The sequence below is a fragment of the Drosophila erecta genome, unplaced genomic scaffold (genome assembly GCF_003286155.1).
Source record: "Drosophila erecta strain 14021-0224.00,06,07 unplaced genomic scaffold, DereRS2 tig00000021-arrow-pilon, whole genome shotgun sequence".
Lineage (NCBI taxonomy): Eukaryota > Metazoa > Arthropoda > Insecta > Diptera > Drosophilidae > Drosophila > Drosophila erecta.
The window spans coordinates 17,998,623-18,267,325 of record NW_020825198.1 but is presented as its reverse complement, the minus strand read 5'-3'; the positions used below and the strand labels follow the sequence as shown (position 1 = coordinate 18,267,325).

Genomic DNA, 268,703 nt, shown 5'->3' with positions numbered 1-268,703 from the left:
TGGTGCAACATCGCCCAGTTCTGCGCCGAACAATGAATAGGAAATTAATGTAGGTCGAAATGGCAGGGAATGCTCTTGAAATAGATTAATTAGATAATTGGGCTGGAAAACTGAAAGCTAGGGCTGTGCACGGCAGAAAGTCCTTCAGGGATTTTCAAAAATGTTGCGCTGCCATAGACATGATGAATGGAAATCGCCAAAGAGGCAGATCATTCTTCTAAATTTGGTTAAAATTGCGATTTAGTTGAGACCCCAGCTTACTGTCCTTTAAACTAATATATACCTTTTGTGTGGACGCCCTCAAAGGCTTTTCATACGGAACCATAGATCAACACCTCTGGTGACTAATCGTAAGGCACATTCTCGCACATCCTTGAAGATGCATGCCTTCCAGTTGGATTCCTCTGGCCATAATCCTTTGCCAAAAAAATCACCAGTGTTCATTTATGTGGCGTCTTGGCCGGAGTTTGCATAAGCAACAGCAGCAATGCCCGGAGCATATTTCAACTGCAAATCCTTTTAAAACTGCTTCGTGAACAGAGCCTTTGTTTGGCTGCAGGATGCAGGACTTGCAGCAGGATAACGAGGGCAGTGTGGGGCAGCGTGGAGAAAAGGCCTCTATATTTGTTTTCTTTCCTGTTGTTGTTGAGCAGAAACGAAAATATGCAGCTCGGCACAAAAATGTGCACTTGCTTGTTTTATTTGTCAACAGAGTCCTGTTGGCAGTCCTTTTTGTGGTCCTGTGGCCCGATGTCTGCAATGCCTGCATATGTTGTCAGCGCTAATCAAGCGCACATATGATAAACAGACTCGCAGACAAACGCACGCAGACTGAATCGGAGATATGCAGAGAGAGAAATCGGTGCGATAAATTACTTCAAAAGGTGACCATTGGCATAAAGTCCCCAATAACATTTGCAGAAACTCCAAACAAAAAAGTCTAGCTAAATGGGATATATAAAACTATTAAATATTCATTTTTAATTTATAATATTTTTTTAAGAGAGCTCTTTGAGAATATTTCAAATTAATACACTGAAAACCAAATAAAATGAGCACGAAAATGCACACAAAGTTACCCCTTACACTTCCGCCAGTTATCACACCCATTTTTTTGAAGTGCACACAATGCGACACTACAAAAATAACAGCTAGCAGACAACAACAACAGCGGCATCAGGACTTATGCAATTGTATTTGTTTACCCGGACGGCTTAGCACTGAGTTCTCCTGCCTCTTCCTTGGCATTGTTTGCATTTCTTTCACTTCCTCGGCTTTGTACATATCCTTTGTGACGAGTCCTTTTGCAGAGCGCAAAAGTTTCTGCGCAATTTCACAGGCATTTAGCACCGCACATGCAACTGCAACTGCAACTGCAACTGCAGCGGCCCTAAGGTACAAAGGTGCCTCATGCCCTTTGATTGATTTATGTTAATCTCGGGCAATTATGCCGGACACGCACCCAATTGCTGTGGTATGCTACATGGAGCTGGGGCTGGGAGCTGGGGGAAAGGACCTCTCTCCTTTGAAAGGAGATGCTAATTGCATTTGGCCATTAAATGCATAATTTGCCATTGATGGCATGCGGACACGGCGAATGGAAAATCACTTTTGCATGTTATGTGCGGCCTGCTTTGGGATATGAATCGGTTTGAATAATGAAAGGGAAATGGGATCTAGTTGTTTATTCACCGGCTGTTGCATAAGCAGCATCTGAATGAATATGCCAAACAGTCAAATGGATTGCTTACTTGGGAAACATCAGGCTTTGCAGGGCAGTGTGTCATCTTAATTAAGTATTTATCGTGTACTTATGACGAAATTGAATAAGGCGTTTGATTATGAAGCATACATAAGCAATATGAGAATTTTAAGACTAATATATTAATATTCAAATATATATGGAGTAAATATGATAGACATTTCGACTTATACTGCTTGACCAGCTAATTAAATGGCAGGTTTAATTGTAACTTATTTATTCAGAACTTACTAACATATTAAGTTAAATGAATATGAGTGCAAGAAGTTAATAGGTTCCAGATTCGTTTAAGCCGTAAAAACCATTTGCTGCTCCAGAAACTGCACTTAAATCTGCACTTTCCAGACTCGCAGAAAAATGGCATGGAGGAAAGTTGCATAGTGCCGCACTTACCACTGTGAAAAAGCGTCTTTTTGCGGGCGGTTTCGACGTCTAAACTACTAACTAAAGTAACATTTTATTATGTCACTATGTCACACACACGCACACTCCCTCACGGGCACCAACACCAGTGCACAGGCACACACACACGTGCGGGGCTGACATGTTGACATGTTAAAGAGCATGTAAGTGAAGTGTGATGGAAGCTGGAAGATAAGATGAAAGCGGAGCGAGTCATGCACAAAGCATAGAAGCCCAAACCCAGAGATATAGTCCACATCCTTCCTTCCTTCAGTCTTATGGCCACGCCCCCTCCGCTCAGCGCCCCCTCCTGCTGGCGTCTTGTCTATTTTATGGTTTACTTTTAGTTAGTTAGTAAAAAGAATACAAGTTCTTCGTCCTTTTTTCGGGCGCTCACGTCAGCCGAGGTATTTTTATGATGGAATTTTTAATGAATTTACTTTTAGCTGGGTGTCACGGAGCATTTGCATGCGCTTGCATAGGAGTCCTTGCGACTCCTGTCTGAAAGACAGAATATTCACAATTTTCTAAGGATTCATATTAAAATCTCCCAGGGACAGGCTGTGAGGTTTCATACTTCGCTGCACACAAACGAAAGAGGTGTAAACTTGTTTATCAAGCCCCACTTTTGTTGGAAAATATCGTTCGGGGTTGGTTTTCCATCCGAGCAGATTGAATGCGACAAGTGAAGTGATGTGAATTTAATTTGCATTGCCATCAAAATTGGATTACAAACGAAGAAATGCGAACAAATGTTATTGAAAGCTCAAAGAGGCATTCCAACAAATCAAATTGTGTGATGACATTTTTTGTGGTATTCTATAAAGGTATGTTATACAAGTGAATTATTTTGTGAGTGGACGAGAATCAGATAATATTTGTAAGGCCAAACTTAACTCCTTTGTGTGCTCTAAAAAAAATCTCAGAGGTAATGTTTGAATATATGTACAATAATATAATTTAATTGTTCTTAGTTTGTTTGTAAAATAAATTATTTTCAGCAAATAATATACCTAATAGCTAAGTGACTTCGCTGGCTCTACAAATTTCGACCATAGAAAAGACCAACATATTTTTTAACAGCTGCATTTGGGCCATCAAAGTTTCCCCGAGCTACCCAACGAACTGAAGTATGCCCGCAAGCACGCATTGATTAAAATCGCTGCAGTTAAAACTTATGCTCGAGTTCAGAATTAGTCGAAAGCTAATTAACGATAAGCTCGGCTTGCCAGAGTGCAGTGCAGAAGTTTTCGGCGGCTCGGAAAAGTTTTTAATGCATTTATCGAGTGACTTGGTCTCCAGCTAAGTGCTTATTATCGGGCATCTATTTCAATTTCCCCCTGGCAATTACAAGGCAGCCGAAACTACACGGCGCAGTTGTCTGGGAAAACTACGTATTTTCCAGCCGCCCAGGCCCTCTGACATTTTGAAACACCCACCACACACCGTGTGACCTTTAACCCAGGGCAGTTCAAAGGCGACTGCCAGCGACTGCTCATTTTCGGTTTGGTTTTTCGCCAGGGAAATGGGAAATTTCACTCACCAGGGAGCGCGAGAGAAGAGCGAGAGCGAAGGCAAGAGAGAGTGCGCAGTCGAGTGGGAGAAAATTTCCCTTTCGAGTCCGAGTCTCTCCGAGCGAAACCGGTTTTCGAGTGGGTTTTCGAATAATTTTGGAGTGAGTGCGGGTGCAGTGCATTTGTTCCACTTTCTGAGCAGGATATTTTCGGCACGTTTTTGTGTCGTCGGCGCCTTGTGCATTGAGTTTTTGCCACACTGCCGGCTTATGGTCAACATGAGCAGAAATGAGGCGTGCTGTGGGCCGAGTCCCCTTCCTGGGTTTTGTTGTTGTGTACCCCGTTTTGGCCTTTTTGGAAGCAACAGAAACTACTGGCAGCAGGAAGCATTGCGGCATCCTGCCGCTCGAGGGACTCATAATGGTCGAGATTTTGAGTTCTGGCTACAGCTTGGGGGGCACTGGGCCACTTTAAAGCCGGCCAAAACTGGGTTAGTTTAAGATGGCTGAAAGCCAGACGTCACATAATTTGCATAAATTCCTCATGCCCCAAACAAAACTTTTCGCTGGCCATAATTCTTCGTTTGATTTGGCGCAAACTTCGCGCTCCGGCTTATCAAGTGCCACAGAACCCCTTTTTTCCTTTCATTAAAATCAGCACAGACCGAAACTTTGCCACAAAGCAATTTGCTGGAAAAACACAAGACCGAAAAGCGTTGGAAAACTTTAAACAACGAACGTGACCGAGGTGAAGTTTTCCCTTCTTATGTTAGCAGCGTTTTTTCTCCCGTCTTTCGTACGGAAAATACTCGTATAGTTTTTGGTCAATCTAGGTCATCTGGAGAGCAAAAAATACGGAAGGGCGAGGGCGAAAGGACGTCAAACATTTAAAAACATAAAAGACATGCCAGAAATTGCATGCTTCTTTAAGCAAGGACTTGACTTGATTTCCTGAGTGCCTCGCCCACAACTCACTCAAGAGCGAGTGAGTCGCGAAAATGAGTGAGTTGAATGGAAATTTCCCTGCGCCATGCGCTTCTCGCATTCTCAGCGACCCGATGTAGGCATTACACTCCGCCAGCGAGCAGTCAGTCAACTTATAGCCGCTCCAGCGAACGGACGCACCGAGAATCGAGCTGTAGAAACTCCACGGCAAATAAAACCCGAAATCGAACCCATGACTTATATATAGAGTCCAACGATTTGTTTACGTGTCGTGACGCGAGTGTGTGCGTGTGCCAGACGCAAACAGAAGATTAAGTTTAGAATTGAAATAATAAAATAATCAAAGGCAATCACCATGATTAGCAGCACGGATTATCCAACGGTGGAGACCACCACTTCTGCCGAAGAGCTATACGCGGAGTACATATCCGCGCCGGCCAGCAGCATGAGTCCCGCTGCGATTGCCGAGCACCTGCAGCAGAATCAGATCACCTTCGAGATACCCAGTGCCCACGATCTGCGACACATCGACGCCCTCAACTCCTTCAACGCGCTGCTCCAGAGGATTGGCAACGCGGCGGTGTCCTACGATCCGGCTCCACCCAGCGGCTGGTCCCCGGATGGCAGCATCAGCACCGAGCAGCTCTCCAAGTCGGTGGTGCTGGACCTGGCCGACTTGCGGGACAGGTCCGAGGAATCGGGCGAGTCCTCGTGGTGGAGCCAGATCTTCGGGGATGCCGACATGCATGTGATCATCAACTATCTGTGGATCGGAGTGGTCAGCTCGCTGGTCGTTCTCTCGCTGGTCTTCATCCTCTTCAGCTGCTACTTCTACAGGAAGTTCCGCACTTGGAAAAAATGCAGTAAGTTTCAGTCGGGCAGCCACCCAAATATAAGCCCCACTTTCGGCCCATTTTTCGCCCCCGAAATGCCATACATCTGGCTTTTATGTGCTCGACTTTAATCAAAATGTTTCGCCAAAGCCTTATCTCCGGCCATTTATTCAGCTGGCTAAACAATATAAAATGCAGAAACAGAAAGAGCAACCGAAACAGGTCCCACCACCCATCGGTTCCATCGGTTCCATCAGTTGGGAGCTTTGTGGAGCTCCATGGAGCTCCTATGGCCGCAAAGCCTCATAAATTTTTGGCGCGCTTCGAAATTGTCAGCCAGCCGTTCGCATCGTTCTGTTGTAATTTTAGATACACAAGTTTATTATGCCACAAAATATATGTGCCGCATATTTATAATATTAAATTGACTCGCCTCGGAGGCATTGTGCCCCTTTTATGATAGCGATAATGTACGAGCTGGAGAATATGGCCGACCTCGTCGAGCCCTCCCCCGCTTCCTCGCCCTCGAATGGGAAATTGTTGCCCCGAAATTTGTTGCTCTGCCGCTGAAAGGCGTGAAATTGTGCCTTGATATTTATATATTTTGTTTTGGGGGCCGAGGCGATAAAGAGTAATATAATAATATAATGATGGACCATATCATTCAGCTGCGTAGCTGAGGTCTGGTTTGTAAATGGGGGAGATTGTAAATTTCATATTTTCATATTTCTCTGAACTCGCACACTTTTAGTTTGGCTGTAGCAGGCCAGTGTTAAATCCAAAATCAATCAAGTTCGACACAACTGTTATCGAAATCCCACCTAAATCCCACCCAGATTACCGCCACTCAACCCAAATAGAGCCCATGTAAATATATATCTTATCTGCCCGAAACCTGTTGCTCCCAATCCCAAAAATAAATCATATGTTTAGGCACTTTACACATAATCACGGGCACCACAGCAAGGAACCCAACTCAGGCTCATACTAAGCCAAACAGAACAGAACTGAACAAAACTAAAATGGCATTGTATTGGAGGGGCTGGCCGAACAACCTACACAACTAACAAGACTCCGGCTCAAGTGTCAAACTTTTTGCAGACCAATTTAGCCAAATGATTTATTTAGGCCGGGCAGCAAGTGAAGGACTCGGCCAGGAGCAAACTTTGGTCCTGTTCCTGGGACTGTGAGCACAACTTCTTGGGCCAAAGGGCCGTGCCCTTAAAGCCTGGCCAACTCAACTGTCAAACTGTCAATTTTGTGCTAACGAGCCTTAAAAACTTTGCCCTGCGATTACGACACGCGACCAAGAAGGGTGGACCCGGAAAGCTCCATTTATATATACGTGAAATATCAATTTGAGCGATATGTGTTGCCTGCTTTCGGGCGTCCAATGCGTCTAATTAGTTTCGTTAGTGTCGTGTTCTGTGCTTTTTTCTGCTTTTCCCTGGTCCTATGGCCTAGATAGATACCACGTGGTCGGTGGGATAGGTTGCCCGGGATACTGGGACAGTGGGATACTGGGAAACGAGAAGTACGTGTGTCATTTATAATTAAGCAACTAGGCCGGAGTTCACTTCGGCTTTTGTGCATTTAATGCCAGCTACGTGGCGTCTCGCAGTGTTTACCTTATAAATGCTTAACGAGGCCCAAACACAAGAGTGTCTGGCCCAGTTGCCATTCAGGCAGCCAGCCAGGCAGCCAGCCAGGCTTACACCTTATTTATTAAACTGTCACACACACTGGCGATGGCAAACTTTCGGTCCTTTGGCTTTGGCTTGTTATCAATTAGTGCAGCGGAGGACTACGACTGAATTTATTAACAGACCAGATGAAGTTACTAAATTAAAGCCAGGCAGAGGAGCAGCAGCCACTGTTTATCGTGTTGTATAGGTCCTGCATAATTTAGTTGCGTAAAAATGTAATTAAGCGCAGCATATTTGGCCAAGACCAGAAAAAGTTGCTCTTAGCCGCACAGTACTTTTAAATTTTTAATGGTTTTTCCTGCGAGCAGCGCAGAAAAACTAGAAGCTGCTCCCTTTTTCGGCCATGGAAAATATTTTAGTTGCTCTTGTAGTTTTTTACCCCCATTTTGGCAAACTCAAATTGAGTGCTGTAATTAACCAAATTGTTTTGTAGCCGACCAGCACTTAGTGGTATGGGAAAGGCATACATAATAGAGCTGGCAAAAGTTTTAATGGCTGAGACTGCATCTTTTGTGTGGGAAAAATGGAAACACAAAAATCGAATGCCCATTTCAATGGTCGGCTTAATAACAATTGAAGGCAGCTTAAATCCAATGATCATAATTCTTAAATAAAAACTCCACTCAGATCGAATAAAGCCAGAAAAGTTGGGGCGTTTAAAAAATTAACAGACATTTATGGCAACACAAAATAAAGCAGCTCACTGCTTTCCATTTGCCAGTTTTCATTCGAGAGTGCCGGCTTATTGCGATGAATTTAAATTGTTGCATACATTTGGGCGCATCGACAACAGAAATGGGGAAAAAAGACAGGATACAAATGCAAAAATAAAGAGAAGGCAAAGTGCCAATGCAGCTGAAAACAAAACGCATCAACGAATGGTGTGCTATTTTTTCTTCCGACCGTACAGAGAGCGAAACACAAACTGAATTTTGCAGCTACATTTTTTTCTTTTATTATATTAATAACATCACTAACTGGTGGCCAAAATAACAGCAAGTGAATGTACAAATATTTGTATTGCCATATCACAATACCTCTAGGTAGTTAAAAGTTTTTCTGCGTGCAGCGGCCACCTTTTTCCCGATTTTCCGACTTTCTTTGCGTCCATCTGCAATGCTTGAAATGGCTGAGAGGCTGAGGGGCTGCCTTTTTCAGGGGCGGCTGTTTGTTCAACACTTGCATAAAATATGAAGCCCGCAGTCCGAGTATGAGTGGCCACGCCCCCTTAGTACAGCGCCCTGTTTGCAGGCTGTCTATCAAACAGAGAGCAAGGAAAAAAGCACGGAAACAAAAGTCGAAAAAGAGAAAACAAAGGACACAGTCCTCATGTGGGGTGTCCTGGCCGAAAAAAAGGATATATATGAGTGTGTCCTACAGTTATAACAATAAATCAACAACTGCTGGCAGCCACTGTAACTGCTGACTGGTTCTGCTGCCGCTGCGTTTTAATATTGTAATGCGCGAATTTTTCAACATGCTTTACCCCCTGCCACAAACACCGAAACACCGAAATACCGACCACCTTTCCTTCCTGCGAGATGCGCTTTAATTGAAAAAGCGTTTTCGGGAACGGAGAATTTATGAAAAATACAGTCTGAACAATTAAAAAATTGACGACTTTTTCCACAGCGAGGCAAGCAAATTAAATGACATAAAAAACGGACAGAGGCGATCCCCTATTTATTTATTGAATGCAGTTTAAATTGCATTTAATAACACTGAATACCTGCCGCTTTTTGCAATGCCACATATGCATGCGCGAAATTCTATTTGAGGCAAATTACTGCTTCATGCATTTTTAATCAAGGCTGTAACTCAAAATACAACCAAATTAAACTCTTTGATGGCCTCGGCTTAGAGCCGCGTGCATGGAAATTGCAATTTTCCAATCTTAATTTAACCCTGCTTAATTTGAAACATGCACACACACATGCACAGCAGCTGTGGCATTATAAAAATTAAATGCTTTCTGCTGCCTACTTTCCGGGGCTGTCGAGCTTTTATTTCATTGCAGTTGGCAGTTGCGCGGGTGTGTGTGTGTGTGTGTGTGTGCGTGTGTGCGAGAGAGTATTTTATTTCATTCCATTCTGCCACGCGCGCACTTCCGGCATATTATTGCCTAGTTGCTGTTGTTGTTTGGGTGGCCGTCAGTCTGCTGCGAAGGAACTTCGCCTGTCCTGGCATCCTCGCCGGCATTTCCGGTCAGCACAAAACTTTCCGCATCCCTCTTTTTGCCATTTTTTCGCCTTTTTTGCCCCTGCATTCGGGAAAGTTCAAGCGTTTGCGCCTTTACGCTAAATTGAATTTAATGCCCCGGGCCCGTCCTTCTACAAATGTCCTTTGACATGGCCAAACAAAGTAATGATAGAGTCAAAACTTTGATGCCTGATTGGGAAGCACCCACTCCGCGTGTCCTACACAGCAAGAAAAGCATATAAAGCAAGTCACAAAAACTCATTTTACAGGACTTTGCGTTAGTGTCTCAGTTGGCCAAAACATATTTATATCTTAATGTTATTGTTGTCCCGATTTTCTCCCTGTCCATCTAAACAATAGAAACTTTCTGCTGACAAACTCAACTAACAAACTCCGCCCTCTGTTCATTGCAGACAAGGACATACGTGCCCAGATCCATGCGGCCACGGACTCGTACTCCTCGCACCTGGTTGGATGCGACGCCAGCAGACTGCTGCTGCACCAGCAGATGCAGCATCCGCACCATCGGAGCAGCGAGGCTGGGTTCTACCAAATCGAATCGCCGCCCTGCTACACAATCGCCACTGGACTGCCCAGCTACGATGAGGCACTGCATCATCAGCCCCGGCACTTTGCCTACGGCATGAAGTTCGTTTATCCCTCGTTGGCGGCCGTGCATCATCATCACCATTGCATTTCCAATTGGGAGAAGCAGGAGCCGCTGAATAAGCTGCAAAAGTGCAAGCTGTCAGCGGCAGTGGCAGTGGCAGTGGAGGAGGATAAGGCCGACTCCTCATCGTCATCGTCCACGTCTGCATCCACATCCAGCAACTTGGCCGCAGCAACGCCTGCCATTTGCATTAACATGCCCAATGGGCGGCAGGATGCGGCGCAGGATGGGGAGGTGGATAATTCAGATTCCGATTCCGATTCCGCAGCTGCAGTGGCAGTTGCAGTGGCACAAAGTTTACAGCCGGCGGCGCCTGCCGACGATGATTGCGCCTCATTGGTCGTTGTTGTTGCCGCGTGATTGCCCACCCAAGGGTCAGGGGTCAGGGGTTAGGGGGTCAGTCGAGGGCTTAGGGCCGGGAGCAGCAGCCCAATTGCTTAGTCACTTGTAAATAGTTGCATCGTCTGCTAATGTTGTTTGCCCCATGTAATAACATATATCTCCGGGAAAGCACCCTCCTCCTCCCTCTAAGCAAATTTAGTTCTCGTTTTTAGTTATCTGTTATATATTATTGTATTACGCAAGACTGAGTATTATTTATTGTACTACATGTGTATAAAACCGAATTGTCTATCGATTAAGCCCTAATATCTAAGCGAGAGTTAAAGAAAAAATATACAACTCGAATGAACACATTGCAAACTAAATTGAAATTTTCGTTTTCATTTCCTTATCAGTTCCTTTCAGTTCCGCCCAATGCCAAAAAATCATATCTAAAGTTACGCGATTTCCACTCCCATTGTTGACCTTGCTGCCAGTGCACGAATCCTAATCCCTCAGATACCCGTACTTTGGGCTGAGCAAATATCAGATGCCGTTTGGGGTTTCGTATTTGGTTTTGTTTTGAAATTATGTACGTGACTTGGATGCGGCTGGTCGAGATTAGGTCAGCAGAAATGCAGTGCAGCTGGGGAATTCCAGCCGAACGTGCACTGCTGAAAGGATTTTTCAGCATCCGTTTTAAGTGTTACTTAAGGATTTGGCCAAAAAGGATTAAGTTAGAAGAGTTTGTAGAGGAAATTAAGCTGATTACACTGCCATGGCCGTAGCTTTGTCTTCAGAATGGGTCTGTTTATTAAATGATAAAGACCTTTTGGCATAAAGAATTTGAGTTTTGTTATCCGCTGGATATTCTAAAGCCCCGCTTCAATTTCCGACACTGTAAGGCATGGCGCTGATTATTTCCAACATAAAAATTGTTGTCCACCCTTTAGACATTATCAATAACTAACAAACACAGACAGTTTCTTAATGTTGCAGTTACTACGATTAAATAGAAACATTACTAGAGTAAAACCTAAAGCTAAAGCTCACAGAAAAAACACAACCGGAATAAATATTGTCGACTACGGGAAGAAGAAAGAAAGAAATAAAATATGCAAAATATATAAGAAAAAATATTATCAAACAAAAAAAGAGAACAAAGCAATGCCATTTTATTTGCCTGTCTGGGATTTCAGCTCCTCAGGCGATGAACCTAATTGGGAGCACTAAAAACTCGAGTTAAAGCTTCGTGCGAGCATAAATAATTTCATGTCAAATTTGACACTTTTGCCGAAGCTTCTGCGTCTTTAATGCTGCAATTTGTATTCAAATGTACGATTTGTTGATGAGTCCAAGCAGAAGGCGGCATGGACGTGGCGGAGGCACTGGGGGCACTGGAGGCACCGGCATGGCACATCAAACATTCCATAACGCAGCGGAGAAGTGAGCGAGGAGCTGCAAACACCAAACAGGGCCATAAATTATATTATCGTGCATCGTGTATCTGGTTCAGGTCGCCGTCATGAGTGACTGTGCCTCAAAACGGGGCAAGGCGGGCATGCCGGGGGATTCCGAGTGGGAATGCCAATGGGCTTGGGTTTGGGGGAGTGGGAATTGGGATTTGGGACTGTGGACTGCGGACTGGCACTAACATCAACACCAGCAGCTACAGCACATCCAGAGAACTGGTGGCTCCCGCTCCCTCTGTTTGTCGTGGTCGTGCCTTGGGTTCTCGCCATGATTTGCCAAAATGCACAAAAACCCGGAATATAAGTCTCGCAGGGAATGGCGAATACAAAATGCTCTTGAACGAGCGATTATTGCAGGATCGACAAAAACTATAAGCTAATACATTATTAAACATTTGTTGGGCTTGAGAAAATAAAAGTTGATAATCCTCACTAATTGCAAATCTATTTGTAATTGCTGAATAAATTTTGAATACTATTTAGCAGGCGGCAATTAATAAAACAGGCTAAGGCTGGTAAATAAGGTATACCTGTACAAAACAGCATTTAGCACTAGTAATACCCTGCATTGCCGATCGACCCCGGAGTTACCCTGACCCCAACAGGGTTTAGGACCAAATAGAAGCTCCATCAGCGAAAACTGAAGGTGGAGTGCCTGCCCCACAGATAAGCGATGTGGTCGGCACTCGTACATGCGAGCGAATGTGTCGTATGCGATGAGTTACTACTGTACGGTGCGAGTATCTCGGTGCGGTACGTTTTTATGGTGACTGCACGTGTGTTGGCCGTAATTTGTTAAACGGTTTTTCGGATTTTTTCCTTCGGCAGAGTTCATTGAACAGGTTGTTTTGGGCTGACTTTGCGGACGACTCTTGTTTACCCCATTTTGTGGGCGGCTCATAAATCCCAGAGACATTAATTTGTTTGTCACCTGTCGCACATGCGGTTGAATAAGATGTGTTGCCCTCTTTAATGAGTGCAATTAAATGCCTAATGGCTCTGATGACAATCGGCCAATCGGATTAAATTTATAGAGCAAAATAATTCATATTCTATTGCAATATGCTCGAACTGGCATTCATTACAAGTTTCTCATAGTCCGGAAGGTTTATTGCATAAGGCTCTCTGGTAATTAATGGCTCAACCCAACGGTCTGCACTTGGGCGATACTTATCTTCATGGATCCTATGGTCCAATATTTTTCGGATTTCATCTTCAGATAGCTCTTCCCATGGAGGTGGGCTTACTCCACGAAAGTCTTTTCGTCCTTCTGCAAATTGATCTCTGGCTAGTCCACTCATTTCATCCTTTTGCAAGTTGTATTCCCTTTCTGTAAACATCTTCGAGCTTTCCAGAAAATTATTCTGCCGAAGACTCGGTTCACTTTTCTCGTCAGCAATAGTAAAACCTTCAATCTTTTCATTTTTAGCATCATTTTGTTGATTATTGCTCGTAGAATAAGAATGCTCAGCACCCGGAATGTATTTTTGATTGCTGGAGGGTCTCGCCTTAGAAATAATATATATATGAGGAGATTCGGTTGACGAATGGATTTGCCAGGAGGGATCAGCATTTGGCTGGTGGTCTGCCGGAGGAAAATTGACGGTTGGATCACCAAAGCCAGCGGCCGATTTTCCTGCGGCATTACCAGCATCTATGGGTTTAGTATTGGGTATTTGATAAAACTTATCAATCGGCTGTCCCGAGTGAACATTAATGGGCTCATCGCTATCATCATCCTCCTTGTGAATCGGATGCACTTCGTCATCTCCTAGGACGTCTTTTGAATTTTCGCCATATCGGTCATCAAAGGGCACCACCTTATCCACACCTTGCGTAATGTACTCAGGGTCCCATTCCTCAGGCTTACGATGGCTGTGGTGTACTACTTTTGGTTCCGGACTTTTAGTTCGGGACCTTCCGCGACTTCCAAATCCATTTTTGGGCCTTTCATTGTAGACTGACCAATCTCTTGTGAAGCCCCTGTCATTGGGGTTCCGATTCCCTGGTTTTCCTCTGCCGCTTGGTATCTCGGGATAGCCTTTTGCATTTGCATCACTATCATAACTGTCATCGAATCCTCTGGTGAACCAATCTTCTCCCCACGGAGGTTGTGTTGCTCCACCTGCATAAATGAAAATATAACTTTTCCCACTCTAATGCCTGTTCGCGTAATTACCGTCAAGATGTCTATAATAATTATCGCTTCTTTCGGTTGTGGTATTGTAATACGGTGTAGATGTATCTAACCAGGAATCAGCTGTGATAGGTCTATAATGGATCTGCCAGTAGAATGTCAGCCAGAAAATGATAAGGAAGTCGTGGAACAGAATTAGCGACCCCAGGAAGAAATCGTTAAGTCGCATCTCAGCAAAGCGGTTTCCATTAATTGTTTGGCCATGGTACATTACGAACTAAGAACGTATATTTATATGAAATAATCATGCATTTGTGGAGTACTTACCAGTAGAATCGTAATGGTTACAGATACTTCCACCACTGCATAGGCATAGGGAACCGTTTTCCTCACAAGTAGCTCAAATAATAGTATCAGACTGGCCACAATCAGGAAGAGAAATGCTAATATAAATAAAACTGCTATATCTAGAGTGAGGTCCGCCTAGAAAAATGTTTGCGATATTAGCCATGATATGTTTGTTAAGGCTCAAAATACATATCTTACTCGTGATGGTAGAAACACTCCTATCACAAGAAAGATTACCACCAATATCAAGGACACTCCAAAAAATGTGAGGACATCCGCCCACCAACTGAGGGCAACCAGGGCAAATGTGGATATGATCTGGAGCTCCACCTGAATTTAGTTTGGGAATACCACAAACGTATGTATACTTATGTTCCAGCTACTCACTATTATCAGTGATATGATAAAGTTGAGCACTTTAATGAAGCGCAACTTCTCAATGAATATGAAGAGCGCGAATATTATGATGGCCAGTGCAAAGGTCGCCAGAGAGATGTAGTACAGCGACCTGAAGGTTTTCCTTCCACCCTCTCTGGTGGAAAGTGCAATCCATTTAACGCAGTATATTTATTAATATTGGGACTTACATAAAGACTATCACCAGCCATTGGGCCAGAGCCAAAATGAGCCACAGAACAAACAAGATATAGGTCTTGAAGGAAAACTTTCTGCGCGCCCTTCGGTAAAGGCGATGCTCATCGGATACATACATCGTAACTCATGGGTCTACTTTGTTTAAATTCGGTGTATTTGACTGCAAATTTGTCCAGGATAACGAAAAGTTATTGGGAAAGATCCAAGTGCTTCGTTTGGTGTATTATTGGGGGAACAATTTTAAAAGGAGCCTCAAAACTAATGTGATTTTTTTAAATTTATGAATATTTATTCTAGAAATAAAGTTGATTTATAATATTTAATTGTAACACCTCATGTAGGTTCACGCTTTTAATTTCAGCTCATTTGTGGGTTCCCAAATGTCTGTGTACCAATCAAAACTGGATTCATTTCTAGCCGACCAGTCATCGTCAGAAGCTTTACTGTCTGCAAGTCAAGTTATTTGCAAAAAGCTGGTCAACAAAAATATATCCCTTACCGTAGTCATCATAATTAATATTTTCTGGTGTTGTTCCCTGTATATTTGGGGTACTAGTCGACATCCAGAAATAGTCAGCTGATGTGAAGTAGCTATAATGAATCTGCCAGTAGAACGTGAGTGCGTAGATGAGCAGAAATTCGTGGAAGACCAGCAAAGCGGCCAGGATGAAATCCTTCACCCTCATCTGGACATACCGATCTCCATTGATTGTTTGAGCATGCAGCATGATAATCTTAAGATGAATGCTAATAAATATATTACAAATAATGCTGCTGAACCAACTATACCGATGTCATTATAAATGTTAGGCCAAGCTCAAAGATGAGATACGCATAGGGCTTCAGGCTTGGTAAAAATAAATGGGCCAACAGAAAATAAGACGACATCATTGCCAATATAAAGCTCAAGATAAACAGCGGAGCTATGTAGCGAGTTATATCCATCTGATGGTTCGGCATAAATTATAGTTTGTACAATGATTTGGTAATCCTACCGAAAATGAGAGATGACATCCAACGACCAGCGCTACGACCAACAGGAGCGTGCAGAAAAAGAAATAGGCGAGCATATCTGGAATCCAGGTTCGAGCTACTAGGACGTACATCGAAAATATCTCCAGCTCCACCTAATGTACAGGTGTGGTTTTCAGCAATATACGGAAATAATCTAATAAACTCACTATGATAAGGGCTACAAGCCATCTGTAAATCCTGTGGTTGCGAACACCTTCGTTAAAAACGAAAATGGTGAAAAATATGCCAGCTAGAGCAAAGGTAGCCGAGCAAATTATCTCAAAGTCGCGGAATATCTTACGACTACTTTCCCTGTGAGATTAAATACTGTGAAATATTTAGGTTGTTTTGTGCCTCAATTACCCACACCAAGCAGACCAGAATCCATTGGGCCACAGCTAGCCCCATAAATATCACAAGGAATGCGTAGGTTTTCCGGCCAAATTTTTTCCTCTTGCTGTCATTGATATCCATACCTCTCAAAACAGTGCTTAAAAGTGCCAGAGAAAGACCATTGACTGCGGATTTAATTACAATGCTACCAAACGAACAAGCAATTACAATCAAAAAATAAACTAAGTAAAATAATACAAATAATTCGTGATGTGTGCGTGAGAGGTTGCTATTATCCCTTAGATTGGGATCAAAATTATTATTATATTATTAAATTATTATTAAATCTTCAAATTATTATGAATTACTACTACTACTGCTCTCAGAATTATAGCACCTAATTATTTTATAAGTTGAAAATGCCTTGAATGTCTTATGGATTGTCATTTTAAACTATTTGCCCCGTTAATGTGCCAATTGGAACATGATGTATCCAAATTATTAGCAAGTTCCGTCGCCCCAGGCAGTTGAGTTGGCCAGATGCAGGGGAGTATCTCAATGCAGTTGGCCTTATCTTCACTGCTCCGTTCACACAGCTGCGACCTGGCCCGATACAAATACTGCAGCTACAGTAAACACACAGTGGGGCAGCCAAGCGGCTAACGCGTAAAATCAACAAAAATTAACGTGGGGCAAACAAGTCGAGCACGGAGCCAAGGTTGAGAAATTTGTGCCCGGCTCGATGCAGCAAACAAATTTGCACTTGCCAGCCCGACTTGGCTTTTTTCGGTTTTCCCTCAGCATATTTATGTGTTGTGTGCTGGCAGCGGAGAAATAGAAAATAGCGCAGAATATGCCAAAGCGACTGTCAGCGGCAAGTGTTAAAAATGCCAGATAAATAATGCTAGAGCAGCCAGACAAGAGCCACAATGGCAAACAGACTCACTAATGAGCTGACTGCACTGTAAACTCAACTTTTCTGGCTGACTGGCTGGATTCTGACAGATTCGAGGCCGCCTCGCATGCGTCACACACGCAAAAAGATACAAAGATGCAATTAGCATACTAAGCCCTACGCGCGTCACACGGTGCGTATGAGCAATGAGGAATAAGAATCATTAAGCGACACATTCGGCATATCAAAGCGGCCTAAATGGCGTGTGGCATTCCCAATCAGCAGCCGTGTGCGTTTGTTAACTCCCCGAAAAAGCGACTTGAGCAGCAGCTAAATATCTGGCTATCTGGCTATCTGACTGGCATGCAAAATTAATTACGGCCAGAAATTTATTTACGACTACTGGTGGCGGGTAGCTGGGCAGGTTCACCTCTCCACGCGCTGCGGCAGCCATAAAAGTTTTACGCTTTGGCCGAATTTAGGAGCCGGAAAACAGGGACCAGCGAAACCAGGAACAAGACTGCAGCTTAGATACATTCTCCTTTGCCGCCGCCATAAAATCCAGGCGCTGATGACATTTCGCCAGCTGCATTGCAGTGGATGTGGACGAGGACGTGGTCGCGGATGTGGATGTGGATGTGGATGTGGCAGCTACTGCAGCTGGCGGGGATTTTACGAGCTTTTGCAACACTGGCTGGCGGGGGCTAGGGAGGCGGGGGTTTTCCCAGAGAAGGGTGTGCCGAAAATCACACCACTTAAGTGCGCGTAATGAAATTTTAAGCAGCATTCGCTTCTGTTTATGATTTAAGCTGTAAAATGGATGCATTCGCCGGAGCCTCTAATTCAATTTGGTTTGCAAGTGCACATTTGAAACATTACTTGCACATTCTTCAACTACTTTTACAAAGTAGCCAGAAGCAAATATATCAAACTAATATCATGTGAGAAAATACGTAATAAAACCTGTTTAGTTTTCGCAAATTTATTTATTGCCCTGCGTTAAGTGCTTGGAATAATTTAATTTATTCGTGATCCAATGGATCCAAAGCTCTTATGTGAATACATGGAATTGGTTACCTCCACCTGAAGATTAGCCACAGCTCAGCGAACATATAGCCGGCAATCCGAAACCCTTCCGATTCCTAAGATTAGCCGCACTTTAGTTGCTATCTAACTGGGTCGCTGTCGGATTGTTGTAGCCATGAAGCGCACCTACAAACTGTGTGTACTATATGTATGCTGACTTAGGTCAGGGATAGGTTTGTACAGCGATAAGCCAGAGGTCTTATGCCCGCGATGACGGTTTCCAAACGCTAATATAAGACAAAGAACAGAGCAGCTAACTTGCTGTTTGTTCAAGCCAAGTGCAAACAGCTAGCATGCGCTCATTAGCAGCAGCACACGACGGAGATAAGGACCACACCGGGTTGGAGATAGCTGCCCGGAGAAGCGAATCCAGAGTACAGAATCCCAAATCCAGATAAATGCCGCAGGCCAAGTTCAAAGAGGCGGCGAATCGTGTGTCGTCACATCATCAAACAAAATGAGCAGCAAATTAGAGGAAAATCTATCGGCGGCGTTGGGGGGCAGCCACTTTCATTTCCATTTTCCACTTGCGTCATCGAAATTTGTAGCAGCTTATCAAGCGCGCTGGCTGATAAAAAGATGAGCTCCGGAAAACTCTCGGATCTCGGGAGTCGGTCGGTGTTTCGGTTTCTGTGTGTGACTCACTTTTCCGCAGCCCGAATTCCGAACGTGACCTGGCACTTTAGTGACACTCACTCCCATAATTGGAGTGGCGTGTTTTTCCTTGGTCCAGCGCCTTTATCAATTTTACGACTTCCTCCTCGCTCGAAGTCTGGCCAGATACCAATACGTACTTATATGTATAGGGAGCGAGGCGGAGGACCACCGGCTAGCTGCAATTAGTTTTATTTTCCGATTCGTGGTCTTGTGGCTCGCTTCGGTATCTTTATCTTAGCTAATTGATATTTATGGCCCGAACACGTTCTTCCACTTCGCCTCATTCGCTCAGGTGAAAATGTGAAAATTCTCGTGGTGCGTTTTCGATTTTCCTCAGCCATGGTATTGGCAACGTGGAATTATGGGCGGTAGGTTGAGTTCGTTATACTTTATTGGGGCAAGCGGGAACGGTTCTTGGGAAGCGGTGACTCAGACATTAGCCTAAGTTCCGTGGGGTCAACGATGGAGTCACGTTTTGGTTTTACACAGAAACAAGATTAGAGTCGTAAACAGGCGAGGAGAGTCCTCTTGGAATGGCTGGGAAATGGCTGTGGAAAGGTGAGTTCCCCAGCCTGAGTCATCAATCACACTGCTCCGAATAATCCAGATAAAACAGAACTGCACTCACAGGAAGCCCAAAGGATACTCCAATGGGCCAGCTGTCCCGCCAACGAAGTTATAGGCTATCATATTTCCCTGTGGCATATTTATCCTAAAAACAACCGTGAGGAAGCACATTTTTTCCAATAAACACTTCACAGGCTTCCTCAAAAAATGTATCGAAAATTAACAATACTTGTAGCCATTGATTTATGAATGAGTTCCTCTAGTTGTGTGTTGTCTTTTTATGGCAGGATATTCCTTTGGAGCATGATGTTTGAGTTTTTCGCCGTGTTTTTGGTGGTGAATGCATTTAGGCTGACTACTTGAAAGTAAATAAATAATGCAGGAAATTGCTGCTGTGTTTATTCAGGAAACCTCGTTGAATAGAGAATGAGTTGTCGAACTAGATGCGAAATTGGGGACTAAAAGGTTCGGCCAGCAAGCATAATAGTATCAGCTTCTTAATGCAATATTTCATTGCACGAATAATCTTTTAATGACTAGGGATTTTTGGAAAACATTAAACAATTCGTGTTGAATATTCCAATTTCACATCTCTACATGGCATAGATTGGGGTTGTTATTTTATATGTAACACATAGTTCAAATATGGTTGTTTAGCGTTTAAAATGATGTATTAGAAACGAAAAATTCCATATATAAAGGGTAAATACAAAAGGTTACTTCGGATCGCTCCACGATTTCCATAAGTTTTTCCCAGAGCAGCAGGAGCAGCAGCCGAAAACGACTTGACTTGAAGTTCATTCCTAATTTATGACACTTTCAATTAGGAACTCCTGCCAAAAGGCCAACATCAGGTGGGTTCTAGGGAAACCTATGCAACTCCTAAGCACGCTGCGTGTGCGATAGGATTCCAGGAATAAATTGAAAACCATAATTATGCTCACGCTTACAGCCCTCGTCCTCCAGCGACTGTCAATTGCAAAAACAAACAGGAGATGGCGAAAAGAGCAGGCGGCCAACAAAGGCCAAGGCTACGGCCATACAGATTGAGATTCGGGGAAGGAGGAGTGGGAGTGGGAGATACTTGCAGATACTGGAAGATAGATTGACAATAACGAGCCATAGGCCGGCCTACCTGCAGCGCCTCGCAAGTGCTTTGTCCTTGGCCAGGGCAAAAAGATAGAGATACTGAACAGACATTGTCAATGTCGCATGTCTGGTGCTGACAAATCGCCAGGAAAAGGGGATTTATGAATAGGCCGAGTGCCAGAGAAGCCGAGGAAGCCAAGGAAGCAGGATGAGGTTTTGGCCCCTGATCGCTTCATTATTGGGCAGAACATGTCAATTTGGGCCCGAACTTCATCCTAAGAATTGTACAAAAACTGAGCAGTTCCAGCTGCGACTTTGTCTCATTCATAAATTGCAGCACAAATCTATCAAAATCCCCCAAAGTTGATTAGGCTGTCGGATAAATCAATTTGTCGCCGGGCATAAAATATTTTTATTATTCCACAAAAGTCCGGCTTAGGCTGAAAATTTTATGCCGTAATTTAGATTGATGGCCTCGAGATAGGGGACAAAACAGAAAGTGTCTTTGGCATAATTGCAAAAGCAAAAGTAAATTGAGTTTCGCAGTCCTTGGAGAGGCCAGGAGGCACCTCCTCCTCGAGGCTCGAAGGCCTCTGCGCTAATTTTATGACTAGTTCGTGACTGGAAACTATGGGGAGCGGTAAAACAAGGAAGGCAAGGACTCACCTGTTACCTGCATCTAAAATTCAGAATTCACAACTCGCGACCGACACGCGTTCCACTTGAAAATGTGCTCGCAGCGTTGGCAAATAAAATAAAAAATTTTACGTGCCCACGCGTCCTCAGTCAACAGTTTTCGCCGGCAACAACAACAGCGGGAAAACGAAAAAGGAAAAACGAAAAGCGAAAATCCGTTTGCACGTTGTTTTTCCAGAAAATTAGTTTAAAAGCATCATAAAATAATTTTCGTGCGGCGTTGGGAAATTTCGCGTTTCGTCTCTCGTTTTATTATTGCCATTGACTCCCTTTCAACTTTGGCCATTTCGGGTTCGCTTTTCGACCATTTCGACCATTCTCACACCCATTTTCGTGCCCAGGTGGGTAAATGGATTTGGAGCGCTTAGATAGCCCATCATCATCATCATCAGCATCGCCATTCGCTGGCTCCCTTTGAAATGGTCCGGCGCCATAAAAGAAGCAAATGCACAGGTCCAAATTAGATTTATGTCTTTTTATTCCCAGATTTTTTGTGGGGCAGTTAAAATTGAAAATGGTTTGTGCCCGCTGCACTTAGGTCATCGCTGGATGAAACGTAATTACAGATACAATTTATGTGTAGCTGCAAGGGGCAAATTGAAAGCAAATTGTGGCAGCTGAAAGACAAATGGGAAGGGGGATCGAAAGTAAATGAAGTCAAGTAAAATTAATTAAATTAAGTAAGACAGAGAAACTTAACAAATATTCTACATATGAGTTGATATGATAGGCTGAGAAATTAGAAATTAGAAATACAATATTAAACATGATTTCATCACTTTTTGGCGTTTACTATTTGTTTAGATGGAATCACCACTCTTTCTGGTATCATCCTCTGAATCACGCAATTTAAATTTAACCTGAAATCCATCTTTAAGATAGCCGAATTTCGTCATTCGTGATAAGGCACAGTTTAGAGATTCTTCCTTTCGACAATCAGGCTGAATCATAGCCGAGATAACACACTATTTGGTCAGTTGAAGTATCTGTTGCCATGGTAAATCGTAAAAAAGCAGTTGGGCACAACAACTTCCTTATTAGTCGGACAAATTTGTATCTTGTCCCGCACTCAGAGCCAGATCCTTCTGGCTCACGTGTAATCCATACCGAAATGCACTTAAGTCCACACCCCCACTTGTATCCTTAAGACCAAGGAGAGTGCCCTGAAATTCGAGCAATTTGTTTTCATAAAGGATGCCCTCTGCCACTTCCTTCTTATACAATTTGATGCCAATGGCCACTAAATAGTATCTGGTATCTCAAAAAAACGAGCGTATCTTTTGTTGTTGCTTGTTTTCGTAGGAATTATGCCAGGGAATTTGTTGAAAATCTCTCAACTAAAGCATGTGTGGATTGTGGCATTACTCGCATGTTGTTCCCCCTTTTAGCAGTCGCTTCCTCTGAGAAAACAATCACCAGATCCCTGCCAAACCACTTGGCCAGCAGAGTGAAAATTAAAGAAAAACTAAAAACGAGGACTTGCGGTCGAGGCGTGAATGTGTTTCAAGTGCCTTTCGCCGAGCTGGCCAACAGATGGTTTGCTGAGCTTTTTTAATAACAATTTGCCACAAATGTGGCCAGGTTTTGTTCTCCTCTGTGCGCCTTATGCATTTTTATATGTAAACATAATTTCTTTAATTGGATTTCGTCGTTGGAGCTGAGCAAACATAAAAGGCGCCGTCCAGTTGGTGACAATGGCGGTGTGAAAATCGGCGAGGGGTGCTGCTTGGCTGCGACTGTCGAACAAAAACAAAACCAGGCTCAGAGCCAGACAGCGGCCTCCAACTACCAACTACCAACATCCAACCATCCAGACCAGCCAGTCGGCCAGCTGGTGGAACCCGTTAAAACTGCGACCAAATAAAAGAGTTTGTGGCTTAAGTGTTTGGCTTAGGTCTGCTGAACTTTCCTGGGCACTTCACTGGGCACTAAACTTTACGAAACTGTTGGCCCTGTTCTGGAATTAAGAAATTAATAAAATAAGCCTGGGAATCATTTGGGTGAAATTTTTACTTATTACAGAGATTTTATTTCAATTTTAAAACGTTTAAATGCAACTGAACTGAAATATTTAGTAGTATACCTGTATTAGGGGTAAATATGGAAAAGGAAACAGCTTTACTGAGATTAAGCATCCATTTAGTACTGCTTAGCCCGGAACAACTTGTTTCCCTGCGAAATGTAATGAAAGTACATCACAAAGCTAGTTTACTGCCTTCTTAAGGCCTTAGCTGTCATAAAACTACCTGTAAGAACCACCAACTGCCTTAAGCAATTCTTCTCTGCGCACATTCCTTGTTATTTTACCATTTTACTGTCCTAGCCCATGAAACTGTTGAGCTAATCCCGGCCCAGTGCGACTTTTATGGCGTACTACGGGCTCCCATCGCCCAGCCGTGCCTCTGACCGGTGACCATGTCCAAGTCACTCCTCATCCGTTTGGCGGAGTGTACATCGCCGCAGGGTATTCGCTCCAAGCAAATGCCACTGACAGGCGACAGCGCGACACGCTGTCTAACAATTTTAATTTTCAATTTTAAACTACGGCTGCGACGACGTCACGCGGCTGGCTCTTGGCCAGGTCCAAGCCTACACTGTGAGAAACAGCTGTGCGTACTTATTTCAAAGCCAGCCCTTGCTGCGCTTGAAAGTTCTAGGACATCGCAACTCAATAAACAACCTGACTACAATTAATATTGTAATATTGTATTACAGTACCAACAAATAATGTACAACCTTTTAATCAAACTAGGAACATAACAATATTTGCAAAAAATGTAAAAACCAATTAACTGATTGTTACTATGTTGTATGTTGTATCTCGCGAAATATACCTTTGAAGTTTGTTTGAGTTTTTTCTGCAGTGCAGTGGTTCTGCTCACAATTGGTCCACTTTTTCTCCAGCCGCTTTGGCAGTGCCACGTATCTGGGTCAGTGGTGTCAATAGCTCGCTGGTGTCGCTGCCACTGTTGCTTTTGCTTTTGCTTTTGCTTTGCTCGTGCTTTGCTGCTGCTTTTCTGGTGCTTTTGCTTTGCTGTTGCTGTTACTGTTGCTGCATCTGTTGTTGTCAACTTAATTATGTCGCAATGGCTTTGAAGTCGTGCTGTATTTTTTGCAAATGTAAAGCAGACAGCAGGTGGCAGCAACATGGCCACATTGCCCCGCTGCCGCTGTCCAGTTGGAATTGCGCTTTATTCAATTTTTATGCCAGCTCGCAGTTCCCACCGCCCCCAAGCAACCCGCCGCCCCTTGGACCACCCATTGTCCTCCGCCCACCGCCCACTTGCCCTTTTTAGTGGATGCAGTGTCGTTGTCACTAGTTTAATTGGATTTGGATCCGCTGCCTTGCCAGGGCTTTGTCTTTGGCCTTTTCCATTTCCTTTCGACCAAGTCGTGGATTTCCCTCATCAGCCGCAACACAGCGAGAAAAAATGGAATACTGAATATTTAAGGTACACAAAAATGATTCCCAGTACTAAAATAGTTACTTTGCATCCCAAAATAAAACAAATATTATTTTAAATTACCTCTAAAAAATTAATAAAGCTTTACTCCTAATTTTATTTTAAATATAAGCTGTTCACTGATGGACTTTGTTCATAATTTGTATACTATTTCTAGAGTTTCGATATTAATATTAATATTTAATGTTTGTCTCTGTTGTTTGCAAGTAGTGGTGGCAGATAATTTTTGTCTGTGTATCATCATCGCGATCGCAACTCTAGCTGTAGCTAAAAAGCTGAAGCGCATTACAAATTGGTTTAGTTATTGGCTTAATTGAATTGTTGCAGATTGGACTTTAAATAAGCGAGACCCAGTCTTGGCTTCAGTTTTGAGCGAAAAGCGCCGGCGGCAATCGGTGTATGAATTTCCATCAGGTGCGCGTGTAAAAGGTAGCATGCAATTAGTTTTAGCGTGGGTGTGGGTATATAGTACTATATATAGTGCGGTGTCTAATTGGAACATTCGCAGATGAGCGTGTGAAAAGTGGCAGAAACGGCGGAGGGGCTGAAAGCCGAGGGGCTGAAACGCTTGGAGGAGGGGAGTGGAAATCCCATTACAAATGCAAATAGTGCGGAATGATGGGGATTATCTCATCTTAATTGCTTTTACTCTAGCTGATGTTTAACTAAAAGTGGAGAACGTTTAATAAGATATTGGAGAATATACAACCACACGCTTTTTGCAACTCAACAGAACTAACGTTAAGTGCTCAAGTCGTTTATTATTACTAGTTATAATAGGGGTAAAACAATTGGCATGCAGCTATTTAATAACTTCAAGTTAGACTTTCAAATGTTAGTTGGATACAAGAATATTACAATCAAATTAATAAATATTCTTTTGATTTTAGCCATATTTTCCCCTGCCCATGCGAATTCATTCATGCAGTCTTGAATCACTCTGGAAATCATAATTGACTTTCACTTCGTTCATTAGCCCACAGCACTCAGTGCGATTGTTGGATCCTTTTGGCCGAATCACTCAGCTGCCATTCACAGGCTAACAAACCTTTCGAGCCCTTTCAAACGCCCCAATAACGGATTTATCGAAGGCAAAGCGGAGGGGGAAAGTGAATCTGAAGGGGAAAATGATATCCGCGCCAAAAAAAAAAGATACAATGCAGTGAGAGTGACACTTCCAAGAATTGCTGGGCCGAAAAGCAAATGCTTTGTAATGCTGCTGTCGCCAGGTTGGAAAACTCCCCCGATTCCCCGGTTTTCTTGTTTCCATGCAACGTTGACGAGGCGAAAAGGAAAAAACTGGAAAGAGGAAATGTCAGCACGGAAAAAATTGGGCTTCGAACTCTTTTTTCAGGCCTGATTGACAAGAAAATCAGTGAGGCAGGGAAATGTTTTTGTTTCTTTTCGGTGACACTCGAAAACTAATGCGCTTATCAGTGGAAATGGATCTGGGCTGCCACCAAAAAATGCAGGTGATTGTGGGATCGTGTGTGGAAATAATTAACATGTACTTTCGATTCCGTGAGCCGCAAAATGAAAACTCAGATATAAAACCCAACGACAATCAATAACATTTGTAATGTCAATAATGACAAGGCCCACAAAGCTGGGCAACCCATATTGTATCTCGAGGCACAGAGGGAGTGCATTGATGAATTGCCCAAGCACATCAATCCCCGGCACCTTGCATATCATTTGATAAGAGTGCCGCGATAAGGAAGTACAGAAATAAAAGAAGTTTGGGCTCGGGAAAGAAACCCGAAAGTTTCAAGTTGCCCAACACCTTGTGAACATGACCAACACGTTAATCAATAATAGAAAATTTGTTTATTGATCGACTCCGATGGTCTGACGAAACCAATTGGGGTCAGTAGAATCGGAATCGGGGCTTAAGTGGAAATCGGAAGGGAAAATCGGCTGGGCGCCAAGTGCGAAATTAAGGTTAATTGAAAGTCTTCCATCGATGTTAAAGGTCTCTGGGTCTCCAAGTCTCTGTCTATTAAGAGATCCCACACTGGGAGCAGTCCATAGAATTAAAGACAATACCATTCGCAAAGCTGGAACTGATGATCTTGTGGTTTATTGGACAAGTCCGGTCTGTTACTGCAATCGAATGTTCTCCACGTGCGAGACTGGATTCGCTCATTTGGGTTCAACGACTGGCCGCCACACATTGCAGTTGATTAATTAAGATTTGATTAAGCTTAGGCTGATTTTATCGCTGATTTTATATGCAAAGTACCATATAAAAAATGACCGCAAGCTCTGACGTAGTTTCTATTTCTTGTAACTCCCCTAATGATCGATTCTGTTAAATGTTACTTTGATCCGACTATCTGGTGAGCAACATGGTGTTACATGGCACTATCGTTTTCTAACTCAAGATCTAGGCAAATATAATTACATATCCCGAGCAGCGACCACTTGTTGCTGTCGGCGCAAGCGATCCATAAATCACAGGGCATAAATAACAATGTAAATCAGAAATTAAAATACTCTGGGTTATATCTACAAATGAAAAGCACGCTTTGATTAGTTACAGTAGCTATAAGTTGCGATGATAAATCGAATAAATCAATAAAGGTATATCAACTGCTTGCAAATCCGTTCCAGTTACCCGTTTTACAGGCGGATTTCATTTGCACGCTCGATTTATCGGCTTGCGTGCTGCGTAATTCTGCAACTCAGAGTTTGCAACTGGCTTGATTTCGTTTGATTCAGTGTAAATTTAGCATAACGTTAGCCCCATTTGCTTAGACATTTGGATCATAAAGCTGCTACCCTAGCCTATCCATCAGCTTTGTAACATCTAGGTTTCCCCCACCCAATGGACTACAATATTGAAGCCTTATACAGCCAGTTAACCCTGTCGAGAATGTCGAACAAATTTATGCCTGAGTGCTAATAATGTTCAATCAATTGTTGTATAGAAAACCTTTGGAGCGATAAACCAACAAAAAACCGAACACTTTGACAGCCGGTGATGGGGAAAGGTCCCAAGACGGCGACAATAAACTGAAATAACATCATAAGTACTACATGGATGATATGGTCGGTGGAGCTGATGGGGGACTGGAGGAGGAAGTCTGGCCAAGCGCAACGAACTTGGGGCTAAACGCGCCCAAGATAATCAGACGGCAAAACCATAAACAAATAAAGTAAAAATCCAAGCAACGACGGCGTCGGAAGGTGGACAACTTTGGAGTGCTCCACACCGTGTGCTTCTATCTACTGCTTCTCTGCAGCTGCAGGCGGAGAAAAACCTAGTACCTTTCATATTTTTTATACATATTTTATAAAATTATAGGGCCAGCCATTACACTTTACAAGTCCAGAATTGTGGATACCATCTTTAGCTTGACTCCATTAATTGCAACGAATTTATTTTGGAACAAGTTTCGGCATAATTATTTATGTGTATTTCAAGAAATAGGCTTTTCCCTCAGTGCACGTGAGCTGTGCCAGTATCTTTAACTGTGATGGGCGCATAAACATTACAACTGCGGTTCATTGACATTGAATGGGTGGGTGCCTACTCGCAAGATGTTCCTGTGGGCAGGGGATTCGGAGGTTTGGCTTGGCTAAACTTGAGCCAGACTTGCAGCTATTCTGCTGACTCTATGCACAACTGCGTTTTTAATTGTGCTTGGAATGAAAGGCGCACTCATCGCCGCACTTGTTGTCTTCGGACTCAGATACAGATACGGATACAGATACAGAACATAATAGGCCCAGGCTACTTGGCTCGTCACATAAGAATATGAAAAGGATGGCTGGAATGCTCACGCGTAATTTCCACGAATCCATAACAAACACAAAGGGCCCAAAGACAATGCGGAGTCTAGAACTTGGAGTTGGAGATGGCACCGGTGCCTACTCGGAACCTTGAGGGTTGCATGACCTATATCACAGATTAGGGAACTGCGAACCGACTTTCCCAGGGCAGCGGCACGTCTCGGTTTCGGTCCATATGACAAATGTTTCACATCACTGCCCCCCGGCAACTGCACAACTGCAGCAATTACCTGGCCAGGCACTCCTACTTATGTAGTATATGCTCCTGCCATGACTTTCGCTCCGTCACAGCTCAGTTGGTTGCATTGCGCCTTGCTGAGCTTCAAAAAATGGAAAGGCACAAGATACGTATCCGGAAAATGCGCCCCGGGCAGGGTGAGAAAAAGTCGGAGTGGAAAAGGCAGAACAAGTGCTTCTAGTTGCCCGGCAGGATGTCCTGACTTTATGGCCCATGCCCACGGGTGGCTATTGGGTTCTGTAACTCCGGATCCCAGAATCTGGGACTCGGGGCATTCGTCTCGACTGCGAGACTGATTCGGCCAATGATACTGCTCCTGATCGCTCAATTAGAGCAGTGTGCCTGGTAATTATATGGAAATCAGTTAAATTTAGATGCGTGCCAAAAATCTGGGGTTGAATTTACAACTCAATTAGAGCTGGAAGGAAGTGGCAGTCAGCTGCCTCTGGATAATTGCCTCAATTTTCAATCTTAAGTATAAATCCTTCCCAGAAATAAATTCCAGTGCCGCATTATCAATAAGTTTACTAAGTAAACACATTTAGGGTCATTTTGTTCGATCTTTCTAGATTATTGCATAATCAATATTTTGTTTACTCTGAGCAGCGTAATCAGCCACAGTGTTTGAGATATTTTATTGCGAATTCATGACTACCCTTTTACACATGAAATTGAGTCTATATAAACAACTAGTTCCGCAGCTGCGGTACTTTTTCTTAGTAATTAAGAGATTGAGCGACGTAATTTGAGTACTTTTACAGCAAATTATTGAATAATTTAAACGTGAGTTATACGTCAGAGTTCAGCAAGCCACTCAAATCAAAGTCACAGTGTTTCCTATTTCCAATTAAAGTAGGTCCATTTAAATCACTCCCAGCAAGCCGATTATGGAGCTGAGCATAACCCGGGGGCTCGATCGGCGGATTCTTTGGGTCAGCTCCCAGCTAAGGTCAGTGGCCATCATCAATAAGGCACACACGCAGCCCCTGAGATACAAAGTGCCCTCAGCTAGGTCGGGAATCAAAAATCGCCGCTCAAGATCAAATTTAAGCCGATTTATTAGTGTCAGAAGCGGTTGGTTGACAGGCGACAGAGGGCGGCGGCGGGGAGTGAGAATACCCAAGCCGAAATCCGAAAAATTAATAAACTATGTAAAACTGTGGCTCGATGGCTGGGCTGCATTATGCAAAGCAGCCCAGAGACCCCGATCGCAGAGTCAGTGAAAAATTAAGCAGCTTTATCAGCATCAGCGCATCACAGCATCTGAGCAGCACCCGCATCCGAAAATGAGGCCCCCAAAACCAGAGACTAAGCCCCAAGACCCAAAGCCCAAGACCCAAAACCCAAAACCCAAAGACTAAAGACTAAAGACACCAACTGGCCGTGGACTCATTAATTTGACTTTTGTTCGCGGGCAGGGAGACGACCAAAACACAGTAGTCGGCATTGAAGACACAAAGCCCAGAATGCCTAAATGGCTCATTAGGGTCTTAAATTAAAGCTACTTGGCCAAGTCGGTCAACTAAGCCGACGTGCGGAGAAAGAAAAAGAAAGCGGCGCGAAGACAAGACCACAATGCGGCGGAACCCAGATACAATGCACATACACACTATATATGCAGAAGCTACCGAACTACCCCGAGTATAGGTTAGGGCCAAGAAACCCAAGGCGGGCCTAGCCTCCTTAATTAAATTGCCATTGTCTCTTCTCACGGTCCGTGACAGTTGATTGCCAAAGAACTGCATACCTGGCGTACTTGGATGGGCGGTTCTAGGTTCAGGGAATGGGAATGGCAATGGTATTGGAACTGGCAGTCGCCCATGTGGGTTAGCCGCACTAACCGGAGAAGAATGCCCGGATAATTGTCTGTGCCCTGTCTTGGAGACGTCATCGTTCCACCGACAGCCTCCGGCATTTTGCTAATCTCCCAGCCGCTCTGCTGATTCATTTCCTCAACGAGATTAGCCGGTCGTGATAAGGAATGCTCACTTCGATGAGCTCATCGGGCAGCATTGAGCCCGAAGACCATAGGCAACCCTTTGTGAATCGCAGCGAGATTCATCTTAGACGCTGTCTTGTTGAAAAGCAATTTCTCCTGCAACTTCCAGCGGCTGCTGGTGCTGATCTTATCCGGCCTGTTTTGAGTGCTTGTATTTATGTGATTTTTATCGACGGGGCCGTCGTAATGGGAAATGGCAACGCATTTCGGAGGGGCTCCTCAAAGTTAATTATTAGGGGTTGGCTATACAGTTTTAGTTGATTTATTGGCCTGTTATGGAGCCTGGGGAAATGCTTAGAAATGCTGCGACGCGGTGGGAAATTCGTTCCAGAGATGCCACCTTAATACTTAGGTATTTCCACTTTCCAAAGATTATGTCATGCCCTCTTATGTCCGCGCCTCTTTGATTGCAAGGATAATCCCCCGTCACCCTGCCCTGCTCATCCGCAAAGCCTCCAATTACACACATCAATCCCATAAATGGACAGCTATTGTATCTATTCGCTCCTCGGTGCCCATCCCCATTCCCGGTTCCATTCTCCAGATCCAAAGGCGAACAGCTAACCCTACCTGCTGCTATCGCCAAAAAGCGATCAGCCCAAAGCCAGGTGATCATCGCGTCGCCCACAAAATTGCTGCCCGAAATAAGATATCTGCACGTAGCTGTAATTTAAAACTCCGCCGAGCCAAGAAAAAAAGACAAAATTCAAAATTGAAGACGACCAAGAGCAGTCCCACAAACACATTATCCTACAGCAATAATTTCTCTGTCCTCGACGAACAATGCGGAGGAACGAGAACTGATCTGTACACCCAGCGGAAAAAAGTGGCGTGAAAAATATGAATAATTCCTAAAACACCCCTAGTACAAGCATTTAATTTTCCAGCCAACTTTGAAGCCATGTCTTGGTGTGCAGTTAACCCTGACATTTGAATTTAGTTCAATTTGCCTCCTACAATTCGCCATTTACAAAATATCATGCGCTATTTTTTCGACTGCACGGAAATGGAGATATGTCATTTGGCCGGCTGCAAAACGAACCGAAATCGAAGAAGCCGGCAGAGAAATGAAGATCGATGCCACAGGGTAGTGCCTCTCTTCCCCCGACCCCGATCCCGATCCCGATCCCGATCCCGGGTCCTCTCCCTTGTCCCTCTCATACGCTCGAGCAACATGTGCGCCGCTTTGTAACGCCAATTATGGTCCCATAATTCCAGGGCATTGTGTGTTTCTGTGGGAGCACAAAAGATGCGCTCCGGGAATCGGAATCGAAAAGGGCATTACAAGATACAAGATCGTTTCACGGCGAGAGAACGTTCTCAGCGATGCGTATCCGAGCGGCAAATGAGCAAGGAGAGAGCAGTGATCGAGATCGTGGCCAGGTAGATTTGGATTTACACTCCAGATCGGATGGGATCGACTCAACTCGGCTCAGCTCTCTCTTGAGTGGAATGGAGTTGAACTCGGGGAGCTGCTCGGCTTGACCGCTCGACGATCCGCCGCTCAAATCAGTTTGTTTGTAGACTACGACGTCGACGGACGTGTGCGTTCGTTGAAAGAAACCGCAGCCTAAGAACGATCCACGAGATACAGATACAGATACCGATACCGATAACGCAGCAGTGAAAGTGTGCCGCACGGGAGACACGGATACAAAAGCAGAGATATAGATACAGCTTGAGATTACACCCGCCAGTCGACCGATATAAAAGTAAACCATGGAGGGATTGCCGCGCGCATTAAACTACGAACTCTCGCACGATTTGCATTTCGATCATTATGCCGGTGCCGCAGCTCAGAAGATTCTGAACAGCGGGCGAAGTTCTCCTGAAGCCTCCACGCCGACCATCACCACACTGGACGCCATTTCCAGCAGTGATTTCCTGAAACAGATTGGCCAGCAGATCCTCAGTTCCATCCAGCTGAAGCATCAGCATCAGCTCAACGAAGTCAGCCATCCGAGGAACTCCACCAGCGAGGAGATCATGGACTTCGATCTGGCCAACCGCGTGATTCTGGACAGCAGCAGTGTGGATCAGCTGCAGCAGCAGTTGGAGTACGACAAGTTCATGAACGAGGTGTGGATCGGCATCGTCTTCACCCTGATCCTCATCTCGATGGTCTTCTGCATCTGCTCCTGCTTCCTGTACCATCAGTTCCGCACCTGGAAGCGCAATTGTAAGTATTCGCATATATACTTTTTAAAAGAGATTAAAATCTTATCGATTGCCTGTTTTGATTAGCCAGTACTGCCAAAAAAAAAACACTCACAATTCGAGCCACATAAACAGTAAAATGCCAGGCTATTATAGACGATTTTATAGTTGAAATTAGGTGACCCGACTTCAACCGTCATCAGGGAAATATACTCCATTACCAGTGGAAATCTTTTCGTATTTTATGCCGACTTAAGTGCTTCACTAATGATTCACTTCATTACGTCAATCCATTTTTTTGGGTCGTAAAGTAAAGTATTTCGTTAACTGTCGTCAGGTTCAAGAACAAACAGCAATTTTCTATACTTCGTGATGCGGCCTAAAAAGTCGCGAGACCTTGGGAAAAAATTAGCACATTGCCAACGAAATGGCAGAAAAGTGCGGCAAACATTTCAGAGAAATTCGTCTACCTCGTGTTTAATTCGAAAGCGGTGCCAAGGCAATTATGGGCAAGAATGCAGCGCAGAGAAAATATTTTGAAAAGTTAATGGCAATGAAAGCCAGCAAATAGGGCAAAACAAATGCGGCAGCAATTGAAATACTGCAACTGGGTCGAGGTCTTCATTAATCTCGCCCAGTCAACTTCACTGAAACGAAGGCAAATACTAATAAGCAATTATTGCTCTTTGTTTTGCAGATCGCAACAATGCAAATGGCTCGACGCAGTGCACCATTGTGGACATAGAGGCGTTGAAACTGCATCCGGATGTGGAGGACCCGGTGCCGGAATACACCCTGGTATCTGGATTGCCCAGCTATGAGGCGGCACTGAAGCTGCTCCAAAAGACCCCGCAGTCATCCTGCCTGATTGTCTACCCGAGTGTGTTTAATGTGTTCAATAAGCAGGAGAGGAGCAGCCAGGAGCTGCAGCATCCAGGAGTTGCAGCATCAGCGCCTCCAGCCGCGCTCGAGAATCCGCTGGCACCGCAGACGCCTTCGTTTTGTGAGGCCGCAATGCCGCTGCTCCCAGCAGCAACAGCAGCAGCAACTCACGCAGCAGCAGCAGCAGCAGCAGCCGCAACAGCAACATCTGCAACACAGGCAACTTCGCCCACGTGCGAGGCGATTAAGCCAAACTTTGTGATGATGCCAATTGTGCCCAGTTATGCGGAGGTATTCGGCAGCTCGTACAAAACCGTCGACGAGAAAAAGAAATCGAAGTCGAAAGACAGCCAGGTGAAAGACGATATCAAGCGGCAAAAGTAGAGGTGAAGGTAAAGGTAGAGGTAGAGGTAGAGGTAGAGCCCATACCGGATACGGATACCTGCCAAGCAACTGAGCTCTGTGATATTTTCATGTTCATGCTGGAAAGACATACCCATATGTAATTAAACTAAGCGCTGTGATTATCAAAACGACGTTACTAAACATACTACTCGCTACTAAATGTGTTAGCTAGATAGTTTCGCCACATTGTACTTAAAGATTTCGTATCCAGTACTTACGGAAACGCAAAGATGCATATTGTTACTAGACCTAAGTAGGCCACAAACTAATTATTAATAAATTATACACCTAACAACTTAAGAACTCATTGCTCTTATTATTCGCTGCAGAACAAGCGCTGTTTTAAAGCAAGCTGCCAGCTTCTTTGATTATTATTTTGCCATCAATCAGTTGACATTCAAATTGATTCATCGATGCTGCAGCAACTGATTTGATTGACGCCAGGAACAGATGGCATACAAATCCTTTCGCCAGGCGGTGGGCATCCCGCTCCACTGAGCTTTAAAAATAGCTTGCAGCTTCGGATGCCGGAGCACAACATCAGCAATCCGGCAGATTGAGATAGTTGTCGTACAAAGATAGATAGATAGATAGATAGATAGATAGATAGACAGATAGAGACAGCTCGATTTGACATTGAGCTAAGGACGTGATAGCTCACTGCATTTGTGCAATTGTAATTTCGCATTGATAAGCTAGTAGGTCCATGTATAGGTATGCAAATCGCTGCTGGAGACAATAGACATAATAAATGATCTCGAACAATGTTTTCCTAGCATCGCTGCTCAGTCGGTGGACGTGACTCCCAGTTAACCCCGTGCAGGAAAACGTGGCCGCTTCCGAAGGCAATACGAATTGCGGTAGGTCTTGGGTTCTATTGCTCTATCTTTAGGAGTAAGAGGTTTTTCAAAGTGATTTGTATCTTATTTTCATTCTACGTTAGACGGTCCCGCATTCCGACAACTACCGCAACTAAGTTAGTATCACCACGCTATCTGCAATCTGAACAAGCCGCTATCGACATTAACAAATGTAATGAATTATATGGAAATTTATCTCACTGTGCAATGGATTTGTCGCTCTTTGCCGCCATGTGATTTTTATTTATCATTATTATTATTATCGTTATTGTTGTATTTATAGATGCCGGCTGCAGTGGCACTTGCAGTTGCCGTCCATTTCCGTGCTTCATTATTATTATGCCCATTTTAATGGGTAAACAAATCACCGACAGCCAACTAGAAAGCCACATGTGAGGGTGCGAATAAATTGCATTTATGCGAGTGCAATAAAAGTTATTTTTCTCACGAGCCGTGACTCGCAATCCGTGATCAGTGATCGCCGATCGGTGAGCGGTGATCAATGAAATGGGGCAAGTTCTGGGGAAGAACCTCTTGCGGTGGCATTTGCATAGCGGTGGGAAACAGAAACAGACTTCGCCTGAAAGCCGCTTATGCTAAGCAATAATTATTAATTGCAAATGCAGTCGAGATTTACGATCGCTCCTTATTTATTTGACAGCTTATGACATATTCGCCGATGCGAGACGCCTAACTAACTTAGCCTCACGTTTAGAACCTATGAATATCTTAGCCGGCTTAGGCGACCGTTTTCAGAAGGGCTTGGGCTTGAGTGATCTATGGATTTTATTGTCTGCCGCTTGGACTGTAGAAATAAGCGGAACCCAACGAAACACGCCCACCAATTTGTCAGAACGCCACAATGTGTGCAAATTGTTTCATTAGTTGAATTTGGGCGCCGTTCAAAACAATGCCAAAAAATTCCAATAGCGCGTGGTCAGTTGTTTAAACAATCGCCTCACGTTCTACCGCCAATATGCAAAGCTTTCTGGCTACAAAGAAAGCCAAAAGTATTGGCTTTGCTGGTTAGAACAATTCTGGATTATTCAATTCTGGATTGTTCGCAGTTCAGCTGCTCATTACAGCAGGCCATATAATTTCTGCCATTGCCGGGCATAAAGCAAACAGTTCCAGTGCATACTTGAAATTGTTGCTAATGAGTTTTAGTATCGGTTTTATGTTAGCCCCGCTAATTGCCTGGCTAATGGGTTGAAGCCCAATCGGTTATGAAGCTAAGTTCGCCAGTTGCTAGCCTGCAAAATGTGGCAATTTGCCTATGCTTTCACCTTGGCTCCAGACAGCATGTCCAATTTTATTTTTATTTGAGTTTTATTTTCCGATTTGCATTTGCATTGCCGCTTTTAACGGCTGCTGCCTCGAAAACATGTGTAGATCGCACAAGGCACATCAAAATATTATACAACATAAACAACATAATTAGCTCGAGATGCAAATTCGAATGGGAATCCGAATCCGAATCCGAATCGGAGAGGCAGCGAGAAAGCGCATCCGAAGGGCAATTTATTAAAAGCCCATCCGTCGGATGCATCTTCCGCTGGGTGAAAGTTGCAGGTTGCTGGGGCAGAGGCTGCAACCTAATGAAGCGGACAATTTATTAATAAAATGCACATTAGTCCACGTTTGCGACCCCGCACAACACACGTTGACTTGGCCAACTGAATTTTCAATTAGGCGCCAAAATCGTGGGCCAAGCCGAACCAAATGCTAAGCTGGAAGTGGAAGCTGTAAGATACCCATACCCATTCCCATACCATAACATCATGCCTCCAATCGACCAACTCCCAACTCAGACGAATCGCCGCCGATGTTTGAAAGCGAAACCGGTTGGCCAACAGCCGCTGGGTAAAAAGCAGCGTCATACGCAATATTTGACCCACTTTATTGTGCAGGCGGCTAAAACGGAAAACCAAAACAAAGGCCAAAATTAAAATTGGCAAGCCCGCTGTCTCTTGGAAAACGGTCGCCAATTGTGGACATCTATCCATTTCTATAAATATTTTTATGGGGTCAGCGCTGCTTGTTCAAATAAAATACGTATTACACAAACATGCCACGGCATTTAAATCGATTTCAGCCTCGAGAAGCGCAAATATTACAAAAAACTACAAAAGCTGTGTAAATTGTATTGAGCCAATATTTAAATATTCATGTAAGCCCGTTGACCTAAAACCTAAAATTGATTTTAAAGTGTTTAACTTTTCAAGGGTGATTACCCGCGATTATAGTCAACTTTTTCAGATCTCCATTAAATGTTTATTTATGCTTTGCCGAAATTCTTATTCAGAGACACACAGTGCCTCAAATTTGTTTAACACCAGTCGCAGATGTGAAGCATTTTTATAATGCCGTGCGTTAAGTTCAGCCGCGATTTATTTATCTTTTCTTTTAGACTTTGGGCAAACATTTTGAACTGAAGCTGCCTTATTTGCTTGCATATTAACCCAACTCAAAGGTCTGAAAACAACAAAAAAAATAATAAAAATGCACGCAAACAATAGTAACAAATATTAGCAACAACTTCTCTGCCAAGGCGAAGATTATGAATTTGATGTGTTTGCCTTTGTAAGTGACAAGCAAAATTGCGGCGGTTGGCAAAATATTTGCGCAAAATGTTTTCCATATATGTCTGTAGATATGGTGAAGTGTAGTAAAAGCTTTGCCACGCGGGTTAAATAGCGAAAAATTAACAGCTTTTTTAGATAAATAATATACACTAGAGTTCTGCTTGCCTGGCTGGCGGCAGACCACAAAAAGATATTCATTTGAATGCTGTATCTTTGCACACAGCTGAAAATCAATTTTCCATTCAAGAAAATTAGGAATTTTCTGATTGAAATTCCATAAAAATAACAATAAATTGATTTGGGCTCGGCTTTGAGTGCGAGATTGGGTCAAGCATGGAATGCGAATTAGTAACTGACAAACGTTCTACGCTCCAAAAACTCAGCCACACAAGTATAACAATCTGTGCACTTCGAATTTGTATATTGGCAGCAGAAAAGTGCAGGCGGTTCAACTTTTATACTTAATTCAAGTGAAATATTCACCTCGATTGCGTTGCCAAACAAAAGCAAAATTAAATTCTATCTTCCTGAAAATATATAAAAAGTTGGAGCGTTCCGAGAAGCCTGACTGAAGAAAAACAAATAAAAATGCAAATAAAAGTTGTCCGATTCAAAGTTATGGGCCCCCTGCAAGATACTCAAGACCTGAGCCCAGCTCATAAAAACCCAACAGGAAAACTCCGCCGAACGAGTTAACTGCGATGCGCTAACTGTTCCTATCTTGGGCGCTCCCATCAGAGGAACATCAAAGTGCAGCAGTGGGGGATCGGATCGGATTGGATTTGGACTCGGAATGGGATTGGAAGGGCACTGTGAAAAAATATTGCAGAAACTCGCTGAGATGTTCGTTGGAAGCATTATTTGTTATTCACTGTCAAGAGAATATATAACTATCATGTAACTATCTCCATGCATACCACAAAATAATATTTTTTTATTTATATTTTAATATTGAATAGCAAAAATGATGTATTATCCAGGTAATTTCTTACCATTCGAGAGGAAACAAAGATTTTTCTCCGTGTGCAAATAGGATTGCGAGCTCGCAGCAGCCAGCCACAGCGGTTACAGATGCAGATGGCGATGCAGACAAAGATACAGATACATATAAAGTAGGTTGCTGCAGGTTTGTTTTCCCGATAAGCTTGCGCCATGAGATTAGCCTGTTTTCCCTCAACCTCCACCCCCCAAACAATTTGTTTTTTTTCGTCTTTGTCTGTTCTGCGTATTTGGCTGCGGTTTAATTTTATGGGCCAAAGATTTCATTTTGTAACTTAATGTTTGTTTGGCTTGCAGGAGACTCGAAGCAGCAGGTTGTTGGGTCTTCTTTTATTTTGGTACTCATCTGCTTTCAACGGAAATGCACTAAAACCCAGAGCCATTTACATTTTAAAGCCCCTTTCCGATTAATCTTTAATTGCGACCATTTGTAGTGCTGAGTAGCAGTCATCGAATTACTTGCCAAATTGTATGATTATTTGATTGGTAACCATGGTTACTTCGTTATCTGCACCGCTAACCACACAATTGACCCCTTCCCTGATTGGATTACTAAAATGCAATCAAAGCTCGCTAATCTTATCAAAAATGTAGCTCCCAGTGGCCAACGAATCGTGTAATTATGTTTAATTGGCCCAGCGAATCGAGTTAACACTTTGCGGGCCAAATAATAACTCTAATTAACTATTCAAATTGTAGATGCAATCGTGAAACCATTCACCAATTCCGTTTCATTTAATAAAATGAAAACGACCTCAGATTATTTTTTCGCCAAAAACTAAAACGGCCAATTAATGAAGTTCATTTTTTGCACAAAATATCAATGTTTAATTATAGGAACTGCTTAGCCTAGAACTTATCTTCCTACTCTGCCAAAAATCAACTGACCGTAAACAAAATAGCTTAATAGCTTCCGTCTGTTCTTAAATACCAAGCATGAGTGCACATCGACCCCCGAAAACGAAGTGGGTTAGATTCTTTCTGCAGACTGATAACTGTCTTATCTGAAATTGGCTTTTCCCACTCAAATGATCAAAACTAAATACTAGTCAGTTCGAAGTCATGCCTTCTCCTAGACGCGTCTATTATGGCCTCTTCATGGGCTTAATTCTGTTTTTGGCTTTCACTCTCTATATTAATGTGCGCGAAGCCGATAGAGCACCTGCAAAACGAAGTAACCAGCACACCTTGGATCCCCTGTACGAGGATATCAGGATTCTCTGCATGATACCCTATAATTATAACGGCCCCGGCACTGCCAAGTACGTGAAACGCACCTGGGGAAGGCACTGCAATGTCTTGCTATTTGTGAGTGGGGACATCGATGGCGAGTTGGAACCCTATGTGCCTGTGGTTAACTCCACTGATACGTGGACTTTGGTCCATCAGGGTCTGATGCACGCCTCCCTTTCTTATGCCGACAAAATCGACTGGCTCCTCAGAGTCGAGCCCTCCAGGTAAGACTAGGTATTATTTACCAGATCATAATACAATTTGAATGGTTCGAATGGTTCATAAATTGCTGAAGAGCTCCATTATCGTTTTCTTTTATCGCTAGAATATTGCTTTGATATTCTGGGCGCTCAACTGCCACTACACCGAAAAAGATTTTGCCATAGCACATATACCATTATAAAGTTTGCCATCAAATATAGTTTTCAATGCCTAAGCACTTAGCCACAATTTGATTTGCTTCTGTAAAAGTGTAATTCATAATTTCACATGTATTAAATATATTTAGGATTAAAGCACAAATGCCAATGAAATTGCAGACAGCCAAGGAATTTTTGCATCGTGTACAATCCAACCGATGTTGTAATTTTTTTCCGTGGCTCCTTATTCATTCTTGTTGTTTATTTTTATGAGCGTTGAGTTCGGTGGCCGCCTCACTCAACATATTTTGACTTCTTTCATTGATAAAGTTATCAGTCAGCCTTCGGCAGCATTTGTTTGTGCTCGAGTTTGAGTTTGGGTTTCGATTGTTGTTCGCTGGATGTTCCCGTTTACATCCCGTTTGGCAGTGGGTTCCGTTCCATTCAGTCCATTGTAGATCGATTTTTCCTCGGCTTCCTTTGTGGTTTAGCCCACGGAGCGTTTCCTTTATCTGGAGGAGCTGGGGAAAACTGTGCCAAGGAAGTGCGAGTATCTATAGGCGGTAGTTTATCTGTCTTTTGTAGGGACACAATGCACTTCCCCGGACTTCCCCGGTTCCCCATTTTCCACTGTGTATATGTCGCTTGATTGCTCTCCGGGGAGGTTTGGCCGCATAATTGGTACAAATTTCAGTTCGAAGTTGGAAAAGAATATTTTCCCATGGATTTTCATTCACGGTGCGGAATGCCATTAGCATAGTTTGCCAGATTATGATGATAAGTCACAAATGCGAGTGATCGCAACCCTATCCCAATGTATTCTCCAGGCAATCGAACTTATGAAAATAAAATGAACTCTATGAACTAGGTTCAATGTGCCATTCCGTTTCACTGGCATTGATTAGCTCAAATATACTTGCAATTGGCGCTATCAATTTATTTTGATATTTTGCGCACTTTTCTAAAGGCAATTCAATTAATCCCTGTTTACACTCAAATGCCAAGTTAATGGTAATGTAAATGCTAGAAGCTTCAATATGCCCCTATTGATTACAGTGCACTATCAAGAGTTTTTCAATATTGGGAAAAAATGCGTGCCAAGAGGTCAATTAAGTGTGCCGGAGAGCTGTCGATTGAAATAGTATTTTCCTAATTTATGCCGTCATACATAATTGGAAATTTATTGGATGTGATGTCAACACCAGCCGTAGAATATTACAAAATCAATTGAATTAGGATTAGGATTAGAACTAGGCGTATTTATACGCTGCTTAATCGTCTCGAAAATGAGTTGATAACTTGACTTGGCGTCTACTTCGTGTGGTCGTTGACTGGCAATTAAAAGTTTATGTCCGTCAAGAGCCATTAAAGTTGGTAGTTTTATTGGCCGGCTCTGTGCTGGACACAAAGTACGATTTCCAATGACGTCTTCTTCTGCTTTGATAACGTAATTAATTACAAGCATACAATTAGACGGCAATACAATGCGAAATTGAAACATTGTGATCGGGGTTTTTACGATTATATATCCACATATCCAAGTGTATAGCACCTCACCTCATCAACATTGTCTACAATTACTTATATCTTGGTCCGGTTGCTTGGCAAATATTCTACACAGTGTTTATGTTTCCTACGTATTTTTTCGTTATTTTTTTTGTAGATTTTAGCCATCGTTGTTTGCCTCGCACATTTGCGGCTTGAACTTGGACTTTGTTTGCTTTGCGTGTCCACGATTCATTCAAAAACGGATCTGGCCATGTTGTTGACACGGTTTTTCTAAATGGCAATTGTTTGCTTGTCGCTCTGCCCGTACTCAATTTTTTGAATATCCATAAGACTCACATCGGCCAATTCGGCTACACAACAGTCGTACATAAATGTATTTGCATTGCGGCTTTGTATGCATAGCAGATCAGTGATGGATTTTATTGATATGCACGATTCTGCGACGTGAATGAAGAATGAGAATTCCAGTTGGCACAAAGGAAATTTTCGACTGAAGCCTATTGCTTTCCTATTTCAGCTTTGTAGTCGTGGAGAATCTGCGGTATATGATAAGCAAATGGAAATATCAACCCAGTCAACCGATTTATTTTGGCTACCTTCTCGAGAATATTGTTACACATGAGGTAAGTTTGATTTTTGAGTGAAAAAATTATATATTAATGCTTAGCACTATTCCTGCCAATGTGTTAGCCCTTTGCCCACCATCATAGTGGGTATGTGATAAGTCGCGAGGCCTTAAGACGATATACAGAGGCGTCGAAGGATCCTGAGAACAAGGAGTGCACTCATTGGGCGGGATATGTTGAGGGTCTGGATATACATCGGTGCATGAGTTTTGCTAACGTAACGGTAGCAGAAAGTCGGGACGAATTTGAGCACGAGACATTCCTACCCGTTACAGTGGACTACCAGTTCTTAGTGGGCTATGATACCATACCCTGGCTGCGTAACTTAACTTATCACAAAAGCACAGAGGTAATATTACTAGGTTTGAGAAAGTGCTATGTAACATTTCCTCAACCATCTTTTCAGAAATCAGTTCCCATATCCACCCGCGCCATTTGCTTTCTCGTAGAATATCCGCCAGAAATGTACGATTACTACTATTTTGTTTATCGAGCGAAAATCTTTGGCACCCCAGTCCCAACCTCCATTGACTTTGGGCCGTAATAAAAGGCTCACCTCTGGCAGCTGTCGACGAACTTCCTTCCTGATGTTTCAATTACTGGAAGGCAGAGGGCCCAGGTTACTCCTAGTATCCATGCCATCCAAAGTAACCCACATATCATGTACATCACATAACTCATCTCACATGTGGGAAAAAGGGGAGGATAAACGTGTTCATCAATGAATCTGTCGTCTGGCCTGGAGTCTCATTTTCCCAATGCCCTTTGTCTGTGCAAAATTACTTCCGTTTTTCTTCGATTTTCGGTTTTTTTGCCCAACTGCAAAGTGTCATTGTTACATCATGTCTGAGGGAAAGTAGATATTCACATGAATGCAGTATTGCACTTTTGCCTGCTTCCTGTAACCTTAATCGTGTGTAGGCCTATTGTTTACCTGTTAGATGGAAACTTAGCTCATCTGGAAACTTGAGCACGTAAACTGAGACATTAATATGCCACATAAGCAGAATATCGCTTACCTCCCACAGGTTCCTTATATTTTGTTTGACAGTTTCACATGAAACCTGTACAAGCTGCTCACATGTGATTATTGAAATCCAAACAAACATTTGTGGGTCTTTTGTTTTTGCAACAAAAGAGGTAGGCGATTGAATAATGTTTTCAAAATATATGTGGCTGTCCCAAAATAGATTCGAGTATCTATGCAAATACAGAAACGTGTTCGAATCGAGTAAAGAGTTTTAGTTTTGTTTCCACGAACTTAGTTCAAATACAGGAAACATGAGCGCCAGATGTGGGGCCCGGTAATCGATACTCCACTTTGAGTTTGTGTAGTTTACGCAACACTTTATGAACTGGCCAACCCATCGGGATCTTCCGAGCCATTCCGCTCCACTGCAGCGTTTTGCATCAACTGGAAAACCATTATCATCAATGAAAGACGATGGCAAAGCGTCTAGGTGGGCTAATAATTCTAATTGAAAAAGGCAATTTGTATGCGGCGGGCAAGGGAAACCAAGGCAGCGCGGACAGACAAAAGCACTCAATATAATTAAATTGTCGACGGACTCCCCAGCACCAATAGTTCTGCCACCCGAACCGCCGATTTCAGTAAACGTTTAGATATGCCACGACTATTCAGTACACGGCGCCTTTTCCCGTCCGGAAAGAATGCAATTTACTTGCTCATCCTGGTCATTATATTGTATACGGTTATATTGCACCGCAGTGGCGACTTTGGAGCTCCGGCAGTCGTCGAGCGCTCTGGTCCACCAGCTCCTAGGATTTTTTGCATCATATCCACCTACGAATTTCGCCACGAACATACCGCAATTCACGTCCATCGCACTTGGGTCAAGCACTGCGATCACTTTCTTTTCGTCAGCGATGACATTCATCACTACTTGGAGCCGGCTGCGTTTACGCATGTGAGTGACAAATGGCAACGAATGAGGGCCCATCTGGAGTACGTCTACAAGTATCACTTCCATCAGGGCGACTGGTTCCTCTACTGCAACGACGATAAGTAATAAAGGCGAATTTTGCATGTAGAAGTAATACACTGAGTGCAAAAAATTCTGTTTTCAGCTTTGTAGTCGTGGAGAATCTTCGTCACATGTTGAAGACCTATAGTCCCAACGAACTCATTTACTTTGGATGCAAGCTGCGAACACGCAACGGTTTGGTGAGCTATCAATTATTGAATTCACTTCCATTCTTTATTACTTTGCAGCAACTTGTTCTCTGATTAAGGAAACAATGCCAATGCCTCACTTTTAACGCCTTGTTTGTATATCCTAATCTAATTTCTAGGTCTTCATGCTAGCAAGTTCTGGGATTGTCTTCAGTGGAGCTGCTCTTAAGCGATTCGCACTCACAGCCCTGACCAACGAAAGTATTTGCAGTTCGGAGGTGAAAGGAGATTATTTCACTGAGGAACTGGGTCGATGTCTCAATAATGTCAATGTGATAGCCGGCGATAGTCGGGATGAGTTTCAGGGACATCGGTTCCTGCCTTTCGAGGCGGATTTGCATTTGGGATCGATAATTAATGAATCCTTGGAACACCACACGTATTTTCTGGATCATTCGTACTATCCAGTGACTGATGTGCGTTTTTTTATACTGAGTTCATTTATTGATACTTAATTTCATTATTTTTCCGGATTTATTTCAGATGAACTTGCCGGTCTCTTTGCGTTCCATATGCTTTCATATGAAGCATATATTTGACATATATGATTTATACTACTTTGCATATAGAACTCGTGTGTTTGGGGTGCCGTTTGACCCGGACTTTAAAAATGAAAGGATGGGACTCGAAAATAATTAATTGGTAAGAGTTCATCATAACTCAAGGAGTATAACACTAAAGCGGTCTGTACATTACACTTAAGCAAATATTCTTAAAAAATGCAGCTGTTGCTTAAATATACTCTTACTTGCTCCTTCCTAAATAACAAATTTAAAACCTAAATAAAAAGGTGCTTCTATATATTTACAAAATAAATTCGGCAGTTATAGGCAGAGCTCCTGACAATGCCTGAAATTCCTCCTATTGCTTGACATTATCCCAAAAATGTTGGAGTCTTCGGCTATTCTGATAGCCGAATTTCCACTTTTGCCTATGGTTTTTCGGATCACAAACACTCGAAGTGACTGAATTTGATGCCGGCTGCGCCTCCAGGCAATGCCTGGAGTTTTTCTGTTGGCCGGAGATCACCTGATGGGTCTTGGAGTCGAAGGACCAGAACTGGTTTCCACTCTGACCATGGCATTGGTAAATGTTAACATTTGCTCCTTGGTTGCGCACCTCCAAGCAGTAGAATCCGGATCGCAACTCCCTATGGTTGGTCAGGCTCCAGTACTGCTCGGGACTTGGGAACACGTGGTCCGAACTACAAGGAGCCAATTGGGGTCGACCAAGTCGAGGTTCCTTGCGATCCAGGCAGAGTTTCGGGGATGATATACTTTGTAGTACTCCAGAGGCGTATTCTGCGGGATCCAATATGGGATAAAGGTTCAGGAAATCCGCCGCGAGGTTGTCCAAAAACCACTTGAAAGGCTTGCAGTGGAGGCGCCTCTTGAGTTCCCGTTGCTCGGCAAGATTTCCAACCGGAATCACTGTTAAATGTGGCATGTTGGCAAATAGCTTGTCCTTGTATTCATCCAACCAAATCTCAGCCACTCGACGGTAGTTCTAAAGGGGATGTTAGTCGTACACACACGATTAGTTTATTTTCGAACTAGTTTGAATGAAAATATGGCTTTTACATAACAGAACATAACTCACCCTTGAAATTAGCTTCCTCTCGCTGTTTTTGTCCTTATTGGTGTAGCGAACTTGGAAATTTCCGTCTCTAAAGAGGTGGCCTACCCTGGAGCAGGGAACTTCTAGGATCCGTCCTCCGCACAGCCAGAGCTTGAGGCTCAGCTCGAACTGCTCGGCTCCCCAGATCTTCAAACCCTTGTCGTAGCCACCGAGCTCCGAGAACCACTCGCGTCCAATGGCAAAGAGACCACCATTCATTATGGGATTCTTATGTGGAGCCGGCATGGCTACCGCCTCCTCCTTGAGAAGTGGCAGCTGGATGTAATTGAACTCCCAGTTGAAGAAGCCCCTCGACGGCTTGCCCCTTCTGTAGGCAAAGTTATCAAAGTCAATGGTGTCTATGATAGGCGTAGTGCAGGTCCGGTTGTCCTCAAAAATGGGCGCAATGAGTGGCTCCAGCCAGCCCTTGGTGACCTCCACATGGGAGTCAAGGAAGACCAGGACATCGGCCAGGGCCAGTTCGGCGCCCACGACCCTGGCACGCATCAGACCCACCTGGGTTGTGATCCTGCGGTGCTGCACCATGTTCAAGAACTTGATCTTAATGAAGTCGTTGAGGCTCCCGTTCACTTGGCTGCTCCCGTCGTCCACCAGGATGACCTCCCGAAGCAGCTCAACCGGAGTCCGGCTCCTCAGGCTGCTCAGCGTTCGCAGCAGCACGCTGGCCTCCTCATTGTGATACGTTATCACCACACTAACCGACGGGAGCTTTTCCAGCGGGTACTTAAGCTTTTTGCAGCTGTGGAAAGATCACACAATTCAGAGAGTCAGAGAGTTGATGGCGATTAAGCATTTTACACTCAGGGAAAAACGTTCTAAATGTGTCTACTTGAGTCTTATAATGGCTTATAAGGAGTGAATCCATTCGCAGTATTATTGAAGATACATTTGGTAGTAAGATGGCGACTTGAGATGAGTTTATACCAGAAATGTGTCTTTAAAGCACCGGCAGTACTGGATCGGATCCCACTCTTATAAAGCTACCGATGCCCTCTCGGCAAGCTCTTATAGCCAGTGCTCTCCCACTCACCTGCGATGTCGCATGTCGTAGAGCGTTCGCTCAGGTGAGATGCGCTTGGAGAGCCAAGCATTGTAACCCGTTTCCCGCTGGCTTTTGGCGATGGCGCCCAGCTGCTCCTCCGTCCAATTGGCCCGCGCCGGTCGACCCAAAGCGCCCAGATCCGGAATGACCTCCGACTCGAAGACCGCCTGCAGATCTCTTATGTCACGCTCCAAGCGGGAAGTGGTCGAAGTGGCACTTTCCTCGAGCTCCCGCTCCAGCTTCAGGGTATATAGATAGTAGATGGTACTGCCGATGGCCAGCAGCAGTAGCAGCGGCAACACCTTCTTCTTGTGCCTCCAAATATCCAGGCACATCGTATCACAGCAACCGACACAGCCCTCCGGAACGGACAGTAAACTTTCGGCTTAAACCGCACAGCGTTTTGGCCAAGACTGAGGCTGGCCAGCTGAGAGCATGACGAGAGCGGTCTTCTACGCCAGTAATCCCATCTTATACGCTGAGAAAGTTTTCGATTCGGTGCTTAGTGAGCAGATCATGGGCGGGCATATTGGAATTTCTGAAGGCCATTGGAGTGGGTTTCAGATGTTTTGCATTGAAAGTTGGCGACGACTGACTTGTCTTAAGACAAGAAAATCCACTGGCTTTGTTGCAACGAAAATGAACCAATTCATCAATTCGTTATAACCAATCTGTTCAAGTGCAAATAACTTACAAGATACCAAACAGTCTTAAAGATACAGAGCATGTTTGGTGTGCCCCAATAAATATGAACAAAAGTGTAGGGTATGCCGGCAGTCTTTACTGCTCTAAAAACAATATCGAATGCATTTGTTCCTTCCAAGCCGCATTAGCAAAGACCCTTAATAGTTTTTAAATAACTTTTTCAGTCCAATTTGAACCACAATGAAACCATTACTATTCGGTACTCCGTGCAGCTGTGCGATCTTCATTTTAGCATATTGCATAATATCTCTATTTATCTGGCTCTTGTATACAGATGACTTATCAAATGCCATAGTTGACTTTGAATACTTTACAATTAAGAATCTAGGCGAGCATGGCAAAGAAGCACATTTGCAAATGACAAAAAAGGATTTGGTAGATGCTGCCATACAGAACGAGGAATATCACTACAATGCCTGGCTCTCTGAAAGAATTCCGCTGAAACGAGCTCTAGAAGACTACAGGGATCCTCAGTAAGTACAGTGGTAAACCAATTTATTTTCATATACTAAATCCCTATTTAAAGGTGCCTCAAGATCAACTATAGTTCAGAAAAACGGCTGACTGTGAGCATAGTTATTGCCAGCCAACAGGAGCATCCTCACACTCTGCTGAGAGCCATCTATAGTGTGATTGCGCAAACACCACCCGCTTTACTCAAGGAAATCGTACTGGTTCATGATGGGCATGGCGATATAGATCTTATCCAGCACATTCATCAAAAACTACCCATAGTTATTCAGCTGGAAATGGAAACCTTGAAGGGCATTATTCAAGGTCGTTTGACTGGAGCTAGGATAGCCACTGGAGATGTTCTCGTATTCCTCAATGGCCACATGGAGGTCACAAAGGGTTGGCTTCCTCCTCTACTTGAGCCCATGCTGTCAAACAACCAGACCGTCACCGAGCCCATTGTAGATGCCATATCTACAGAGTCGTTTGCCTACCAGAAGCTGCTGGAACCTGAGCAAATGGCATTTGACTGGCAGTTGGATCACATTTTCCTGCCCCTGGATCAGCACTCGTGGAACAACCTTCCCAAGCCATACCCGTCCTCCCAACTGGAGGGTCGTGTTTTCGCCATTGATCGCAGTTGGTTCTGGAAACTTGGGGGCTGGGATGAAGCACTCCAGGATTACGGGGGCGATGCCCTGGAACTCAGCCTCAAAGCGTGGCAGTGTGGTGGTCTCATCCTCACTGTTCCCTGTTCACGAGTGGGAGTTATCTATAAGCGCGATGAGCTTGAGGCCCAGATGGCGCCAAACAGAAATCCCAGCTTACAAGTCCAAAAGGTTAGTTAGTATAACATCTTTCTTAAGTTCCGTTTAATTCTTATCTCTTATCTCTCTTTTTAATTACTCTGCAGAACTTCAAACGCGTTGTAGATGTCTGGTTCGACGAGTATAAGCTGCACTTTTATCGATACAATCCCAGGCTGAGAAACCTTACCTCAGAATCGCTGGACAAGCCGCGAGATTTACGACGTCGCCTGAATTGCAAGTCCTTCGGATGGTATAGAAGCCAAGTGGCGCCGCAGATCAGGAACCATTATCTTCATGCTGCACTTTCCAGCTATGGGGTAGGTAAAATAATGCCATTTGTGGCGCCGCATTTCTGCTTATCCATCAAGGCAGGATTTCCTGTCATAAGGCAATGCAACTCAACTAATTTCGAGGACTGGACACTGACGTCTCGTTGCCAACTGAAACATGGTAACATGTGCCTGGATGTGGACTACAAAAACAATGTGCGGACTACGAAATGCTCTAAAAAAGTGCCGAAAAATCCGTGGCACTACAATTACCAGCACAGCTCATTTGTCAGCAACGGAAACAAATGCCTACAAATTGATGTCAGCAAAGTCCGCCTCATTGTAAGTGCTTGCGATTCGGATGTGACGGCACAAAGATGGATGTTCACTGGAGTACAGGACTCCTTGATGGAGCACAACAGGGATGTTTGCCTAAATGCAAACCACTAAGCCTTGGTCTTATTAGCTTTAAACCATTTCTTAAATTTATATTTTAGCAATTCTAGTTATTAAATTATGTTTATTCCCTTAAAGCTACAACTGATGTGCAAGAGCTATAGAACAATTAAAAAAACTTCTTTTTAGATCCTAAAATTCAAATACCTCACTGCCGCTATCATCAGATAGGATTCGTACTGTATCTATCTATCCGAATGTGTGTACTGATTGCATTACACTCAGATTAATGTTATCGAGAATCCATCTTTGCTTTCGATTCGTTGCATTGCAAGCATTCAGGAAAATATTGAGTTCATCTGCGAATTCCAAACACTTTGCATTGCTCACTAGGTGATTGTGTACCGAATCGTATTGCCATCTTTGCCGACCTCCTAAACTGTGGCAAAACCCGTATCCCAACCTTAAATTGGGCTGCACTTCTGCGCAGATACTTCCAGCTACACGTAGATCCTTAAGATAGGTTAGTGTCCAGTGTTGGAGAGTATTATTTGCACTGCAGCGTTCTAGAAACAAAAGCTGACTTTTCGCATTAATTGTCAAACACTTTTTGGGGAATTCAAGCGATTTTGCATGTCCTGAGGCATAATACGTTCGATTTAGGGGCGTAACGTGGTTGAGACCTGGCGTAATATCATTTATATACTCTTTAAAGGACTGGCATGCGTATTGCTGATGTAGTTTTCGCGGTTCACTGAGATCGCCCTCTGATATATTATTAAGGAGATGAGGCTGGTATTTGTAAATGACCGACTTTAGATCCCCTGCCCACACTTCTATGATGCGTTTGAGGTTCTGGGAAAATGAAAAAAAATAACAATTCAACATTGATTTCATTTTTGTTGCCTTTGTACATACCCTTGATACTTGGTCGCCCATTTTATACAGATCCCCATATCGCTTCAGGTAGTCCTGATCCTTGGGCTGCAAGTGGCCAACTCGGGAGCAGGGAACTTGCACAATTCGACCACCAGTACACCACACTTTGAGGCTCAGCTCCAGCTCAGCAGCTCCAAACCCCCGGAGCTCTCTATCGAAGCTCGAGATGTCCTGAAACCAAAGCGCTCGAATGGCAAAGACGGAAGTCCTTACGGCAGCCACTTCGTAGGGCCTTGGCAGGAAGGTCCTCCTTTCTCTAGATAAAGGAACTTCCCTACGCGTTAAGCTCCAATCGTAGATCCCGCGCCTTTCCCTAGATCGCTGGTAGGCCAAAGTCTGCTCGTTCAGGCTGTCCAAAATGGGAGTGGCCAGGGTAAGACTTTGCTGCACAATGGCATCAAGTAGTGGAGGTAACCAGCCATTTGTGAACTCCACTTGTGCATCCACGAACACCAAGTTCTCGGCCGTGGCTTCGTGGGAGGCCAAAACGCGAGCCTTGATTAGGCCCACCTGTTCAGGCAGGTGAAGAATGCGAGCTTTTGGATGAATGTACCTGTGCACATAGTTGTCGAAGCAGAAGAGCGATACTTTCTCTGTCCAAAAGTCCCTATCGCTGTGATCGTTCACCAGAATAAGCTCGATATAGAGGTGTCTTGGCGTCCTCTCGATCAAACTGTGTAATGTTCTTAACAAAACTGCGAGCTGTTCGTTTCGGAATATCAATATAATACTGGCCGGCTTCATCTCATCAGAGTCCTCATCGTATTCCAGCTTCACACAGCGGGGATCTCGTAAGTCTGGCAAGGAACGCCGTAGTGGAATTCTTTCAGCCAGCCAAGCGTTATATGAGTAATAGCGCCAACCCTGCGTATACGCATCGATTTCCGAGGATGGAACACTTAAATAGGCGGCAGATCCATTTTCACCCAATCCTGGACGGGAGAGCAGTCCCATCAATCCATCCCAACTGCTCAGATCTCTGTGCAGGAGCAGGAGCACAATCGCGATCCACACGTGTAAAAGAACGTATTTAAACAAGTTATTTAAAACAGTCGCTGAAACTTCCATGTCTATGAGGCAACTGATTATTTAATGTGCGAAATTGTTTTCATCTTCTTAAGTAATGCATGCTTATTTTGAAGCGTAACATATTAGTTGAGAGTGGAACACTTTTACGAGAACTCAGTTTTCGTTTCTTAAACTGGAAAGATCGCATTGCAAAGTATCCAGTATTAAAAATCTTAGTAAATCATAAGACTTTTACACAAATCCACCTAATACTTCTAAGGATAAGATTATGGTGATCCAAATAATTTTCTGTATTTCATAAAACCATGTTGAGCTCTGTAATAATCCTTCAATACTCATTGATAAAAAAAAACTTTATACATATAATTTATTTGGATTTACAATAATATGAATTTCAAGCAATACTATTTGCATTTATGATTTGCTTCCACTTAAAGAGGGAAATATTAATAATAATTTCGATTTAGCGACAAGCTAGCATAATTTTCCAACTAAAGTATCCATTTACTTCAGATATAAGTTCCCAAAACCCGGTATTGTCTCCACCCATTTATCGCAGCAAACCGCAGCCACTACAGAGTTTCCACACCCACACCTGCCACATACGTGGGCATTATGCATCCATCATTACTCATGCCATAAACGGAATCCACTTAATCTCGCAACGAAACATCCAACATTTATTAAAGACGTCGCACGTCGAGGGTTGCAGCCCCGGAGATGCCGTCTCCCCCGAATCTTCAAGATATTCAGGCAAAAACTGCAACAAAAGGTACAATTTATAGATCGACACCCTTGCCGGATAAGTCCAACCCCCAAGATTTCTGGGGGGAGCGCACGCCAAGGACGTTGGGTGGGTGGTTTGAAAATGAAATTGCTGCCGCCCCAAAATTTGGCAAAGACCTTGAAAAAAACCAGAGAACAATGGGAAGGGGAACAAGGGGCTCGGGCTGGAGGTGAGTGATAGAACTTTAAGCTCAAGCGCCCGGCCGTATGCAATGAATATTTACGACCAGGTCCTCTGAGGATTACATTGTCGGGCTTTTGGGCCTGGGGCTTTATGCAATTGTGCGCAAGTAAAAATCTAATTTATCCACCCACCACCCAGCACCCAGGCGGCGTTTTGTTTGACAATTGCCTGAAATGATGGCAATGCATTGGCATGGGTTCTCCGCTCTGCCGGCACGTAATTCTTCCGGTCCTTCGATCTTCCGGGGGAATTCCCCCACAGGGCAGGCTGGAAAAATCGCTTCGCTTACGCATATCAATGCACCCTTTTCCGGACTACCGAAGTCCGAGGATTTGGGGTGGCTCTGCCAAGTGTTATGGGGTGGTAGAGGGTGGTGGTTCGGTGGCTCAGTGGTTTAAAGGTCCCAATCCTCATCATAACACCACATGTTCCGAAATTCAGCGGCGACGTGGCGTCTACTTCATGTAGATTCTATCTATTCTATTGTCTGACTTTGTCGCGTGCTAAATTTCGGCATTCATTTCGGTTGATGAGGCGCAAAGTTGTGGAATTTATTGCGTACGGGAAAGAAGTTAAGTGGATTTTACGTAAATTAATGAGTTTGCATCGGGGGTTGATGGCCGCCAGAGGCTATTTAAATTGCTATGCAGGATGTTGATATGCAGGATGGGTTGAGGAATGCTGGTAGTGCGAATTGCATAGGATCGCTAAACAGATCGCTGGAGGATCCTCCTGCAGTTATTGCCCTGCTGATTTATGTTGCAAATAATAGACATCAACTGAATGCCGTAAAACATTAAGAGCGCCATCAGTTGGACATTCTTCTGTCTCCAGCGGGGGTACACTGAAAAAAAAGGAAAAGGTCAGAGTCACACCAAGATACAAAACCACTTCCTACCATTAACTGGTCATCACTATTTGCAAAATAATATACTAATTATCTGTCAAGTCAAGATTAAAATGTATCTTTTCATAAATTGAATGTCACATTTTCTTGTTTCTTATTCTCCTATTGTTTTTCCAAGAAAAATAGCAATCCGAAAATAGTTTTCAACTCATCCCTTGAATGTTTTCTGTGTAACCATCATAGTGGACACACAAAGCACCCACAATAAATTTCACTTATCAAAGTTTTCGCTAGCCGGCGGAGACAAAAATGGAGCAAAGGAAAGACGCGTCGAGGGCCATTCGAAAAGAGCTGAAAAGAAACCACGACGACGACCAACTTTATTGCATAGCCCCAGTCCAGATACAGATACAGATACCCAACCTCCACGCACAGGAGGCTAAAGACGAGCGACGAGCGACGACGCCAGGCGGGAAAATTAAATGTCTTTTGTCAACAGACGTTGCACAAGGAACACTGGCCAGGAGTCGGTTGATGGAGGACTCGGACCGGAGGAGCGGGATCTGGCCGAAAGACAACGCAAAGCGAACGTACAATGACGCACTTTTTGGCCAAAAGTTTGCCCACTCTGATATGCATTAAAGCCGAGTCGAAGGAGGGTGATGCCGATGGCCGATGGTCGATGGTCGCTGGTCGATGCTATGACTATGGCCAACTCCAATGGAGCGCAGAGCAATCTCGCTGTGCAAACTGGCATCATAATGGGCCACTTATCATGGCAATCACTCAGCAGTCAGTCGGGGAGTTTGCCTCTGCACTGGGAGAAATACCACGTAACTTGAGCAACCATTCCAAACTGGTTCGAGGTATAGCTATTTCCATATCTATTGTACAAATTCTTGCAATTCTCGTGATTTTTTAGTTACATTTAATATTAAGATTAATACGAATTTTCTCGCTGTCTCTGCCAGGAGTGCAACTCCAGTGCCATGTCATGGACACCCCAGAGCTTCGCTCCCAACTTTGCTTTACTACTTTCCGATACTCAATCGTCGTTTGCCTTTTAATACTTTGGGCAAACACATTAAATGGAAATTTCGTGCAAGAAGACCAACACCACCATCCTTCTGGCTCGGCTGAGGATCTGAAGAATAGAATGTCCTGGGGGTAGTGCTTTTCGGACTGAGTTTCCGTGGGTGAGGGTGAGCCATGCAAAGTGCCGGCATTTTTGGCAAACAGCAAACGCATTTTTCATGTGACATTTGGCAAAAGGAAAAAGCAAAACAAACTTTGGCCCGAGCGTAGGACTTTCAGCCGACTGTTTGATCTCTTCACATTGCATTGCCTTCCATAGTTTTTTATTTTCCCCCATCTTTGCCGGCCTGGGAAATCCTTGCGTCAATATGCCCGAAAAACAGTTTGGACATTTTTTCTCGTTTCGAGTGTTTTATAAATAAAAGTTCGCTTTTTCTCACTCTGCCTGGATAGCTCTGAGGAAAAAATTTCTGTCTGTTTACTTTGAAAATTGCTGTGATTCGGGGCAGTTCGTTTGCATTCCTTGCGAGCGGGAACAGGACCAAAAAGGGAGGAACTCAAGTGGCGTCTCTTAAGGGGGTTTAAAATTGGATGATTGTTGAATTAGCAGATTAAAATTATTTGCCCTTAGGAGGATTTCCATGACGAGCATTTTGCAGTGTGCTTGCGTTTCGGATCAAATGAAATTAAGGTCTATATCACGTCTTGGTTTGCTTGGCCAGATTATCAGTCAATTATTTTGATATATACGAAACATTAGATAATTGAACAAAGTATTATATTTACCATCGGGTTTTTACGGATTCCATCTTTTTATCTCATATCGATTATTCCCGACCATAGCTGCAGTGGAAAAATAGCACTTACAAATTAAATCCGATCTAATTTGGGACACAAAATGGAAATTCAAGTTCAAGTTGCCCATATGCCCCGGCATTTGTATCCGCATCTATTTAGGCAGTCGTATCTGTATCTGTATCTGCATATTTGTACATGCATTCGAAGCTGCAGCTTAGGACCCGTCTTTCGGCATCTGAGAGTGCCTAATTAATTGTCAAACATTGCGCGCTATGTGACGTTAATAAATGTCAACTAAATGAGCTGCATGTACGGCAGCCAAGCGAGGCGAGACGAACTACTGAAATGGATGTGGGGATCGGGACTCGGAGAGCCAGGGGCTCTGGAGGAGGAGGAGCGGCTGATACGACTCCCTAAACAGATGCTGATGATGCAGACTGGGGCTACTTAGTGGCGTTGCCAATGCCACATGTTGCACTCGCCGCCGAAAACAAATGAAAACTATTTTAAGCCGATTGTCTGTCGAGTGGCAGGCAGGTGTGACTGAAACTTTGTCGGCGCACTGAGAAAATTAACTAAAACTAAAATGAACTAAAATTATAATTGAGTGCAAGACGAGTGGAAATATATTTTGCAGATTCTTTAAATGCACAGATTCTTATTGTACAATAATAGCTTTGAAATGCAAAGCCATTTGTGTTGATTTTGGGAACAGAAATAGTTGGGAATATATATAACTCATTTCGAGAGTGATAAAGTATTTCTTGCAGTGCAAATCGGTCTCCTTCGAATCAGCCCCGCCATCGCCTCGGTCTGTTTACCAAATTAGATGCATTTGAATTGATGTGCGTGCATAAATTACGGCTCAAATCCGAATCTCACATCGACTCTGGTTTTGCTCGGTGGGTTGCTGGGTTGCTGGGTTGCTTGGGTTGCATAGGACTCTGGGGTTGGGCGCTTGCCTGTGGACAAGTTTAAATTAAATGTTTAACATTCAATCAGGGACGGCGACCAACTCAAACTACTCGTTACTTCAGTTCAGTTCGAGCGAAGCCCTCTGTTTCTGAGTCGGCAGTTGAAATGCATTTGTAAACTTTTCTATTTGTCAGATGCGAGATACCAGTTGGAGGTACATAAACTTATTCACCCCCTCGCTTCTAAACTTGCAATCAAGGCAACTTCCTGCCTGCCGCCTTCACACTTTAATTTCCGGTCTTTATTGTTATAGTTTCTTTGGGTTTGTGTTACGGTTTCGGCTCGAGTTGAACTGAGTTCTGGTTGAGTTCAGCTGACAGGCTCTATATGGCTCAAGTGGTTTCGGTGATCTGTCATTCGAAGGGGGAGGGGGGCTGAACTCAAAGTGACTAGGATGTGGACAACCGCGTTTTGGAATTGAAAAGTTAGACAGGAAAATTAATTAACATGAAGGCGCTTAGGCGAGAAGCCATGCAAAATGGAAATTTGCCAAATTGTGTGGGAATTTTCATTTTTGGCTGGGTACTTCAATGGTAGGGTATATTAATTCATTTAAAAAACTTGCATTTTTCATACAAAAAATTAAATATGAAGTAATGCACTTAGGAAATACATTTTATTGACCATTTTTCCCATTCTCTGGACCAATTAGACTACCATGCTAGTCCGTAAACTTATAAATAATGTATTTTGTTTGAATTTTCCAGAACGGTCTTTCAACAAGCTTTGTTAAGCGATCACCTCTCACTTGAAGCGCATTTAAGCTGCAGCAATGGCACAACTTTCCCTAACTTCCTGATATATCATTGACATATCATCCAGCTGAACTTTCGCATCTGGCCCCGGGCTAACAACCTTCAGCAGACACACACAAAAAATGAGTACATAGAGGTAGCTGGCTGGCTGAATCCGCTTTTCACCTGCATGCAAAGCCACCGAGGAAATCTCCTCTTACCTTGGGTCATTTTCAGCAAGCCAAGAAGGGTTTACCATGGTGAAAAGGGGATTCCCGGCACCGCACACTTAACCCACCCGCACACACTTGTCTCATTTGGTATTTGTTTTGCGCTGAAAGTGTGAAGGCGGCGGCGAGGTGTGGGAAACATGGGTATAAATATGCGCTTGGGGTTAAATTCTATTTGAACTTTCTACATCCGTTTTTGTGCTGGCAAAGGAGCACCGCACCGAACGGGGGCATGGAGCATTTCATTCACACTTTCATTACAGTCTGTAGAATATATTGCACCCCCAGGACGTTTGTCACAATCCGTGGAAGGAGTCGGAGCACCGGAGTCCGAGTTCGAGTCAAAGTCAGCGATGGACCCTCAAACTGGTGGGCTGGTGGATGTATTTGCATTGAGATTCGCCTTTCAGCGTCGGCCATGCGGAAGTTCTCTGTGGCAATTGCATTGGAATTTACACTTTTCTCTAGACATGTACCTCTGGATATCTCGGCCAGCGCAACAATGCGGCGCAATTAGTTGATAGCACGCCTCGTGCAACTCATTTCCCGAACAACAACTGGGAAAAATGGGAAAATACCGCCCAGTCACGCGGCAACATTAATCAACATTGGCTCCACAGTCGCGTTGCAAGTTGCACGTTGCACGTTGCACGTTGCCAAGTTCCCAGTTGCATTCCACTCGGATATAGGTGCCAGGTTCTGTGCAGCCATCTCAGTTCCGAAGATTAATTAAGGTCAGCAGGGAGTTCAGGCTCAAAAGAATGCCGCCTAAGACGGCTGACCTAGTCTAGTCATGCCAACTAATATGGGAAGAGTCGTGGAGCCTCTTCTCTCACTTCCTTTTCAACCACATTAAATTGCTTACTTCTTACACTATAAAACAACTTTTTTAATAACCCAGCTAATTTTGGTCAAGTTCTGCGCTAAACAGCGATGTTCAAGAGTGGCTTTACAGTAGGTTATTATAAGGAATTGGTATTATCAGAATATATTTATAATTTATATACAACATATGGCTGCATTACGAAGGCAGCAATTAATAATGAGTATAAGTGATAATAACTATATATTTATTGAGAGCATTATAAATACCCATGTATAAATAGTCATGTAAATAATCAATGCTCGACTGCAATAAAAAATATCGTAAATCATATATGATTTTTAAAATTTTTCCTTTATATCACCATCTACACCTCCGTTGCGAAGGTTTTAAGCTGTCAGAGGAAGTCAGAGAATCATATTTTTTGCTCAGTGTAGAGCCAGCCCCCAAGCAGTAGCACAGTTAGAGATCCGCTTCCAAAATCTGACTTGAAGGCTTCCTGATGCATGTCGAATGCAGCGTAATGAGGGGGGTGGCTCACCATATGGGGTCCACGTTTCCACATCCATATTGTTGGCGGGCGAAATCTACGATGAAGGCGACTTCAGGAGTCATCAAACATCATCAATTTAATCAATGGTCAGCCCACTGGGGTGTCCTTGGCAGGAGGGGGCGAAAGTGGGAGTCGCTGCACTTCCAAATTGCAGAGTCAAAGTCAAGCAGGCTGAACTTTTTCTGGGGATGACCCGGGGAAGCTTACAAGTAATTAAGGGTGGCAATTTTAAGGCAAATCCTTGGGGCAAGGTGTTCCCCCGATTCGATGGATTCGTTCGGCTTGGATATGTAATTGAGGGGAGTTTGCTGTGGGGTGTCGCGTCTGTCGCCCTGAAGTACGTGATAAGGGCATTAATGATGGCTAAGCCGCCACCTTCCGACAACCAAATAAAACTTGATGAGTTTCAATTATTCTGCTTCCGATGAGAAGTCGAATTTTGGCTGAGAATGCTTCCGTTCATTTCTTTGTTTCGATCTATGATAAGGCGAATCATCAGCTATATTGGATGAGTATTTAACATGGAGAAGAATTTTAATGGAGTCTTAACTTGTGGTTCATTCTTTTTAAAGAAATATCTTTCAAGATTACCATTTTACCAACGCACAGCACTAAAAGAAAGTTTAATGAGTGGCCGCACTCTGTACTCATTAATTATTAGTCAAAGGAAACTAATTGCCTTTCGCCATTTCATAAAATAATTTGCAGTGAAAGGCTGCCTTCGTTGGGCAAATTCAATTAAGGAATTGATAGCAAATACGAGGGATTCTATCAAATAATTCCTCAATGTTGCTGAGCAGTCCCAATAAATAAGTCCACCAAAGCAACACATTTCAAATCCAAGTTATATACCACAAATTGTGTCTAACGATAATTGACGGTCGAGAGGACCCAACCATCAATCCATCAATGCGAGTTGCACCTTGCTGCCATGTTTTCATGCTCAGCATCGTTACACATTCCAACCGCAGGATCGCAGTCGGACACATCCTGCTCACATGGAATTACCAAATTGCAGCTGCTGAATTCATTAAATTTGGCTAACGATCTGCTTGAAAGGCTGCAAAACAGACCGAAAAAAAGACGGAATATTTGTCTTCCGCTGCTTAAAGTTCTACACATAGCCCAGCACAAGCATCATTAATTTTGCACGTAATTATGTGAGGCAAGTGGTAAAACACCTAACCGAAACCCAAACCAAAAGCCAGGCAACCGAGCTGCAAAAACACAAAACTGTAAATCAGTGCAATTAAATGCGACTTTTCAACAAAGTGTACTGAAAATTTATGACAACAAACGAGACTAATTACGCGACGAGGAACAAGAAACCGAAACGAGCGAAAATCTGATGATGAAGTTGGAGACGGCGACACTATACTCGTAGATACTGCAAAATTGAAGGCAATAAAATGTCGTTGGCCAAAAGGCGCGACGAAAAAAGCCCCAAACGAGAGCAGTACTACCATTAATCAAGGACCTAATGAGAGCAGGCGAGCCAGGGATTATATATCTAGTCTGCGCAGGAAGGACTTTATCGCCAACTCGTCATCGATGTGTTGGCCAGCAATACATCAGGCCAAAAGTAGCCGTCGCATCCGTGAGGCACAGCCCACTTAACTAAACTGACAGTTCAGCTGCTACAATTTGGTCGATTAGCGTCAGATCAGCAGACGATCCTGACTTTTCGAATCCCAATCCCTGTTCCGAGGGATCAGCCCTCTGCGATCGTTCCAATCCTCCTTTTTTCATTTTCGCTTTGCCCCGGCAACCTGTCGTCATCAATTTTGTGGAGTCGTCTGGCCCGAAAAAAGTGGTGGCAGCTGCTTGGCCTGGTCAACAAACAACGGCCAAAATCACTAAGTGGCCCTGAGTGCCGCAGGTAGCCAGACGGCAGGAGGCACGATCATTGATCACTGATCATCAGGACAGGGCGGCCCAGCACAGGTCGCGATTGTACACTCAGAGAAAATGTTACTGAGAAAATAAAGTATTAGTGAGTAACTTTAAAGTGGTTGCTATTTTAAGTGCTACCATCGAACTTTTCTTATCCCTTAAGAAGGGATGCTTTAAACATATATATATATATTATAAAATATTATTGAATTTATTTTAAATATTTTATGCAGTAGAATGCCTCCATTAATATTATGCATTAATCAATTGTGTTTATTGCATCTCTTACACACTTTTCGCTTAAAGTAATGAATACAATCTATACACATAAATGAAGTAGGCAAACTTTTTGTTCAGTGCTGTGTTCAAGCAGTGCGCAGGTGACTTTTTACCGTCATATATTCCATTTGAGTTATGAAATTATGCATCCCAAGAAGAAAGTTAATCCCACAGATGCGTCTTCCCCCTTGAATGCCAAAGATTTTCCTAACGTTACATGATATGTGCACAGATCCTAATCGCTACCAGGCCATCAGACCTTCAGAAGTATAATTAAAAATCGTTCATTTGGCTCGTTTTCATTATCTCGCCATACAGATCTATTGATTGCCTTTCCTGGAACCGCGATGTGGCTTGTTAGTTAAACGAGCTGAAGGAGGAGCTGGACTTGGCCACGGAGACTGCGGCTGACCATTTAGTTGGCCGGCTCCATCTGTTCCTTGTGCCTCCGAGTCCAACGGCTAGAGAACCATACGATTTTGGTGGCCCGAACGCGTGTCTGCATTTAATTTAATAATATGGTGTCATGTAGCAGTTGTTAGGACGCGCTAAATGCCCCATCCTCAGTCTACAAACTCGGACTGGCATCTGTTTGAGTTTTCGGAGCTGTGTAACCCAATGCCAGACGGCTCTCGTAGACAAAAGCAAGCTGTTCCTGCCCCGAACATGAGCCTCAATGGAAATTATAGCAAGTCTTGTCCGTTTAAGAGGATTTAGGTTCGGTAGGTTCCCATTTGTATGCTAACAGGGGCGTGCGCTGAATGGCCTTTAAAGTAGGTGCCTGAAAATTTTAGAAATTCCGCATAATTAAAGACGAGAACAACAGTCGATGGCTGATCTAGTTACCTCAAGTGCCGGCTCTTAGTTTGCCCTTCGACTTAGCAGCTTCAGATGGTATCTTCAAGTACGTGAAGGAGCCGTGAGATATGATGCAAATACGAGATAGGTATCTCCACTTCAGCTGACCACACAGTCGCGTTCCAAAGTCGCCCTTAGATGTTTTCACTTTGAGTATCGGGAGCATGTTTTCCATAGAACTATTGCAAAATGGTATACCTAACCCACTTACGTTAACTATTCAGATAGTTTAAGTTATCCATTCGATATGATTTCGAACAAATCTGATATTTACAACCCGAATTAAGCTTGATTAATGGGATGCGCTTAGTGAGGAGAGGTACATAGTTCACGATATTTTGAAAGTGCAGAGAAATAATCACAATCTAGCAGAGCAATCTCATATCAGCCACAATAATAATACCACTCACGTTGCCACAATATTTCGAAAGTGCTCGTGTTCATTTGCATTCATGTTAGCATACCATAATTCGTTTGATATTCTGTGTTTTTCGGAGGAGGTCCTTTTCCTGATTATCATGCTGCGCATCCCATCAGTGGAGTGTCCTCGCACTTATTACATATGCAAATGGCAAACAGATTTATATACACCGAAAATGTTGACAGGACTCCCAGCCAACTTTCCAACTGTGTAGCTGCGCATCCCCCGCACACCATTCAAATGCAAATCCCCAAACTAATTTTTATTTCGACAAAATATTCACGGCTCGTTGCATTTTGTGGAGCCACCCAAAGTGTAACCCTTTCGAGGGTTCAGACGGATTCGCCAGCTGGAGCACTACATAATACAATCGTAAAATTTGCCACAAAAGCCACTTGGAAATATTAAAAACAGCCGCAGGACAGTGACAGTCACGCTCTCCAATAAATCGCTTACGCGCAACTTTTCCCTCCGCTCCTCGAAGAGCGATGAAAAATTTTCCATTTTCATTTTCATTTTCCTGCATGCAATAAAATCTAATAATTTCTGGGGGTTGTGATGCCAATTTCTGGGAGGCTGTCGCCGACAAAACAGCTACAAACAATTGGCAACACTTGTGTTGTGCGGCGATTTTGGGGTAGAACAACCCTCAAGTAGTGCACTTGCCACATCTCCAAAGGGGTGTGAGTGGGGGATTAGCCAAGAAATTGGGGGAGTTATTGCAATCAAAACGAAATCATTTTTATGCGATCCCCGCTGCCCTTCCGCACGACAAGTTTTCGCTCCTCTGATATATGAGATGTAATTAAAGTCCGGACCACGAAATCAGTTTTGGTTTAGTGCAATAGTTTTGCGGTGGGTGGCGCTGACTGCGGGGGTGGCTGCTGATGGGCGGTGGGTGGCAGTGGGGCGTGTCGGTTGATTGCAAATTGGTCCATGGCCTGTTGGTGACGTGTCTTTGATTACGCCGCAAGTCGCTGGCGCTGTCATCGTGTTCCCGGACTCCGGACTCCGGATTCTGGCTTCTGGTTTCTGGCTTCTGGTTCTGCTTCTGGCCGAGATTCCCGGACTCCTTGCTGTTTGTTTTTAATATAAATGCAAATTTCGCCAACGGCACTCGCCCGGCGCCGTGCTCCATAGTACATATGTGGGTGCGAGCCTGTTCCGGAGATCTGTCATAATTAATATTTTGAAGCCTCGGCCACGGCATCGCAATGCGTGCGGATGTCTACAACTAGTTGCAGGACGCATATTAAACAGGATAGCTAACCGGCACTCCAAGAAAATCCCTCAGAGTTAATTATGAATTTGGGCCAAGATTACTAACAATCTTTTGAATGCTCTGATCCCAATAATCTTAATCCAATATTTATAAAAATTCACAGCTAATTTACAATACTATAATCCTTACTGAATGTTTTATCTTTCATAAAGAATATCTTATAGTTTCAAATTATTAGCTTAAGAAGACTAGTAAGCTAAATTACAATTGCATGTAGATATATCTATATCTGTATCTGTAGATATATCTTAGCCACCGTTTTACTTGGCCAATTAAAAATATGCACTAGCTGCAATTACCATAAATCGAATAACATATTTTTCCGAGTGAGTGTCGCACAACTATGCCGCCGGCCTATGAGCAGTTTTAATGCAATCTAAAGTTTTTGACAGCCCCGCACTTCAGTTCAGTTTCGTATCTGTGTCCTGGGCCCGAAAGGATCACCGCCCAGTGTCCTGTCTCCAGTGACCAGAGTCCTGCGAGCGTGCTAGTCCTTTCGAGAGCCGGGTGAGGGTTTAATTTATGACTTGCAATTAGCAGTTGGCAAATGTGTAATTTTCATAGATGCAGAGCGCTTTCGGAGCTGATATATAATGATAGGACATGCCTCCACAGGATATTTCGGCTAATCGAGATTTGAATTTCCAGCCATTTCGGCACAAAAGGAAGCTTAAACTTTTAAGTGGAACAGAATTGCCCAATATTAAGTTGCCATTTAATTGTGGTAATCTGAAGCAGCCCAGAAAGTTTGACTCCCCGGAAATGTTGCAACCAATTTGTATCAAGATATGAATCCAAAACTGGGTCAGCTTATCACAATAAATGCAAGTTTCAATGGAGTGCCCGAAGAACTTTAATCTGCGTCTGAACAAGTTTTTCATTACAACGATTTATGGCAGAATATAAAATCAACAACCGACCCGCACTCGAGATTCCTTAACAATTCAACGCACTGCAGCAGTAATTTCTCCGCTCCGGACATTCGTTTTCCGTAAGCTGCAAAGGCAAGCTCAAATATTTATAATGCTGTCCAACACTTGGTTGACCACAACTGCTGGCCTGGCCAAGAACATTGACCGCAGCCCAAAAGTACACAAAAAACCAAAAAAAAACTGGAAACAGGGCAATCGATGGGGTGGGTAAGGCAGCAAATTGATTTCTGTATCTCCTCGAACAAGTTGCACAAGTGCAGGATCCGGTAAAAGGAATATATGTATCCAGAGTGCTCGCACACGCCCCGATAATTATGAAATTCGAGGCAAAGAAAATCTACAAAACCCAAAAATAAAGGAAACCAAATTTCTACAGAAACAAAAATCAATTTATGAAGCGAACACGCCCCAAAAACTTTGCGCCAACGACGTTTAACTGCAAAACGCCCAATTTCCAAGGCGTGTCCGAGCAGCAGACATTTGAAAGGATACGTGGCGAGGCGGCCGAAGGACAATGCCGGGCCGCAACATATGCGAAAGGGATAATAATTCACTGGCCGAAAGGCGATGGGAACAATGCTCGCATAACTCAGGCGCGCCAGATGAACTAAGGACATACACGAGCATGTATATATGTAGGGATACAACGAGCTGACCGACCGCATCATGGACTTGGGATCGCTTCTAATTCAAAGGACACGCGCTCAGCGGGATGCATGCGATGTCCTTTTCCAGCGTTTGATGTGCGGCGGCGACTGGAAATTGACGTTTAATGGGCACAATCCTCGCTCCCACGCGGCACCGACAATAACTCCTATTCAGTTGTGATTTTATAAATCCATCAGCCTCTTTTAGCTTTTAGCTATGCAACAAAGTGTACAAATACTGTGTACACAGTGGGAAATTTTATTAGCAATTTTAGCACAGCTTTCTACGGTTTTTCCATCTATCTGTGGTATCTGGATCTATCCACACTACTCACTACATTTTCTCTAGGTGCATCCTCTTACATAAATCCGACTGGCCAGAACCTCGTTTGTGCAACACCTTTGTTATCGCCGAAAACACTTGTCCTGCGGACCAGGACTCCTTGCTGCTCAGTCGACTGGCAAATATCACATTGTTACCTGGACTGTCCCATGTTTGCTGTCTGCTGTCTGGTCGATGGGGATTTTCGATTAGCCCGCTCTTACACATATCAAAATCGGACGTTAATTGTTTCAGGTTCGTGGCATGTCAACAGCTCCAAACACGTCGCCGGCTTCATCGAGGTTTTCTGCTCGATTTATCTGTCTAGCCGGCTACATTTTATGGATTTGCTTTGTTTGCCAGCACTGAGATTGCACAATTACTTATGAATCATGAATCAAGCTGGCGATACTTGGACTTAACGACCGATTTTAAAGTGCACTATAATATGATTTTTAATGTGCGCATTTTCTCGAGACTAGTCTGCCATATGGCTATAAACAACATTCCACTGTTTGCATATGATACTGTTTAGTGGACCAAGGACTTATCTAATAGTTCAACGTTTTAAGTCATGTCACTGACCCTATTAAATTTTTTTATGTAATGTAAATTCTGAAAAGTCGCTAGTGCCTAACGCTATTTATCTGACTGTTGTTAGTTTTTGTTGCATTAGAAAGCAATTTGTACTTGCTATTAAAATCACGACCCATTCCCATAAGTCGCTTGACTTTTGCGCATTTGTTTGCCCTTCCAATGAATTAAAATCCCCGCACTCACGCAAACATATCGGCGAAAAGCAAACAAGTGCTGAGGCGAGACAAGGGTCCTTCAAATCGACCACACTGCGGCCAAGTGCTGGTCGCATTCTGGCCAGGAGCACCAGCTGTTGCGCGGACCCACCCACTCGGAGTTGGTCCACCACCCACCACGCATCACGCATCACCCGCCTCCTTGCAGCCACCACAAATTCCAGCCGCGGAACAACCAACTGAATTGTAATAACTTTAAACAAAAACAAACTTCCTGGCCACATGCCTCATGCCCATGCACTCGCTTATTACAGAAATTACAATGAGCGAGTTTAGAGAATTCGTTTCGAAATTTCACGCCACCGTCTGTGACGAAATTTTTTCTGTTTAATGGCAAAGGACAAGTGCAGCCGCCAGGAGCAGGATGAGTCACCCCCTTTGCGTTGTGTCTGGGGCAACCCTCGGTGGCAAGTGGAAAAGGTTGCAACACGAAACCCAAACCGAAAACTCAAAAAAGCATCGCAACCCCGTAGACACAGTTGCCACTTTTAATCAGCATGAAAGTTCCCGTTCCCATTCCCAATCCCAACCGGCTGTTCAGCTATTTAAGGACCCCGGAGATTCCGATTCCCCCGAATTAAAACTCAGCCGAAAATGAAAATTTCTATACTGCGTTAGTTTGCCTTTTTGTTGAAGGCGAAATAAATGAATGCATGAATTCCATAGCAATTTTGATGTTGACATTGAGTAATGTTGGTTCCGTTCAGCCTGGCTGCTTTACTCTGGATCTCTGGATCCGTGGACTTTTGGAGTCGGGTTGCTTCGCTGGGTGGTTGTTTGGTTTGGCATTTTCATATCATTTTCGAATATTACATGCGGATTAGCATTTCCTCATCGGGATTGCAACAAAACGTGTGCCCATCTATTGGGGGGTTTTTTGTGGGGTGTTTTGCAGCCATGGAATGGGGAGCTCGCCATAAAAGGGGGTGGTTCGCTGCACTGGGTGGGTTTGGGTGGTTTGGGTGGCTTGGCCTTTGTCTGGGGGAGTGTGCTGTCGATTACCCTCGGAAGGTGTTTTTTAGTGTTCTTAAAGGCCTTTGTTCGGAAGAAATTAAAGTTGTAAGGAAGGCGTTGAAGAAGCTAAACTGACAATAGATAAAATATAGGAATAAAAGGGGGTCATTTAATCAATACAACTACTAATATAACAATTAAGGAACTTTCTGTACAAGTGTAGTTTTTGATAAAATATAGGGATATGTATGTTCTTAATAATAATATATTTGAAGAATTAAAATACTACTAAGCTATTCAAAGTAGAGCTAAAAAGCCCGCATTGCACCCACAGTTCGTTAAACTCAAATAGCTTTCCTCATTTTCGCACTTAAGAAAACTTGCCATAATCTTAGCATACATACCTTCAACAACTTTTGGCTTTTACAGCCCGACTTTCGGACAAGTTTAAGGAATTTCCCAAATCAACAGCCTTTCAGAAGCAGAACTGGCGCAAAGTGGGATTTTAGGGGCGGACGGAAAACCCGGCGTCGAACTAACTTTTCAATTTTCTTTTCACGCTCGCATTTTACAAGCTGCTACATGATTAGGGTCAATGGTTGCAGGCTCCCTACTTCCCGATCCGGTGGAAAATTGTAACAAGCTGCCAAATTTCACACTCAGTTTCTGATTCTGAAGTAACTCAAACGAACACCTAACGAAGCTAAAGTTTGGGGCGGGGCGGCAGCTGTATCTCTCAATCTTGTCATCACTGCGATTGTAATCATAATCACATTCACTGAAAATTTTATTATTAACTGGCAGTTTATTAAAAACGCATTGGGTTGCCTGGTCTGCCCAGATTTGTTTGCCGGGCTTACTGTTTGCTTTTGGCCTTGTTTGTTATCGAGATCATGGCCACATGTCGGGGATGGCTGATTACCGACGCTAGATAAATATTAAGCAACTTTGTGGAGTGCTTCCTCTTCGAGGATTCGGGGAAGGATTCGGATGACGACATCGTCGGGCGCTTCCTTGCAGTAATTGACTCTCTGCCAGAGGGCACCAAACTGCTACCCCGAAAAGGTAATCAAATTTTGGGTTCGAGTGCTATCAGCATATATATGGGGGAATACCCCAGCGAGGCAGCTCCACTCGAGTTGTTATTGTTGTTGTTTTGGCACGTGGCACGTGCAACGTGGCCAGGAAATGCTCTGAAATTGATTTTTATTTTTATTTTTGTTTTAGTTGGGAGTCTTTGCTTTTTCGCTCCTGCTGCCCCGAGGTCTTGGCGTAATTATTTCTGTCCGCCTTTTCAGCATGTGATTAGATTTTCCAGTAGCAGTTTACTCTGCTTTTGTTGTCGCTCGATGATAATTAGAAATGATTAGCTCATAAATATTTCCTCCTGTCGAGGGTGAGATTTATGAGAAGGTAAACAAGGAGACAGCAGATGCCCCAAAGGCCAGAAAATATATTCCATTTAAAAGTAATGCCCACGGAGAATTCAGGGGAGGCAATCGAAAAGTTTGAAGCATTCAAATTTGAATAAATAAGTTATGTTTTATTCCTTACCATTTCCGCTACTCTTTTCATTTTAAATATGATTTTCAAAGATGCATTACATCAGCTATATTTTCACAATTCGCGTCCATTGCAATCATCTGGTTCACTACAATAGGTCAATTTTTAAAATTATACTAAGGTTATTTGCATATATTCTTACACAAACACTTTGTGGCTTCCAATTCACAACGGGTGACATTGCTCCACTTGGAGCCAATTTCCTGACTGCAGTTTTGATTCAGCTCATTTGCCATTCCATTGAACTTGCCCATTATGGTTTCAGTTTCCTGACACTTTAGCAACAAATCATTGCATTTCAATAAATCCCCAAAATAGCTGCCTTCACTTCCTGTAGAAACACTGACAACTTTCGAGGCATTATAGGCACAAAACAATATTAAAACCATATAGTGAAAGCGCTTACCGAGCAGCACCACTATGATTGACATCTTTATTATAACTAAATATGCATTCCTACTTTAACTGCTTTTATAGAGTTGGACCTTGAATTGAATTTCTTGATTTTTATTTACTTTTGATGAAACAATGTGTTTATTACAAGGCTGTTACTGCTTAAGCTTTTGTTGATATCTTCTGTTTATGAACAAAGCCTTGTTTCCTAAAACGACTTGATTACAATTCCAAGGTATCTGCAAAGTTGCTGCAGGACTTGTCATCACAGTGTAGAATAATTACTGAAACATAAAATTTGTGAACTGGTAATAAAACTAAAATAGAAAGTGTGACTCACAAAGGCAAGTGGCTTTTTCCATTTCACATCAAAATACGATTAATGGAATCTATAGTCTTATCAAATCGTCTTATTCTGGGAGTAAATCGTTGTAAGTCGTTATAGACATTCTCGCAGGATTCCAGACTTTAATATGCAGGACACAAAGAACTAAAAAAGGTGTAGGAAAAAAAATAACAATGACAGAAATGACAAGAATAACTCTGACCAAATAGCAAGAATATTTTTCACATTTCTAAGCTTCCCAAGCTGATGTGACAGTATCTATGCGGTTGTATTTATATGGCAATCGGATCAAGATTCCTTACCATAATAATAGGAACACCTTTACCCAGCTCTATTTTCTTTTGCTAACAAGAATTTAGATGTCAGTGCTCCACTTTGTGATATGACTATCCCTGCTCTAATTTGAATTTCATTATTATACAAGTGTTTTTCTCTGTTCGCCTGTGTATAAAACGCCTTTTCTCAGTTTCCAGCTATCAGTTGTAATAAATATGCAATATCTGTGCGTTTTTTCCTTAACACTTTTCCTTTGCTGCCTCTCCATTTTTTTGCACCAGGATTCGCGAACATTGTCGTCCTTGTACACGTCGTTTAGTGGGCCCTGTTAACAACCTGGAATTCATTAATAGGGATTGTGGGGAAAAACTCAGAGAAAATTTGCAAATTGTTGCGTGCGAAAGTAAGATCATTATTAAGTATGATATTGCAGATCACGAAACCCGACTGGATTGCGAAAATGTGGCTAGAATAACAGACTTTATGTAAACTCTTTAATCAGAAACATAAACATACATTTTTGGATCTTGGAAACTCCATTAAAATATTTATGTGGAAAATGTTGCCAGATATTTTCAATTTATCATTATTATTGAATTAGGAAATGTAGTTTAGTTTTGCAGAAACAACAACCCAGTTAAATGCCATATTTATTGGCAGCTAAACTTAAAATATTACTTTTAAATCAATAATTAGAATAAAAAGCTAAATCTTGCCATATAATATTGTTTCAGTTTATTAACATAACCTTTGCACAGCGCGCTTATAATTTTTACCAAAGACGCATGCGGTGGGCAATATTCTTGCAAGTCGGTGTTTCGCAATCGCGCACAGTAGCTGAGTAATTAGAAAAATATATTATTATATTACTTCGGCTTTTCGAGAAGGTCACTCACATAAACAGGCTATACGAAGAAGATCACATCTGCTTACGTCTGACCAGCCAGAATCAGAACGGCGACAATAGTCGTTAAAGAACCTGGAAGTATCGTCCTGTTTTCCCAGCCTAGCTTCATTTTCAGTACACTTATCGAAGGTGCGAATGCAGATCTTATGAATCCTGCTAACTTCTTCAGGATTGGCTTGTATGTGAGCCACCAACAAGCACACAATAGCTGTAATGAACTCATTAATTAATACTTTAAAAATACCTATTCGTAAATCTTACCTATTGACAGCAAAGGTTTTAACATGGCGTAACGCTTGAAATAGTTTAATGGTCTACACTAACTAGACCAGAAAGTGTCTTAGGGTATTTATACCCTTAATTGTACATACAAAGCTGTCATTTGCAATTGTCCAAAAAGTGCTATAGAATTTATTGAAAACTCTTCTGAATAAACGCAGGTATTGGGAATATATCTGTTTCTTTATTCAGTTTTACTGAATTACAGCGCTATAGCCGAGTTCATCGACTATCAGATACCCCTTACTCAATTAGTGGCAGTGCGAACGAGAAATTTGAAACTATTTTTGGCATATCGATAGAAATTGTAAAAACAAATAATAAAAAAAACCAAAGTTCGTGGCTGTTTTTGGCGGTTTGAGGGAGTTAGATTTAAAAATTTTAACATACCGATAGAAATTGACGAGACAAGCAATAAAATGAATCTACCTTTTTAGCCTACGAGTATTCGATATAATAAATTCTTTTTGTTCGATAAATTGGGGACAGTTAAGACCTCGTTTATTTGTTGGCCATCATATATAAGGCCCCAGTCTGGATACGATTTCATCAGAGTGCAAGCCACCACAAAGTCATCTGAAGATGAAGTTGACTCTTTGTTTCCTGCTGATCCTGGGCTCTGTGATAGTCCATGGCCAATCGCCAGACTGCAAGGAGATAAAGAACAATTGCTCGAAGTGCATCCGAAGGCTTAATGATCCTTATAACAAGGCGGACTTCATAAATAAAGGATGCAGAAACAGAGTTCGAGGCAGCTATGTATGGACAGATCAGAACATTTGCGAGCTTCAAGCAATAGCTTGTTCAGGTAAACCAATATCTTTTTACTATCCTTATACAGTTGCTTAAATGTTTGATTGCTCATTTTCAGCTCCGAATAGAGCAATGAATTGTGTTGTCATAGCCGAAATAGCCAAAATGAAGAAAGTGACTCCAAGGCCTCCGGGATAACAAATGTAATAAAGCACCAAATATGACCAGACAAATATCCATGACATTCACTTTATCTTAATAAATATCTTAATAACATAAAATGCATTTATCTTAATTTCTGTGTTTTTGTATAGATGTACTACCATTTTCGAGGAGGATAATATAAAAATTCACAAATTTAAAAGGAGATAGCGAGGTAATAAATAAAGTGAGCGCACTAAATTTGTTTAAAGTTAAAACTGAAATCGGTATGAACAAATTATATGTAAAAACATTATTGTGAATCTCCAATTCTGGCCAGATACTTATAGCACTTGAGTAACAGCTGTGGACCTGCCTTATATGCCTTTACTATATAAGCAGCGGTATTTTGAGCAGATAATTTTCAATTCCGGATCCAATAAATACAGATTTTTGCAAGTCTGACAAGTGTGAGCTGCGTTTCCTCGTTGCTGATATTATATAAAGCACGTCTGCAATATGACTCTGATCAGATGCAATGATTTTAGAAACGATTAAGTCAAATCCTTGTTGGATCATTTTCTTCCTGTGTTTTTTCATCGCTAATGGGCTAGCACCTGACTGCCGAGAAATTGGAAAACACTGTTCACAGTGTCTTTTGAAGCTAAACGATAGCTACAACAAATTGGAGGTGGTAAACAATGGATGCAGGCAGAAGTTGCAAGACGTTTACATTTGGGAGGACCAGGATCTCTGCGATATGCTGGTAATCGCTTGTGAACGTATGTATACCCACATAGGATTTCTTTATCATTTTGAAGACTACAAATGACATTTTTCCTATTTGCAGTAGATGGCGTTAGGAAAAAGGATTGTCTGACCATGGCCCATGTTACCCAAATGCGCAGAGTGAAGGAACTTTAAGCCTAGAATAGGTTTACATTATTATTGTGTTATTATAGGTAAATAAATGTGTCAAATTTTGTGATATTCTAAGCTGTAAATGCTTAATGCCTAATAATGAGAGTAGAGTAAGAGTATTTTCAACTATTAAAGTATGTATACAATTGTAATTGATTCAACTGCTTAGGTATATATTAGTGGATATATTCTAAAAATCGAACCAACCCCCACAAATACTATAAAAATAGAAATTAATATGCCTTAATTTGCTCTCATTGCAAACATTTTGTTTTTTCTGCTGACAACACATTTATTGAATCTCAATAGAGTAAAATATGGAAGTGTTTTAAGACCGCAGGCTGTCGGCCACATTTTTGCACGATACATTATCGCAACGTACCATAGTCACTGAGGAGAAAAATTCATATTGAAAAATCCTTTAAAATAAATAATAGTATCTTACATATACATGAGGCTTTGACCAGCTCGCAACGGGTTATTTTCCTCCAGTTTCGATCATGTCGTCCGCAATACGAATTAAATAGATCCACCGTATCATCCTTAGTTCCCACAGTGGACTGCTCCCGAAGACAGTCGGCAAATAAACGATCGCAAAACTGGCGACCCGAGGCATCCTGAGCAAGGACCTGGGCCATTAATATGCAGCAGACAGCTAAGGAGGAAATGTAATTATATAAGTACTCTCCTTTTGGAAACTAGCTTACCCAGCAAAAGCAGAAGTTTCGACATTGCAGAAGTTTTTGAGCTGGACTTGATCACTACTCTGACTATATCGAAGTATAGCCCCTGTATTTATACCCTAAACACTGCTCAAGAAAGAATGCGTTCCAATTGTTTGCCATTGTCACCATTTTACAATTTACAAATACAATAGGTAAAACTAGCTGCGCATCTTAGTTGCTTTATTATCTCATACAGAAATGTAGGTAATCTGAAAAACAGATGTGGTCCTATCTGGGCCAAAACACTTCCTTGTTTCCAGCTTATATAAAGCTGCGCTTTTATAATTTAAGCCAGAAGGAAAACTCCAGTTGATTTGCTTACACGTTAGCCTAAAAATGCAATCGACTTGTATTATCTGCGTCATCTTGATCCTCGGCTCCGTGCTTATTAGTGGACAAACTCCTGACTGCCGTAAGCTAAAGGACACTTGCAATCCCTGCATCCGAAGACTCAATAATCCCATCAATAATGTGGAGTTCATGAACGACGGATGCCGCGAGAAAGTCCGTGGTAGATACATCTGGAAGAATCAGACTCGCTGCGATCTTCAAGTCATCGCTTGCGGAGGTAAGTAATATAACCTCTTGGAAAAAAGAGTAGCTTGTCCTGAAAACTACTTGCATGCAATTAAAAATCTGTGCAAAAAGTTAGCAAATGCAGCTATGGATCTTATGTTAAAAATGATATGCAAGGCAAACTCATCTAATCTTATTTTGATGCAATTTATTAAAGTGCTTAACAATATCATTGACTTCTCCGGACTTCCAGCTCACAAGAGGAAACTGGATTGCCTGGTGATAGCAGAGCTCGCTGGGATGCCAAGGCGAACTTAGAGGAATGCCCACCAGCACTGTGATTACCACAGAGGAGCACAGCTAAAATATTAAAAGCGATTTTGTCCAAATAAATGCATATCTGAAGGGATTTGAGTTGGTTACTCTAGCTTGTCCGTGCGGCCAATAAAGCGATATGTTCTCGTCGCAGTCGCGGTCTTGGCCTTCAATTTTTCTGGCCCTCAGCTCCCAGCCCTTCCAGGAATCAACAGTCGCCCGACCACCGAGCATCTTCCACGTACGGGGCATTATCGTAAAGACGGCTCCAGACCAGCATCGCGATGAGTTGAGCCAGGCACGCACATCGTCCACATCGTGCACATCGTCATGCTTGTCTTACACTTGATGCATCCTCGTCATATCGTCTGGCAGTTCTTCAAAACCTCTCCCTGCCCTCCTTTTCATCCCGAAACATAATTTTTCAAACGAAATGTTTTTGATTTTCTTGATGCCATAAAAAATGGATTTATTGCTTGGCTGTCTGAGATTGCATCCAATGCTTTGGTTCAAGCGCTAGACGGGAGTTCATCTGAAGATCTGAACTTGGGAGAAATTTTCCACGTTACACGTGCAAACACAGTGGCGCTTATTAATAAGTTGCCTAAATACATAACCCACAATTTGCAGCGGCCGAGTTCATGTCTATAATTACATTCTTTCTGCAGTTATTTACACAATTGTCAAGTCAACTGGTCCAGTCCGAATGCTATATAAGCTCTTTATGCAGGTATAGATGCACACAGTTTCGGAAAACTTCCTAGGAGGTTTCAACATGAAACTAACTGTGGTCTGCTTAGTGGGTAAGTTGCATTGGAAAATGAATAAGTATCTTAGTTACAATGATCCTTTTAGTGAGCTTCTTTCTGCTGCACTATGCAGAACACAGTGAAGCCTGCTTGGAGGTGATTGAGAAAGTTTTGGGTCTGGAGCCGTGCAACGAAGGCGTTCGCAAGAGACACAAGGAGCCTAATAGGGTAAAAGTAGAACCTGTGAGAGTCACTAGGAGGCGCAAGAGAATCATTAAGAGATGCGAGACTCCAAGACCAAGACAGCGCACTACCAGACTCCGGAAACATAACAAAAAAACACGGAGGCCCATCAGGATCACTAAAAAACCCGTTCCTTGTCCGCGAAGGACTACTGCCAGGAATCGTCCGCCTTGCACTGAGAAGACTACACAAAGAACAAAAGCTAAACCACCTTGCACTCAGGAGACCCGTCCACCCTGTACAGAAAGCACTACTCGAAGGACTAAGCCTCCTAGCACTCGGAAGACCCGTCCACCCTGTATAGAAAGCACAACTCGGAGGGCTAAACCACCTAGCACTCATAGGACGCGCCCACCTTGTAGAGAAAGCACTACTCGAAGGACTAAGCCACATAGACCTCCTCCAGTGACAACAGCTTCGACAACCACCGAAAAACCATGCGGATGTCGCACTCACCCATCTGGTTGGAATCCTGGCGGTCCGTTAATCCCAATCTCTCCAAGGACTACCAAGAAACCAGACGAATGTGGCTCGCCAAATTCAGGTTGTAATCCCGGCGGTCCGATTTGGCCACCCCGAACTCCTCGAAGGCCCTGCGGATGTGCCGCGTGGAACCCACCAGGTTGGAATCCTGACGGTCCTAGGATACCCACATACCCCGGACCTTTCGGCCCCGGACCTGTCATTCCCAACAATCCAAACAACAGATTTGATCCAAATTGCCCGCCAGGCTGCGGTGCGGACTGTCCTCTAATACCCGTTCCCGAAATTCCCGGAAACTGTAGGCCCAGACCTGGCATTCCTCCTAGTGGAGAAAATGGATGTGGCTGCCCCACTTGAATGCAGCCCAAAAAGAATGTTAACTGATTTATTAACCATTTATAACCTAGTTGTTGACCATTGAATTATATTGTTTTGCACTAAATCAGGCCGTTCTGTTTCTGACAATTGATTATTGTGCGTTGTGTGATGGGTCCCAAGATCAGTGTGCCTAGGATGAATTTAATGTTGATGCTGATTTAATGGAACTTAGCAAAGCAAGGCCGCTCAATATGCTTTTAATATAAACTGTGTGCATGCATTTGTGCCCGTATGAAGTGCTTTTTAAATACTTGTAGCGGTTTAAGCTTTTACCCTTACCAGCCAACGGACAAGCTGCCCGACCCCAAAACTCCCACCCGACACCCACTTCAGTTCACGTCATGAACATGATTATGTACTTTATGAATGTGCAGAGATGGGATTGGAGTGCCTAACAATAACGAACTTGGTGTTCCCCTTAAGCAAAGTAATAGAATAAGAGTTTATAGGAGTTACTAAACATAAAATATGAAATTTAATACGGTATTGAATTATATTTGAAGCAGCTTTGATCTATAGGTTGTAAAAGATTAAAAAGTAATAGGTTTAGAAAAGTATTTTATTTTATATTAAAATAACTTTTCCAATATAAAACCCATAATTATTATAAACTTAAAATTTATGTAAATTTTTCGAGTTTAAAAATTACAAATTAGAGCTGAATATATTAATTCTCTTCGCTATTTGATAGCAAACATACCCGTTACAAAGGCAGGGCATGGATAGTGATGATTTTCCACTCAGCCTGTGCCAACTGCTTATATAATATTTGAAAATTGAAAATCTTTTTGGCGCTGCACTTGAAAAATGCTTAGACCAGGCCATGATGATGAACTTTATAAAACTCTTGACCACATTTGCCGCACCCGTCGCCCCGCCGATCCCCGCCCATTCTGAAACGTCTTTCCTTTCCCTTCCCTTCGGTTCCCTTCCACTTTGGACATGTCTGACCAGCTGACGTCCCAAAAGTGGTTAGAGAAGGGCTCCGAATGGATCGGGGCTGGGAATTTGGGAAAGGGGAAGGGGATGGGGTATATGGAATGCATTGCACTTGACTTTAGCGCCACTTGTAAGTGTAAATTTTATTTGAGCCAGCGAAGTAGGTACACATGTAGACACTCACATTCAACAGCCATGCCCTTTGTCAAGAGAGCTCCACATCCAAAGTGCCTGGCCAGCGATATTGGCGTTCGCACTTGGTCGTACTCGGTCTTGGACTTGGACTTGGAAACATTTCGGACTTGGTCTTGGATTTGGCTGTGGAGCATTGGCTTCGGTTCGCAGCCGGTTTCTTGGCCCGGAGTTTGGCGTCGTGTCGTTGACAGCTAAGTGCTGATAATCGCTTTGGGATTGAATCTGAGCAAGTACATTTACACTCAGACCAAGTTAAAATTCAAAAATGCAACAGCGGAAAGATGCAGGAGTTTTGGTCAATGGCCATCGGAAAAAAGGCGTCATTCTTTTGCTTTGGTGTGTCTGTCTGATTTTTTGGGTGGGCGTTTGGGTTTTTGTGTTCTACGGTTAGTTTGGCTGATTTCTGTGGCTTTAATTTGGTGAACTCGATTTACGGCATCATGAAACGAATAAGCTGACACTCAAATTAATTTTTAAGGTCATACAATCAGGACTTGAAGTCGTAAAAGGACTTAAGGTCGTGCTTGTGATACATGAAAGAGAGCCCATATATTGCCATTTAAAATTTTCAGTACATGAGTTAAGGTTCTTATTAATGAATTCAAGTTGGTATTTCAATGCTCTCTGGTGCGTTTATTATTCATCAATCATTATTAATAAATTAATTAATTAACACGATCCATGCCAGCGAGTTCAGCAATATCCTCGCAATTCATGCGCCGATTAGATCCTGAAGGCAACGCCAGATGGATAAGTAATAAATTGAAGTACATAGTACTGCCTTAACTATTCAAAACTTACCCAAGCAATTGAGCCTGGTGAGCTCACAACGCCCCACATTCCTCCAACGCCAGGTGTTTCGAGTCCTAGTTTTGCACTCCGCATTGAGGGCGGGCAGGGTACGATCCACTTGATTATTCAATGTTCCCACGCAGCGTTCACACCTCCGGGTCAGTTCATCGCAGTTGCGATTTTGCCCAGCCACCAAAGCCAGGAACAGGACTATAAGCCAGAATAAAGTTCATTATTTTGGAACACCGCTACATAGTTTTAGGTTCCAGCTTACCAGAAAATGCAGTGAAAACAGCTTTAGTATGCATAATTTCAGTTTTAGAACTTATGGCTGTTGACGGGAACTTATCAGTTAGCCAACTACCGAAGACTTTGGCAGAAACCGACTTTATATAAACACCATAACCTATGCGTAGCAACTTTCACAACAAAAGGTGAAAGTTAAAAATATGCAACAAAAGCTTTACAAAATTGCCATAAACCCTATTCAAACCCTTTATTAAAACTGGACCATCTTTTGAGGGCATTACGACAATAACTTCCTGGTTTAAATAAAGGGTTTAAGGCATGAAAGCCACGAGGTTCTTTGCCCGAAGGCTGTCTAGCACTTTATAAAAGCCCCAGACCGAAGCACACTTATCAGTGAAGTCAAAAAAGTTGCCACCAACATGTCAAAAATTACTCTCGTTCTTGGTAAGGATATAGACCGATATACTGTAAATATTTATTAATCCTTGTAATCAACATTTTAGCTATTCTTTGCCTTTGCGTGGTTGTTCAGGCCCAAACTCGTGATCAAGAAATTTGCCGTATAGAAAACGAAACTTGCCGTCGAAATGAACGGAGATTGGGAGTTCAAAATGATGTTTCGACCATATTTAATGATAATTGCCGCCGCCAGCCAGGAATTAGAAACTGGCGCAATGTTTCTCGCTGCGAATTGTCGCTGGCCACTTGTCGATGTAAGTTCTACATAAATAGTAATATCCATATTTTATATATACTGTCGTTTTAACAGTGACACTCGAGCGCTGTGCTGCTATAAACTGCAGAAATGTGAGAAACAGCATTGATGGTGGGGTCACCAGACGCCCTCCCACTTCAAGGATGACAACGCCGGGAATTCCTGGCACCGGAAGACCTCGAACTACTCGTAGGACCCCAACTACTCGTCGAACACCGACTACTAGATCTTCTCGCGGCACCGGAAGACCTCGAACTACTCGTAGGACCCCAACTACTCGTCGAACACCAACTACTAGACCTTCTCGTAGAACTACTCGTGGCACCGGACGACCTCGAACTACTCGTAGGACCCCAACTACTCGTCGAGCACCAACACCTAGATCTTCTCGTAGAACTACTCGTGGCACCGGAAGACCTCGAACTACTCGTAGGACCCCAACTACTCGTCGAACACCAACTACTAGACCTTCTCGTAGAACTACTCGTGGCACCGGACGACCTCGAACTACTCGTAGGACCCCAACTACTCGTCGAGCACCAACACCTAGATCATCTCGTAGAACTACTCGTGGCACCGGAAGACCTCGAACTACTCGTAGGACCCCAACTACTCGTCGAGCACCAACACCTAGATCTTCTCGTAGAACTACTCGTGGCACCGGAAGACCTCGAACTACTCGTAGGACCCCAACTACTCGTCGAACACCAACTACTAGATCTTCTCGTAGAACTACTCGTGGTCGGACCACAAGATCTTCTCGTAGAACTACTACTCGTCGACCAACTGAAGAATAAACCCTAGAACCAAATCGCTCAGAATAATACCCTGCAAAATGTATCATACTGAAAAAATATAAAAACTTGACTGCTCTCAAAAATATTACTCTCAATATTAATATAATAGTTTTTACCCCAAAAGAAACATATATTTTGATGAAATACTTTGATATGTACAAAATATAAATAATGATTATATTGTCAAAAACCATTTTTCAAATATTAATTTTGAACGTATATTAGTCATCTTAACTTACCATTAATACGACTATTTATATACAATATCTTCGATTCCCAGATAAATATAGCGAAAATATCTATTATGCATAACATATAAATAGAGAGCATCGAAGTATTTATTTAAATGCAGAATTTGATTTTTTTTTGTTTTTTACATGTCATCCGAATCTGGTCTCGGTATTTTATTAGGCAAGGACTCGCCTGACATTCTCGCAGGTCACGGTATCACATCGTTCAAGGGTCACTGTGCAAAGTAAACATATAAAATATATAAAAATACACAAATTAATATACTTACATATGCAATTGGCTTTTGCGAGTTCGCATCGGGAGATATCGCGCCAATTTCTATTGGATCGCCGACAATTCTCATTGAAAATATTCGAAACATCGTTGTTTCTTCCATTTCTCAAGACCCTTGAATCACATCTGTCGTTCAATCGTTTACAAATATCTCTATCGCTTTGGGCATAAACGATAACAAATAAGCAAATGAAAGCTAAATAAAAGGATAATATAGATATTTGGCAATATAAGTTTTTGGGATCAGAAGTTCCATTTGCAGATCTTACCAACAAACAGAGAAATCTTCGGCATCGTGATATCCGTACTGAAATTCGCTTATGATCTGTGTTGAGTGAGCCTAAACTTGGGCTTATAAACTGGAAAGACCCGGCACTTCATTTTGTATAACTTTTCACATGACATTCAGGAAGCAATATGGCTTATTCAACTTAACAAAAAGATGTCTTAATTTGAATACATTTCCTAAAACATTTCCACCAATATGGCTTATTCAACTTAACAAAAAGATGTCTTAATTTGAATACATTTCCTAAAACATTTCCACCCGTTACTAAAGGCTTTTATTTCTGATTTAAATACCTGCCATATTTTTAAAACATCTGGCATTTCTGATTTATATTGTTTATGGTATTTATATAAAGTCAAGTTGGATCGAAGACTTCTGTAGTGTGCCCACTGATAAGTTTCCATCGTAAGAGTTTAGCTAAAATTATGGGCCTGAAAACCGTGTTAACCGTCTGTTTTGGTAAGTTTGAGTTAGAAAAATGTATAAAACCATGTTCATAACTTTAACATTCGGTTCTCAGTCATATGCCTGACTCTGGTTGCTGCTCAGGATCGGGACTGCGACGAATTCGCAAGTCGATGTGAATCCTGTACGAGGCGTCTAAATAATGCCGTCGATCGCGATCTACCCCTCTTTAATAAGGAGTGCAAACAAAGGACCGAATCCTCTTGGCGCTGGAGGAACGTGGGACGCTGTGAGCTGGCCAAGCTCATGTGCTTGGGTAAGATATGCGAAAACCTATTGGAATTCGTATCTTTAAATGTTATTTTTATGCTCTAGGTTGGGAATCACCCATGAACTGTGAAGACATTGCTAGGAGGGCTGGTATGGAACGCAGACGCAACTAATAAGCATCCAGCAAGGCATAAATGAAATGATTAAAAAACAAAAGAGAGCATTGAAGTAAAGAACTAAGTATTTTATTTGCCATACAAATCAAATTTCTTCGTGCCACTTATGCAACGCATATCGCGCTATTCGATCATCAATTTCATGGGTAACGTGTGGGTCATGGTGAACATAATGTGTGTCTGAGTTTTCAGTATCATTTGGAACATAGAAAATTTGCTGCACTTTGGTTTTATCATTCAAACTACCTGGAAAATAATTCATTCGAGTGGTTAAATGATCATAGTGCGATTCATCATAAGTTTCAGTTGACAATTCTGCTTGAGTATCTGGGTGGTTAGTACTGTCATGGATTTCATGGTGATAATCATACGACGTTGTCATCTCATTATCACTATCAGCCACATCAGGCCGTGTTAGGTGGTAATCTAAGTCTGCTTCTGGATCGATGTAGTCAGCATATTCAAGGTTTGATTGTCCCAAGTCTACGAATTACACAATTTAAATACTCAAAATAATTTGCAGAAACTTATCTGACTTACCCACTAGCAGTAGAACGCAAAATAAATTTAAATATATATAACATAACATGTTCTCCTTGTATCTGTGATACTGATAATACTGATGGATGTCAGTAAAAATACATCGCATTTGCCACTGCGAGCTTTTTTTATTTAAACAGCATTTTTCTCATTTGCATGTATGGTGTTTACCTGGACCTATATGACTTACCAAATATTATGGGATCACAGCTTTCAATACCTGGACCAGTTGCCAGCCGAAAAAATGAACATAAAAATGTTTTTTGGAGTTTATTCGGTTGTTCAATAAAACCTAAGAAACACTGCATGTTAAAAAATGTTTAAATATTATTATTTCGTATATCTGTCTGCTTCGTATCGTATTCCTTTTGGGTATTTATTCAGCATTTCTTATATTTAATATAAATAGGCAGAGAAGTTGGTTGAGTATATATCAAATACAACAAGCTTGACTATTATAATATTTTAACTTAATATACTAATGTTGTTTTCAGTTGGAAACTAAAAGAACCCGTAAACGAACTATTTGAAAATAAGAAAATATACGTATATTTTGTAGCTGAAGTATTTTAACAAATTATTTTATATACATACACGTAGGTTCCATTAAGGGACATTGCCGCATCCATATTTTTTGTTTTCAATGCGGAACTCCAATGAAATACTTGAGAGGTTCTAGCGTTTGGGAAAGATTAGTAGACAGCAGATGCTCTTCAAAGAATTACAGAAAGCTTCTGGCCGTTCTCCACAAAAGAGCTTTACCACGGGCCTGGGAGAATCTACCACGCCCGATCAACTTCAGTAAGACACTCACTGGTAAGCAAAACTCGGTAAAAACCCGCGAGAGGAGAAGGCCCAAACAGGCCTGTCTGGCTAAAAAATAAAAATAATAATTAAACAAAATCTGGCAGGCAGGCGTTAATACGCGTACAATATTGTTTAAACAGAGACGAAACAGAGTCGTTGTCACTGTAGCTCGATCTATCTGCTTAAGCACATAATGTGATAACGAAGATTGCGGGCATGGGCATTAAACAATCTGTCCAAACTGCGGTTCAGTCGTCAGCTGTTGTCGCTGTTTTTCACACACAAAGTACGAAATCCGAAAGCCAGAAACCGAATCCAAAACCAAAGGAATAAAATAAATAATATATGCGCAGAATAAACGTTGAGCGGCCAACTAGTTCAGTTTGCTGGCGGGTTACCAAAGAAACGGTCACGTTTGGCGCTTCAGTTCATACGTTCTCGTGCCAAGTTGCAGTTAATAATAAGCTGGTCAAGTGATTGATTGATTGATGCAGCATGGCTAATTACACGGTGGTGCGTGTGACCAAAGTGCAACCATACCTGCACACGGTGGGCAGCAGTTTTGCAGCTTTGGCCAATGTGGATGGCTTTTATGCGCCGACCTTGGAGGCCGAGTTACTGGATTTCCATGCAAATGGCACTGCCACCCATGCCAACCTAACGGCCGAGAGTGTCCTGGTGCTCATCGGCGAGGAGAACTACAACTACCGATCCACCTCCACCATAGTCCTGATGGTCTCCGCCTGGATCCTGCTCATTCTGGGCTTTGTCTTCTGCTGCTGCGCCGAGTGTTGTGGCGTTAGCGTGTGGCGCGGCAAGAAGTCGCTGTCCAGCATCGATATCGATGGCTTAAATCAGGTGGAACAAGGTGGGAATGGCAATGGGAGTGGGAGTGCCTCCGCCCACGATGCAGCTGCAGGTGAGTGCTCCAAGTTCGCTCTATCATCGAAAGCTTTTGTTTTGGGGCTCGTTTGCATACTTCTAGGCTGCCATCGTGTATTGATTGGCCTGGGGAGACTGGCCAAGTTCTCCCTTGCCTGTGGATAACTAAGGTCATATTTCACGAGTTTCCCATAAATGGCTACAATAAGCGAGCAGCCACAGGCATATCCAAGATTTATCAAGTGCGCCAAATACCCTGCGATTCTGCTAGGCACAAGCCCAATAAATAAATATTCAACCTGGATTACTTGGCCAAAATTACTAAGCTTCTTAGACAGCAAACCGCATAAGGTTGTGGGTACTGATTTAACATTCTTTGCTTTTTGATTAATGAAAGATGAAGGATCCTTTGCTTTCGCGGTTCCATTACAAGCTTATAGCCTGATCCTACTAAAATTCAGTGGCCCCAGCTGAGCTGCAGAGTATAAAATTGCATTCGAATGGCCTGTCAATGCGCTCTGCTGTTATTGCTGAACTACTTTTCAAACAACACGAAGGGGCTTCTGTGGGCTTGGGAGTTGCTCTGCGGAACTGCCTGCCTCATCGATATCATAAAATATTTAGCTATTTCTCTTATTTCGCCTCGCTCCGTTTTTGGCAAATTTGGCATGCGTTTTGGCTGAAAATTGGCTTTTGGCCAAGTTAACGAAACGTTCAGAGAAATGAATGCTTCTACACAAACATGCACACACAAATATGCCAGACGGGCTCGCACATACACAAAGGCAAAAAAGGCTCTAGTTCAAAAATAAATTGGTACTTGCTTTAAAAAACAAATCTACTTATAAATTCGCTGTTTTATTTAATGCCTTTAAGCTGTTTTTGTATCATTTTGTGTGCAGTAAAGCACAGCACACGTGTGCTTCGTAATAAGACCAAATTAGGAAGAATCTTCTTAACAAATCCTTAACAATCCTTTATTATGTTTAAGTATTTTTCGCAGTGCACGGGCTGTAGAATTTAGCCGGATAATTTGGTTGCATTTGCTGCGCTCAATGCAGCTTCGTTTGCATCGTTGGCAATTAGCATTGTCTCGAAGATATTGCGTTTCATTAGAGCGATATGTGTTTCAGAGTGTGTGTGAGCCAAAGTGCACAGCAGTCAATGGGTCATTTCGATAACGGCAAAATTTGTTGCAAAATTTGTTTGGCATTTAAGCCGAAACTGGGATTTGTGTATTGTGTGGCTGCCAGAAGCTTAAGTTGTTGCATTTCTGCCATGGCTTCTGTCGATTTTTGGTGTGCTTTTGTGTCCTGGCCTTTCCACTTAACAACTGATACCAAAGTTGAGCCATTTGTGAGTAAGCACAGATGATAGGTTCAAAGTGCACATAAATAGGGCTGTGTTACGCCCATTTGGCTGGGCAAAATTGTGTTTAACTAAGGCGAAGACGTCTGCAGGAATATTTGCACTGTTTTTTGGGAAGGCATTTCATTCATTTGAGTGAACCAGCCATAATAATATTATTATGAAATCTAAGAAATAATAAACTTTTTTGCTGTGCAGATGCATTAGCAGTTTCAATCTATCAACTCTTTTATCACCCTGTTAGATAAATGGCCGATCAATAATCCCACAACTAACCTAGATAACATATTTCTTTGTACCTACCTCTTGGTGGGGCACATTCAATTTATACGCTCGAGCGCACTTGCCCCATTTCGATAACAAAATAGGAAGCATCTTAGTATGTCAGTGCAATAAATTCTTCCACTTTCGTTTCGAACTGGCCACAAAACGTGCCTGGGCTCCATAGACCTCCCCGACCAATAGTTGCCTAGTTAAGGCCCCTGTTTCTTGGCCCACACGGGCAACTTTAAGTTGAAAGCCATAAAAATTGCGCAAAGTCACAAATGTTTTATGAAACTTTTTATTTTTTATATTTTATTTAGCCCGACGCTCATTTCGCTGCACAAGTTTTAATAAAAAACTTCAGCCTCTTGTGCGAGCCAACTGCAGTCGATGCCGCTGCTCCCCGACTTTTCTGTTCAGGAATTCATAACCGCATTTCTCTGCCGGCTTGCCGGCGAAAATCGAGTGGGGAAAGTCGGAAAAGCAGGCGGCGCAGTTGTACATACCAATTGCTTATGTATCGACAATACGGGGCTGTGAGTGCAGACCCCACTTTTCCACCCCACCACCCACTGGGGTCCCAGCTGATGCGGGAAAAGCCCCGGCGTATAATAAGTTTTTGTCTTCCATCGAGGAGGAGCGCCTGCCAAGTTGCTCGCCTCGAGTTGAATCTATAATTCAGTTTCGCCAGCTATTTGCTTTTGTCTTCGGTGCGTAGACCACTTTAAATTTCCTTAGCCAATTCGCCAGGAAAATGCAGGGCGAACAAATTACAGTCTAAGATAAATCCTTTGTATCAAACATTTTTTTGGTTTCAAATTTTACAATACTTTAATTCTAAAAAATCCATAACATGATTTTAACTTGTGCCGCATACTTAAACTTTGAAGTTTGCCAATTTTACAATTCTGTTTGACCATGCTTTGAATTAAATGTCATAAAGAAATACTGCAAAAATACACGCTTTTCTACTCCGCGCAGCAAACCAAAAGTTATAAGGGAACATTTCATTATTTATGCAAGTAAAAAATGCGTAAAAATTCCCTCAACTTTATTTGCTGTTTACGCGCTTCATTTGCGGAACCAGAACACCTCCCATAGCCACCCACTGTCCCGATAATTCGTGTACATCATTTTTTACAGCCCCCATCAGATGGTGGCTCTGCTTAGTTAGTCTTTCATGGCACTTTGATTGCTCATTTGGCATTTATTTGATGATGCCAGGATCCGTCTGTCTACGGAGTCCTTAAATTATTCACTGTGCGTGTGCGTCTCCGCGTTCGCCATCTAAACATCTAAAACATCGTCCCAATCCTGCGATGAGCCTGGCGAATTTTTTAAAATATTCATGTCCCGCCGTTGGCTAGCGAAAAGAGCAAAAAAGGAAAAATGAAACCAGCTGACAGTCGCTGAAAACATCCGCGGACGAAGGCGACCAACTAAGAGTGCGTAATTTTTACCGACAGCGCATTGAAAATATCGCCCTCGGCGATAACAGCAGATATCCAGGATTGGGAGTGGGGTTGGATTTTCGCAGGACTCCTTCACGGGTGGGGGCGTCCTACGTGAGCTTGAAACTTGTACTTGGTCAGGACTCGGCCAGGCGGATTGGATTGGCACCGTGTTTCAGTCGGAGGCGCAGCATAAAATGCTTTTAGGGTGGACTTAATTTGACTAAAAAATCTTGTCATAAAAAAATCATTCGAAAATCGTTTCAAGCTTAATTAGTTGTTGTGTAATGAAAAATGATGTGTGCAAAAAAAATGATTAGGTCCTAAAAGTATATGCTTCCTTTAGTAGACTCATCCAAGTAAAATTAATTAAAAAAATAACTATTTTTTAGAAATTATTTTGCAGAAATATATTATTTAATAACTTTTGCAATAATATGTTTAATCTTTCGGGACACCACAATAATCTTTATGTATATTTGGGTTCACCCCAGCGATCAGCGGCTATTATTTTGCAAAAATATATTATTTAACAACTTTTGCAAAGCTATTAAGCAATAATATGTTTTATCTTTCGGGACACCACAATAATCTTTATTTGGGTTCACCCCAGCGATCAGCGGCTATGTTACCCACTTGGCCTGTTTTTGCTTTGACATTTCATCTAATTTGTATTTATTGTGCTGGATTTTCCTCTTCAAATTGCGCATAAAATTTACATTTTTTATTGGCGCCGGCTACTTGGAGTATCAATTTCCCCACTCCACCAATTTTTCGACAGCATTCTGCCAGCTATTTTTTTCACACGTTCGATTATTGATTGAACTCCGGCAGTGAAAGATGTTCGATACTTCAATTCAAGGGAGATGGAAATTCGTGCTCGGCACCTGCAATTTGAAATGCAGGTCAACTGCATTTGTTTTATCGAGGGGTGGTTCTGCATTTGAAGCTGTCAATTTGCAATTTGATTAAGTTGAATTTAATTGCTTTTGTTGTATAATTATGGAGTAATTGCAAATTGCATTGGCCTTACTGTAGTGTCACTTATTTTGATAAATAATGCTCAATTTATTTTATAGCAAAGCACTTTTTCAGTTCGACCTTTTGGATTTAAATGAGTGAGCAGTGTATGTTAAAGTGGTCAATAAATGAATTTTGAGCTGCATATTGAGTTCAAATGAATTAATGGATTAATTATAGTGTCAGTGGGAAAAGCAATGCCAAACAAAGGTACGTCATTGGAGTAACATTAATCAATTAAAGAGGTTAAATCAGACAAACAGCGAAATCGTATGAATCCACTGATTTAATTATTCAACCAATATTTGGCAACAGCTCCTTAATTGGCATTTAATGCTTCTTCTGCTTTGGCCGTAAATCTTGCACCCATTCAGCCGTTTCAATTGCCCACTTAGCAGCCTTTCAGCACAAATTACCATAATTCGAGCTTTTTCTCCATTCTCTTTTTGAAAAGGCTCACACACACTTAACCTTTAATTAAGATACTCGAAAGTTTTCAATATTAAGCTCAATTGTATGCAGTGGCGCCGCATTGTCGGCGCCCTCGCACCATGGTGCACGTTCCCATTTTCCGCTTTTCCACAGGTTCTACGACACAGGAGAAAACAAAATGATCTAAGTCGAAGCTTGCAACCATTCTGCCTCATTCTGCAATCAGACTGCATATTTTGCAATATCTATAACAACTCTGCTTTACATATATGCTGTCTTTAGTAGTAGGAAATTTGTATGTGTAAAAGTAAAAGTGTTTCAGCGAAAACCATTCTATTTCCCAATATTTGCCATCAAAATATGCTTATTTGAACTAGTAGTGACTGCCAGGATATTTTCCCCAGTGTCCTGTCCCTCTTACGCCCATTACCATCCGACTTTTCCGACTCCCATCATCCGGTTCCCCATCGCACGCTCACATGTCAAGTCGTTGCAATTTTCCATAACGAAATTAACGCCATGCAGGCGGCGCTGCAAAGTATGCAACGTAAATTTTTGCGCCGAACCAATAAAAATAATTGAGGCAAAAGCGCCACATGTGATGGGTTACGGGGCTAAGGGGGCTTGGGGGCTTGGGCTTGGGCTTGGAGCTCAGGGGTATTGAAAATGCAGGGGTCCTTGCTCCAATGGCAATTTTGCTTTTATTGCCCGACTGCCTGATGACGGCAGCTCCTCTTTGCACAGCCCTTTTCAATCCGTCCCGCTGACACTGCACTGAAATCCATTGTTGAGCTCTTTTGTAATTGAATAAATTGGAGATTGTGGAATATGTATTTTATATTGTCCTAAAATTGCTGACAGCCAAATAAGCCTTGTGGAGCAACAACTTTATAATATCTAATTATGTATTTGGGTCAATGTAATGGGTTTTCAGAGTTTTAGAAAAAATATTTAATGCTAATAAATATTAATTGACATTATTGCTTAGTTATGTAAGTTAACGTTGAATTTCAAACGAACATAAATAATAAAATCAAATTAATTGATTTAAAGTCATTAGTTTAATTTATTTACTCCAGACAGCTGAAGCGTTATAAAATCGATTTTACTCAAAAACTGAGCGTATAAAATGCAGGAAGAAAGCATTCTTCTCAGTGCATCCGTGCGATGTTGACGCTGGCGCCTTCGCATGGCTTTTAAGTGCTCAGTCTTTGTTGTGGCTCGCCTTTGTTGTTGCAGCTTTGGTTGTTGTTATTGCCGGTACTTACACTCTTTTTCCTTTTTTATGCCGCTGTCATCGCTCGGTTTGCACTTGCATTTATTCTTGTTTTCATTTCCGTTGCGCTTATCACATTATTGCAAGCTCATTGCCGCGGCTTCCCTTCTGACGCACACGCACACGCACGCACACAAGCACACGGATACTCTTAAGCTCGCACACAGATACACACGCACACAAGCAGAGCGGCTCGATTGCAGTTGCAGTCAAGCTGTCTTGAATTCTCTTTGGCAAAAGGCACTTGTGTGTAAGTAGGAAATAATATTCATGCGTTATGGGTATTAATGCAATGTTCATAAGGTAAAGCCAAAGATAAGTGAAAAACATTTAATAAGATATGTTTGTATGTTGAAAGGGTATTTAAATATAATTTAAGGCTTGACTGACAAAATCAAATATTTCAAAAAAAATACAAATTGGTCAAAAGTATCATGCAAAATCGTTAGAATTTCCTCTTAAATGTTTTTAGCTGTTTAATCAAGGCACATGAAATATACATACTCAGTTTTTAATCTCCACGGTTTTCTATTTGCTAAAAACTAAATTTTTAGATAAACTTAAATTTTAGATTATTCAAATATACGCGGAAATGGAAAGCATCGATTTATTAACATTTTCGAACCTTTTCTGCCCCTCGTCAATGTCCAGGAAAGCAGAAAGTCTGGAAATTAAACACAAAAAATGTCAAATCCTGACTTCCGTGCAGTTCAAACCCTCTTTAACTGCGCTACTTCCCCGTTTCCCCCGCTCTTGGTCCCTAGATTCACACAATTTTGCATAGACATTAATAAATAATTTGGAACGTGTGAATGATTTTCATATAAATCGCCGCCAAGAAGGAGGAGGTTCCGGCAGGAAGAAGGGGAAGCGATGCCCTGGCCTCCATGTGTGTGTAACGTTTGTCTACTCTTGCAGCTCATGTAATATTCATGATTATTTGAAATTTGCGCTTCGTTATCCTTTATCCCTTTTTATGTTTGGGCGAGGCAGACGACAATCATATGTTAACGCGACGCCTTATCCTTCTTCGTCGCCTGCACAGATACACCCATGTAGATACATACCTATATGTACTTAAGGGATGGAGACGGGAGACGGGAGACGGGAGACGGGAGACGGCAGACGTGGGGCTGGTTGGCAGGTCCTTGCATATCAACTGAGCGTAATCGGGTTTTCATGCTTTGCTGCCACGCAGGACACACTGGGGAATTCCTCCAATGCCATTGATAGCAACTCAACGCGACTCTGGTCCGTTCATATCCCCTGGCAAACTGTTGCGTCGCCCAGCGATTTTTTCTTCGCCACACGTTTGTCGCTGCACTCGGAAAAAAAGCTACTTTAATTTGAAAGGAAGCGGCTAAAACGAAGAAGTGTTCGACACAAATACTAATTCGATTGCAAATGAAAAGTTCGATTATGAAATGTAAATACTAATTTCATTTCAAACTGTTATGCAGCACTAAAACTTTTCCCCAAGTGTACCAATACACCCATACCCCTAAGCTAGTCCAGTGTCTGTGTGCCACTTCCGTTTCGACGCTTATCAGCTACGTCCTTCGTTATTGTTGTGGCTCCCTTGGTGCACTTTTTGCTGCAACTTTATATGCAACGCCGCCAAAAGCTAGCAAACGCGGTCGCCTCCCTTATTCCCGCCCACAAATGTCAATGGCTTTGTGCTGAAACTTGCTTGATGCCGCTGGAAGTGGGCGTGGCCAGCCGCCCATCGCCACAACCTGGCTGCATTGCGATAACAGACAACTCGAAACTCCAGCACCACGAAACTCATAGTTTGTTGACAAACTGAGAAACAATTATGATTGATTGTGTGTCCAGGCGACCAGGGAAGAAACGCCAGGAAGCCACGGCCACTGGAAGCCGGCTGACAAGGAAGCAAACTATTCAAAAGTCATTTTTGAGATCGCCAAGGTAGATAGTGCTGAAGGATCCCCGGACACGCAGGAATCTATTGCGAGCAAGGTGATGAAAACTTTGGGTTTCAAATTATGTTACATGGCAGCGTAAAAGTTAAAAAACTTAAAGGAATATTCAAGAGCGTGGAAAAATACACAAACTGTCGTACGGTTCCTAGAATTTTAATAAGTGTATAAGTATTTTACTAGAAACGTTACTTTAAAACGTTAGGTATTCAAATATTCAATGTATTCAATGCCGATAAAAAATGAGAACAATAGAACGTTCAAATACTCAATTTAATTAACTGCGGAAAGTATGTGGCTTACTTTCTAAAATTTCCCCCCGACCTTACGAGTATCTTGTGGATATTCCTCAATTAAATAGGATAATGAATGAGTCAGTGTGTCGCCCCCTGACATTAAGACGATTCGTTCAATATTCGGAGCTAATGAGTATTTAAATTTATTCAACACGAAGCGGAAGCGATCAAAAACGCCTCATTAGGCCGCTGCTGGTCAGTTTTGGTTCCAGTTTTCGGTTTCCAGTTCTTTTCGGCTAATAAAATACGAAATAGATTTTCCTGCTCTGTTGACAAACAGCTCGTAAATTACACGCTCATTTTTCAGACATTTTACGAACACAACCGGGCCAAAATCGACCTTTCAAGCCGGCTACTGTGAGTGAGTCGAGTGCATTGGCCACGGTTCTGGTCGTTTGTTCTGCAACGGAAGTTTAAATAGAGGTAGGGGCGTAAGATTGGTGACAATACCACCAAAAAAAGAAATGATTACAGCAAACGCTGGCATAACTCTGCGAGGAATTCCTGGCCGATTTCCGTTCCCACAGAGGCATTGGCCCAAAGGTAAACAAATCAATAAGTGGCGAGAAGCGCGAACGATTGCATCCTTATCAAGGCATATGTCGTCCTTGTACCTGTCGGAGGTGCAAAGCCGAAAAGGATACAGCCTGCTGTCAGCCTAACCATTTCCGCTTAGCAAGCCAAACAATAGCAATGAGATTTTCCTCGCTGCGGCTGTCGCTCCGCAGATAAAAGAGGAAAAGAGGCCGCGACCGGAAAAGCGCATTTAACGCGATTTGATGGTTTACAAATTGGCTTAAAGGAACCGGAGAGCCGGGGAAACTGGTATCTCACAAAGAGGAGTGTTCGAGCAACTGACGGCATTTGCTCGAAGGGTCGGAGGTTGAGATTGAGGCTTGTTGTGTTTGGATAAAAGATTGTTGCGATAGGGTTGCCGATGAGGGACAAGGTGGTTCGGTGCTGGAGTCGAGTGCGTCAGGAAAAGATGGTTTGCCACGGGGAACAGGGATTTCCCCTTGGGAGATTATGCGAGTATGCAAAAGGGCTGCTCATCTCTTATTGAATATTTAATTGGATATCCCTGGATCCTGCATACACTGACAATCCGATAATGCTTGCTACTAATAAAATGGGCACAGAATTTTAGCCACAGATTAGGTTGGTAATATTCATACTCAAATTCTAGAGTTTTAGCTTAAAGTGTGTAACCCACCTTGCAAGTATTTACCCATCGAGCTGCGCCTTCTGTGCTATTATCTCGCCCGAACCACGTTGCCCAACTATTTCATAATACAGAAGCATTATCTCTCCATGCGGTCAGTCCGCGTTCAAAGACCCCGGTTACTCAGAGGTCTATAATTAAGTGCATTACAGGCGGCCACCGTACCGCGCACTTCCTTTGTTTGCTCACCTTTTCCCGAGTGGAGCGAAGTGAAGCGAGCAAGGCGCAAATAACGCTGACTATTTGCCAAGTACATTCAGCCGGCTAGGAAATGCCGGGGGTAACAACATTCCATTCCAGAGTTATTAATTGGTGGCTTAATCAGCATGACTGCGAACTTTCAGCGGTAATCTATGCGAACGACATCAAACTCCAAAGGTGATGAATTTATGATTTTAGTACGGCAAATTTTATCAAGATCTTATCAACAGACCCAGTGGCGTCGCATTCCGTCTGTTGACCTCATTTGCTTTTGATGAAACGAAGCCGTTCGCAACAGTGTGACGAAATAATTCGGCTAATTGTAGCGCAAAAACACCGAAACAGCTGGAATTACCTACTTAAAATAACTTTTAATTTCGCAGGCATCACGTGAGCCGCGTCACTTGATAATTCCGTCCGGCGCATGCGCAACCGGTTCGCATCTTCTCACTGCTGCCTGTCGGCGTCTGGCACGCAAAAGATACAAACGTAAACATCTCGGTGATATTATTATTAACAATACACGTCGGTGGCTGGATTTCGTAGTATTTCTGTTTTTTGTATCTAATTAGTGGTGAGTTTGTCCTCATTTGGGGAGTTTCCTGTTTTAAGGGGTCTAATTGGATCGGAAGTTAGCGAGCACCACAACCTTGGTGGACGAAGTTGGGCTAAGAACCATGATAAGGGTTTGATAATGCTGTGGTGAATTTGATTTTAAATCGCAGGTGATTGAAACTATGCGTTTTTACATCATCAAACATTATTTTCACTCAGTTTCGATATTATTCAAATTTTTAAACGGAATTTAATAACCTTAATAAATATTTATTTAATTTAATAATAATAATTAAAGCCCACAAAGCTATATGCCGAGCTTATGTAAAAAGATAATTAATATCTACCGCATAAAAAAATAATTATAGCTAACAAAGCTTTATTGCCAAGCTAATGTAAGAAGAGCATGCAAAATACCAGATCGAACCAAACCGAACCAAATCGTACAGAAAACATATCGCGCCGCGGAAAAACACATGTGTTGTTTTGCCTAAAAACAAAACGTATTTAGTTCATGTTAAATGAAGATCGTAAATAGCAATCTGACAAGTGAGCAAGCTGACAAGATGATTGGTGGCCACTCCAGATAAGGAATCGCCGTGATACACAATGCAACCGGCTACTCCAAATAAATCATGTGTACACAGATACTTTAGATTAATGTTAGGGTGGAATGGCCACAAGACACCTGGAAACAAATGTAAATATTGCAAGCAAACATCGTTCATACGACTTTAAAACAATAACTCAATCAGCCATTGTACGCTTCCCCATAAACGGGCTGTTAACCCAATTAATTCCATTCAATTTAGCTTTTAGCTGTTAAAGAGCAAAAAGAGGTAATTTTAATGCATTCGCCAGCGCCATTTATTTGCAAATACACATTCCGCAATCTATCAATTGGAAAGCCCGTGACAAAGGCTCTTGAAAGCGATTAAGAGCACCCCCCTTGAGGGCAAATAGGGTACCAGCTTTAAGTGGCAGTATCAATGAAATAATTCGAAATTGATAAAGCTCTAATCATGCGTCACTAAGCCTGTGCAGAATGCTAATTGCAATTGATGCTCATAAATAGTGCAACACCACACGGAAAAGTCAATATTAGCAAATGGAAAATTCATAATCAGGCAGTCGATCGAATCAATTTGTGATTTACAAATAGTTAACCGCAAACACAGGAAAAATTACTTCCACTAAGCACACAGCAAAACAACTTCTGAAACTGCAATTATGCAATTGCATTAAAGCACAACATAATTGAAATTTCTCTACACTTCGAAACTACACACATTGTTTCGGCGGCAAGTGCAGCAACCGCAAAATTCCAAATAATGCAATGAAACAAAATAATTAAATGCAAATTTTAATAAACACCAAAAAGATAATAAAACACACACTACGACAACCGAGCAGCCAAACAGCAAATATTACCAAAACACTAATGAAATACTCGCTGTGAAATTGTCCATGAAATGCTCACGTTTCGGCAGCATAAGTCCAATGCATAAATTTAAATGTAAATGATATGCAATAAACATGAAATATGCATGGCCGGATTAGAAGAACAATTTCTGATAGTCCGGGCAAAATTGCAACTAGAAATAAGCCAAAGCGAAGCGTATTAAAGCCGGACTGGTAAATATATACATGTTAGTAGTTAGCAATCAGAGCTTGAGATAAAGAAGAAATATACTTAATATTTATATTGTAAGTGCATGCAAATGGATTGTGTAAATAGGAACTTTATTGCTGATTAGAAAAAGCGGAATCGTAATCTATCGGAAATTAATCCAATTCAAATGAGCACTATTGCTTTCACTACAATAGGTAGGCTGCAATTATTTTTAACTATATAGAGGAATATATTAAGCAATAAATAAGCAATAAATTGTGAGAAATGGGTGGCTAAGCAAAAACGACAACTTCCTTACAATTACATTATTTAGTCATAACTTTGTAGATATAAATTATAAAATATATATTCAAATAGAATAAAACTCAAAACATCGAAAATCTTAAAGTTCGAAACTCCACTCACAAATAAAACTAAGAAAATTGTTCAATCATTGTTTAATTGTCAATTGCTGCAATCGACTCGTGGTGATTACTGATTAGCTGGTTTAAGTTCTCTCGGCAAACTCACTGCACGCTGAAAAATATGAATTAAATATAAATTTTTTATTATTTTATTATTTACTGCAATTAATATGTCAGAAAAAATATTAAATATATATATCAGTTGAGCAAAACAATGTATAATTAAAACTTGAATATCATTTATAAGATTTTAAATAGGGCAAGGAATGGAAAGACATTACATATGTCATAGTATGAAATATATGTTCTTTTACCATTTAAAGTTAATAAAGTTAATTTATTAAGTTAATAAAATAACTATTGTTTGAGGTCATAATTTTCTAAGTGCTATTTTTGTCCCCGGGGTTCGTTGATCGCGTTGTCTCACTTGATTTGATTATTTTCCGCGTCTTCGCGTCAGAAGCAGTTTCGGCCAGACATAGCTCAATCCCAATCTCAATCCGTATCTGTATCTGAATCTCAGCATCTGCCTAGGTTCCGTCATTCAGGCAGTCTGTCAGTTTGTCACATGCTCAGTAAGTCATTCATTCGGTTTGTTTGCCAAGAGTCGCTGGCTTTTTCAACGATATTTTGCGGTCGCAGTCGACGTAGCGCTGTCACCGCGACGGCAGTTAACTTCTCGCTGTTAACGTGGCTATAATTGCAAGACGCAAGAAAGCAGTTTTAATTGTTGTAAACAAGCGCGCCTGGTCGGTTCATTTGGCTAAACAATAACAATCGGCCAAGAGTTCTCCGCGAGTTGTTCAATCATTAGTTATTTGTTGATAAAGGTCGTGAAAATTAAATGGAAAACCCAAAGCGATTGGCGCCAAATATTTGTCTCATACTTCATACAGCTACTTCAAATAAGCAGTAAAAATTAATTGAAACATATAACTAGAAGTGTAAACTAAATGAAAATGATTTAAAAATGGGTTTATAAAATGTAAGCTTTAATAAAAGCATGTGCTTCCTACTTTTCAATATTGCATGTTTACTGATTTGCTGCGTCTTCAATAAAAGTGTGACTACATTACATTATGATGAAAAACCCGGGAAATGCTAACTCAAAATATAAGTGCGATTTTATGAAAAAAAGAATACATTTTCTTAACATATATAAATTATTTAATAAAAACAGTAAAGCATTGAAAAGTCAATGACAATATTTATCAATGAAAGCCATCTCCATGATTTGTTCTCTTTTTTCCTTTTGATCAATTAAATTCAACTTCCAGTATATATCTGTTATGACATTAAATTGATTTGTTAGACATGCCAGCATGCCCGAGCTCTATACATTTATATACTATTCTCATTATCAGTTGTTGGTTTGATCTAGTATTCATGAGCTCCCCAATTATTTCGTATGCAAAGGCGTTGAGAACTCGAAATTTTCCGCTTGATTTATTCAATAATTGCGTATATTCTCCGTCCAGAGTTATAAATGCACAGATATCTGTACTTAAACTCAATAGGGCTCCACCAGTTTAATTAATGTTTATAGATGCTAAAAACAAGCGGCCTAATTGACTGTTATTGAAGCTGTTCTAAATATAGAACAGTCGTCTGCCATAAAGTGAGATGGGTGTGCTTTAAGACTCGGAAAACCCTCTGATTGAGGGTTAAGTTACGCCTATCTAGTTGTCAGTGGATCGAATATGATTAAATCGAATGGGCATTACTGACTGAGTATGTGCATACAAGTGCTTTTCAATGAATAGCTGATTTGTTCGTAATAAAAATTAGCAAGCCACTTAGTAATTTATAGATTTATAAAAAATTATTATTATTTGTTCTCTATTTAAAGAAAATCTTTTCGTAAATCTTGCTGTGTAAAGTATGTTAAAACGATGTTAAGCAGATTGTTATATTAGTGGGCGTATCATTTCTTGGTAGGAGCTTATGGATCTTATTCCCTCTGGAAATCGACATCTTACACGTGGGCTGCCTTGGATTTAGCCATATGCACTTCACGTGTAATCGAGAATTAGTTGGGCAAATATGCGGAGCTTTTACAGCCTCCAAAGTGGCGGAGATTAAACGAAACGAGGCAGAGTTCCAGAGTAATGGCAAATGTTTTCCCTCATTTCCACTTGGCAAATCAATAAAACTGAATTTATACAGATAGATAGCCGAAGGATGTAGAGTATATGCATATGTTTATTGCTAAGATAAATTCCCCGGCAGCAAAACAGTAAACAGCAAAAATATGAAAAAAAAATCAGAGCTTTAATGCCAACGATCAATATTTGTGCAACAAATCAGCAATGAGAGCGGCCTGTATCTATCTGCGAGATACAGATACAGTTTTCAACAAAACCCGCACAAGATGCGTGAGGCGAATTAACACCGATGCGTTAACACAATTAGTTGAAAAGTGAAAAACCGCGTAGAGCAGAAGCTGGAGATTAAATAAAATAAAATCTATATGCCAATCGGGAGTGTCGACAAAAAGCGGGCCAGCAAATTTGCAACTTTACACTCGACGCCCGTTTTCAGTCGCGCAATGAAGCTCCAGCATCGCGGCTGAGTTCAAGAAAGAAATATACAACGACTAAGTGACGAATAACTACTACAGAATATAGTTAGAATAGAGCTCCGAAACATGGCTGATTTATTAAAGGCTCTGAATATTACGGGCAACCTGCTGGCAGGCCTCGAAGATGCCGGCAATCTGACGATTGCAACTGCCACAGCCACAACTTTAAGTGAAGGCCTTAATGGCAATGCGACGACCTTGGACGCCGCAGCATCCACCAATAGTGGCGAAAAACTCGATCTGGGCGGCTTCGATCTGCCCGGCAACTACTCCATACTCATTAACAAACTGGAGCAGCTGGCCCTGGGCTTGGACTCGGCCTTGGGAAATTTCACCATCGATCGCCAGGAGGTCGAGATCAATCTGAGTGGCGCCGCCTCGGCCAACGACGTTGCCGATGTGGCCGACGATCTCTTTGATGTCCTGCCAGCCGCTCGGGCACCGCCGCCGCACATAGCGCACGGATCTAGGATATATACGGGCGACGATGGCCAGGACTTTGCCCATGTGGTCAGCGATATCTGGATTGGGGTCATCCTGACGCTGCTCATCGTCTTTGTGATTTTCTTCATTTGCGCCTGCTTCGTTTACCACAAGTTCCAGCAGTGGAAGAATTCATGTAAGTGCGACCAATGGGGCGTATGCGTGATATTGTATTTTAAGCCCATTCGGTGTGAGATCTTTAACTTATTAAAAATCAACTTGTTTTGCTGATCAATGTCGTTTACCCTTTGAATTTCACCCAAGTCAGCGGATCAATAATCAGCGAATTATTATTTCGCCACACCCCGCCTAGATTTAATCAGTGCCTTCATATTTACCCAACTGACAAATCAAACATAAACATGCACTCACACCACTCGATTGCGCTATTGAAAATTCAAATTCGCGGTAATCCATAAATCAAATTGCAGAATCATTCAGGCTGAATTAAACGTCAGTGGAAACTCGTTTAGAATTGGACTTTGGCGCGAAGAGCGGCGAGAGCCAAGCAAATAAAAAACAAAAATAGAAACCGATAAAAACAAATAAACAAAAGTACCAAAAGCAAAGTCTGCGGCAGGAAAGAACTTTTCCAACACAAATGAAAAGAGCGTAGAACAAAAACAAAACAATAAACTCGCTCCCAGCGGAGTATGATTCACCTCCAAAAAAGGGGAATTGAAATTTCAGTCAGTATTTGTTTGGCACATTCCACACGCAGTCGTATCTTGTGACTTGGATACAGTGGCCAAGAGCAGAAGACATCTCACAGCTTTGCTGGCTAATAAACAATAAATGAGTGTGTTCCATGAGCTGCCTGTTTGCGCCTACTATTTGCCGAAATAATAATTAGAAGCCGCAGATCAGCAGCTAGGAACACTGCGAGAATATCGACGTGCCATTTATAGATAAAAATATACTTTAATGCAGCTAATGTTCTTGTAACATTTTTACTGATTTTAGTAAGACGAGTTTTGACAAAATTCAATTGTATATTATTTAGTAATTATTATTTACTATGTTCATCACAAATTTCAGCAATGATTTCCTTTTCATATAAATATAAAAACAAAAATGTAAGCCTAGGACATTTCTCTAAGCACAAACCCATCATAATTATATATTGTCCTGGTTCCACTCTCCAATAAATCAGAAAGCAATTAGCCCAATAAATTTCCAACTACATTGATTAAACAGTGGGCGGAGAACAGCCCCCAGACAATGTGTTTTGGCCCTTATCTTTCGAGAACCCCATCTTCTTGGCTTTTGGATCTCGGTTCTCTGGGCCATTGTCTTGCCGTTGGCCGCCTTCAAAAACAAACATAACATTTCCAGTTAATTAAAGTTGCAGTCAAGTGGCCCATTTAGAGTGAGAATTTCAAGCATTTGCCGTTGTTAACATTTGCCAACATCTCGAGACCCCAATACTTGCGCTTCCAGCGTCTCTATTACACTGCAAATTTGTGTTAATTAATTAAAGTTCCCTTGTCCTGCACTTGGCCAACAGACTGGATGTCAATTGTTTGCTTACTGTCAAAATGACTGCTGGCTAATTTCTTTTTGCTCGTTTGGCTTCAATTAAGCCAGCTCTACTTGGCCCATAAAGTGCGTAACTCAAGTGCAGGAAGTGAAAGACCTCGAGCATTAATGGGTAGAAGACATATATTCGCCATAAAGAAAATAGTTGTGTATGTGACTCCTTCACTGATAAGGATAGCACAATAAAATGCTGGTTGCCTTTGGGAATGGAAGATGATTGGTAAAATTCGCTATTAAAAGCAAGGTAAAATCAAAAGATTCCAATAAAAAGGCTCACAAAAATCAAAAATCCATTATTCAATATGGTGCTATTTTAAGCAATAATATTTCAGTTTAATTCGGTTAACTGAAATTTACACCAAACATTATTTTTAAAGAGTTTGGTTTATAAGAAATTTCTCTCTCTTTTCCTAACACTTTTCTCTTGCAATCTTTTCAACTGTTTGTATTAAATAAACTCTAAAAACCACCAGAAATGTTCGAGTTGGCAACCAAGCAAAGTCAACAGTCAGATGCTAAATACTTTTGACCAACCACACCCTAGGTTTATTGACGATAAAATTTGTTATACTTTTTAGCCATTGCTTTTCGTAGCTGAACATTTTGCCTAGACACGTTTAGAGGAGATCTGTGCAAACAAAGTGTATTTCCACGTGTTTATAGACGATAAAGTCATTTTAATTTTGCAATTCGCCCAAAGTGTTTTACATATCAATGCCCTTATTCAATTTCCTTTCGGTGAAATTATTTTTTTTCTGGAGAAGTAAAGAGTGTCTTTATCAAACCACGAAACGTCACTCACGTAATGCCAGACAACAGTGCGTATGAGTGACGGGTCGTGACATGGTGTTCGTTTTGGTTCACGGCTGTTTAATTTCCTTTTAATGAGTTGTTTATCTTTGTGTTGTTGCTGTTACTACCGGCGTCATTGTTGCGGCCATCCCATTGTTATTATTTTAACTGATTTGCCTTCCAATTTACCGCTTTTGGTTGCCGTAAAACTTATTGTTTTAAGCTGACACCCTTGACTGGTTTGCTTGGTTAAAGGCTTTAAATGGCAAACATATGTTCGCTATTTGTTTGAGGCCAAAGCCTTAGGGCAACAGCTTCGTTCCCTGCTTAAAGGGATTTATGTTGATGGGCAGGTTAATATATGCTAACATCAAGCGGGTTCGCAGAACCCTAAGATCTACAAATTCAGCAAAATTAAATGTTTTTTCATGACAGAAGCAACAACTAACTGCTGGGTCAATTAAATTCCCATAAAGATAACTTATTAGTACCGCGGGTTATAACCCTAATGTGAGTGCTACCAATTAGCAGAGAAGCCGAAGTACCAAATAAAGATAAGGTTTTTAAAGATCATAAAATCTTCACGGCGAGACCCTAAAAATAAACCCCTTCAAATCAGGCCATAAAAAGTGCTATATAAATAGAAAACCTTAATAATCAAATCGATGGTAGTCTTCAGTTTAACTTTTAACTCTCTGTATACTCTCACCCAAATACTTTGCGAACTGTAATGAAAAGTCCTCCCACAATTTTAATCAACTTGACCAGGCCGCAAATAAACCTTAGCGATTGGTTAATTAAATTAGGCAGTTCGATACTGATTGCATTTGCAAAAGTAATTAACATTTGGGGTGCTTTATCAGGTTTATTAAAGTGCAAATTGCAATGGCAATGGCGATGCATCATCCTCAGGGCCAATGTCCACAGGTTCCTTAAATCGAACTTAATCAAATCCAATCGTATTAAGTCCGACTTTCTCCGCCATTCCCCCCAAAAACAGCGATGGATTCGCTTTAAGCTGCTTTATATAATGCAGGAGGGCAAAACACTGACGTCAATGCTGAATGGTTTTCACGGCAGACAACAAAGCCGTAAGCTGCTTACGGATATATATGTAGATTCACGTTTAGGATCAAGACTTTAACGTTGTATGCCAATGGTATTTGTTGTTTGCGATTTGTGGCTAAATTGAATCGAAGCGCAAAATTCGCATAAATATGCTAACTGAGCGGGGCAAAAATGTTGCGCAAATTAGCAGTAGTAACAAAAATGGCATTTGCATTTGTATTTGTAATGAACGTAATAAGGCAAACACTAATCAGTATTTGCTGCACCTTAGTAGACTGCAAAATACTGTGTATTGTGGTTAGGGATTTGTAATATTAGTTTTACAGCTACATATATGAACCCCCCTTTTATAGGTTAGGTTCACTGATCATTCATATTCCTAAAATAAAGAAAATACTTTCTATATCTATAAGTTTTTGTGTTTTCTAAAAATTATTTTCATTCCAATTACGAGAGGGGAAAATTGTAAATTTTTTATGACAAATTTATACAAATCAGGATGGAGCCAGTGCTGATTTTTCCACTCTTGCAAACAGACTTTTCCATCAATCAATCAACCCCCAAACAAACACGCATACCCCAATCACCCTTTAATTGCCTTAAATGAATGGCCGCAGAAAACAAAATCCCCAATCCTATGGCCTATTCCTGGTTCCCGGTTCCATTCCATCGACCGCAGGCTTCGAACCAATCGACATGATGCTTCAGTTTATAAGCCACAAAACGTGTTGGATTTGTTTCAATGGCGCTAATTGCTTAATTGAAACTGTTTTTGCATTGGCAAGCAGTAGTGGGCTAACTGTAAAGCTATAGACATGTGTTCGGCCCCATTATCCCACCATTTCCCTTCGTAGGCGGCATAGCGAAATGTCAATTAGTATTTGGTTGCTAAAAGCCAAAAAGGAGGCAGCAGCAGCAACAGCAACAACAACTGCAACAAATAACAGCTACCAGAATTAGCATGTACCCTCACACATGTCAAGCTGTCGTATACGTAACATACACTTTGATTAGCGTTACGTATGCGCCACGTTGAGCATTCGATTCGGCGTAATTCGGCTAGGGAATCGAACCTGTGTATGTAGGTGTAGGTGTGTGCACTGCATATATTTTAATTGCGAATTTCCTCCGACTGCATCATAATTGGGCAGCATATTTCAATAATTGAAGCGCGCTATATTTTTAATTAGTTAAATGCGCGTTTAATTAGCTTTATAAATTATGCACATTCAGCGGTTAGTTGCAGTCCATCTCGCTCCCCGTCGTGCTATCCATCTCACTTGCACTCCATTTAAAGCCTGCGGGAGCTGACTTTGGGCTTTTTTACAATTATGAATATTTGTTTGTTCGACAGAGCGACAGGCCGCATTGTTGTTTCCCGCTGCTCTGATTTATTTATGCATTTGGCTATATTTTTTTCGCGTTTATTTCAATTTTTTAACGTTTTTAACGTTTTCGACTTTGTTTGTTTGTTTATGTGCCATTTCACTGTCGACGGGAAATGAACTCGAATGCATTTTTTATTTATTAACGATTGCATGATTTATGGATAAATAATTTTTAATGTATTTCATGTGCATGAGGCTTGTCAGCAGGACTTATGAATAAAAATTGCTGCTTTCGCTGGCAATATCGCTTGGTAATCGTGTAAATCAACTGAACCAATCCAAGAAAATCTTAATCCTGGTGTCGAAAAAAACTACTCAATTGCATTTCGCATAGTTGAATTAAAATACTATTAATTTGATTTCACGGTCCTGCGGGCTTTAATCACATCAATTATGTTCTATTGATAAAAAATACAGTTTGAGCATCATGCCGAAGGAAATTTATTACTCTAAATTATTAAATCCATTGTTGTTTGCGTTTTCGATTAAACTAAAATGGTAAATAAAGGTGATTTCATTTTTTAAGGCGTACGGATGAGAAATATGTTTATATATTTAATTTTTGCTTTTGAATAGTCGTGCAGGAGTTAATTTATTACAACAAATTGTTAAATGCATTTCCTATTACCCTGAAAATGGATGAGTAAAAATGTCTTTCAAATGTGCCAATTTTGTGTACATAAATGCACATTGTGCAAAGACATGCATTGCTATTAACATCTTAACCCTAGACCCTACGATTTATTATAAGCTAAGCAATTTTATAAATGTAACATCAAACTTTCCACTTTAATCATTCATACGCACCGTTGGCGATTTAAAAATATTTAAATGGCGCGCGTTCGCTTGAGTGTTGGAAAACTTGACAGTCCCATCTTTCGCTCTCATTGCCGTACACACACAAACACAAGCGTCGATGGGAAAGCGGCTCACACACAAGGCAATTTGAGCTGCGCAAACAAATCAACAAAGCCAGGCAACAACACAAACACTGGCGCATTTCAAGAGCGCAGAACTTAGAACATCGACAACAACAAACAAGAAAGAGAGCGCTGCGGCTAATATCAACAACAACAAAACACGTTCAGCTGCAAGTTAACGACCGCAAAAAGAATGCAGAATGAATGCAATGGATGAAGAGCAGAAGAAACGCAGCAGGGAGACTAAGCAAACAAAAGGCGGAGAGAGTGAAGTGAAGGAGAGCCTACACAGAGAAAAAATATTGCAACAATTTCTTTCCATAGGAAATTCTTTGGTTATAAATATGATCTGGGTTGTTGCTTTGGTTGCTTTTGATCAGTTTATCAGAAAAAATATTTTTACATATAACATAACATTATTACATATTACAATACATACAATTAATTATTACATATAACATGATTATCCTTATTATAGCTAATTATTGACACTGCGCCATTTATTACTTTTTTTTTTGCAACTTTTAAAATCGTTGTGCAAAATGATTTATGACTTTGTTATTGTCTAAGATTATTCAAAGGTTGTATTAATTGAATTTAGTGTCGCGACAGATATTACTTTAGTAAAAACCCGACAGAAAAAGGGGTCCTAGTTTTTTTCAGTGCTGGCAGTATGCAATCGTATTGGTACCAAAAACCACTGCTTCTGCCTCTGCCAACATCGGCGCAGCGTGTGGCTTTATGGGTAGTTTTAAAATTAACCACAGCGAAAAGAAAGAGCAGAAAAACCGAAGAAGTCAAAGTCTGAGAATGGAGCAAAATTCAATTAAAAGCCAGCAACATAAAAGTGTAAAAATGCTGACGAGACGAGCCAAAAACAAAACAAAACAAAGCAACCGAGGAGACGAGGCGGCGAGAGAGGGAGAGAACAGACAGGGGAGAGCAGGCTTGATCGGCAGGCAGACACGCAAGCATACACACACACACATACTGCGGACTGACAACGGGGCGTATACTCGTTTTTTTTCGGCGCTTTGCTTTCCACAATCGCCAGCCCAAATAATGTGTATACGTACAGTTTTTGCTCGCTTTTTACGCTTTCTACACCAAAAAACGGGGAGAACAAAAGTCGCCACACTTAATTTGCATATTATCGCACACACCAACATGCACAACTCCCGTGCACATGCGTGTGTGTGTGCGTGTGCCTATGTGTTGTGTGTCACGTTGACTATCTTATTGCTTTCCCTTATTTTTTTGTCTTTTGGCACAATCTCCCAAACAAAGCACGCGGTACCACGCGTCGTATGCGTAATATTGCATTGAAAGCAAGCATGCAGCAAGCAAATTCTTTTTCTCTTCATATTTGGCCTCTGCTATTCGCTGATTTTAGCATTTTTTCCCGGGCTGCGCTTTTGTTTGAGAGCCAGAACTAAATAAATTGTCATTGCTGCTGCCAGATGATAAGCATATGGCCGAATCATGCGAAGCAAACGAAATTGGCTTTTGTTTAGACCGGAATGCCGGGCGAAATGAAAATGTCACTCACAAAAGAAGTGCAGAAGCTTATCATTTTTATATTTAGTTTTTTAGACTTTCTGGCTCTTGTGTATATATTTATTCATACATTTAGCATATTCATTTACTAGTGAGGCAGGGAAAATTTATACAATTTATACAATGTTGATGTAGAATATAAAATAGATGAATTTATAGCTTTTATATGGAATGTAAAATTTGGAAGCGATATTTCCGATGGATGCTGATATCCCGCACCGTATAGTTCAATGATCGCACAGGAGATAGCTCTTCCACCTGGATCTGAGCATAAATCTCTCTCAGAGCTCCATTTGTCCCGCTTTATTTATCTCTCTCACATATCAACCCCTTGGCACCATGAAATGAACCGTGTACAACCCCATTAGAAATGACAAACTGCCGCTCGACATTTACTCTCCGCTCGCTTGGACTCTCCGTGGTCCTTCGTCCCTCGGCCACCACAAACGCATCCCTCTCAAGCAATAGTTAGTGCTGAAGAATTGACAAGGGCTGCAGGAACAGCAGCAGCAGCAGCTGCCTCTGGTTTTCCTATGCCATAAACACAAAACATAAAACTCGCACACCCCCATTCAAATAATTGCAATTTCGGGGTTGAAGTACCGGGCACAACAACTGGCAAGTGGCATCAAATTAACAAGCGACAAATGTGAAATTCTAAAGTAGCGTATATTCATGGAACTCTCTTAGATGCTACAGAATGGGAGAAGCTGCCACAAATGCAATTTACAAAAATGCGTTCAGTGTATGTAGCAAATAGGCGATGCTGACTTTTTGCATTGCCCTTTCACTACGCTTACGATTCGAGAATTAAGTAAATATATTAATGTAAATGCGTAAAGTATATAAAATAAATATAGTAAGCAGTGGTGCTGAGATAGTGCAGAATTCTTTTCAAGGGGAAATATATAAAAACTTTTCCCAAAGCAATTCTTGTGCTTATACAATATAAATTTAAAATTATATTCATTAAATTACGTTTGTTTTGGAATTTCGAGCATAAGTTGCTGATTTGTATAAATTGCATACTAAATGACTTGCAATTGAATTTATGTTTGCTGTGAAATCAAATGAAATTGTGAAATATTCTTCAGCTTGATCAAATTATAAATGCGGGGGGAATGCAGGGAATATGTTTGCAAATCAAATTCGAATCATGCGCATTTGTTTATAAATATCAAGTTATGCTGATATTGAAGCTCGATAAGATGGAATTGGTCGAGCGTTTGTTTACAAATTATTTATAAAAAAAACCTTGATTGAGACTTCAATTCGGTTTAAATGAAATTTGAGTTGCAGCCTTTGAATTTTAAAATATTTTAGTGGCTTAGTGTTGCAAACATTTCCCATACTAACTTACAAACTAATTTATTGGTATTGTTTTTACATAATTTAACTTATTTTGTTCACAAAAGTTGCTCTGTCTATAGAAAAATATATATATTTATGTATAAAACTCTTTGCAGTCTCTTGCTTGATTTTTTTCATATCAAATATCATTATTTCTTTTATAAAGTAGTCTTTTCTTGTTCTTGTCGGCTTTGTGTCCTTCACAACGTTGAATATTTCCTGGCTAATCGTATCCCCAAAATGAGGTCGTAAGTATATAAATAGAATATAAAGAAAATACTTGATCCCTGCTGCAAGATTGCATTTTAAATCGAAAAAAGGGAAATTGCGAGGTGTGCGCTACGCTAGGGAAATGTCTCCATCATTTCCAAGTACAGTGGCATCTTAAAAGGTAATGAGTAAGAAGTGTTGCTGACCCTGAACTTAAGTCTTTAAATTTCCGCCTGCTGACCCACAACAGTGAAGTAGCTGGCTATCTTGCGATTCGCCTTTGCCTTGCCATCGGCTGTCATCGAGCTGGACAAGGCGTTCTCCTTCTCCGGCGTGATCTCCTCGTCGTCCTCGGTACTCTGTGCCGGCTCCACTTGCATGGATAGAGTGACTTTGACTTGAGCATGTCCTGCACCCGCATCTGCCGCCAAGTCCTGGCCAGCTCCATCAAAGTTGACCTGCGTTGGCTCCTCGGGTATTTCTGGCATAGCACTCAAGCTGCGCTTCAGGTCATTCAGTAGCTTCTCCTGAGCAGCAATCTTTTGCTCCAGCTTCTCGCGTCGCGGCCGTCGTGGCGCTGCTTTGGCTTTGGGTTCGTTTTCCTGCTCCTTTTCTTTTGCCGTTTTTGTGTGTTTCTTATCCGCCTTGCCAGATCCAGACCCCTGCTCCTCCATGCCATGCTCACGCTCCTGGTGACGCAACAGATTTACACGGGAGGAGTAGCCACGCTGACAGGCATCGCAGTTGTAGGGTTTTTCACCTGTGTGTCTGCGCATGTGCACCCGCATATCTATCTTGCGGGCGAAACGCTTGTCGCACAGCTCGCACTGAATGGGTTTATCGCCGAGATGAGTGCGTCGATGGACCACCAGATTTTGGCGAGCACGGAACGCCTTACCGCACAGATCACAGCTGTACGGTTTTTCACCCGTGTGAATCCGCACGTGGATGGACAGATCTGAGCTGCGAACAAATCCCTTGTTGCACTTGTCGCACTTGTAGCGCCGATCGTTCTTGTGATGACGCATGTGCAGCGAGAGATCCTGCTTGGTGGCCAGTGGCATTGAACAGATATCGCATTTGTATGCCTTCTCGGCGCGATGACGTAACTGATGCTCCACCAGACGCATCTTTAGACGGAAAGCTCTGCCGCACTGTCCACACACGTACGGTTTCTCTCCGGTATGGAGCCGCAGGTGATCCTGCATTCTTGAGAAGCGCTTAAAGGTTTTGCCACAGAAATTACAGGTGTGAATTGCCCCGATTCCATTGTGCTGCGATTCCTCTGATGACTCACGTTTGATCGAGGTAAAACTCTCATCTGTTGAGCTGTTGTGCGGCGAAATAGTGGCTGAGGAGTCATCATCCACCTCAGCCTCTTCCTCCTCGTCATCGTCCTCCTCTTCATCTTTAATTTCGACAACGTAGTCCACATGCTGGCGGCTCTTGCGTATGCGCCGCTCTGGGAGTTCTGGCTCCTCCTTGATTTCTTTGTCTCCCAGCGGAATGAGTACGGGTGTCGGTGACTTGCGCTCTTTGCGTCCGCGCTTGCGCTTGGTTGAATTGGTGGGTTCCTGTATTAAGAGGGTTTTAATAGACAGCTTCTTAGATAAATTAAAGTGCGATCTTACCTCTTCCATCTGCTGGCGATCCTTTTCACTCTCGTCATTCTTTTGCTGATGCTCTTGATCCACCTTATTGGATTTATCCACATTCTCCGGCAGGGAACAACGTTTCTCACTCTTATCCAAATGCTTCTGGTGGCTGCTGCCATCTTTTAGTGTCCCTCCTCCGCCTAACACTGTTTTTTGCACATCGTTGGTCAATGGTTTATTATTGATGGCTAGTGCCACCGATTCTGTCTTATCCGACGACTTATGATCTTCCTTTAACTTTGTCTCGCCTTTCTCTAGGTACTCCGGGTAAGTCTCAGATTTCTTTGGCGACTCAGTACCGTCTTTCTTTGATCCCTTAGTGATTGGTTGAACTTTTTCAACATTATTCGCTGCAGCCTTTTCCCTTTGCTGTTCCGTTTGATTACTTGGTTTTTTGGCCTGCAATGACTCCAAAACTGGCTGCTGTCCCTCCTCCTTGTTTAGTTTTTTCTTCTTCTCCGTCTTTTCCACGTTATCCTGTTCGTTCCGCATCTTCTCTGGCTTGGTGCGCTTTCTGCCCCTTTTTTTGGGCATAGGAAGCTTAATGATCATCTTGTTGACCTTGGGGCTGCTGGGTTTCTTCACTCGCTCGGCTGCAATCTCCGCCACCATGGCGTTGATCATGACGAGATCCTCCTTGTCATTGGGCGCACTACCTAATGGAGCCTCCTTGACGTCCTGCTCGGGTGGCGGAGTTTCTGGAGCTGGAATGGGCAGCTGAAGCTGGGCATTGGCCTTGCTCAGAGCCAGAGCCCCGGGAATGGTGACCATGGCATGCGGTGGGAGATCGGTGGGTTCCTCTTTGGGCACCAGCAACTGAAAATAACCATGCTGCTGGCTGAGATGCTCCTGAAAGCGTACCACGTCCACGAACTGTGAGTTACAGGCGAGGCACAGTTGCAGCACCGAATCTCCTTGGACGAGCAACTGGGCACAGGGCTTCAGGCGGCCCATTTCCAAGGGATTAATGATCAAGGGAGGAGTAAGCATGGTCTCTTCAACAGAAGCCTTGGCCTTTCCCCGCTTCCTTTTCGGTTTCTCGGCATGCTCCAGATGGAAGTGTCTGGAGAGGATCAGGTTGTCGGCGTAGTGGTGTGTGCAGCTGGTGCAGCTGTAGATGAAGCGGCGTGACTTCTCATCTGCGAGAACCTGAGCGGCCACCAGGGAAGCACTGGAGACGATGGAGGCACTGGAAGCCTGCGAACTAGTGGAAACCTTGCGTTTGGGCCTTCCACGGCCCTTGCGTTTGTTGTTGCCCGGTTTTTGAGTTTCCTCCAGCTGCTCTTCGTTACCGTTACTGACCTGCGCGTGCCTTTGTTGTTGTTGTTGTTGCAGCTGCTGCGCCAGCCTTTCTTTCTCGGCCTTTTTTGTTGTCTTGGCTGCTTCTTCTTCCACCAAACGAATGCGCTGCGCCTCCAGTTCCGCCTCATCCTCGCTGTCGATTTGCAGTGCCACATCCGGCAGATCGTCCTCCTCCTCCTCCTCATCTTCCTCCTCCTCCTCCTCTTCTTCCATATCGGAGTCATCGGACTCCTCGTCGCCGTTTGTTTTCTTCATTGTTTGCACTGGATTTGCAACATTTGCCACTTTCAGCATGTCGGACACGAAACGCTTGCTTTTCTCTTAACAAATTCGCAAAAACTGCGGCGCAGCGTTCAGAACAAATATAATCCACCGACGCCGCTGGAAATCCCTATTTTTCTGCCGTGAGATCTGGAAATCTGGAAAGTGCAAGTCTGGCCACACTGCCCTCGTGATCGTGATCGCTTCCAACACTGGTTGACACTGGTTCCAACACTGGCCGCAACGCGCTAAAATTCAAATAAAAAAGAGCGTTAAGTGCAAAATGTTAAAGTAAAAGAGCAGCTGCCGCCACTAATGCCATTTTGATAGATATTTGACTTTTGGCGCAGAAGCGGCCAACTATTTGTGTATTCCGTTCACGCGCTCAGATGGCACGTATTTCCCATGCACTTGTTTTTGTTTTTTTCGCCCACTTTTTGCACTACTTCGTGGCCAACAAAGCGGCCAAAACTCACGTCAGTGCAGCTGGCTTGGATTTTTTAAGCCTATTGTAAAATGTTTTGTATAATTCTTAATCCATAAGAGAAAAATACTTGTTAATTAGTTTACACTCAAATTCTTAAAGGCAGGAGTTTCGGATTGTGTACTGCTCTTAAGCTTCTTTTATCGTTTCCATTGTGGAGAGTCCAACTTTTTCCCATATAATCTTGCCAGCACTGATTCGCACACACCCAGACGGTTTAAGCCTATTGTGCTATGTTTTTTTGATTTTAGTGGAGCGTACTTCGGCTACATTGTTTGCCAGCATTTTCGCTACGGCGGTAACATGTGCAAAAGTCAATTTGAAAATTGCCGCAACTGCCGCACAACCGCCCAATAGGCAGGAAAAGTGGTACTTTGTGGTTTAAGGCTTGTTTTCCACGCCCCATCCCCACATAAACAATCGACCCCAAACATCCCACCGGGAAGTTGTTTATATTGTTTTTAATAACATTCAGCGCCTCGCACAGGCAAAGGGCACCATGTGTGGCTTGCATTTTATAAATTACACTAACTTTTTTCTTCCCTTGCCTACGCACGCCGTTTGCATTTTATGTATTAGTTGAACTTTTGGCAAGTTCAATGTACATAAATCAAATGGCCCAGCAGCAGTTACTCAAATTAAAAAAAATCATTTTTACTTGGCTTATGCCTAAATGTAATTTCACATTTGAAAATGATTCCACAATCGTGCTTTTGAATTTTAAACACAAAATATGGTATAAAAATTATAAAAATATAAAATGTTATACAAAATATAAGAGTTAATCCATTTTTTATTTGCCACAATCAAAAATTCCAACCCATTTACTGGTTGCATATGAAAACAGTTTAATTTGTTAGAGTTTCAATAAATTTATTGTTCCATGAAATGAGACACCGCGGCTAAAGTAATACTTTGCAAATTCGAATGGAGTTCGTTAGCCAAAGCCGCAAACAGCGACTAAATTTGATGTACGATTGTATAATTTAGTTTTGGGAAAAGCGACTTTCGTGACAGACCCCTACTTTCGTCCTTTTTCAAAGGAGCCTGCCGTGGGCGGAAAACGGGAGATAGAGGGTGAACGGCACGGGAAATGAAATATTCGCAAACAAATAGACACACTTATTACTTTTTCGTCCTGGATGCGGCATGTTGGATGTTGGATGCTCCTGGCGCGTGTTTCGCTTACTCCTGCTGAAGACGTCTTCATGTTGTCGGTTTTGTCCTTTTTATTGTTGCTCCTGCCTTTCACTGACATGCCGCAATTTTTCTTCATTTCTGTTCCGTTTCGTTTCGTTTCGTTTCGTGTGCAAGGACCCACCGAGGACCTTCGTCCGAGATGGATGGGTTGTCTTGCTAATAATTTAGCAGTTAGTTTTAATGCGCTACAGTTGCTGCTGATGGCACATTTGTCCGGGAAACACAAATATACGGGCATAATGCGACACATTTACCGTCCAGCCTATCTGATTCGAGCCATTGGGTTAGGGATAACTATTAATTCACTTGCTCACTTTTAAGATGGGGCAATGAAAATATTGTGATTAAAGTTGCTCAATCTGAAATGAGCAAATTCGATGTATCACTATTTATCGATCACTTTATATTAAACAAACATATTCCTTAAAAGGTAGGCCATTTCCAGGCCTCCAGGCTCGAGCAACAGCATCTTGTCCGGATCTTGGACATGGGCAACATCATTTTTCTTGTCTCCGGCTCAACGAAAACAATGCAATTCTGACATGCGTTTAGTTTAGGGCCCAAAACATTCTTTCGCATTTTTTCATGCCAGACCGACACGTGTTTTTCCGAGGCAAGGCCAAAGTGGTGTGGTATTTGCATGCCGGCTGCTACAAGAGTTTAATTAGTTAAACAAAGAACAGAGGCTGCAGCAGACAGGGCCATAAGTTAGCCGAGTAACCCCCGGCAAGCCCAGTCCCCAGGCCCTTGACGTGGATGAGAGCAGCCCCAGATACCCAAATCCTGTGGGAGGCATAGGTAGCATTTAACGCCCGGCCTCCCTGATCCGTTCCCAGGAATCGTCTGGCGGCGGCCACAACTTCAAATACAAAGTTGTCGGGGGATTGCTACCCCCTGGGGGCATGGAACTTGCTGCCCAGATCTTGGGGCAGGCCTAACAGGTGGGGAAAACGGGGCGTCACAGTCATAATAATGTTTCAAGGCCGCTTTGGCCCCGGGCGTAGACATTGGGGAGAAATTTAAACGGCAATTTGGAGCCGTGTTTACCAGCCCCAAGGACATGGAGATGGGGCAGCTGGCAGGACGAGGACGGCATCACGGCGGCAGCATCCAAAAATGTGGGCTGAACTCTTATTTTTGGCTCTCTCCTTTTTCTTGGGGGGGTCGGCGGGGCATAAACTCCTTACGTGCCTGGCAAACCTTCGAGATGGCTGCTGTCTGCCATCCATGTTGCACTCAAAAAAATTGTTTACTTAACCAAATAAGTTGTCTTACAAATTCATATTTCCTAATTAAAAAGTTTCCCAACTTAGCAATTAATAAATAAGTATCTTTTTGTGGTTCAAATACAATTTTTGTAACATATTTAGTATACAAAAAATACCATATGATATGATATAAGGATGTGGCTTTAAATAATTGAGTTTAATTGAACTTACACAGAAAAGAAAAGTTCAAAACACATTAAATACATCATTGCAAAATATATAAATATATCATTACTTTCAGTTGAAAGTATAATACAAAATAGGACAAAATATTTCATAATGGAGTTGGACAAATTTTCATTCTCTAATCCATTATCCGCATCTCTTGGTTATTTTTCTTGAATATTTGCGATTGCGCGATTTTTTTTGGCAGTGCTTGCCCCAGAGGAAAGCATTGCCCCTTTCCACATTCGCCCACTTTTTTCGGTCTGGTGGCAGGCATGTCGCCATCCCCATCACCGTCACCGTCACCATCGCCGTAGCCATTTCCATCGTCCTCATCCTGGGCACGTCACTTTTGGTTGCTTTAACTGTGCGTCGTTTGTTTTCCTTTTTCTGCTTTGGTGGTTTGGCGCACAAATCCACAAAAACGCACGGCACCCACTCACCCACTTCCTGCGTTTCATCCGCCTCCTTGGAGGACACCCAGTACTCGAGAACGCAGCCCCAACATAAAGTGTGTTTAACTTTTTGCGTTGATATTGTGAAAATGCCCCAATATCTCCAGCCTGCCTTGGGTAAGGATGCTCGTACTTACACAAAAATTGCACGATGTTGGCAAGATATTTCATGTGACATTCTTATATAAATAAGAGCCAAGTTCTAGAAAAAGTTTCACATATTTACATAAATTATAAACAGTCGAGCTAAATTCCCTATTAATTACAGCCAGCTATAACTATTCAAGTAATATCCTTTTTTATATAAATAAATATTGAACATTCCGGAGGTGCATGTGCAGATTTCTTTTCAGTGTAGCTGTAGTTCCAATCCTGATGGCAAGCGAGTTTTTGTTGTAGGCGTTTTGGCGCTTCGGCGCTTTCATGACCTTTGGCATATTGACTAGTTGGAAATTGGGGTGTCCATTTGCTGCTGGCTTATAACTTGTGGCGAATATTTTATGCACAACGCACTTACACTTCGGGCTTTGTTTATTTTTGTTTCATCGTGGCAAGCGGCTTCGCTTTTTTATGCGCTGCACTTCATTTTATTGTCCCGCTAAGCTGCGTTTGGGGAATTCAATGCCTATGTCCTGCGGCTCAGGATTATGGCCCCAGACAGTTCATCAAGCCAAGTAGTTGCTGGGCAGGTCAAAGAGCCTCCCTGTCGACTGGGGGATGGACAGCTTATGGCCAAGTGGGGCTTGGCTACTTCAGCTAGAGTGTATGTTCAGGCAGAACTGCAAACTTAACTTAAACTTTACTTAAGCGTGGATGAATCGATCACTTACTCAATAGTACAAAAATTGGGAAATATATATTGGATATTGAAATACACATTAAGCCTTGTAATACCTATATAGCGTAATATAAAGCTCGAAAAGAAAATTCAAGATGAATCAATCATTGCAATCATAGCCTTTAGCAATAAATGCCAAATGAATTTCTTGATTGTACTTCCCTTTCCCATTTCCTTTAGCCTCTGCATTTAACTGAAACCTAAATAATGCATTTACAAGTACAAGACTTGTCGCAAAATCAAAAGTCTATCCCCCACATAAGCTCACCATACGTTAAGCTCGATGTAAGCCGGCCATAATTAACTAAAGTCAATTGAAAATTACAAAAAGGCTTAAGCGCGTTGAGCTGTCGGAGGAGGAGGAACTGACAGCTCCCCCGGGGTGGTCCACTGGCACATGGTCGAGCTCCAGGTCGTAAGAGCCCAAGCCCACCCGAAATGAGTTTTCAGTTTCAATCCGCCCGCTTTCTTGCTACATTTTCCGGCCATCATCAATTTAATTTCGTAAGCTCACAGAGCGTTGCATAAAAAATGAATGAACGTCCATTCGTGTGGGTGTGAAAATGTTGGAAAATGTTGGAAAATGTTGGAAGATGTCGACCCGTAGGCTTTAAATCCCCGCAAGTATCCAAAAGCAGGAAAGAAAGGGTGTGAACCGAAGCGTGTGCCATTTTCAATATTTGCCAAAGCCACCCAGCATGCGGCTAATCTGGAAAATCCTGTGCCACGTCACGGGGAAAACGCTTGCCGCATCAACAGTGCCATGTACTCCATCACTGGGCTGCTGACTCACCTTCCCTGGGTGGAGAGGACTCCCGGCTAGATGCTTTTCCCATCCCGGGAGCCACATTTATTTCACTCCGCCCGCTGGACAATTGCAATAAATGTTTTTGTTGCCTACTTTTAAGGGTTGGGTCGCAGCTTGCAGTTGGTCGCCTCGAGGGCTTTTCACTGCCTTTTAAGCGAACCAGCATTGGGTATAAAAATTTCATTAAGATCCGCAGCAACATCCCCAAAAACTATAGGTAACATTTCCGGGCTTAAAGGCGATTTAAGGGCCTGGATTCCCAAAGGATTCTCGACGGGCAGCAAAGGGGAATTGATTTGATAATTCTGATTGTTCTTTTTATTCGTTTGACTGCCGGATGTAGCGGCCTGGAATCTGGGGGAATAAAACCAAGCTCAACTAATAGGTAACTACCAGTAACTATTTGTAAGCCGAAAATTAGGGAAACGCGCTACAGAAATCTCTTTAAAACTTGTAAGCGTTCCATGATGGAAATACATTGTAATATTTTATAAACTCAATGTAGTTGACCGCAGCGTTCTCCTTCCTTTTCTGCAGACCGTGCCAACCACAGCGATCCAACCATCGAGATCTGCCGCCGCTGTCCGCCGGACTACGAGGCGGAGTCGCTGCCCTCGTATACGATTGTGTCCGGACTGCCCACGTACGACGATGCCTTGGAGGAGTTCCGGAAGGCGGGCATCATCCTGACCCCCGCCATGGTGCCCATCATCAAGATCTTCGAGTGCAACGAGACCGGCAAGGAGCAGGCCGTGGGCTACAGCCTGGTGGAGACGAACATGGCGAGTGCTGATGCTGCAGCGGATAATGTGTCGCTGGCCTCGACCACCTGCAATTGTGGCAACTCCTCGCCCACCTCGTCGCTGCCCAGTTACAGTGCCGCCACAGCGGCTGCGATGGCAGCGGCGGCGGCGGCAGCTGCTCCTCCCCAGGTGATCGAACTGTCGCCGGAGCATCTGGCCTCCTTGTCCCAGAAGCGTCTCTCCCTGCAGATCTCATTCAATAACTCGGTGCGCCGGCAGTCGCCGCTCAGGAATCATCTGCTCAGATCCCGGGCGGTGGGAAACACCGCCGGAGTGGGTCCATCGGAGGCAGCCGGTCCTGCCATTCACGGTACAGGAGCTCACGGAGTCCATGGCGGCGGAAGTACCACCATCCTGCCCGTCCTGCATCGCTCCTCCTCCACGATTTCACTGTCCAACGAGCGCCAGTTGCTGGACCAACGCCTCAGGCATCTGCATCACCGCGGTTCCCTCTACTGAGAACCCATATAGAGCATTTAAGCTGCCTGACTAATCCTTCCTAGAGGGTATTCCCTACGTTATGCATATCCCAAGAGTTGTTAGTTGTAAGACACGGACATAATAAACATGCGTTGTTTTGTGATGCCTTTTGTTTCAAACTTAAAGTGTTTTTGGGAGAAACTGGGCCATGGTCAGAACAAATAGAACATTTTTCAAATTGCTTTAATATTTTAATATTTTTTAGTTTGCCCATTTAAATAGCTGGTATTCATAACATAGAAAATAATTTAGGTGTTTTTAGGTACCATGGTTGTTTGCTGATAAACGTGAGTAGAAATCGCTTAAAATCAATAAAAGCAAGTAAATACATCGCCCCCACTAATTACTATGGAAACTAAACAAAATGTTTTATGGATGCCATCCCCGGCTTTCTTCGCAGTCTATTTAATAGTAGCTATGAGCGCCACAACACGTACTGGATTAATTCCCACGCCCAAGAGGCATGTCAAGTATTTAAAGAAAGTAAGGAACCCATCATTACTCGAATGTATTTAGTTTGCCTTTCTGACTTTAAAAGGAAAAAATACACACATGGGATTATTACTTTAAGATAAGAGTTTAGTGAAAATTTGTACAAATTTGTGTTCTGTGTGGAAATTAAAGTACTCCTGTTTTAATAGCGCAAAAATCAGCATGGCGATATATCGCGAATGCCTCTCAAGTTTGAGGCCACGCCCATGCCGCTGTCGTTGCGTCCGTTTGGAGGACTCTTCAATCCTTTCGCCAAGGGATGCTCGGTGCTGTGCAACCATCCCGCGCCATCCGGGGTAAAGGATGTGATCAACCAGCTGAAGACATCGTTGGCGATCGAGGGCAAAGGCCAGCAGCACGGAAAACAGGATAAGATTCCTGAGGAGCCGGAGCTGCAGCCCCATGAGGCGGATAATATTCCGGAGGATCTGTTCCGGCGATATGCGGAAACGGATTCGCGTCCGATGACGCCGACACCCACGGTAACGAGTATTCATACCAGAACCAGTGCCGGCTCCTTCTATCGACGATGCATTACTCCGGAATGGGGCAAACACGAGAATATAAAGCGGAAGAAGATCATATTGGACCTGCGCAGATCCCACTCCCAGGAGACGCTCTACTGGAAACCTAGTTCGGAGCTGACCCAAAGCGGCCTGGAGGAGGACAAGAAGCCCAAGAGTGCCGGTGCGAACGAGGACAAGAAACCAAAGAGGCAGCCCTCCAACGAGCAGAGGCCGAAGTCCTCGCTGGGCACCGCAAGTCTGGCACCCGGCGGAGATGCCAGCAATGATCTGGAGGCCAAGCCCAAAACCTGCATCAATGAGCACGAGCTCAGCGACGAGGATGTGCGCAGGGGCAAGAAGCGCAAGAAGTTGAAGCCAGCTCAAGGTGGGAAACGCTAAACAATCTATTGAGTTGATTATATCGTTTTTCCAAATTAAAGCCACCACCACATTCCACCTAAGTGAGGATCCCGAGACGCAGGTGGCTGCTCTGGGTCCTGATTCGCTCAATCCCAGCACCAGACCAAGTTTGATACCCAACTCACTCACCTTGTTGCCCAAGGATAAGCGAGAAACTGAGCGAGAACCGATCCTCCTCAAGGGCAGTTTCCTCACCGATGAAGCCTTCCAGGCGCTGAAGACCGACCTAGATGTGGATCTTATAGAAAACACCTTTGGAAGATACGTAAGTGAAACTATTTCAAGTCTTGCTATTGTTCTTAACAGCGTGAATCCATTTCCTGCAGCTCAATAGAGCTCTTCGAGAGGCCATTAAGTACATGCCACCAAAACCGAAAACTGTGTCGAAGCCCGTCGATGATAAAGTTCCACCAGAAACAACGTCCAAAATGCCGCGAAAGTTCTCCAAATCAGCGACCAGATTCGATGTACCCATGGACCTATCCATGCTAAAAAGTCAGTATGCTTCAAATATTTTAAAGAGATAAGCTCTGCTAAAGTTACTCATTCAGATATGACGCCCTGGGATTATTTGAGCAAGTGCGTCTGGGTGTCGCATCAGAGAAAACAGCTGTATAAGCGAGTATTTCTAAAGTACTTGAGTAGAATCGAGGAGCCGGAAAGCGAGTTGGCCGCCATGGGGAGTGATGAGCTGCCGGAATACACATACCGGGAAAGAACCCTCGTCTGGCAGAGTCTGCCGCAAGCTCTCGAGGATGTCTTGGAGTTCCATGGCACCGAGGAAAATGTGCAAGGCACACTAGGAATGCTGGGCTACGATCCCCGAGGATCGGGAGATTTGGATTTCCGCGCCTGGTGCGGAATTGTCTCCTTCGCCGAAAGATTGGCTCTAGCTGATGAGTCTGGATCGGATGACTCGTGCGACGAGTTGGAAAAGGCCGACTTCAATAGCATGGAGCAAATAATGCCGGACTTTACTGTGCCGGAAAAGCTCAAGGAAATTTTCGATGTAATTCGAAAGACCCATAAAAATAGATACTGATTTAAGATTTTACTTAATTATTTTCACTGTAAAATGAAACTTTAGAATATGTTTAAGGAAAAATATGAAAAGAACAAAAGAAAGAATAATATGAATATAATTATTCCAAAACTATATTATAAATAATAAAAATGGATAATAACTTGAAAAGCAATTTTGAATTTCGTGGTCTTCGAAAGTACATACTAGCAAAATATTATTAAATACTAACATAAAAATTCGGAGAAAATACCATCATACTAATAATGGTGTACTATCGAAACTGTAATATCGGTATTGCGTGCAATTTACAACAATCGACCTATCGATACACCATTGGTTGTTAATCCAGACTAATTAAATTGTAAATTAAAGTAAAAACTCGGTAATTAACCATCATGGCCACCTTGGAGGACAAGCTACTGGGCGAGAAACTGGAGTACTACTGCAGTAGCAGCGAGGGCGAGGACAACGGCGATGAGGGCGACGAATCCAAGGGAGCATCCGGGAAATCCCGATCCTCCGGTCTGACCATCGACACAAATCCGGATGCGACTCCGGCGGGTGGATTCCGGCAGCAGAGCTCCACGAACACGGGTCCCAAAGGCGTGGTCAAGGACTGGCAGAGATTTAAGCAGCTGGAGGCGGAGCGCCGGGATGAAACCGAGCGTCAACGTCTGGCGCTGGCCAAGAAGCTCACTATTACGACGACAACGTCGGCGGAGGACGAGGAGCGCAAGCGGCAGGAGGAACTGGACGCCGAGCTTGACGAACTGATGAGCGAGGACTTCCTGCAGCAGTACCAGAAACAGCGGATGGCCGAGATGCTGCGGCAGACGGGACATCACCAGCAGTTTGGCCAGGTGCAACAGCTGACCAGCCACGAGGAGTTTCTCGCCTGCGTCGAGCAGGAGAACAAGCACACCACCATCATCATCCACATATACGAACGACAACTGGCCGCCTGTGCCACCCTGAACAAATGCCTGGACAGTCTGGCCAGCGATTATCCGTCCATTAAGTTCGCCAAGATCTGCAGTTCCGTGGCCGGAATGAGCAGGGACTTCCGCACCAAAGGATTACCAGCCCTCCTGGTTTACAAGGCCCAAGCGGTCATCGGAAACTTCGTGCGGCTTACCGATGACCTCAGCGACGACTTCTTCGCCTCCGACGTGGAGAGTTTTCTAATCGAGCACGGCATCATAGTGGACAGGGCTCTCTACAATTGAGAAGGTAGCTGGGTTTATAAACTGACAAGTAACTTATTCGAGGCTTATCCCACGGCTGGACCCATTAAATTATAGAAAGCGAAGTGGATGTTTCCAACTAGGCTGGAAATATTTTTTTTGAAACAAGATTGCTGAGAACTAAACTTTAATAAGATAGCCAAACCTTTTAGGTCCCTATCTTTGTTTTATCTGCATTAAATCCCGAACAGTCGTCTAAAATGTTAATATAATCAAAATAATTTGTATTGACTTAAGAAACTAACACGACTTCTTGGAATCTCCGAGTTACTTGGCAGTTTAAGCCTGGGGCTTAGAATTATCCGCAAATTTTGACCAAATATGTGTTCGTAAGATTAGCATTTAAGAGAACTTAAGCCCGCCCTTCTTTTTGATTTTGCAATTGAATTATTTATTTTTTCCATTCAGTAATTAGTTACATTATATGTATGATTCTTTTCTCTTTTTTGTTTTTTGTATACAGAAGTTCTTAAAGTGCAACTTTCACAAAATGGAAAATGTCTCTAAATTGGGTAAATCAAAAAATCATAAAATTAAATTAAAAATATTTGAAAAATGTATTCGAAATGCATTTTGCACTTGAAAATATATGGAACAGATCCTGCTCACTAAATATAGCGTATATCTATAACCATTCTGTCATCATATACAACACGATTTATATTTATATAATAGTATTTAGTGGCTAATGAATGTACTTCACTCGAACTCGTACTCCGTAAGATTTATACAATTATATATTTTATAGCTTATAGCCTACACATATACAGCAATAAAAATGATGTCGATAAAATTCTTTTTTTTTGTTTTTGTTTTGTTTTGCTAGTCAACAAATTGGTGTTTCTTGAATTTCTCATTCCTATGTTCTGGGCAACATTCAGAGCTTTAAATACTAGTTTTTACAAATTAATAGATGCGTTTCATACTACGTATGAAATGGCAAAATAAGTTGCTTTTTTTGTATTCGTTTTATTTCCTTAGCTAACATTTAGATTAATTATGTAAATTCAATTTAAGAAACACACCAAATGTGGTCAAACACAGCGAGGAAATTGTTTCTTTCCCTAACTTCGCAAAGAATTTTTCAATGAAAGCTGAAAAATCTCCAAGTCTGGGATGAAGAGGAAACAGAACTCTAGTGGCGGGGCAGTGGAAATCAATCTGGAGAGGATCCTTTCGGACCTTCTGGAGACTTTACATGGATTGGTACTATTAGTAACTAGTCGTAGAGGATTCGCTAAATCAGATTCTATATAAAATGGAATTATCTCATCTGTTTTAGCTGTTGTTTGGCGGTTCTGCTTCCCCGCGGGAAGGGCTGTTTACCATATCGTTTAGTTAATATACATATTAGATATATCTTGGACACATAGACATACACGCATATATGTACACATAGCACTATTAACGATAACATCATTGAAATAACATCCGATTTACATATTGATTTCCTTTCGCAGTTACAAGTTTAATTTGAAAACGCTTATCTAGATATTAAATGCTAAGTTTTGTTGTTTCTATCTTTGTAAGAGTAATGTAGAATTGTATTAGATATTTTCGCTTGGTTTCTGTTTAGTTTTGATTTTGTACTTCACTGTATCAAAAATGATATATCGGGTATATCTGTATTCGGATCTATGATTGCCTTTGAAGAGCTCCATTCATTTGATTAGTTTCAATTTGCAAAGCCTAGAGCATTTATAGTGGTTTTTATAAAGACAGAGAGTCGGCCTCGATTGACTCGAATCGATTGGTTGGATTGTTCAGATGCTAAAGAGTTTCGAATTTCTTCTGCTTTTTGTATCGTTGTTTCGGTTTGCGATCAGGTGAAAATTTCGTTTAGTTTTGCCTTGACAATGTTCAAGTTTGAGAGATTCTTGGCTAAAACATAATCAATAGTGTAAAATCAACCTAATTTACACAACGAAATGAATGCTGAATAAAATTTGGCAATTTGTTGCATAATATAGTTAGTTTCAGTTGTAAATTGTTTGTTTGTTTGTTTTCATTCGTTCGCTTTTCATGTTTTTTGTTTTGTTTGTTTAACTAAAGAAAATCAGCCTTTTCTTGCTATACACATTAAATACATATATCGTTAACAATAACCTAATGTATGATGTTATTTTGGGAAGCCACCGAAATCTCCAGAGATTTAACTGGCCAGATAAACACACCGGCCAGCTGGATCAGTAGCATTTCATTTAAATCTCTATAGATTTCTTCGGCACTCCCGCTCTTGTGTGTGGGTTTGAGTTGGAAGTATGTATACGTATTAAAAAATGGTTAGATCTTAACATAGTTATGGGCCGAGGCTTCCTGGGTGTGCTTAGCCTTCGGTTGAATGGGCTGTTGTCCTTGTTACAGCCGCGGCGGCTTGAAGCTCAGCGTGGTGCTGCACTCCATACCCACGTCCATTGCATCCGGCGTCGAGATGCCGCACTCGGCAATGGAGTTCCTCACGGATGGTGGCTGCTCGGCTCCCGGCAGAAGGCCCACCATCAGTAGGGGTTTGTTTAGCACCGGAACTCCGCCGGCCGATCCTGCAGCTGCTCCAGGATTTCCGGTCAACTGATCACTGCCCAGGCTATTGCTACTGTTGCTCTGACTATTGCCGCCGATCTGCTTCTCCTTGTTCCGCCGCAGCGAGGATCGATACTGGCGCGGCACATTGATGAGCAGCCGCCTGGTGGTGGGATTGTGGGTGGTGGTGGTGATGGCGCCCCCGAGGCTGGGATTGAGGCCAAGACTGGCGACCGGTCGTCGGGCTGCATACTGAATGGACTCGGCGCTGTTACTCAAACGGATGTTGCCAACTAAAATCGGGTGCGGACATAAGGTTGGGACAAAGAAAAAGAGGAGAAATAATATTGCTGATGAGTTCATTTGTTTCATTCGGAGGTCTGGGAGTAGAGCAAGTGAATGTTGGTGTTGGTTTGTGGTTGAGGCGCTTTCTTGATGTTATATGGCTTACTACTCTCGTTTGCTGTGGTTGTTGCTGCTGCTGACCGTCTCTGTGGGCGTTCCGACCACAACAACTCACAAAAACGTTAACAATTAGTGTACGAAATGTGGACAAAACACACAAAACTCGGGGTTAGTAGGCAAAATCGAACAACAACAAGTACAACACACGTAATTATGCATGTATCACATGTCGGGTGTATCGAGTGTAAAAACACACAAAAAACAACACAAAAAGCTTTCAACATATTTCGATTTCGGTTATACACAGTATAAATAAATAAAAAAGTTTATTGTTACAAAGCAAAATCATAAATGGATAAATGGGAGCAAAGTACAAAATACGAATAAATAACTAAATTATTTGACAGCTAAATCAAAAATAATACAAATTAAAAGGTACACTTAACAAAATTCCGATGGGCTGGTGGGGACAACACAGAAATCTTGGCCTATCATGCTTGGTTAGGGAAATTAATATTAGGTTGCGTATTCCGCTTTGATTCCATCTTAATACTTATGTGGGCATGATAAACACTTTGAGTTCCTTTCAACAACACGAAAATAAATAAAAAACTTAAACGTATGTATGTTTAGCATTAGTTGGACATGAGCAAAATTTATGATTGGATGCAATTGGTAGCTACAAAACACAAGACATTTCATTCCGATTGCTCAGCTCGCATTTGTTCACTGCGTTCTTCTTTTTTCGTCAAAACAAAAAGTCCAAAACATTGAAAACGACTGTGGCAAAGTTGTTGTTGTGGTTATTGTTGCTATTATTGTGGCCGCTCCTGTTGTGGCTGCTGCCCTGGCTCAGATCGGCGGAGGTCACGTCAAAGGATTGGTACAAGGACGAGCCCATGCTGCTGCGATGCTGCTGCTGCGGCGTCGAGTGCCGCAGCAGCAACATTGCCGCCTGCCTGGGCTCCACGTGATGCTGCAACTCTTGGGCCTGCAGGGTGTGCAAGCCACCGCCGTCCAGAGAGTCGCCATCGCTATCGGTGACCTCCACCAGTTGCTCCTCGCGCACAACGACAACAGGTGGCAGCCGGTTCAAGCATTGACTGGAGTAGTAGCATGTGCTGCTGAGCGGTTCGTGTAGATAGTTGGCCAGATCGTCGCCGAAATGAGTGTTGTTGGTGGTGAGCGTAGTTAGTCCAGCGTTATAACTACCCGAATTGACGTCCAGCAGCAGGCGACGTTGCTGCTGCTGCTGCTGTTGATGCTGATGCTGATGTTGCATGGGCGGTGGTCTTAGTAGACCCTTGGAATGTAATTGTTGCTGCTCCTGCTGTTGCTGCTGCTGCTGCTCCTTCTGCTGTCCGTAGCTATCCTCCGTATCCATCATATCGTCATAGTGTTGCTCCTGCTCCTGCTGCTGCTGCTGCTGCTGCTGCTGCCTGCGGTAAAAGTGATAGAGCAAGGCCGCCTGATTGCGTTCGCCCTCCGTTTGAGCCTGTCGCATGTCCCTGGTGCTGCCGCCGCCCAAATATCCAGCGGCTGCGGCCAAACAGCAATTGCTGCACGTGTCCGCCGGCAATTGCAGCGTGACCACCGCGTCCCGGGGACCCAGGAACCACTCGGAGCGGGTGCGCATGCGTGCGGTTTGGCGTTCATGGACCTAACACATTTTCCCATTTCGTATATGTTTCGACATGGCATTTATTGTTTGTTGGTTGATGTTGTTGTCGTGTGGTTGTAGTTGTTGGTGGAAAGACGAGGGGGGATTCAAAATTATCGCATTAGAGTTTTTGGCAATTGAAATTTGATTTTTAGCTAGCTGAAACTTTAGCTTGATTCACTTAATTTAAAAAATTGAAAAGCCAAATTAAAATCTTTGAAACAAAAAAAATGAAATTCACAAAAGAAAATGGGTTAACAAGATTATGTGATATATAAAATGCAGCAAAATCAGCGCAGTGGAAAAAAGTGCAAGACTATACAAAATGATGGAGAGAATATTACAGGGTATTCACCGCAAAATAAAGATGAAGAAAGAAAATCCTTAATCCAGCTTAACTTTACCACGAATACCCCAAATACTCTAAACAAGACCATTTTAATTAGGTATAGAAACATTCAGTGAAAAAACCGCCAACAAGCGCTTGATTGCTTATCTTGAGGTGGAAAGAACAACATTTAAATTCCGACAAAAATAAGATTAATTACAAATGCAGTTTTGGGTTTTCGGCTCGTGTTTTGTAGTATTCGCATGATGATGTTTTCGTATTCTCGTGTTTTCTTATTCTGCTTAACAACTAAATGTTATTTGGTTACGACTTAACTACCAACTATTATGCAAGGTGCAGCAAAGACATACAAACAAAACAGGCATGATAAAAGCAGGCATCTACGCTACATAGGACAGATAGCCAAGCGACAACGAATCAAAATTAAAATGGTGCACAGTTAACAATATTCGGGTAGCTTAGGGGTCTACAAATATGGTACAAAGTAACAATTACAACAAAATCAAAGGAAATTATGCCGGTAGCTTATGATACATTGGTTTAGTTATTTCCGATATGCCACCTTCACTTCAGTTTGTACAGCAAATGATAAGAGTGAGCACATAACACGAATTATAACTAGGTGTACATGGTGTGCTACATCTAGAGATAACTACTTTATATGTGGTGTCAAGAGTTTTTGAAAAGGCTGGTATACTTCTGCAATACTTATTCCAAGTTCTTTTTGTCCATAAGCGATTCTTTAGGATCCATAACATTCGTTTCTTATTAAGCTGCCTAACAGATACTTTTGATTAAAGCCAATCTAATAAAAACTGGCCTAGAATATGGCATTTCCTATTCCAGAGATAGAAAACACTGATTACTAATTTTAGGACACTTGAACTGCTGTCACTAATTCTATCCTTAGTATTTACAACTCCATTATCTTCTAGAACGAACTTATATCCAATTGCTATAAACTTCTCTTATTGCATTCGTATTTGGCAATCCCAATTTGTTAATTATAAAATACGCAATTTGTTGTTTAGGTTTATTTTGTTGCAACATTGTATAGCACTCGTTTTTTATTTAGTGAAAATAGGTCTTTGGGCATAGAAAATGTATTTATATAATGTTTTTATGTTTTTGTTGAAAAGGTTTCACATTTTGTTGTTTTCGTTTTTAGGCGTTTTCTTTTTTTTTCTTTTTTGCTTTGTTTGGTTTTTCTTTGTAAGAGAAGTTTGAACAAAAATAAAAATGGAAAAATAAAATTAAAATATAAACATACAATGTAAAATGAAAAGTATTCAATCAATTTTTGCTCCGTTTTAGTCCTTTTTTACAGAGTTTTGGTGAAGTATAATGATTTCTTCTTTTTTTTTGTACTTTTTGTACAGTTTGGGGGTGTAAAGGGTGTGAGGGCTTAGATTCTTCAAATTCTTAAGTCTTAATGTGTTGTTGATTGTTGTTTTTGTGTAAGTAGTAGTTGAGTTTCGTTGGCAGGCGCAAATTGATTTGTTAGACTATGAAAGTATTAGAAAAACTAGGCAAACATTTCCAAAATGAAACAAACTTGAGCAATTTGTTGTGTGATTCGAGTTAAGAGAGTCAAAGTAGAAGTGAGTGATAGAAAGATTAGGGTAGATAACATTTCCAATTGACAAAATTCAAACACAAGAAACAAAAGAAATTAAATTAAGGTATTACAAAAGGTTCAATTACAATAAATCAAAAATTCGCAACAGAAAATGGAAGAAATAAAAAGAGAAAACTTAAATACTAATATATTCTTGGTTCTTGATTCTTTTTCTTTTCCTGGAAAAAAGAAACCAAAACTTAAAAGAAATTCGAGCATTTGCAAAGGGGTTAGACCTAGGATCTATATAATAGATGGTACGTTCTACACAACGGTCGCAAGATCTCAAACGGAAATGCGTGAGCCCAGCAAGAAATCGTCCCTCACCTGTGGCAGATACGAGAGGCTCTTGGTGCTCTCCGCATATCGGTTGACGGCTCTCAGCTCCTCCATGGTCATGCCGCCCTCGGCGCCTCCTCCGTTACCGGCTCCCGAGCCTCCGTTGCCTCCTCCACCGCCGATAGAGCCAGTTGCTCCGGCGGAATTGGAGCTGCAGGAGCTGCTGTGCCGAATGCCCCGATTGCAGCGGCTGCACGTTCGCTGTTTGAGCTTGGGAGGCGTGGGATTGCCAACTCCTGGACCTGAAGCACCTCCTCCTGATACTCCCGCTGCTCCCGATCCCGTGCGCCTTTCCCCTCCGCCATCGAGACTCTTGGTTCCAGTGCGCAATCGCCTCTGATGATGGCTGCTGCTTGGCGGCGCCGGCTTCTTTTTATTCTGTCGATAGCGACGCTTCACAAACGTCATCTCATCCTCATCGTCGTCGTCGTCCTCATCGTAGTCCCGCTGGTGCTGAGGCGGCACCTGCTGCTGCTGTTGTTGTTGATAGTGGTGTGGCTGCTGGGCACGCTGCTTGTGGCGATAGATGCCACGACTTCCCTGCGGCGGAGCTATGCTACTGATCTCCAATTCGGCTCCAAAATCGTGAACGCCGTCCAGCTCATCGTTGTCCTCATCGTCGTCGGCATAGTCATCATAGTCGTAGTCCGTGGCATTGCCGTTGCCGTTGCCATTGCCATTGCCATTGCCATTCCGCTTCGCCGGCAACGGAGACGATGTCATGGCATAGATGCCGGGTCCCTCCAGCGAAACCGAGAGACGGGCGCAGCTCTCGATGAACGAGTGCTCGGGGGAAACACCCAGCGACAAGACACTGTTCTCCAACGCGGAACTGGAGCTGGTCAGCAATGCAGGCGTCGAGCGGGACTCCTCCTGGGCCACTAAATCAGGTCGGCAGGGGGTTAACAAATGCATTGGATGACTCGTCAGAATGAGAGGGGTGCAAACAACTACTGGGCATGCGGCACAAAGCTATAGAATGGGTGGTGCAGTGCGGGTGGGGCTAAAAGCTTATCTTTCCGGGACACCAGATGACCAAAGATGAGCTAATAAGGTATCAGATACATGTTTATCGATCGCATTTTCCCCCCACACCCACACACACACACAGACAGAAGTTAGATCGGACAGTGTGTAGAGTAAATAGAGGTGGAGATTCCAGAAGCAAAGCACAATAGAGTATGATTCTAGCTATATCTACGGATAGGTAAACACTTTTCAGGTACTCACGTAAGCCCCAACGCTCGCATTGGCACTGCAGCCAGGTCTTCTCCGCCTCCAAAGAATGTTGCACTGTGGGGAGAAGCGATAAAAACTTATTAGCAAGAGAATATGTGTGGAATTTTCATTGCTTCGACAGAAGACCGAACGCGAAGTTATTTAACCAATCAATAAATCGATTAAGGACACTCTCAATGGAATGAGTCAGCTTCTAAATAATTCATCGACAAATTAGTTTGTTAAGCAATACCTAGTTTAAGCATACGAGTAAATATTTGCTGTGCAGTAAATCTTCTGGCAGCATAAGCAAAGGAACGGATATCATTTCAAAAAGTACAAGTAATTTAAGTGACTATTTATGAACGTTATTATTTTCAAATTTAGATTGTTTACATTGATTCAATTATTTTAAATTCCTATTTAATGAATAAAAACTTTTATTCATATATTTTTAAACATACATTGATAGCAAAGTTATTCTGGGGAACTTTTCACATTCCCAGCGTATCTAAGTTAAATTTAAAAATCCACTTGCACCACTCACATGCGTATTTTTGTTGAGCCAACTTGCCACGTGGCGGTGGTGGATACTGAAAGCTGCATATCCACTCGTCCTGCACCTTGAGAATGCGTCCTGTGACGCGGGCGTAGTACTCGTAGTTGTCGCGCCCAAAGATGTCGTGTGTGGCAAACTTATCAATTATATTCTGCATGATCTTCGTAGAGACCTGTAAATCAAAAACCAGACATTAGAAACAGTTAATGTAATGCAGAGTTAACCGAGCTCACCTTGAACTTGAGCACATCCTCCATGCGGGCGGTTTTGCCATCGCTGACGCAGGATTGAAAGAAGCTGGGGGCCACGGAAACGCCCAGCGCCTCGCTGGTCATTCCGGTGGAGGCGTGGGCAGCATTGCTTGCGATAACCCGGAATGTGCCGAACAGTAAGACTAATAGATGCTGTGTGTATTTTGGCAGCGAACCGAAGAGTCTGCAAGGCAAAAAGAAAGGGGTTCTTTAGAAGAATGTCGGCACATTTATCTTAGAGAAAAAGAGTTTCTTATATTTCTGCGCTTCTTTATCTTTAAAAAGTTACTTTTATGGTTTTCAAGCAGTTCTAAGAGTTGATGATGAATAATCAGCCTTCGTTTGTTAACCCAATCATCTCCTCGTTTTTGATTGCTTGTATAGTGAGCCTGACACTCATTCCCATTCGGCATTGTAATTTTATTATCTTACAGAGTGGCAATCCTTTGCTGTACATATGTGGGCTAGATTGCAGATTTTATAAATATTGGTTGAGATCTGTTATCATAGCGAGATAAATCGTTGTCAGCTTTTTGAGCTGGCACAGCAATTGTTACTCATGCCATTTGTTGTTATTACCATTACAGAAGTGCACTGACTCATTCTCAAGTGAGCTCCTCTACTTTTGCCCGCCGCTTGTTACCCATCGAAATCATCGCCTGGCCGAGCGGAGCCGGCAAAGAAAGTCAGAGCAGCTCAGCTCAGCTCAGTTCAGCTCAGTTCAGCGCTGCGCTCCCCCGTTCACACTTTCATTTTGGCGTGCCTAATGATTTTTCGAAACAAATGGTTAAGCCAAGTCTGCGGGCCCCCAGCTGCAGCCGGGTGACTTTGGCCGGGGAAGAAGAAAAACTGGTTGGCAGCCTCCTAAGCGTCCACATTACACAACTCGATAGAGGTAGCCAACCAAAAAAAAAACAAAAAATAGATGGTAAAAGACCAAGCCAGCACCAAAAGCCAACATGAACCAAGCCAAACCAACCAGGCCAGCTATACGATGGAGAAAAAGAAAGAAATATAAGACTCAACCCAATCAATTAATGCTTTAAAAGCAACACTCGCAACACAACCATCTCTCCCCAGCTGGCGCTTAAAAAGTGAAAACTTCAAGATCCAACAATAAATTCAGGAGGAGATGGCGAAGTGGGGGCTAAGGCTAAAGTCGCTTGACAATGAACTATACTGTAATGCGATGGCTGTCTGGCTCTATTTTCATTTTCAGATGTGCTGTGAATTGCCCGAGAAGCAAGACTGGAAAACAGACTAGCCAGAGAAACGACAGCTTGGGACGATAAGTGTTGCATTTAGAATGAATATCTCAGTTGGAAAAGGGAGTGCAGCGATAGGGTTTTTCAAAGTATAAATGGAATATATTGAAATGTCTCCAGACTCAGTTAATTGAAGTGAAGAAATTAGCCAAGACGACTTCTACGACGATGGAGCCCGCATGAACTGTCACAAATGGAGAAATCCTAAGTGGCAAACTGAGAGGTGGGCACCTTAAATGCTGTAAATTACCCACACCAGTCATTAGACAAAACCGAGACCGAGCTGAGCAGGGGTTTCTTGGAACACCTAATGGTGCTAAACACGATAAAACAGAGATGCAAAACATATTTTTCCTGTCATTTAGCGAATAAATTGGTGAATAAATATTAGATCGTAACATAAATCATAGTCCTATTCGAACTGGCATCGAAACCTACTAAGGTTACTAAGGTTGGTCAAGGTTTCGACAGGTTCCCAGGTACATTAGTTCATTGATATCCCCCAATTTGTTTGCTGAAAACTACAGGCGAGTCAATAAGGCGATGTGAACAACCCATGCAATGCCACCAGACCCAACCCAAGCCAAGCAAACACTAGCAAGTAAAGCACCATTGCATTGTAAATAGAACCGGGAAAAACGTGGCGCCAAAAGCTATGGCCAAATTTAAAATAGAAGATAGGAAATAAAACCTTATCTTATCGATACACATTTGAAGTACACATGTTGCGGCTTCTTCGTGGCGAGCATCTGAACTCCTGGAGGCCAAAATAATAGGGGGCAACAGCTAATGATCACCTCGAACTCTTGGCCAAATGTCGTCCGATAACGATGATTATCAATTACTACGAGTATATAGTTAGTTGGTTTTTTGCTTGTTCTGGCGCCGGTTAACGCCCATAAAGCGGAATGCGTACAAATCGTTTATTAATTGCATTAATTACGTGGAATGCTGTTAAAAAAGCATAAACAACAACCGCAGAAACCACAGCAACTGAAAGCGGAACAAGTGTTTACGTCTGTTGATATTGGAGAGATAAGCAATATCATTGAACCGAGAGCCGCATTTCCGAGCCCTACGATCCCAAAATCCCCAAAAAGGCACCTCAATGGTGTGAGTAATTGCGGTTTATTGTTAACTTTATCATTTGATGATTTTTGCCTTTTTGTACCTTCGCTGCTTGGTGATTGATCGTCGGACCATTAGGGTCTATGGATTTCCTTATATAATCGCGTTGCGCATGCGGCGTATCAGTTCGTTTTTATACGCCACTACTCATTTACATAATCAATAGGCCAAACAGACAGAGCCACACAAATAAAGACAATAAAAAAACCGCCAAAAGCATTAGCATACACTTATTTCCACGAACCAGTGCTAAATAGTTTCCGAATTTGAAAATATTTAGCATTTGGCAGGCGTAGCTTCTGCGTATTGTTCATTGACAATCAGAAAACTCGTCATTTTATTTAGATGAATCATTTTCATTTATTGTTAACTTTGTTTTTTTGCCCTGCTGTTGGCTGCTTCGCTGGCTTTTTTTTCATTCATAAAAATGAAATATGTCGGACAATTTTTTATTCGCCTCTTTTTCTCTCGTTTTTTTTTTTTTTTTTTTGTATTTTGCCGCATTTGATTTGCTTTTGTAACAGTTTTTTATCACAATATTATATGTGTCTGCAGATACACATATGCGATTTGTTTTCAGTTCGTTACGTATGAGAAGTCTCGGAAGTTGAGGATGCGATGCCCTACAGAGAAACCAGTTTCCCGATATTCCCACAAACCCAAACCCAACGCTTTTGTGACACTTTCGAGAGGAGATCTCCAATCTCCATCTCGGTCGCGGTTTCAGTTGCTCCGAGTGAGTAAGTCAAGTGAGTGAATTATGCCGACTGTCGAGGTCTGTGTATGTGATAAGTGAAATATCACACACAAGATAATTGAGTTTTCTTTTACACATATGTACTTCAATGGTCTACATTAATGAACAAGTGCATAATATACTAGATGGAATTCAACTGAACGATAGCTTGGACATGCGGAATTATTCAGTTTTTTCTGAGGAATTTATAAGGAAGTGAAAAATTTGATTTGCGAGAAAGTCATCATTAGCTGGGCATAGATCATAAATAAGGCAAATATAATGCAATACTTATTTGAACGACTAAATAAAACAATACAATAAGTGTAGGTTAAGGAAAAGGTCCATAAATAACAATTCGTAATTGCAAATAGAAAGCAAGACATAAACAGTTGCTAAATGGGGTGTCAATAATTGTAAATTGAGATCGTGTAAACACAACCTTCTTTGAGTCGAAGCCAATTTAAAACGGAAGTTTAAGCTATTAAATATTTATTCCGAACATTAACTATAAAATATAAAAACATTCGCGTTTCCGCGCTACCATTCGAAATCCCATTTTCACGCATGAATGTTGGTCAGTTTTTATCTACAATGCAATCGTCTGAAGAGGCCTATAAAAATAACAATACGTGGATCAATGGATGTGGTCGCCTTCGCTAATGATTCATTTAGATTAGGTTGTAAACGAATAAGTTTTTTTCAGTCTGTTAGGAGCATTACGCAGCTCTGGGGTGAACAAAGAGCATCCAGTATCTAAAGGAACTACAAGTATAGAAAATGAGTGTGTATCTCTGGATCGCTTATCGCATCGGCAACATTTTTTGCCTACTAAGCAGGCCGGATCGGTCAGTTTTATAATTATGCTGTCCGTATCGCTCATATCTTGAAGCTTCCCTCTCTGTTTTTTCTGTATTTTTGCATCAGCATCAATATTCATTGCGACAAGCTCAATCTGCATCTTCTGTTCACTTCCACGCCCAAGATTCGCGACTGGAGAACCGGGTACACGGAAAAAATATGTTTATACTGATCTTAACTGAACACTAATACAATTTATACAATATGTCAGTAAATATCGTGTCATGTTAGGCATTTCCATTTGGATATATGACTTCCCCTAATTTAAAATGTCTTTTCAACTAACGACATGTTTCTCGAATGTTTTTTTGAATGTCTTCAGTACACATTCAGTTGAATGAAGTGGCTTTATGATCGCTCAACAGATGCGAAAACATAACCGCATCGGCAGCAAGTTTTTTATGGCTGTTGGTCGGCAGAATACAAAAGACAAAACGTCATAATAACGAACCAAGGAAACGCAATACTCCAACACCAGCCCACCAAGTGCACGATGATAAAAAGCAGTTTACAACATACATATACTAAGTGCAAACATCACGACATGCGACGGATGATGACTATGACCCACCAACCAACCTAAAGACAATGCCCTGAATACACTCGACATCCCATTGTTTGTTTCTATCGCGGTGATCCATTATGAACATCAGATAATACATTTACTTCTACTCTGATGTAAGAATTTTACCAGAAGGTTGTAATAAAAGTTAATCTGTGCTATATACACTGTACTTCACTGTGATCGGAAAAAAACGACTGAAAATACAAATTTTAGGTAGTTTTGAAAGTTTATATGTACTTAGGAGTGGAAAAAACAAAACCGAAATTGTATGTTGACAGCAGGTAAGAAATCTGCACCTCCTATAACTCTACCTTCTATAAAACTGAATCGTTTTGGGGTGAGCTCTACCTACCAACTGCTCCTTCTCTACTGCCAATTGTTGAAAAACAAAGATAAGCATTTAACAAACAAAAACAACATATTATCAAAAGTTAAAGACGTGGCAAAGTATTGGTACAACCCCCAAGGAAATCAATTCCCTGATGACCAGTGTATATCCGCCATATGTTTTAGTGGCTGCATCTGCAATGTTTTGTTGTTCGGCGTTCAACGTTCAGGGCGATTCGCTGAGCACTGAGGGAAAAGTGCGAACCCAAGAGAACCCTTGAAGAAAAGAAACACCTACCGAGCGGTTCACTGACGTAAATTTCCACGCTTTTCGCCTGTTTATATGTACATTTTTTTTGCGCTCGTTTTATTTAACATTTATTGGTTTTGTTTGCCATTGTTGTTTATTCACGTCGGCGGCAGTTTCGAGTTTTTATTTATGCAAAGTCAAAGTCAAATGGATACTCCTGAGGTGGCAGTCGATAAAACAAAGACAGAATTAGCCAACCCATTGAGGTATTTGCTGCTCTACCTCGAATTCTACAACAAATAGTAGATTTCCACAATAAAATTATACTATAATATACAGATTTGGTTGCAATAAACTTTCATGGTTAAACTTTAATGCGCCAAAGTTTAAAATATTTACAAAATTTCCACAATATTCATATCAATTTAAATTCTGAATTATCTTAGTTGTATTTTTAAGATATAACAATCTACCCAAAGATAGGAAACGTCAAGTAAAATGTTGGTTTACCATTTTGCTTTTGTGAGTACAATTTTGTGGGATTTTTCAGAAATCACAAATTGTAAAGAATTAGATTCGCATCCGTAGAACTTTTGTTTTAAGCAACCCCGACCGAAAAACCGATATAAAAAGAGCGAAAACAATGCGACGCTTGTGAATAACCATATATGTATAATAATAATCAGGAAGCAAAACCATGGTCGTCTGGAAGTGGGCGATGGAAGGGAAGAGTGGAAAGGGAGGGGCCCTTCCAGACGTCGGATGACGACGACGGCTTATCGACTTATAGACAAGAACGTTGTTGTTTTTGCAGTTGTTGTTGTTATTGTTGGTAATGCCATTTGGGACAATGCGGCTTTGTCGTTTTTGCACTGCAGTCTTTGCCATTTGTTTGTCTAGTCCAACAAAAGCGGGTAGGAATTTTCATTTATTCCTCGGCTCCTCGCTCATTTCTGCACTTATCAGTATTCGCAGCAGACAGTTTTCCCTGGGCCATCAGCAATTGTCCACCAGGCAATTGTGTAAATAGCCTATTAACTATTTATGGCCAAAGACTAAGAAGGAGAGGAATCATAAGGATAGGGAATATAGAGATTAAAGCAAAGAGAGAAAGAGCAGCTGGAAAAAACAGCCAATCGGGCGGAACATTTAATTTAGGATCGAATTCTGAACAATTGTGAAAGTTTTGTAAAAAGAAACTATAACAATACAGTGCAAAGTCTCTGAACAAATATTTACTGAAAGCATCCTTGCAATGGTAAATATACATATGTACCATAAGATAATATTTGGAATTTGTTTTTTAAACCCTGCTCTCTTTGATAATATCATATCAATGCACTGAAATCCTTAGCAAATAGTGTTCAATTGGCATTGAAATAAAGCGGAAAGATTATAACATACACAGATGTTTTCATCTATTATTTTATAAATTTCTACGTACACGTTCTAATTTGTAACAAGAGGTTTTTCCAGGCTCTACAGAAGTTTAAGTTAATTACTTGGTTAGGTGTTTTTAGAAGTGCATTGATTTTCTCCTAACTGGGGGTAATGAACAATAATAATATATCCTTTAATTTAATTAGCCATTAAATACATGTTACTTTAAGTAAAGTAAATACTTAGGTCAAATTGTATCTCATTCCAGAGCTTGAAAATCGAGGAGTTTGACAACTGTACAGATATAAGTCAAACGGAAGAGCAACAGGCGTTGGAAAAAGCTTGCGAAAGCTCTTTTTCAGCAAGGCAACAAGTTGCGAATAACAGGACTCACGGCAGAGAGCGCCAAAACGGGAAAAGCGTGGACGGGCGACAGAGAAAGCACTAGTACCACTCTCTTCCAGCAGCTGCTTTCTCGGTTTTTTCTTTTCGTCCATCCGCTGTGTTTGTAATTTACACAAAACAAAACGGCAAGAAAAACAATACACAATTCATTTGCACAAACGTACGTTTGTATGTACGTACGATTGTGGATATTTTTGGACTATTGCAAAAACGTGCAACAATGACGTCGATCCGCTGCAATAATAGTGGCAGCAACAACAACAGCAAAAAGGCCAGCAGCTGGAAAATACACAAATACAAAAACGATGTGCCAACTGATGGAATTAAACACTATCTGCGCCTCTCTCCTCACGTCTCCTCTCCACACTCTCTTCCTATTTTTGCGTTTACTTTTAATTGATACAAAGTTTCCAACGCGTGTCTATTTTTAAAGGTGTTGCTGTTGTTGTTCCTTTCGGCAGAGGCGCTATTTTCGCGCATTTTGTTTGATTTGATTCGATTGTGATTGCCCAATGTTTTTGTTGTAGCTCTGGCAGTTGTTGTAATTGCTGTTGCTCCTCTTGTTGTTCTTGTTGCTGTTTCTGCTGCTGCTGCTGCTGCTGTTGCGCCTTCCCCCAAAAAGTAAATAAACAAAAGTAGCCAACGCCGCAGCAGCAACAACAATTACAACAAATGTGTATATAATTGTACAGGTTTGAAAAGTTTACACACACGCACAGCAGCAGTCAAGAAAATAGTACAATGAACAAAACTTAACAATGTTCGGTCTGAATATCAACTTACGATGCTAACTGTTTATGTAATTTATTTAAATACTTTTGTAAAATGTTGAGTCACGTAATTAGCTTAAATATGATATCACTACTGCATAGCAGTTGTCCAATTTAAAATCTATTTAAAATAAACCTTTCTTTAATAATGTTCATAGTTTTATGAACTACTGAATCTTCTCAATGGACACTTCAAACCAATTCCGACTATTAATTTTTATTTAGTTAAACCCACTGCTATTAGCTCAACCCCTGCTGTAGAGAAACACACAGGTTGCCAAACTGAAAATTTACGTTTTCCAATCCTTTCGCTTTTCCCACCCGAAGAGCGCTTCCCGCCAAATGAAATAATTTGGCGGTCGATTTCTACGCATGTAGAAGTTTTAAATTTATGTTTTATTGCTGACGTTATTTGTTTACACGCACATTCGGCGTTTAGCGATCGCCGTTTCAGTGTTCAGTGATCAGTGTTCAGTGTTTAGTGTTCGGCATTTAATGTAACCAATGGATCTGCTGACGCAGAAGCATCTACCATCCGTGTATCCCATCGTACCCCATATCCATCTCAATCAGATACTGAGTGTTTGGCAAATTAGGCAAACGCCAGTGGAAGCCCAAACAGACAAATCATTTCGGCCCGTCAATTGCAATCGATCGGCTATAAATGTTCGATTTCTTAATTACAGGCAGGCCTCTCAGTTAAAGAAGAAATTGCAGCGGCTAAGTATTTCGTTTACTTTTAATTGAGCCCGCGTTCGTGGGCTGGTTTCTTTGTGATGTGTTGGCCCACGCTTTATGCTCTAATTCAGATGGTTAGAAATCGATTGCAACAAAAGGAAAAACAACAAACGACCAAGTGGCCAAATGGGCAAATGGGCAAACAACGGCAGAGAGTTAACCAAAAGCGAGTCAAGAAATCCAAGCTTAACCCTTTCAGCGGCTTCTGTTTACATTTCCAATCCCAAGTTTCTTAAAGTCCATACAAGGCTGCACAGTGAATCAGCGAAAATCGGAAAGCGAATTAATTATATATACATATACAGTCGGAATTCTATAAGCTTTACTTTGCTGAGTTATCTGCAGATCAATGAATGCTTTGTAGGAATTTAAAGGATTGATTCATTCAACTCGACGTACTTCTGAAGAAGTACGCCTTCTGTATCGGAATTTAAGCAATTTTCATGAACAGCAAGATAAGATCTATTGTTTGATTAAATTTAAGGTTTAGTATATTTGTAAGTAACAAAAAGCCTCTATTATTATATATGATATTATATTACATTAACGTATATTTTATCTCAGGGAAACCAACCATATGTTGGTTCAATATTTGCAAGTAATACTGTTTACTATAAAACCAAACATCCACTGCTTGTTTTTTCTGCTGCCGCACAAATTATGCAAATTGCCTGGCATATCTAAGGGTTAAGCGAACGCTTAACGCTCAAGTGAAAATTGGTGAAAATCCACACAAATGTGTCAACAAGTGGCGAGAAACAACAACAAGAACAGCACCGATTTAACAACAACAAGAGTAGAGGCAGCAAAACAACAAGAGGCTGGCTTTCCAGTGAATTAACTCCCCCTGAAGATTCTTGGGGCTGCAACAACCGAATCTACATCTATATCTATATATGTACATCTAAGATCCGGTTCAGCAAGTTTACCGCAAGCTAGTTACACTACAACAAAAAGCAAACGTCTATGTGTGCGCCGCACAACCGAGGCCACAAAAATAGTAGCTGAGAAAAACATTGGTTTACTTGAAAGGATCTGCAAGTGCGTTACAAACTTGTAAAATTATAAATACAAAAAATAAATCTCAGGAAAGTAGCATGTAAATAAATTCTTGTAATCCGGCACACGACCTGAATACTAATGTTCCAAGTAATTGGTAATACCATTTTGAATAAGAAATCGCAGGTATTTACTTGCATACTTGTCTAGCATTAATTCATGGTATTGTGGAACGCTTATGTTTGGTCAGAAACATTAGAATTTATGACCAGTAATGGTTTCCAAAGAAGAACCTATAAAATGTCTAAATTTATACATTCTAAAGACGTTGCCAAATTTATAGTGACTCCCATGACATTTAATTATCGAAATGTACGAATTTTTATTTTTATTTCATTTAAACATTGAATTAGTCCCTGATATACATATGTACATATGACGGTTTTCACTGCTGAGATTACTGACCGCTTGCTTAATAACTATTTCAAATTCTTTAAGCATTACAGATTGACTTTCAACAACATATATGTTTTTTGAATGGGTGAATCATTCGCCTATCGAATTGATATTTACTGAATTAAAAAATTCTTGTTTATACGTCCCTAAAACAAAGGCTTGTTTTCGATTTTTCTTATCAATCAAATTCCGCACTTGCTGAATCAGTGTAAATCTCATTACAGATTTACTTTATTTATGTATATTTATAATTTATATTTATGAATAAGAATATGAGTATATGAATTTTGCAGTAGCTGATACTATCTTCGCGACCCCCATTCTTTTGGGTTGCCCCAGCGGCAGGCCCCACCTTCTTGCCACTCACCTGTGCAGTCGCTCCGTTTGCTCGGCTTCGTTTTGCAGATCGTTGATGGCGAACAGCTCCATCTCGCCGCTGCGCCCGAATATTCCATTGGGGATCTTGCGCAGGAACTTCTTGAGCACACTGGCGATGGTGAACACCGAATAGTTGTCCACGTTTACCAGCCGACCAGCCTGCAGGAAGTGTATGAGCTTCTTCATGGCGCCCTGGTGTCCGGGGGCGCGGAATACATCGCGGCGGTTCGGCGACTCCTTGTTCAGCTTGAGGATCAGGACGAGCAGTGGCCCGGGAATGTTGTTGTTGTGCTTGCACACCTCCTCCAGCGGCACACCGAATTTGACCTTTTCGAGGCGGTACGGGTAGGCGGGGGCGGTGGCGGGGTGGCCGCAGGAGGTCACCACGTTGCCCAAATCCGCGGCGCGCCTATGGACGCGTTCTGCCCAGCTGGACATGGTTTTTCTGCCTGCCTGCTGCCTGTGTATGTTTGCGTGTGTGTGTGTGCGTTTATGTATGTGCTGGCGAGTTTTTCAGCGAGCAGAGGAAAATGTGCTCGGCAGATTTTATGGTTTTATGCTGGCCACAAACATGTTCACTTGGCTGGAATGCTAAATTGTTCGCCTGCCCAATATTCGGAAATTGTTGTTCAGATTTTTACTATTTCTGACTCCCTTTTTCGCGTCGCAGCCCTAGTTTTCAGTTCCAGCCCAAAAAGAGCAGCTTGGAAAAGCCAGCTTTGATTAAAAAATCGCCACCACTCCTGCTGTATGCATTTTTTCTTCTCTTCTTTCGCGTCTCTCTTTTCCACTGCGTTTCTCCGTTTCTCCGTTTCTTTTGCGCTTTTCTTCTTTTTGGCCAACGCCTCGGAGCTTTGCTTTGCCTTTGCTTGCTTCTGGCCCCTTCGCTTGCTGAATTAAACGCCCGACTATCGCATTTCGTTTGGGTTTGTTGAAAACGCGGCGTTTGGCGTCACTTTCGGTTAGTTAAGCACTAGTTTAGTTGTGTTATTTCGGGGAGTGTTTAATTATTTTGTTGCGTTCGCCCGCACGCACGACTTTTTTCGCTGTATATTGAAAACGGAGTGTGACCATCCGGCGGTAGCTGCGGAATACCTTTAGGCTCAGCGCGTCGTGCTAAAATACCGGCACAAAATTTCAAAAAATACTACCACAGAAATGTTATGTTAGTAGGGGTATTCGTTAAGTTCGTTAAGTTTGAAAATCGCTTTTAAGAGAATTATGGAATTAAAAACAAATAGAATTACTAGTTTTATCAAATAATTACTCATAATAACGTTTTTACAAATGTAGGATGATATTAAATGTACCTTCATAATTTACCTAACTTATTGGTATTATAAACTTTTTCAAGCGACATGCAAAGATCAGAAGGTTGTCGATTAAAACTTTAGGGATTCAGAGATGCTTTAGAAATGTATGTCAACATTTTTCAGAACAATATGAACTTATATAAATTATATTTAATTATATTAAACATGTGCAATTTATCTACATATTACAGATTTTTGTTATCTTTTTTATATAAATCTTTTCAATATGAAAATGCATTGATCATATATACCTTATTACTAATTTAAATAAACATTGATAGTTTTGCCAATTCATAGAGCAATATTTTCTCGGAAATGCCGGGATTTGTGACGTCATACCCTTTCGTACTGCGCCGAGAACATGCGCAATCGCCACCTTCTCAGCGGCAGACTCAGCGTGGCCATCCCTGGCTAAAATAATGACACCCTGGTTTTTGTTTTGTAAAGTGAAATTGTTGCAAGTCAAACAACAATAATACAAATCAGTAAAAACGCGTTTAAGAAGTCAAAAACAATTGCCCACACAAGTACGTATAATCGGGCTGTCGGCTTTGCTATATAGAAATCAATTTTCCACTCAAGTTTTGCTTGGCAATCGGTAATTAAATCTGTGTTGTCTGCTGTGAAAGTAACAACAACAAAATCAAGAGTAACGTCAAGAGCAAAAATAGTTTTCCCCATTTTCAAAAACGACAAATATAGAAGTATATTTCCCGCAATGCTCCCGTACAACTAGACTAGGTTTTAGACGAAATTTCGCAGTTTTCCCAGCCCAGTATTTTCAAGCAGCCGCACAGTCATCGCTTTTGTGACGTGCTCACCTTGAATTCATCAGCAGGCAGCAAGATATTGACCCTGCACATAGACACTCGCGGGCAAGAAAGTGGTTGCCTTAGATAGTAGACATTTAACACATATTTGAATCAAAATATTGACATGTCTCGGCATTCCGATAACTTCTTCACAAACAGAGCACGGCAACAACTGCAAGTGGCTGAACAAATGACCACCGCCGCCTCCACATCGCAGCATGCGACATCGTCCTCCACAATGATGGCGTCGTCCGCCGCCGGTACCGCCCCCACGACCACGCCCAGCAGCTCGGCAGTTCGCGCCCTGGCCATGGAGTACAAGTCACTGCAGGAAGAGCCGGTCGAGGGATTCCGCGTCAAGCTGATCAACGACGACAATTTGTTCGAATGGGAGGTGGCCATCTTCGGGCCACCGGACACCCTCTACCAAGGCGGCTACTTCAAGGCGCACATGAAGTTCCCGCACGACTATCCATACTCACCGCCATCCATACGCTTCCTGACCAAGGTCTGGCACCCAAATGTCTACGAGAACGGTGATCTGTGCATATCCATACTACATCCGCCGGTGGATGATCCGCAGAGCGGGGAGCTGCCCTGCGAGCGCTGGAATCCCACGCAGAATGTGCGCACCATCCTGCTGTCGGTCATATCGCTGCTCAACGAGCCGAACACATTCTCGCCGGCCAACGTGGACGCCTCGGTCATGTACCGCCGATGGCGGGACTCACAGGTTAGACTGGCTCTTCTAGTCATAGTAAATGTCTAGTATGCGGACTTCTCACTTTGAAAGCGATGCAAAACTTATAAATTTTTATTTGAGAATATGAAGCAGATCTTGCATTGACTGTTTTACAACCTACTTTAGTTGGTAGGCCCAGATCTAGTTTACTGAGTTTTAGCAAATTTGATCTCAAGGCCAATTTCAATGCTTCTTTTTTTTTAATTTGCTCGTTCACTTTTAATTGCACGCCTTGATTTTTGTTCTTGAAACGTACATATTTCCAGTATTACATTACGTACGTTCTCTTTTCATACGAATTTATTAAATGTAACTCATTCAACCTTTCTAATAGTTATTATTTTATTTATGGGTGTTAAATATTATAAAGAAGACTAAGCCATCAATTAAATTAAATAAGGCAACGCTTGAAGTCCGTATACTAGACATTTACAAACGCTACTTGGCTCTTTAATAAGGACTTGCTGATTTCAGGGTAAGGACAATGAGTATCCCAACATCATACGGAAACAGGCACTGGCCGCCAATGCCGAGGCCAAGCGGGAGGGCATTGTGGTGCCGATGACCCTAGAGGACTATTGCCTGAAGCCCACGCGCAAGCCCACAACGGAGTCTGGCCTGGATGCCAACTTCTATGATGATGATTTCGATCTGGAGACGGAGGATGATCTGCCATCTGATGATGACTTCGATGAGGACGACGACGATGATGAGGACGAGGATGAGGATGAGGACAGTGCCACAGCGCCGATTAGCAAAAATAATGGAGGCAGCAGCAAGTGCAAGAACAACGGGCTGGGCAGGGAGGCGGCCGCTGCCGGAGCGGACGATGCCGAATCCGCTGACGACAGCGGCAAGGGCGAGACCACATAATGCAGCCAGGCCAGAGTCGCGTCATCTCTTCCTCCCACTCCTGCCCAAGGCGGCGAGCCACCGCCTTTTCATTTCTCCAACATTATTACTATGATTAATTCTAATTATAAACGTTTCAAAACTAAACCGAACAACTGAGAAAACAATTATTTACCAAGTTTATACGAGGGTAGTCGAAACAATGGTCCTAAGCTGATTTTATCTACTCAATTTTACTTTGATAACTAAGATGATTCATATAAGCTACAGGTATACGCGGGCTAACTCAATTCCCAGCCTGTGGGCAAGCAATTAAGAGTTCAGGGACTTCTCCAAATCCTTTATACGCAGCTAGCAACACAGAAACAAAAATAAAACCGATAACACAAGAAACTCAAACCGAAACTGATTATCAATATACATGATTATATACACAGCATATGTACTAGGTATTTAATATTTAAAAATATACATACACACATTTTTATGAGCGGAAACGAAATACAAATGTCCCAATTCGCGACGCGGCATCCTATCGTACATAATGACACAGCATCAAGAACAGCATACACATAATAAACAATGAATGGATTTCAAGAATAAAAGCAAATATGGAACCTAGCGATTAAGCAATTTTAAGTGCAAAGTTGACAAAGTAAGTTTAAAACCAGCTATTGCAATATAGAAACGATGAAGCGCATTGTTCAAACAGTAACAGAATTGCAACAAAGATAAATAAGCCAAATAAAATTACGGAAAAAAACGATGGTCCTTGAATTGGTTGGGAGTAAATGTTTTTGTCTTTCAAAGAAAGTAAAGGGTAGACAAAACCACTCATTCCATCACATTGAATTCTACAATTTATTTGTTCGCCTTTGTCGATTAAGGTATTTAAATTTGCACCACGAGCTTAGCCCTTTTCCTCCAAGCCAAAAGCGCAGGCGTTAGATCCTTATCGGTAATAGCCGGCATGCGTATCAGTGAGCTATAGACTCCAATATCGGCCACCGACATCTGGGATCCACCGAAATACTGCTGTTTCTGCAGTCGTTTGTCCAGCAGGCGCACCATAGCCACCTGCGTTTTGTGCGTGTTGCAGCGCAGCAGTTGGTAGCAGATGTCCAGGACGAGGTCGATCTCATTGCAGAGCGGAGAGCCCTCGTAGCGATATTCGGCTGGACCCACACGGCCCAGATAGCGAATGATGTTAACTTCTCCGTAGATGGGCACGTACATGGTGGGCGAGCTGATCATCTCGGTGTGTTCGCCTGGAAGGTATTGCATAATCAGTATTCGTACTTCGTGGAGGGGTTAGGAAACTAGTTTGAATGTTTATCATGGGAATCAAGATCAGGTAATTCCACATTAATATAAACATGAAGGTTACTTTGCTAGTGAAATGTAGGTTGTGGTGATAAGCCATTTCTCATACTCACAGTTCTTCCAAATGAGCGTCACACTAATCTTGGGCAAAGCTGGGTTTACTGGAATCTTCGCCAAGTTGGCCTCGAATTCCCGAGCTGCTGGTCCAATGTCGGCCATCGTGGAGTGCGTAAAGGTCTTGACATCAATAGTGTACAGATCACGCCAGGCGTTCTTCAAGGCCAACAAGGCATAGGGTATAAAGTTGGGATGTCCATTGATGACGACATCCTGCAGTGGCACCTGTTGTTCATTTATTTAAAACATTATAATTATAATTGAATATGCCTTAAAGGTTATAAAATTCATTTTTGCAAAGCTTTGTTACACATAATTAAATCTTATTGCATCAGCTTCTAAATATTATTATCTTAAGTCATTGAAGATTTTCGGGAGTAGCAACTCTACTTATGAACTAAGTTACCTAGTCTTGACCTTGACATACTAATAGAGTCGTACCTCCTTTAATCCACCATTCTGGAAGGCAGTCGTGTGCTGGAAGGTCTTGCCGCAAACTCCGAGTCCTGCCCGGATTTGACCCAGCTGCGCCTTGAGCTCCTCCAGTTGCTTGAGAACCTTCTCCTGGCGGGCAGCCACTGATGCCGTATCGTCCTGAAGGTAAAAGCACAGAATAAGGATATGCTAGAGAACACAACGAGTTTCAGAGTCCAAGGCCACAAGAACACACAAACGAAGCATGGATGCATTATAAATATTTCTGGTACTGAGTTTTTCTTTTTTTGTTAGTCGGTGGTTTATAAATAGAATTTCGTATTTTAGTTTGGTGGTCTTAACCTTTAGCAGTCGCTGTATTTGTCGGCCTAAAGAGTCCAAATCAAGTGCACATGTGGCTGCGTTTCGCCCTGTTTTGCTGATCCAGTTGGCCTCCAATTTCTGGCAAGGATCACACATGCGGGAATGGAATGGATGTGGCGTTGTAGACATACGTCGTTAATTCACTGTCCTTGCGACCCGAGCAACTTCTCATTGGCCTGCCAATTCAACTTACGCATGATGATGTGGACGCGGATGTGGTGGCGGATGTGGAGGAGCCGCTGGCCAGGGGATCCGCCGCCAGGCTCACGTTCTTGAGGTGATACATGCAGGTGGGCAGCTTGATGTCGAATTGCGGCAGCAGGGTCTTCAGTTCGTACATTTCCGCGGCGAAAATCGTTTGGTAAACACAATAATAACCTGCGAAATTATTAATTCCAAAATGTGCTTGCCGTCCGTGAGAAACTCCATAAAATACCTAAAAACTTAACGCCATGGTATCGTTTGATGGATACCAATAATCTGGTCACATTGCGCACGGTAATACAAAAATCTATCGAATTCAAATTTTAAATTTCCCAGTGTTCATGTACTTTTTATAGCAATAAAACGGTAACAAAAATAGGAAACAATTTTGGAAAACTAATGCAATTTATAAAAAAAAAACTTCCTTTTAACGCTAAATAAAATATGAGAATGACAATCGTTTCATTCATTTAATTCCGATTTATTTTTATTAAACTATTCCTGGTTCTATGCTATCTTGGCCTTGGGTGGCACTTTCGGTATGCGCTTTATCCTCCTGTCCACAATGTGACGCAGGCGCCTGTCCGGCTTGACCAGCTCGCTCTCCGCCATAGGCTCAATTACCTGACCCTTGCGCGTAATGACTGCCGGACGAGTCAGCATGCGGAAGGCTGTCTCTGGCACAAAGTTCCGGCCAACTGGGGCACGGATACTGGCTTCGTAGTCTGCTAGGGATCGGAAAGGGAATGGGATGCTGGAGACCATGTGCTCGCGTGCCTGCTTGCTGGCCGACTCGTTGAGGTAAAGATTATCCTTGTTTTCGTCACGACGCTTTTCTGGAGCAGCCAACTTAAGAAGAAGCCGCTTGTTTCGTCGCTCCATAACCTCCTTCGAAATGCCAGCACCCGCCCAGGAACCCCATCCAGGAAGGGCCAGCTGAAGCTCAGTGTTCTTTAGCTCGGAGTCCTTGCTTTTGTCCCGATTAAAATCAGCTACAATGTCATCGTCCTCGAAGGCCTGACTGATTGTCAACTGACGTTCAGCAGCCGCGTCTTCCTCGTCGTATTCTGCTGCTTCATCGTCTATCAGAGCATCATTAAGGCCTCCCGAGCTGTTCTTTTTTTGGGTGAACAATAAAGTTGTTACCTTGTTGGGATCTATGGTATCCACAACTGGTGTTTCTGAGTTGCCTTCCAATGGGGCAGGGATAATATTCTGTGAATCTTTATCCTCCTCGTAGTTAAGCGGCTCGTCAATCTCCACCTGCTGCTTGCTCTTTTTTAAAGCCAGACTTTTAAGGTTTTGCAGTACGTCCTTCTTCTTGGTCTTTTTTCCCTTGACGGGGGCTTCTTTAAGTTTGTTTACCCTTTCCTTAAGTTTCTCCATTTTCTTGGTTAGTTTGGCTCTGATTTGATCTTCGTGCTTATCAAAAATGTCATCAATGGCTTTCGAATTCGTGTTTCCCTTTACTTTTTTCTGATCAGTTGGGCTAATATCTTCCACTTGCCAGCCATTTTCTATCTTAACTTTCGATATCTTAGGGTTCTTCTTGGCAGCTCTTACTTCGGTTAATGGTTTTTGCATAGCTTCCTTCTCCTCCTCGTCGTCGTTATCTTGGATTTCTTTCACATCCCTACGATGCTCTTCTAGTAACTTTTCATTTTTATTCCTTTTTGTCCAATATTGTCGCCAATTGGCATCCTCACTTTCACCTTTTCCATTTTCCGTTTGCTCAGTAGCTTTTCGTTTTGTCCAAGGATTAAAGGGATCGTAGTCATTCTCCTCCTCCTCGGGAACCACTCTCTTGTTCGTGGTTTCATCTTCACTGTCTGACTGGTGCTTTTTCTGGGTCAGTTCCCTGCTAACAGCCAACTGCTCGGCAAGATCCTTTCGCACATCCTTGTCGTATTTGGCCCGTATCTGCAGATTCTTAGCCCAAGTACCGGTGTTCTTGTGCCGCAGGCTAGCTCGCTCCTGCACTCGGCTCTTTTCCAGGGCATTAAGTTTTTCTAATGCCGCTTCCGGATTGGTTTTCTGCAGCAACTCGAACTCCTTCATCTGCTCCAGCATTTTTTGACGCTTTTGCAGCTTGTGGAACTTTTTCGATTTGATTTTGTTCTGCATGCGTGCCTTTGCTGACTTTTGAGACTCGCGCATCTTTAAATAAGCCAGCTCTTTGCGACGGGCGAAGAGCTCATCCCGGGTAAGCTTCTTTTGCAGTAAAAGCCGCTCCTGCTTGGCCAGCTCCTTTTCATCCGTGGTGTCTCCAATTTGTGCTTTGCGCAGTTCCCGAAGTTTAAGGTTGTTAGCCTCGAGTTCCTTAGCAAGATTGGATTTGATCCGTGTGTTTAGGGATCGTGTATTCGCCGAAGTGTTCACGTAAACCGTTTCAGAGGGTAAGGGAAAGACCTATAATATGTTTTGAAAATAATATCTTTAACAGAAAGCATTGAAATACACTTACCTGCGTCTCCGCAGATCTCTGTTGAGCCACCACTGCATCCCAGCGACCGAGCTTCTTGGTCACTCCCTCGTAGCCAATGGTTCGCTTAATGCGATCTGCTGCTGGTTTCTCCAGCGGCTTCTCGAGTACCTTTTTGCTGCCCTGGATGTTCTTAAGCTTCTTGCCCGTCTGGCTGTGCTTGGTAGAGGTGCGCAGGATGTCGACCAGATCGTTCAGACCCACGGCCTTGGGGGCACGATGCGTTTCCGCTGAGGAAACACCTTTCATCAGCTGGAACTCATCCTGGCGCGACTGACGCTCGTCGCGCGTTGACTTCTGGATGTGCTGCACCTTGCCCAGACTACCGATGGCCTGCAGCAGCTTCTTGTGCGCCTTCGGTTCGTAGTGCTCCTCGTCGTCACTCATTTTTTGTCAGGCGAATTCGTAAAATCAAATAATAATACAAAATTTCTTCGTGCAGCACGTGTACGGAGTAACAGCTGTTATCGATAATAAGGGAGGACCATCACTATTTCGACTTATGCCCAAGAACATGGCTGTATAAGAAAGGGGTTCTGTTTTTTACATTAATAGGACGCTCAGAAGAAAGTTGCTACTTATTTCTAATTTCATTGCCTTGTTTTTTTTTGAAAATAATTTATTTAAAGAAAATGTAAGCCTCAAAATAATAACATGTACTGATAAATACATATATTTTTGCATTAATTGTAATACAATTTGTTTTCTCTTTAACCAATAAATGTATATTGAACTAATCGAACCTTACCTGAAAATATTGCATTTTCGGTAAATCCCTCTTCGTAACGCCCTTGATAAATACTATCGATTATTGCCAGGCGAAACACCGGCTATCGATGACACTGTGATGAAAATATTTTGTTTACCAATTCGACATTCGAATCGTCATGGCCGACACGAAATCCGGTACTGGTCGTTACTCGGCTGCCGGGGGAAGTGGAACCACCGGCTTGTCGCCCTTGGTGCAGGGTCCTGCGAACTTGGAGTGCAAGGATTTTCAGGAGTATCTGCGCACTCGCCAAACGCCAGAGACGTTGGAGAAGCTCTACAACTACCCGCCCATTTGCTTGGCCGTATTTCGGGAGCTTCCAGAGATAGCCCGGCAGTTTATCATAAGGATACTGTTCGTGGATCAACCTGTGCCACAGGCGGTGGTCACATCATGGGGTGCCCAGCGTTGTGCCAAGTAAGAATTTTTTATAAATGGGTTAGGCAACATCACTGTAATCTATTACTTTTGCAGGGAGCAAGCCGAGGCAACCAGCTGCCTGACGGCCTTGAATGTCTGGCGAGTCACAGCCATTCCGGGTGGTCTTTCTGCATGGGAGCTGTCGCCCACCTTCAAGAAAAGCGTGCGCCAGGTGCTGCTGGGCGGCGGAAAGCCTTGGCCCATGACCAACACGCTGGAGAAGGACTCGAAGCCCAGGGACATTGCTTTCCTGGATACATACGCCATGTCCCGCTGGCGCTGCGTCCTGCACTACATGGTCGGCACCGGAAATCGGAATGGCACCGATGCGGAGGCCATAAGCCCGGACGCCGTTAGGATTCTGCTGCACGCTAATCTCATGAAACGGGATGAACGAGATGGTATCACAATCACCCGGCAGGGCTTTCAGTTCCTGCTGCTGGACACGCGAGCTCAGGTGTGGCACTTTATGCTCCAGTACCTGGACACGTGCGAAGAGAGAGGGATCAGCCTGCCAGAATGCTTGTCCATGTTGTTCCAGCTCAGTTTTTCAACTCTGGGCAGGGACTACAGTTCGGAGGGCATGAACAGTCAGATGCTGACCTTCCTGCAGCACCTACGGGAGTTTGGACTGGTCTTCCAACGTAAACGTAAGGAGGGGCGCTTCTATCCCACACGTTTGGCTCTAAATGTGACCAGCAAGGAGGCGGCTGCGACTGCCTCTGTGGCCATGGATGAGGAGGCCACTCAGGACTGCGGTTACATCGTGGTGGAGACAAACTACCGGGTGTATGCCTACACTGATTCTCCGCTCCAGGTTGCCGTGTTGGGTCTGTTCACAGAGCTTCTCTACCGCTTTCCCAATCTCGTCGTGGGCGTCCTAACCAGGGATTCAGTGCGTCAGGCGTTGCGTGGCGGTATTACGGCAGAGCAGATTGTCTCGTATCTGGAGCAGTATGCGCATCCCAATATGCGAATGGTCGAGTCAGCCATTCAGTCCAAATCCTGCCTGCCCCCCACAGTCGTTGATCAAATTAAGCTGTGGGAACTAGAGCGAAATCGCTTCACCTACACCGAAGGCGTGGTGTACAATCAGTTCCTCTCGCATACAGATTTCGTAACGCTAAGAGACTACGCTCAGTCGATCCACATGCTAGTGTGGCAAAATGAGCGAACTCGCACAATGGTGGTGCAAAAGAATGGCCACGATGATGTCAAGCGTTACTGGAAGAAGTACTCTAAGAGTGGTGTTTAACTTGGGATTACTTCCAGTTAAGGAGTTATTCTAGGTCTAACACTTGTCTCCATTTTGTTACTAAGCTACAATTTTAAAATATTGTTTAATAAGTGAGTGGGATATATAGCATCGACATTTAACATACAAGAGGATTAAAATTAAAGTACACAGGTATCATACACATAAAAATAATTACACAAAAACCACTTGAAAGATTTACCTAGATTGTCATTTAGGGTGGGTCGACTTGTAATATTGCCATACGTAAAACTGATGGTGACAAATGCATACAAAATATTTTTCTTGAATTTTAATTTTAAAAAATTATTACCCAATATAAAATCCTATAGAAAAGCATGTACTTTATACTTAACGAAAGCAAATCGACTTATCATCGCCTACCTAAATGCAAATGGAAAGGAAACTATCTGCACCTAATACAAGATAGGCCGCTGGGGCATGCAAAGATTGTAGTAGCTGCCCTTGGCCCAAAAGTCCATGCCCTTCCAGCCGCACCAGCCTTTAATTTGGATGGTGGCCAGATCATCGGCACCTGTGTAATGGGGGTCCAGGATGAGGAACTTCACCTGACCCGTCTGCACGCAGTAGTCCACCCCGATAATGGTGTGGGCCAGCACACCGCCACCAATCATCACCGGTGTTCCTTGCGTTTGGAAGTGCATAGCCAGCTCGGAGGCAACAGTAGCCAGCTCAGCTCCAGAGGCTACATGCAGAATCTTTGAATCCACGTTGAGGAATCCCTGCAGACACATGCTGATCTCCGTGGAACCAATCCACTGAGAGGATCCTACGAATGCAGCAGGTTTGTCGTTGATCTTGTGAAGGTATTCCTGAACCTCCAGGTGCGTCGGAATCGGTGCGTTCGTATAACCCTGCAGCACAAACCAGGAGCAGATCGTCTGCAGCGACCGATAAGCGCATCCCCATCCCTTATCTTGCACCTGCTGTTGCAGGTAGTGATAGTAATGGTAGTTACCGTTCACTAAGTACTCCTTGCCGTCGATAACTCCACTGGGACGGACTCCGATGTGGGTATTTAGCAGGGGAGTCCATGGTGCGTCCTCCGTTTCACCTAGGAAACGCACATGATTGGCCCTGCGGAAATAGGGACGACTGACAGGCAAAGCAAATTGTCGATGGAGGCGCTTGCGTCTCTCCAGCATGCTTGGCTCATCGTCACCCATATCTTCGAGATATGCGCAGCTCACGAAATGTCCAAACTCTTGCGGATAGAAGTGATAGCTAGCGGGCACCAGCAGCTTTCCACTTTCCGACTCCGTGAGATGTTCAATCAGGCTCAATTCAAACAATCTCAGAGCTCTGCAGATGCTCTCGATGAGCACGTCGTACAGCCGCTGGAGCTTGGTCTTCCGACAGAGAATGGCCATGGCTTCGATCTCTAATGGAACCTGGACTCGGATCTGTTCCTCAGTGGTCACTGCAATGCTGAGTGCCGGATGAGGTGGTGAGTCCCGGGCCACGGGATCACGACTGCGCGAGCGCATCACGTCGATGGGGATCACCTCGTAGTCACAGCCAGTCGGCGCCAGTCTTTTGACTGGCGTGTTCTGACTTTTGGCCTTTTTTTTGTCGCCACCGGTAGTCTCCTTTTCGTGTGCTGGACTCGGAATGACGTCTATAAGATCCTGAATTTGGGAATCACAGCTAAACCGCTCGTCCAGTGGCCCGTAGCTGTTGATGAAAATTTTGGTTTGCGGAACGTTAAACACTAGATTGCCGTCGGCCACCCTCTTGCGCAGCACATGCATTTCCCGGGACACGGATTCCGGTGTGGCGGCCGTTTGCAGAAAGAATCCGCACTGCAGTCGGGTGAAGCAGAAGTCGTTGTACAGCTGATCCGCCTCCATCACTTGGTAGGGCACCTCCTCCAACTTTCCGTGGACGAAGAACGAGGCCCGAAGGCCCACTAAGGTGCCCAGTTCGCATTGCAATAGGATGGGATTATCGGTGATATCCACAGATTTGATGACCTCATTAAGGTGCGCCTCGCCATCAGTGCAACCACCAAACTTGACCAGTCCGCATAGATCCAGTTCCGCCGGGAATCTGTGTTGGATCTGCTCGTAGTTCAGCTGTCCCAAACTGGACTCAATGTTGAAACTCAGAAGGAGTAAGGTGCCTTCTCCGTAGAAAACTCCATATAAACAACCACTACACTGCTGCTTTGTTCGCTCCAGGCGCTATAATCGGAGAGTACCGGGTAACCAAAAAATGGTAAATTAAACTGTTTAAGGTCTCACCTTGAGCAGGAATGCGGATATTTTCAGTTTGGGCAGCATATTTGTGCTAAATGTAGTGTAAAAAGCAAAGTAATTCGGCCCACAAGCGCAATTATTGCACAGCTGGCAATTTCCTATCGATAACTTCGTCTGCATGATTTTACCTATCGACATGGGCTTAGGAAAATTAAACTTACATATGTATGCAGTACGTTTATTGAAAATTTTTGGAAAGCAGTTTCAAAAAAAGTAAATTGAATTTGGATAGAAAGAAACATTTTAATTTTTGGAAAGATTTAAGTTCAGAAATGTAATAGTTTATTAAAAAAAAATTAGACATGTTGAATATTTATTAACTCTCTTTTAACGCTCTTTTTTTAAAAATGAAATAATTGGAAAAAAATTATTATAATAGTCATTGTGTATGATAACAATATGTAATACATGCACACATTTGATGCGCCTGTTTTCTGACTTGTACAACTCCACACCAATTTAAAATTCGCTTTAAGTACACACACATATAACATTTATTTAATATATATTTTATATTGAATTCGGCATAGTGTATAGATTCGCAAAAATGTTATAAACGCAGCCCAACACCGCGCCATTCGCTCCATGACTCTTCCATCGACTCATCATCCGTAGTCACAATTCGTTAATTCTATCAATGTTACACATTTATATACAGTACATAATTGCGTGGTGCCTCTTATATTTGCTTCAACTGGAATATCGTGCTCCTCCTCGACTTTCTTTCGTGCCTACTAATTTACATTAAGAGTTTTTAAGCGGTTTTGTTTTGTTTTGTTTCCTTTAGTTATGACATCTACAAACTACTAGGCTTCAGAATTTTCTAATTAATTTCATTGCTAAATTGTATGATTTGCGCAAAAACACAAGCTTACTTAGAAAAAAGGTTTAAAACGCAATCCCCGCTACAGATTTATATTGAATTCCTGCGGCCTTCCGTTTCCTGCCCTCGATCCACGCCCATCCTCATTTTGGATAATTATTTAATCGCGAAACTTAAAACACAAGCATCCATATCCACCGCGGCTGCTCTGGCGCTACTTCCTCTGCTTGGCAGAAGAAGTGGCTGCAGGTCCTCCTGGTCCAGAGGTCCCTCCACCGATCCCAACCGTTGTATCCCTGCGTGGCGCTGTGGAGATGGTCACGCTTGGACTGGCGGGCTTTGTCGTTGTCATCGAAGTTTTACAGCCACTGTTGTGGGGCTTAGTTTTGGGCGTTCCAGGAGTTGTGGTTTTACCTTAATGGAAGGCAATAAGTTTTAAATTTTAATTTTATTTGTACTCTCTTATAGATGGCTTATTGATGTCTGGATCAAGACATTGCACATTTTAAGCCCATTTGTAAAAAAATGTTTAAAACTTACCCTGGTCGACCTTCTTGCTTTTGCCAGCAGGCTCCATTTCTGGCTGCTCGGTGGCCTTTATCTTCGTCGGCTTTTCCAGTGTTTGAGTGGGCGAAGACGAGGATTCTCCCTCTGCGAACTCCTCGATAGCAGGCATGAATCCCTCGGACACACTGCTGCTGTCTTGGGTACTGGTGGGCGAATCTTTCTCCTCAGCAATACGGGGTAGAGGCTCACAATTGGCCAGGGTAACCACAGCGGTGGCACTTGGATCTGTTCCGGCAGCGGTTGTGGAGACCACTGTTGCCATAGCAGTTTGTTTTTGAGATTCCTCAGAAGCGGCAGGCAGCAACTGCAGGGGTTGAGCTGAAGGAGCTCCCAAAACTGCTCCTCCAGCTCCCGATGCACTGCCGCCCGGCGTCGACCTCCAAGTCGTGGTGACCACTCGTTGGTGGGTCGGCTGTTTGATGGGCGGCGAACAGCATAGTGGCGATATCTTTGTCTCTGCGCTACGGGGATGCAATCGATCCGGTGACAAGGCGCGCCTTAGCAGCGGAGAGCTCGGTTCCGCCGACTTAGTTCGGGCAAATCCTGCCTTCTTGGTGTTTGCGTTCACCGCCGTCTGCAACGTGGGCAGGGTGCTTCCCGGACTATAAGACTGTGTGGTGTTGGAGGCACCGGGCTGATGGCCCACCAATGGAAAGGCCAATGGGGAGGGAGATCTTGTGGGTGACGATGGCAACGGCGATGGTGAAGGAGTTCGCGCCAATGGAGACAGCGGAATGTGACCCACAGACTTCCGTCGATTCGGCAACGAATTGTTGCTCGTGGTATGTAGAGTCTTCAGGCCTCCGGCGGGATTGTTCGCATTGCCTCCGCCTGCTATTACGGCAGTGGCTGCATGCAGCTTGTGCTTGAGACCATGTAAAGTGGATGGACGCTGATACAGCTGCGGAACTACCCCAGTGGGAGAGACTGTGCAAAAAAAGGAAGAAATGTTTATTAAACTCATAAGGCACTGTTGGGGCTAATCCCATTACCCGGCACATTTCCAACAGAGGTGGGACTGCTGCCAACGACGGCTCCCACATGGGGCAGGAGCACCAACTGGGTGGGTGGCGGAGCAGCGGGCAATTGCACACTGAGGGCCGAGGGAGTAACTAAAGCGGATCCTGTGCTGCCACCGTGATTGGAGCCACTTGAGCCGGTGGGTGTGTTAGGCGATGAGGATGAGGGCGAGGTGGATTGCGATGAAGAGTTGGCTGCCGACTGGCAACAGCTGCTGTGATACGAAGAATCCAACGGCGACAAATTTCTGGCCGATGGTGTGGTGGGTGAACTTGTGCCAGCTGAGTACTGAAATGATGCATATTAAGTAGGAATGCTAGTTTAAATGTTGAGCTTTACATAAGGCACCAGTGGTCTTTTACCTGCTGCATCTCTGCATTTGCACGCTTGCTGCTGATGCGGCGAAATAGCGAGGTCTTGCGCTTCTTGTCGTGCTCTCGCTTTGTCTGCTTCTTCTGGCGATTCACACCCTTCTTGGCCAGCTTGCTTTGCATGAGATCACGCTTGCGCCCACCGCTCTGAATGCTGGTGTGCTCGAGGGGAGTGGCCCGCAGGGTTACGTGCTCGCCACCACTGAGGAGCAGCTGCAGCACCTGTGTGTGGAACAGGCCTTGCACAGCCTCCCCATTAACATGAGTGATGAGATCTGCTGGCCGCAGTCCCGCCTCAAAAGCTGGACTGCCCTCGTCCACGGCCATAACCAAATGATGCATTGTATAGAAGTCCGTGTCGCCATAGTACACACGGATGGTGTGGACAGTGAAGCCGAAACCACGGGGACCACGTCGTATGATGATCGGAGGTTTTAGATTTGTAACCAATGGCGAGAGCTCTCGGCAAGGAGAAGTATCCCTGGAGCTGGCCGTACTGGAGCCATTGCCTCCACCACCTGGCGATTGAATTCCACACAATTGCGCAGCCAATTGGCTGTTGTCCAGAGATGTCATAAGTGACAAACCCAAAGCGGATGCAGATTTAACTATCGACCTGGACCGATGATGCTTTACACTGCTGCCACTGGTGCTGCCGTCCATGGATTTTGGTTGATGCTGCAGAGCCAGCGGCGATTGTTCTCTTGGCAAGTTCATGGTCTCCGTTGATGAGCTGCCCGCAGAAATGGTTTCATCTTCTATCGAGATGGAGAAACGCGGCAAAATGTCTCTGGCGCAAACACCCTTTCGTTTGCGGTTAATCTGTGGCGAAAAGTCATCACTGTCCGTTTGCGAACTCTCTGGCGTGCTGCGCGAAAAGCTGCCCACCGTTGCTGTGGGCGGAGTGGCCGCCATTGTCGCCTGAGTTTGAGTTGGTGGCGGAGTGGCCGGCGTACTAATGATGGTGGTTGTGTTTGGTGGCATGCTATGCCGCTGCTGCATACGCTGAGTGGCCCCGGGATTTGGTTGCTGGAGATAATGCTTCAGCATTCGCAGCTCAGCATCGTTTCCAATCGTCACATTGTGCAACAATTCGGGCAAGTAATCGGCATCCGGGGTGGACGGCACCTTCAGGCAGCTGGAGGAGAGCTGTAAGAAATGTTTCATTAATAAAATCCGCGTATAACTGATCTTCCTTCATCGCTTTTCAATGAAATCAATACTCACATCTAGCTTTCGGAGTTGTGGCGTGTTCAAGAATTTATTGACCACTCCGTCGTGGGAGGCGCTACCCGAACCACTACCACTGCCGCTTCCACTTCCGCTTCCCATTCCCGATTTCAGTTTAGGCAGAGCACCAGTTGATGCGGGTACTACGGCTGCTGCAGGAGTCTCCTGGGCACGCGATGGCAGCGATGAAAGTGGTGGTGGAACCGTTGGCTTCGCTCCATCGGTAGACGTGGGGGTGGCATGACGCGACCAGCTATAATGCTGTTTTCTGTACTGCGGAGTATACGAATTGAAACTGCCAAAGACGGGAGTGTCATCCGTGTCGTCCGTATCTTCTCCACCTAGATCATGGTTATAGCGATCCATTCGGGCTGTCGAAAAAATATTTAAAAAATTTAAAGATAAATTATTTTAAAATAGCTTATCGAGCTTACTGTCAAAATAACTGGTATCATCATCGTGGGACAACTGCGGCACAAACTCCGCTTTTTGCCGAAGCAGAGAATTCCAGTCCATGCCCAGAAAATATTCGTGCTCCTTCATCTCCAGCGCACCCGATTGGGTGCCCAGACGATCCCGCGGATTCTGTTGCAGCAGCTGCGAGATTATGTCCTTTGCCTCCGCTTGAACAGGCCAATCCTCACAGTCCGGCCACTCGATGTCATCGTTGACGGTGTGCGCAAACAGTTCCTCAGTGGTTTCACCAAAAAACGGCACACAACCGATGAGAAATTCATACAGAATGATGCCCATGGACCACCAGTCGACTGGTTTGCCATAGCCCTGGCGCAATATCACTTCGGGTGCAATATACTCGGGTGTGCCGTACACCTGGAAGAGATGAAAAAGTTGTTACATAGAAAATCAAGGTTTTTTCGCTGGAAAGTGCAGAAAATTTGCATACCTGCTTATCGGAAAACTGCCTCGTTTCTGAGTCGATATATCCCTCATACAAATTGGTGGCCAATGACATCAGACCCATCTTGGAGAGCCCAAAATCTGTTAGTTTGATGTGACCCAAGGCCGTGATCAAAAGGTTGTCCGGCTTGAGGTCGCGATGCACGATGCCGTAGCTGTGCAGATACTCTACGGCTAATACTGTCTCGGCGAAATAGAAGCGGGCCATGTCCGCGGGCAGTGGCCCGATATTCTTCAGCAGCGTTCCGCAGTCGCCGCCCTCCACGTACTCCATCACCAGGCAAAGGTGCTTCTTGGTCTCAAACGAACAGTACATGCTGACCACAAAGGGATTGTCGGCGAAGGAAAGAATATCACGCTCCGCAAAGACCTGCTCCACCTGGTTGCGCAGGATGAGATTATTTTTGTTGATTTTCTTCATGGCAAAGCGTTGACGGGTGGTCTTGTGCTTCACCAGGTAGACGGCTCCATAAGCACCATTTGAGATCAGCTTGACAATGTCAAAGTCGTTTTCTTGGGGAGAGGGTTGTTGGACTCCACTTCCAGTTGCTGTTGCAGCCGAGCCTCCGGTTAATCCTTCAGCTCCCGTCCCCCTCGCACCCGATCCTCCAACGGCAATACTTGATCCTACCTTCTCCTCATTCATCTGGCTAATAGCCAGCGCAAAAGAGGGTGCCGCGTCACACGAGGCCACTGGCGTTTGAGGAGGCTGTTGAGGAGTCGCTGTGCCACTTCCCGAGTCCAAAGCAATAGAATCCAAGGCCAGGCTGCTTAACTGCTTGGCTGCACTGGTTAAGGGCGAGTTGAGTAGCAAACTACCACTGGGTTGCAGTGGATCCGCATCCACGGTAACTTGCTCCGAACACATCTGCTGTGTTTCCCTTAATTCCTGTTGCAGCTCTGCGATTGGATCACGGTTTAGTCCCAGCTTGTGGATGATGTATTGCGGAATGTCCGCCTTTATCACTGGCATTGTCTTGGCATGTCCTTCTGCAGCCTCCAGAAGCTCGTAGAATTCTTGCGGGTCGAATTCTAGGCATTCCAGCAATCGTGCTGGCCGCGAAATAATCAACAGCAGTTTTTTAATCACACCATTTAGTTCAGCCGCCGCCTCCGGAGATTTCTCCTTTGTCTCCACCAGCAAACGCTCCAGATTTTCACTCAGCTCATAAAAGTATTGCGAGGTTATCAACTTGGCCTCCGATTTGTGCAGGCAATCCCTTGCCATTTCCAATACCTGATGATGCACAAAGCTGCAAAGAAGAAAAGGAAATACGTTGTAAATGATCTATAAAATTCGACAAATAAAGAAGGCTGTACGTATCATATACTCGATTTTATCATAAGATGATCAAATTGATTTAAGGATTAGACTCACCGCACTATCGGCTGCGAGTCCCTAAAACTATTGCATGCAGCACTCTTATTTTCGTTGATAAAGTGCTTCAGTCGCTCCTCCATTTGCTGGGTGGCCTTGGGAAAACGCTCCTTGTACAAAGTGTTCATCACAGCAATCTCATTGTCCACGATGGGTGAACGCGATGGGCTGGACAGCGACCGGGACCGCGGACGAAAGTAGGGCGACATACGACCTCCAACTTGCATTGCACTCGAGGCGGAGCTATTCGCTGATGAACCACCATTACCAGCACCAGCACCAGCACCACCACCTGCTTTCTGACCACCACAGGTTTCGCTTAGCTCGGCACAGCAATTAACACACGCCGCTGTCATCGGTTTCTGGGGCTGCAGCTGCGATGGCTTCAGTTGGGGCATCAGTTGCTTCTGGGAAACAGCTAGCAACAGCGCACAGTGCTTGGGACAATGCTGTTTGAGGTGTTCGGCGCAGCAGGCACCGGCGGCTACGGCAGCGGCATCCGCCTCCTGCACTCCGGGCGGAATGTTGTGCGCCAACTGGTTGAGACCCTCCTGACTCGAGCACTGAGACTGTGATACATGAAACAATTTAATAATTAACGTAAATACACTTGGTTTGGATTATCTAAACGAACTTACCGATAAATTGGAGCTGCCAGGCGTGGTTCCGTACCCCGAAGAGGGCAGCGAGGCCACGGACCAGCGACGTCCGTCTGCGACAACGCCCCGGCACGAGGCGATTCTCTTGATCGGAGCAAATGCAAATGGCATGGGTGAATTGAGGCGCGGACTATCCACGGGACTGGCCGAGTATGGGGAATGGGCGCGGGATCCGCCAGCCGCTGCCACGGTAGCCGCGTTGGTGACCAAACTTAGGCGATGATGAGCAACTCCACTGGAGGAGCCACCACCGGAACCAGCGCCTCCTCCAGCTGAGCCCCGCATCACAACGCCATGCAAGTGATGGTGATGGTGGTGCTTGGCCAAGCCAATCCCTGCACAGCTGCCCGACCTCGAAATGTTGTGACCGCCCAAGGGAGAAGCCCCAAATCCAGGGGGCTGTACTGGTAACGGAGCGGCCAGTTCATGGCGAAAATAGTTACCCGTGAGGCAGGGAGCTGACTTCCCCAACGACGAGTGACGCATACGCAGCAAGTTGGACGCTTCTGTAATGGAGAATTATGAGTGGAATTATGCTTTAGAAATATTATAATTAATACGTTTCCATCTGAACGCATACAAGGGCAGCCAGACAAACATGATTAATACAATAATATAGGTGTCAATCTTTGGGTGCTAATTAAGTCAGAATTCACATCTTACTAAAACGATAAAAATAGCTTGTAAATATGCGTTTTTTTTAATCAAAGCTAATATTATCGTTATTGTGGAAAGATAGGATTGTAAACCTTACTTTCGTAGCAAAATCTTTTCATAATAAATATAAGGTTCTTCGAACGAATTGTGGCGGGGATATTCTCTTACCGCTGCTAACAGCGCGCAACGAGTTGGTGTGCTGCTGATAGGAGATCTTCCGGAGCAAGGCGGTGTATCCCCTAGAGTGCAAAGAACTGGAACTTCCGGATAGACCGCCGGACGAGCTCTTGGTCAGGTTCAGGTTGCGCATCATCGAGGAGCCGTTGGTGCTGTCGTTGCCGATGGATAGCTTGGCCGGCGAGGTGGGCAGCAGCTCCAGTCCGCTGCAGGACTTGACGCTGCTGTTGCAGGAAGACGATGCTGCCGCAAGTGCTGCTGCAGCGGCAGCCGCCTCCTGGTCGGAGTCGTCGAATATGAGTACACGTGCCGAGTAGCTCGACTGCGGGCGTATCCGCGACAGATTGGCCGTGCTCAAGTGCCGCTTGGGAACCGGACTGCCGCTCGTGGTGGCTGTGGTCGTGACGCCACTGCTGCTGTCTGCGGATGCAGATCCCGAAATTGACATGGCCTCGATCTCGCTGGCCACGCTCTGATTGATAAACTCCTGCTCCTGCTGCTCATCGTTCTTTTGCGGCGTTGAGGTGGATATCTTGCTGCCTAGGACAGCACTCACTGAGTGGCTGGACGATGTCGATGATAATGACGATGTGACTGGGCCGGCCGCTCCCTCGGCTGGACGGGATGCAGCTCCCTCCTGGCGACTCATGATCGTGCTGGCTTTGCGTTCGCTCTGATCTTAGCAAGATCGCATGTTGTTGTTTGTCTCCGGGGCTTTGTTGCTTCGACTTTTGGGCATGGCGTCGGCGGCTGCAATAAGAGCAATTAATTAGCATACGGCTGGCAAGGCGCTTCCCAGCTCTCAGTTCCCAGTTAACAGCTCACTTCCCATCCCATACCATACTATCTCCGAAACCCAGACACTGGCAATTGCTTCCACACACAAACCCCTGGCTAATTAATCTCGTTGGGCTGTCACTTTGCACGAGCCGAACAGCAAATCGGTTAAAATGGGATCGAAATATATTAATATGTATTACATACTACACATATTCGTATACGGGAAGCGATCGCCCACCCACTTGGTTCTGGGTGATAGCCCAGAAATTCCACAATGAGCCAGTGCCTGAATGGCTGAATCACAATGACAATGAGTGCAGTGGCAAGGGTGACACGGAAATCTCTTCCAACCGAAATCAAGTTCCGGTGACTCAGATGTCTATTTTGATGACTTAAAAACCATAGTTTTGAGTCAAGAACTTGCACAGAATACAACCAGATCAATTCTACCAATGCTCGTATTTTGCATAACAACTAAAAATATTTTTCCTAACATAATCTGTGGGGAGCAAAACACTTGATTGCCCCACTTTCCTAATAGAAATTCTTAAATTTTCGACCATGAAGTTCAAGTTCAAAAAAAAAGTATCAAGTTCAAAACTTTTTTTTGACTATACAGTACAATTTGAATTGACAAGTTTGAGATAACTTAATATCAACACTTTTTCTAATTTAGATGAAACTATTCAAAGTATTTGTATTGCTTATAACCTTTGCCTACAACGTAAAAATAAATAAATAAATCAATTTATATTGGTATTAGACACATATGTATACGCATTTACATGTTTAGAGATATACTTGGCAACATGGATTCAATAATAATTTCTCAAGTTCATACTAATACATAAATATTCCAAATTTCGAAATTTTAAAAGACATTCGAATTTAATTGTTGTTTTATATTAGTTGTATTGTGTGACTCTTTCCGTAAAATCTGTGTTTGAAAATTCCATATTTTTAAACATACAACCTTCATAAAATCTGAAGTGTTGTAATGTGTCAATGTGTCAATGAAATCAATCATATCATTTTAGAGTTGAAAATGTTAAATACTTTTTTTAAAAGTTTGGCTTAAGCTTAAACGATTATTCATTTTTTAGTTAGACCAGTATCATCATTGAATTAAATATTTACCATTCAGATAAATATTACTAATTTAAGCTACTCATCGCTGTAATTGTTTCTTGTATTAAACTGTTCGTTCCACGACTCCATTTTCCAAAACTTACACGTTTCGGGTGAATTTATATACTCGAAATGCAAACCGAGAAACCCAGTTTCTGTTCCATTGTTTACCCTCGTCGCTGGTCTGAATAAAAGGCCACTAAATTATCGGATTATCTGCAGGTGAGGAGCAAAGCGGAGCATATGGGTTGGGATCGGATTGGATGGGATCGGATCTCGAGACGGCAGGGAGACGGCTACAGCTATATAAGCGCTATAAGCTATACGACACTATATGGCACGATCGTATATGGTGCTCCGAGGTCTCCAAGTACACGTTGTCGTAGTCCGACTTCTGCGGTTATCAGTTTGTTTTCGTTTCGTTTATTTTTGTGTATTTAGTTTAGTGGCATTTATTCACAGACTGTGCGGATTGTACACTATGTACCCACACACGGGCAACGGGGCGTATATTTGTTTAAATTTCGCCCACTCGAGGCGAGACGCGCGAGTTATTCACATGATAATTGGATTCGCAAATGCGACCACCGCTGTTTGCACTGATTTGATTATATTGTGTGGAGCGCCCAGAACAGCAGACACAAAAAATAAATAATAAATAACCAAGGGCAAAGGATTTTCGAGACCAAATTAATTAAACCAAATGGCCAATAGCAACAACAACAACAACATCAGCGAGTGGGGGCTTTGCATTGGTATGGGTAATAGGTAATAGGTGTGTGTGTGTGGGGGCGGCGAAGGAGCCCCACACACACATACAGCACACGAACACCCACAGACGTTGCGATTACGGGGTTTTTGGTACAATAAATTGTCAGTTTCTCACTTTTACATTGCTTAACACTCAATTTGGAAATTTACATTTTATACGCAGCATTTACGATGAGGCAGACACACACACTCGCGTGCCTAGCACGCGATTTAAGGGGTATTACTAAATATTTTTAACAGCGAAAAAATCGTTGTAACAATATCAATCAGCCGAACGGTCACATTACTAGCGATGACAGCCGATGCTGCGAAAGTTATCGAATCACGGCAGTGGTGGCCTACGAATCTTCAGATTCATTTGTCTATTAGTGGCGGGGTATTTGAAAATACAAATAATAACATTATGTACTAGCAAATGAAAACCGCACCTCAGATTTAAGATTGGCACCGTTGTTTCCTAACTACCCAGCTGTTGTTGAGCTAAGATATGTAAACAACTTATCGATTTCAAACGGTACTCTTCAGTGTGGCCAAAGAAAAGCATAACTATCTTATTGCACTTTTTTTTTCAAATATTTGACTAACTTTTAACGGTTCAAAATATTCATTATTTCATACATATTTAAAGTATTTTATATCTGTATATTGAAACTAATTATTATTATATTTTATGATTTTAGTTATCAAGAAATAATGTAATAAAATAAAAAAATTATTTAAAAAAACATCTATTCCTCCAAAAAAAAAATGGCATAAAAATAATAGCCTTCGAGTTTTATTTCAAAAAAGAAAATCATTTCAATTTAAATTTATCAATGATAGAAAGCTATTAATTACAATGTATTAGGTAGTAAAATAATACCAGAGGGATGTGTTTTAAGTCTAGTCATATTCAATGAAATAATATTTCAATTTACAATTTCAAGTTACAATTGAAAGCTTGAAAATTATACGCTTATATTCCTCAATATCTAATTATTTCTAACGGATGAACTATATGTTTTTTACCACTATCAATTTCAATGAATAGGACGCCGGGGACGTACATTTACTAACTTTATTTATTTTTTATGACGCTTTTATAGAGAAAATGTAAATTTACCGCCCTTGCTTAGATTCTCCGTTATTTAGAATAATCAGAATAAAAGCAATTCTATTATTAATGAGAATACAATACAGTGTAACAATTCGTTAGCCATAATTCATGTTTGTACTGTGCGAGGTCTGGTAGGCGCTGGATATGTTCTTCTGGGAGCTGGAGCTAGCACTGGACTGCTGCTGGAAGCCGGATCCCGGCGAGGAGTCCTCCTTGAGATGATCGTTCTCCTGGCACCACTCCACAAAGTCGTCTATTAGAACCGGCCAGGCGCCCTCCGAATCGTAGTTGCTCATTCGATCGTCGATGTTGGTGGCAAAGTCGAGTAGCAGGTTCCACGTATCTCGCGAGATGGCACGCTTGTGTTTCTCCTCGAGGAACTGGCACCAGATGTCCAAGAACTTAAAGCGCCCACTGAGAACGATGCACCAGTAGGCAATGGCCATTTCAAGGTCAATGCCCTTTTGCCCCGGATCCTTGGCGTAGTTGAAGGTAAAGTGGTAGAAGTCCTTGAACTTGCCGGCATCGTTCAGCTCCTGCTCAAGGATGGGCAGCTTGGCCTTCAGCTTGTCGATGCTATCGATGCCCAGGTCGCACATGCCATTGATAAACTCATCCCGCGAGAACTCGCACTGTACCTCGGCGTGGAACTTCCACGCTATGATGAGCACGAGTTTTGAGTCTGGCTTAAGGTCCAAATCCTCAAGAAAGTGGATGACGCCCTGGGATCCAATTTTCAGGGGATCACTGGGATCCCGATAGCGCATGAATAGTTGCTCGATGCGCTTGCGATCCAGCTCCCGGTAATAGTACTCCGGATTCTGGAAGTAATTGTCGCTGGCCAACTCGAATTTCCAGTCGTTTTGTTGCAAACAGAATATAGCCGTCTGTTCGCCCGTGTGTGTCAGCGATATGAACTTCTTCACCTTATCGCGGTGCGTGCTGGATTTCAGTTTGTTCTGCAAAATCATAGTGGAGCGTTATTGAAGATGGTTATGATGCGTGTCTATAGTTTAAAAAATCCCGAGATCTAGTTGATAAAAAGTGTGGGATTTGGGATGGAATACTAAGTGCGTTTATTTATAAGATTTGACTACTTCTCGTTTGAATATGATTACTCTTTTGCGGAACTATTTTGAATGGAAAATATCTACATATCTGCCTGCAAATTGGATATTCACATATCCTGCTGGCTCTCAGTTAAAGAACTGAATATGGGATTCTGTTGTGATGATGGGCATCACAATGGGTAATGGGTAACTTGTAGTCGGGCTTCTGCACTATACAATTCTAGCTTTCTTTATTGTTTACTAAGGATTTTGCTGCCCAAGCGAATTGCATAAATACAAGAGCAGCAGCAACAACAACAACTACAACTAGTGTGCCCAAGCTGGCGCTGCAAGAAGAAGCTACTGGGAATGAGAAAATTGATCGTTTTAGCCACGTTCTCCACGGTTCTCATTGTATGCTAACTGGGCCAGCACTCTTGTTGACAATTTGGAGTAGTACTCACCATTGCACTGCTACTAGTTCGATTTTCGCACTTGTCTGGAGCTGTGGTTTCCGACTATTAACAACAAGAAACTGCGGACTGCAGGTGTTGGTAAACGACTATTGTTTGCTGGAGAAACTAAAAACCAAACACGTATCGAGCTATTCCGATAGGTTTAATTTGCATAGCAATTCCAGCAGAGAAATGTTTGTAGTTTTGGTAAGCCTTGTGTTAATGGTTTATACTACTTAGCCATATTTTCCAAAGGGATATTTTTATTTAGTTTTGCTCACTGATGAGTGACCTTCACTTGACAGTTGAAATATACCATATGGTTCCGAAAACATACCGCAACAGTAGTAAAGAATACTAAAATTATTCTGTAAATTCTCGCACTAAATGGAAATATTTTAATTGAAATTTAAATTTAGTAAGGTATACAAATTTGATAACGCCTCATAATATAACAATTCAATAAATAGCTCATTTCATTAACTTGTATAGGAACATTTTAGAAACTCTTTATTAATTTGGTTGGTTATTTGATATAATGTATGACAAACAGTGATGCCAATATTTTTCTGATAAAAGAAAGGACAGATTGAGAAAAAAAACGGAAAAAATAGGCTAAAAATTTCAAAAAAGGATGAAAAAACAGGACAGATTTTTTTTATGATTATTATTTATTTAGTTAACTTTTAATTTAATATTTTAAATGTTTTTAGGCAATTTGACAAAGTGAGTTCGATATTCATACGATTACACACAATATGGATAACATTTTGCTAAAACGAGATGCCACATAGTTTGCAAACAAAAAAATATTTTAAAATAAATATTATAACATTTCAAACACTTGTAGGAATAACATTTTCCTGGTTCAAGAGGGATGCCATTGTGATCTTGCAAGTAATCACACTTAAGAACACATACACTACACTCACTGCTCGACCGGTAAGAGAGATTACTTGAAATATTTTTTGACTCTAAATTAGAAGACATGCCTTACAGTCTTCACTAGAACTAGTTGGGAATTATAGGGCTACAAGAAAATATGTTTCCTAAACAAACATTAAAAGCGGAAATAACTATGTGTTCCAACAGTAAGTTACATACCTACATATATACATACATATATACATACATAAATATATATACATACATACATACATACATACATACATACATACATGCATACATACATACATACATACATACATACATACATACATAAATACATACATACATACATACATACATACATACATACATACATACATACATACATACATACATACATACATACATACATACATCGGTAGATACACTACACATACACTACACTCACTGCTCGACCGGTAAGAGAGATTACTTGAACTATTTTGCGACTCTAAATTAGAAGACATGCCTTACAGTCCTCACTAGAACCAGTTGGGAATTATAGGGCTACAAGAAAATATTTTTCCTAAGCAAATATTTAAAGCGGCAATAACTATGTGTTCCGACAGTAAGTTAAACATTCTTCAGGCTTTAATTAAGACAATTTTTACTACTTTGTACAAGTAACACATACATACATACATACATACATACATACATACATACATACATACGGTAAGTTAAACATTCTTCAGGCTTTATTTAAGACAATTTTTACTACTCACTTTAAAGACCTCACTATTTCACTCACTAATATAATTATGACAAAATAATAGATTATTAATTACTTACAGCTCGAGATTAATTTAGTAGCACTTTGTATACTTTGTATGTAGGGTAATCAATTTCTTAACAAGAATGTAATGTATTTTAAAAATTTTGTATGAATAAATATTTTAAAATAAATATTAAAACATTTCAAACACTTGTATGAATAACATTTGCCTGGCTATTTGTTCAAGAGGGATGCCAATGTGATCTTGCAAGTAATCACACTTAAGAACATTTTTTCCGAATGAAGCAGTAAAAAACAGGACGGATCTGTACGGAAAAGGCTAAATTGGCATCACTGATGACAAAGAGTCTTCTTGTCAGTTTATTCTGTGTTCTCATATTTTTTAACATAAATCTTCTGAAACAAGCAGACCGTTTAAAACGCAGTGGAAACACATTTGAAACCTATCGATTACTGTGCGACGCGACAGTGGAAACGCGTAAACAAATATCGCTCAGCCCATCTGATTCACTATTGATTTTCTACAATAACAAAGCAGAGGAAAGTAGACAAAAATAACGCAATTTGGGAAATACAGAACTGGGAAATTCTGAAATTCGGAATGACGAGATGCACCCTGGTACTGGGTCTCCTGCTGGCCCTGGGCAACACAATTCACGCCAGTGATATCACGGATAAAGTGTTCGCAGACATTAAGGAGGGCATTGTGGCAGCTTTCGGGGATTTCGATTCCGACGAACTCACGGATGTCTTTGTAATTCGCGATGAGATGCGAACATTGCAGATACTCTTTGGTATGTAATCGGAGCCGGCAAGGTCCATTTCAAAATATAATTGTCTGTTTTACATAGGGCACTACACGGAGCCTCTGCTGAAACTGGGACCCTACTGCCAGTACGGAGATAAGACCATTGTGAGTGTTATACCCGGAGATTTCGATGGCGACGCCCTGATGGACGTTCTGGTTAACCTGAAGGGCATGGGCAATGAAACCTACGAGGTGCACATCAATTGGGGCAATACCACCGAACTGAAGTGCTCCAAGGAGTCACTCTTCACCAGCAAAGGGGAGGTAATGGCCCTGGACTTTAACCGCGACATGATTATCGATCTATACGGACTTGACGCAGCGGGAGTGCGCACATTCTGGATATTCAACAGCAGTAGACTTCCGCCGGAACCCGTACACCAGGCAGAACCCACGGAAATTAAGGGAAACTCGTTGAGCATCCCCAATGCAAATGCCTATCTGGATCTGAACGGGGACTTCTTGGCCGATCTTTTCTTGCAGACGGAAAGCTCCTACGAAATATGGTACGGCATCAACGAGCGAGACAAGCAGGAGGATTTCAGCTACCAATACCAAATTAAGTTCCAGCCGATCGGAGGCAATGACTACCACATCGGTCAGGCTGTGTTCATGGACTTCGAGCTGAAGGGCGTGCAAAACATTGTGGTTCCCTTTTGCATCCTTTCCAATTGCCGGAACTCCTCAATCATGGTGCATGATGGTACCGATTTTCGAAATCTCCTCGTAAACTTCCATGACCCACAGGGCATAACCTGGGCCTTTGTGCCGCCCGTGTTAGATGATGTTTACCTGCGAACCATTACGGCAAGGAGTGGTGACTTCAACCTTGATGGCTATCCTGATCTCCTGGTTACTTTGCAGCCACTGAACGTGGCTAAGCCAGTGATGCAAACGTTCCTGTTGGAGAACGTGCCTTGCACAACGTGTAATAAGCCGCTGAAGCGCACTTTCGAAGTGCGCTGGAACGCGCTTTCGCCAATGGGCAACAACACGGTGGCAGGTGCGTTCTACGACTTCTACCAGGACGGTGTGCTCGATGTGATTCTTATTCGAAAAGATGCAAAGGCCAAATACCAGCCACTCGCTTTCCGGAACACGCTTGACTATGACGCGAACTTTGTAAAGGTTATTGTGCTGACTGGCTTAGATAACAAGCAGAACCCAGAACGACGCACTCCTTTGGGCAGGAAAAAGCGCACCTATGGCACCAACTTACCAGGACCCCGCATTACCTATACTACAACTACTCAGGATGGGGATCAGCAGTGCGGCAGTAGCGTTCAACTTCCGCAGGCCTCGTACTTTGCTCTGCAACTGCCGTATACGTGCTTTGGTTTGGGCCGCACGCCAAATTTCGTGGATCAATTGACCGTAGGACTGGGCAGCAAGTTACGCAACTGGACGCAACTCATACCGAACTCTCAAATCATTGTGGTTCCGAAACCTCTAAACGAACCGTCACACTGGAAGGCTCAGCTTTTTGTCACGCCTAGCAAATTGATCCTGATGAGCGTCGTGGCGCTGGGCGGCACCTGCCTGGTTATCGTCTTCATCATCCTTGTGCTGTACATCAAGGAAAAGCGCGAGGATAAACAGGAGCGCTTGCAGGAGTCCCACAGATTCCATTTCGATGCAATGTAAGGTCGCCCATTAAATGTAAATTAACCAATTAACCCTTTTGATTCAACCAATTTAGTTGAGCTTTATATATTATTATTATTTAAAGTTGATTAATATGCCCACAAAGAGCGCCCCTGTTGACTCCATTATGAGCTTTCTTAACTTTTTAAGGTTCTAAAATGCCACAAACAAATTAATTCAAATTTAGGCGTCATTTTAAATGGAAGCTCATAATGCAATCGAAAGAGATCCTCCTTGACATAATTTATATTTGTATTATGGTTTAAGAAATGTGATAATATATAACTTGAAAAAAAAAGATGAAAATGCTCAGACAAAGTACATGGGGTTTGTCTTCATGAATTCGGGGACAATCGTGCGCTTTGCGTACTCCTTCTTCAAATCCAGGAACCTAGTGGAGCTGCGACATTAAAGAAAGGATTGAGCTCAAAGTACGGGTAACAGCAAACATAATTATCATACCCAGTGAGATAAACGCGGCCGCGTGCGGCCACCAAATGGGCTAAATAGGCTGGAGCCGGATATGAGACCGAGCGATTGCAACGTGGGAACATGTGGCACAGGTTGTAGGTCAACTGCTGCAACAGGTCAATGTCCAGATTGCCTGTGTTCTCAATCACATTGTAGCGTGTTGGCTTAGCCGTGCCCTGGATGGACTGGTGGCTGACCATGAAGAACTGCATCTCGTTGGGATGTACAATGGTGCGATCGACCACGGTTCCGGGGTCCACGTTGTTGAACTTGTTGTATTGTGATGGCTCACCGTTGGGAAAGAAGCGTGCGTGATGACGCTTCACCACAATCACGCAGCAAATCTTTGGATTAATGCCCACCTTTAATTTGACGAATATTATGATAATTAACATAATAATACAGTACCTTTTAATGTTAAATAGCGAGGAAAAAAAAAAAATTTACCTTCGAACAGGCCTGAATAATACCCCTCAGTTCCTCGTTTTTGATCTTCGGAAACTGGCCGTCGCTCACGCCATCTCGGTAATAGAGGATATGCTCTGGGTAGGTCTTACGGTACTGATGATATACGCGCAAGTGCTCCAACGTTATCGAGTACATGTCCTCTATCTCCTCCAGAGCCCCTCGCTGCAAACGATATTGCATGTTATAAGCGGCTCCGTAGGGATCGTGTGAGGCTGCTACGCCGACCACACTGGGAATCTCGCGCTGATCGGGCGATGGATGGGTCACATCGGCTCCCATGTACATGGTGTTCTTCAGCATCGGCAGACGAGGATCATCCTTGATCTTGTGGTTGATGCCATTCAGCTTGGAGTTGACCTTAAGTAGAATATTTCCAATCGTCTGGGGATTGAGCTTTCGCTCCACGGTAAACTGCTTAATGCACTGCGTCAAAATTCCATGCTGCAGTTCGGCCTTCTGCTTAATGATGTCGTAAGAAGTTCCAAACTGAGGAATAATTACAAATGCCAGATCATGCTGGCTGCGCTTCAGATCCGCGAACACATCGTCAAGGCCGCGTTCGTCCATGAACGTCCTAAATTCCGCCTTAGACTCCAAGCTTATGTTGACTGACTTGCTTTGAGCAAGCACTTGTCGCTCAAAATCAGCCACCTGGTTGAAATGCATTTTGCGACCATGCCTCGGATCATAATACACGATCGCCCACTTGTGCGCCTTGGGCTTGGGCTCCAGAAACTTCATGTTGTCCATGCGCCACGATCCGTTTCTCACCCCACACCACTTGTTACCTTGATATTCCACCTGCGGTGGGTTTAGGGTGCGCGTGCTAACCACAATAAAATCGTTGGCAATGCGGATTCCAAAGCGACTGATGGTCGGATCCAGGTTGTGCTGGAAGAATTTCAGCATGTTCATAATCTTGCCCTTTCGCACATTCGTCGATGTGGCTGCGAACTTTATCATATTGGCCACCTGAGTAGCCCCATCCTTGCGCTGTGAAGGGAATATTTTAATATTTATAATTAATTTAAAAGTTATCGGTTTGGATTTATATGCTATGATATGACCAAAGCTATAAATAAAAATGAATTTTGTGAACTCACATTTAGGGCTTGACCTTCCTCGATGGAGCATAGCTCGATGGGCAGCAGAATACGTTTTGCCGGAGGTCCGGCATCCAGGCAATGAAGTTGGGGAAACTTCAAGTTGTAGTTGCGACTCTGGAAGTAGGACGCAATGGTGACCTTCTTACCATCGTGTTCGAAGATCTCCTTGCTAGCCGGGCAACGCGAAAGTCCATTTACTTTGTATACCCTTGGAGCACTAGCAAAAGACTGAGGAGGTGTGTAAACCACATTAATGCCTTTGAGGAACGGCTCAAGGAAGCGTCGTGAAGAGTCCAAATCGGTTGTATTGCTGATTCTAGCCTTTAATCCATATCGCTCCAAATATTCGATCATCGACATGGCAATCGGAAAAGATTTGTGCGATATATCTACATTTAGAAATGGCTTATCGCCCAGCATAAAAGCCTGATAAAGACCGACCAAGGCCTCGTATCCATCATCCAGTTCGAAACGTTGACCAGGTTCCGACATCTTAAAGAAGGAACGACCGGCACGAATGGCTTTGTTGTGACAGGGTGAAGCCAACACAACCTCCATGCACTGCATGGCTCGCATGGGCTTGTCGAAAATTCGGTCTTTCATATAGCTGCAAAAAGGCGTGTTAAAAATGTTACTTAATGAAAAACATGACTTTTGTTTACGTAGTTAGCGATTTAAGATCAATATTCGAATCATTCGTCTCCTTGATTTCTATCGTGTAGTGCAAAGTACGACCGTTACGATCTGTTACCTAAATAATAAAGAGACGAGCAAATGTTTAAATTACAAATTACACTTAAATTAGCATTAGATAAATTGAACTGCGTTATACATTTAAAATGTTATTACTCTTAGTTGGACATAACTTAATATAAACATATTATTACTCTTAGTTTTACATAAATTCTTGCAACTTACAGTCACTTCCGAGTTTTGGGACTTCAATGGCAGCTTATCTACTGAGTAGCAAGAGGCTCTGCCATCATAGGCGGCTATTGCACCGCCCAATTGATTCATGCGAAATTGTTCGAATGCCTGCCTGTAAAACTTTTTGGGACGCTCAGGCATGATCTTCACATCATAGTGGTATGCCACAGGCGGCATTTTGGACATGTCAATGTCCAGGTAGTTGACGGCTACTTGGCCGGGTTTGCCGATTGTTCCGCGCTTTATGCTCCCGGCTGGCTGAGGCGGTAATGGAGCAGCCTGCTGTTGCTGAGGTGGTCCACGAGATTGGTATTGGCCCTGGCTCTTGGCACCTTGTTCCCCTTGACCTTGTCGTGGATGTTGCTGGTAGCCACCTTGTTGCCCATGTCCTTGTTGTGCAGGTGGACGCTGCTGGTAGCCACCTTGTTGTCCATGTCCTTGTTGTGCAGGTGGACGCTGCTGGTAGCCGCCACCTTGTCCTTGTCGCCCTTGTGGTATCTGCTGGGAACCACTTTGTTGCCCTTGGCCTTGTCGCCCTTGTGGTATCTGTTGGAAACCACCTTGTTGCCCTTGTCCTTGTTGCCCTTGTGGTCCCTGCTGGGAACCACTTTGTTGCCCTTGTCCTTGTCGCCCTTGTGGTCCCTGTTGGAAACCACCTTGTTGCCCTTGTCCTTGTCGCCCTTGTGGTCCCTGTTGGAAACCACCTTGTTGCCCTTGTCCTTGTCGCCCTTGTGGTCCCTGTTGGAAACCACCTTGTTGCCCTTGGCCTTGTCGCCCTTGTGGTCCCTGTTGGAAACCACCTTGTTGCCCTTGGTCTTGTCGCCCTTGTGGTCCCTGTTGGAAACCACCTTGTTGCCCTTGTCCTTGTTGCCCTTGTGGTCCCTGCTGGGAACCACTTTGTTGCCCTTGGCCTTGTCGCCCTTGTGGTCCCTGTTGGAAACCACCTTGTTGCCCTTGGTCTTGTCGCCCTTGTGGTCCCTGTTGGAAACCACCTTGTTGCCCTTGTCCTTGTCGCCCTTGTGGTCCCTGTTGGAAACCACCTTGTTGCCCTTGTCCTTGTCGCCCTTGTGGTCCCTGTTGGAAACCACCTTGTTGCCCTTGGCCTTGTTGCCCTTGTGGTCCCTGTTGGAAACCACCTTGTTGCCCTTGTCCTTGTCGCCCTTGTGGTCCCTGTTGGAAACCACCTTGTTGCCCTTGGCCTTGTCGCCCTTGTGGTCCCTGTTGGAAACCACCTTGTTGCCCTTGTCCTTGTTGCCCTTGTGGTCCCTGTCTTCCCGACTGTTGCCAACCTGAATTTAAAAATCGATTAAGAAAATGTATTACAATTGAGATTGATGTATTACAAAAGAGATCTAATTACAGACGACAAGCCCTGAATTTCGGTTGGTACTTATTCTTATGGTACTATTTCTTATTTAAATAAACGAAATGAAACACGTAATTTTAAGAATAAAAATATTTTATGGAAGAACAAGGGAGATAATCGCATACTTTGAAACGGCCATGTGTTCAGTTGGGACTTATTTTACACCACTCTGATTTGGAATAATTTTACTTTAATATGGAAGATATTTCTTGTCAATGATATAATGATATATATTCAGAATTTTGTATGTTGATCAGGGACTTCTAGCTCGACTTTGGCATTTCTATTGGTGGAGCATTTTACAACGTTATAAAAGACGCAATACGATAATACGATAAGCATAGATTCAATTTCTCAATTGTTTAAAAAATTATGGTTGAACCAACTGGTTTCGCTTAAGGCACAGCATATTGATATATTGATCCCTAGCTTGATAACTAGCCAACAAAAGGTCAAAATTTGAAATATTTTTTTTTTTTTTTCAATTTGCTATCGATTTTTCGTTTGCATTTCCACTAGCAGAGCTACGGGTATTACGGTAGTCGTGGAACTCGCCTATGTCATTCACTGTTTTACTATATCATCTATATTGATTGTTGGCCTCTTTTTGCTGGCTACTAACAAAGCTACATACATAAATATGTGCATACCATGAAAAAAGCCTGCACGTATGGTTTTTCTCAAATATTCTTTTCCTAATAATAATTTTTAATATTCCTAGCTAAAACACTTCGTTTTACGTTTCCTGTTATCTTCTCTAGTTACCGTTCAAGTCGGTTATTTTGCCAACTGCACGTGATAAGCTGCGAGCGTCTATATGCAGGTTCTATACAATACCGCCTGTTGAATTTCATCATGCATTGAACTTGGTGATTCCCAGCTAATTGGAAAATTTCTAGAGCATTCGATTGCCCGCTCTCGAAACATATAAATATTTACCTTGTTGTTGTTGCTGCTGTTGTTGTTTCTGCCGCGGTTGTTGCTGCTGTTGTTGTTGCTGTTGTTGTTGCTGCAGTTGTTGTTGCTGCTGTGGTTGTTGCTGCCGCGGTTGTTGCTGCTGTGGTTGTTGCTGCCGCGGTTGTTGCTGCTGTGGTTGTTGCTGTTGTTGCTGCTGTGGTGCTGCAGCTGCGTCACTCGCTGCGTTCCCTCCGGCCTTGTTTTCTGAGGTGGTAATAAGAAGTTTGCATATGTTCAATAGCTATTCCTGCATGTCGGTCAACTTACTTTTATTCTTTCCCATATTCAATTTTTGAGGTCTTTAAATAGACTTGAGAAAATGTACGAATCCAATTGCTTTGTTGCACTTTTAGTGATAGTAGGCCAAAAATATCAATGAATCGATAGTTTTTGAATAAAAATAAATATTCATAATGTGATTTTTTTCACATGAAATATCGAATATCGCTTATTTTATAAATATATTTTACATATTTATATATTATTCCTGCATGTCGGTCAACTTACTTTTATTCTTTCCCATATTCAATTTTTGAGGTCTTTAAATAGACTTGAGAAAATGTACGAATCCAATTGCTTTGTTGCACTTTTAGTGATAGTAGGCCAAAAATATCAATGCATCGATAGTTTTTGAATAAAAATAAATATTCATAATGTGATTTTTTTCACATGAAATATCGAATATCGCTTTTTTTATAAATATATTTTACATATTTATATATGTATATATTATTCCTGCATGTCGGTCAACTTACTTTTATTCTTTCCCATATTCAATTTTTGAGGTCTTTAAATAGACTTGAGAAAATGTACGAATCCAATTGCTTTGTTGCACTTTTAGTGATAGTAGCCCAAAAATATCAATGAATCGATAGTTTTTGAATAAAAATAAATATTCATAATGTGATTTTTTTCACATGAAATATCGAATATCGCTTTTTTTATAAATATATTTTACATATTTATCAATGTTTTACCTAATGTTTTTCCTTATTTATAGCAGCGCCGCCAGCTCAGGCTTTCCCCACGCCGGAGTTCCCCCGTGCCGGACAGCACGGAACATCGATAGCTATCGACGTCTCACAACACTAAACACCTACGATCTCTAGTAACCAAAAACCACAAAAAGGTAAACAAAAGGTGACTATGGCATCTTGGTAAGTTAGTTTCGTTTAATATGCATGAGTTTACATGTAATACATAATTCTAACATTTATTTATAGTTCTGCCAATTCCCTCATCAGCCTGCAAGATAACCCAAATAAGAAGGCGGATGTATGTACATTTCGCTATTTATTCATTATTTACATTTTCGCTTGCGACAGCTGCAGCGGCACGACGGCGACAATTCGCAGGAATTTTACTGGAGTCCGGGTTGCCCCGGAGAACTACTAACCCGACGGTACGGTAGACGTGGACCTCCCTGCGGTCAGCTGCTCGCACGTTTGGAACGGACCCGCCGGCGGTAATGGAAGATGGTGGATTAGGATCCTGACTCCGAAATGATTGATGGACGGGTAAGTTTTTCTACGATTGTCCAATTCCTATGCCCCGAGGTTAGGTTGTCTCAGTTGAAACTAGGAAGCTCGTCGGCATACTATCTACTTGACATTTTTCCATGAGAAATTTGTTTAAAATGTCAGATTTACCATTTTATTAGCAAAAAAAAAATGTAGGAAGTCAAACAAATGTTTTCACTACTTCTGAAATGCTTTGTATTTTATAATCCCACCTTTAGGTTAAAAATAATATTACATTCCTGAAAAAAAGATTTTTGTTCCTTAATCATAAATAAAAGTCCCGAATTCCTGCTGTTTGTATGGTTGTATGAATTTTATTTGGAATTGCACTTTTACTTTTGCCAAATTACAGCAACCAATCATAAAAGTTTTACAATTTTTTTGGATTTATTTTCTTGTTTTGTTTTTTTTGTCCATTTTCAACGTTAAACATACAATATATGCGTTTAAAATGCTATAGCCAAAAAATAGTAAATAGTCGAACATTATTCATTATACTTGTATATATAAATATATCATAATGCATTTTTCATGTTGTCTTCAATTTGTTTGTTTATCGCTTTTTTAATATAAATTGTTTGTCATTGCACGAGCGTTTCGTTTTTCAACTTCGATTTCTGATTTTCGTATTTTTACTAAATAGCTTTTTAAAAATGTTCTAACAATTGCACAACTTTGCCCGATTGATTTATACACACATGCACAGACATACATAAAAATAGCTAAATTATATGTTATAGATATTATCGATTTGATAGGAAATCAACGGGTTACGCCTAAAATTTCCGTTAAGTAATTTTGTGTATATAAATTCAACTAATAAAAACTAGAATGACTCATTCTGAACGCTGCAAAAAGAATACAAAAATATCTGTATAAATATGTATGCCAAAAAATTGCACTAAAACGTAAAACACAAATTGTAAACATAAAAAACAAAATAAGTGCTGCGAAATATGATTGAATTGGGTTATACTCTGTAAATATCCCTCGGTCAGTGCAGCGCCGCCTTATAATATAAAACTTAACAAACAATAATTCATTTTCATAATTGGCTCGGAAATTGTTTTAATTTGGCCAGGCAACGCGGCAGGTGGAGAACGGAACCGAATTGGGGATACGGATTTGGATACGGATACGGATACCCACTATAAATTCGTATGCTTTCCATCTATTGAAACTCCAACTTGACGGCCGCTGGCAAACAGATGATGAAGAGAAACTTAAATGCTGCATATAGGCATAGTTCGTTACATAATCCTCCTACATAGCTACATTATGGAATTGTTTAGGTATTTTATCTCGTCGTCAGCTTTCGTTATTCGTTTTGAGAAATATCGTTTAAAGGAACAAGAGTCATGCCAAAGACAGCACAGAGATTGAGCTCCGGGAGTCTTTCGTTAATTCATTCATTCAATCATTATTAAAACATAATGTACATGTCGCCTCCAACTGTCGGCTTAACTCCAATCTGGATTTCATATACAATCGGAGCCTATTTGCAATCGGCTTTCTTTCTATCTTTTTTGCATTTTTTTGTTGTCGTTAACTTTTTCATTACTTTGCTGTTTTTTTACGTTTTTGTTTTTGGTCTGTTGATTTCGCTTAATTACAATATTATTTTAGCTTCTCTTTAGACGCTTTCTGGATTGGCTTCTGCATTTGAGCTTCTCGTTATAATTGTAATTGTTGTTGTTGCTGCAGCTGGTCATTTGCCTAAGCTAGATCAAGTTTATATAACAGGAATGCATGACTAATATACATAGCTTTATAATATAGGTCCTACAAGTAGCTAGGATTACATACACATTAATTATACGGTATTAGTTAGGGGCATTCAGGCATCTGGGCCCTATGGAATATTTATTATGGGGGTGCGGTGGAGCAGGAGTGAGGGGAATGTTTTACCGCTTTGTGCTATCCAAAAGCCGAACAAAAAATTCATCAAAATTTCCTCGTCGCATAAATTCTTCAAAATCTCCCAGACCGATTAAATCGAAACAAAAAACTAATCTGAACTGAATCGAACTGAACTGAACTGAACTGACATACACATAATAGATCTACAATATAAAACTCGGGAAGGCGGGCAAACAAGAAACGATTCCGGCTACAGAAGCCCCTGGATATCGAGGGGTCCATGTGAATCCGGGTCTTTAGGACTTTTTCACATTGTGCTTGCTAACTAGGGCCTGCAGTTTGTGCAGCTGACTAAGTAGATTGGCATTGGTCTCCTCCAGCCCCTCAAGACGCTTCTTGTAGTCGTGGTTTTCGGTGACCAGGATCTCGACGCGCCTCTCCAGCTGGTCCATGTACTCCTTCTTTTTGCGGCGGCTTTCCTGAGCAGAGATCTGTAAGTTATGCAAAAAGAAAATGAAATACGACTTCTTTTCACCGGTTGTAAACGATGAAGCTGCCCGAAGAGGTACTGCCGCTGCATCGTTTTGTTTGCACCTACTTTATTCTTGATTTTGCGTCGAATCTTCTTTAGCGATTTCTCCTCGGCTTTGGTTAGGGGAAGCTTCTGCGGTATCGGATAGCCTTCGGCCAGCAAAGTACGTTTCTCCTCTTCCGTAAGCAACAGCGTCCCAGTGGAGCCCTTCTGCAAAATTCAAACAAGTCGCCAAAGAGTTAGTGAGTGACGAATGCATTGCTAAAACGCCGCGATGACGAGCTCAAATTTGTCATGCTTTCGAAAATATTTTTGGGTTTTTCTTACTTCCGATGAGTAATTTTTGCTATTTACTTGAAACTGATATTATTTATGCAAACAAATTAACTAAAAATTAAACTAACTACTTAACTAATTTTAAAGAAAAGTTGGAATTTCATTTTAGTTATGATTACGAACGTAGGTTCGTAATAGTTGTTCATATGGCCAAAGCTAAGCCTAAAATATTAAAAAAAAAGCTTACCGGCTGCGAGCTAATCAGGGGCGTGTGGATCGGCTGCCGTGTCGTGGTGGCCATTGAGCTGGAACTGGAGCCGGATACTGATGCGGATCCGGCGGACGAGCGCGTGATGCTGGCAGCGGTGCGGCTTACCCGTACGGATGACTCGCCGCCGGCTGGTTTGGCCACGGAGATGGAAACGGTAGCGTTGGGCGACAAGGGCGCAAACAGGTGTTCCGGACTCAAGTTACCTTCGGAATCGTCGCTGGGCAGGGAGGATGGTGGCGTCAGCGGGATTCCATAGCCGTGGGCATGCGATTTGCCCGAGCTATTGCTGGTGTTCTGTTTCTCGCTCTTGATCTCCATCTTGGCCATCAGCAGATTGTCCTGGCCAAGGATTTGCTGCTGGCGCTGCTGGGACTTTATGAGGCTGTTGTTGCTGTTGCTGCAAGCGGCTAGCAGGAGGCCACCGTGCTGCAAGAGAACCAGGAAAACAGGAAAATGTATAAATATTTCTAATCTATGAAATGAATAAGATTGAATTAATAAGATTGGCCACTATTGGCATATAATATTTTGCAGATAAACATTTTGCACTGGGTCCTAGTTGTGCTGTGTGCACTCACCTTTGGCTCGAATAGCATTTCCGACTGCAGGTGGGCCAGATTAAGGCTGAGCTGGTGCTGCGAGCTGCTCGCTTGAGAAGTGGGACTGGCGGGGCAGCTGGAGTCCGGCGACATGGGCTCATCCTTGATGGCCGACTCGTCGATCTCGATGTCGGAGCAAATGTCCGGCGACATGCTGCCATCCCGCAACGACGACACCGAGGAGCTGCAGTCGTTGTCGTACAGGTGCTGAGGTAGTTGAAAGTGCTCCAGATTGGCCACCACCACGTGGCTCGAGCCGGATCCGTGGTGTGGCTGGTGCGCCTGCAGATTGTGCAGGCCGGAGGATCGTGTCAGATCCGCGACGGAGGTGTTTAGGGCGGGATTGCTGCTCAGCCGGCTGATGGGCGTGGCGTGCGTGGGCGGGACGTGAAAGGTGAGGCACTTGGGATCGATAGTCACGCGCCCATTGGTCGCCGTCTTCGGTGAAATGGCGGGAAAGCACTCGTCCTCCATGTCTGGGGAAGCAAATAGATGGAAGCCATTAATACGATTAGGTTACCAAAACTGGTTTAAAACGATTTTAAACTATAAGCACTTAAGGGACACGTCATCCCAATCAATTGTACAATTCTTAATACGAGGTAAAATATCTTCAAGTAAACTGTTTGAATTTCATTTCATTATAGACAAGTTTTGCTTAAGACCTAAAACCTAGAAGTTCAAATGATTTAATCTCTTTTGCTATCATAAATTTAGTTGCTTTGGCTTGCGTCGGGTAAAATCGGTATCAGTTGGTCTCAGTTAATTGGTAATTTTCCCAAAAATAATTAGTTCACAGTCGTATTTGCTCCATCCCCTTTTGTCCATAAACAATGGGCAAAATCAAATAGAGCAATATGTGGGTAAATATTTTGCCAAAATATGATTGCTTCTAACCCACATCATTATGCAAGAATTGGAGCTCTTTAGACTGTAGTCTGTAACTAAGCAAACACCGGATCACTTTCCTTTGCCAGAGCACGCGTCAATTGGTCGAGTTGCACTTGTGTTTGCATTTCATATTCTGTTGTTTCAGTTTTTTATAAATATATATTTTTCTGGCAAAACTTTGGCCCCCCGCCTACGTTCGTAAAACCGCCCCAATACAACTACGAAAAATTTCGTGTTTTTTTATTTACACAGTTGTCGTACAGTTTCCATAAAATTACAAATAATAACAACTCGAAAAAAGAGAAGCCCAGAACTCAGGCAGGGTAATTATACACAGTTTGCCGTCATACATACGAACAACTGATATCGCGTCAAAGTACAAAACTTCATGCACGAGTACTGCGTTAAATTGCTAAATGCTACCGCGACACTAGAAACAGAACAGAGCGGATCTGAAACTGTTTTTCAACTGTTATTCTTGTCAGCGTTGTTTTCACTATGTACATGGCCTAAATTAACCAACTGCCAACTGTGTTGGGGCTTACAGACAGACCCCTTCCGAAAAACCAGAGTTGGTGGCTCTGCGTCTAGATGTAATGGGCCGAGTTATCGGTGATCGCTCTATTCAATCAGCAATCGTTCCAATTGCATAGGTGCACCTTGATGTGCATTCTAACATATGCATTCTGTAATATTTTCTACTACACATAACCCACATATTATATCCAATTAGCCGCATAACAAACGAAGACTGTAGAATTATTTAAATTATCCATACCATAGGCACCCTTTAAGGATCTTAATAGCTCTTTCTGAAGGGTTGTAATAGCAGTTATCGACAATCGATTTGTGTAACTACGACCCTGGGACTGGTTAATAGAGTGATCTACTCCTAACCTTGACTTCCGTTACTCTAAATGACTTTAACGATCTGTATGATTTTGTTGAATGCCACTTCACCCACTTTGCTAAATCAAGTTTATAAGACCACGTGATATTAACGTTATATAAACGAGACCTAGCCAGATAGAATCTACATATGTAGATCCTTGAGTTACTTACCCTCGATCTTGGCCTGGAGGCTTTTTGGTGAATCGGGCAGGGAGTCAACGTCGCTGCTGAGGCTGTAGGAGTGCTCCGTTTTGATCGGCTGTGTGCCATTGAGCAGGGCATCCGAGATGAGCTTGTCGTTGAGTATGACGGTGGGATCTTTGACGTCCCGATCGAAAAGCCAGTCGTGCATATCGTGATCGGGGCTGATTTTCAAGGATTCCTGCAACAGTGCAAAATGGGAACAAACAAATGGTTTGCAATTAGTTAATGTACAAAAGTCATTCATAGTCGTGCTGCACAGCGATAGCACGCTTATATAATTAAAACACAAAAACTGAATGCGAAAAACAAAGGTACATCTGCCGCTCTACCTACATATGTACATATATACGACCTATGGCAAAATCACACGAGAATCGCACACCCAAAACGCAACGCGGCCACTCGGGCCATGCAGATAGCTCAAAAAATGAAGTATATTGTATATAAATACTGATTTCATTTGATTTGATTTGAGAAGTACATACATATACTCGTGCATATGTATATATTGCGCAGATCCCGAACTGCCCCTGCATATGGTGGCTATGCAATATATTTTTGTTGTCAATCTTATCAGAAGACATTTTACCATCGACCACGCTCGCCGATTCGGACGTTTGTACCCTTGAAATAATTTTTGTTGGGCCTGACAATCAGTAGAGGGGAAACCATTTTGAAGTTATCAATCGTTAAGTCATTATTTTTGGGGACCCGCAAATCAGTGGTGGGAATTTTTCTAGGCTAGGTGGGGTACCAGGTGTTGGCTTCTGGGTTGGGTCGAACTTATTGGCGGTAAACGGAATGTTTGTAGTAATTCACCAGATACCTAATTTTTCTAAAGGTAACATGTAGTTTGGATTAAAGGAATGATCATCTGATAGAAGATCAAATAGATTTTTTAAAAGAACTGTGAATATTTTGCTCAAACTTTCATTAAAGATTCATTGCAGAAGTAGGATTAATCGTTATTTTCCTGAAGGACCCATCAAAAGTATTCAACGGTCATTGCCTCTAGTTCCATTAGAGTCGTCAATCGAGTTTTGGGGCAATTTGTTGGCAAATGGTTGGCAAATGGTTGGCACAAATTTAAATTAAAAGTCGCGTGGAGTGGAGTGTGCAAGAGAGTAATTAATTATAATGAAGAGGGCCGGTGCTAAGTGCTTTCGATGCTGAGATGAGCGCAAAGCCAACCTTGCAAATCAAAATCACTCACAATCACGATCAGAGTGCAGCTCAAATATATACATATGTACATATAAGTCAAACGAGCTAGCCGGTTGTTCTATTCTATTTGCCAAAAAACCGAAGATCCGAGTGGAATGGTAAAAACAAGCAGCTCCAGAACATATGTATGTTTGTATTTATTTTGAAGCTAAAGCCCGCCCGATGATGTAATCCCGAATGTGCCAGATTTTCGGACTGGATTCGCTTAATTGTCGCCCGCAATCTACGGCAATAAATTGCTGACCCATTTGGAGGTGGCATTTTGTGGCAAATATGCACATGGGTAGAACTACTTACATATGTACACATCTGAGTGAGTGACTGTCTGTCTTTCGGTCTGTCTGCGATAAAGAAGTGCATGTAATTACGCTTTAAAAACACATTTGTATGTAAAGTCCCAGCCGAGCCCCACCTCACCTAAGTTCACATTCTAAGCCAGCCAAGTGGAATCCAGTTTTGGCCATAAAAAAAGGGAACGTCGACGTCGTACATACATACGCAGATACGTAGATACGTAGATACGTAGGCATGTTGTATGTAGGCAGGTACGATTCTTCCCGGTTCTTTGTGGGTCTTTGGTTAATCGAATTCTACGGGTTCCTCCACGAAATCCACCGCACAAGGCACATACCGTGAGTCCAAACATTGATTACCGTTTGCACACATGCATTTGAAAGAATTTGGAATGATTCTGCGGCACTCGCAGTTTCGACCGAGGGTGGATAAATGAGTTTTATCAAGGAAAAAGTGGCATGATCGTCCTGTAACATACCGTCAAATGCCAGTATTATATTTGAAAGTATAATGATGATTCTGGTTCAAATTTCACCAATATGCACTTTCTTTTTTCTCAAGGTATGTTAAAATAAAGTCCCTTAAAATGCATAATGAATTTCATCGGTGAGCTATTTCTATTTCTTCTATTATTGCAGATTACCTAATATACAATAAAATGTATTTTTCATGTGGCTCACAAATCACGAAGAGACTCCAAAAATACAGCAGCCCGCCAATTTGTTAAGCTCGATTGGAAAAAAGGTAAATTGGAATTTTTTTTAGCAAATGCAAGACTTTATGTTTTTCTTAAAAACAGATAACAATTACACACGAATTTGAAGTTTATTATGGTAGCGCTGTAAATTCGAAGTAAAACAGATAATTGCCGAGTAACAGCAATATTAGCTGAAGTACATATTTCAAGTTAAATACCTTAAACCATAAATTAGCGCTGTCGTTTATGTATTTATACGTAATTACAAGTTTTAATACCCTATGAGGTTTTTTCGTCACATTGTAAGGAGTTTCTTTAGTATTTTATGGTGAAGTGTAAATAACGTCTTCAGTAATTACCCAAAAATGGCAAAGGGCCAAAGAAAGTGCTATAATAGTCGAAGTTTCTCTTGGCCAAAAACCACAGCCGACGCTTACTGTAATTCGTACATTCTGAAAGCCAACGAAAGTATGGAATAACCGAGAATTAATGATCCGCCCATTATGCTAATACTCGTGGGTCGTCCCTCGCATTTTTTTATATTTCATTGGGCAGTGCATTAAAACACAAATACACAAGTGCTTTCTCCGCATTTTAGCCCTCACCGCACATCGGGCCAAGAATCGGCAAGCAGTATGGTATATAGTATACAGTATACTACTTATAAGCACCGAGAAGCGTAAATAATGTGTGAGTGTGCGTGCCCAGCGTGAGGTGTGTGTGTGTGTGTGTGCGTGTGTGTTTATGATGAGTTCAACGAACCTTGGGAATTGTTGAGAATTAGCAATTCTTGAAAAATGCTACCAAAACGGGCAACACAGATACACACAAACACGTACTTCCAGTCGAACATACAGATACAGAATACAGATGCCCAGGCAGTCGTACAAATACCAATATATGTATGTAGTCTGTATACAAATAAGTATGTACAAGTGTATGTATGTTGTCGTTGATGAAAGAAAGAAGAAAGCCAGGAGAAAAATACAACGGAAAAAAGACGGCAAAAATGCTCGCAGGCATTTGCTACCTCTTTTGTTAGCTGCTGCGGATCAGGTGGGGGCATCGTGTTCCGGAGGTGGGGTGGTACACTGAGGGAAAACGCACACTGCGCTTTGCAATGGTCATCCTCATATCTTATCTTATAAGGACAAAGCAAGCCCCAATATCATAGTGCTACGATAACTTTTGTTTATTTTCAATTCTATTTATGTCAATTTGATCGCAAGTCTTATCAGTTTCAAACTTTAATCCAGAGCTCTATTCTATGGGCAGATCGTTTAAAATGCCACAACGACCTTGCCTGAGAAATTTGTTAATCGCAACGTAAATATTGGCGTTACTGTCCAAAAGTTCAATAACTTCGGGGAATTACATATGTATGTGGTGGGATTTTTCTTTATTGATTTCATTATTTATTTGAATTCTGGTGTTTCCACTTATGAACCATCTGCAATTTTATTTGATGCCTTGCCCATTATCATATAGTATGTGCTGTATGTAGCACATAAAAAGGTTGTAAAAGTTTAATATACAATTTAAACATAAAAAGAGTTTAACCATTTTATTACGTACGAGTATGTATAATGAGTACTCGGTAAAGATTTTATGTAAACGGTCTGTGATATGCAATCCTATAGCTGGTGCAGCTGTTACTGAAATATTTCTCATGGTGCACCTGTATCACCGTTTGCTGAACGTTCCAGGTGGGTTTCTGCCACTTCTCCGATTTGTGTGTTCCAATGAAAGCGCGGCACCGCCGGTGAAATGGCTAAGGGCGCCTTCTCAAGTGGAAAGCGGTGTGGTGTGGTGTGTGGTGCGATGCTCGACTCGGAGCTCGAGTTGGAGCTGAAGATGGAGCTGGAGTGGCTCTTGGGCCACAAAAACCGCTTGAATGCGGCTAAGCTCGACTTGACTTGGCTTGACTTGACTTGGCCGGGCAATCGATTCGATTGCCTAACCATCGCCGGAGGAGCCTGTGTGAAATGCAGTCATTTGACCCCATTTCATTGGCGATTCACAGAAGAAAACCTGTTGCTCCGCTCGAATGTCACGTGCAGGGAATTGTTCTGCCTCCGTTTTTCCCGGGTCTCTCGGACTCGGACTCGCACTCGTCACTCGGCAGCCCAATCAAGCAGGCACTTTGGAAACGATTAAGGTGGAATAAAATCGAAATAGCCGCCGGAGGGGTTTTCTTTATCTTACGGCATTAAATTAGCATACACACATGGGTGTTGGTGTTGCCGGGTCCCCCGGTTTTTGTTTTACCCATTATACAATCTTATTCAAATTTCCAGTCTTCGGCTCAGTCTTCCCGAAAACGCCAAAATGCCAAGAAAGGGTGAAAAATAGCCACAAACATACAATTTCATAAAAATAATTAAACTGGTTATAGTTTGGCTTGGTTTCTCCTCTTTCTTCTTTCTTTTTTACCACTGTATTTTCATTGGGCTTTACTTTTGCCTTTTCTGGCTCTTTTGTCTATACATTTTTTCGATTTTGCTTTTTTTTCGCTTGCTCCACAATTTGGATTGATTAAATAATGTTGCAGCAAGCGAAAACCTTTCACATTTATAAAACTGCAGCCGTGTGCGTGCGGATCATTATGTATGTATCGCTTTTTCTTTGTGTTGTGCACAGCATTTTTTAGCCGAGTCTTTATTTCTTTCCAATTTTTATGCCCAGGCTGCATCATTCGGCGTTGGAGTGTTGGTAAAGTGAAAGGTGCTCCCACAATTCAAAAAGAGCAGAAACCAAAAACCAAAAACAAAAAAGAAGCGAAAAAAATAAAACACAAAAACACGGATACTGAACTGCCTTTTAACTTGAAAAATTGCTACGGTTTCGTTTTTCGTGAGCGTGGTAAATGGTAATGGGGCTACGACGTAAATGGCCATCGTCAAATGCCGCCGCTTTTGCCTTGAAAAGAAAGTGCGAATTGGCCAGGAATTCCGCCCAAGAATGCGGCCCAAATCAGCCAAACGCGAAATCAGAACGCGAGATTGCAAAATTAACTCACACATTACGTATACGCCATGTTGCAGCCTCCAATGCAAAGCAACAGTGCCTCTCAGACTTCTATGACGTAGTGGTGGCTATAAATACAACCTAATATGTATAAAAATAGCTGGCGAAAGGGAGAATAGGGTGGTTTCATTGCGGGCCAGCTTATCACCACCATATGTTTGTGCGCTCTTTTTTGCGAGGAAAGTACGTAAGCAGCACGTCTGACGTACACACGAACAATTTGCCGAGCGGAAATCACTGTGAAAGTAGCCAAAAAATGAAGTATAAATGTATTGGAAAAAAGGCGCTGCCAAAGGAGGCTGAAACTCCCACAATCTTCGGTTATCCTGGTACCCCAGAGATCGTCTATCTTTGAGGAGGTGGGTGCTGAACAGAGATCCACCGAGTCTCAGCCTTCGAGACCGTCTAATGCCTTTCACAAAATCGCTGGCGAGCGTCGAACAGTTAAAACCTTACATCTGCATATATGCAAAGCAGACATAACCAATTTGGCAATGCGCGGATGAGTCAGAGAACTGGACGACCTTATTGGAGAGCCCATAATGAATTCACTTTCAAGGCTTCTCGGAAAGATAATGCTTGGAAAATGTGCCTGTCGCCGGGTAATTACTGAATTCTAGGCCCTAATTAGAGTGTCAATGGATTTTGGTGGAGTGAAGATTGGGGTTTCTGATGAATCCGATTAGTGCACTCTCTTTGGTGGCATGCTATAAATATCTTGTTGCGTCATTTGCCTTTTTATATTTATTTTATTGCATTTGAAACTGGCAAAGGGTCTTTAAAATGTTGTCAAAGCCTACTTTATGACAAGTATTTCTCGTTTGTGGTTTCTTCATCATAGGAATGCTCTTAATGTATTGCAGAGACCATCAGCTCTAAGTACTCTCCCGTTATTTTCCAAAGCTCCATATGGTTACTAGAAGTGCGGAATAGGTGGTAGAAGAAACTCGCCCCAACATCTTTAAAAGGTCTTAAGGGCAAAGGCCAATTTTTTGAATAAGCACTAGAGCTCAATTAACTTTCAGAGCCTGAAAGCAAATAAATAAAAAAACCAACGTGTCCTCCCTTTAATAGATAAAATATTTAAAAAATATAGCGAGTGATTATAAATATAAATATAAACCTAATAAATTCGGGAGCAGAAAAAGGTATTTATCTTTTTATGATAAAATCAAGCCCCACTGTAACAGACCTATCACATTCTCGGAATTTGACCGAATTTCTTGTGCCAATTAAACTATAATCTTCAGTCCTTCAAAACCACAGTGATTACCACTTACTCGCCTAGTGCCAGATAAAACGTCCCTTTAGAGGGTGGCCCTTGGAGCCCCGTTCCTTAACCACTTCTCAAATGCTGCTTCCAGTGCTTCTCCGCCCACAAGAAGCAGCTTACTGTTGCTTCCTTGTTGCCTGTTGCCTGCTGTTACACTTATCGTGTGGCACTCATTGGCACTGGCAATATGCTGCAGCGCCCACGCCCAGTTGGGGAACTGGACGCCCCCATCGAGGGGGACGCTGTAGCATATTGTAGCTTGCGAGCGGGTCCATGAATAATTCACGCTCCTCGGCGCTTTGGCCGCAAGTCAACTCCTTCGACATCCTGACATTGACGTCAACAAAACAAAGCGCAAACAGCTGGCCAAATGGCCCAAAGGCCGCCCACTCCTGTGGCCAAAAGAGAGCGGCTACCACAACTAGAAAACCCGGTCGAAAAGAGAGCTAAGTCAGCTAAGAGAGGTTTTCCGCGTGGACACTATGGCCGCGCATCCTGCAACGCGCAGCGCGTGTAAGTCCGCATGAATGGCCGACATGAATGGGACACTATATATATATATATATATCTATATCTGCAGAGAGAGACAGAGCAAGAGAGAGTGGAGCCATTGAGACTGGCGCACATGTAAGCCAATACTATGTGTGGGGGCACAAATTTAATTATGCGCGCTTTTTTTCTGCTTCGGTTTTTTGCTCTTTCGCTGGCTCGCCATATGTTTGGACTTTTGGCATAGAAATTGTGTCGCTGGAGCGAGCTAAATTTGCAATAGTCGTCGCTGGGTTTCTTTGCATTCGCTTTGTGCTTTAACCTGTTTTGCAGATTGCAACGCTCCGGCTCATTGGAAATGTCAAAGTTAAGCAATACACCATACGTACAGCGTACAGCCAGACAACGCAGCGTATACGCGATACGCGATATGCGAGATACACAGACGAATGATAGACCATATTGAAAGTATCGTGCTTAGCTCGAACTAGTTATTCAAATGTGCTCCCGAGAGTCAAGCCTTTAGCTCTCCAACTTAACAAAATGCCGACACAGCCTGTTGCCAAGCACGTTTTTCTGATTTCCGTCTCTGGACGGTGGAGTTGGTAGTATTCTCGTGTGCATTTCAAGTAGCGGGCCTTGCATTAGGCCGTTAGAAAATCGCGGTCTAACCTCAACGAAATGCACATTTGCATTCGACGGCCAGGCAACAGGCCATATACGCGTATAGACCATAAAGGGTATCGAATTGGGCGAAAAGAAATTGCTAATACCATTATGCATGCACCTCGCCCCCAACACCTTTTTTATATTTTGCTTATATAAGCGAAAGTTGGCCCACAAAAAAGAATAGCTCTAGAAATGTCAGAAATATATACTTGTTTCGTTGGCTGTATCTCAATGGAAGTGGCAAAAAGTTGCTGACTTCTGGGCTTCTTGTTAATGCTGCAGTTTTTGCCTGCTTCGGTCTTTAACTCTTAACCTCTCTCTTTCCGTTTTGACCAACAAAATAATCTAGGAAAGTCGCTGGTTTTCGACTACGGTCAGCATTCTTCTCTGAAGGCGAATGCAATTTATTTTGCTCAAGGCAATCTTTTCCGGCAGTCTACTGTTTCGACTGCTGAGCTTCTGTTTCGAGGCTAGCTTGGAGACGAACTTGAAGTCTTTTAGTTCAGAACCCAGCTTTGTTTTCGCTTTCTTTCGATACACAACCCGTTCATATACTGCCCTATATATAGGCGCGAATTCTACTTAGCTATTGAGAAGATAAGCTCATTTCTAAATCCGCATTAATTAGGCATTCTGTTTCCATGTGCTGCTCTTATCAACAAAATGTGAAAATTTCAGCAGTAATTTTAGCGTTCAACAGAAATAATTTTATTTTGTATTTTCTTATCACGACTGGACCAGAATCGAAAGTCGTTAAGCTGAAGCGTTGATATATATTTGCACTGGAAATTGTTTGTTTGCCCCGTAAACTGTATTCATCGTAAATTGAATAACCAGTTGTTCAGAGATCATCGTATTGTTGGATTTTCCAACGCCAATCGATTTTCACAGAATTCCCCCGATCGCGAATGTATACTTACACTTATATGCGTGTGTTTTTCTAGAGCTTACAGATTCTGCTGTGTCAACTCTTCATTACTCCGAACTGATACTGATGGGCAGGGGAAGCACTCGAAGATCTCTGAATGAAAAGGTAGGGGATTTCTTGATAACACCGATCGGAATCTCGGCAATGCGGGGCACGTGACATTATCGCAGGGCTGCCTCAAGACCAGCTAACCCCAACTGGGACTTTCCCATATGTGGCCTCTTTGAAGCACGTTGCCAATTTAATAAAATTGATTATCGACCCGTCAAGTCATTATTTTTGGCTTATTGTTTTGGTTTACGAAAGAACAAAAAATCCCATGGCATCAAATTTATTTTTTATTTTTGTCAACAGCTTAAGTGGAAAATGGTGCGCTAAGGCTAATCAAAATTGGGCATTTCAGGCCTTATCTCGGCGCAAGTTTACTTTTATTTTTTTGCTTTATTTTTTGGTTACAAAATACTGCGAGATAAGATTGTTGATATGCTTGAAGAGGCTTCAGAATGATAGTTTATATTATTAAAATAATGCCAAAATAGAATTCTGATAGGCTTGGGCTAACAAAACAAAGGGTTTGGACGGGTTCTTTCAAGGAATTTCAACTATCTAGCCACGGATGATATCTTACCTCGATCTTGATCTCACTTCCCAGGCGTTTGGAGGGTATTAGGGCGGCGACTTCCCACAGAAACCGATAATTTCTTGTTATGGGCACACACAGGCATTTGAGATACTTATGAGGTAATTGAGCGCACGCCCCGGGTACGGGTACATTGTACCGCTTACGGCGGGAAAAAACGCAATGCAACAAAACCAATAAAAACTGCACGCGCATTTTCCCGGGCATTGGGCCTATTTCTGTCCCTCCGGCTACATTGTCTACAAGTCGAGTAGTCGCCGGCGCGCATTTATTATCTCCCAATAGTAATGACACTGACGAGCCATACTCTATTTGACTAGCTGCAAAGTGCAGCCGCAGCAGCAGCAGCAGCAGGCGAAAAAAAAGTCATTACTTTGCATTTAGACCAGCTGATAGCAGCCTCTTATCAACTCCACATGTGTCCTCCTCCCAAGCCGTAATAGATTCTTTTCTTTTGTGCTCGCCCAGCAGTGCTTCCTCTACACAGAAAGCAAAAGCTGGTAGCTGAAATCTACGGAAAAATAATTCATAGGCTAGCGGTGGGAGTCGAACTCGGACTCTGGTTACCAGCAATAACCAAATGGTTAACCATATCGATTGTTCATCATACAATAAGCAGAAAATATAGATTAGAACTTGGAAAATGAATATTAATTTAACAAAATTAAGAGGAACAAATTTTTTATAAAATTTTATTGTGAACGATACTTTTTGAATCCGGGCCTTTTCAAAGAAGAGGTACTACGATAAAAACTCTACGTTATTAAATCAAACTGATACAATAATTGAAAGTATCTGGCTAATTTGATTTTGATCTGTTTTTTAACGTGTACAACAGCAAGAACAAGTGAAACGGACGGACTTGGGCGGACGACATGTATTCATTACTGTTTCCGCAGCGATAAGCAATAGACGACGGCATCTCCATCTAGGAGTACTCCGCAAATGAAGCTCAACCCGGCACTTACTCATTTCATTATTTTGAAACAATTCCCGATTGCCGTACGAGCAATGGAACTATGAGCACAAAACAACCGAAACAGCAATCGTTCGCTAATGATAAATTTCTTTTAATTTCTTGGAAAACTTCAATTATCATTATCGCCCGACACAAAACAACTTTGTAGGACAGCGAAACTTCTAAGTTATGAACAGAAATGTTTCCTGAATGCCAGATATAGTCGCTGTTTCTTATCAAAAACCATGTAAAATGATATATTCGAACACAAAAAGTCACTAAAATTGACTTTTCTCCCAAAGCGAGCACGTAACTGCCAAGATACAAAGCCTTGAAAGCTGCCTTTTCCTTTCGGCACTAGACGGTATGTTTGATTCAGGCGTATCGTATCTATTTGGCAAAGTTTTTTTCTGTTGAGTAATGCTATTGGGTTCGGCAGTCCAAGAACGTCCTCCACGAAAATGAAACCAAAACTGTGATTCTGGGTGTGTTGTATATTAGAGTGTGTGATGTCTGGAAGCCGGGCAGTTCGATTAGATTTTGGTTTCTTTTTTCAACGTACGGTTCTTTTTTACATTCCGATTTTGGTGGTGCGGTGAGCGGACATTTTTATGAGGTAGCTTGGGACAGGTTTGATCGTAGGCCAGTTTGTCGGCGATCGGTATTCTCTCAGGTGATCGCATATACATATACTTGTATGAATGCAAACCACTTAATATGCAGAGAAGGAAAAGAAAACTGGCTGAATTCCGTGGGACCCTGAGATCGAAATTCGTTTCTTCATTTTCATTTTCCTTTTCCGAAATCGATCATCATACTTAGAATTCAGCTCATGAATAAGTTCACGTTTTTCTCCCCAACTGATAAGCTTAATGTGGGCCATTAAAGTGTTTTAGATTTTAAAATGCAATTTCGTTTCGTGGAAGCACGACTCTTACATGACTTAATAATCGTATTGAAGATGTCTCTGTAGTCAAAGATCGAAGTTCAAGAAGTTCACCAAGTTTAGTTGGGGCATTGCCACATAAAATTCAGTGAGCTATAATATATAAGAGCTACCTATGTACATACATAGTGCATGTATATCTCGGACAGTTTCTTATCGTTTCGTTCGATTTGTCGGCTTTAACTTTCATATATAGCCCATATCAAGCATACCTGCTGTAATAAAAGCTCTCAAGTATCAATGGTTCTGTTCTGACTGATATAATAAGGGGGTACAAGTTGCTTTTCGCGTTTCTGTTTGTGCTCTGCAGTGGTAACTTGAACACTTACCGGATCTAAGTCGGAGTCCCATATATCTTTGAGGTCGCCATCGTAGAATTCCATGGTTCTTTGGGGTTGGCGCTATTCAGATGCGCTCTAAGAACTCTTTTAGTTGGTTTTGCGGTTCGGGGATGGTATGGTATGGTATGGGGTTTGGTTTAATTCGGTTCCACTCGGTTGCAGTCACACAAATTTTTCTACTTTAACCCACTTAAGAACTGTCTTCTTATAATTTTTTAGTTTATGGTATTATACTATTATTTTCATATGATTTTGCTGAGCTCTTTCTCCGCTCTTTCTCTTTCTTTATACTTTATCTCTACCTCTCTTTCTCTTTCTATTTCTCTTTTATTTTTTACTTTACTTTTTTCCGAACGAACAGTTCTGGGTGATGACTGTTGGTTGCTTCTTTATAACACTTATTAAGGGGAAACCTGTTGCTTCCAGAGAATGTTTTCACTTGACATTGTTATAGTCTGCGTGTGTGTGTGTGTGTGACTTTTGCGTTTGTGTGTGTATACCGGGCATTCATTCGTATGGGTTGTGGTATTTGGGGTGTATCTGTGTACGGATCTAACTTGGTTTACAACTGTCGGCTGGATTTAACTTGTTGCATGCGCTTTTCTCGTCGGATTATATTTGGCGTTAACATTAATTGAATTATTAACTTTTTTCCCGATTCGGAAACGAAACACTTGATTTTCATAGAAAATAGTTATTATATGTATGTTTAGATTCAACGTTGATAACCATATAATTTTAGTTTATTTGACTTTTCTTTCGCTGTACTGTGTTTTGGACTCGATTACGATTTCAATTGATTTAATTGAATTTTTTTTGTGTTTTGTGTGTGGATGGGGCAGTAAACCGCTTTTGAAATGGCTTTGCTCGGCCCGTGTATAATAGCATTTAATATGTGTAGTTAATATCGTTAACTTTAGCAATAATATTTGTATGTTTGGATGTATGGGATGGTAGCACACAATTAGAATAAACTGTCCGTAGTGCGACTGCAGCCAAAAACGGTACTAAACTAAATGTCGGTGAAATTCTTGTGAATGCGAACGAACGAATGGAAACGTTCAGCCCTCTGCTGGCGTCGCTGTCGCTGCTCTGCTCCTCTCTTTCCTCTGCAACGCTCTGTCTCTCTCTTCCACACGTATAGCGCCATCTCTGTTTCTCTCTTTCTGCGTTTGCAATACCGGCAATTTCAGAATTTCAGATAGTCAAGCTCGAACAAGTGATACTTTATGTAATTTTATATTTATAAAAAAATTAAAAAAATTTTTTACTTGGATATGTTGTGTTGATGTTTTGTCATTTAAAATAGAAGTAAACAGTTTTCAACAAATACTGTTTTACATAGTAATTGTAAATCGAAACCAGAACTGTAAAAGTTTTTCTTGTATGCCAATCGAGACCAAGATTATTGCCTAAATATACCATTTCCATGTGAAAAAACCCCTCAAATATAACACCGTATCTATAATATCCTGCGTTAATAGTGTTATTGATTCGTTCATCTATGAGAAACGTTTGGGGTTGTTGCATTTCGTTCCCAAAGGTCAACTAACCACATACCTTATGCCACATTAGCTATAGTTTAATTGAATTTATTGACTCCTTAACATGTTTCGGGGTAGTTGTAACTAAAGCCTTGTAGACATATACCCACGGTTCTGGGCCACCAATCTACCCTTGATACTGTGTAACATGCGGGCTAGCCGGCTTCCAGTCCGAGTCCGAATGCGATTGTATCTGTATGCGACTCTCTCCCGAAAACTCTCAGTGCTCTTAGTGAAACTTTCACGCTCTTCGGGTCTCCGAGAAGTGAATGTAAGTTGATTGTCGTAAGCCGGCTTTGACGTCGGTTTGAGACCGGAGACCGGAGACCAGAGGCCCGAGATTTGAGATTTGAGACCCGGAGCCGCATAGGAAAGGAAAACAAGTTTCTTCCGACGCCATGGGCTGCGTCGACTTCAGCGTTGCGGCAACATTTGTTAACCTGTTTTTTATTATAGATTTTGTGTTGTTGCTGCGAGTATTTGATTTGGCCCGAATGCATGAAGGAGTAGGGGGGTGTTCCCCGCTCTGCAACCAGACCTGACTTTGGCTGCTGCCGCTTGGTAACACTCGCTCCGTTGATCTTGTCAACTTGACCAAGTTATTTGAACTATGCACATGTGCAGACCATAGAGAGTCGGGCCATTCCAACCCAGGCCAAGCCGCCGAGTCATTTGAAGGCTGTTTGCCGCAGTTGGGAGCCAAGAGTTTTGCTCGGAGATCTCTGAGCGCCTATGGACATGGATGTGGGGATCTTTGGGGCCTGGCCTGGACTTATGTTGCTGCTGCAATGCTGCTGCTGCTGCTGCTGCAATGCTGCGTCGACGGCGACGACGCAAAGTGAATGTACTTTCAAACCAAAGATCCGGTTTAAAGCTGCCCGGGCAACAGATACAGCGCAGACAAACGACGATGACAACGGCGATGTTTTCACAAAAACGCTTGTGTAATACATATGGAGAGGCATAGCTATATGGCTATAGCTCCGTGCATGTCATGTATACCCCCGCAGAAAATATACACACAGCTCTCGGCCACTAATTTCTTGTTTGTTGACGTGATTTTATTGTATTCATTTAAAAATTTCAAATTTGAAAATCCCCAATATGGCTTACACACATAGTAAATCGAAACGGGTTGCCCCGGGTTCGCTTGATTATCGCATTGAAAATCCCCCAATGGACAATATAGACAACAAGCTCCCAAGACTCCCAGATCAATGAGCCCTGATAGCTGGCTGGGCCAACAAGACGCCTCTGAGAGGGATCAGATCATTCTGCGCCCTTCTGCTTCGGCGCTGAGTACATCGATTTCTCCACTCGTTTGGTCATGGAGGATTTCCCTGAATTATGACACAGATATTTGTGCGTTTTATGCGATAGAGAGAAGAGCGTTTTGTTCGCACTCCCAAAATATTTCGTTACACTTTCTAATTGGGAAAAAGGTTAAGATGATCTTGTCAGACTTGATCGATTCCATGGCTTCACATCAATTGACTCTCGGTGTCAACTTAAGCGGTTTATGGTAAATTTGCAAGGGTAGCCTTTCCCTTCTTGTTTCAATATTTTGTGTATATACGCGCACATACTTGAATCACAATCCCATCAACAACATCATCAATGTGCATTGTGAGTGTATAAACAGCCACATGAGTCGACTAAGTGTGCGAGGCTTTTGTATTGTACACGGAAAGAAACATTATGGATTTGGGGATTTTACTTATCGGAACTTTTACCAATATCTAAGATCTCAAAACATTACTTTTAGTTTGAAGTTTAATTAACAAATTTGTGTGTATTAATAAAAAAGATTGTGAGCAGGCTGGGACTTGAACTCGGACCACTTGCCTACCTTGATCATGAAAACTTTACCATTGCTAGTCATTGGGTGAATAATCATACTTTTGCTAATGGTGTACAAATATCAAAATTCAAATTAGTGAGATTTAAAATCAATCCTAAAAAGTAAGGTTCCATCTATTTGACGCGTCATGTCAAAATAATATTGCCTGTAGATCCATGATATCATTTCAATTTGTATTCTTAAAGGTTACTTGAATGTTTATTTGTTTCTATGATGCTTTGTAGTATGACTTTTGTACAATGTAAGACTTTTTTCCAAGTGTACATTAAATTTCATTTGCCAGTCGCGAGACTGTGTGTAATAATTCGTCATGCTGGCCGCATTTGAACCCGCATAGCGCGCTGCCGCAGTCTGCGTCGCTGGTCTCTGGGTTTTGGTGTTCGGTGCTCGGGGTTTGGGGTTTGGGGTTCGGGGTTCGGGGTTCGGGTTTTCTTCTCGGGCCGATCCGAGCCGGGCCATTCCCAATGTTTTTCGTACCCCCAGCCCAGCCCCAACGCCGCCCCTAATTGGGGCCGGCTTCTCTTAGCTGCGCTCTTAGTTTTCTTGCCGGATTCGATCGCTTCGCCTCCGAGTGGATTTTACTGTTATATAGTATGTATAGAAAGAGATATATTGTATCTTATGGATATGGCTGGCACAAATACTTTTCGCCACTGACGACGCCGCTTTTTCGTACATTTTTCTTTTTCTCTTTCAATATTATATACATTTTATTTGATTTGTGAATCACGGCAAACAGGCAGTTGAGTTGTGGTTAAATGGGCGTCAGTTGCGGGAAAATTAGAGATACAGCTCACTTGGTGATGGAAGTTGTAGGTGTGTCTGCTCGTCCGCTTTTCCCCTTCCTGTTTATCTGCAGTAATATTTTAATCTGCACTTGAGATTTCTTTTAGAATATAATTTAGCGTTATGCCAGAAAGTAGCGATTAGATTCCTTCGCTGTCATGCCGCTGTGGTTGATAGTTTAATAACTTCCCCCTATGAATGAATTTTGTTATTGCGGGTTCCTGTTATCATTCTAGATTTGCTGCCATGTATTAGAGCCCTACAATATTTTCATTTCGAGCGGTGGAACGCCTCTGCTTGAGCATTGAATGCTATGTTTAAGGGGCAGGCTAGTTCCTCACTAAACATATGTGTTTGCTGATAAGTATTTCCATGGCAGGACACAAAGGACCGCTTATCGCGGTGGTAAAATGAGTCACTCCATATCGAGTCTTATGTTACGCCTTCTTTGCCAGCGGGTCAGAACATTTTCTTATCGCTAATTATTTTTAGCATAAATTTCATTTGTAGGGAACACGATGCATAAGAGACCGATATTGGGAAAGATATTGGGTGACCATAAAGAAATCCATGCGACAAGAAACTTTTACCTCGTAGTGTATTTCGCTTTCAAGTTGATAAGTTTTAATTTATTCTTCGCATTGAACGAAATTCTCTTGTTTAATGATATGCTATTATTAGCGGCACGTATGAAAAAGCAGCTGTGCCTGTGGCTTTTGTGTGTTCCTCGGAAAAATACTAGGAAAATGCATAAAAACATATGCCATGGCATCTAAAAATATGTGCTCGTGTTTAGCTATTTCGATAAATGATGGCCACAAAGGCAAGTATGCAGCAGGACATTGATCTCTTTGAGGAGAGTTGCTAATTGCCTTGGACATTCCGCACTTAGTCAGCTTCCAGTCCTCTATGGAGTTATTAATTCGTCTCAGAGCGACAGCAAAATAAGCCGCACTGCGTTCTGACCCAGTTTCATCATTATCATCACTTTGTCAAAAGCAGACTTCCAGATCACACGCAGTAGTAATTTGTATGGTAGTATCGTATAGTACCTGCCTCTTCGAGATACGATACGCACTTACCTTTGTCTAAAAATGATAAATGATCTCATTGTTGACTGTTTGCTCTCCCTCAGGACTTTTTGGTGACGATCGTGTTGTCATCGTCATATTTTGGGCCACTTGTTCTGGCCGCATGAAAAAGTATCTTTAGGCGCTGGCGAATGATATTAACACACGGGATTGTCAATAAATGTACATGTGGATTGTACATTAAATACACCTATATTGGGTTGTATCTATATATCGAGCCGTGTAAACATACGCAACGCAGCAGACATTTTGCCGTCGTTGTCTTTACAACTGAATCCACATACTGAATCCACGAGTATATGTATCGTCAGCGCATTGAGCACTCTTTTGTTCCAGCTCGATCGATGTTTCCCGTCATCCGTTCTGCCCATCAGTCCATCTGTCAATTGCATTTAAAGCAAATATCGCCCATAAGAAATGGGCTATAATAAAGTACATTCGTACGTACAACAACACAAGAAGATTGGTTACGTCTGCACTTGTTTAAACAGTTCCTATAAAGAACTTCAGCCACTACCTGCGCTTGTTGATTTTATTTATATTTTTAATTTTTTCGATTTCTTTCCTCTTACAGGTGCACGATAAAGTTAACCAGCATAGACCACCGCCGCTTTTTTCGGCCTTATCGTCCCTAGAAATGCTTGACAATAAATTAGATTTTGTGCAAATTCTCCCGTCCGATCGATCCACTCGATGGTGTCCGTTCGCCATGATGGTGCAAAAAGTGGAAAAGAATCCGAGTACCGGACGAGAAATATACTATACCTCAGGCAAATCGCAGGTTCGTGTGATTTATATCATAACAAAAGGTGGAGGGCGCGAGAGAAATGGCAGATCGAATATTGGCTACCCTTCTGCAACTAAACACTGTACATGTATTATTAAAACACGATAAAGCAAATGACATCAACAAGAACCTCTGTAAAAATAATATATTACCACCTCTTAACTTTCAGTATTATTATTCAATAGATTAATTAGCTATTTACAAGATGAATTTTTAATAAAATTTAGGAAAACAGTTGATTTTTAGAGAAAGAAAAGCACTTACAATCCATCCATCATAACTTTCTTCTTAATCGAAGATCATAAATATATCTCAAGTATATTGCATACAAAATCCATTAATATTGGCTGTGCGCTAAGAGGCATGACCGATCATAATTTTAAAATGCAAAATAAAAGCATAAAATATATTCCTCTGAACGTTAGAGCTAAAAAATATTATAGGTATGAGATAAGATATTGTTCTAGACACCCTGTTCTGTTGAAACTTGAAGTACTTGATGCGAGTTGGAACGTGCATACAGATAATTTCCTATCTACATTTCGCTAAATATTAAATGACTACTAAATAGGTTTTCACCGCCAGGGTAACCTTAAGTCTGATCATAACCAAAGTACTCTTCAGCTTGAAGTCTTGGAGTTTGGCTAGCCATAAACAAAATACGGCCAATGCGGCGTTTGTTGAGGTCAATGATTTCTGTTGCGTTGTCTTTTTCACGCTTTTTGACGCTTTTTGTCCATATGTTTGTATGTACATATGTAGGTGTGTGCGAGCATTTTGAATATTAATTTTAAAAGTTTTTCGGCTTGTGTAAACATATTCAGCAAAATACATAAGTGGAACCATCGACCGCTGTAATGTCGATTTTGCAAGCAAATGATGACATAATGGAAGATAGTTGAGACTCCAAGAACAGGAATGCTGTGATTCACATGGACCAGACTATTTTGTAATACAATGAACCGCCTCTAGAGTTATCTGGAAGGTCTTTTCGATAAAATGATATTCAATTATACTAAAAAGAAATGCATGTCGTTTTCTTCTTGGGGCAAAATTCATTGCAGTGGGTCCATAAATATAATGGGGAAACAGTCCGCTTGATTCAGTAGAAGATTCCATACGGAGCCAATAAAATGTCCAAATATTTGATACACCTCTGCCTGGTGCTGCTCTGGAGTTCCCGGACAAATGGGGAAACCTTTGACGAATGTGATGGGGTAGAGGATGGGGCGTTTGTACAAAGTTGGGAGAGCTGCCAGTCCTACCTCTACTGCGATGGTGAGGAATCCATGAAGGGCGATTGCGACGATGGCGAATACTTTGATGCCGAGTCGGGAACCTGTGATCTTGCGGCCAATGTGCAGTGCTTTCTGGACGAAGTCGATGAACCTTCGGAACCGGAACCCGAACCGGAACCGGAAACAGATGAAGAAGAGGAGGAAACGCCCGCCATACCACAACCAAGCGAACCACCGATTATAGAGACCCCAGCCGAAGTGGATATCGTGAATATTGCCCCCGTGGTAAGGCCAAACTGTCCGATCAGCGATGATCCCGGCCAGGTTATATTCATGGCCAGCAATAACTCGTGTGCCAACTACTATCTTTGCTATCACGGCCATGCCATGGAAATGCACTGTGATAATGAGCTCTACTTTAATACCCTCACCGGACAGTGCGATTACCCAGAGAAAGTTCAGTGCGCGGTGAGTACCTTGTGCAGATCCCTCTACCGATCTGTTTATAATGTAAAGTTCACTTGCAGTTTGAAGATCCGCGGTCCCACAAGTGCCTGCCCCACATGACAGAGTTCTTTCCACATCCGGACAACTGCAACTACTTCTACTACTGCATCAAGGGTTTCCTGACCCTGCAGCAGTGCCCCTTCTACTACGGCTGGGATATAGAGCGCCGGAGTTGCGTGCAGCTAGGTGTGGCGAAGTGCTACGGAAACTCCGGCAGAGCAGTTCGGAAATCCCCACTGCCACCCAAGAAACAACTCATCAAAACTTAGTGGAGTTGTCTACCAGATAAGAGCCCTATTTATTGACTAGTTACAAGATTGTGGCGACATGAGACCGTTAATTAAATATAACTTATTAGAAGAGACCTTGATTTTGATTGCCTTGCCACCGGGCTGAGCTATAAAAAGCTTAGCCCACCACCACAAGTATCCACAAACCCCACAAAGATCGAGAATGCAGCAATCTTTGCGCTTGGAACTGCCACTGATCGTTTACGGGCTGATTCTCGTTGTGTGGGGAGTCAATGGACTAAACATACCCGAGTGCAGTGGTCAGAATGGACTTATCAACAATACGCGATCCAACTGCAGTTACTCCTTCATCAATTGCAATGGCCAGAACTCGATGTTTTGCACGGACAACACGACCTGCAATGCCAACTTCACCTGTGGCGACATAGTTCCGGTGGATACTTCAACAGTGCCACCCATCATCACAACTCCAGTTGTGGTCACCACCGCCTCCACAACTGTTTCACCAGCCGATATCCGGCGAGCGTGTCGTCAGGGTGTTACCAAGAGATTCAGCTATCCGCAGAATTGTAACTACTTCTACTACTGCGTCGATGGCTTTCTACTGGTGGAGCAATGTCCAATTGGCTATGCATTCGATCCCGAGACTGGAGCTTGTGGTGGTCGCAAACGCAGCTCCAGAGATTGTGTCTTAAGGTGAAAATAGTCGCACAGCACTTTTAATCAAGCCTCTTGTCGTGTCAAATTAAACCATTATAGCTAGAAAATAAAATGAATTTAGAGTCTTATCAGAAAACAACGAAGCAGCCGCACCGCATTTCCACCTATAAAGGAGGCGCTGATCTCAGCGATGAGGCAGTTGAAAGCCTATTGAATGTGGCAATTGTCGTTAGTCTTGGCCTGCCTGCTACCTGGTTACCCCTGGTTGCAGGTGCAGGCGGTTTTCCTCGAGGAGTGCAAGGGTGTGATCATCAATAAGGTGGCCAATGAGAACCAGGAGTGCAGTGAGTTCGTTCACTGCGATGGAGATGATTCCTACTACTGCAATGGGGATTGTCGGGAGGCGGTCGAGTGTTATGCCACTGTAGCTATCACGCCAGTTACCACCTCAAGGCCTGCAGAAACCACCACGGAAAGAGCGCCATCCCAAGAACCTGTCAACACCACCTCTACTTTAGCTTCCGCCACGCCCTCAACGACTACTGTAGCTCCAACTAGCACCCCGTTTCCGAGTGCCGATGTCTATGTCATCTGCAAGACGAGTAGAAGGAATGGGGTCTATCCCTATCCGGCAAACAGCCACTACTATTATCAGTGTATTTCCGGTTTCCTACTGCTCCAGCAGTGCCCACAGAATTTCCACTTCGATGGCACCCAGGGCCAGTGCGTTGCCACAAAACCCAATCGTTCCTGGGGCTTACGTTTGTAAGATTCATATCGGAGCGGAGTCTGTAATAAAGCAATTATCAAAAGCGTGTTCGGGGGCAAATTATTTTCTGATAAGGCGCGGTAATAAGAACACCCCAAAGGTTTGCATACGAAATCGATCAGTTTACCATTTCAGATTGAGCAGAGAACATGCTTCGAGTGTTTGGAGCCATCTGGGTGTCCCTACTTTTCCTGGGCCCCAGCCGAGCGGATATTTTCGATGAGTGCACCGATGGTAACAACCTGTCCTTTGTTACTTCGCCCAAGAGTTGCGCACACTACATCTTCTGCAACGGCGATGAGTCATACGATGGCGAGTGCGAGGATGGCGAATACTTCAGTCAAGATATGGAAATGTGCGAGCCCATGGGCGATTTTGATTGTCGCACGGGAGCGGAGGTGCAAAGGGAAAATACAACCGACAGCGCAACGGAGATTACCTCGGAGTCCAGTACGATGTCCACAGTTGTAATCAGCACATTGAGTCCGTCAGCAGTGGTCACATTACGCCCATCAGTCAATCAAAGTGGAGCCACCAATACGACATCCGTATCGGCTGGCATAGAGATTGTTGTGACCAATGTGTGCCCGCAACTGGATAATCGGAATCGTATCGCATTGCTGCCAAATCAGAACTCCTGTTCAGATTATTACATTTGCTATCGCGGTGAGGCACTCCCCATGAGTTGCGCCACCAGTTTGCACTTTAATTGGCGCACTGGAAAATGCGATCATCCCGAAAACGTCAGGTGTTTGGTGGGCTAACTACAATATGTGGTATCTTATCATTTGTCTAATAAATCACTTACAGGCCACGGCTTATAATCCCAGGGAGCAGTGTAAGCGACATGTCATCGATGTTTATCCGCATTCCGACAACTGCAATTACTTTTACCAGTGTCGTTCCGGATATCTGATGGTCCAGCAGTGTCCTTTCTTCTACGGATGGGACTACGAGAAGCGATCCTGTGTAGCACTAGGCCAAGCCAAGTGCTACAACAAACTGCAGATGCAAATGAAAATTTATTAAATACATACTCGTACCATATTTATACAAAAAACGAAAATTTATTTATTTAATTGCCTTGTAGAAAGCTATAAGCCATTGGGGATTTTAAAAGCTAGGTTTTCATCGTATCGTATATTTTGTATGATCGTATATCGTATATTTTAATGCTGAGAGCGGAAATTAAAATAGCACACAAAATTTAAGTCTAACCTTCTACAACTGGGTAGTCAGTTAAACTTATTTGTCAAAGTATCAAGAAAAACAGCCGACCTTGACTCATTCCTAAATTTATCAGGTGATATCAAGCAACTCTTTCGTATCTCTGCAAAATAGGAACCTTGAATCGGAACATTTGCTAAAATGGCTGAAAAAATAGAGCAACCTTCGATCTAAAACATAACAATTTGACCGATACGATAATATTTTCCTTACAAGGACAACAAATGTCGTGATATCAACTAATCAACTTCCAAGCCAAACACGGCTTCCCATTCACCTTTTTCACCAGGTTTAAAAATTAAAAATCCAGTATTAAAGATGTATCTCTGTGCCAATTCGAGATATGGTATCGGTTGACTGTGAGGAAAGGGAACCATATTTCCTTTTGACACAACCAAATACAGAAGCCTTATCAACTTCTTCTACAAGCAGTGGAAAATGTTAATTTTCTGATATTGAGCCTCATTTTCGGCTGTATCTTGGCGCCGAATGTATCACATATATGCCAAGTTCTCCGGCCATTACGAAATTAGACTATGACTGCGCTCTACTGGAGTCTGACGAAAGAACACAAGATGATGCTTAATACGGGTTAGTAAAATGCATTTTCAAAATAATCTTATGATGAGAAACTATTGTTTTCCAGCTTTCTATTTGATGGTGAGCTGTTTGCTGGCCACAGCGCAAAAAGCTTGGAGTCCATCCAAGCCCACAAACTCGGTGACCATCAGGCAAAGTGGGAGTATATTTTGTGCCAATCATTTGGTTGGTGAGTTTGTGGAGCATGCGGAGGATTGCCATATGTTTTACCTGTGCGTTGAGAATGGGGATGCTATCCTGGCTTCCTGTCCACCAACGATGCTCTTCAATACGGAGAGCAGGCTCTGCGATTCGGCGGCAAATGTAAAGTGCAGAAATGGCACGGATGGCATGGAGAATCCTCCACTCGAAGCTGGAAATGGTGATGGAGATCCTAATGACATGGTCACGGATGCCGCCACCTATTGCTCCACGTTAATGAACCAACAACAATCCAGCGACAGAATTGTCTATGTCGGCAGTTCTAGTAGTTGCAGAAAGTACTATATCTGCTACTATGGACAGGCGATTTTGCAGGAGTGCAGCTCGCAATTGCACTGGAATGCATTGACGGGGAAATGCGACATTCCGGAGAAAGCCCAATGCACCGTTGGTGGTCAGGGGGATATACCATCGAACGGGAGCCCCAGTTTCCCATCGGCTGGCTCCTCCATATCGAGTGATCTCATCCACTGCCCCGCCTACGGCCAGCATTTGTATCCCCATATGCAGCGATGCGAGTTCTTCATCTATTGCGTTAAAGGACACGCCAGCCTGCAGCAATGTCCCTTCTATTATTTCTTCGATATTGCCACAAAAAGTTGTCAATGGTCGCGTACAGCTCAGTGCGTGCTAGATTTAAATTTGGTGCCACTAATAAAATAGACGTCTTAATTTATTTTGTGCACACATTTTCAACTTTGCGGAATATTAACTCTATTTAAGGGGTTTGTTTAACAATTACGAATATAAGAACATGTTAGGTAGAACTAAAAATAAATAAAACGAGTTTTTCATTGGCTTTAACTTTATAACCATTATTAGATTTAAAAACTCGCGCCGATTACAAGTAAAACCCCAACTAATGTGTACACACTATTTTTCGACATCGATATCCGACGCATCGATTTCGATACCGCTTATTATTTTGCCACTGTTATTTTTCTGGTATTCAATCGCGGTCATACAAATCCCACAATATAATGTTAAATTAATCATATTTATACTTATCTATATATAAGCAAAGCGAAATATTCGATTGTCCCTCGAAGTAAACAGCCCGGGTGCTCCACAATGAAGCAAGCGCAAGTAACTTAAGCTGTGTCTACGAACTATCTCGAAACACACTATTTTCCCGTCATCGCACTCAAACTGCCCAGCTCGAAAAATCAACAATAAATTTGTATCGGGCTAAAGGCGCATTACGGTGGTGCACCTTCGAGTTCCGGGCGGCAGGTAATGTATGCAAATCCGAAACAGCCACCCGGGATTCTTCTAGACAGCGGTTGCCACAAGAAAGCCTGAGAATTGGGCGGAATCTTCTAGAGAGTTGGTGGTTTCAGCCGGGATGTTGGAGAATTTGCGAGGTATTTTTCGGAAACGGCGTCGCTGCGAGACGGACACGCCCCCGCCGCCGCCCACCAAGGAGTCGGAGATAATACCCCGATATCCGGCAGATATAGACGCCGAGACACCCGAGTCCAATGATGGCTTTGAGGCCTCCTGGATGGAAGCAGGCTCTGTTCACAGCCCACACTCAGATAGGTAATTGAATTCTGGGCATTCACGCTTCCTCTTTCTCTCTTATTGCAGCTTCAGAAACAGATAAAATTAAGCTAACTAAGCAACAGCATCAAACACTTCGACACCCACTCGAAAAAAGCTAAAGACATTCCAAACAAGTAGCAAGCAAAGCGGCTAAAAATTAAAAACCAAAAACCAAAACGAAACAGTAGGCAGCTAAGCAACCATCTTGGGTGACATACACTTGTCCGGCTTTTTGGAGGGCGGCAGGTTTGAATCAAATCTGGATCAGCCGCAGGATATGGAAGTTGATGCGCCAACAGCGCAGGAAACCAGTGACACTCATCTCCAGACCCGGAATCACCACCACCACGATAGTGCTCAACGCCAGCAGTTGCAGCAGATCTCGCCCAGCGATTACCACTCGGAGGCATCCATGAATTTTGATTATTTGCAAGACCTGAGGGCCGGTGCCATGGCCTCCACATCCACGGCCGGATCCGGAGGAGGTGGCAATGGCGGGAACAGCTCCTACGGACTCGTCGACGACAGTAGAGCGCTGGACAGGTTGTTATTTCATCATAACTAAAACCAAATCAGACACGAAACCAAAACTATACCGTTTACATTCACACAACCTCGTAGCGAAACAAAAGTTATATTTTCTTATCTATTACTTCTTCACACTACCAGCTACCAGCTTCATTCGATTCTTTTGTTCCATAGTAGTAATAGCCTAAAGGTGATAGCTTAAAGTATCTGCCGCGAACGCCCACACAACTCCAAAAAGAGCTTTGTGTGCGAGCGCCTTTTCTTGTAGACCTATTCTGGTTATAATTTCGTAGCTCTATAAGTGGTCAGTCGATCTGTAGCAGAGCGATCTAACACTCTAACGTTGCTTGTCTCGTTTCATGACTTAACCACTGAACCGCAATCACACTTAACCGACATGTGACAGACCATTTAACGCCAGCGAGAGGTAAATCTTGAATTTATAATAACCATTAGGGTAATGACTAACCTTTGAGTGACTCGCAGATTCGTCACCATACTGGATAATTTGGATGCACGTGTGGAGAAGCTGCGCAAGGATGCACTCAACCTGCAGGAGAAGAAAGACTACCTTTTGATGTCCATGGATCTGATCAAGAGCAACGAAATGATGCAGAACATGAGCGAGGGTGAGTAATTGGCGGTAATTCCTTAAACTTAATTGCACCATCATAATTCATGAGATTCACGTGAAATGAGCTTATAGATTTCTATTTAAAAGTACCACGAGTGTCTAGTGCAGCTTTATTTGAAAACCAGACAGGCATAAAAACACAAAAATGTGTTTGCCACTTCTGCATGCAATTTGCATTGCATCAATGGTTACCATTAACCAATGAAGTTTATCTCCCAATCATAGTTGGCTGCGAACTAATTGATCTTCTTTTCCAGCTGAACGAGAGGAGATCATTTTGTACATACAGCGGGTTAGCTCCCGTTTGGGCACCGTCGAGCTAAATGTGCGCACTGTGCGGGACAACTCTCAGGAGGATTCCCTCAGCCAGATAAATGCATTGATCGACAACATGATCAAAATGGGTGATCCCGTGATCGGACGCCAACGATGCCAGTTGTACTTAAACGCCTGCTGCAGCAGCTCAATGGATCCATCCGGGCACATGGACACTGTGCCCGAGGCCGATGCCGGGCCCATCGATAAGAAATTCGAGAGCGTTCTGCTCGGCTGCACTCTGGACGATCAGAAGAACATCAAGAAGCGGCTCCAAGCCTTAATGGGTTATCTGAATAAGCAAACTGTTAGCCATTAATTTAATTGTTTTTGGGCCATTAACTATTCATAGCATTATTATCAAACCAAACGAAATACATCACCAAGCCGGATGAAACGAATAATAAACAAAGCATATACACTAGGCCAGCAGTGTTTGAATTAAGCGTAATATAATTTAAATATTTAGATTACAACTAAATGTTATAAGCTGGCAAAGCACATGTCCTTCGCATTCAAGACCCGATCACTTAGGACCCATAACGCATCATTGGAGGTGAAGAAAATCTGCTGGATGTTCTTCGACGTGAGATATATGATTTCGTTGCCCTCGGCTGTGATGTTGGCTAGTTTGGCACATCGTACAACAGCTCCGAATTTGGGGATTACATAGTACAAGGTTCCGAAATTGTCCACGATCATGCTGCGACTGCTGCCCAGAAGACTGCCCAAATGTGTGAGTTTAATGCTACTGTGTATCGAGTTGCTTGCCAATTCGCTTTTTAATTCGCCTTCAACTTGCAGCCTGTCCACTGTGCTGTATAGGTCGCCATCCTGGTCGGACAGGATGAGTTCCCCTTGAATACCGAAGGTGAAATCCACCGGCTTGATGGGAAACGATTGGTTCATATTCTCGTACTTATTGCTCTCTAAGGAAAAGCGGTGCCACGTCTGCTCAAGGATGTCGTAGGCGAGAATTTCTGGTGCCTTTCCTAGGATGAAGTAAATGTGGCGCTCGTGCTCACATCCCGGACCCTTGGGCCCCATTTGGACAGTCAGAAATTGGGTGTCATTAGCTCCGATATGATGCCCACAGTCGATTCTCAATAGCTCCGCGTTGTTGCGCATCAGATCGAAGACAAACAAACGGGGCGAGCACGTGCTGCCGGGAAATCCGATGTCCATGACCCACAGCCGACTCAGTGCATCCACCTGGGACCAGTGGGCCTGCTGCACCAGGGAGCAATCCTCATGATCGCCCATGGAATGAACTTCGCTGTGCGGAAAGACGACGGTGGGCATGGGAAAATAGGAAACCGGCCATTGCGCCTCGATCAAAGTGGGAGCATCGTTTCCTTCTACATTTACGCTGAGGAACACTCGCGGAAAGTGCATTGACAGGTGACGGACTTTGTAACTGGACTCGTTCAACCCGGATTCGGATAACAGCCAGGCGTCAGTGGCCAAAACTAGACCAGCAATGAGAAAGCCCAAGCCGAGGACCACTTGTGTGACCATCTTTAAACGCGAATTCAGACTGAGCTTAGGGCTAGAGAACTCTGCTTACGTTGTAAGTGCCGGCAAAGAAGTCCACCAAAGTGTCTACATCAGCAGTTGGGATCGGGTGTCGCCGAGTATCGGCGACCTGCATTAATGGGAACCAGCATTGGAGTGCTTCTCTTATTCCTATTTACTTGCAAGCGAAACAAGCTTGCCATTGAAGCCAAATTTTCAAATCATGGCACAGTTCCCCTAAAGTGAGTCGAAATATATGGCATATCTTTCAAAATATATCGCAGTTGACCACAGGAAAATGATTGGATTTTTAAAGCACCAGATAACCTGTAGTTATTTAAAATAAACGCTGTGCATTTTAGGCTGCCTTAATAATATTGATAAGGTTCTTAAGCATTGAACCTACCTTAAGTGCTTGGTTTTAACATTACCTCCATGTTAGCTAGTGTTTCTTCACCTGAACAGTAATAAAACCCTGTCAGATTTTTCAAGCCATTATAAAGATTGCCTATAGATTACACATTCTCCTTTTGTAAACCCCCGACGGATCAATCATTGCTTTCTGTTGTAGGTACATTTATATTTTTTGAAGCTATTGTTTCTCAATCATTATAAATTAGTAAGTTAACAATGTTATAAAGCATTTACCATGGCTGATAAGGAATTGTGTTTGCTTATAAGTACTAATTTATTTAGAATTGTTGCCTATGTGTTTCGAGTTTTTCGAATTGAAATATCTTGCATATTTTGTTGCAAAAACGATCCATAACAAATCCTCCCACTTCGAAAAAAGGTAAGCTTTTCACCTCTCTTCAGATTTTATTGATTATAGCCGAATCTTTATTGGGTTCTCTCTTTTTCCATCAGTAGGTTGAGAGCTTTTCATTATTTTCACGCTGAAATGGGAAAAATGGCACCACTCGTAGAGTCAGTTATCCATTTGGGTTGGTCAAGATCAGATCGAAATACGGAACAGCTTGGCTAAAAGTCAATTTCTGGAACTACCACACGTTAATCAAGGATTATCATCATGTGCAACGCTATTTGTGAATGCCTTAAATGTCCTGGAAAAGTACTTTGCTGGTAAGTTTCCGTCGGTTATTGACTTTGTCGAATATTAGCGTTTCACCATATATAAGGTTCGAGTACCATTCCTGGTATTTGCAGCTTAATTGACAACATGCCACTATCAGCTAAAAGGTTTTTGGTAGAGATTGCTAAATCCTCGAAGCATTACTGTACTCTTCAAGTTGGGCAGCAATTCTAGAAAGCTTTTACCAGGGTTTATCAATGCTAACAGGTATATTGTTTCCTGCTCAGTAATGCTTTAAAAATAGAAAGCTTGAGGTTGGAAAAAACCCCTTCCTTTGCCACACAGTAGATGGTTGTCTTTAATCAATCTAGAACGGATGAGACATATCTTACCCCGCACAAAACCATTTGTCTTTGTCACGAATACACTGCGCTCTACTCTAGTTAAACATTCATCTACCTTTGCGACCCTAATCAAATTCCTTGTTTTTTGTAACTAAATAAATAAGTTAATAAAATCTAATGTAGGCAGTTATGTGCTGGAATCGACGCCTAATCGTAGTCATTGTGGTTCTCGTCGCGCTTACACTAATTGTCTTTGTAATATTTCACTTATATGATAGGTATTACGATCAGTCCCCCTTCACTCGAGATGTGTAAAAGAATTTGCTTTACCTGTATTTTAATCTGGTGCAGTTAACAGTTCCCAGTGATGGATAATGTGATACCGATACCTCGTTCGAATGGAAAGATTGTAAGCTCTCTTTTTCCAAAACCTATCACCCACTTTTGTCACTCGCGTCGTGATAATTGTAGCGGACTCGTTATCAGTTTGTTATTTGGCCCGATATGATTAGAGGTTTCCATACCTGTAGACCCCAAATGCGGTCGATGACTGTTACCCCTTCAGTTAATACTTTGTGTTGGTCAACAACGCATCGAGGGTCGGAAACATATTGTATATCTACAAATATTAACCCAAAACCGTCATCACCATGTGCAACGCTCTCTGTGAATGCCTCAAATGTCCCGGCAAAGTGGTTTGCTGGTAAGTTTCCATTGCCTTCTGACTCACCGATCGAATGCAAATATATAAGGCTATATGTGGAAGGTGCTGACCGGAGGTTAAAGCCCATTTAGGCGCTAATATCGTTCACAAGACTTGGTCAGCAATGTGTGTCCATCCTATGTATTTAGTCTGATCTGATTCGACAACTTGATCAGTTATTAGGTTTCCATGTAAACTTTCCTAATCAGATTTTCCCATATCTTTGCAGCTGCTGTTCCTGCGCCTGCAAGATGCTGCTGAGCATCGTGTTTTCCGCGCTTCTGATGGTCGTGGTTATCGGCCTGATTGTCTACTTCACGGTCTTCTATCACAAGGATAAGAACACGGACGAAGTGCAGAAGCAGGTCGCCCAACTGGCGCCCATTGTGAAGCGCAGCATTCGCGACTACTTCAGCAAGGAATACTGATCTGCGGACTTGAATTTATACTATAGGCCATGTTAATAATAGCACCGTCGAAATCAAAATCGAAATCGGAACGAACCAATAACCAAAGCCGTTCAGTACATGTCTTAATCTAATCGCGTCGGATGCTCCTTATGGGATTTTTTCCTATCTATAGATAGTTTGGGTCTCAATTAAATGGGCAATTTTTGCGTTCTTTAAAAATATAGATAACGTTGTCGCCCCGAAAATGTGACTCACTGTAAGCTCGAAACTTATTAAGGCATTCACAATATAAGGCAGAAATAAAATTTGATTGAAAAGGATGGCACTCACTTCATAAACAAGACTACGAAAATTAAATGTTTGTAGAAAAGTAAAGCGGGATTTAAGATATCAAGTGCTGTATAAAGAATCTAAAGCATCTTCACATACTGCCTTAAGAAATATTTATATTTGAAGGCAGCCTCAGTAATTATTTGCAAGTTCACAGGGAAATGGGGAAAATGTCGCCATGGATGTAAGAAATTCGCTAATAAACAGTCGAGCTAGGGAAGTTTGAATGTGTTTAAGATGAGGGTTTGCCAGCAGGGAACCCCTCCCATCCTCAGTCCTCCGCTCCAGCTGTTTTCCTAGTTTTATGTACACCATTACTTACGATCAGGTAGCCCAAAACAACGACGAGGGTTGAAAAGTGTCCAGGGTCTGGTGGTCCGTTCAAATGCATTTCAAACTCGTTCCCTGACTCCCTGACTGGCTTCAATCAATTTCAGTCTCAGTTGCTCGGCAGCATCAGGTTCACAATGACCTCCGATTCCACGCTGTACTTCAGTGCCGTCGAGGAAATGTTCAAGGAAGTGTTAGCAATGGGGGACGACGACGGGCATCCTGGGAACGAGGAGTTCTCCGAAACCCCTAAGCGTTGTGTGCAATTGCGCAAGCAGAAGTTGTTCGCGAGCGACTCCGCGAGTTTTGTGCTATGTCGTCGGTCGCCGAGGCTTGATTCTAAGATCGATCTGAAAGGAGATATGTCTCCTGGCAGGCGAAAGGAGCTGCGCGGCGAGGATGTCCTGCGGATGCGCAAGGATCGGGCGGAGCAGGAGCGACTGAGGCCCCAAAGACGACTTACCTTGCGGATTTAATACCATCTATCCACCGAGTTCGTTGAGCTACCCAATCGAAGTGCTTCCCTATGATCTATTTTTAAGCTCACCTAAGTATGCTATGTTGTGTGTGCCAATAACGTTATTAAAAAATGCAAATTCTTGCTTTAGCACATAGCTGTTAATTGTTGCTGTGCATTTTCACTATTTATTTATCACGAAACATGCTCTTTTTCTCAGACATTTGGGTCTGCCCCATATGCAATACCCCTTTTCAAATTTAATGAAAGCTGCAAAAAACATAATTTAATTAAAATATTAAAAAGTTTAATATAAATAATATTATATTCGTATATTGATAGGAAAAAAGTATAGGTGACCACGGAATTCCGGTTAATCCAAAATGCATTGAAAATCACAGATGCTTTTAAGATATTTTAGTTTTAGTCTATTAAACAACAAATATTTTACAAATCTTTTTGTAATTAAAGTGTATTGCAACTAATCAATTCAGTTAAAATTATTTAAGACTTTTACGGATAACTGGCTAATCTAACATAGCAGGCAACATTTTAAATAAAATACTTTTGTAAAATTAAGATGTAGCTCAGGCTTAGCTAGTACGCGAACCTTCATACATTCGACGCAGACATTGTGTAGAAAGATCATAAAATAATAGACATTTTTTCGACATTTTTCAATGTTAAGCGTATACACTTGAAATAAATATTTGACTAACAGCTCTAGTAGGAGATTTGCTTTAATTAGTTTTTGTGTGTTTTGCTGTTAATATACACCCATAGTCAAAAATTGTTCTAACCTTTGAAAAACGCACTTTTTTACCGAACAGGTTTATGTTTATATACACCATAGCAAAACGCACTTTTTTACCGAACAGGTTTATGTTTATATACACCCATAGTCAAAAATTGTTCTAACCTTTGAAAAACGCACTTTTTTACCGAACAGGTTTATGATCTGTGACAATGTTTGGGCCTTCTTTGCCAGTTAAGTGCTAATCGACTTCTTCAACTCTAAGATTGAGGCAATTTGGGCTGGAAGTCCTATCTTTATAGTCTTACACTCGCCAGGTTTAAACCAGCTTAGCAACGATTAAAACTAATTATGAAGCGCAGGCCACTTGAAATCGGCGTATAATCCTAAAATGGATTAGGAGTAATCGCTTTTCTCCGAGGCAAAACTATGTGGAGTGTACCTATATAGTTACAGGTATTTTAAAGTTCACTGGGGTCCAGATACTTAAATAATAATAAATAATGATCACTCCTTTATTAATTTGCTTTAATTGTACAAAGTACTAAGAATAATCAAGAGCAGAACCTTATCTAGTGCCATGACTTGAAGTTCTTCTTAATCGCAGCTCTGAATTAGTTTAGAACGAAGTAAATTTCCAAACAAAATGACAATGCAACTATACAAATGTACCGGCGTCCTTTCATACGCATTTAAATTGCAAATCACCGAGATTGCGGATTGTAGTGAAAACCCCAGTGACCTCCCATTTCCCCGTGGGATCGGAAAATCTTGTGCAACATTATTGATCGGTTAACAGAGCCGACCAATAAAACAATCTATTATCAGCCCGTGCGACGGATTCGAGAAAGCTATGTACATACATTGTGCATACATGTGCTCATAAGTACATACAGATGTACATAGATCGTCGCCATCAACAACTTTGGATGAATTGTAGTAGTGGGCTTGTTGTAGTTGTTGCTGTTGTGTCTGTAGCGCGTCTAGTGAAGGCGGCTCTTCTTCTTCGCGAAGCGAACTATAACGGAAGAACTTGTAAAATTCGCCACAGGCAAAGTATTCAGTGGTTTTAGCTCAAATTTGGACAGTTGATGTGTATGCGAGTGGTCTATACGCGTGCCAAAAATCATTTAAGTAGCTCCTTTGTAACTCCCCCAAATCGACCAAGTTTGCCACTCCTCGGGAAACTCTCCGATTTTGATGATTTCTGAAAAATCAGATACTTTTGAGCGATATCTACCGATGGACCCGGTTTGAGCCGATTCCACGCACTCTTTCATATAGAAATCATTTAACGAAGAACAATTTAAATCTTCCACCAGCTGTAAACAAAAAGTGCTTCGCTATATTTGCCCCATCCATTTGACTTATCGCCAAACACGCGGCTAACCGGCTCGCGTTGGAGCGAAAGAGAGGGCCGAGTGGGGCGAAATGGGGAGCTCCATTTGTGTGCTACTTGCTTTGGGGAAGAGAGACAGCAAAGAGCGGTCAAATCTGTCGAAATTTGGGTTGAAGGCCTGCTTGTACGTATCTGTGTATCTGTGTATCTATGTATCTTATAGTTCACACGTAACTCAAGTACCCGGAATGTTTCCATAATCGTCAACCCAGGAAAGGCAAGACTACAATGAGTTTCAAGACATTTCTATGATATGCTAATAAGAAGTTTCTTACCTTTCTGTTATTTTTTAATTACCCAATGGACAATATGTGCGTTTCCTTAATGGCATATGTATCTGGCATATCTGATACGTTATTTTAAAGTGAAATATACATATTGAGCTTAGAAGAACTCCCAAGAAACTATTTACTGTATGTAATGTAGTGCAGGTATTAATATTTAATATAATAATATTTCGGTTTTCTGTAGCAAGAAGTATTTCCTGTTTTAGTATTCACATAAACTACTTAAGTTGAAGTACGCAGTATATATCGCAGTTTGGAATGCACTTTCTGGCGGTCTAATGAAACTAACTAAATATATAATCCTCCTCATTTTCGCTAATCACCCTATGACTATGTGCATTTTTCTACTTTCTATCGATTAGTGCCAGTCACTACCGCCAATAATTTATAGACCCTCAAATTAAGTGTAAACTACCCAACCGTTTATGATTAGACAAAGCTACTGATAGTTTTCGCATTTTGTACTTATAAATTTCTAAATATGTGTACATTACGTGTATACGCATACTATTTATAAGAATGGCGAACTGCTAGAGGTCAGTCACATTACTGTCCTTGGGTGAAATAAATTTATTGGCATGCCAATCTGCTGAAGAGCGAATATTTTAAATATTTAAATGAATTATATAACATATAATAGCCTTCTATAATTCTAGCAGCAGTTCGTTCAGATCTTGACAGCAATGCAAACTCATTAAAGTTGAACAAACAGATGAGCCAGCGAATTTGTTATCGGGTGTTAATGGCAGATAAGGCAGGATCCTGGACAGGAACTTAATGTGACTTGCAAGCTGTTTATCACGCCAGATTGTTCAATTGGTTATCAAGTTGTTTTCGCACATGGGAGGATCAAGTCGCATATTACTGTATTACGTCTGTATTTGCAGAATTTGTATCGTTCAGATGCCAGCCAAAATTAGGTTAATTGCCTTTGTGGCGAAATAATACTCCAAGTGGCGGTCTTGTTATTCAAGCCAGAAACCAGTACATCAAGTTTGACATTGAGTTTGAGATGATTTTATTATAATAAAATATTATATATGCGTTTCATATATATTTCATGCGTTGCTAAGTCTAAATAATACACAATCTGTTTTGAACAAGCAAACTATCCATACAATTACCCCCCTAGGTGTACGATCTACGCTTAACGTCTATGCAGATACGGCCATGTCAGCAGTAGAGACCCTGGCCCTCGTTCTGCTCCACGTGGTAGTAGCAGTACTGCCGCTGGGTGGGCGTTAGACCCATGGTCTCCGCCTCCGCCTTGAACTGCTCGATGCCGCCGACTCCGGCCAGATAGCCGTTCAGTTTGGTGGCCACGTAGCTGGTCTGCAGCAGCTTGGGGCTGAGATTGAGCGAGGAGGCGAGGTCCTTGTGGCCCTGCAATCTGTACTTCTGGTGGTACCTGTAGGCGAACAGGGAAATTCATATCGAGCAACCCAGATATTCATAGTTGAAACTCACGCCTCGGCTGGGTAGAAGTTCTCCTTGGAGGCAATCTCAGTGGTTATGACCTCCGGGGCCCGGCGCTCTTGCTCCTCCAATTTGGAGGCGTGAGCCACCTGCTTCTGCTCCTCGTCGTGGTACAGAATCAAGGAGGCATACTGCCGCTTGATGGGCGTGGTCAGCCCATACTCGTGATTGTTCCAGAACAGCTCCAGCAGCTCCTTGAAGCTAATGACCGTGGGGTCATAGTCGATTTCCAGCACCTCCGTATGATCGCCCCTGTTGAGATGGGTGGTTAGTACCGGATCCGAAACGATTATGGGATGGAACATGCAGGGACGTGGAAGAAGACACATGGATGATTAATGCTCTATACTCGCTCCCTCACATTTTACGGTACGTTGGCAAGTCCGAGCTGCCGCCGGCGTATCCCACGGTGGTCCTCAGCACCCCACGGGTGGCTCCATACAGGGATTCTGCGCCCCAGAAGCAGCCCATGCCGAAGGTGGCCGTGGCTTTGGTGACATTCACGTCGTGAACCGGCGAAATGCTCAGTTCCTTTTGTTCATTGCGAACGGTGCTCTGGGGGAAGAAGAAGAAAGGGGGAGTATGAGCAACAGATTTCTGCAACTTTGAACATTCGATTTTAGTTTAGTTTTCAGCGCACACCAGAAACAGAAATGTTAGACCGTAACCGTAGCCCGGCAAACAGCGCATTTTAGGCACAAAATTGTGTATAATAAATGCAAAAGTCGGCGGATTTGGAGGTTTTAAAGTATTTTTTCGGCACTTTGTTCGCGTCTGATGGCGTCAGCAAAATAATAATGCACTTTGTGCGCTCTTTTGAAATCGCTCTCTCGCTCTTTCCGGTCTTCGCGCTCTTCGCCTTGCACTTGCAGCTGTCGAACAGCTGATTCAGTGCTATCTCCCTCGCGCACACTTTTGCAAAATCAATTTCAAAATCAAGGTCAACGGAAAAATCGTTTTAAAGAAAGTAAAAGTCGCTGGTTCACAGCGCCACACATCGCACAGCTAACGACTAACTTGGTGCCAGCTTAACCGCTTTCAATCTATTTAAATATGCGTCCTGTGCGGCCAAAACTTGCCTTGAAATTACGAAACAGTCGCGAAAACATTGTTATGTGTAAACTGCTCAACTGTTGGGAAGCAACTGAACCTGGCCAAAGCAAACCAAATTCCCCTAGCCAGCAAAAAAGGTGTTCGCATGTGCTTTAATTATTCTGAGCATTAGGAGTCGGAAACTGGCTTTTGTGACTAGGCACATCCAAATTGGCCACTCGGCCTTGTGGGGTTCAAGAAACTTTGAGGCTCTTTAACAACGAAGTAATAAAAGCACTGTTTATTAGTCACATTTGGCAGACAATTAACTTCAGATATTTCCTAAGCTGTCATAGCACTATTTAATGTACATTAAAAATGACTAATTAAACCGCAGGGCATGAGGATTCACTGTTCACAGGATTAGGCACCAATCACACCAATTACTCACCAGATCCTTGAGCTCGGGATGAGTGACACTCGAAGTAATAGTCAGAGACATGATTTCACTAGTTGAAGTTGTTTATTTAATGTGTCGCCCTTAACACTTAAGGCTGAACTGATGCATCTGCAGAAAGGTCGGTCCAATTTATACTGCCGCCTCTCCCGCTTTCTACGCGAGTGTGGAGAGGGCCGCGCTATCTTTATCAATTCTCCCGCTCATCAGTCCTCTGGCGGCCCGTCTCTTTCTCCCTCTGCCGATTCTTCGCTGATTAAAACTGCGCAGCGCTACAGGTTTCTTGGGATCGCACAGCTGGGACATTTGATCAGGGTTATAATTTAATTGCCTTTAATATTCTAATTTGAACAAGTCAAGTGCAGTCTTGTGTTCTCCGGATTGTGGACCAACTGTTATTTGCTGGGCTCGTATTTCAGCCGGCTCAAGCGCAAAACGAAGTCCAGCAGGAACATTTGTATTTTTATCTCCTTGGGGTTCTCGGTGACGTAGAAGCCGGGAACGCCGGCCTTTTGCAAAGTGGATTGTTGGTCGTTAACCTGTGCAAAGACGGTAGATATTAGTTCAAGTACATTATGCAACATCTCAAAACTAAGGAAGCATTCCAATACAAGCATTCGAAACTATAATTACATTATAATACAGATTTGTCTAAACTTAGAACGAAAATAGCCCAGTTTGGGCTAGGACTATTGTTGTTAAAGAAATTTAGACAGTAAGTGAACGACTCTTCACCTTTTGGTCTAGTATTTCGATAATCTTCTTGTCCGACTCGATTAGTTTCTTGGTGTGCTTGATCTTCATGAGCCCCAAAATGTGGTGCAGCTCCTCGGGATCCTTGATCTTGCTCCTCCACTCGGCCACCTCGATTTCGTACTCGTTCTCCACCTGCATTCGCATTTTAATCAAGTGTCTTTCCGTTTCGTGCTGCAACTCCATTAGTGCTTTGACTATCACAAAAATGCCCTCGTTTAGAACACAGTTGGCGAGTTCGGTGAGTAGATCATAGGAAATGCGTGTCTGCAGGTTTCTGTTAATCAAAACAGCGTTAAATATTTAAGCAATGCAAATACTAAGGACTTACTCGGGAAGTTCCGAATGGTAAGTGCGCAATTGGTCCACCAAAAAGTATATTTTGCGCTGTAAAAACTCCGGAGTTGGCTGCTGATGCTCCACTACTGCCTCGCTGCTGTTTGAACTACCTTCGCTGGTTGCGGTCATGTCCGCCATCTTAACTGAGTTGTGATTTTCTATTTATTTACAATGAAATGTGTGGTATTGCCCAAGTATTTTCGACTTCTAGTGACGTTTAGTGCATCCGCACTCCAAATTCGCCTCTTTGCCGCAGGAACAGCTGAGCGCCAGCGTTGCCAGATGCAGCAGCAGCAGTGTGACCACAAACAGTTTGGCTGCCCACATATCGATAGGTCAGAGGTATATTTTAAATGTATTTGTATATATTTTTTGTGCTAGAGCGCGAGAAAATTGTGACTTGTACGATTTGAAATCAATGCTGCTTATGACTAAGGTGATTACATCGGCTCGTATTATGACTAGAAATTCAAGGATTTGCGCGCCTTGATAAAAAGCTTGTCAGCCTCGTAAGTGCACATGCGATTCAGTTTGTTTTTGCGACGCTTTTTGAGCTCGGTTTGGAACTTTCCGTGTCCTCCGCTGCTAGGGGTGGCTGGTACCAGGGAATACTTCTTGCTGTCCAGGGAGTAGCACTCGCGTTTCCCCAACTCCCTCTGCTCCTTTGGGGTTTCCACGATTTTCAAGCTGTTTAGGCGCTGCAGCACTTGGTTGGTTTCATTGGTCGACGACATGATTGGTACTAGGTCGGTTGATCAGGAGGTTAATGTGAAGCTTGGCGTTGCCGACTTGCTACTGATTTCCTTTTGACCCCGGCCCTCTTTATATCCACTTGATGTGGGTGCGCAATTTCAGGACTGTCATAAATATCTCTGCGGAAAATACTGCTTATCCGTTTTCCACATCTGTCACTTTTATGGCGCTACCTGCTCGTAATTAAATTTTCCTCTGAAAAGTTTCGCTAATCCCGTTTTAATGCGTTCAAAATTACGCGCGCAGGTAGCCAGGACGTTTACTTTCTGTGTAATGGGTTTTAGCAAAGACACTAGAATAATATTATTTAAAAATTTATGCCGTGACTATTATTTTTTTAAGAACTTGTTTTAATATTCTTTAGTTAAAATCGCCGCTACCGTTTACATATAAATATTTTTATTATTAATTATCTGTAATATATGTATATTGGTGTATATTGGTACCCAGGGAACACCACGGGGAGGACATTACAATTGTAATGGGGTCGTATATTTATATAATAATAAATGTTAAACATAAAATATTTCCATGTTCCCCAACTAAGCTAATTTTCTAACTATTGCTTTTCGATATAATTTGCTCCTTTTTTAATTCATTTTATTACATTTTTGTTCTATATATATGCATACATTTATTTTTAGTCGTCACTAATTTTTCAATTTGAGATAGAATGCTGAGTTTTTGCTTTTGTTTATCAGCTGTCACAGTCCACTTGCAATGCTTAAAAAGTAAAACTTTTATAATTTTGTTTAAAATATGTATCAATTTTATGCACATAACAGTCATTATTTGAGTGAAACCATAATGAGAAATCGCTACTTTCATTTGTGCACTTAATGCATTGCTCTACAATAAATTGTTTTATACACCGTTATTTTTTATTATTTTTTTTGCAATTTGCACTAATAAATATATTAAATAAATAAAAAACTTCATATGCAATCTATGGCAAAATTGAATTCTTGAGGCAGGACCAGCGCACCTAAGAATCACTAAGATCAAATATATTTTCCACGTCGCAGGCTGAATACTCTAACGACATATTTTCTAGTATAAAGTACTTATTATAATAAAGTAATATTAAAATAATTCGGTATTATTATGTACATTTATTCACCTATTACTATTTCTATGATGTAATTAAATAATTATCATATTAGGGCAATCCAAAATTCGAGTTTTTACGAGTACTTCGTACTCGATTGCCAGAGTACAAATAATATAGATTTTTGTTTAGGAAACATATTTTCTTGCAGCCCTATTATTCACAACTAGTTTTAGTGAAGACTGTAAGGCATGTCTTCTAATTTAGAGTCACAAAATATTTCAAGTAATCTCTCTTACCGGTCAAGCAGTGAGTGTAGTGTATGTATAGTGTATGTACCGGTTTGTGTATGTATGTATGTATGGATGTATGTGTGTATGTATGGATGTATGTATGTATGTATGGATGTATATATGTATGTATGTATGTATGTATGTATGTGTTACTTGCACACAGTAGTAAAAATTGTCTTAATTAAAGCCTGAAGAATGTTTAACTTACTGTCGGAACACATAATTATCGCCGCTTTTAATATTTGTTCAGGAAACATATTTTCTTGTACATATATATGTATATATGTATGTATGTATGTATGTATTTATGTAAGTATGTATGTATGTATGTATGTATATATGTATGCATGTGTTACTTGCACAAAGTAGTAAAAATTGTCTTAATTAAAGCCTGAAGAATGTTTAACTTACTGTCGGAACACATAATTATCGCCGCTTTTAATATTTGTTCAGGAAACATATTTTCTTGTACATATATATGTATATATGTATGTATGTATGTATGTATTTATGTAAGTATGTATGTATGTATGTATGTATGTATATATGTATGCATGTGTTACTTGCACAAAGTAGTAAAAATTGTCTTAATTAAAGCCTGAAGAATGTTTAACTTACTGTCGGAACACATAATTATCGCCGCTTTTAATATTTGCTTAGGACAAATATTTTCTTGTGGCCCTATAATTCCCAACTGGTTCTAGTGAGGACTGTAAGGCATGTCTTCTAATTTCGAGTCGGAAAATAGTTCAAGTAATTTCTCTTACCGGTCGAGCAGTGTGTAGTGTATGTGTAGTGTATGTACCGGTGTATGCATGTAAGTATGTAAGTAAGTATGTATGTATGTATGTATGTATGTATGTATGTATGCATGTATGTATGTATGTATGTATGTATGTATGCATGTATGCATGTATGCATGTATGTATGTATGTATGTATGTATGTATGTATGTATGTATGCATGTATGTATGTATGTATGTATGTATGTATGTATGTATGTATGTATGTATGTATGTATGTATGTATGTATGTATGTATGTATGTATGTATGTATGTATGTATGTATGTAGTAAAATGTTGCACAAAGTGGTAAAAATTGTCTTAATTAAAGCCTATAAAATGCCCGAAACGTATTTGAAACGCATTGGCACAATAGCAAATCGTGTGCAGTGTGAGTCAAATTCTGATATTTGACGTTTGAAGTGCATAACTTACTTGAGACAGGATATTAATGTCTAAGCCAAGCTTATAGATAATAATAATAATAATCTAAAGAAAATAGTCCCCCTAGAGATAATTGTGTTGTACAGGCCCAATGCTTTAGATAACCCAACATAAAAATATAAGTAACTGTAATTACAAATTAGTTAAATTAAATTAAATTGAAATTAAAGTATTTTGGGATAATACAAAAATGAATTGTATATCTATTAAATGTAGTCTCTAATCATTTAATACGCTTTTAAAAAACGCGCGCAGGTGAATGAACACAATGCCATCATAGGGTGTGTACACACTGGCGGAATCATATGGTGAGCATACACGTGTATCGGTTGAACAGTTTATGCGTCAATCGACTCCGCGAACTGTAACAAAAAACCCCATTAATATTACATCCCAAAGGCTTTCCTTAAAAATTGGTGCGGCTCATTATGGTGAAAAGACTAACGAAATAGCTGCGTGTCAAATAAAATCACTGCCTTGGATTGTAGCCATACAGAAGTTACGATCTGCTGAAGCTCGAGTTGTCTCCCGCATGAACGCGTTAACAGTCGGCTCTTTGCGGGTGTCTCTCCCAACATTTCGTTGTGCGATTTGAATGAGGCACTTGCATTGGAGCCTCGTCCGCCGAACACAGAACGTTATAAGCGCCACACGCGCTTGCAGGAGCAATTGTCGGCGATTTAAATCGAAAAGAATTGATACGGGCGCGGTGCCATCAGGCCATCAGAACCAGAATCGGCATCGGAATCAAAGAGCACTAAGTGAATCGGAATCATTGCCCTAAGTAAAAGTAGAGTGTATTGTGTAACCTTTCGAGACGATGACAACAGGCCAAAAGGAAGCGGCGTGGGGCAGGGTGGGCTGCCAATGATCATATGATTGCCTAGAGCGGAAAAATACCCAAAAACATAGCAGTCGGCTGGGCATTTCGTTGCCAGAAACGAAAACAACAATACGTAAATCGAAAGGACAAAATATATTTTGCCCTGGTATTCTCCATCTCCCCACCACCATGTACACAATCAACAAGGGACCCAGCAAAATCGTTGCTAAAACGCGTCGCGGTGAGTCCAAAATATCCATGATAATAATGGTTAATAATGCCACAATAGACCCTTCCAAGAGAACAGCTGTTATGTCACAAAAACATACTCAACAAATACGAATACAAATGCTTTAAGAGAACATATGTAGTTTAAGAGAGGAGCAGAAAATCTCTGGCGCTGTTAACTTTTTGTTTTGCCGGCGTTTTCCACTGTAAATTTTATAGCTTTCCATTGCATGTTTTCCATCCGCAGGCCTGGCACAAAATTTTGAAAAATTCGAAAGCATCAAGGAAAGCGGTCGCAGGAACGCCAGTTTCGACCTGAACACTCCCGAGGAGCACAAAAAGTAAGAATGCCATGCCATATGCCCATGACGAAAAATCTTGGGCGCTTATGCAAACGGACGGCACATGGTGAAATGTTGAAAGCGGGAAATGCGGGAAAAGCGGCGGGGCAAAACGTGGAATGGGTTCAAGACCCTCGTCTTATCGCTCTGACATTTTGTCGCAAGAATCCGCGGCGACCTAGCACGGTAATGCTAATTGCTCCCGAGCAAACAGTCTTATTCTCCCTAGGAGACCCATTGGAAACACGTGGGTCAGGCGTCGGTTATCGACTCCTTTTTAATTTAAGCGGAGGCATTGACTTTCCACGTCCGTTACGTCACGGCTCCAACGTAACTCTTTGGGCAACAGCCCACGAAGGCTGTGCCAAAAAAGCGTGATTAATTAATCATTTTACCTGCAAGGGTGTGGAGCTATTGCAAAAGTCTGGCTGCAATCAATGCGTCCAATTTCAATCTTACTTCCAGCTTCTATGCCATCTAGAGTGCCTATAAAAAGTTTAAGAGTGTATATCTGCTTCGTGTTTATCTTTGTGCCTCTTATATCAGCTGTACTGTGCTGACTGCTAAAAGTATCTTATGGATGCGACTTTTCTAGAACTTCACATGGCCGTTGCATCTTCACAGGATCTTCTGGGCATTTAATATATAAATAGATCATATATAGATCACACTCTAAATATAATTTACTTAACCCTTTGCCGAAACTCTTATCTAAATTAATAAGCCAGAAATCCTCGTCAGTCAATGGATGGGTACTGTTTACTATCTGCCACTGTCGATAGCTTATCAGTTCTCATTGCTCTTATAAATAGCAGCAATCAATATACATGTTTATTGAGTTTATAATTGTAATATTTAAAAGCCATTGTAGTCACGATAGTTCGACTAATGCAGCGCACTCGCGCCTTCGCCTTCCTCGAATTAAAATGCATTTAGCGTTCCTCGAACTGAGCAGCGAGTTGTCGAACCCAAGTTACCCCACCTTATTCCTTATTCCCCAAGTGATTTATTTTCGTAGTCCACATGTTTGAGGAGAGCTGTGTGGTTTGCATAAGTGCCTTCTCATGGAAATTCAAACAAATTGTTATTAAAATTGGATACATCTTTTCGAATGTGGAAAACAGCATACCGCGTCCGGTGTTTCAACAGAGTTTCGCCTCCAAGCGGATAACGCCAACCAAACTGATCGAGGATGAGGTGATAACGCCGCAGCACGAGGAAATAATACGTTACATAAATGACTGTAAGTCTGAGCATTTTAAGTTATTAGTATTGAGTTGTGAGTGATTCATTACCTTTTGACAGCATGGAACATGCTGGTGGCGCAGAACCCCTACGACTCGAGCTCATCCGCCAAGCCGCTGGAGAAACCGGTGGCGGATGCCAACAACAACAGCGCCGCCAGTCCTGTGGAGAGCATTATGGCCAACAGCCCGGTGCCCGCAGCCTCGACAGCCACCGTCTGGGTGGAGCCGCCCAGTCCAGTGCTGCAGGACTTCAAGCCCTTCGACCTGGAGTCGTGGTGGGGCCGTCGCCTCTTCCAGAACATCACCAAGAGCCTCTAGGATGGATCGAACGGGCGACCGAGCGGCAGAGCCAGCTCCTTGGTAGTTCTTAACTAGCCAGTGCTTCCTAATGTGCATGTACGTTCGACTGGACATGGGCAAAATCACACTAGATGATGGATAGATACACGATACATTTATCTGTGGACTAAAGCAGATGAGACGAGACACTTGCGTAGTCTTCGGCTAGTGGCTAAGTAGATATCACTTTGGACGTTAGTGGCAGGAGGCCTCCGAGGGGGCAAGTTATCACCTGGCTTAGGTTCTCGCTTATAAAGTGTGTAAATGCAGTAAATTAAGAGTCGTCGCGGTTGGCCAATGTAAATAATCCGATTTCTGATTTACAATTAAGAATGTGTTATAGAGTTTTAAGAAACGTGTCATCTGGATTGCTTCCAGTTTTTTAAAGTCAACACTCGTGTGAATTGTATAAAGCTAAGGTTCAAACTAACTTCAAATTGTTGCAACCCATTTTGGTTTTACTCATTTTTGTAAATGACGATTCCAGTCTAACCATTTGCCTGTATATACTAAGATAATTGGATTTTATTACGTGAACTATAGTTAAGATTTAGGAATATCCCAAGTAGAAATTGGTTGAGCCGATTTCTCGCCACTGGCGTCGCCTGTATTTAGTTTCTCACTATAGGAAGTTTTATGTTTAGCATAAATAAAAAATTCACCAAGTTTCAAAATAATTTTCGCTTTCAAAAACATTTCAAAAGTTAAATCAATGGATGGAAGCGGGAATGCTAATATTCACTTTGTGTAGTTCATTGCAAAAGTACAAATGAATTGTAAGTGTAATAATAAATAAATTGAGATATACCTTCCCTGCTTACATTCAATATTTGCTTAAACATGCAATCTCAAAGCTAAATAGTGAGTAAATAAGTTCGTTTCATAGATTTTTCATCACATATTCGGATTTTCAAATTCAAATTTGGTATATTTCCAAGCAGGTGAGATACTGATACTGAAAGTATATTCTAACGATGTGTCGCACAGCTTTTAGTATTTAATGCCGATCGCAGTTTGGTCACTCTTCCAAGACCTGCCGACGATTTTTTGTCAGGATTAAGTTTATTATTATTTATAAAATAAATCAAAATGTCTGGCGATGATGCGGCCGTTGCGGAGCTGGAATCCCGTCTGGAGGATGTCAACCTGGAGGAAATAGCAGCCCGGCATCGTCGCGAGCGCAAGGAACTGCAGGCCAAGCTGCAGGCCATGAAGAAGAATGCGCCGAAAAACAATAAAAACAAGCGGAAGGAGTTCCTGGAGGAGATGGCTCGGCTGGAAGGAGAGCTGGAGCAGCGTCACAAGGCGGAACTGAAGGCGGCGGAAGACATGGAGGCGCCAGAGGTGCCGGAAGTCAAGGAGCCGGTGGAAAAGCCGCAAGCTGCAGTGCCAGATGACGAGGAAGTTGAGGAAAAGGAGGAGCAGCTGGCGCCCAATCAGCGGGTTTCCAAGGCACAGAAACGCCGGGATAAGAAGGCCAAGGAGGCGCGTGCCCGCGAGGCTGAGATCAAAACTGAGCTGAATAACGCTGCCAATCAGCCAACACCAAAGCTAATCGAACTCCAGCAGATCACAGCAAAGCTATCCCAGCGTCAATTATGCCTTCACCATGTACCCTCCGATGGCGACTGCTTGTACCAGTCCATCAGACACCAACTCATCGTAAATGCTCTTCCAGGTAAAAGTTATCCAGTCAGCCCATTCACTGCATACAGCACCAAAACTAATCCATAATCTTTGTACTAAAGGTCACAGTGTTCAGGAGTTGCGGGAGGAAACTGCCAACTACGTGCGTGCCCACAAGGACTCGCTCATCTCGTACATGGTCCATCCGGAAACAGGAGACCTGCTGAACGACGAACAATTCGAACAGTACTGCCGCGACATAGCCAAAACTCACGCTTGGGGTGGCCACATAGAACTGAAGGCCATATCATCGTTACTCCGGGTGCCCATTGAAGTTATCCAAGCGGAAGGAGCACCGACGCTCTTGGGACAAGAGCAATTCGGTGGATCACCGCTGGTCATATGCTACCACCGCCACATATACCAACTGGGCGCCCACTACAACTCCACGGTGCCAGCAGTCTGAAAGGCAAATGTCCAATGACACCCAACCTCAACTCACTCGATTTTGTAACAGATTGTTTTATTACATATTATGTTGACTTTATAAATACGATGCATTTGGAAGATTTGAATTATTGTCAAAAATTGCAAGTATGTAGTAGTTATATACAATAATAGTCAATATAATAACAATTCTAGGTTAGCTAGCAACTTAGTTAGCTGGATTTGTTCTAAGAAAATATTTCCTATATAGAAAAATAATTTGTTTAGCTCCAATTTAGTTGTCTTGTGACGATTTAGTGTAAATTCAAGCAATAATTTGATTATTCCTCGAGCCTAACTACTTATTACTTGGTAATATTGTTGCAACAACCCATTATTTGTCCTTTTCTAGGTAAAGCGTTCGATTTCAATTATTTGTCCTTCTTGCTGCTCTTGGGCTTCTTGGCAGCCGGCTTGTTGGGGTAAATAGCGAACATGGCGAGCTGAATGCCGCCCAGGACCAGCAGCAAAAGATTCTGCAGCTGGAATAGAAGAATCGGCGGTTACAGATTACCTCCTTCAGTGGAATTAACTGATCACTTACCACCATCACAGTATTCTTAATGGAGATGGCATAAAGCGTCCAGGAAGCTGCCACCAGATTACCTGCAAAGATAATTGGGAACGGCATTCCCTCCGTGCTCTTCTTCTTGATGATCTGCGGCAGATTCAGCAGTGGGGAGCCGACCATCCACACCAGGATGCCGGTGATCAGCATTCCCAGGCGGAACTCGATCTTGGCGGGATCCTCGAAGTTGGCATACGCTGTGATGACCAATAGGAACACCGAGGAGTAGCCGACCTGCTTCCAGATCGTGCTCCTGTTGCCGCTCGAGGCGTAGTAGTAAAATCCGAGCAGGAAGACGAAGTTGATCGCCAGGCCGATTAAATTCGTGTTGATCATGGCAGCATCATTCATAATGTTTGCCAGCTTTAAGCTGAGAATCGTCCTTGAAGGTCCAAGAATTTGTTAATAAATCACTTTCATTTAAATTGAACGGAAAATAGGCTATTGCATTTGAAAACAAATGTAATGCTGATAATGCTCCCAAAAATTGTGTTTTCCAAAAATTAATTGTTTGAGCTAAGAAACCTTTATGTCATTAATTTATAAAGTTCTTGTATATAAAGCTAGAAATATTATAAATTCCAGTTATCTTATAAAATAGACCATAGTTTTGCGTAGGTCGTATAATTTGTTGACCATGTCCAAACCAGTTTTGCTCCATTAAATCGTTACAGAAAGTTCAAATGTAGAGAAATGGAACTTGTTTTCATTTAAAGTGCTCCAGTGAGCATTAATATCAACATTTTATTCCGCCACTTCATTGGAAAACCAGTTTACATATACTATTGTGTTATCAGATGCTATACTAGCAACAGATAGATAAAAAGAGGTACAGGTAGCAGTTGATAAGAAGCTCAGCACGCAGCAAAGCAAATACTCAGCATTATCATCGATCACCCCATCATAGACCCACTACCATGGTGAAATACACCCGTGCTGGCCGAAATGAAATGCAAACTGGCGGGGAGGGAATCGCCCTTGACCCAGACCTCGAGCACCCATTGTATGGAGTGGAATTCGTTTAGCATACAACTGTTGCTTCGCTTGCATGTCTGCGGGTCCTTACACTTGACACAGTCCAAGCTAACACCTTCCGGAAAAGCGACAGTGATGGCATGGCTACTGGGTGCCATATGGCGCTTTAGGTTCTTTTCAGATGCTCACTGTTCCCAGCCAGTAAACAGTGGATACTTTACGCCCTAAAAATAGAGAGTTTCTGGCGGTAAGAGTAAATATCACGAGGGGTCATCCACACCCAGTAGCAATTCGGATTTCGTTACAAAAATGAACAATTATCGAAAATGTGGTGATAAAGATAATGTTTTGCTACGCAAACACTGCAATTCACTTGTAGTAATAGGCAGTGCTATAATTACAGAGCTTATTGTGTGTGGGTACGGCTGACAGGCACATCATTCCCATCACCACCACTGGTGGCCACCCCCTGGAATCTGGGCAGCCGCTTTATGCCGAGCACGTGGAGAGGGCAAGGCGCCTATCTCGCGCCCGTCGTATAAACGGCGGCTCTCCCAGATTTGGACAGACTCTGCCGCACCGGATCGGCATTCGTAATAGGGAGCTCTAGAATTATACACTCCAGATAAGCTGCGCGGCGATAAGACAGCCAAGGTGCTGGCTGGTTCCCGTGATTCCCGACCAGGATGCGGGTTCGAAATGTAACGGTCGCGGAAGATCGAAGCGGAATTCCCCTTCGCCACCGGGTGATGTAATCGATTCCATTGTTATCTTCTCGAATCGAGGGCAAAAACGAATTCGGAACGGCCTTGAGGAGAGTCGATTCTGTGGTGTCATGGCGACAGTTCAAAAATTTAATCAATTGCCACACAGATGCGCTGGCTTTTGTAGTTTCCGCTCTCTTTCCTGCCCCCCACTGGTGTTCTGCGATGCAGTGGAGGCTACTTACAGCACCACTCCGAAGAGAAAAGGTCCCACCGGGTAGACGTCGCTGCTGCCCTTCTTGCGGATGTCGTTCATCAGGAAGACTCCGGACAGGAATTGCAGGGTAGTAATCGTGCCGGCTACCTTGGCGATGAGTTCGCTGTGCGGCGCCAAGAGATCTCCCAGTGCCTCCATGGCTGCCTTTCAAACGAGTTATGTGGGGACGGGAGGGGCCGAGTGCCGCGAGAGTATAAACAAATGAACGAAAACAAAAACTAACGACCGGACCGTTGGACCGACTGGCGGCTGCCGCAACAACAAACGAACAAATACTGAGCCCCAACGGCGGGGCTGGCAACCTTTTATAATCGAGAATCCCCTAGAAATGGACACGCCTCTCCGATTGCCCCAACGTTATCGCCCGCGGAAGCTTATCGGATACGAATTGAATTTCAAACTTCCACGAAGCGAGGCCGCATGGCAGAGCAGTTGGGGTTTCTCTCCGCGGCAACAGGCAAGTATTCCCCAGGGAGCATCTTCTTTTCCTCTGGTATCAATAAATAGACGTCAAATAATAGCTTAAGCTGGGCAAGTGCGCTGATTACTTGAGTTTGTGCTGATCAAACTGAAAGTCACTTGCGAATAAGAGTGTGGAGCTCGAGGAAGATATCTGATGCATCTTGCGGCTATTGGAATTCCACGAGTATGCTTACAAAATCAATTTTATTCAAACTTATCCAACTACAGTCGTAAATAGCCATGCTCACACCTCCTCCTTCAGCACATGCTTCTTTTTCTCGCTGACGTAGGGCACCCTCTTACTCTTCTTGGTGTGCTTGCGCACATTGGCCTCCTTGACCTGCTCCTTATCCTTGACCGCGCGCATCTTCTTCTGTGCATTGAGCACGTGACGCGGCACCTGCCGGTGGCGGGCGATTCGCTTGATCTGCGGATGAGCGGCATACTTCTGCTTCAGCGCCTCCTGGTAGTTGAAGTTGACCCGCTCACGTGGACGGATGACTCCCAGCTTTTCGGATGCATTCGCCTTCCACATGCGGACGTTCATTTCGTCGGAGCCGGAGAAAACGTATCGATTATCCAGGGACCAGGCCACGCAGACCACGTGCTGCATGCGTTTCGTGTGGTAAATATCCCGCGAGTGACTGTGGTGGGCATTGTAAAGCCGGATGGTCTTGTCATAGCTGGCCGAGACGAATTCCTTGCCCGTGGGCGAGTAGTCCACATCAGTGACGGCGGAAACGTGGTCAAAGTGAACCTTCAGCGGCGTTTGCAGCTTGCGGGTGTCAAAGGTATAAAGGCTGCAAAGGATATAAGGTCTAGCAATAGCTCCTCTTCGATAAGCCACTTGCAATTACTCACTTGCAATCCTCGTTGGCCACTGTGAAGTTGAACGCCTCCATGGGATTCCAGGCCAACTTGTTGCTCTTCATGGTGAGGACGACCTTCCGTAATGGCTGCGCCTCTCTCTGGTCGTACAGGATAATGCTGCGATCGCTGGCGCAGCAGGCCAGAATGCTAGTTTCCACGGGGTTATAGGATATGGTGTGTAGGGTATCGACGCCCCACTTTAGAGTCTTCAGGGGATCGTTGTGACTTTCGTCCCAAATGGCGCATACCTCGCCACAGGTGGCGAACTTGTTATCCTTGCGATTGTGCGAGATGCCGTGGAGTCCGAATTTACTCAGTATAGTGTTCACCGGCACCTCATCCTCGCCGACTTCAGGAGCCTCTGCCTTCCACACCTTGATGGTTTTATCGTCGCCCACGGTGAAGATGCGAGCTCCGTTCTGGGTGTAAGCAATGCCGCGAACGAAACCGTCGTGGGCCACGAAGTTCCGAGAGCTAATACGATTTGCCAAATCCCAAATGCGCACTTCGCCGTCATAGGCGCCGGTGGCCAGGGTGGAAAGTTGCTTGGGATGCTTCCCAAAGCAGGAGACTCCGTCGCGATGTCCGCTCAAGTTGCAGACGAAGGGCTTGGCAAACACTCGGTCCAACTTGGTGGCATTCAGGGCACGCACGTATTCCCTGGGACCCTCCAAAGGATGCAGCGATGGATCGTAGTTCCTGGGCACTGAAAGTGGCGTTCTGTTAATTAGCCTCAACTCCTGCTTATTTGCGCTTACTTTTGTGCTGTTGCAGTTTGGTTTCCCGGACATAGTTATCCGGGTTGCGACTAATCATTTTCACCTTCATTCTGATGGCATTTGCTGCGCTTTTCTGCGGCGTAGAAATAAATTATTCGTGAATTTCGAACGTAAACAACATGTGCGTGGTGCAGTGTTGCCGTACGGTAGGACAGTCAGCTGGCAGCATACTGTAGCGGGTTTCGGGTGTGGCAACACTGATGTGAAACTTTTGGGGAAGCACTGAAATTTCGAAATTTTGGCGGGAACTTAGGGCCTAATTCAATTTCATAATCATTTTCAATTGCAATTTGCTATTGCTATTTTATTCCATTGTATACCCAACGCAATACTGAACAATTTCTTTTGCCTTCTACTTAGTACTGATAGCAACCAAAAACGGCAGCAATGCAGACAAAACTGCCACCGTCGTAGGTGAATGTTACGTAATTATCAGACAGCTCATCCCAAATGGCGCGAGCGCCATAGAAACAACCGGCTCCGGTCTGCTGATACAGCATTATGTTCACCACGTGCTTGTACCTCGGAGAAGAGCCGCGACCCTTCATCTTAATGTTGATATCATCGGCGACCTCGCGGCTCCATTTAAGAGCTTCCGACTGATTGTAGCTCTTGTTGGCCAGCTTGTCCCTGACCACTTGGGCCACCAGCAGGCGAATGTACGGCAATGGGAACTTCTTGCCGAAGGCTGGTCCCATGTTGTAGGCGTTGTAGATGGTGACATCAGATGCCGGCTTGTCCTCGTTTCCGGGCTCCCATTCGTCGTCGGAGTCACTATGGGACATTCCATCGGATCGGCTGTCTCCGCTGACCGCGGACGCTCGAATGAAGTCCTTTCCAGTCGACATGGCTTTGGGTCTACTTGTCGACATTTTTGCGATATTTGTATCGCAGTGTTTCGTTCAATCGCTATGTTTCTGTTGGAATAACCGAGAAGTGAAGCCAACTAATCAAATGGGACACATTTTTCCTGGCCACCTGGTTTTCCTAAAAGGAAAAAACCCTGCAGAAATATACGCAAGTTTTGAGCCTGGCAATGATAATGATATCTATGGTTTTGTTGGGTTTTATTTTGCATAAACATATTTTTGTTTTTTTTTTACACTTTTCATTGGCTAAATGAAGCAATTTTTTTCTAGATAAAGGACTTCAATGCTAACCTAACGTTAAGTAGAAACTAAAAGTGAAGATTTAACGAGCTGAATGCCTGTGACTGCGGATGCGAGGCTGTCGATTGGAGCAACTGTGAACGTAAGTGCCACTGCTGGAACTTGAGGGATCCTTGGCCCGCGGAGTGAGTGCATCATTGTCTGGATTCTGGTGCTGGCTCTGGCCCCTTCCCATTTGCTCCTTCTTGAGCTGCTGCTGCTGAAGCTCGTGGACTTTTCGCAGGCAGCAGCAGTTGCGAAGGGCATCCATAAAGCACTCCAGGTTCCTGCGAAAGTTCTCCAGATGCTCCGGAGAAATGGGCGTCTTCTCCGCATGACAGCACTCATCGATGGCCACCTGGGCGTGGAAGATGCACTCACTGGCCTGGCCGAGTGTGTTCTTCAGGTTGAAGATTTGCTGTTTCTTCTTCAACTGCATCTGGATATACCGAGTGCACAGCATCTCGAAGCGGCGCTGTTCACTCCGGTACTCATCGAATAGCTCGTCATATTTGGAGTGCAGCTCCTCCGTTTCGCATTTCAGTACCTTGAGGGCCTTCTCCCTCTTGGCCAACTGCCGACGACTCTGGCGATGGGACACGGAGAGCTCATCGTATCTGCAAATACGTCCGGGTACTAACTATATGGTAACTATATATAAAGTGCATAAAACTTGGTAAAACATGCCATAGACATTGAAGTCTAATAAAGTGCCCGAACACTCACCGCTGTTGCATGAGCAGGGGACTGATGGAGTCGTACAACTCCCCAATGGAGTTCACATGGGATCCGCTGGGGCGGATCTCCTCCGGATCGCTCTCGGCCGAACTGGAGCTATCGATGCCCCGGAGCAGCTGCACCAGTCGCCCGTTCCGCTTCTTCTCCGTGTCTAGGGAAAACACCAGTTCCTGAACCCGTTCCGTCTGCCGATCGAGGGCCATTCGCAGCTTGAATTCCTGCTGCCGATCCTCGTGAATTGTGTGCTCCAGTTCGTTCACCAGTCGCAGTATCTGCTGGACGGTCTGCTGGTAGGGATTGACCACCTGGTCTTTGCTCAGGCTTGCAGCCGCCGAGGCCAGGCGATTTTCGCCCAGTGTAAAGGCCTCGTCCTCTTCGTCCTCTTCGTCCTCTTCGTCCTGCGAGGGAACCAGGAGACTGGAATCGGAGACGGGATCGAAATGGGAATTCTCGGAAGAGCAGCTCGACGTGGAGCTAGAAGTGGCCAGGGAACGACCCAAGTCCCCCTTCCTGGTGGCGGTTCCAAAGCCTAGACCGTTGCTCACACTCCTCAGGATGGTACTCAGGTTCATCCTTGGTCCTTTCCCACTGCGTGTCGCTGTCGTCGTCGATGTCTCCGTCTTGTCACCTGACTGTGAAAATACTCAGGTGTGTGCTGCTTCGTGTGCTCGGGTTGTTTGTCACTAACTGACTGCCTACTTGTGAGTACACGGGAAGGAACAAATGTGATAAAATACTTGGGTTTCGAAATATTTCGAATTTTGTAGATATGATACTCTATCAATGGCTTGCACATTTCATTAAATAGCTGGAAATCAATTTAGGTGTAATTATGTTTTGTAATGTTTCCGAACAGTAATCGGAGATTTTTTCGAGTATACCAACAGCTATCCGAAAGTTGGTGCCTGCCAGGCTCACTTTCCATATGGTATCGCACAACTTTTTAAATTGGTTTCAGTTTTAACACCTTTGCCTTCAGTTTCCCCGGCACTCAATCAAAGTTGTCGTTTCTCCGCCACCGATTTCTGAAGGCTTTTCCGACTTTCCCCAACTGCCTTCCCAGGTTTCCTCTGGTGTTTGTTAGTCGTGCGTAAATTGCCATTAGCCAAAAAGGGTTTCCAAGACTTGATACACTTATTGCATTTTTATGGGCCAACTTTTGTTGTTTTTTCCTCAGTTTTCCTCTTCCTTTGGTTTTGCTGACATAGGGCGCTGCATGTATCCTTGATTAAGAGGGATACGTATTGAAAACTTGATTGAGGTAATTTTGCAATTGGTAGAGAATGTCTAGAACGCTCAGGAGTTGCCTTTGCGTCATGGGATTCAGTAAAATCCTTGAACAAATGATAACGAAGTTGAAGTTAGTTTATGCCATTTTCTTCTAGATAAAAAAGGATTCTAGTATTGGGTACGACTTCTCACATATGTAGAGGCATTCATACTCGCACTTCTTCTCATTTACATCTAATTCACTTAAGGTATAATTCGCGGCGTCATCTCGCTCACAAAACTCGTTTCTATTATGAGTCTTGTGTTCAACCTGGTTGAATGTATCTAATTTGACAGATCTACCAGCAGAGGGCCAACCGAAGATTCCTTCCTGCGCCAAATCCGCTGCCAAAGTCCAGTATAAATCATCTATATCGTTCTTGAAGAGATACTGGTTGACCAAGTCCCATTCCTCAAGGGTCTCAAAAACAATTAAATGGGCGCCTTTTCGCTGACAGGACTCGGCTGCATCAATCAAATTTGCTTTCGTCCTAGTCTCAATGTAATAATATCCGCGGCCGATTCTAACAAATGCGCCTTTCGTAATGTTCCGATAAGTAAAAGCACTTTCTTCACTAGCTGCTGCCACTTGATAACCTCCAGCTAGAGAAAGCATTAGTAGAGTGCACTTGATAAGCATTTTGCGATTATTGAGTGAAGCGCCATTAGACTAAGATGTTTATACCCGTACAAGTTTTCAGAGAGTATTTATCTCATCCTTTTCTTATAGGAAAAATGCTGTTTACCCGTCAACATCAGCATTGTATGCGCACCTATTGACCATTAGTTGTTAAGACGGGAGCAACAGGTGATCCAATAAAATAATAAGCGACAAAACCTTCAAAGCCGTCGATTATTTAACCCCTTGAGTTGAAATTCTGCTTGGTGATCACATCCAATGATATCGAGAAAGGAGGTTCCCTCGACAAGCCGAAGCTTTTATACCCTTGCAGTAATTATAAATATCAAAAAATAGGTTGTACCGCATTGGAACAATTTATGAGCAAAAAAAACAACGAAAAATGTATTACATTTCGACTGTTTTCAATTTATTGGTATATCAAATTAGAGTATTTTATCATTAAAAACAATAAAACAATTATTTTTTTTATTGTTTTTAATTAATTATAACTGTCGCGATGGCTGCAATATGATATTTCTAAAAAACTCCTGTATACCGATGCCTGAAAAAGTCCAATAGCCCCAAATGTAGTCGGCCTATTAATCCATTATGTTCAATTATTTCAATTATTCAATTGATATTTAATTATACATTTTTCCTGATTAAATAAAGGAGTGCCTCGACTGACCAATATCAACTTAATCTGTCAAGGAATCTTAACAATAATTAATTTCATAATTAATAATAATATATAAATATTCCATGTTTTAATGCCAGCTGACCCGCTTTAGAGGAAAAAATTCGCTAACATGTTTGTTTTTGAGTGTAGAGTTCGAAGAAAATATTTGAAGTTCAATATTTGTATAGCTCTAATAGTCGCCGTAAAAGTCGTCAGATCGACTGAAATAGTAAACCTGATCAAAATGAAAATGTTGGATGTGCTTTTATGTTTTTCCCACCTAAATTCCATTCAGTACAATGCGAAGATCTCAGTTCTCATTTGGTGTTCTCTGTTGCCCTCGAGCAAAATTCCCTGGTATTTTATGGTTTTTAGTTTCCAACTCCCATTCTTCGTCTTAAAATAATTTGTTTAATTCCCCTTCGTTGGTGTATTGTTATTGATATAAAGGCTGGATGCAACAAATAGAATTTAATCTAATCTGCATTTTCGAGCTTTATTAAACAACAAAGATTTTCTCCACGCTCTTATCTGCATTCGCAGAACGTAAACATGAACGTTTTCTCTTAGTTGACCGTCTTTCTCTATTTTCTCTGACTGGCTCTCTCTTTTCACTTATTGTCTTTTGTAACAGCTGAGCCATCGTTCGGAATTTTCCTCAGTAAAGCTCCGTCAACGTTGGCGGCTGGCCGCTTCCAAAAAATATTCATTAGAAAGTTGACACAAAAAGTTTGTTATTAAAATTAATCCAAATTGAAGTAATAAAGATAATGGCTCGCCTAATTTCCGGAGTACGCACTTTGTTCCGTCGCTATCCATTCGTGACCAATAGCGCCATCTATGGGAGTCTTTATGTGGGCGCCGAGTATTCCCAGCAATTCGCATCCAAGCGCTGGCTGGCCGTAAGTAATTGCATTTACAGACACTAGTGTGGATATACCCGATATCCCACATCCGAGGGGTATATCTGGCATATCTGGCGATTTCTAATCCTGTTTATGTGCCTGGTAGACGGCGAGCGAGCAGGAGGATATCGATTATGCAACAATAGGAAGATATGCCGTGATGGGCACTGCGGTGTATGCCCCAACACTTTACCTTTGGTTCGTGCCTTTCAGATAAATGAATCTGTACATACCCACATATTATAATTACTTGTACATGTGAACAGTGGCGGCCAACATAGTAGCTCTGCTTTTCTGTTTGAATTCCGATGGTTTAATTTTATAATAATGCTATGAACTCAATTAGAATCTAATTATCATGATAAAATCAATTACATTTTTTACAAAAATTTTGAAATCTTGCACAAATTTGTGATTATAGCATATGTAATTTAAATTACGGAACTAGTATGTTGACCGCGGCTGCCTCTCCATACTAACACTTCGGTGGACCATTCAATTTACTCACCATTCACCCATACTTTTTATTTCCTCAATTTGCTTCGCCGTACGCTTCTGTTGTTGTCTTTGCCTTTATCAATTTGTTTACGATTCCGTAAAAGCTCCATGAGCACGTGTCGCAAGTCAAGAGCATGTCTCTCCGCCACTCACTTTTTCTTCACACTTTCTCTTTAGAAGCACCCTCGCCACCAGAGCACCAAGCTTTTCCTCTTCAGTTGAGTGAGAGGGAAAAGCTAACCAGAAAAGCACGCAACGCACTGATAAAATGGGGCATATTTGCACGACACAAAAGTCAAAATGCAACGTAAGTTTGGGATAATAATAAAAATAATGAAGGAAGTTAGCTGCCGGGAATCACCATTCGAAAAACAAAACATGCAAAAGAAAACAGGAAGCACACAAGGATATACAAACACTAGCCCGGAATATTAAAACTACATATCACACAGCCGTACTGGTTCAAACACTTACACATAAATGCATATATACACCATAAATTTAATACATATACACCAAAAACCTTTATAAACTGTAACTCCAAAAGCACTCTGTATACCAAAAATGATCTTGCTTACTTAGCCTGCTTTAGCATTATTTGTATATCTCAAAGATAATTAGGCACAACTAGTATAATAATTCAAATAATTAATTTCGCAGGTACAAATGGTTAGATCGCGCTTTTCCCGGCACCACTAAAGTTATAATAGTTAAAAAATTAGTACTTGACCAGTTTGTACTAACGCCTTATCTTCTAACTGTGTTTTATGCGGGTAAGATCTTTTAAAGTAAAGTAAAAATGTAGGTTTGTCAATATAACAAACTAATTTGCACTTCCAGGCATGTCCATCATGGAGGGAAGTGAGGATATTTCCCTGGAACTACGAGAAAAGTTCGTGCCGACTTTTATGCGTTCCTGCATTTTCTGGTTGCCCGCCCAGGCCTTGAACTTTTCCCTGGTGGCACCTCGATTCCGTGTCATCTATATGGGTATTTGTGGACTAATTTGGGTGAATATTCTCTGCTGGACCAAGCGGCAGAGTCTGCCAGTGGCAACGAAAGAAATTGCAAGTGATTCGAGTAACCATGCAGCTGCCATAAGGAATTCCGAAACATGAGATTTTAATATACACACCATATCCATGTATATAGTCCTAGATAGTTTTTGACAATGCATTGCCAAATAAAGGAGAGGCAAAGAGTCTGCTGGACTTATTTATTTAACCTGATTGCAATGCGTCGGTATACAGTGCGTATGATTGATGTTCCCATAAACGGAAACTCATCAATTACTACTTACCCTCTATTCATCTCTATTTGTGTGAGTGTTAGTGGGAGTGCGAGTGTGGGTGTGTCTGCTGTTTATCAGCGCGCGTGTGTAAGCGCGTTAAATTGTGTGCGTGTGTGCGTAAATGTTTCCATCAACATTTGCCACATACAAACAATAAAGAACTTTCCTCCCCGAACACCGAGCCCCGAACCTGCGGACTCCAATTGATGGGACATACAGCGAAAACTTCAATTTTGAAAATTATTATATTATCAATTGCCCTTCTTTTGGTATAGCCGTAGCCAGGTGCGCTTCGTCACTACGTGCACTGCCGACCACAGTGGTAATTGAGCTTCCTCACAAATGTGAATATAAGTGCTTTTGTATGTTTGGGGTTCTTTTTGCCTTAACATTTATAGTGGATACTGCTCCCCAATTTATGTCTCTTGTTCAATGGCAGCTATCCGTGGCTAAATGCATTGTAATTCCCTGATCGCATTAACTTTTTGCCTAATTATTGCTCATCTCTACCATCTCGGCCGAATGATGCCCCTGACCCTTGACCCACGAGCTCCCGGAGCGCCCTGCAAAACTAATTAGACGTGGCGTGTTTCGGCTGCCTCCCTTCGATATCCGCCCCATGTAAATGCGTTGTGTGTGTGCGTCTGTTTAACTTATTGCTGTCTATTTAAATTGCAATTTGTCAATATGCGTGTGTGTTGTAGTTACCGCACGCCCATCTGAGGCCACCTCCTTGTTTTTCCTCACTGCTTTCCATTGCACTGGAAAAAATTGTGCCTGGGATTCTGGAAACATTTTCTATAACTAATAAAAGTGCTGAGGCTGGAAACTTAGGAGCAAGCTGAGCAAATTGAATGAGTCGAAATGGAGAAATATTATCAAACTATTGGCCCTACTAAGAAATACATTCATTTCTCAGTTTCCAATGCCAATTTCTCGCTGTGTAGGCAGCCTTACAATTAAACTTCTTGTGCACTCATTAACAGCACATAACGTTGGCCCAGCCCGAGTCCAGGCTGAATTTGCTAAACTTGGCAGACATCGCAGCTCCAGTTTAACCGACCCTCTGGGCCACCGTTCCCCCAAGAATTCTCTTGGCCAGAAAGGCGTCTACTTCCTTTGGACCTCCTGCGAAGGTCCTTTTCCCCACGCCTTTGACTTTGACGTCTTCGCTGGATTCTCTAGGTTGCTGCTGGTTCCTGGTTCGTTTTTTGTGTGTTTCCTTTTTTTTTATTTACATCTGCTTGTTTGTTCAAAGCGGAAAATTAATTCCATCTTGGCTTGTTTCCGTTTATCTTGAAAAAGTATTTCGTCGTCTTTTCGCTTTATACCGTAGTCCACCTCGCCTCTTCAACGGCGCCCCATTTTGTTTTACTTTTATTTTCGACAGCCTGCTGACCAGCTGAAAACTGCTTTTCCTACTTTATATTTGAGTGTGGAGCCGGGGCCAGGGACTATTTACTTCATCTACTCGTTCTGGGCGGACTTTTCGGGTCTTTCCCGGTCCGCTGTAGAAGTGAAGGGTATTTGCGGTTGTCTATGCGATCGGAGCAGGGAATACTTTCATATTATCTTGCATTATTTTTTAAGCCAGGCACAGAAAGCCAACGATGAAGTTATTTATTAAATAATAATGATAAATTATTAGCATAATTTAGTTTCAAGTACAACATTTATTTGGCATTGATATATGCAGAGCTAAATCCTAGCTCATGCTGCATGAGTATAATATATTATCCGAAAACGATTGCGACTATGCAAACATGATTTAACTTACTCCCGCAGGACAGTGGACTTCATATATTTATACAAACGCTTCAATCTCTATAAGAATTTTCCCATTAGAGCATACAGAGTTCCGCGTCCTGTGGCCATTCGTGTTTGGCTTTCCACTTTTGTTTTGTTTTGCTTTGGCTGTTTGCCTTGGGTGGGCGGCGGGTCCTTGGCCCCGCCCACTTCCTGTCGCTCCAGCCATCGTGGCGTGAAACTAGCGCGTCGCCCACCACACGTACATTAAATTAAAAATTAATTTACAAAAATAAACAGAGTTATGCCAGAGGAAGCGTCTCCCCAGCGATACCGACCATAAGAAGCTAATACTAATGCTGCTTCATTTGATTCAATTACCGGAAGCAGTCCGTCCAATCCGTCCGTTCGTCCATCCGTCCGGCGGAACGGAGCGAAACGGATCGGAACGGCCGGACTCTGAAGCTCCACGGAAATTTTCGTGTTTGTCTTGGACACGCGGCAGGAAGTTGGCTGGCCATCCAGCTATCTGGGTATCTGAGTATCTGAGTATCTGGGTATCTGGGCATCTGCTCCAAGGACTTGTCGTAATTACCGCACAAGACAAATAGAAAATGGCGTAAAAACGAGAAATTAATCAACGCTTGGCGCCCTGGCCCACCGCCACTCGATATAGATATATATAGTCCTGTTCCATCCATCCATCTATCCAACCTGATTGCGATTTGATGTGAAGCGCTTCGCAAATATGACAGTGCACAAAATGTCGAGTGATGGCTGTTAGAAATTAAAATGTAAAGTGTGAATTCCACATTCCACGGTGAGGAGTCGCAGAACGCCATTTGTTGCATATTTTCAAAACTTTGGAAAGAAAAAAATTTCCTGTTAGAAAACAACGGAAAGGTAAAAGAGGAAAAATAAAATAACAGTTTGGTTATGGTTCGATTTAAAGGTATTTTTATCAATTTAGCAAAAGCAATGCATAAAACTATGACTATTTAATTTACTCAGTTTATGTCTTAAATGTAATAGAAGAAAAGTAATTCATGTCATATAAAATAGTATTCCTAAGCAATTAAGTGCTATAAATATTGTAACAGTGGTTTTCATCGTTATATCTTTACTACATTTATTCACATTAAAAACATATTTATTTCTAATATCGTATCGTCTAAAAGCATCCGTTTCCTCCGAAGTAGTAAGTAGTATTTCTTCCAGCACTTTCATAAAATTAATATTCAGATACACTTGTGCTTCTAATATCTACCAGCTTTTTCACTTGTAAGCTAGATACCCTACAAGACTGTTTTCCATTGTGGTTTAATTTGCACTTGAAAGGGTTAATTAGTGTTAGACTTCATTTTGGGATGCAGGCACTTCCGGGGTCCTTGGGCTCTCCTTGATTTCCGGGATTGATGACGGACCAGCATAATGGATCTGCCACGCGAGGGGGCATTATAATTTAAAACTACTTCTTTGGCAATCCAGTCGCCACCTTTTCGCCCCTCTTCCGACGCCCCTGCCCCTTTCTGCGCTGGGGGACATCCTGGTGGGGCACATTTGTTCGCCGGCATGTGAAAATTGATTGCTGTTGTTCATAGCTGCGGGATATGGCCAAAGTTTTTAAGTTCCCAATGCCTGTCCCCCGGTTCTGGAGAACCGCCGTCCCAACGCCACGCCCACTTATTTCCCCAGCCCCGGCTTTCCGCTTTTCGGTTGTTGTTTGGGCGCTGAAAAGCTGAAAACAATGCGAATTTTCCTCGCGGGTCTGCCGTCGCCTTGGACCGAGTTCACTCCTCCTTCTGGCCGCTTTTTTTTCTGCTCGTTGTATTATTAAGAAAGTTTTATATTTTTTTGTCGGTTTGGGGTTGGAGTATATTTACATTTGGCAGTTGGCTGCGTTAAGCGGCTTGTGTTGCTAGGGAAATTCTGGGAAGCAGGGAAAACTGGCCGGGAAAACATCTCGGACGAACGCTGGTCAGAAAATTCTGTTGCTGCTGGTGCTGAAATTTTTAATACTCTGTTACCTTGTCGTGCAGACAATTTGATGCCAATGGGAATATGAGTTTTCCCTCTACTTCTCCCATGCTATTTTTCCTTTTTTTTTGTTTTTTTGGGCTGTAGAGCTAAAAAAAACCATATATATTTATATGTATGAAACCCAGTGTGAGCCGGGTTCGTGTAGCTTTATAATTAAGGAAAGACGAGGCGAAAACAAAAGAATAATAGCAAAATAAGAGCTTGGCAACTGTTGGCAAGAGATTGCACCCATGGAGAGCCTGTTGATATGGTTCACCTTTAAATACTTCGAGGTTCAAGTGTCAAAACTAAAATGAAAAATGGAAATTCGGTGAAATTTAGATAGAAGTGAGTGGAATACTTTGCATTACTTTAGCGTAAGTGTTTTTTTTTGCAGGGCAATTTAAATGAAAGCGCAGACAAAATATACTATTTTTACCTGTGGCTAAGTTATGGATAAAGTATATATTATATATTCTCGAGCCGGATCACGGTATTTCCCGATTATGGCATTTTTTCTGCCTTTTACTGGGCTCGGCTAATTATAGAAACGAATAATTCCCGTGCAACTTACAATTTATTTACGTTAATATCCCGCATTTTCGTTTTGGGTCAGTAAAAGCTGATTCATTTTGTGCAAGGCTACTAATTGCCAAAGAAGTGCCAACATTCAATTATACGGCTAAAGCGCCCGCATCCTTAGCTGCATATTAAAACTGGCAATTGAAATTGCAATTACGCAATATCTACATCGGCCATTGGATAAATTAAAAGCGATAGCCCCGACAAAAGGCTAACCCATTAACCCACTCGTGAGCAAGGTCAGCTAAGCAATTAAAAGCGAAAACGGGCTGTGCATAAATGTAACATAATAGCGCCGACATTGTGGTTTTTAATGCCGACCCCCCAGCAGCCACCCACTTAGTTTGACCCCAGAAAAGCCATAACTTTTATGGCACGCACGCAGTTTTCATCCCAGTCGATCTGCAGAGCGAAATGCCATCAAATGCCTCAACTGCCAGCAACACCTGCCGTCAAAGTCAGCCATGTAAATACCCGTGTTTAAAAAAATAATAATAAAAAAGGTCGAGGTTTGTGCCGTGTTTGACTTCTGCCTTTATGTGCATGCAAACGCATAATCAAGCGTGAAGAGCAGACAACCCGCTCCACAAGCATCCAGTCGCAGCTCCCAGATATATGATGGTACATACTCGTATATAATAGTACGTCCGGGTAGTACGCATCCCTGGTGCCCTCGTCCCTGTCCTGCTTACATTTAATTTCACCTTCAGCCACCGAATCCGAACCGCCAAGACGTCGCGTCGCCTGCCAACCAAACCGGCTATCCGAAGCCAGCCTTTTGCTTTATAAGTTCCTTTTGGTGGCGCATACCCTACCAGTGGGTTGTATTAATGTGCTGGTTCTTCTGGTAATTGTAAACGCACATTTCTAGTATAACTGAACAAGTCCTGATTGGATATATCTTTGCAGACTTGCAAAGTGTTTGTCGGGGCGAACTTGCCGAGCAAGGACATTAAAGTGTCGGCCATCGCAGATAATATAATTCGCTTATGTCCTTTCTTTTTTGGGGGTTCCTTGTTGTCGTCTGTGCATTTGACAGGAAAAATTAGTTGGCTACGAAAAGTTTTGGCCTCGCCGTCGCACATATACAAACGTGACTTCCTTGCCACGTGAGAGTGAGAGCGTGTGTGTGTGTGCCAGTGATGCCCATTTAGCCTTTTCCGGACTGATCTGTCCTGTTTTTTACTGCTTCATCCGGAAAAAATGTCAAACAGCCCTAGCCCGGAAATCTGTCCTTTTTTAGGTTTTTCAATCCGGAAATCTGTCCTTTTTAGGCAATGTTAGAATTTTTAATATTTAATTGGTATAATTCCACATTTTTTTGTTTGCAAACTATGTGGCATCTCTTTTAAGCAAAATTATATCGATATTGTGGGTAATCGTATGAATATCGAACTCACTTTGTCAAATTGCCTAAAGAAGAATGCAAACAAAATAATATATAAAAGCAAACATTTTGAGATTTCTGCCAAAATGCCTAAAGAAGTTATAATTAAATAATAATCTATTATTTTGTCATAATTATATTAGTGAGTGAAATAGCGAGGTCTTTAAAGTGAGTAGTAAAAATTGTCTTAATTAAAGCCTGAAGAATGTTTAACTTACTGTTGGAACGCATAGTTATTGCCGCTTTTAATATTTGTTTAGGAAACATTTTTTCTTGTAGCCCTATAATTCCCAACTAGTTCTAGTGAAGACTGTAAGGCATGTCTTCTAATTTCGAGTCACAAAATATTTCAAGTAATCTCTCTTACAGGTCGAGAAGTGAGTGTAGTGTATGTGTAGTGTATGTGTTCTTAAGTGTAATTACTTGCAAGATCACATTGGCATCCCTGTTGAACAAATAACCAGGCAAATGTTATTTATATTTTCTTGTAGCCCTATAATTCCTATAATTCTGAAATTTTCAGCCTATTTTTTCCGTTTGTTTCTCAATCTGTCCTTTTTTTCAGAAAAATATTGGCACCACTGGTGTGTGCCCTATCGCATTCTTCTTCCTTTTCGTCCTGGCAGTTGTAAAATTTGTGCTAACGAAAAACCATAAACAGGTGTTGTTTGTTGTTGACGTTGCATGTGGCCTGCCGCACAATCTGTTCTATTCGTATGTCTGTTTTCTACATAATCCGCTCACCAAGGCTGATCCTGTTTGGTCCTGCCGAGGACCCCACAGATTTCACCCACTCCAATCGGCAGTGCTTCGCAACTGTTCCGGGCACTGAAAGTTATTAAACTTAATGCAGTTTAATTGACCTTTTTGGGGGGCCAAAACTTTTGCACCGTCTGCTGCTGGCGTTTCAGGACGAAATGGGCAAAGACGATGGAAATGGCAACGGCGAAGGACAAACACTCGCCTTCGCATTATTGCTTTTAATTACGGCTTAAACCTATTGACTGGAAATTTTAATATGTTATTTATTTACAATTAACGCCCCAGCAAATGCTTTCGTGTACAACTGGGCGTATGATTTATGGCATTCTCGTCCCCCAGCAATTGTAACTATTGTTGAATGCAATTTCCTTTTGTTTGCGATTGTAAATATATACATATGTACATATAAAATTGTGCGTGTAACAGTTGCCTCTCGTAAATTACAGGTTTAAGGATTTTGGGCGGTGGGGTGTGTCACTTTTAAAAGCCAAAATCTTTGGTCGAAGGGGTTTTTGGGGTTGGATTGAAGCCGATATGAAAATGAAATTATTTATGATTCTCATTTGATGCGACAGCTTTTGGCCAACACGCCCTGTGTACCGAAAATGGGCTTTAGGATGAGGCCAAGCGGAATCACTTAATGGATATAGTTTGGGAGGGTGTATGGGCTGCGTAGTTGATCAATTTGCCACTATTATTTGGGTTTCATTACGAATTAGGAAGCATTTGTCCAATGTGAATGCAACTTTAGCAGTTGTTAATATATCCTTGCTATATCCTGCTATCCTTGCACCAAAGTTATAGTATATAGTATACATAGCTCGCTGTTTTCTATTAGCTGCAAGTGTATTCTAATTCATATTTGTAACATTTAGCTTTCATTGCTTCTATTTAAACTATTTTATTTTTGCATCATGACATATACAACGCTGTTGAAGATGCGCAAAAGTAGCCAGCAATTAAATATTTGAATACTTATCAACATTGTAAGGGATTTCACCAAAGTCAACTCAAGTAATCAACTCAAAAATCTAATTTATTTTATTCCAAGAATATTTATATCATATTTATTCAATACTTTATGTAGCAAGCAAATGGCTACTTACTTTTGTTTCAGTTATTTGTAGTGCTACATCTGGCATTTGAGAATACACTCACCCCGACTCCCCTGAAGTGCCACTAAAATTGTTTTATAGTTTGTCCTTTAACCCCTGCAGCATCTTGCAATGCTTTCAGTTCTCCGAAGACGATTTCCCCGTTCCTTGTGCAGAAGGAACACATTTTAATTTGTTAATTACTTAGTTGCCAGTTGGTAGAGCACGAGGCTGCATACCCGGAATAGCTGCCGTCCGGGCACAGAAATTAGCATATAGTTATATACTTGTATGTAGCCATACAGCCAGGTTAGTCGCTAATGGAAGCCTGAACTGAGTGCACACTGCTTACTGGGGTTTTTCTTGCCGAAGAGTCTTCAGTTGGCTAAACTCAGGTTAAGCCGATCTACCAGAACGTTTTCCTCTTTCCCAAAGTAGGTTTGGATATATAAGTAGATTTTTCGTGGCAAAAACTTAAAATAAGTCAGAAACCGATCCCGTACAAGTTAGTATTATAAAATAAACAGATCAATTCTGGCTCGGTCATGCAACCTCAAGAAAAGGAGGTGGCCTCGTTCAAGCTGCTTCTACTTGGAGACGGAGCAACCGGGAAAACCACATTTGTCAAGCGACACCTGACCGGCGAGTTCGAGAAGCGATACATTGCGAGCCCGGGCGCGATGCCGCACTCACTGCTCTTCCATACCAGCCGAGGATGTTACCGCTTCATTGTCTGGGACATTGCCGGTCAGGAGACGTTAGATGGCCTGCGGGAAGGGTATTACACCGAAGGCCAATGTGCCATAATAATGTTCGACGTGAACTCGAGAACTACCTACAAGAATGTGACAAGTTGGCACCGCGACTTGGTGAGAGTATGCGGCAATATTCCGATTGTTATCTGTGGAAACAAGGTGGATATTGAGCACCGAAAGGATTGGCCAAAGTGGTTTGACTTTCATTCTAAGAACTACATTGAAATGTCCGCAAAGTCGAACTACAACTTTGAGAGGCCGTTCGTCTATCTGTTGCGGAAACTGGTTGATGATCCCAACCTGAAATTAGTCCAGAGCCCCGCACTAAAACCCCCACAAGTTGTTTTCACCGACGAGATACGCCGTCAAGTGGAAAGCGATTTAATGGAGGCCAGCTCCTATCCTCTGCCCACCAGTGTCGATGATGATTCGTAAACTTCTTGATTATTGTTCTCTCAAAATGCACGAGTTTTTGTACCGGCCAAGTGTTTTTCACGATTTTCCCCTTCTGCAAGTGCAGCGTTAATCCTTGCTAAATTTGACGTCCATGGAAGATGTCATGCAGCTGAAGTCTCTAAGATCTTTCAAATTAATAAAGATCTGTGTTCATTATAAAGCACATGTATATAATTGGACGGTGTAAAATTGCAGGCTCGTCTTCTTATTTCTAAATGAAATCCTTTTTATTTTATTGTAAATAATTGTAATTTTCTTTTATTTAAATACCTTCCTTAAACTCGGACACACATGTCCGTGCATTGTTCTGCTGCAAATTGAAGGATCCTGGCCGCTTTCGGGGCCCAAATGAGCCGCTCCGCCACTGGGGATCCTTAATAAGGCCCGCCCCACCCATACCAGCGCACATAAGCGCTTAATGAGTATAAATGAGCTTGATTGCATATTCCAAGGCGCTGGCGCGTCTGTGTGTGCGGGCTGTTTTTTAATAGCCTGCATATGGCGTTGTAAAAGTTTTCATTACACAAACAGCAGCAGTGGCAGCAACTACAATTTACCGGCAACAAGAGCAGCAACAACAGCAGGCGCAGCAGCATCAGCAGCAGCAACAACAACTTATTGGCCTGACTTTTAAGCGCATTTAACACACGGCGTATGCGTAATGTGCTGGCAGAGCGAGAAAGCAGGAGGCTGGCAGTCAAATTGAATACAGTTGCTCGTAAAATGCTTAAGCACCTGCACAGAGCAACGGCAGCAACAATTACAGCAACGGCGGCTGAAAAGGGGACAGCACAAGGACTTCTGCAAGGACCTCACTGAAAAGAATAGTATTTGCAACTCGGTCAGTTATTTCTGATAATATTGCAGCAAGGTTTTATCGCAATTTTAAATGTTCATTTAAATTCTTTGCACAAAGCCTTTTAAAACCATGCAAACCTTAAGAACCAATTCCAATTTTAAGTAAGTATATATAAATTAAAAAAAAAATATTTTCTTTTTTTCAATCTAATTTTTTTGAATGCTTTCATATGATCAGAACAGGTAGCTTTTTTGTAAGTGTACACTTTACGCTAATTTGGCGTTTTACCGTCGAATGATTTTTGAGCATACGCAAGTTACATGCCCATACACACACACGGTCGGGAAATTCTCTGCAAAAAGTTAAAAACTTTTTTTGACTACGGATAGCGGATGCTGTTCCTGTGGAATTTTCTGGGCAACATTTCATCTGCGGTTGATTTTGATTGTGAAAGGATTTGCCAAATTGCTGTTTGCAACGGTGCGGCACAAAATCAAAGGGATTTTCAATACCAATACATTCATGCGGCAGTAGATCGAAGCCATATATGTGGGTGTATGGTTCAGCTTGTGGTTCGCACAATGGTAACACCCACTCACCCACCCACCCACCATTCACCATTCACCGCCCACCGCATTTCTTTTGCCCAATGCCAATGCGTTTAAACAACAGTTTAACAGCAGTTGCCAGCCTTTTGTTATTGGCGAGGCTCTTGGCTTTTCTCCTCCGCAGCCCTCTTCTTTCACTGAAATTTCCGCCTTTGGTGGGTGGGAAATTGGGGAAAGTGGGTGGCCAATGTTGCTGCCCGATTTATGGAAATGGTGTAATATTTTTTTGGGCCCAATAAGATTTTTTCGGTGGCTGTCTAGGGTTACCCAACTTTTGCATATGTGAGCCTAACGAAATGGTATACTTCTTTTGGTGTTGTTTTGGCCATTTTATATCTTGGGCTTAAAAAATGTTAAATTTCGTGCCTTGTGCTCTGTATTTTTAGGATTGTGGCTTTTAAATTTCCACAAAAAATGTAACTTTCGTATTGTACAAATTTAAAAGGAGTTGGATAACATTTTTATACCCGTTACTCGTAGAGTAAAATGTTGTGATATTTTTTTATTATTTTATATATTTTGTAAACTGTTTGCACTTCCACTAGCTAAGTATCTGATAGTCGGGGAACTATCTTGTTATACATATAAAATATAAATATTTTAAACATCTGTATGACAAACGTGTAGATGGGTATAGGTATACATGTGTCCAAAAACCATATTGTATTATTTCGATTAGTTGATGTGGAACTTCCGAAAAACATTACCCCTACTTGCTCAGTAAATATTCCGCAATGTGCTCCCCCACCAACAACCAATTGTGCCTCGTTTTATTATTAAAAACCTTTGACTTTGTAACAACAAAATTTGCTTTTAGTCCATTTTCCGCATCCACGCCGCTGGCAATGCAAAAATAATGGAGAGGGGGAAGATGCGGACCAGGGAAGCGCTCAGCAAAAAGGAATGCAGCCAATAACTTGGCGCTTCATTTTTGCACAATTTTGGGCGCCAAAGGCCAAATAAATAACTGGATATAGCCAAAAACGGGCACAAGAATAGTTGAGCTTTTTCTCCATCCATTCCATCGCGTAATTATGCGAAATGCGGACGCATTAAAAATTAATAACTAAACTGCCTTTGGCAGTATTTGCCATACCGTTGCCCAGTCGCCACCGCCCCCGCACTTGGCTAAGTGGGCGTGGCTGTTGCGAAACTAAAAGCATATTTAATAAACTGCAGCTACAATGAGCGGCATTTGAAACAGACTGAAGCGGATTAAAAGGAACGACCCCTGGAGTCGTAGGAGAAAGATGGCGATGGCCAGCTTATTAAGTATACGCCATGCTGTCCAAATAATAGAAAAAAGGGCGCCGGGAATGTGCATTAAAATATTAAAAAAATAAAATAAAGAAAAAAGAGCAGAAAATAAATCAAAATATGCGGAGCAAATTTATGAAAATGGAATTGCAAAAATTCTTTGACATAAGCCATTAAACCAATACACATAGATATCTGAATGGTGCTAAGCTATTTAACCGTATATCAAATATTAGGAAAAAACTAAAATAAATTGATTAGGCTTGAATTAATATCATGATACATTGAAAACCAAATAAAACTGGAATCTAGTTTGGCAATAATAAACGTTAAACATTGTTGGGAACAAGAATAAATCAACTGTTAATGAATTGCTTTTAAATATTCCCCAAAAAAGTTATTAAATATTTTAGTTATTATTATTAATTTTAATAATATGCAGAAATGCAACAAGTATACATTTAAATACTGATAGACCTAAATTCTTAAGTTTCTAGAAAGAGCTACTCTAACCACTACTAAGTATGGTCAGAAAAAAGTATAAGTATAGAAGAAGAAAATAGTTTTCCATTAGTTCGCTCCTACAAGCCTTTCTTTAATTAACAGGGCTTAAAACACTATTGAATATTCAACTTTTAATTGATTGCATATCGAATGGTGCGTTTATTATTCATAAGCTAGTTTCAAACTAAAGCACTTACCATAAATTTATAAGACAATTTTTCCGGGAGGCAGGAAAAGTCAAAAGGCGTTATTAATAAATACAGAGTGCCATGGAGGCAGCGAAAGCGGATAGATAGTGTGGCAGCTGGTTTTCATTTAACATTTTTTAAGCTACTTCACAGTCCCCCAGCGACTTGGCCCATTTGGGCCAACTAACGCCATTAGCTGGCCCATTGAGCGCTTTGTTGGCTTTCAATAAAAATTTCCATTAAATTGACCCGCCCCGCCTCCCTCGGCTTCTTGTGTGCCCCGTTTTGCGCCGATTTTCCCCTAGTTTTCCACCACTTTCCCACCCCGCTGCACGTCATTTGCTGCATCGCATAAAACGCGTATGCATATTGCCGACTTGCAACTGCTACTGTTGCGTTTGGCAACTGGGCAGTAAATTTTAACTACTGCCAGGCCGGCAATCCCCTCCTCCGCACCTCCCCTCGCTTCTGTTAGACAGATAAATGGCGGCTAGTTTTGCGTTTGCATGGCTAATGGAAATTTGCATCCAGTTGGCGGCTTCCACAAAACTCGCCAAGCGTTTTTTCCACACCCAGCCCAACGGCCCCTTTTCCTAATGCAACTTTGGCTGAAGTCGCAGCGGCCTAGAAATGAGCTGCAACATTATCGATGGCCGCTGCGAAATATTATATATGCAGCTGCTCATTAATGACACTTTCGGGTATGCTCAGCAGGGTATCACTTATAAAAAAAAATTAAGGATTTTTGTCATGTTATTTATGTTATTAAGATAAAATGTGGGTATTGCTGAACAGGCATCGTATTTTTTATTCATTCATATTCATATTAATATTTTTATGCCAAAAAAAAAAAACAAATTACTGTTTTTAAAAGATTTTTTCAATCCTCTAAGTAATTTTGTAAGTTTAATTTTTAGTTTTCATCAATGCCTGGTGACTGCTTATATAACCTTTTGTAGCGCGTTTCCTGAGCTGTAGAGCCTAACCGATAATCCCGCCTGGTTTCGAGTGCTCCAACAGTTCGCTTTCCCTGTGCGAAATCCATTCGATATTGACTGTTGTTCTGTGAGTGCTCCTCTTTCTCAGTGTGAGTGCATATAAATCTTAATTATGTACAATGCACATTTTCTAATTGACTGCACGCACACACACACAAGCCGCCGCGTAGACAGATAGACCCCTATGCGCATTTTGAATGTGGGCAGGGGTTTTACCTAGGCGGCTCCATATTACGTATACGTTATGTCAATTATGTAAGAAAAGTTGCAGCTTCGAGCGATGCCGTGCGCCAATTTTGTGCGCCAAATTAATGTGTGCACTTTAATTGTATGTGAAATATCTTTGGTGGTATTAAATTAGATTAATTTTAGGGTACCACCTTACAAAACAAAATTTTTTTTTAAATAATATGGTATTTATGGTATTTATAATTATAATTATTTTATATTATTATTTAATACTATTAATATATTTCTTGAAGAAGTGAGCAAATATTTACTTTACTTCACTTATGAGCGGCGATGGTATTTATAATTATAATCATATTATATTATTATTTAATACTATTAATATATTTCTTGAAGAAGTGAGCAAATATTTACTTTACTTCACTTATGAGCGGCTATGGTATTTATAATTATAATTATATTATATTATTATTTTATACTATTAATATATTTCTTGAAGAAGTGAGCAAATATTTACTTTACTTCACTTATGAGCGGCTATGGTTTTTATAATTATAATTATATTATATTATTATTACTTCACTTTAATACTATTAATATATTTCTTGAAGAAGTGAGCACATATTTCCTTTACTTCATTTATGAGCGGCTTGGTTCGATTTGGTTCTCGGTAATTGGCACACATACAGGTAGTTTCTTGCAGTGTTCTTCGAGCTGAGAATGGGTCGCGTAATTTGTTTACCAGGCGACCACTATTGGAGGTCGGCGCTTCGCAAAATGTCCAACCAACTGTTAAATTTACTATTATACGGGCTATTATCCTGGCCAGGGCACTTACTCCTTCGGATGCAACGGCTTCTGATGCAGATGCTGCTGCTTTTGCCTTTGCTTTCGGCCCTGTCTGCTCCATTAATGGGCGTTTGGCCATAGGCAAATTTTTTGGCAGACAGCGGAGGCATGGTCGGGCGTAAAGTTTATGCGCACATATGAGCTTTTAATTGCAATTTAATGGCCGGTCATTTATTATCTAGCGGCGACGACAACAACAAAAGCACAACACCGACAGCGAACGGAAGGCCACATCTCATTGTCCATGGACTCGGAAACTTTTCACTCTTTCGCCTTATGTAAATTGTGCTCAGGCGAACTGCATGCAGCCCTTTACCGTTCTATTTTATTTTTTTTGAGACAACGCTGCGTATGCGTTATGTGCTTTGGCCTAACTGGAAAAGTTACTAATGGTCTGTGTTTCAGTTATTGTTTGCCATTTTCAACCAATTTCGAAATGTTATACTCTGTGTTAAATGAATGAAATTTGTTTGCCTGCCCCCGAAATGTGTGTGCTTGTTATACATTTTCGTTATTTTTAGTAAAGGCATACAACCAATTTGTTCTGGTCACTTTTTCTTTGATTTTTCTGTTTCTGGTTAAAGGTTTTAAGCCCTTGGCTAAGTCTACGCAGAAAATTGTTGCTTTGAAAGAGGCAAGTGCAAATTCGAAAATTAAAAAATTATGCAAAATGCTAACACATTTAAAAAATATACATAAATATAAAAAAGTTCTCACTTGTTTAATGCAATAGAATTTGATTGTTTATAGATGTAGAACAACAATTATACAAATATGTAAAGAATACCTTTCACACAATATCTCTTTAATTTCGATGTCTATTAAATTGTAGTTGCCATTTAAATGAATGCTTTGACACATTTCAGACAAATACATTGCAGGCAGCTGGAACCGAAACAATTCCAAAAATTGATTTCGAATGCGTCTCTTTTTTCTGGAGTTTGGGGCAGGGAGGCTGAACAATTTAAATTGGCAGAAACCATAACAATTGACAGTCACATGCCACATACAAGCCATAACACACTCGCATGCGAACGCATTAGCCAAACTATTTCAGTGAGACAAACTTCAAATGACCGCAGTGGAAAACCAAACAAAAACCATCGGACAGCCCAGGAACAATGTTTAAATATTGAATTTTCGCGTTTAGCAGCCAGAAATGATTTATCTACCCCTCTCTGTCTCACCCCCGCTCTCAATCTGCGCCCCTTCTCTTTCTGCCAAACAAAAAGGAGCCTAAAATGAACTTTGTCAATTAATTGCTCTGCAATTTTTCGAATGTCCAATGCAAAATATTGCTTCACAAAATTCAGAACACAAATGCAGTCAGGAAAACTGGATCAAATTGAAATAATATATGATTGCATTGTATTAACGTTAATACATTATTAAAAAAGCTTATAATATAATCAAATGTAATACATCCTACAATTTATATTACAGCTTTTACTTTATAAATTTTTAAATGGTCAAAACATTGATTTGCATTTGCTTTAGTTTTTAGAAATATTAAATGTTTTGGAAATATCTGTTTATTGTTGCACGCCTTGATTTTTAGATTTCAGTGCTTTTTAAATTCAGAGAGTACAATTGCATTGTCTGTAGACTCGTGTGTGTAAATTAGCAATGTAAATACAGCAATTTAAAGTGCCGTACAATAAATATGAATGCAAAAGCGGCGAACAAAAAACAAACGACGATATCAGCGGCAAATAATTGAATTTACCCACAGCCAGTGGAATCCGGGGTTCCGGAATTGGACGGGCAAGGGAATGGCATTCGGAATGGGAGACCTTTGTTGGCCAAGGGCAGAGTACTACCCGCATTCCACACACACACACACACCCACACACACACACACACGCACTCTGACAGACAGACATATTGTATGCCTTTGTACGAATCTAATAAACCGAATCATGTATACATATATGCAAAAATAACTTTAGCTCGACGTGTGCCTGTGATGTTGTGTCTGTGGTTGTGTATTTGCATACGTGTGAGTCTGGCTTATCGGGTACACTAAGCTGCAAATCATTTGAAAAATGAAAAAAAAAATAGGTATAAATTATTAATATTAATTAATCTGATTAGCATTAAAAATAGGGTATTTTCAGACTTACAATGATGTAACTTTTTGAGGTAACTAACCATTCTATTAGTTAATTAATTGTCTTGCAATAAAATGTCTAATAAGTTTAATTTGTTATTACTTGAATAGTATATATTATATAAATAATATGAATATATTTATAATTATATTTATATGTATGTGTATTAATATTTACTTCTATACATCTTATATATATAATATTATTTGCCTATCTTATAATTTTCTGCTCTGTTGCCTAGTCTAAAATGCGAATGAGGCTGTTTTGGCTTGATTATGGCGGCCAATACTCATGAAATATTGAAAAGAGCCCGTCACAGAGACGTGGCTGATCTAGTGATGGGGGTGTCGAGGGGTATACATTGTGTCACGCATACCCCACACCCCCTGGCAGCTCCCCTTCCCCGTACACTGATGAATATTGCATGAAGTTGACTTTTGTGCCAGGCCAAAATCACGGCAAAGTGGAGCCTCATCCACCTCAACGAATCTGCATCCGCATTCCAAGTGCACAGGGGCTGCCATTGTTTGATGTTGGGGTTATGTAACTTTAATTGAAATGTAAACTGCGGACCGCACGCGGATCAAACGATGTAAAACGGCGTTTTAAATGTTCTAAAGAACGTGAGCTATTCGCCCTCGATGCGACATAATTTCAGTGTTTTACCCATTTTAATTACGCCAAAAAGTCAAATCATCGAATTGGCTGCTCACTTTTTGCAGACCAGTACATTGGGCTGGGTGGATTAATTTATTCAGGTGTTTATTGTTGTGTTTTTAGCCCCTTTATATCGTGCATATCAAATGAGCAGGTGCCAAAGTTTATGGCCACTTAAAATGTATCGAACAAATTGATTGATAGCCAAAACAGCAGGGAAAAGTGTGCAAACATTGTTTTTCGTTTCACATGACGAATAAATACTTATAGCAATTGTTTGGCTAATATTTTTGGGAAGACTGTTATTTGTGCGTGCCTCAAAAGCAGAAACAAAGTAGTCGTATCTTGTTTGTTTGATATACTTCTTAAAGATACTTCTGTTGCACATTTTCAGATTAATAGTATACATTTCGTTGTGTATGGTATGCTGAAACTTATACTGTAATGCTCAAAAATTTTATACCGTACTTTAGGCCTCGTTTTAAGCCATAGTCGTAAAGGCGTAATTGTATTGCCGTCTTTTAAATATCAATGGCTTCTCTTAAGAAGCGCACCGTTTAAATTACCATTATATATGATAATCTTAAATCAAAAGCCCCATAAATGCAACATTTTTTGCTGCTCTATAAGAATTTATGGTTTCCCAGCTAAGACTGCCACTTGCCATGCAAAGTTTCCATTTTTATCTATAAATTATCCGGACATGCATCTCATACCCCATACCTCGTTGCCAACTTATCGGGGCTGATCTTCCGCGACTTGAAAATATTTTTATAGTCATCGTCTGCTGTGACGTTGCCGTTGTGTCTGTGCCACGTTAATTACCCAATAATTTTGCACATGACGCGACTTTTTTACGTCGAAATTTTCATAATCATTTTCATTTTCATTTTTTTGCGCTGAGTTACTAAGGAAAATCCCCTCCGCAGACACTTGGGCACTCCCGCGGAGGGCGTTTCCTCGCCGCTAATGACAGCTTCGCCCCATGAAGTTGTTACTTTGTTTAATGTCTAAGGAATTCCGGGGCACTCACATGCAAAAAAAGCCAAGTGGGTGGGAAATCCGGGTGGGCCGACTTTGGGGGACAAAGGACCGCGGCTTTGGCTTTCCATTTTTGCCTCAATGAGCGGATCAATCAACGTGTCAAATCGTCTTGAAACGATGTGGATGATGCGCACGTGATATCCGCTGGAAAACCGCTTTAACAAATTACCACAGCAGGCATTTTTGGTTAGTTAAATTTTGGGTTCATCTGGGTTTTTATTCTTCTTTCGTCGGAGAATCAAAAGAGCAGATATGTCAGAATTCTTTGGGCAATCACGAACGACTTGAGCGCCATTGATTGACGTTTGATTGAGAATTACCTTAGCCATTGTGTCAATCAAGGTGTGCTCCGGGAAATCGAATTTGTCTTGGCAACATATCAAAATATGCCTAAGACCAGCCAGGAACCAATTCAATTGAGGTGTCAGTTGGGAAATTTAATTTGCCTGTCGCCTCTCGTTTGGCGAATTTTCAGTGCCTTCATCTTCTCGCCGCTTGGCAAATTTTAAAACGTTAATCGCCGAAGTTTTTGTACGTTTTTCACTGTGTTTTCTTTCGGGGACATTGATGAATGGGACATGGACACTGGCTGACGATGGGCAGGGGTGCCGGTTCAGATTGGAAAATAAATTGAAAAGTTGCTACGTTAACGTTATTTTGTACTATTTATATATACACACCCGTATAAATAAAAGAGAAGATGGCGTCTGCCGAGTGTTTGTCAAAGCGTAATTGAACGGCTCTGAAAGCGAGTTTAGCTCAGGCTTACAGCTTTAATTAAAGTCCCTAGACTCGTTGACATCGAATTTTAGGTAGCTTCACTATTCTCAATTTAATTTAAAAGATGTTGGCTACTGGCACATTTGTGAATATTTCGGACATAATGGTAGAAGGATGCATTCCAAATCAGCCAAATCAGTACGTTTGTCCGTCCGTATGTCCATTAGTCTGTCCGTATAAAAAGCTGTCAAAATATAGGCCAACCTGGTGGCGCCTGGTCACACTACAGCCACTAGCTGAGTAATGGGTATCTGATAGTCAATTAACTCGACTGTAATTTCTTGTTATGTTATTACATGTGATATAGCTATAGTTTTTGACTGATGGAATGCCCTGCAATTTAAGAGATACCACAAATTGCAAATTTGACTCATACAAATTGTATAAATGTTTCTATATTTTCCCGTTGTCCCTCTAATTTTGCATTATTTTTTCCAGCGCACCTCGTGCGAAAAACAATGAAATTAACGAACCGTAAACGAATGAGAAAATCGCGATGCGAAACTCTCGGGCTTTGTCCCTAAAGAAATGCAAAGATATAGCCAGTCGATTGCGAGGATAAGGCGTGCAGCGGATTGTTAAGAGGAGTGGCGAGTCGCGGGGTCGGGGGAGAAAAGCAGGCGGCGCACAAGGAAAAAATGTTCAAAAAAGCGTAAAATCAAAGCGCCCTGCAAACGCGCACAGATGGTTCCATAATTAAATAAGCATCGACTGGCTGTAGCTGGGCGATCAGGGGGGATTGCTGGGGGCAGCGGAGGTGGGGGGAATACCGACACCGTTTTTGAAGTCATCCAGTTGCGGGTCTAATGCTGCCACTGTCTAGATGAACACTGAACAAAACATTTCATACTTACATATTATTAAGTATAAAAAAAATGTTATATATTTATTATCATATGGCGTTTAAGATAACATGCAATTGAGCCATTCCATTTACTTTCCCTTAAGATATTTTTGGTTAAAGTTAAATTAAATGTTAAAGCATGAGTATTATTATTTGGTCATTAATAATAATTTTGGATACAATGATCTGAGCTGGAAATTCTATAGTCAAATTGCAAGTTGAATACTAGACATTTGCTTCAGTGCACCTGCCTGTTTTCATTCCCCGATGTTCTTCTACCGCTTCACGACTTTTCCCCAACCTTCCGCTGGTCTCACATTTCCTCTTCTTTCCCTGCTGACACTCACTCATTTTGCCATTTTACCTAATTGGTAATTTTTACTCCGCCCGCTCGACAGCCCCGCCCTTCAGATACTTCGGCCTCCGCCCGCTCATCCTTCAGATACTCAAATACTTGCCATCTTTCAGATATTCCGGCTATAGCTCCTGTCGTCCGCCTGTCCGCCCGTCCGTTGGCAATTGATTTCGGCGTGGTGTGCGAGTCGGCAAAGGACGATTGACGAGTCGCCTGGAGGACACTTCAGCGCGACACTTCAGGTATGTCCTGGCTGCTTTTCACGTGCTCTTTAGCCTATTTCCCGTTTCCTGCACCGAGCGCGAATCCGAGTGGCTTCTGGCCACTGGACTGGTGTTGCTGCCGCGATTCGTTAGCAATGGAAGGACCGCCAAAGGACCTTCTTGGGTCTGCGGCATGCGCATGCTAATAAGTAAATCCAGCGATCCAATCCGGAGAATAAATATTTGACAAACGTACGCAGGGCGGAAAACTTGGAATGTAAGTATAATAAATGCGATTTTGAATTTGAGTCGTGGCGCTCGTTGTTTTCTGAGGGTGGTTCGATGGTCCTGAAAGCAGGACTCTGTGCTACGTGCCACTTGTTTTAAAATTCAGCGTCAAAATCGTTTTATTTGCCAATATTTCACTGTGCGCTCGAGTCCAGAGTCCTTCGTCCTTCATCCTCTTCTCTTCGCCCGCCGCTGTCCTGTCGCTGAGTTTATTAATGGTGTTGGTTTTCGGATTATTTAACGGTGTATTATTTTATTATTTATTTCTGCATTAATTTTTGATGTGCTCTCCGAATTACTTTGCCCATCATCGCCAAATCCCACAAACCTCTCTAATGGGTTAAGCTCGGGCTTTTTCCTGCCCGGCTACGTTAACCCTTCAATTACATACTTTATCGCTCTAAAGTTCTGCATCGATTTTCGGTTTGATTTCTCTTATTCGGCGGACAGCTGTCCGGTAATTATTTATGCATTTCGACGCGAACTGAGTTAAATGTGGTTGGAATAGGCCGGTTTGGTTTCTATTCGAAATATCGTGACAGCCTCGGCAGGGCTTTTTTAATTGTGTCTCTGGGTTGAAGGGGAAAAAATTCGGCTTTATTAGCTATTCAGCTCAATTGATGAGTGGATCAATTGGCTAGGTTGGACTAGATGGTTTAACTAGATGGTTTATTCATTTTTGATGGACTTATATCCCCACCTATTTTAAAACATTGTGTTTTTATACAGGTACGATCTTAAAATATACTTATCCATTTTATACGATCTTAAAGTCATTATACACTAAGCCATGCAGGGTGTTTCCAGCATTTCCAGATTTATCTAAAACTTTAGGCTGACTGGGTCTAATTATGTTTGCTGCCATATAGACGGCAGCCTCAATGGACTCATAATTGCATTATTGCTCCGCAGGAACCCCCTTCCATTTGGCCAGCCCTTCAATTGGCCCAAGTTCAGTTGCAAGTGCCAAATGCCGGGTGACAGTTTGTCAAAGTGCTGGCTCATTAGCGGGCCCAATGTCAAAGGCTACGTGTCGCAGACACATATAACTCTGCGCCAGCGTCCTGCCCCTCAATTGCCGGCACGTCGACGTTTTTATTTAGTCCTCTTGGGTGGCAGGAGAAAGCACCAAAATTTACAGGTGCCACTCTCGGGCGTCCTATCTATCCGGCTTGTGTTTGCCAACTGTCTGTCCCAAAAAGTGTAGCAAAGAGAAAAAATATTAAAAAATGAGCTGCCATATTTTTTACGTTTCGCACTTGCCTTCTTCATGGCGCTGTCATCTTATCATTTTTCTCGCAGACAGCACGAAATTTTCACTCGTCCCCGGAGGACGGGAAATCTGCTGCCGTGGAGGGGTTAAAAAAATTTGGAGCCAAGTTCAAAGGCAAACGCAAATTGGCTTGCTGCAAATTACGACATGTGAGCGGCTAAATATAAAAAATATGAGAAGTGTTGACTGAAAATTAGGGATGGAGGCCTCGGGGATTCCATGTCTGTTCTCATATGTCTGCCAATTTAGAAACACTTTTTGCCAAATTTGATTAAAATGTTCCCCAGCTCTTTGTTTTATTTGCGCAAAAGAAAAAATTATATTTCTAACTTGTGCAAAAGTTGGCTTTGCTTGCAGAAAATATTAAAATTGGATGGTGTGTGGGCTAAGATCGTGTGATTTTTGGTAGCAAAAATGGTTTTGGTACTTTCAGATTGGCATGAAAATATTTGTAAAGATTTAAGCTTGAACTTAGTTTATATACTGATATAATTAAGAAATCTGCACCAGTAATATATTCACCTCGCAGCTCTGCACTAAGCACAATTCCGAAATGAAACTTGCTTCGTTATCAAGTCGCTGGCAAAACTTTCATACCCCGAGCTGGAAAAATATCCTGAAGCACCTATAAAAATATCTTATTTGCTGCCAACTTAATTTGTCACAAAACGCAGAAGTCGTCGCCAGAGTTGGAGTCTGAGCCAAGTCGTGCAGGGCGGGAAAACAATTCATGCTAAATAAATTGCACAACGAAAAGCCAGCGAGCGAGCGATATAAAATGGAAATATTTCGCAACGCAAATACGTATGCAAAATATATAGCTCCTTCGGTTCTTGGCCGTAAGTTGCTGGCTCAGTTTGCCACTTAAACTCCGCTGCACGACTTCTTTTTCGCAGAGAACGAGTCCAGGAAGTTGGCATTTTACTTTTCTACTTTGTGGCTTACTTTGCCTTTTAGCTCTTAGCCATTCGGTTGACTGTTTCTATTTTTCCCCCCCCAGCCACGTTTTTAATAAAAATGTGTATACAAAAAGTCCAGGGGTATAGTTATAAATTTGTTGCAAGGGCGCAGCCAAAGCGCATTGTTCCCTGAATGAGATGGAATCGGAGGTGGGTTTTACAGGGAGATATACTTGTTAAAGCCATATAGTGGGCGGGATCTGCACGCAACTTAACCATAAACAAGTTGTCTAGACTGTGGGAATGTTGAATGCTCTTTCGCCACCTCTTCTCGGTCGTTTTCTTGGCGAAAAAAGGCAACTTTTTGAGGCAAACATAATAAACATATTTCAAAATTATGTCCAGGTGGTTTGGGTTTAACAGATTCGCCTCTTTGCTTTGTTTTCACTTCCAACTGGTGAGGATAGACAAGTTTTGTAATGTAGTTTTGATTCAGGTCTGGTATTTCAGAAAGGACGACTAAGGGTTGAATAGTAATAAACAAATTCAAAAACAATTATGTATAAAGGTTTCAAGATATCTGAAGAAGAGGCTTTAAAGCATGAGGTAATTAAAATGCCTAAGCTTTATTTTTCGCAGTAATTTTTTATAGACCAAGAGGCTATTTTATTTTAATAAATTTAGGGTTTCCAAGTTAGAATTTAACTTAAACCGATTTAAAGTATATTCAAATTAAGTCTCAAGCTTGCGAAACTCGAATAAAGTGTAAAATGGATAATTAAACAACCATAGAAACCGAAAAATACATCCCCTCCAAACATATTTTTCCAAACTTTTCTGCCATGGAAATCTACCTTGAATATAATTTGGGGTTGTAAGAGTATGTTAAGGAAATCTGATCCATAATTATATATGTAATGCCAATCAAAACCCAGCCAAAAAGAAAATGAAAACCATTCAATTTGTGCAAAATTTCCGGGTAATGCGGAAAAACCAGAAAGAGAGAACAAAAATTATTCAATTTGTAACTTCATGCCGTTGGAGCCTTGACAAGCCACAAATCCAACTGGCGGGGTTCAAGAAAACACAGCAAAAAAGCAGACACACATGGGAAGAAACTTTAAATTAGCTGATTAACTAAGTAGTAAAACAAAACCATAAGCCAGAGGCACAGAGTCGGGGCAACTGAGGCAAAAGATTGTCATGTCCAATGTCTACATAGGATTTGTGTCTGCCAGGATAAAATGGGGCGAAGTGGATGTGGATTGGGGGGCAGGAGCCACAGGAGCAACAGGAACAGCGGACGGAGGCAATCACAAAATAGCGAAAATAATATTTTCTCTACTTTCGTTACTGGGTATGTAATGGTATATTATACTCGGGCAAATATTAATTGCAGATAGTGATAGAAGATAGAAATGAGGTTTAATCAAAAGAATTATTTCAAATTAGACTTATTTTATTGTAAAAATGGTTTTAAACTCCATCCAGTGAGGCAACATAAAGATCATTATACAGTAGGTATTCTGGGGGCTGAACTTTTGACTGTGGTGGTCTATCATGCTGCTTTTGTTTAAGCTGCGCTAGGCTGCAGAAAATGAGAAAAAAATCGGGCAAGTGAACGAAACACAGCCGGGCTAAAAAATCAACACAGCCAGAGCCAAAATCAAGCGAACGAAAATTGGAAAGAACGAAAAATGTTGGGGGAAGTTAGGAACTGCAGCGAAATGAAAAACGTATTTTATCTTTCCACTGGCGAGAGGCGAGCGCGAAAAGCGAACCAAAGCTCAGGAGCAACATGATAAAAGAGCACACCATTTATCAAAAAAGCAACAAAACCAACAGAGGCTCACACACGTATAAACATACATATACATATATCCAAAAAATATTGCCAGCCTCGAAACGACCGAAAAATACATGGCGCACAGTGGGCGAAGCGAACGCGAAGGCGAAGGAATCCAGGCCCAACAAATGAGACTTTTAGGTCAGCAACTTACTCCACAAATGTTGACTGAACCAGGTACAGTTACGGCTCTTTTGCTAATTTATTTTCGGATGCAACTCTGTGTGCGACAGAGTTGTCACGCTAATTGGCCCCGCGGTTTTTTGGCTTGATTGTTGGCCCGACCACTGTGACAACTCTGGTCGAGCTGCTGTTGGCCGTCGGTGCCCTTTAGTTTTGACTTTTATGTTTTCGCCGCTCGCAAATATAAAATTGTGCACAGTCACGCACACAAATATACGGGCACACGTAACACACACATCGAAGGCTATGTGGGGAATACCCCTTTTAAACTATCCAATGAATGAAGATACTCGGTTAAGAATAAATAGAATAATAGACCGTCTCCAGGTTAAGCATTTTAATGTATGTCTTACCTATAAATATTTTTCTTTAAAAAATACGTTTGACATATAATTTTATACTGACTAAACTGATTTATATGTATACCATACCAATTACGAATTTTCATATAGGAGTTACTGTTCTACCAATTTCAAATTAAAGGTATTACAGGGCATTCTCAATTCCAATGTCGATTTCCCTGGCAGTGTTAACTCTTCCGTGGTAAAACATATTTTTTTTATTTCGCTCCCTGTCGAGCCAAAAATATTTGGTACGCTAACAAAAATAACACTAAATGTGGCTCACTAACGTATCGCTGGTAAGAAATAGGAACGCATCGTGAAGTTGGAAGGAGGCGGAGCGGGCAAACGGTATACATATGTTGTAAAATAAAGCCAAATATGAAATGAATGAATTTTTGTTACCCACTGACACGATTTATTTACGAGTGTCCCGCTGCCATTGTGTGTGACCCCACCCAGATCTCTATTCCCTAACCACAGCCACCCACGTCCCACACCACCCAGTTTTCCCGCCCACTGCCGCCCACTATCAGCCAAAAGAGTCTGGAAAGAACAACAATTTTTATTATCGCATGCTGGATGGCCGCACTGTGTACATCATTATACAACAATTGAAATGTTATTTGGCGTCGAGTTGGCGGTAACGAACAGATGAGATGAAAGTTTACAGCTGAGGGCAACAAAGTAGTGGCAATTGTGTTTTCAAATATTATTTCTGCTTTTAGACCGCTCTAAATGTACGGGTTTGAGTCTTTTAAACTAAATATAATATATTACAAAGTTTATATATATACAAAGTTTATATGTATTGGAAGTATGTATTCCTCCTAATCAAACCTCCAAGTCCGCACTATTCTTTCAATCGAAACTGTAAAAATGTGTACTTTGGATGGGTTGTTTGGTGGTCTTGCAACCTCGTCCTCGGACTTTGGCTGCCAACTTTTGGGCAATTGCTAAGACGAGTGGAGGGGACCTTGGCACCAAAACAAAATAAAACACAGGCCGATTTTTTTCAATTACCAGACATAATATATGGGTCCTATGTGCTGTCATGACCTTTGCACGAAATTAGATGGCGTTTCGGGGGATTTAGCGAGCCAAAAGGGGATGATGTGCTATGGAGTAAGGTGATACATATCACTAAATTTATGTTGCCAATGTCAGCCAAGTTATTACAGCAGTAGTGAGCTCCAAAAAGGGGTCCTGGGTGTTTGATTATTATGAATAATAAAATGAAAGATTTATAAAACTTAAAAAAATAAACTTAAGACGACGTTTTTTAAGCAAGCACATTACCTTTAAGACATTACACTTGCGTAGTTTGTTTACTTCTCACTGAAGTGTCTAAGGGCTAATAAAATTTCAACCCTAACTCGCACAGCCATCAAGACTCCATACCCCTTGACCTTTATGTTCGAGCAACTCGCTGTCTTTCATTTAAATTCATACAGAATGCGAAATATGAAAAGTTAATTTAAGTTTCACTTACAAATGGAAATGAAACAGAATGAAATGAAATCCATCTGTGCTCCCACGCCGGCTGCCCAAAAAACACAGTAAAAATGGGCGGCAAAACATCATCCGCTGTCTGGGAACTGGGATCTGGGATCTGGGATGCCCGGACTTTTATCCGGACTCTTTACCCGGAGCCGTGGCCAAATGCCGGATTCGGATCCGTGGCGAGCGCTGAAAAGGGTTGCTCTTTGCTAATAGATTTCGCATAAATTTATGCGCCCCTTTTTCTGAAATATGAGCTCCACGACGACGAGTTCACGACATTTGTTTAGACAGCCAAAGGGGATGGGTAAGGGGATTGTATATAGAATAAACCAAGGACGGCGGCTTGTGGGTGGCGAATGTTTTTCTCTCTATTTGCACAAAATTAAACGCATTGCCAAGTCTGCGAGCCAGCAATTATGCCTCGTACAAATTCATTTGCCGCACTATTGTCCTCCGCAATTAACAACAAGGAACGAGGAGCGACTAACGACGATTTTTGATAAATGCCCCCAGATAAGCAGTGAAAAGCTGGCTAAATGAGAGGAAACTTCGAACTCCAACTCCCACCATATTTGCAGTCTGTCGTAACTTTTGGTAGCTGGATTCTGGTAGCTTTACGGGCTTCTCGCATAATTGCTCCGTCATTGTCGAGTTTGAGTTGGCTCGAAGACGTCTTGAGGAAGCCGAGGAACATAAGCATCCCAAGGATGCTAAAGCCGAAATGCGAATTTAGTTGTAAAAAGCAAATTGCGCTGGCAAATTAGTTGCCATTTAAGAAGGCATCGAGCCAACGTTGTCCTGGCAGCAACCATAAACCGAAGGAGTAAAATAGATGTAATCACATTTGATTTGAGCTGACTTGTCAGCTACTCTGTTGGTAATTGCACAGTTAAATTTGGGATAACAATTTAAAATTTACGGAGTTCTTTGAAGAGATTGCAACCGTGGCCTTAAAAAATTTTAAATACATATTATACTCAATATATATGTATACTATAATATTTTAAGATTTTTTGACATTTTTCTCAACTTGTAAATATCGTAATTTGGCGGAAACCTATTGTTTGCCGATTATCTGTTAGCAAAGACCTTTGATACTCTTCCTGGCCACTCAGTCAATACCATAAACGAGCACCGAGACAGACGGAT

The 268,703-nt window shown here is 42.3% G+C and overlaps 58 protein-coding genes and 2 long non-coding RNA genes across 79 annotated transcripts; 31 read left to right on the top strand and 29 right to left on the bottom strand.

The window, feature by feature from the left end:
• Positions 1-4,752: 4,752 nt before the first annotated feature.
• On the top strand, positions 4,753-11,505 carry LOC6544292 (protein commissureless 1). Its single transcript, XM_001973095.3, has 2 exons — positions 4,753-5,485; positions 9,774-11,505. Exons 1-2 carry the CDS (start codon positions 4,978-4,980, stop codon positions 10,388-10,390), a joined length of 1,125 nt encoding a protein of 374 aa, XP_001973131.1. The 5' UTR covers positions 4,753-4,977; the 3' UTR covers positions 10,391-11,505.
• Positions 11,506-12,875: 1,370 nt separating this feature from the next.
• Positions 12,876-15,020, bottom strand: LOC6544325. The gene is made up of 6 exons (XM_001973094.3): positions 14,896-15,020; positions 14,696-14,840; positions 14,507-14,638; positions 14,288-14,443; positions 14,003-14,237; positions 12,876-13,948 (listed from the first exon to the last, which is right to left on the bottom strand). Exons 1-6 carry the CDS (start codon positions 15,018-15,020, stop codon positions 12,876-12,878), a joined length of 1,866 nt encoding a protein of 621 aa, XP_001973130.1.
• Positions 15,021-15,240: 220 nt separating this feature from the next.
• On the bottom strand, positions 15,241-16,465 carry LOC6544324. Its single transcript, XM_001973093.3, has 6 exons — positions 16,284-16,465; positions 16,084-16,228; positions 15,898-16,029; positions 15,692-15,847; positions 15,402-15,636; positions 15,241-15,349 (listed from the first exon to the last, which is right to left on the bottom strand). Exons 1-6 carry the CDS (start codon positions 16,388-16,390, stop codon positions 15,246-15,248), a joined length of 879 nt encoding a protein of 292 aa, XP_001973129.2. The 5' UTR covers positions 16,391-16,465; the 3' UTR covers positions 15,241-15,245.
• Positions 16,466-32,163: 15,698 nt separating this feature from the next.
• LOC6544323 (protein commissureless 2) lies at positions 32,164-34,476 on the top strand. Its single transcript, XM_001973092.3, has 2 exons — positions 32,164-32,914; positions 33,590-34,476. Exons 1-2 carry the CDS (start codon positions 32,455-32,457, stop codon positions 34,156-34,158), a joined length of 1,029 nt encoding a protein of 342 aa, XP_001973128.1. The 5' UTR covers positions 32,164-32,454; the 3' UTR covers positions 34,159-34,476.
• A 5,204-nt stretch (positions 34,477-39,680) lies between these two features.
• On the top strand, positions 39,681-43,145 carry LOC6544322 (glycoprotein-N-acetylgalactosamine 3-beta-galactosyltransferase 1). Its single transcript, XM_001973091.3, has 4 exons — positions 39,681-40,080; positions 42,242-42,347; positions 42,415-42,699; positions 42,757-43,145. Exons 1-4 carry the CDS (start codon positions 39,686-39,688, stop codon positions 42,892-42,894), a joined length of 924 nt encoding a protein of 307 aa, XP_001973127.3. The 5' UTR covers positions 39,681-39,685; the 3' UTR covers positions 42,895-43,145.
• A 695-nt stretch (positions 43,146-43,840) lies between these two features.
• On the top strand, positions 43,841-45,210 carry LOC26526970 (glycoprotein-N-acetylgalactosamine 3-beta-galactosyltransferase 1). The gene is made up of 4 exons (XM_015158886.2): positions 43,841-44,376; positions 44,439-44,535; positions 44,664-44,960; positions 45,028-45,210. Exons 1-4 carry the CDS (start codon positions 43,976-43,978, stop codon positions 45,181-45,183), a joined length of 951 nt encoding a protein of 316 aa, XP_015014372.1. The 5' UTR covers positions 43,841-43,975; the 3' UTR covers positions 45,184-45,210.
• A 180-nt stretch (positions 45,211-45,390) lies between these two features.
• LOC6544321 (polypeptide N-acetylgalactosaminyltransferase 8) lies at positions 45,391-47,650 on the bottom strand. Its single transcript, XM_001973090.3, has 3 exons — positions 47,213-47,650; positions 46,144-46,921; positions 45,391-46,050 (listed from the first exon to the last, which is right to left on the bottom strand). Exons 1-3 carry the CDS (start codon positions 47,557-47,559, stop codon positions 45,406-45,408), a joined length of 1,770 nt encoding a protein of 589 aa, XP_001973126.1. The 5' UTR covers positions 47,560-47,650; the 3' UTR covers positions 45,391-45,405.
• Positions 47,651-48,106: 456 nt separating this feature from the next.
• On the top strand, positions 48,107-49,951 carry LOC6544320 (putative polypeptide N-acetylgalactosaminyltransferase 11). Its single transcript, XM_001973089.3, has 3 exons — positions 48,107-48,402; positions 48,456-49,221; positions 49,296-49,951. Exons 1-3 carry the CDS (start codon positions 48,110-48,112, stop codon positions 49,908-49,910), a joined length of 1,674 nt encoding a protein of 557 aa, XP_001973125.2. The 5' UTR covers positions 48,107-48,109; the 3' UTR covers positions 49,911-49,951.
• Positions 49,952-50,054: 103 nt separating this feature from the next.
• LOC6544319 (putative polypeptide N-acetylgalactosaminyltransferase 12) lies at positions 50,055-51,863 on the bottom strand. The gene is made up of 2 exons (XM_001973088.2): positions 50,775-51,863; positions 50,055-50,711 (listed from the first exon to the last, which is right to left on the bottom strand). Exons 1-2 carry the CDS (start codon positions 51,861-51,863, stop codon positions 50,106-50,108), a joined length of 1,695 nt encoding a protein of 564 aa, XP_001973124.1. The 3' UTR covers positions 50,055-50,105.
• A 16,897-nt stretch (positions 51,864-68,760) lies between these two features.
• LOC26527020 lies at positions 68,761-69,389 on the bottom strand. Its single transcript, XM_026977365.1, has 3 exons — positions 69,159-69,389; positions 68,895-69,101; positions 68,761-68,840 (listed from the first exon to the last, which is right to left on the bottom strand). Exons 1-3 carry the CDS (start codon positions 69,181-69,183, stop codon positions 68,779-68,781), a joined length of 294 nt encoding a protein of 97 aa, XP_026833166.1. The 5' UTR covers positions 69,184-69,389; the 3' UTR covers positions 68,761-68,778.
• A 587-nt stretch (positions 69,390-69,976) lies between these two features.
• LOC26526769 lies at positions 69,977-70,256 on the top strand. The gene is given in 3 exon segments (XM_015158855.2): positions 69,977-70,035; positions 70,037-70,170; positions 70,201-70,256. Coding segments are annotated over 3 exon segments (243 nt in total). The 5' UTR covers positions 69,977-69,982.
• Positions 70,257-70,539: 283 nt separating this feature from the next.
• LOC6544468 lies at positions 70,540-70,960 on the bottom strand. Its single transcript, XM_001973086.3, has 3 exons — positions 70,936-70,960; positions 70,664-70,882; positions 70,540-70,604 (listed from the first exon to the last, which is right to left on the bottom strand). The coding sequence occupies exons 1-3, from the start codon at positions 70,958-70,960 to the stop codon at positions 70,540-70,542; spliced, it is 309 nt and encodes a 102-aa protein (XP_001973122.1).
• Positions 70,961-71,495: 535 nt separating this feature from the next.
• On the top strand, positions 71,496-71,987 carry LOC6544467. Its single transcript, XM_001973085.3, has 2 exons — positions 71,496-71,761; positions 71,825-71,987. Exons 1-2 carry the CDS (start codon positions 71,536-71,538, stop codon positions 71,902-71,904), a joined length of 306 nt encoding a protein of 101 aa, XP_001973121.1. The 5' UTR covers positions 71,496-71,535; the 3' UTR covers positions 71,905-71,987.
• Positions 71,988-72,893: 906 nt separating this feature from the next.
• LOC6544466 lies at positions 72,894-73,530 on the bottom strand. Its single transcript, XM_001973084.3, has 3 exons — positions 73,476-73,530; positions 73,214-73,423; positions 72,894-73,158 (listed from the first exon to the last, which is right to left on the bottom strand). Exons 1-3 carry the CDS (start codon positions 73,498-73,500, stop codon positions 73,097-73,099), a joined length of 297 nt encoding a protein of 98 aa, XP_001973120.3. The 5' UTR covers positions 73,501-73,530; the 3' UTR covers positions 72,894-73,096.
• Positions 73,531-73,802: 272 nt separating this feature from the next.
• Positions 73,803-74,410, top strand: LOC6544465. Its single transcript, XM_001973083.3, has 2 exons — positions 73,803-74,061; positions 74,263-74,410. The coding sequence occupies exons 1-2, from the start codon at positions 73,830-73,832 to the stop codon at positions 74,325-74,327; spliced, it is 297 nt and encodes a 98-aa protein (XP_001973119.1). The 5' UTR covers positions 73,803-73,829; the 3' UTR covers positions 74,328-74,410.
• Positions 74,411-75,061: 651 nt separating this feature from the next.
• LOC6544464 (salivary glue protein Sgs-4) lies at positions 75,062-76,241 on the top strand. Its single transcript, XM_001973082.3, has 2 exons — positions 75,062-75,127; positions 75,180-76,241. The coding sequence occupies exons 1-2, from the start codon at positions 75,100-75,102 to the stop codon at positions 76,154-76,156; spliced, it is 1,005 nt and encodes a 334-aa protein (XP_001973118.2). The 5' UTR covers positions 75,062-75,099; the 3' UTR covers positions 76,157-76,241.
• A 1,695-nt stretch (positions 76,242-77,936) lies between these two features.
• LOC6544463 lies at positions 77,937-78,462 on the bottom strand. The gene is made up of 3 exons (XM_001973081.3): positions 78,378-78,462; positions 78,113-78,313; positions 77,937-78,041 (listed from the first exon to the last, which is right to left on the bottom strand). The coding sequence occupies exons 1-3, from the start codon at positions 78,409-78,411 to the stop codon at positions 77,977-77,979; spliced, it is 300 nt and encodes a 99-aa protein (XP_001973117.3). The 5' UTR covers positions 78,412-78,462; the 3' UTR covers positions 77,937-77,976.
• A 288-nt stretch (positions 78,463-78,750) lies between these two features.
• Positions 78,751-79,895, top strand: LOC6544462 (salivary glue protein Sgs-3). Its single transcript, XM_026977253.1, has 3 exons — positions 78,751-78,796; positions 78,856-79,065; positions 79,122-79,895. The coding sequence occupies exons 1-3, from the start codon at positions 78,772-78,774 to the stop codon at positions 79,862-79,864; spliced, it is 978 nt and encodes a 325-aa protein (XP_026833054.1). The 5' UTR covers positions 78,751-78,771; the 3' UTR covers positions 79,865-79,895.
• Positions 79,896-80,219: 324 nt separating this feature from the next.
• Positions 80,220-80,725, bottom strand: LOC6544461. The gene is made up of 3 exons (XM_001973079.3): positions 80,659-80,725; positions 80,385-80,585; positions 80,220-80,330 (listed from the first exon to the last, which is right to left on the bottom strand). The coding sequence occupies exons 1-3, from the start codon at positions 80,681-80,683 to the stop codon at positions 80,272-80,274; spliced, it is 285 nt and encodes a 94-aa protein (XP_001973115.2). The 5' UTR covers positions 80,684-80,725; the 3' UTR covers positions 80,220-80,271.
• A 346-nt stretch (positions 80,726-81,071) lies between these two features.
• On the top strand, positions 81,072-81,585 carry LOC6544460. The gene is made up of 3 exons (XM_001973078.2): positions 81,072-81,137; positions 81,199-81,399; positions 81,459-81,585. The coding sequence occupies exons 1-3, from the start codon at positions 81,104-81,106 to the stop codon at positions 81,524-81,526; spliced, it is 303 nt and encodes a 100-aa protein (XP_001973114.1). The 5' UTR covers positions 81,072-81,103; the 3' UTR covers positions 81,527-81,585.
• Positions 81,577-82,144, bottom strand: LOC26527092. The gene is made up of 2 exons (XM_015158913.2): positions 82,070-82,144; positions 81,577-82,012 (listed from the first exon to the last, which is right to left on the bottom strand). The coding sequence occupies exons 1-2, from the start codon at positions 82,116-82,118 to the stop codon at positions 81,615-81,617; spliced, it is 447 nt and encodes a 148-aa protein (XP_015014399.1). The 5' UTR covers positions 82,119-82,144; the 3' UTR covers positions 81,577-81,614.
• A 1,112-nt stretch (positions 82,145-83,256) lies between these two features.
• Positions 83,257-117,528, top strand: LOC6544115 (protein commissureless 2). 2 transcript variants are annotated; one of them, XM_001973075.3, is made up of 3 exons: positions 96,439-96,805; positions 98,128-99,020; positions 116,682-117,528. In XM_001973075.3, the coding sequence occupies exons 2-3, from the start codon at positions 98,468-98,470 to the stop codon at positions 117,404-117,406; spliced, it is 1,278 nt and encodes a 425-aa protein (XP_001973111.1). In that variant the 5' UTR covers positions 96,439-96,805; positions 98,128-98,467; the 3' UTR covers positions 117,407-117,528. The 2 variants fall into 2 exon arrangements, with proteins under 2 accessions (XP_015013050.1, XP_001973111.1); XM_015157564.2 differs by lacking the exons at positions 96,439-96,805; positions 98,128-99,020 and adding an exon at positions 83,257-83,795.
• Positions 107,102-111,112, bottom strand: LOC6544116. Its single transcript, XM_001973076.3, has 2 exons — positions 109,340-111,112; positions 107,102-109,282 (listed from the first exon to the last, which is right to left on the bottom strand). Exons 1-2 carry the CDS (start codon positions 110,957-110,959, stop codon positions 107,930-107,932), a joined length of 2,973 nt encoding a protein of 990 aa, XP_001973112.2. The 5' UTR covers positions 110,960-111,112; the 3' UTR covers positions 107,102-107,929.
• A 316-nt stretch (positions 117,529-117,844) lies between the features above and the next one.
• LOC6544114 lies at positions 117,845-119,965 on the top strand. Its single transcript, XM_001973074.3, has 5 exons — positions 117,845-117,910; positions 118,069-118,810; positions 118,866-119,110; positions 119,172-119,340; positions 119,397-119,965. The coding sequence occupies exons 1-5, from the start codon at positions 117,845-117,847 to the stop codon at positions 119,885-119,887; spliced, it is 1,713 nt and encodes a 570-aa protein (XP_001973110.2). The 3' UTR covers positions 119,888-119,965.
• Positions 119,966-120,145: 180 nt separating this feature from the next.
• Positions 120,146-121,906, top strand: LOC6544113 (phosducin-like protein). Its single transcript, XM_001973073.3, has one exon. The coding sequence runs from the start codon at positions 120,265-120,267 to the stop codon at positions 121,093-121,095; it is 831 nt and encodes a 276-aa protein (XP_001973109.1). The 5' UTR covers positions 120,146-120,264; the 3' UTR covers positions 121,096-121,906.
• Positions 121,907-122,529: 623 nt separating this feature from the next.
• On the bottom strand, positions 122,530-141,395 carry LOC6544111 (rho GTPase-activating protein 20). 6 transcript variants are annotated; one of them, XM_015158553.2, is made up of 7 exons: positions 140,280-141,395; positions 130,015-130,216; positions 129,770-129,953; positions 129,235-129,297; positions 127,993-128,885; positions 125,251-125,698; positions 122,530-123,926 (listed from the first exon to the last, which is right to left on the bottom strand). In XM_015158553.2, exons 1-7 carry the CDS (start codon positions 140,726-140,728, stop codon positions 123,472-123,474), a joined length of 2,694 nt encoding a protein of 897 aa, XP_015014039.1. In that variant the 5' UTR covers positions 140,729-141,395; the 3' UTR covers positions 122,530-123,471. The 6 variants fall into 6 exon arrangements, with proteins under 6 accessions (XP_015014039.1, XP_015014037.1, XP_015014036.1 ...); XM_015158550.2 differs by lacking the exon at positions 125,251-125,698 and having other exon boundaries at positions 123,806-123,926; XM_015158552.2 differs by lacking the exon at positions 122,530-123,926 and having other exon boundaries at positions 124,352-125,698.
• A 567-nt stretch (positions 141,396-141,962) lies between these two features.
• On the top strand, positions 141,963-144,179 carry LOC6544110 (ubiquitin-conjugating enzyme E2 R2). Of its 3 annotated transcripts, none has more exons than XM_015157568.2 (3): positions 141,963-142,130; positions 142,575-143,148; positions 143,638-144,179. In XM_015157568.2, exons 2-3 carry the CDS (start codon positions 142,606-142,608, stop codon positions 144,028-144,030), a joined length of 936 nt encoding a protein of 311 aa, XP_015013054.1. In that variant the 5' UTR covers positions 141,963-142,130; positions 142,575-142,605; the 3' UTR covers positions 144,031-144,179. The 3 variants fall into 3 exon arrangements, with proteins under 3 accessions (XP_015013054.1, XP_001973106.2, XP_026833837.1); XM_001973070.3 differs by having other exon boundaries at positions 143,632-144,179; XM_026978036.1 differs by lacking the exon at positions 141,963-142,130 and adding an exon at positions 142,153-142,201 and having other exon boundaries at positions 143,632-144,179.
• A 667-nt stretch (positions 144,180-144,846) lies between these two features.
• LOC6544535 (probable aminoacyl tRNA synthase complex-interacting multifunctional protein 2) lies at positions 144,847-146,720 on the bottom strand. 2 transcript variants are annotated; one of them, XM_001973069.3, is made up of 5 exons: positions 146,441-146,720; positions 146,227-146,325; positions 145,891-146,043; positions 145,446-145,674; positions 144,847-145,277 (listed from the first exon to the last, which is right to left on the bottom strand). In XM_001973069.3, exons 1-5 carry the CDS (start codon positions 146,585-146,587, stop codon positions 144,901-144,903), a joined length of 1,005 nt encoding a protein of 334 aa, XP_001973105.1. In that variant the 5' UTR covers positions 146,588-146,720; the 3' UTR covers positions 144,847-144,900. The 2 variants fall into 2 exon arrangements, with proteins under 2 accessions (XP_001973105.1, XP_015014035.1); XM_015158549.2 differs by lacking the exon at positions 146,227-146,325 and having other exon boundaries at positions 146,441-146,719.
• A 129-nt stretch (positions 146,721-146,849) lies between these two features.
• On the bottom strand, positions 146,850-149,744 carry LOC6544534 (U3 small nucleolar RNA-associated protein 14 homolog A). Its single transcript, XM_001973068.3, has 3 exons — positions 149,682-149,744; positions 148,916-149,469; positions 146,850-148,860 (listed from the first exon to the last, which is right to left on the bottom strand). Exons 2-3 carry the CDS (start codon positions 149,318-149,320, stop codon positions 146,959-146,961), a joined length of 2,307 nt encoding a protein of 768 aa, XP_001973104.1. The 5' UTR covers positions 149,321-149,469; positions 149,682-149,744; the 3' UTR covers positions 146,850-146,958.
• Positions 149,745-149,749: 5 nt separating this feature from the next.
• LOC6544533 (general transcription factor IIH subunit 4) lies at positions 149,750-151,551 on the top strand. The gene is made up of 2 exons (XM_001973067.3): positions 149,750-150,119; positions 150,177-151,551. The coding sequence occupies exons 1-2, from the start codon at positions 149,821-149,823 to the stop codon at positions 151,375-151,377; spliced, it is 1,500 nt and encodes a 499-aa protein (XP_001973103.1). The 5' UTR covers positions 149,750-149,820; the 3' UTR covers positions 151,378-151,551.
• Positions 151,471-153,795, bottom strand: LOC6544532 (probable Ufm1-specific protease 2). Its single transcript, XM_001973066.3, has 2 exons — positions 153,642-153,795; positions 151,471-153,581 (listed from the first exon to the last, which is right to left on the bottom strand). The coding sequence occupies exons 1-2, from the start codon at positions 153,792-153,794 to the stop codon at positions 151,794-151,796; spliced, it is 1,941 nt and encodes a 646-aa protein (XP_001973102.2). The 5' UTR covers position 153,795; the 3' UTR covers positions 151,471-151,793.
• Positions 153,796-154,386: 591 nt separating this feature from the next.
• On the bottom strand, positions 154,387-164,488 carry LOC6544531 (microtubule-associated serine/threonine-protein kinase 3). Of its 3 annotated transcripts, none has more exons than XM_026976600.1 (11): positions 164,251-164,488; positions 161,448-162,206; positions 160,602-161,128; positions 159,964-160,532; positions 158,572-159,838; positions 158,102-158,498; positions 157,665-158,038; positions 156,429-157,586; positions 156,039-156,354; positions 155,020-155,973; positions 154,387-154,893 (listed from the first exon to the last, which is right to left on the bottom strand). In XM_026976600.1, the coding sequence occupies exons 2-11, from the start codon at positions 162,103-162,105 to the stop codon at positions 154,694-154,696; spliced, it is 6,420 nt and encodes a 2,139-aa protein (XP_026832401.1). In that variant the 5' UTR covers positions 162,106-162,206; positions 164,251-164,488; the 3' UTR covers positions 154,387-154,693. The 3 variants fall into 3 exon arrangements, with proteins under 3 accessions (XP_026832401.1, XP_015014034.1, XP_026832400.1); XM_015158548.2 differs by having other exon boundaries at positions 164,286-164,488; XM_026976599.1 differs by lacking the exon at positions 164,251-164,488 and adding an exon at positions 163,469-164,221.
• A 398-nt stretch (positions 164,489-164,886) lies between these two features.
• LOC6544530 (DCN1-like protein) lies at positions 164,887-167,087 on the bottom strand. Its single transcript, XM_001973064.3, has 2 exons — positions 166,745-167,087; positions 164,887-166,190 (listed from the first exon to the last, which is right to left on the bottom strand). Exons 1-2 carry the CDS (start codon positions 166,745-166,747, stop codon positions 165,327-165,329), a joined length of 867 nt encoding a protein of 288 aa, XP_001973100.1. The 5' UTR covers positions 166,748-167,087; the 3' UTR covers positions 164,887-165,326.
• Positions 167,088-168,719: 1,632 nt separating this feature from the next.
• Positions 168,720-171,148, top strand: LOC6544529 (T-cell immunomodulatory protein). Its single transcript, XM_001973063.3, has 2 exons — positions 168,720-169,192; positions 169,250-171,148. The coding sequence occupies exons 1-2, from the start codon at positions 169,000-169,002 to the stop codon at positions 170,848-170,850; spliced, it is 1,794 nt and encodes a 597-aa protein (XP_001973099.1). The 5' UTR covers positions 168,720-168,999; the 3' UTR covers positions 170,851-171,148.
• Positions 170,901-176,560, bottom strand: LOC6544528 (protein argonaute-2). The gene is made up of 8 exons (XM_001973062.3): positions 176,413-176,560; positions 176,128-176,349; positions 173,814-175,111; positions 173,558-173,646; positions 172,893-173,502; positions 171,769-172,782; positions 171,313-171,683; positions 170,901-171,250 (listed from the first exon to the last, which is right to left on the bottom strand). Exons 1-8 carry the CDS (start codon positions 176,426-176,428, stop codon positions 171,160-171,162), a joined length of 3,711 nt encoding a protein of 1,236 aa, XP_001973098.3. The 5' UTR covers positions 176,429-176,560; the 3' UTR covers positions 170,901-171,159.
• Positions 176,561-177,097: 537 nt separating this feature from the next.
• Positions 177,098-200,920, top strand: LOC26526856. The gene is given in 6 exon segments (XM_026977799.1): positions 177,098-177,302; positions 177,369-177,420; positions 177,471-177,662; positions 185,346-185,451; positions 200,532-200,719; positions 200,721-200,920. Coding segments are annotated over 3 exon segments (291 nt in total). The 5' UTR covers positions 177,098-177,302; positions 177,369-177,420; positions 177,471-177,662; positions 185,346-185,376; the 3' UTR covers positions 200,749-200,920.
• On the bottom strand, positions 179,240-195,748 carry LOC6544563 (cyclic AMP response element-binding protein A). The gene is made up of 6 exons (XM_001973061.3): positions 194,664-195,748; positions 183,157-183,367; positions 181,183-181,679; positions 180,581-181,030; positions 180,124-180,267; positions 179,240-180,016 (listed from the first exon to the last, which is right to left on the bottom strand). Exons 1-6 carry the CDS (start codon positions 194,715-194,717, stop codon positions 179,822-179,824), a joined length of 1,551 nt encoding a protein of 516 aa, XP_001973097.1. The 5' UTR covers positions 194,718-195,748; the 3' UTR covers positions 179,240-179,821.
• On the top strand, positions 196,393-197,258 carry LOC113563946. Its single transcript, XR_003407718.1, has 2 exons — positions 196,393-196,490; positions 196,676-197,258. It is a non-coding gene; the product is annotated as an uncharacterized LOC113563946 (long non-coding RNA).
• On the top strand, positions 200,668-202,841 carry LOC6544562 (probable chitinase 10). Its single transcript, XM_001973060.3, has 3 exons — positions 200,668-200,738; positions 201,809-202,450; positions 202,510-202,841. The coding sequence occupies exons 2-3, from the start codon at positions 201,878-201,880 to the stop codon at positions 202,756-202,758; spliced, it is 822 nt and encodes a 273-aa protein (XP_001973096.1). The 5' UTR covers positions 200,668-200,738; positions 201,809-201,877; the 3' UTR covers positions 202,759-202,841.
• A 79-nt stretch (positions 202,842-202,920) lies between these two features.
• On the top strand, positions 202,921-203,540 carry LOC26526019. The gene has a single exon (XM_015158720.2). It carries the CDS (start codon positions 202,943-202,945, stop codon positions 203,438-203,440), a length of 498 nt encoding a protein of 165 aa, XP_015014206.1. The 5' UTR covers positions 202,921-202,942; the 3' UTR covers positions 203,441-203,540.
• A 52-nt stretch (positions 203,541-203,592) lies between these two features.
• On the top strand, positions 203,593-204,237 carry LOC6544561 (endochitinase). The gene has a single exon (XM_001973059.3). It carries the CDS (start codon positions 203,615-203,617, stop codon positions 204,167-204,169), a length of 555 nt encoding a protein of 184 aa, XP_001973095.2. The 5' UTR covers positions 203,593-203,614; the 3' UTR covers positions 204,170-204,237.
• An 18-nt stretch (positions 204,238-204,255) lies between these two features.
• On the top strand, positions 204,256-205,221 carry LOC6544560 (probable chitinase 10). The gene is made up of 2 exons (XM_001973058.2): positions 204,256-204,924; positions 204,980-205,221. Exons 1-2 carry the CDS (start codon positions 204,319-204,321, stop codon positions 205,196-205,198), a joined length of 825 nt encoding a protein of 274 aa, XP_001973094.1. The 5' UTR covers positions 204,256-204,318; the 3' UTR covers positions 205,199-205,221.
• A 642-nt stretch (positions 205,222-205,863) lies between these two features.
• Positions 205,864-206,867, top strand: LOC6544559 (probable chitinase 10). Its single transcript, XM_001973057.3, has 2 exons — positions 205,864-205,987; positions 206,043-206,867. The coding sequence occupies exons 1-2, from the start codon at positions 205,933-205,935 to the stop codon at positions 206,858-206,860; spliced, it is 873 nt and encodes a 290-aa protein (XP_001973093.3). The 5' UTR covers positions 205,864-205,932; the 3' UTR covers positions 206,861-206,867.
• Positions 206,868-207,092: 225 nt separating this feature from the next.
• On the top strand, positions 207,093-209,644 carry LOC6544558 (BAG family molecular chaperone regulator 2). Of its 3 annotated transcripts, none has more exons than XM_026977555.1 (5): positions 207,093-207,283; positions 207,788-208,285; positions 208,677-208,697; positions 208,757-208,899; positions 209,162-209,538. In XM_026977555.1, the coding sequence occupies exons 2-5, from the start codon at positions 208,020-208,022 to the stop codon at positions 209,536-209,538; spliced, it is 807 nt and encodes a 268-aa protein (XP_026833356.1). In that variant the 5' UTR covers positions 207,093-207,283; positions 207,788-208,019. The 3 variants fall into 3 exon arrangements, with proteins under 3 accessions (XP_026833356.1, XP_001973092.2, XP_015013056.1); XM_001973056.2 differs by having other exon boundaries at positions 207,125-207,430; positions 209,162-209,644; XM_015157570.2 differs by lacking the exon at positions 207,788-208,285 and having other exon boundaries at positions 207,125-207,739; positions 209,162-209,641.
• A 53-nt stretch (positions 209,645-209,697) lies between these two features.
• Positions 209,698-210,987, bottom strand: LOC6544557 (major royal jelly protein 1). Its single transcript, XM_001973055.3, has one exon. It carries the CDS (start codon positions 210,735-210,737, stop codon positions 209,703-209,705), a length of 1,035 nt encoding a protein of 344 aa, XP_001973091.1. The 5' UTR covers positions 210,738-210,987; the 3' UTR covers positions 209,698-209,702.
• Positions 210,988-211,293: 306 nt separating this feature from the next.
• On the bottom strand, positions 211,294-212,594 carry LOC113563936. The gene is made up of 2 exons (XR_003407708.1): positions 212,442-212,594; positions 211,294-211,630 (listed from the first exon to the last, which is right to left on the bottom strand). It is a non-coding gene; the product is annotated as an uncharacterized LOC113563936 (long non-coding RNA).
• On the top strand, positions 211,653-213,565 carry LOC6544556 (protein midgut expression 1). Of its 2 annotated transcripts, none has more exons than XM_015157571.2 (2): positions 211,653-211,817; positions 213,044-213,565. In XM_015157571.2, exons 1-2 carry the CDS (start codon positions 211,765-211,767, stop codon positions 213,240-213,242), a joined length of 252 nt encoding a protein of 83 aa, XP_015013057.1. In that variant the 5' UTR covers positions 211,653-211,764; the 3' UTR covers positions 213,243-213,565. The 2 variants fall into 2 exon arrangements, with proteins under 2 accessions (XP_015013057.1, XP_026833464.1); XM_026977663.1 differs by lacking the exon at positions 211,653-211,817 and adding an exon at positions 212,642-212,814.
• A 378-nt stretch (positions 213,566-213,943) lies between these two features.
• Positions 213,944-214,506, top strand: LOC6544555. The gene has a single exon (XM_001973053.3). The coding sequence runs from the start codon at positions 214,022-214,024 to the stop codon at positions 214,358-214,360; it is 339 nt and encodes a 112-aa protein (XP_001973089.1). The 5' UTR covers positions 213,944-214,021; the 3' UTR covers positions 214,361-214,506.
• Positions 214,507-217,782: 3,276 nt separating this feature from the next.
• Positions 217,783-219,855, bottom strand: LOC6544345 (peptide methionine sulfoxide reductase). Of its 5 annotated transcripts, none has more exons than XM_001973052.3 (4): positions 219,741-219,855; positions 218,619-218,812; positions 218,249-218,509; positions 217,783-218,189 (listed from the first exon to the last, which is right to left on the bottom strand). In XM_001973052.3, exons 1-4 carry the CDS (start codon positions 219,789-219,791, stop codon positions 217,955-217,957), a joined length of 741 nt encoding a protein of 246 aa, XP_001973088.3. In that variant the 5' UTR covers positions 219,792-219,855; the 3' UTR covers positions 217,783-217,954. The 5 variants fall into 5 exon arrangements, with proteins under 5 accessions (XP_001973088.3, XP_026833072.1, XP_026833073.1 ...); XM_026977271.1 differs by having other exon boundaries at positions 218,631-218,812; XM_026977272.1 differs by lacking the exon at positions 219,741-219,855 and adding an exon at positions 219,337-219,419.
• Positions 219,856-220,050: 195 nt separating this feature from the next.
• LOC6544344 (gonadal protein gdl) lies at positions 220,051-221,251 on the bottom strand. The gene is made up of 3 exons (XM_001973051.3): positions 220,831-221,251; positions 220,482-220,776; positions 220,051-220,285 (listed from the first exon to the last, which is right to left on the bottom strand). Exons 1-3 carry the CDS (start codon positions 220,974-220,976, stop codon positions 220,142-220,144), a joined length of 585 nt encoding a protein of 194 aa, XP_001973087.1. The 5' UTR covers positions 220,977-221,251; the 3' UTR covers positions 220,051-220,141.
• Positions 221,022-221,182, bottom strand: LOC6544343 (gonadal protein gdl-ORF39). The gene has a single exon (XM_001973050.3). It carries the CDS (start codon positions 221,163-221,165, stop codon positions 221,046-221,048), a length of 120 nt encoding a protein of 39 aa, XP_001973086.1. The 5' UTR covers positions 221,166-221,182; the 3' UTR covers positions 221,022-221,045.
• Positions 221,184-221,693, bottom strand: LOC6544342 (protein Z600). Its single transcript, XM_001973049.3, has one exon. It carries the CDS (start codon positions 221,570-221,572, stop codon positions 221,300-221,302), a length of 273 nt encoding a protein of 90 aa, XP_001973085.1. The 5' UTR covers positions 221,573-221,693; the 3' UTR covers positions 221,184-221,299.
• A 2,990-nt stretch (positions 221,694-224,683) lies between these two features.
• Positions 224,684-227,814, top strand: LOC6544341 (MAPK regulated corepressor interacting protein 2). Its single transcript, XM_001973048.3, has 4 exons — positions 224,684-225,223; positions 225,458-225,551; positions 226,676-226,794; positions 226,857-227,814. Exons 1-4 carry the CDS (start codon positions 225,172-225,174, stop codon positions 227,114-227,116), a joined length of 525 nt encoding a protein of 174 aa, XP_001973084.1. The 5' UTR covers positions 224,684-225,171; the 3' UTR covers positions 227,117-227,814.
• A 312-nt stretch (positions 227,815-228,126) lies between these two features.
• Positions 228,127-229,448, top strand: LOC6544340 (deubiquitinase OTUD6B). The gene is made up of 2 exons (XM_001973047.3): positions 228,127-228,815; positions 228,886-229,448. Exons 1-2 carry the CDS (start codon positions 228,227-228,229, stop codon positions 229,227-229,229), a joined length of 933 nt encoding a protein of 310 aa, XP_001973083.1. The 5' UTR covers positions 228,127-228,226; the 3' UTR covers positions 229,230-229,448.
• Positions 229,270-232,057, bottom strand: LOC6544339 (sugar transporter SWEET1). Its single transcript, XM_026977389.1, has 3 exons — positions 231,742-232,057; positions 229,794-230,199; positions 229,270-229,731 (listed from the first exon to the last, which is right to left on the bottom strand). The coding sequence occupies exons 1-3, from the start codon at positions 231,909-231,911 to the stop codon at positions 229,621-229,623; spliced, it is 687 nt and encodes a 228-aa protein (XP_026833190.1). The 5' UTR covers positions 231,912-232,057; the 3' UTR covers positions 229,270-229,620.
• Positions 232,058-232,422: 365 nt separating this feature from the next.
• LOC6544338 (DDB1- and CUL4-associated factor 13) lies at positions 232,423-234,052 on the bottom strand. The gene is made up of 3 exons (XM_001973045.3): positions 233,864-234,052; positions 233,097-233,811; positions 232,423-233,035 (listed from the first exon to the last, which is right to left on the bottom strand). The coding sequence occupies exons 1-3, from the start codon at positions 233,931-233,933 to the stop codon at positions 232,480-232,482; spliced, it is 1,341 nt and encodes a 446-aa protein (XP_001973081.1). The 5' UTR covers positions 233,934-234,052; the 3' UTR covers positions 232,423-232,479.
• Positions 234,053-234,157: 105 nt separating this feature from the next.
• LOC6544337 (tctex1 domain-containing protein 2) lies at positions 234,158-234,825 on the bottom strand. The gene has a single exon (XM_001973044.3). The coding sequence runs from the start codon at positions 234,754-234,756 to the stop codon at positions 234,241-234,243; it is 516 nt and encodes a 171-aa protein (XP_001973080.1). The 5' UTR covers positions 234,757-234,825; the 3' UTR covers positions 234,158-234,240.
• A 113-nt stretch (positions 234,826-234,938) lies between these two features.
• Positions 234,939-236,480, bottom strand: LOC6544317. Its single transcript, XM_001973043.3, has 2 exons — positions 235,759-236,480; positions 234,939-235,649 (listed from the first exon to the last, which is right to left on the bottom strand). Exons 1-2 carry the CDS (start codon positions 236,340-236,342, stop codon positions 235,076-235,078), a joined length of 1,158 nt encoding a protein of 385 aa, XP_001973079.1. The 5' UTR covers positions 236,343-236,480; the 3' UTR covers positions 234,939-235,075.
• A 2,449-nt stretch (positions 236,481-238,929) lies between these two features.
• LOC6544316 (mpv17-like protein) lies at positions 238,930-240,945 on the top strand. Of its 2 annotated transcripts, XM_001973042.3 has the most exons (4): positions 238,930-239,242; positions 239,352-239,443; positions 240,404-240,516; positions 240,584-240,945. In XM_001973042.3, exons 1-4 carry the CDS (start codon positions 239,111-239,113, stop codon positions 240,859-240,861), a joined length of 615 nt encoding a protein of 204 aa, XP_001973078.1. In that variant the 5' UTR covers positions 238,930-239,110; the 3' UTR covers positions 240,862-240,945. The 2 variants fall into 2 exon arrangements, with proteins under 2 accessions (XP_001973078.1, XP_015013059.1); XM_015157573.2 differs by lacking the exons at positions 238,930-239,242; positions 239,352-239,443 and adding an exon at positions 239,512-240,050.
• An 8,170-nt stretch (positions 240,946-249,115) lies between these two features.
• On the top strand, positions 249,116-249,814 carry LOC6544315 (GTP-binding nuclear protein Ran-like). Its single transcript, XM_001973041.2, has one exon. The coding sequence runs from the start codon at positions 249,170-249,172 to the stop codon at positions 249,812-249,814; it is 645 nt and encodes a 214-aa protein (XP_001973077.1). The 5' UTR covers positions 249,116-249,169.
• Positions 249,815-268,703: the final 18,889 nt, after the last annotated feature.

Coding starts and splice junctions, on each gene's coding strand:
- LOC6544342 (XM_001973049.3), bottom strand. CDS start 221,572: ATGTCGTCGACCAATGAAACCAACCAAGTGCTGCAGCGCCTAAACAGC.
- LOC6544325 (XM_001973094.3), bottom strand. CDS start 15,020: ATGTATGTATCCGATGAGCATCGCCTTTACCGAAGGGCGCGCAGAAAG. Junction 14,639..14,695: donor TTATCATATCACTGATAATA/GTGAGTAGCTGG, acceptor AACTAAATTCAG/GTGGAGCTCCAGATCATATC. Junction 14,444..14,506: donor GAGTGTTTCTACCATCACGA/GTAAGATATGTA, acceptor ACATTTTTCTAG/GCGGACCTCACTCTAGATAT.
- LOC6544557 (XM_001973055.3), bottom strand. CDS start 210,737: ATGGTCACACAAGTGGTCCTCGGCTTGGGCTTTCTCATTGCTGGTCTA.
- LOC6544531 (XM_026976600.1), bottom strand. CDS start 162,105: ATGAGTCGCCAGGAGGGAGCTGCATCCCGTCCAGCCGAGGGAGCGGCC. Junction 158,499..158,571: donor GGCAGTTTTCCGATAAGCAG/GTATGCAAATTT, acceptor CATCTCTTCCAG/GTGTACGGCACACCCGAGTA. Junction 156,355..156,428: donor CAAATGCAGAGATGCAGCAG/GTAAAAGACCAC, acceptor GCATCATTTCAG/TACTCAGCTGGCACAAGTTC.
- LOC6544114 (XM_001973074.3), top strand. CDS start 117,845: ATGAGCGCCACAACACGTACTGGATTAATTCCCACGCCCAAGAGGCAT. Junction 118,811..118,865: donor GAAGTTGAAGCCAGCTCAAG/GTGGGAAACGCT, acceptor TCCAAATTAAAG/CCACCACCACATTCCACCTA. Junction 119,341..119,396: donor GGACCTATCCATGCTAAAAA/GTCAGTATGCTT, acceptor TTACTCATTCAG/ATATGACGCCCTGGGATTAT.
- LOC6544528 (XM_001973062.3), bottom strand. Junction 175,112..176,127: donor ACAGCAGCAACAACAACAAG/GTAAATATTTAT, acceptor TTTTAAATTCAG/GTTGGCAACAGTCGGGAAGA. Junction 171,684..171,768: donor TTATTCAGGCCTGTTCGAAG/GTAAATTTTTTT, acceptor GTCAAATTAAAG/GTGGGCATTAATCCAAAGAT.
- LOC6544561 (XM_001973059.3), top strand. CDS start 203,615: ATGTGGCAATTGTCGTTAGTCTTGGCCTGCCTGCTACCTGGTTACCCC.
- LOC6544563 (XM_001973061.3), bottom strand. CDS start 194,717: ATGGAATTCTACGATGGCGACCTCAAAGATATATGGGACTCCGACTTA. Junction 181,680..183,156: donor CCTCCAGGCCAAGATCGAGG/GTAAGTAACTCA, acceptor TTGCTTCCCCAG/ACATGGAGGACGAGTGCTTT. Junction 180,017..180,123: donor GACGCAAAATCAAGAATAAA/GTAGGTGCAAAC, acceptor CATAACTTACAG/ATCTCTGCTCAGGAAAGCCG.
- LOC6544533 (XM_001973067.3), top strand. CDS start 149,821: ATGGCCGACACGAAATCCGGTACTGGTCGTTACTCGGCTGCCGGGGGA. Junction 150,120..150,176: donor GGTGCCCAGCGTTGTGCCAA/GTAAGAATTTTT, acceptor TTACTTTTGCAG/GGAGCAAGCCGAGGCAACCA.
- LOC6544466 (XM_001973084.3), bottom strand. CDS start 73,500: ATGTCGAAACTTCTGCTTTTGCTGG. Junction 73,424..73,475: donor GAAACTTCTGCTTTTGCTGG/GTAAGCTAGTTT, acceptor TTTCCTCCTTAG/CTGTCTGCTGCATATTAATG. Junction 73,159..73,213: donor GGTCAAAGCCTCATGTATAT/GTAAGATACTAT, acceptor TTTTCTCCTCAG/TGACTATGGTACGTTGCGAT.
- LOC6544321 (XM_001973090.3), bottom strand. CDS start 47,559: ATGTGCCTGGATATTTGGAGGCACAAGAAGAAGGTGTTGCCGCTGCTA. Junction 46,922..47,212: donor TACGACATGCGACATCGCAG/GTGAGTGGGAGA, acceptor ATCTTTCCACAG/CTGCAAAAAGCTTAAGTACC. Junction 46,051..46,143: donor AGAGGAAGCTAATTTCAAGG/GTGAGTTATGTT, acceptor CATCCCCTTTAG/AACTACCGTCGAGTGGCTGA.
- LOC6544292 (XM_001973095.3), top strand. CDS start 4,978: ATGATTAGCAGCACGGATTATCCAACGGTGGAGACCACCACTTCTGCC. Junction 5,486..9,773: donor CCGCACTTGGAAAAAATGCA/GTAAGTTTCAGT, acceptor TGTTCATTGCAG/ACAAGGACATACGTGCCCAG.
- LOC26526970 (XM_015158886.2), top strand. CDS start 43,976: ATGCCACGACTATTCAGTACACGGCGCCTTTTCCCGTCCGGAAAGAAT. Junction 44,377..44,438: donor CTCTACTGCAACGACGATAA/GTAATAAAGGCG, acceptor TTCTGTTTTCAG/CTTTGTAGTCGTGGAGAATC. Junction 44,536..44,663: donor TGCGAACACGCAACGGTTTG/GTGAGCTATCAA, acceptor TCTAATTTCTAG/GTCTTCATGCTAGCAAGTTC.
- LOC6544534 (XM_001973068.3), bottom strand. CDS start 149,320: ATGAGTGACGACGAGGAGCACTACGAACCGAAGGCGCACAAGAAGCTG. Junction 148,861..148,915: donor AGAGATCTGCGGAGACGCAG/GTAAGTGTATTT, acceptor AACATATTATAG/GTCTTTCCCTTACCCTCTGA.
- LOC6544467 (XM_001973085.3), top strand. CDS start 71,536: ATGAAGTTGACTCTTTGTTTCCTGCTGATCCTGGGCTCTGTGATAGTC. Junction 71,762..71,824: donor TCAAGCAATAGCTTGTTCAG/GTAAACCAATAT, acceptor GCTCATTTTCAG/CTCCGAATAGAGCAATGAAT.
- LOC6544322 (XM_001973091.3), top strand. CDS start 39,686: ATGCCTTCTCCTAGACGCGTCTATTATGGCCTCTTCATGGGCTTAATT. Junction 40,081..42,241: donor CTCAGAGTCGAGCCCTCCAG/GTAAGACTAGGT, acceptor TTCCTATTTCAG/CTTTGTAGTCGTGGAGAATC. Junction 42,700..42,756: donor CTTATCACAAAAGCACAGAG/GTAATATTACTA, acceptor CCATCTTTTCAG/AAATCAGTTCCCATATCCAC.
- LOC6544111 (XM_015158552.2), bottom strand. CDS start 140,728: ATGTCCAGCTGGGCAGAACGCGTCCATAGGCGCGCCGCGGATTTGGGC. Junction 130,217..140,279: donor CAAACGGAGCGACTGCACAG/GTGAGTGGCAAG, acceptor TTTGCCTTGCAG/ACTCTTCGGTTCGCTGCCAA. Junction 125,699..127,992: donor GCCTCTCGTATCTGCCACAG/GTGAGGGACGAT, acceptor AAAATGTGTTAG/GTCCATGAACGCCAAACCGC.
- LOC6544556 (XM_015157571.2), top strand. CDS start 211,765: ATGTGCAACGCTATTTGTGAATGCCTTAAATGTCCTGGAAAAGTACTT. Junction 211,818..213,043: donor CCTGGAAAAGTACTTTGCTG/GTAAGTTTCCGT, acceptor ATATCTTTGCAG/CTGCTGTTCCTGCGCCTGCA.
- LOC6544341 (XM_001973048.3), top strand. CDS start 225,172: ATGTACACAATCAACAAGGGACCCAGCAAAATCGTTGCTAAAACGCGT. Junction 225,224..225,457: donor CGTTGCTAAAACGCGTCGCG/GTGAGTCCAAAA, acceptor TTCCATCCGCAG/GCCTGGCACAAAATTTTGAA. Junction 225,552..226,675: donor ACTCCCGAGGAGCACAAAAA/GTAAGAATGCCA, acceptor TGTGGAAAACAG/CATACCGCGTCCGGTGTTTC.
- LOC6544345 (XM_001973052.3), bottom strand. CDS start 219,791: ATGTCTCTGACTATTACTTCGAGTGTCACTCATCCCGAGCTCAAGGAT. Junction 218,813..219,740: donor ATCCCGAGCTCAAGGATCTG/GTGAGTAATTGG, acceptor TTCTTCCCCCAG/AGCACCGTTCGCAATGAACA. Junction 218,190..218,248: donor AACTTCTACCCAGCCGAGGC/GTGAGTTTCAAC, acceptor GTTCGCCTACAG/GTACCACCAGAAGTACAGAT.
- LOC26526019 (XM_015158720.2), top strand. CDS start 202,943: ATGCAGCAATCTTTGCGCTTGGAACTGCCACTGATCGTTTACGGGCTG.
- LOC6544339 (XM_026977389.1), bottom strand. CDS start 231,911: ATGGAGGCACTGGGAGATCTCTTGGCGCCGCACAGCGAACTCATCGCC. Junction 230,200..231,741: donor TTTCTCTTCGGAGTGGTGCT/GTAAGTAGCCTC, acceptor TGGACCTTCAAG/GACGATTCTCAGCTTAAAGC. Junction 229,732..229,793: donor TTAAGAATACTGTGATGGTG/GTAAGTGATCAG, acceptor CTTCTATTCCAG/CTGCAGAATCTTTTGCTGCT.
- LOC6544559 (XM_001973057.3), top strand. CDS start 205,933: ATGACTGCGCTCTACTGGAGTCTGACGAAAGAACACAAGATGATGCTT. Junction 205,988..206,042: donor CAAGATGATGCTTAATACGG/GTTAGTAAAATG, acceptor ATTGTTTTCCAG/CTTTCTATTTGATGGTGAGC.
- LOC6544323 (XM_001973092.3), top strand. CDS start 32,455: ATGGAGGGATTGCCGCGCGCATTAAACTACGAACTCTCGCACGATTTG. Junction 32,915..33,589: donor CCGCACCTGGAAGCGCAATT/GTAAGTATTCGC, acceptor TTTGTTTTGCAG/ATCGCAACAATGCAAATGGC.
- LOC26527020 (XM_026977365.1), bottom strand. CDS start 69,183: ATGTCAATCATAGTGGTGCTGCTCG. Junction 69,102..69,158: donor AATCATAGTGGTGCTGCTCG/GTAAGCGCTTTC, acceptor ATGCCTCGAAAG/TTGTCAGTGTTTCTACAGGA. Junction 68,841..68,894: donor GGAAGCCACAAAGTGTTTGT/GTAAGAATATAT, acceptor GACCTATTGTAG/TGAACCAGATGATTGCAATG.
- LOC6544464 (XM_001973082.3), top strand. CDS start 75,100: ATGAAACTAACTGTGGTCTGCTTAGTGG. Junction 75,128..75,179: donor AACTGTGGTCTGCTTAGTGG/GTAAGTTGCATT, acceptor TGATCCTTTTAG/TGAGCTTCTTTCTGCTGCAC.
- LOC6544462 (XM_026977253.1), top strand. CDS start 78,772: ATGTCAAAAATTACTCTCGTTCTTG. Junction 78,797..78,855: donor AAAAATTACTCTCGTTCTTG/GTAAGGATATAG, acceptor TCAACATTTTAG/CTATTCTTTGCCTTTGCGTG. Junction 79,066..79,121: donor GTCGCTGGCCACTTGTCGAT/GTAAGTTCTACA, acceptor TCGTTTTAACAG/TGACACTCGAGCGCTGTGCT.
- LOC6544463 (XM_001973081.3), bottom strand. CDS start 78,411: ATGCATACTAAAGCTGTTTTCACTGCATTTTCTG. Junction 78,314..78,377: donor TGTTTTCACTGCATTTTCTG/GTAAGCTGGAAC, acceptor TCTGGCTTATAG/TCCTGTTCCTGGCTTTGGTG. Junction 78,042..78,112: donor CACCAGGCTCAATTGCTTGG/GTAAGTTTTGAA, acceptor CGTTGCCTTCAG/GATCTAATCGGCGCATGAAT.
- LOC6544468 (XM_001973086.3), bottom strand. CDS start 70,960: ATGTTAAAACCTTTGCTGTCAATAG. Junction 70,883..70,935: donor AAAACCTTTGCTGTCAATAG/GTAAGATTTACG, acceptor AGTTCATTACAG/CTATTGTGTGCTTGTTGGTG. Junction 70,605..70,663: donor TCTTCGTATAGCCTGTTTAT/GTGAGTGACCTT, acceptor CTAATTACTCAG/CTACTGTGCGCGATTGCGAA.
- LOC6544319 (XM_001973088.2), bottom strand. CDS start 51,863: ATGGAAGTTTCAGCGACTGTTTTAAATAACTTGTTTAAATACGTTCTT. Junction 50,712..50,774: donor TGGGCGACCAAGTATCAAGG/GTATGTACAAAG, acceptor TCATTTTCCCAG/AACCTCAAACGCATCATAGA.
- LOC6544560 (XM_001973058.2), top strand. CDS start 204,319: ATGCTTCGAGTGTTTGGAGCCATCTGGGTGTCCCTACTTTTCCTGGGC. Junction 204,925..204,979: donor CCGAAAACGTCAGGTGTTTG/GTGGGCTAACTA, acceptor AATCACTTACAG/GCCACGGCTTATAATCCCAG.
- LOC6544558 (XM_001973056.2), top strand. CDS start 208,020: ATGGAAGTTGATGCGCCAACAGCGCAGGAAACCAGTGACACTCATCTC. Junction 208,286..208,676: donor GACAGTAGAGCGCTGGACAG/GTTGTTATTTCA, acceptor GACATGTGACAG/ACCATTTAACGCCAGCGAGA. Junction 208,698..208,756: donor CCATTTAACGCCAGCGAGAG/GTAAATCTTGAA, acceptor AGTGACTCGCAG/ATTCGTCACCATACTGGATA.
- LOC6544110 (XM_001973070.3), top strand. CDS start 142,606: ATGACCACCGCCGCCTCCACATCGCAGCATGCGACATCGTCCTCCACA. Junction 143,149..143,631: donor GCCGATGGCGGGACTCACAG/GTTAGACTGGCT, acceptor TGCTGATTTCAG/GGTAAGGACAATGAGTATCC.
- LOC6544460 (XM_001973078.2), top strand. CDS start 81,104: ATGGGCCTGAAAACCGTGTTAACCGTCTGTTTTG. Junction 81,138..81,198: donor CGTGTTAACCGTCTGTTTTG/GTAAGTTTGAGT, acceptor TTCGGTTCTCAG/TCATATGCCTGACTCTGGTT. Junction 81,400..81,458: donor GGCCAAGCTCATGTGCTTGG/GTAAGATATGCG, acceptor TTTATGCTCTAG/GTTGGGAATCACCCATGAAC.
- LOC6544344 (XM_001973051.3), bottom strand. CDS start 220,976: ATGGCGGACATGACCGCAACCAGCGAAGGTAGTTCAAACAGCAGCGAG. Junction 220,777..220,830: donor TACCATTCGGAACTTCCCGA/GTAAGTCCTTAG, acceptor TTTGATTAACAG/AAACCTGCAGACACGCATTT. Junction 220,286..220,481: donor TCGAAATACTAGACCAAAAG/GTGAAGAGTCGT, acceptor GTCTTTGCACAG/GTTAACGACCAACAATCCAC.
- LOC6544315 (XM_001973041.2), top strand. CDS start 249,170: ATGCAACCTCAAGAAAAGGAGGTGGCCTCGTTCAAGCTGCTTCTACTT.
- LOC6544337 (XM_001973044.3), bottom strand. CDS start 234,756: ATGTCGACAAGTAGACCCAAAGCCATGTCGACTGGAAAGGACTTCATT.
- LOC6544562 (XM_001973060.3), top strand. CDS start 201,878: ATGTCCAAATATTTGATACACCTCTGCCTGGTGCTGCTCTGGAGTTCC. Junction 202,451..202,509: donor CAGAGAAAGTTCAGTGCGCG/GTGAGTACCTTG, acceptor GTTCACTTGCAG/TTTGAAGATCCGCGGTCCCA.
- LOC6544338 (XM_001973045.3), bottom strand. CDS start 233,933: ATGAAGGTGAAAATGATTAGTCGCAACCCGGATAACTATGTCCGGGAA. Junction 233,812..233,863: donor CAAACTGCAACAGCACAAAA/GTAAGCGCAAAT, acceptor CGCCACTTTCAG/TGCCCAGGAACTACGATCCA. Junction 233,036..233,096: donor GTGGCCAACGAGGATTGCAA/GTGAGTAATTGC, acceptor TATCCTTTGCAG/CCTTTATACCTTTGACACCC.
- LOC6544320 (XM_001973089.3), top strand. CDS start 48,110: ATGAAACCATTACTATTCGGTACTCCGTGCAGCTGTGCGATCTTCATT. Junction 48,403..48,455: donor GAAGACTACAGGGATCCTCA/GTAAGTACAGTG, acceptor CCCTATTTAAAG/GTGCCTCAAGATCAACTATA. Junction 49,222..49,295: donor CCAGCTTACAAGTCCAAAAG/GTTAGTTAGTAT, acceptor ATTACTCTGCAG/AACTTCAAACGCGTTGTAGA.
- LOC6544116 (XM_001973076.3), bottom strand. CDS start 110,959: ATGCTGAAAGTGGCAAATGTTGCAAATCCAGTGCAAACAATGAAGAAA. Junction 109,283..109,339: donor ATCGCCAGCAGATGGAAGAG/GTAAGATCGCAC, acceptor CTCTTAATACAG/GAACCCACCAATTCAACCAA.
- LOC6544343 (XM_001973050.3), bottom strand. CDS start 221,165: ATGTGGGCAGCCAAACTGTTTGTGGTCACACTGCTGCTGCTGCATCTG.
- LOC6544113 (XM_001973073.3), top strand. CDS start 120,265: ATGGCCACCTTGGAGGACAAGCTACTGGGCGAGAAACTGGAGTACTAC.
- LOC6544340 (XM_001973047.3), top strand. CDS start 228,227: ATGTCTGGCGATGATGCGGCCGTTGCGGAGCTGGAATCCCGTCTGGAG. Junction 228,816..228,885: donor CATCGTAAATGCTCTTCCAG/GTAAAAGTTATC, acceptor TTTGTACTAAAG/GTCACAGTGTTCAGGAGTTG.
- LOC6544316 (XM_001973042.3), top strand. CDS start 239,111: ATGGCTCGCCTAATTTCCGGAGTACGCACTTTGTTCCGTCGCTATCCA. Junction 239,243..239,351: donor CATCCAAGCGCTGGCTGGCC/GTAAGTAATTGC, acceptor TGTGCCTGGTAG/ACGGCGAGCGAGCAGGAGGA. Junction 240,517..240,583: donor TCTAACTGTGTTTTATGCGG/GTAAGATCTTTT, acceptor TTGCACTTCCAG/GCATGTCCATCATGGAGGGA.
- LOC6544324 (XM_001973093.3), bottom strand. CDS start 16,390: ATGGATATCAATGACAGCAAGAGGAAAAAATTTGGCCGGAAAACCTAC. Junction 16,229..16,283: donor TGGATTCTGGTCTGCTTGGT/GTGGGTAATTGA, acceptor TTAATCTCACAG/GGAAAGTAGTCGTAAGATAT. Junction 16,030..16,083: donor GGCTTGTAGCCCTTATCATA/GTGAGTTTATTA, acceptor CCTGTACATTAG/GTGGAGCTGGAGATATTTTC.
- LOC6544535 (XM_001973069.3), bottom strand. CDS start 146,587: ATGTACGAACTGAAGACCCTGCTGCCGCAATTCGACATCAAGCTGCCC. Junction 146,044..146,226: donor AAATACAGCGACTGCTAAAG/GTTAAGACCACC, acceptor TTTTACCTTCAG/GACGATACGGCATCAGTGGC. Junction 145,278..145,445: donor GACGCTCATTTGGAAGAACT/GTGAGTATGAGA, acceptor AATACCTTCCAG/GCGAACACACCGAGATGATC.
- LOC6544529 (XM_001973063.3), top strand. CDS start 169,000: ATGACGAGATGCACCCTGGTACTGGGTCTCCTGCTGGCCCTGGGCAAC. Junction 169,193..169,249: donor AACATTGCAGATACTCTTTG/GTATGTAATCGG, acceptor TGTTTTACATAG/GGCACTACACGGAGCCTCTG.
- LOC6544532 (XM_001973066.3), bottom strand. CDS start 153,794: ATGTCGATAGGTAAAATCATGCAGACGAAGTTATCGATAGGAAATTGC. Junction 153,582..153,641: donor TATCCGCATTCCTGCTCAAG/GTGAGACCTTAA, acceptor CTCCGATTATAG/CGCCTGGAGCGAACAAAGCA.
- LOC26527092 (XM_015158913.2), bottom strand. CDS start 82,118: ATGTTATGTTATATATATTTAAATTTATTTTGCGTTCTACTGCTAGTG. Junction 82,013..82,069: donor TTGCGTTCTACTGCTAGTGG/GTAAGTCAGATA, acceptor TGTAATTCGTAG/ACTTGGGACAATCAAACCTT.
- LOC6544317 (XM_001973043.3), bottom strand. CDS start 236,342: ATGAACCTGAGTACCATCCTGAGGAGTGTGAGCAACGGTCTAGGCTTT. Junction 235,650..235,758: donor CCCCTGCTCATGCAACAGCG/GTGAGTGTTCGG, acceptor ACGTATTTGCAG/ATACGATGAGCTCTCCGTGT.
- LOC6544465 (XM_001973083.3), top strand. CDS start 73,830: ATGCAATCGACTTGTATTATCTGCGTCATCTTGATCCTCGGCTCCGTG. Junction 74,062..74,262: donor TCAAGTCATCGCTTGCGGAG/GTAAGTAATATA, acceptor CCGGACTTCCAG/CTCACAAGAGGAAACTGGAT.
- LOC6544555 (XM_001973053.3), top strand. CDS start 214,022: ATGACCTCCGATTCCACGCTGTACTTCAGTGCCGTCGAGGAAATGTTC.
- LOC6544461 (XM_001973079.3), bottom strand. CDS start 80,683: ATGCCGAAGATTTCTCTGTTTGTTG. Junction 80,586..80,658: donor GAAGATTTCTCTGTTTGTTG/GTAAGATCTGCA, acceptor CCTTTTATTTAG/CTTTCATTTGCTTATTTGTT. Junction 80,331..80,384: donor CGCAAAAGCCAATTGCATAT/GTAAGTATATTA, acceptor TACTTTGCACAG/TGACCCTTGAACGATGTGAT.
- LOC6544115 (XM_001973075.3), top strand. CDS start 98,468: ATGGCTGATTTATTAAAGGCTCTGAATATTACGGGCAACCTGCTGGCA. Junction 99,021..116,681: donor CCAGCAGTGGAAGAATTCAT/GTAAGTGCGACC, acceptor CCTTTTCTGCAG/ACCGTGCCAACCACAGCGAT.